This window comes from Ursus americanus, chromosome 19 (assembly GCF_024610735.1).
Source record: "Ursus americanus isolate L20-20 chromosome 19, mUrsAme1.1.p, whole genome shotgun sequence".
Classification (NCBI taxonomy): Eukaryota; Metazoa; Chordata; class Mammalia; order Carnivora; family Ursidae; genus Ursus; species Ursus americanus.
In genome coordinates, this window is record NC_142145.1 from 22,847,608 (window position 1) to 23,056,287 (window position 208,680).

The 208,680-nt window shown below is 42.0% G+C and overlaps 3 protein-coding genes and 1 long non-coding RNA gene across 13 annotated transcripts; 2 read left to right on the top strand and 2 right to left on the bottom strand.

The window, feature by feature from the left end:
* Positions 1 to 13,016: 13,016 nt before the first annotated feature.
* Positions 13,017 to 28,595, bottom strand: ELAC1 (elaC ribonuclease Z 1). The gene is made up of 4 exons (XM_045790125.2): positions 28,499 to 28,595; positions 24,880 to 25,044; positions 18,464 to 18,931; positions 13,017 to 16,984 (listed from the first exon to the last, which is right to left on the bottom strand). The coding sequence occupies exons 2-4, from the start codon at positions 25,034 to 25,036 to the stop codon at positions 16,518 to 16,520; spliced, it is 1,092 nt and encodes a 363-aa protein (XP_045646081.2). The 5' UTR covers positions 25,037 to 25,044; positions 28,499 to 28,595; the 3' UTR covers positions 13,017 to 16,517.
* Positions 28,596 to 28,640: 45 nt separating this feature from the next.
* On the top strand, positions 28,641 to 38,277 carry LOC148108473 (uncharacterized). Of its 3 annotated transcripts, none has more exons than XR_015727631.1 (6): positions 28,641 to 28,759; positions 30,350 to 31,285; positions 31,485 to 31,655; positions 32,344 to 32,508; positions 35,564 to 35,941; positions 37,233 to 38,277. It is a non-coding gene; the product is annotated as an uncharacterized LOC148108473 (long non-coding RNA). The 3 variants fall into 3 exon arrangements; XR_015727630.1 differs by lacking the exon at positions 37,233 to 38,277 and adding an exon at positions 34,399 to 34,905 and having other exon boundaries at positions 35,564 to 36,944; XR_015727629.1 differs by lacking the exon at positions 37,233 to 38,277 and having other exon boundaries at positions 35,564 to 36,944.
* Positions 38,278 to 42,101: 3,824 nt separating this feature from the next.
* On the bottom strand, positions 42,102 to 92,639 carry ME2 (malic enzyme 2). Of its 3 annotated transcripts, none has more exons than XM_045790118.2 (16): positions 92,440 to 92,638; positions 84,556 to 84,675; positions 75,467 to 75,600; positions 70,274 to 70,423; positions 68,133 to 68,208; positions 66,853 to 67,014; positions 66,437 to 66,540; positions 64,151 to 64,260; positions 63,739 to 63,836; positions 63,309 to 63,422; positions 60,620 to 60,734; positions 58,206 to 58,348; positions 52,104 to 52,206; positions 47,287 to 47,357; positions 46,512 to 46,610; positions 42,102 to 42,988 (listed from the first exon to the last, which is right to left on the bottom strand). In XM_045790118.2, the coding sequence occupies exons 2-16, from the start codon at positions 84,661 to 84,663 to the stop codon at positions 42,821 to 42,823; spliced, it is 1,755 nt and encodes a 584-aa protein (XP_045646074.1). In that variant the 5' UTR covers positions 84,664 to 84,675; positions 92,440 to 92,638; the 3' UTR covers positions 42,102 to 42,820. The 3 variants fall into 3 exon arrangements, with proteins under 3 accessions (XP_045646074.1, XP_087725923.1, XP_045646075.1); XM_087869797.1 differs by lacking the exon at positions 92,440 to 92,638 and adding an exon at positions 91,343 to 91,545; XM_045790119.2 differs by lacking the exons at positions 66,437 to 66,540; positions 66,853 to 67,014; positions 68,133 to 68,208 and having other exon boundaries at positions 92,440 to 92,639.
* A 143-nt stretch (positions 92,640 to 92,782) lies between these two features.
* On the top strand, positions 92,783 to 163,844 carry MRO (maestro). Of its 6 annotated transcripts, none has more exons than XM_087869801.1 (13): positions 92,783 to 96,075; positions 97,198 to 97,301; positions 123,513 to 123,748; positions 132,233 to 132,330; positions 135,016 to 140,805; positions 141,487 to 141,620; positions 146,465 to 146,582; positions 153,166 to 153,268; positions 154,683 to 154,829; positions 155,898 to 156,080; positions 158,553 to 158,708; positions 159,538 to 159,645; positions 159,999 to 163,844. In XM_087869801.1, exons 8-13 carry the CDS (start codon positions 153,170 to 153,172, stop codon positions 160,050 to 160,052), a joined length of 747 nt encoding a protein of 248 aa, XP_087725927.1. In that variant the 5' UTR covers positions 92,783 to 96,075; positions 97,198 to 97,301; positions 123,513 to 123,748; positions 132,233 to 132,330; positions 135,016 to 140,805; positions 141,487 to 141,620; positions 146,465 to 146,582; positions 153,166 to 153,169; the 3' UTR covers positions 160,053 to 163,844. The 6 variants fall into 6 exon arrangements, with proteins under 6 accessions (XP_087725927.1, XP_087725924.1, XP_087725926.1 ...); XM_087869798.1 differs by having other exon boundaries at positions 135,016 to 135,352; positions 136,672 to 141,620; XM_087869800.1 differs by having other exon boundaries at positions 92,783 to 92,965; positions 95,989 to 96,075; positions 135,016 to 141,620.
* Positions 163,845 to 208,680: the final 44,836 nt, after the last annotated feature.

The window sequence follows — 208,680 nt, forward strand, 5'->3', positions numbered from 1 at the left end:
CCCCTGCTTATTCTTTCTTTCTCTCTGACAAATAAATAAAATATATTTTTAAAAATCCTAAATCTGAAAAACAAAATTATAAAGCCAATAGAAGGAAATGTAGAAGAATATTGTTAGGACACTATGGGTGGGAAAATGTTCTTTAAAAAAGATGCCAAATGTACAAATTTTAAGGGGACAAAAAAAATCCATAGATTTGATTAAATTAAATTATTTCTGTCTTATGGAGGCCATCATAAACACCACTAAAAGGCGATCAAATGGGAGAAGTTATTTGTCATATTCAAAATCAACACAAAATATTTATAATATTTTAAAAATTCCAAGATAGCTTTAAGGAAAAGACAGGAAATCCGACAGAAAACAAAATGAGCATAGGATATGATGAGGCAATTCACAGGATAAATCTGAATGACTAACAAGTCTAAGAGATGTTTAAGCTCATTAGTAATCAGCGAAATGTAAATTAAAGCTAAATACCATCTTACATGTCTCAGATTGGAAGAAAGAAAAAGGAGAATCAGATACCATTCCCTGCGGGCAGTGAGGGGGCACAGGACATTTAAGGTGCTCTTGGTGGGAGCGGAGCGCAAACCGGGCAGTCATTCAGAGAGCAGTTGGCATTACGGAAATAGGGCGAGGTATCCCTGAAACCCAGTGGTTCCACTCCTGAGCTTTCATCCTCAAAAGAGACTTAAGGCTGTTGTGATAATCGAGTGAGTTCCTTTCAGGAATCAGTCACATATTTGTTCTTCTGTCCCAACCGTTTTGGCAAACTCTTATTTCCAAGTGGCTCTCAGACATTTTCACCTGGCAGTAATGAGGTTGCCAAAAGGGCTCTAGAAATGCACTTCACACACCGAGGGATCACCAATCGCGTCCAGGTTAAATTTCTAGCAGCATCAACACTGTATACCCTTTCATCTCTACCGAAATGACAGCAGCTCCAGTCTTGACTTTCCAGATCCAGAGCCCCTCACTGTTCCTCACTTGGCTCTAAGCACGAACCACACTTGTCCCTAGGCCTCCCCAACCTCATCTACCATCATCCCTTCCTCCCAAGGCCTCACTTAGCAGAAACCACCCCCTATGGAGCTACCACTGCCACCTCAAGGGCATTTGCATTAACAGGATCTCAAAAAAAAATTGGGAAAGGGTGATGGGGAGAAATACAAATTAAAAAGGCAAAAAAAAAAAAAAGCCAAAGGAAGATATACAATGGCCGAAAGCACAGGGAAAGAGGCTCACTCGTAATAGTCTTCAGTGAGATGCAGGTTAAAACCACAATGAGGGGCCCTGGCTGGCTCAGTCGGTGGAGCTCGTGCCTCACCACCTCATGGTCACGGGTTCAGGCCCCACAATGGGTGTAGAGTTTACTTAAAAAAACCAGTAACACCACAATGAGATACCTCTTTACGGCCACGAAGATAGCTAAAATTAAAAGATTTGCCGTATTAAGTGTTGACAAGGATGTGGAACACCTGGAATACTAGCAGGAGAGTAAAATGGTGATAGTCACTTTGGGAAGCAGTTCGGCAGTATCTTAAAGAGTGATATACACATTCATCATATGACCCAGAAATTCCACTTGTAGATATTTACCCCCACCCCCACATGAAAATGTATGTCTTCACAAAGACTTGTGCACAAATGTTCACAGTAGCTTTACTCAAAATAAACAGAAAAGGAAATAAGCCAAATGTCCATCCATGGGTGAATATACGAACAGATTGTGGTAAATTCATTCAGTGGTCTACTACGCAAAAATAAAATGGCATTAATTATTGATACACGCAAAAGTGTGGTGTCTGGGCATCTATATATTATACACAGTTAAAGAATTAATTATGCTTGTGTATTTGTGGTTTGGAATATTTACACTGCAGTTCTAATATTAACTAGCCATTCCTTTTGGTGTTTCTCAGATTAATGTAGTAATAATTAGGTGGTATGGTAGCATGAATAACGGCCCAACTATGTCCCTGTCCTAAATCCCTGTAACCTATGAATATTACATTATATGGCAAGAGGGACTTTGTGGACATGATTAAGTTAAGGATTTTGAGGTGGGGAGATAATCTTGGCTTATTCTGGTGGGCCTTGAGGTAATCACAACAGTCCTCATCGAAGGGACACATGAAAAGTCAGAGAAAATGATGTCATGATGGAAGGAGAGATTGGAATGTTGCACTGTGAGGATGGAGGAAGGGGCCACAAGCCAAGGAACACCACCAGAAAGCCACTAGAAGCTGACAAAGACAAATGGATTCTTCTCTCAGAGCCTCCAGAAGAAAAGAGTCCTATCAACCCCTTGACATTAGTCCACTGATTTTAGACTTCTGGCCACCAGAACTACACAACAGTACCTTCACATTGTTTTAAGCCACTAAGATTTTGGTAATTTGTTACAGTGGCAACAGGAAACTAACACACTTAGGGTACTTGTTAAACATACAAGTTACCATCTGTCTCTCCTGTACATTCTGATTCCATTGGTCTGAGTGGGGAGCTTAGGAATCTGTTTTATAACAAGAGTCAAGGTGATTTTTATCCTCAGGTAAATTTAGAAGCTATGGCTATAGTGGACTGTGATAGCCCAGCCAGATTCCTCACCAACAATTTTCTGGTAATTAGACTCTATCTGCTTTGATTTGAATGTGGAGACATGAGCAAGAATTGACCAGTTCTGGCACTCGGTTACCCTTGAGTCTTAGACTGGTTCACAGAGAGATTCATGGCCTACATTGGCCCATCACAATCCTTCTTTGGGAATTTATACATGGAAGCCATGCTCTTTCTTTGTGCTGAGATTGCTATGCCAGGATGGAGCATCAGTCTGCCCTTGCTGGCAACCATGTTTTCTAACTACACAGAGGAAGTTCATCTGCATAAGCAAAGAGGCTCATAGAAGGCAGCAAAGCTCAAAGTTAAAAGGAGAAAGGGGGGAAAACCCTGATATCCTCTGAGCTCTGGATCCAGTTGCCTCTGATGCTCATACCATCCTTACTCTTTTGACTTATAAGAAATCAATAAATTCTGTTATTGTTTAGGCTCATTCAATTTGGTTTTAGTCCTCTGAAATACAGACTCCTATCACACTGACATGTTATGCGAAATGGATCTTTTACACGGGCTTTCTCTTCACCCGTTTCTATGCCCAACATCAAAAGCTTCATACTTGCCTGTGCCAGTACATACTTGTCGGGTCAGAATTTATATGCTAATTGCACAGAGATTTTAGTCATTCTGTCTCTGCCATTCAAGCTAACTCCTTTAGAGTATAAATACTTTCTCTCAGCCACATAGAGGCAGTCGCCTGCCCCTAGATGTTCAGGCTACTTCTCTTTCTACTTCTAATCCTGCTCCTTCTCATCTATTCAATGACAAGCAATTCTGGGAGGGTGGCTCTCTTCCAGAGAAAACAAACTACAAAACTCCCATGATTGCTTTTATTCAAAGTTCTGTCTACAGGTGCGCCTGGTTGGCTCAGTCGGTTAAGCATCTGCCTTCGGCTCGCGTCATGGTCCCAGGGTCCTGGGATCAGGATCGAGCCCCGCACTGGGTTCCCTACTCAGCAGGGAGCCTGCTTCTCCCTCTCCCCTGCTTGTGCTCTCTAGCTCTCTGTCAAATAAATAAAGAAAATCTTCAACAACAACAAAAACAACCAAACCAAAAAACCAAAGTTCTGTCTACAAAATACCTTCTGCAGCCATATTACATGGGATTTTCACAGGTATCTTTAGCCTGAAGTGAGGAGCAAAGAGATTGAGTGTTGACTAGAAGATTCTCTCCCATTATTCAAATTACTTAATAGATGATTGTTTTTGATCTTTCAATTCCCAAGTTTCTCAGTTCTAGCAATGCCGTTAAATGCTGTTATCTGCAACATTTGCCTGGTATAAATCATTGCCAGGGGGATGAGGCTGTAGCATTTACAAAATGGGATTGACCAAAGGAGACCCGGGCTTTACTGAAGACTCACCCACAGACCACTGCTGGCAAGTACTGTTTGGTTCTTAGTAGAGTCAGGCCATAAAACCTGGTGGAAGAAAGTGGGAATTCCTAACTTTTTCCTCTCCCAGCAGAATGGAAAGGGCACTGGATAGCAGTTAAGAAACTGGAGCATAGTCTTGGCTCTGCCATTTATTACCATTTAGTAAATTTAGGCAAGCCAGTTAACATCTCTTAATTCTAATTTCTTCATCTATAAAATGGAATTCATCATCTTCCCCTACCTGCCTGCCTCACTGACTGCTTATAAGCATTAAATAAGATATACAGATTAAGGTATTATTATGTACCACACAAATGTAAAGTTTAATTATGATGCCCTATTCTTATACATCTTTATTCAAATCTGGGATTGTAAGATTGTGACTATTCTAACTACCAAGATTGAAAAAGTGAATTGCTTCTCATAAATCAATTTACTTAATATCCACATGTTATAATGAGTTAGGAATTACCATATATAGAGTAGCATCAGATGTGGAACACCAGTTAGGATATTACTGTACGCAAATGGTTGAAGATTCAAAGTATGGATGTACATAACAATGTCAATAGATGCTACAAATTTCTGCAAAACATGCCTAAAAATGGTCTTCAGCAGATGCTTCTAAATTCTCTCTGGATTACAGCTTTCGAACAAAACAAGAACCCAATGGATTTGGACCAGAGATCTCTAAAACCTCCTCCACCCCCACAACTGTCTTTATTTAGTCCTAAATTTAGAGCAGATGGAGAAAGCAGCAAGCAAGACAATGCCTGCATCTGCTAATAAATTAATACTGCTGAGCCAAGCAAGTAGAAAAAGCTTGAGCAGTCTCTACATGTTAGCTGTAAAGAAGGCAAGGGCCCTGCTTTTGAGGCATTTATAATCTATATAATTTAGACATAATACTGTTTGCTAGCATTTATTGAGGACTCACTATGTTCTGGGCACTATTCTAAATGTTATACTCTTATCAGCTCATTTAAACCTGACAATGACCCTGTGAGATAGATACTACCATATTACCCAGTGTACAGAGGAGGAGAACAATGAATCAGAGATTCAGGGACTTGGCCCAATGAATCAGAGCTTAAGGGACTTTGTATGACTAGTAATACAGTTGGGATTTAAAAGATCACTCTCTTAGCCACCATGCTAAGCAGCTCTTTTAGAAAGACATAGATAGGAAGGAATAGACTGTCCTAGAACCTCATGTAATATTTACCATGTATTTTTTATTATTTTATATTATATGATTGGTGGTTGTCAGGGGCGGAAGGAGGAAAGGAGGATTTGATTTTTAATAAGTATAAAGGTTCGATCATGGAAAGTGAAAAGTTCTAGAGGTCTGTTGTACAATAACGTGTTATTAGTAATAGTTAATACTCTGATGCACACTTAAAAATTGTTAGGGCAAATTTATGTTATGTGTTTGTTGTTTTTACCATTTGAAAGAAAGAAAGAAAGAAAGAAAGAAAGAAAGAAAGAAAGAAAGAAAGAAAGAAAGAAAGGGAGGGAGGGAGGAAAGGAGAGAAGGAAGGAAGGAAGAGTAAAGCCTCATCCATTAACTGATTAATAGCTAAACAAAATACGGTATGTCCATACAATGGAATAGTTGCTATTCAGTAACAAAAAGAAACGAAGTTCTGTTACACAGATATAATATGTGTGAACCTTGAAACATGCTGAGTGAAAGAAACCAAACACAAAAGATCATACATTGTATGATTCTATTTATATGAAATGTCTAGAACAGACAAATCCATAGACACAGAGAGTAGATTGGTGGTTGCCTAGGGCTAGGGGGATGGGAAGCTAGGGAGTGATAGCTGAAGAGTGAGGAGTTTCTTTTTGAGGTGATGAAATTGTTCTAAAATTGAATGTGGTGATGGTTGTAGAACTCTATGAATATAGTGAAAGTCACTGAATTATACACTTGAAGTGAGTGAATTGTGGTATCTGAATTATATCTCCATAAAACAAAAACATTTTTAAAATTACATAGTGATTGTATTAGTTTTCTATTGCTGCATAACAAAATACCACAAAATTAGCAGCTTAAAACAACACTCATTTAGGGGCACCTGGGTGGCTCAGTCAGTTATGCATCTGCCTTCAGCCCAGGTCATGATTCCAAGGTCCTGGGATCGAGCCCCGCATCGGACTCCCTGCTCAGCAAGGAGTCTGCTTCTCCCTCTGTCTCTTCCTGCTTGTGCTCATTTGCATGTGCTCTCTCTCTGTCAAATAAAGAAATAATCTTAAAAAAAATACTCTTAAAAAAAAAAAAACCTCCTTATTATCATCTCACCATTTTGTAGATGAGAAGTCCAAGGTGGGTAGAGAGGGTTAGAGCTATTGACTGAGTTTTCTGGTCTCCCAAGTCCAAAATTAAGGTATTAGTAAGGCTGAGTTCTTATCTGGAGGCTCTGGGGAAGGAAACATTTCATTCATATTGTTGGCAGAATTAAGATCCTTGCAGTTGTAGGACTGAAGTCTTGTTTTCCAGCTGGCTGCTGGCCAGGCACCACTCTCAGGTCCTTGAATGTGGTCCTTTCCATTTTCAAAGCCAGCAATGGACTCTCAAATCCTTCTCATGCTTCGAACTTTTCTAAATTACCCTTCCGCTACTACCCAGAGAAAATTCTCTGCTTTCAAATAGCATTTCTCATTGGGTCAGATGGACACAGATAAGTTCTGTATCTTAAGGTAAACTGGTTTGGGACTTTAATCATATTTGCAAAATCCACAGCAATACCTAGATTGGTGCTTGATTGAGTAAACAGGAAATAAGAATCTCTAGAATTCTGCCTAGAATTTTTTCTTCGAACAGTTCAAAAAAGTTCCCCCTGGGTGGTTGGTTTTTTTTTTCCAGCTTTGAGATATAATTGACATACAACTCAAAAATGTTCTTAAATTTTCATTGATGTACATGTAGAAAAATGTCCAAATCACAACTTAATAGCTTATTTTCACACCAGGAAGGGACCCACGTAACTCCCACCTAGACCAAGAAACTACGGATAAATTTAGGGATAAATGGTATCTTCCAATACTGAATAGCCCAAATTTATTAACATGGTATATAGTTCCATGTATTTAAGTCTTCTTTAATATATCTCAATAATGTTTTATAGTTTTCAATTAATTTTTGCATCTCTTTCATTAGATCTATTTCTAGGTTTTTGATGGTTTGATGCTCCTGTAAATGGTTTTATTTTAAAAATTTAAATCTGTTTATTATTGGAATATAGAAACAAAATTGATTTTCCCTATACTGATTGAGTATCCAGACATCTTGCTAAGTTCACTTATAATCCTAACAAGTTATCTGCTTATTCTTTTGGATTTTTCTATGTACATAATCATATCCTCTAACAATGACAGTTTTATTTCTTCCTTTCTAATCCTTATACCTTTAATTCATTTTTCTTGCCTTATTACACAAAGACCTTCAAAGCAATGCTGTCTGTTTCTCATCCCAGGAGGAGAACTTTCAATATTTTATTATTAAATGTATATAATATTTACTCTATTATTTTGTAGACACTTATCAGATTAAAGGTATTCCTTCCTGTTCTTGATATATTAAGAGTTCTTATCATGGGGTATTAAATTTTATCAGAGGGGTCCCTGGGTGTCTCAGTTGGTTGAGCGTCTGTCTCTTGGTCTCAGCTCAGGTCCTGATCTCATGAGTCATGAAATGCAGCCCCACATTGGGCTCTGCACTCAGCAGGGAGTCTGCTTGAGATTCTCTTCCTCTCCCTCTCTCTCTGCCCCTCCCCCAACTCACATGCTCTTGTGCTCTCTCTCTCTCAAATAAATAAACAAATCTTTTTAAAAAAATTATCAGAAACATTTTTGTATTTATGGAGGTCATCTTACCACTTTTTCTCGATTTATTTTGTTAATGTTGTGAATAATATTGATTTCAAAATGTTAAATAAATCTTCCATTCCTTGAATAAACTCCTTTTGTCAAGGTGCCTTATTCTTTTTGTATATTACTGGATTCAATTAGCTAATTATTTTCCTTAGGGTTTTTTTTAAGAGAAATTAGACTGTAATTTTTCCTTTTAATTTGAGAGAGTGAGCAAGAGAGAGAGAGAGTGAGAGAGCACGAGTGGGGGGAGAAGCAGAGGGAGAGGAAGAAGCAGACTCTCCCCACTAAGCAAGAAGCCCAATGCGGGACTTGATCCTGGGACTCTGGGATCATGACCTGAGCAGAAGGCAGATGCTTAACTGAGCCAGCCAGGTGCCCTGTGAAATTTTCCTTTCTTTTAATGTCCTTAAGTTTGGGGATCAAGGTTATGTTGACTTCATAAAATGAGTTGGGAAGTATTCCCTCTTTTTCCATTTTTGGAAGTATTTTTAGAGGAAGGGTGTATTTCTTCCTTAATTGTTTAGAATGATTCACTAGTGAAACCATTTAAGCATGGAGTTTTTTGGGTTCGGGGAGTTTTTTTGTAAGAAGTGTTTTCACCACAAATTCAATTTCTTTAAAAAACAGAAAATCCGAATAGTCCTATATTTTTTCTAGCAAGTTGTGTTTTTTAGGAAGTTCTTTTAGTAATTTTATCTAAAATTACAGTTACTTATAGTATTCTTTTAACTTTTTAATATTTGTAAGATCTGTGGCAATGTCTCCTTTTTCATTTCTGATTTAGGCATAATGTTAAAAGTATTTTTAATAATCTATCATTCGATCAACTGATGAATGGATAAATAAAATGTAGTATGTCCATACAATGGAATATTATTTGGCTATAAAAGGAATGAAGTACTGATACAAGCTACGACATGGATACATCTTGAAAACATTACGCTAAATGAAAAAAGCCAATCACAAAGGACCACATACTGTATGATTCAATTTACATGAAATGTTGAGAATAGGAAAATCTATAGAGACAGAAAGCAGATTAGTAGTTAGAAAGTAGATGAGTGGTAGAAAGTAGTTTAGGGCTATGAAGTTTGGGAGGAAAGTGGATGTGACTGCCAAAGGGTACAGTTTCTTTATGGGATAATGGAAATGTTCTAAAATGGATAGTGGTGATATTTGCACAGTGAATATAAGAAAAACCACTGAATTGCATGGTATGTAAATTATATCTCAACAAAGCAGTTTAAAAAATCTGTCATTGGACAGATTTGATCCAGACTTGATTAGATCCTCCTTCAATTTTGTTCAAAGAACAGATTGGAAACTACTTATGCAATCTGCAAAAGAACTGATACCCAATCATTCATGTTTTAGCCCCAATGCCAATACTTCAATTATCCCCTTCTTTGGTATCCTGGAGAATTGTGCAATGGGCTCAGAAAGGTATTTTGCCTACACTAGTTCTCAGGAGGATTGATTATAGGAAATATTTCATATGGAAGCATGCCTGTGTATCCTTAGAAAAGTCTTTGCATATCCCTGGAGATACAAATACCCTAGTTTGAAGACCACTGCAGTAGACTATACTGCCTCTTAGCAGAGGCATGTGGGAGAAAATCAATCATGTTCCAGTATCTACTAGCTGTATGAAGATGTGTTCTACAGCAAGGCTTTTGTTGACCAATTAGGAACAGCATTTGGGTTGCTGACCCAGACGTGGGTATTTCTACGAGGTCAGCTTCAGTCTAGGATGTTTGACAGAGATATGGTCTCATTCAGACAAACCTATGATCTCTGGAAGCCACAACAAGGTAGAGAATGACCTAGACAAAATAACTTTGGTTTCATTTGGGGACACTGAACTAAATGTTGCGTAGCTCTACCTGAGGTTGCCTGAACAGTTTCTGGCAGTTACAGGGGGATTTATATAGCTGGGAAACTTGATCCCTTGCCTTTCCCCTTTTACTTTTTTGTGGGCGAATTTAATCTTTGTACCTGCCATGTCTGCTGAGTGTATAATTAGCATGCTGACATCTGAGCAACAGTGTTTTTCAGTTAGCTTTATTTAGGAGTGGAAATATTTTTTACTTTGGGTAAACTTAGGCACCCCCCTCAACTTCCTTATTATCCTGGATATGACAGCTTTTTAATCCTTAGAGTATGTCTGTCAAGGGCACAGAAATATCTATATTTAGCTGTTAGCTAAAGTTGTCCTGTTCTTTAAGATACACATGAAATTGGCTCAACAGCTCTCCTGCCTCCCCCTCCCATGGGTTACATAAAGGTCAATGCCCTCCTTAAAATTTTCTGAAAATTCCTGGGAGACTTAGGCTCTGTGTTCGCCTGACTCAAGCTCCTGTGAACTATACTAGTTTAGGGTTGTCTCATTCTCTCCCTTCTGCTCTGTCCCTTTTCTTTTTTTCTCTCTTTTTTTAAGACTTTATTTATTTGAGAGAGAGAGAGAGACAGCATGCACTAGCTGGAGGGAGAGGGAGAGAGAATCTGAAGCCAACTCTGGAGTCTGACGCAGGGCTAGATCCCACAACCACAAGATCATGACCTGAGCCGAAACTGAGAGTCGGCCACTTAACGGACTGAGTCACCCAGATGCCCCTCTGCTGCACTTTTCCACCCAGGTCAACATAATCAGGGAGTTCTGAACTTGTTCTCATTTGGTGTGTAGGGTTGAGGAGAGATTCCCTAAATCCTATGTTTCTACCAGACTTCAAAGACATTTGGGGGGAATTGGAGGGACTTACTACAAGCAACACAGACACCATAACACTGGAGGTCAGACATCTGTGTTTTTAAGGTTCTCCCAGAGTTTCCTTACCCTGCATGGGGCTCCTGATTCCTGCATGAGGCTTGGCCTTCTCTTCTCATTCTTTATTACCTTTGTTCTGACTTTCTTTTCTATGCCTAGCAAAAACCAACATCCCAATTTCTTAGGCACAGAAACTTCTTTTTCCAGCCCTTTCTCTGACTCTAGGTATCTGTCCGCATATATAGGAAAGTTAAAGCTTTAGAATTATTATTTATAAGGATTTGCCTCATTAAGATCAGACAACCATTTTCTTCCTCTCCATTTTTAGTTCAGAGAGTAAGGGTGGGGATTTTTCTTTGTTTTTAATATTGATCAGGAAAAATCTCTAGGAGAATGAGGTATTGTATCTTAATAGAATGGGATGGCAAGGAAAATTGAGCCAGTTACTACTAATTACTGAGTGATCCAGGCAATGAACTAGGAGCTAGGGCACAAAAGGCAACAAAATCAGACACAGTCCTGCTCTTGGGAAGCTTGCGGTGCTAGCAGGAAGGAGGAGCCTTAATCAAATAGGTCAAACAAAACAAAAATATATGTGCCAAACACTAGGAAGGTGGGGTACAAGTGCTGTTAGAGTAATAAGCCACCTAGTGGGAAGTCTGGGAAAGACTCTCTGGGGATGTGACTGCAGAGATGTGATCTGAAGGCCCACTAAGAGTTAACTTGTGGGAAGGAGAAAGAACATTCCAAGCGGAGGGAGTAGTTCCCCAAGACAGTGCAATAACTGAAACCTCTGACAAAGGACTAAAAGAAGGCCCATGTGGCTGGAGCTGCAAAAATGAATGGCACTGAGGAGAAAGATTAGGTTGTAAAGGGTGGGTAAGGCAAGTTTCAAGTAAGGGGATGCTAGGCTCAGATTTGCATTTTGAAAAAATCACTTGGCAGTATGGAAAAAGGATTGGGATTTTTTTTAAGGTTTATTTATTTATTTTGAGAGAGAGAGAGAGATCATGAGTGGGAGGGGCAGAGGGAGAGAGAGAATCCTCAGGCAGACTCCCTGCTGAGCATGGAGCCTGACGCAGGGCTCAATCCCAGGACCCTGAGACCATGACTTGAGCCAAGATCAAGAGTCGGCTGCTTAAAAGACTGAGCTAACCAGGAGCCCCAGATTGGAATGTTAAAAAGGCTTCAGAGGAACTGTTAAATACCTGGAGCACCCATGTGGAAACCAGCAACTGATATGATTATTTGGAGTAGAATAATCATATCTATGTGTTTTAATATAATTTTTAAACTAAATGAATATATACACACATAAATCGTTCAAAATAGTAAACAGAACTAGTACTATCAGGCTTATAAAAAACAGTAGTCCTCCAACCATCCCTCCTCATACCCCTTGCACCTTCTGCTATGGATCCCTACCTCCACTCTTTTTTTATTTATTCGACAGGATAGAGACAGCCAGCGAGAGAGGGAACACAAGCAGGGGGAGTGGGAGAGGAAGAAGCAGGCTCATAGCGGAGGAGCCTGATGTGGGGCTCGATCCCATAACGCCGGGATCACGCCCTGAGCCGAAGGCAGACGCTTAACTGCTGTGCCACCCAGGTGCCCCTCTACCTCCACTCTTAACTATTCATCTGGTATTTACTATACCGCCTCTTTTTTCTTTTTAACATGATTTGCTTAAAGTGCTGTTTATTTTCTAGTTTTAAGCAGTTTACTTTCTACAAGAATTTCTTGATTTTACCCCATGTCCCACCATGCCCAAACTCTATTCTTATCCTGCCAAGAGTGAACATTCGAAGCATTACTAGCATTTCCTTTTTATTCTTCCCGTATAAGAAAAAATACTCTGAATCATTCATTACCTGACAAATCCATCAATCAATAAGGACAGAACCACTACATTTCACTATAAATTGGTATCTTTGTGAGGACAAAAGTACCTTCCCTATACATCAGTCATGAACATATTTGAAGCAGTAAGGACTTGTACCCCATTAAGTAAAAACTGTTCAAATTTTGAAGTTGGCATAGAATATTCAAGGAAATTACAGTTGAATTGCATGTGCTAGTTGAAAGACATAATAAAGCTATTTGCACCAGGAGGCCAAAATTTGTCTTTATAAGACAAATTTGTCTTTATAAGACAAATGTCTTAGAAGAGAAGTGTTCGAAAGGTCATTAATTGATGAACTGTATCATCTACCCAGAGTAGCGAAATAGGCCTCTCTCATGCTGCTGCACGGTGTGAGCTAGAAAACAAGTGGGTAATTCCCATGCAGAATCTAACACAAGTCAGATGTTTTGACCTTAAGATAAATAAATCAACCGTAAGGAAATACTCAGAGATACAAAGATTTACGCACAAGAATATTCATGATAGTATTATTTATATATAATCGAAAACGATCTCAATGCCCCCAAAGTAGGAAAATTATGTTACATCTATAGAATGGAATACTATAAAATCATTAAATTCATGCTTTCAAAGAACAGTTAACATCGTGGGAAGATGCTCATAATGTTAAATGAGAAAAACAGTTGAGGTCACCCTATATGTAAAAACATACACACATACATAAACATAGTATGCTTAAATATATATAAAATATCTATGTACACTCAATTTTTTTTAAGTGCATAGAAAAAGACAGTTTTTTCCCCCAGTGTGGTTTGCTACCCTGTATCTCTGAATCACCCAGACGGAGGGCTTGCTAAAAATGCAGATCACTGGGTTCCACCCCAGACCAACTAAATTAGAGGCTTTGGAATCACAGCCCAGGGATTTTTTGCCTACCTACACACCCTTGTCCACCCACATACTACCTTGTCCACCTACATACTACCTTGACTAATACTGACTCACACCTTCATTTGAACACCACTGACTGAGAAGTAGTTGCTTTTGGGGTGGTAGAATTATGAGTAATCATCTTCTTTCTGGAATCCCTAAAAAAAATTATCTATCAAGAGATATTGGTAGATATTGAGAATTGGAAATCTAAAGTAAGCAGGTACCTATAGATTCCTGACAACTGAAAAGCCAGTTTAGGACAAGGAAAATACTAAGCATAGATATGGAATTCATTACCTCAATAAATTGTTCAGATAAAAAATGTAAATAAAATAATTTTGAGAAGTATTAGGTAATAATATTTCTCTGTGTTCCAAGATGTTCCTTGGCAAAAGAGGATTCAGTGATCAAATAAGTTTGGGGCACAATACATTTTCTTATCCCTTCTTAGAGTCATACAACCACGAGCAGATTACAGGCTTTGGGAAGTCCAGTATAAGCTTCATTTTTAATTCTAGCTCCACAAATTCTTAGAATGTGTCCTACCATTACGAACAAAGTTCTAGGCCAGAAGAGAACCCAAGAAGCAATTCTCACCATGGATTGATACCCTATGCTTGATCGATCCATCGTATCAATTTGTTCCCACATTCCCATGGTCTCTGAGGGCTTAGCCCATAGGTTAATAGGGCCTGATTCTAAGGGCACAGCTCAAGTCAGCTACAAACAATGCTCAAGAACAGCAAAGCTGAGCCAGGCTACAAGATTAGAATACGTGAAGGACCTGTGTATTCACCTTTGTTTTTTACTATCAGTATCTATCACCGAGACAGTGAGCCGGAAATTTTGTCTTATATTCACTTACATAGTCCCAACACAGTAAAACCTGGCACTGGCACTTAGTTGGTACTCAGTTGAACAAGGTACCACCAAACAGGTGGTCAAAATTTTTTGGACAAATAGAGTAATGAAATGGGCTAGGCACAGGTCCTAAACTTCAGGTCCTAAAGTTTATGCTATCACGATATCAAGGCCTCATTTCATTCAATAAACATTTGAGTGCTTATTATGAGTGGGTAATTCCAAGAATGCAGAGGTGACTAAGATACAGTCTTCGCCCTCAAGAGCTCCATATAGTAGTACTATCAGCCATTCCTGGATGTACAAGTTTGGGCACACATTAGGTGTCTAATAAATGCTTGTTTTAATTGAGTCCAGAAACCAAGATACACTTTAAGCTGGTCAAACTTTGGTGGCCCAAGAGACTAGAGTATGGTAGAATTAGACCATTCTGGAAACTGTTTCAGAATGACTGAGATCTTGAGTAACTAGACCATCCTGATGATCACTACTCTAGGGACTCTAGGTCCATCCAGGAGTCAGAAGTTTTTGAGAGAAGCCCCAGAACCCTAAAGAATTTGATAGTATATACCATGATAGAATTTCTAAATACGTGTACAATAAAACTCCCAAGGTTCCTGAAATGTTAATAGATAGTATATGGTGAAACAGGACTGAGACGGGTTCAAAACAGTTGACAGACCCCTCTACTGCAGGGCTTCTCAACACCTGCAAGCAATGTGCTATGTTCCTTTTACACCCTGTCTTATTTAATCTTCACAGCGATCCTACACAGTTGGTCTTATTATTTTTCCCATTTTAGAAATGAGCAAGCTGAACCTCACGAAGAGTAAGTAATCTGCACCAGACCACAAGGTATAGAATGGGACTCTGAAATCACATCTTTCTAGCACCAAAGACGGGTTTGTGATCATCCAAGGAGTACTGTTTTTATGATATCGATGGGCACTAGAACACCTCCAGAGGGACACACAACATAAAGCATTTCCCAAACTGGGATGAGAAAATCCTTTTGAATGAATCTGTGCTTGAGACTAGCTTTCCATGTAATCCATTTTGAGAAATACTGCGGATCAAATGAATCAGAGATATCCCACGGCAGACAGAAGGGAGGTGGAAGGGAGCTCAGAAGGAAAAGCTAGCTTATTAAAACTGTGCTCAAAGAATTATTAATAGGGACACATAAACTAAGCCTCAGTTTAACAAATATCATTTTTTTACTTCCAGATTCAGAAGTTATAGTTCATGGCTCATTTCTGTCAAATAATATTTGATATGATATTCCAATCCCAACATCTTCTAATGTTTGTTCTAGTTCTCTAGTTTGTTGTAAGAATTTGACTTAACCAGTTCAATTCACGTCACTAATTTTGATAAAGTATATTCACATTGGGAGTATAAGTTTTAACTTTCTATATATTTCAATAGGCCTACAATTAGCATTTTGGGGTGAGATCATTTTTCGTTGTACAGGACTGACCCCAACTTTGTAAGAGCTAGCATCCCTGGCCCCTACTGACTAAATTCTAGTAGTATTCTTCTCCAGCCCTCCAGTCATTTTGACAAGAAACATCCCCCTAATTTCTAGGGGAGTGGTATCACCCCTGGCTGAGACCCACAGGTTTACAACAAACCAGAAAGTTCCAAAAAACATTCACTGAAGGATAAACACCTACCTTGACCCTGCATTCAGTATTCCAGCAAACAAATCAAGATTTAATATGCTAGCTTCAATCCTGCATGTATAATGTCTCATTACATTTCTCTTTATTCTGTTAATAACATGAACAGATTCAACAAACTGCTAAAATACCATTTTTAGCCAAGAGGGCTGAGCCCTCTGTACTTTGCCAACAATAGCAATAAAACTGGGCAGAAGCAAGCCCAGGATTGCACGGGGGTATTGGCTTATATCTGAGGCAGCAGCCACAAAACAAAAAGTATACCTAAATTGTCTATCATTTTGTCAAATCTGGACTTTAAGAAGGATGCTGGTTTTTTCTTTCTTTTCAAAATGATTTATTATCAAAAAGCTTGCTCCCTCTCACTGCTGAGTCAGCTCAGCAATGCAGCTCTATCCTTTTTAGGATTATGAGGACCCAAATAATTTTAGACCGAAACCACCACCACCACCACCACCACCACCACCACCACCAACTTGACTGCTGGTTCAGTAACATATTCACAGGCATGTTAGTATGCATTCCGGAATACCGGGTTCACTTCTTGATTGGAATGCCAATCACCATAAAGTCTTCTGCTAGAGTCACTTCTTGGAGATCTAACACTGATTCAGCTTGCTTTTTTAGTTCTACAATCCCATCTGTTTCTCCTTCTCTGGCCAAGGCAACCGGTTTGTACCTCTGACTGAAGTGAGTCAGAACTAGCCTCTTCGCTTGGCACAACTTTGCAAACGCGGCAGCCATCTGTGGCGTGCTGTGGCCATGCTCTTTTGCCTTGTCCATCTGAGCGTCATCCAGGGTTGCTTCATGGATCAACAGGTCTGCTTCAAAGCACAGCTTCACTCCTCCATCACCCACGACCCCAGAACAGTCACCCAAAATGCAGATTTTTCTTCCAACAATAGGCTTTTTTAAGACATCTTGGGGAGAAATTGTAACTCCATTTTCCAGAACAACAGAAATGCCATTTTTCAGCTTCCCATAGGCAGGACCTGGTGGCACACCTAATGATGGAGGCAGATAACATCACATCACAGGAATGGAATTTATGACTTGTTAACAGAGTCTGTTTTAACAGCACAGCAAACGGAAAAGGCATCCAATTCTTTTCATAATTGTTATAAATATTTTACTACTTGTGGAAAGCTGGAACATTTATACATTTTTAAAAGTTCAGTGTTGGCTATTGATATTAGTGATGGCCTAGTACCTAAAACATTTCCCAAGCACACGTGTCAGATGAGCTTTAAGCTTTTAAGTTCCACTAAGACTAAGACCTTCTTCCAGTCAAGCTACCAGCTTTGATTCTCTGCTGTGAATGGGAGTAACAGTTTTTGAGACTACTTTACTTAACAAGCTCATCTTTGAATAAATTCAATGAATCCATTTAAATAATGACAGAGTACCTATAAACTGACTAACAAAAAAATGGTTTGAGAGGATCATTTGAATCAGATCAAGAAGCATTTCTGGCAATCATATATAATCAGTCTTCTTTGTAGACAGTGGCAGTTTTTGGTAAACCTTATATTAATTATCTCATATGCATCCAGAATGACACGTGACCATCACTCTGAACAACATCTATGAACAGAACGTGTTCACTAATTCCATCATGCATCATGTTTAAAGTTTCCCAATGTAATAGTATTTCCACAGGTTTTTAGATAAGAAAAATATCTTTGGCCTAAGTCACTTCTCTTCATTATTTAATATTTTGTTTTAGTTGGGGAAGAAGGAAGAGACTGCAAAAAGAAACAAATATACAAAAGACACCATCATCTTTTTATAGGCTCCGCTGTGGCCATGCCAAGGAAGGCAGTGATGCTGGGCGTGGAAGGAACCTGGACGCTGCTTCGAGACAGGTGAAGACCCCCTCACGCACGACGGCCCGGCATGGAGGAGGTACAAAGCCTCAGAGGGGGCCCAAGTCTGTCTCTGTGCTGGCTCCCGCCTATGAGGAACCCAGGCGTGTGAAACACTTGAGGCGTGGTGTTCTGAACACCAAATTAACTTAATCAAGGTTGAATGAGTAGGCAAGGCTGATAAAGAAGGAAAACCCTGAAAGTAGCTGGTTGCAGTTGCACAGCTAAGAACTATGGCAAAAATTCTCAGGCCAAATAAGTCAACGAAAACATACTTCAAAAGGAAGACATGAAAACATCAAAGCCTAGACCTAAGACAACCACCACCACCCTGCCATGCAAGATAGCCAGCTGAAGGTAAGACAGACTAAAAATGTGGATCCAGGGGGTGAAGAGAAAAGGATTCACATATATACTTGGGTTTTGGTCTGAATAGCAGCTTTTGGCCCCACGTATTTCCCTTAATGAGCAAACTTTGGGCAAAAGAAATAAGTGGAGAAAATGTCAGTTTTAGGCCTGGGACACAGGAAAGGAAGGTTATTATGACACTTCTAGCAGCTTCAGCTAACAACAGCTTAACTGATGAGAAGGGAGGAAAAAAACAAACCCACCACTTACCGAGGTCTTTCAGTTTCTGTGCATTGAGTTTACCTGGGCGTTTCTTCTCTACAACTGAAAACCCAAAGGAGGGAATTCGGTGAAAGAGGCGAAATGCTTTTACAACAAACTGTTCATCATCAACCAGAAGGTATGAGTTTTCTTCTGAGTCTAACAGGATAGTTCTTCCTTGTCCCTCTTTGGGATGGCTGTCTGTTTTACTCACATACATAATTTCTTTTAGTTCTTCTGTAGGACACTGATCTGCTGTAGGCACCAGCTCGTGGACCACGTAGGGGAAGACCAACTCTGTGTGAGAGAGTTCCATGGTTCGCCAGATAAAGTCTCGAAGCCCGGCAGGGCCATAGATTTCAATAGGCTGTTTGGTGACCACAGAGCCACTCTGCAGGCTGATTGTGCAGAGGAGGCCAGGAAGGCCAAAGAAATGATCTCCATGAAGATGTGTGATGAAGATCTTGGTAATTCTCCCTTTGATTGAGGCAGAGAAATAAAATTGGGAATTTTTCCAGAAGTAAAAACCCATACGACGCTACTTAAAACATGTATAACAACTTACATAGAAAGCAGCAAAATGAATTTAGAGTCCTATTTATCACCACAAACTTATTTCTTTATATTTTGCTACATGATTCTAGAAGCAAGGAAGATAGGCTTTATGGTTTTAATAAGATATAACTTTTTCCATAAAACATCTTCAAATTACATAGTATCACAGTTTTAAGAGTATTTTCTGGGGCGCCTGGGTGGCACAGCGGTTAAGCGTCTGCCTTCGGCTCAGGGCGTGATCTCAGTGTTATGGGATCGAGCCCCACATCAGGCTCCTCCACTATGAGCCTGCTTCTTCCTCTCCCACTCCCCCTGCTTGTGTTCCCTCTCTCGCTGGCTGTCTCTATCTCTGTCGAATAAATAAATAAAAAATCTTTAAAAAAAAAAAAAAAGAGTATTTTCTACATATCTTCTTGCAGAAAGAAAGAAAGAAAGAAAGAAAGAAAGAAAGAAAGAAAGAAAGAAAGAAGAAGAAAGAAAGGAGAAAGTAAGAGAGAAAAATAAGAAAGCGTACTGAAATAGTTCACTTAAACTAGACCGGCCTCAAATGTCAAAAGCATCTGACAGTTACAATGCCCTCTACTGCTCCCTCTGAGAATAACAAATACATACTTCCAGCAACCCCGGCTCCAACTTGACCAAAGCCTGAACCCCAAACTGCCACTTAAGGACTCTCCACACTGGACAGAGATTAACTAACCAAGAAAGAGCCTGCCTGTCTGAGTGAGTTTGAAGAGGGAGGAGAATAAGGAAGACGTTGAGGCAGGAGGGAGAAAGGAGGTGGGAGAGAATGGGGGTGAAGAACCGGAGGGGAGGTGGGCAATAGATGCTAGAATATAGCTCAGAGGGCAGATCCCCTAGGGTGTTATATAAAGGTATGTGGGCCCATCCCTTCTTTTCAGTGAGAGCTAACACAATGGCTTTTTCAGTGCATATTGGCTTAGGTTGTAACTTGACTTAGCCAATGGTAAACTGAATTTACTGCTGGTATGTGGCAGGATGCCACATTAGCATTTTTCTGGATGCACCAGGGCATCTTAAAAGTAACAATCACAATTAACACAATTTTAGTGTAACAGAATTCTGATCCTAGCCTCATGGTCCACCTATTTCAAACATTTAATACCATAAAAGAACAGGAACAGTTTATTGTAAAGTGATTTGTCCAGTGACATCAAGGCAAAAATGTTCTCCAAGTAAGTCTTCCAGAGTTAATATACCAAATCCAGGTCCCTGTGTCAGGGAACAATAGATTGGGTAGAGGCTAATTTGAGATCTAGAGAATCCTGAAGCACTCTAGAAGTTTCCTCAGCATGTTCCTTTTTGTTTTCTCTTTTTAGGCCTTGCTTTTATTGTCTTTTGACTTCTTGGAAACCCTTTCATTCTCCCCTTCCTGCTGTCCGGGCTGCTGAGGCGCCCGTAAATGTGACCCGAGGCCTCTGCAGACAGACTATAATGGTTATTGAGTCATGACCTCACGTTGACCTTACCACTGCCAAGTCAGACGTTCTGGGCCCTCTCCCTATCTAGTGCACAACAAAGCCAACACTGAACACCAAAACAATCTGTGAGCCCAAAGCAAGTTAGACAAATTAGGTAAGTCAAAAATTGCTTCCCACAGTTATCGCAGTTTCAGGGAAGACAAACATTTCATTTTTCAAGAAACTTGATTTCGGAGGGAGAAGGAATGGCAACCACAATGATCAAAGTTAGGAGATGCTATCAAATGAAGAAAGCAGAGTACACGAATTTCCTTTCACTTGAGAACAAGAAAGTTACAGGGGGATATGCCACCACAGAGAAGCAGAATACTAAACATCCCCTAAGTGAGGATGCAGTTATATTTCCTGCCATAGGAAAATATCTGCAATATAATTGTTCAGTATGATACCATTTACACAAATTGTACACACACACATACACACACACACACACACACACACACACACACACAACTATACCATTAACATATCTACATCCACAAAAAATTTACCTATAACGTAATTTTACCTATAAGGGGAATTCAGGCTTTCCTTATTTTATGTTTCTGCTTTGTCTGAATTTTTACAATGAGCATGTATACTTTTTAAAAAATTTTTTTACTTATTTAAGTAACCTCTACACCCAATGTGGGACTCAAACTCACCACCCCAAGATCAAGAGTTATATGCTCCTCTGAGTGAGCCAGCTAGGCGCCCTGCATGTATACTTTTTATAATCATTTCATTTTACTTTTGTAATACTTTTAATAATCATTTTTAAGGGAAGAAAAAGGAAGGCTTAAGCTCACTCTTTAAAATTATGAAAGAAATAGATCTGACAAACCCATACTGGTAATCAGATCCTTGCACATTAGGACCAAGGAAGCTTAAAAGAAGTGTGTTTAGATAAATAAAAAGTACTTCCTTATGAAACTCATAAAATATTATTATCCCAGGAGGAGTACAAGCTGAAAGGGTTTGAGTGAATCAAATAATGATAGGTCCATATTGGGTTGAAAGTAATGCAGATGACTTGAAAGTACTCCATTCCAGTTTAAGACTGGGGGCTTTTGAAACGCTACAGTCAGAGATAATGTTCTATGATTACCATCTTAACCCTCGTCTCTGAGGCCAGGTATTTTTTTAGCAGTAAGAATTTAGTAAACTAAAGGTTCCCTTAGGCTTCATTTTATTTATTCTTTGTGAGGCTCAGCTTTGCAAAATGTTTACTTAAAACATATATAAAACATATATACGGCTACAAAATATAAAATATTAGAGAAAGGTATTGTAGCAAATAGACATGAGGTGGTACTCACAGCCCCTGCCTCTTGATGTTCATGTCCCTCTACAGTTCCTTCTTCTTCAGTGTGGGTGGGACCTGTGACTTTTCTTACCAGTAAAATATGGCACAGGGATACAGTGTGATTACATTATAAGACTCCATCTTGCTGGCAGACTTGCTCTTGAGTTTCTTTCTCCCTGGCTGGCAGTAAGGGATCAAGCTACCACGAAGCAAAACCCACATGATCAGGAACCAGAGGAGGCCTCGAGGAGCTGTGGCAGCCTTGGTCCTACAACTGTAAAGATTCTGCCAACAACTCGAGTGAGCTCTGAAGCAGATTCTTCCCCAGTTGAGCCCCTGATGAGACCTCAGCCCTGGCCAAACATGGATTGCAACCCACTGAAACCCCGAAGCAGAGAACCCAGCCAACTCAGGCCCGAACTCCCTGACCCACGGAAACCATGAGATAATAAATGCAAATAAGACACTAAATTTATCATCTGTTATGCAGCATTGATAACTGATACAGGTATTAAATAAAGAGTAAAGACTTATCTCCACACCCAAACCTCTGGTACCCACACTTAACAGTTTGTTTCTGTTTTAATCATCCCACCAATTCAATCCCTACTGTCTAAAATGTGAAATATCACAGCCTCCACTCTAGCCTGTTCGTCCCTGAGAGTTCTCATGAAAGGAACCCCTGTGTGACCCAAGGGAAATAAAGAATAGTACCTGCCCTCACCTCAGGGTCTTAGGTTGAACTGTGTACACCTCAAGGCTGTTGAGTCCTAACTGATATGCATTAGTTCCTTCCTCCAACAGCTCTGTTCTTGACTTCCTATTTAGGTCTGGGACACCAGCTCCATTAACTTGTAGTAATCCTACACTTCTTCACATCCTAGACATTCAATCAGTCATCACCCCCTGCTAGTTGTATAAGTATTTCTTAAATTGAGTCTCTCATCTTCATCCCCATCCCTACTTCCTTCTTCAACATCCTCATCCGCTATCTCTTCTCTCAGATGAATGCAACTGCCTTAAAACTAGTCTCTCTCAGGGCTCTTAGGTGGCTCAGTCGGTTAAGCAACTGCCTTCAGCTCAAGTCCTGATCTCAGGGTCCTAGGATCTAGCCCTGCATCAGGCTCTCCACTCAGCAGGGAGACTGCTTCTTCCTCGCCCTCTGCTCCTCCCTGCAGCTTGTGCTCTCTCTCTCTTGCACTCTCTATCTCAAATCAACAAATAAAATCTTAAAAAAACACACATACAAAAAAAAACAACTTGTCTCTCCCAGGGGCGCCTAGGTAACTCAGCTGGTTAAGCATCTGACTCTTGGTTTCGGCTCAGATTGTGATCTTGAGCCCCAAGTTGGGTTCCATGCTCCACGGGGAGTCTGCCTGAGAGTCTCTCTGTCTCCCTCTGCCCCTCCCCTCTCTCTCTTTCTCTTTAAAATGACTAAATCTTAAAAAAAACAAAAACAAAAACTGGTCTCTCCCAGTATATTTGCCATAGAAAAACTCTGTCCTAAAACACAAATCAGACCATGTCATTCCCCTGCTTAGAAACTTTTAATGGTTCTTTATTGCCAATAGAATAAGAAGGTTCAAATACCTTAGTAGACCATGGAGGACTTCATACTCTGCCCTCACTTTTTCAGCATTTTTATCTCTCATCTATCCTGGCCAACCACTCAATGCTCTGGATGGTTCAACATTCCCTAAACATTTCACTTCTGTCCTGGAAATTCTATTACTTCTTGCTCACTCATTGTCTGTTCCTTGAATGTCCATCCCCACTTTTCTCCCCAGAGAAACTTCTAATCAACTCTTAGACCTTAGCTCTACTGTTACCATTTCTGGGATGCTTTCTCTGAACACACAGTTAATGTCCCCCTCCTTTGTGCTCCAAAAGTATTTAGAAAATAGCTCCACTGTTATCACATTACACTACCTCTGTTTACATGTCAGTTTCCACCACTAGACTAAGAGATCCCTGGATGCTAGAACTAACTTTCTTTTAGTCATCAATGCCACACACTGTGATGAATCACACAATTTCAAGAACTATCATTTATCAAGACCAATAAGTGAGAAGCACCACATTAAGGGCTGAACACATTATTCATGCATCAACTGAAAAGATATTTATTAGACATCTACTAGGTATATACATGATCCTTGAGCTTACTTTATCATACAGGGAAATACACAGTAAACACAGAAACAACTATTTAAATAACAATTTTACATACTGATGCTAAGAAATCAATAAAAATAGCATGAAACAGTAGAATGCTTGGGATGAACAAGGAATTACTTAAACCCAGAGGTTCAGGGAAAGCCTCTGAGGAGACGGCATTTGAACTAAGATTTAACTGAGAGACAACTCTACAGAGAAGGGATTATTATCTGTAATTCTTACAACATCTCTTCTAGGTTGAGTTTTTATCTTCATTTTCAAGATGAAGAAAATAAAGCTTAAGTTTGTTGATCTGCTAAGGCCACAAGCCAAGACACAGCTGGCACTGCAACCCAGGCTGGCCTGACTCTGGGCCAAGGCTTTGCACTACTGTATTCCTTGGTGTTTCTGGTGCTGGACCTTTGCTCATGCCAATTCCACTGGCTGGCATGCTCATTTTCTTCCCAGCCCAGTGAATCCCTCCTCCTCCTTCAACAACTCACGGGTCACCTTGAGATGCCTACCCTGATAACCCCAAATGAAAAAGAACACCTCACTCTCCTGAACACTTATTGCTCTTTGTATCCTCTTGTGATACGTACAACTATCTCCTGGTGGAAATAAGTATGTACGCTGTTCCTTTGCTTCTGCAGTTATCCGTGTAATATGCCTCATGTATCCCACTCCATCCTCCAACCCCTATGCTTATATAAATCCTTGCTCTCAACATTTATAGGAAGAACAAAAAGTAAATAAACAAAGTTCAGTGGATGTGGCTGGATGCCTGAGGGCCTCCCAAATCTTGCCAGGGCTCTAGCACTGAAGTGGGATGCAACTGTCTGGGCTATTTCTGAGCTAAAGGCCCAAGGAGAGCCAACACAATGAATAAGAAATAGTCTTAATGAGATAGCTGAATGCATACTAACCTGCTTTAAGCTGGCTTTTCATAAGCTGTGTCTGAGTCCCTTCCCCACAGTCAAAGAGCCAGCACTCGCCCTCACACCGAAGGACCAGAGCAGAGGCACCCCGGGTTGGGGATGGGTATGCTGCACCCGTACCCAGAAATGTCACATCCATAGACATCTTCCACCCTGCAATGAAAAGATCATCCAGGGATTATTACACATCACTGCTCAAAATCACCAAAAACATGTTCTTGTGAGATTTACTGTTATTTATTTTAAGTATTATTTATAAATTATTCAGAAGAGATTGGATTCTTGTTCTCTAATAGTTTTCCATAGAAATACCAAGTAAAATTTTAATAACTCTTAGAGTGAGTTAAAACCACAAGTTACAAACCTTGTATGACTGTTCACATACACAAAAACAAGTTAAAAAACTGCCAAACCCAGTCAATTAAAAACTATAGTTGAATCCCAACTAGATGATATTCTGAAAAAGGTAAAACTATGGAGATGGTAAAAACACCAATGGTTGACAGTGGTTTGGGGAGAAGGAGGGAAGGATGAATAGGTGAAGCACAGGGGAAAGGGTATTCTCATGTTACTATGGTGGAGGTATATACTGCTTTTATGTTTTGGGAGAGTGAGCTGGCAGTATATACTACCGACAACAGTGATGCTGCTAATAACAACACTTTTTAACCCAGCTACACCGTTTTTGGGAATCTGCCCTGCAGAAATAAAGGACCTACGTACAATGATGTTTCTGGTGGTACTTTTAAGGTGGCTAAAATTTGGAAGCAATCTGAATATATTTCAATTGGGAAATGATTGAATATTTTATTGTACATTCATAACCACGAACTATTTATTTTGCAGTTAAGTCAGGTCTGTAATTCTTGTCCTGGAGGGATGACAGTGAGAAAAGTTATAGATGGCTATGGTATGATCTCATTTTTACAATACCCCAAACCTCTGCATTTACATAAGACAGAGAAGGTCTGTGTGGAAGGATACACACCGTATTGTTAATATTGGTTATCTCAGGAGTGATTAAAATGGTGATGGTGGGGAGTGGTTTTCTTTTAAATCTTTGGATTGGTTTTGGTTGCAATGAACAGCATCTGATGTCTTTATTTTTCATATATTTTATATTCAATTTATTTAATATTATTTAAAAAAATGTGTCATAAGGCTGAACATACTTTTCTAACTATACATCACCTAATCTTTCTTACCATTTGGAGATCCGGTCAGCCCTCCCACCCTCTCGCCCCCCACACACCCCTCACACACACAGACGGTACATCTCCCCAACCCATGCACAGGTTTTAGGTAACTGCTAGTGTCCCTTCCATGTGTCACTCCACACTTTCATTTCCAAGATCAAGGCTTCCTCTGATAATTGGGTAATTTAACTTGCAGAGGCTTTCCTGTTGGATTGCAGTTTGCAACAGAGGTGAGAATAACAGAATGTAGAAAGTTAAACATTTTAAAAGCGAATAAATGCAGAAGGAATAATAAAATCTAATCACTTTGCAATCCTTAACAAATAATGGATCTAGGCCAGTGGTACAGAACCCTGGAGCATATTACAATCACCTGGAGAGCTTTTAAACCATATCAATAATTGGGCTCCATCCCAGAACAATTAAAAAGGAAATTCTGCAAGTAAGACGTGTTTTAGTATTTAAAAAAAATTTTTTTTTTCTTCCCCTGTGATTCTAACGTGCAGTCAGGTTTGAGAATCACTTAGTGAAAGGCTAATGGAGAACTACAAAGGATAGATCAGGCTGACCTGAATTCACTAGTCAAGCAGTCAATCTTAAAAAAAAAAAATTATAAAAATTTCAAACACAGAAGTAGAGAGATTAGTGTAATGCATTACCATATAACCATCACCGAGCTTCAACAATTATCAACTCATGGACAATCTTGTTTGGTGCATATCTCCCACCCATTATCCAAGACTATTTGATAAGTTTTCATCTGAGTATACTTAAGTGGTACTGGGTACTTCCATTAGGAAGCACATGCTGTCTGGCTGTCCCTCTCTTTCCGATGTTAACAGCCAATAATGTTCACTGCCAGGATTCACTATTTCATTCGAGGTTGCCAAAAGGTGATATTCTCTTATTCCTCTGAAGTTATTAGCTGACATCCTTCTGTAAATCCTGGGTCAATTATTTAGTTACCCTGTGGTGCAATCTGCACAGAAAAGGTCCAGTGACCAATCTTAACACCACAAAGAGAAACAAGATCTTATCTAACTCCGGGTGTGCGCAGTATGAAGTACACAATAACCCTATGAGGTTTTCTTGCCAAAAAGTAGAACCTGAAACCGAAAAAAACTGTAATCTAAACACCAGTTTATTAAAGGACACCACAGGGATGGAACAAGCATAATCCGTTATGTAGGAAACTTTACAGAACAAATAAATAGGTTTCGTTAACAAGTAATATACAAGGGGAAAAAAAAATAAAGAGGGAAGGCATAAGGAGATTAAATGCAATAGAAAAGACGTCAACCAAACGTGGCATGCGTAGCTTGTCTGGACCTGGATTTGGACAAACTGAAAAAGAGAGAATTGGGAGAAAAAGAAACAATTGAGGGAATGTAAACGCTGACTGGATAAATGATAACACGAAATGCTTATTAAATTGATAATGGCTTTGTTTTAAAAAGGAGTTATTGTGTTTTACAAACATAAATAAGTATTTCGCCGATAAAACGGTACATTCAGATTTGCTTTCAAATAATCCAATGAGGTGAGGGTAAGAGATGAAACAAGATTGATCTTATCTTCCTATGTTTGAAAGTTTCCATAATAAAAAGATTAAAAATGAGCCAAATAATCAAAACCCTTCCACCAGGTGGGGAAGTAATCAGAAATTAATTTATTTAATCAACGGTTCATATTTTGTGACATGCACCAGGAATTAAAAGTAACCAGACCAGATTTGGTCCCTGTCTTCTTGAACATAAAACCAGCCGCTTGCTTTCTCATGGCTATTATCCACCTTGGATCAAGTGCACATTCCGGTCGAGAACATCGCACACGACCACAGTACTGTCACCTGACACTCCCCGGGCCAGTGGTTCTCGTCCCGGCTGCACATCACAATCTCCTGGTGATTCTGGGGACTCAGCACCTGGAAGACTTCCCAATGACTCTAAAGGCTGCCAGGTCGAGAACCAGTTTCCATACAGGCAGCGCCAACCCTGCAATCACCCTGTGGCGTAGGGAGGGCGGATACTGCCTGCCTCCATTTTAGAGATGAAAGAACCGTGGCCCGGGGAGAGACAAACGGAGAGGCCAAGGCCGAGTCAGGGCCAGAAGCCAGGTCTCCGACCACTTGCGAGCCCAGGCTCTCCCCAAGTCAATGTCAATCTCCCGAAGGAGGGGTGGGCGGCGGCAGGACCGCGGGGCGGCGGGGGGCTCCCGCCTGGGGTGGGGGGTAGACAAGGCGCGTCCTCGCTCCCCGGCGCTCCCCGGGCCTGGGTCCTCCAAGCCGGGCCCGGCCCGCGAGTCCGGAGGAAGCGTGCCCGCCCGCGCGGCTCGGCCCGCACGGCGGACGCGAGGCAGGCGGCGGCGCAGACCCTGGCCCGCCCCTCTCCGACGCGCCCTGTCCCACTCACCCACTCCCCGAGGCCCGCGGCAGGAGCCGAGGGAGGCGCAGGCCCGCGGCAAGGCCCAGCCGTCCACGGGGCGGCGCCGGCGCGGGCGGAAGTGCGCCGCGGGCTGTGACCGCGTGTGGCCGCTCTAGGACGCGCCGGAGGTCCGCGCTCGGTGATGCCAGGCCAGGCCGGGCCGCGCGGGTGGGCTCGCGACTGATTGCGGGGGCCCTTTTGTCCCCATTGGGTCCCCGTCCGCCTTAAGTCGACCGCACCGTTCTCTGGGTAAGGTGGTAGCGGTCACCTATGAGGACCAGAGCTCCCGAAAGGGAAACGTTTACTATTCTGCTTTTTGTTTTCCAGAGTGCTCCTCGAGGAGTATTGTCCCCTATACTTTGTTCCTGCATGTTTGTGTAGTTTCTAATCTTTCGCTGGGATGAATCTTTCTGTCTTTTAATCACTAAGTGTAAACGTTTAAGCCTGGATGCCGTAAGAAAAAGCAGTGTGCCTTGGAATCAGAATTCACAGCGGCATTACTATAGATCTCGAGTCTCCGTTCTATTCCACTTTATTTATTTATTTATCCTATTTAGGGATACCCTAAACACAAGCATCGCTGGTGTGTTCTCTTTGGGCACAGCAGAGCCTGCTGGACGCCCGGGCCTGCTCTGTGCAGAAACTGCACGTGGTGATCACCACCAGGACAAAAAACTTGGTTTAAATTCCAACGTAAACAAACAAACAAAAAAGGCTATTTCAAGCTCCTTGATTTTTGCTCGACGTACTTGAGGTGGTCTAAGCATCCAGCAGCTTCATAACAGGAATAGAGGTGCTGTGCCTGTGGGGTTTTTGAAACTACCAGAAGAGAGGGATCAAGAACCATTTTGCCCCACCCTAACTGCTTTGCCCAATAGACCATTACATATTTTACTTTTTGGCTTCTTCAAAGCTTTAATTCAAGTATTTATTGAGCTCCAGTTTTGTGGATTATATTATTTTTGAGGCCAAAAGAATTTTTTAAGTATATCATGGCCCCTGGTTTTAGGAGCATACACTGAGGCTGGAAAAGCATGTATTGGAAAGCCAGCAACTAACCATATGAGGGAACAAATGAGAAGACAAAATGAGTGATAAGAATATAGAAAAGGGGAGCTTAGTGGATATGCAGTTATTTAAGAAAAGGTGGGGCTTGAGCTGGGTCTGGTAGGATGGTTGAGACTTGAATTGGTGTTGCCAAAATGGAACAGTAAGTTGGATTTGGTTACATGGGGTCTGACTTAGCAAAGTATTAAACACCAGAACTTGAACTTTATTTATCCTGACACTTGCTTAGCTCAGAAGGGCCCAGAAAGACACACATCATTCCATAGCTGGGTCTTGATCACAACTTAGCGAGGGGTTGCCCACAGCAGTACTCTCCACAGACTTAAATCCCTCTGGAGCTTCCTGCTTACCCATCAAGGCTTCCTACAACTCCTCTTCTCAAGGTTGTTATATCTTTAGAGAATCATGGATAGAACTTTTTATTTTTAAAACTTTCCATTATATGGGAAATTGTAAACATACACAAAAGTTGAGAAAATGTCTAATGAACCTTTATGTGTAATAATCACTCACCTTCATTAGTAACATCTGGTTCATCTTGTTTCACCTACAACCAAACCCTTCCCTTTTAAAGGCAACAAAAACCTGGATTATTTTAAAGCAAATTCCAGACACACTATCATTTTATCCATAAATACTTCTAATATTTAAGGATCCTTTTTTTGGTAAAGTTTCATCACTGTGTAATGATGGTGGGAAGTTTAGTATATAAATATTAAAGATAAGTATTATTTATTTATTTATTTATTTATTCATTTACTTTTATTTAAGTAGGCTCCATGCCCAGTGTAGAGCCCAATGTGGGGCTTGAACTCATGGCCCTGAGATCAAGACCTGAGCTGAGATCAAGAGTCATTGTCCAACCTACTGAGCTACCCAGGCACCTCAAGATAAGTTTTTTGGTTTTTGTTCTTTGCTTTAAAGATTTGATTTATTTATTTGAGAGAGAGACAGAGAGAGCATGAGTGGGGGGGGGGAGCAGAGGGAGAGGGAACAGGAGAAGACACCCTGCTGAGTGGGGAGCCAACATGAGATCATGACCTGAGCAGAAGTCAGACTCTTAACTAACTGAGCCACCCAGGTGCCCCAAGATAAATATTTTTTTAAAATATAACCATAATATTATCATAAAAAGACAATAATTCCTTAACATCAAATGTTCATTCATTGTTTAAATTTTCCTGATCATCTCGTAACTTTCTGAGGCTCATTTGTTCAAGTCAGAAAATAAAAATATACAATAAAAACATTAAAAATCTCTTTTAAAAAACTTAACTACAATGTTATTGTCTCACCTGATGATTTGTTAAAATACCCAGTTACTTATGAATATCCTCTAATAACTCTTCAGTGTTCAAATTTCGCTAGTTATTCCCAAAGAGTCTCATATGTCAGTGGTTTGCTTGAATCAGTATTCCAAAAAGGTTTACATTGCATTTAGTATAAGTTTCTAAAGTTTCTTGTGAACTTTAAAAAAAAGATTTTATTTATTTATTTATTTATTTATTTATTTATTTATTTATTTATTTATTTTAGAGAGAGAGAGAGCACACAAGTAGGGGGAGGAGCGGGGGGGGGGGAGAGAAAGAATCTCAAGCAGACTCTGCACTGAGCACAGAGCCCAACACGCAGCTCAGTCTCACGACCCTGACATCATGACCTGAGCCGAAACCAAGAGTCAGATGCTTAACCAACTGAACATCCCAGGTGCCCCTCTTTTAAACTTCAATAGTTTCTTTTCCCTCTCCTTTCTTCTTGTAATTTATTTGTGGAAGAAACTGGGTCACTTGTCCTTTATGATTTCCCAAATTCTGGACTGGGCTGATTGCATCTCCATAGTTTTGTTTATTTATTTATTTATTTATTTATTTATTTTTTTTAAAGATTTTATTTATTTATTTGACAGAGAGAGAGACAGCCAGCGAGAGAGGAAACACAAGCAGAGGGGGAGTGGGAGAGGAAGAAGCAGACTCCCAGCGGAAGAGCCCGACGTGGGGCTTGACCCCAGAACTCCAGGATCACACCGTGAACCAAAGGCAGATGCCTAACGACTGAGCCACCCAGGCGCCCCTCCATGGTATCATTTAACATGTTTCTCTGTCTCTTGCATTTCCTACCACATGCGAAATAGATCTAGAGGCTTGTTCTAAGCCTTTTTAGTGGACCGAGCTAATAAATATATATTTTTTAAAGTGAAATAAGTCATGAATTCATACTGTTTTTTCAATTCAAGTGTAAGATTATAGAGTTTTTACTTAATTTCTTTAATTGTATACTGATGTCACTTATATAAAAAATCTTGGGTCCTAATGACATTAACATAATTTGATTTAGCTCTGGTAAAGGAACTCCAGCCAACTACTGGATATATCACACTAGGTATGTACAGTCAAAAAACTATTTTCAGATTTCTTTTTTTTTTTTTTTTTTTTTTAAAGATTTTATTTATTTATTCGACAGAGATAGACAGCCAGCGAGAGAGGGAACACAAGCAGGGGGAGTGGGAGAGGAAGAAGCAGGCTCATAGCAGAGGAGCCTGATATGGGACTCGATCCCAGAACTCCGGGATCACGCCCTGAGCCGAAGGCAGACGCTTAACCGCTGTGCCACCCAGGCGCCCCTATTTTCAGATTTCTTAAGAATTATTTTTTTTCCATGTTGTTATGCCACCAACCTGATACACAATTAGATTCTTTTATTTATTTTCCATTTTTAGATATTTTTTATTTTTTTAAGATTTTATTTATTTATCATTTATTTGACAGGGAGAGAGACAGCCAGCGAGAGAGGGACCACAAGCAGGGGAGTGGGTGAGGAAGAAGCAGTCTCCCAGCGGAGGAGCCTGATGCAGGGCTCGATCCCAGAACTCTGGGATCAAGCACTGAGCCGAAGGCAGATGCTTAACGGCTGCGCCACCCAGGCGCCCCTAGGTACTTCTTTTTAAAAATTTGTTTTAAATTATGTAAATTACTTACATGGGTTCCAAAGTCAAAATTATATTCAGAAAAGTATTACTTCCTTCCCTTCATAGGTGACACTTTATTAAAATCAGTTTTGGAGGAACTTCCAATATGACAGCATGAAGTGCTCTATGGACCCTATCCCCAGAAAAACTGGTTAAAATGATTTAAAAAAAAAAAAACAACCAAAAAAACAGTCATTTAAAGTCTCTGGAAATGGTCCTAAGGAATTTAGCAAATGAAGAAACATTTTTTCAAAAACTTTACCAAAATTCAGTAGGAACAGTGAAAGTTTATAGTGTTTGAACTGAGACCTGCTTGCCTCCTTTCCCCTTGCTAATCAGTGAGATGGAACTTCCACTCTAGACTGGTGCAACCAATAACACAGGTCTCCCTCTCCTCCCAGTTCTCCGTCAGAGAGCTGTCTTCTAGCAAGGGCTAGCCCAGCAGTGTTTCTCATGCTGCCCACAGCTACTGGTTGGTGAGGCTAAATTCCAGACAAGTGTTGCTAAGAGGTGAGATGGAGGCTTTAGTTTAGGCACGGCCTAGGGAGAATACTAGGACCCTGATTGCCTTGCCCTGGCTCATAAAGTGGTGGTTCCATGCAGGGAGAGGCCAGCCAAAAAGACCTGAGGCCTCTGACCCACTCAAGTGCCCAGCTCCTAAATTGGTGGTGTCCCTAAATGAGTACATGCCATTGTCTCCAGCTTCACAGATTTGGCTCAGAGATTTTGCCTAAAGGGAGAAGCAGACCGAAAATGTACGTTTTAATCTCTTCCAACATGTTGGCTTCACTTGCAATGGACTGTGGAGACCCCAAGCTTGAGGGCACTCTTAAAATGAATGGAGATGACAGTGAAAGGGAGATTGGTAGAGTCATTAGACATACAGGCTAAATTGTCAGCAGCTAGTTTTCCTAAGGAGGGGCAGTGGGCACAAGACAAATGGCAGGAGCTTACCTGAGGTCAAGAAAAATTCAAACAATGACCTGAGAAATCCCTACAATATTAGGGATAATAACTCTTTATGATGTAAGATGCAAATATTTTCCAAATTTGTCATCTGTCTTTTTACATTGCTTAACAACGTGAACTTCTGAGTCAAAAGACAGTTCGAGTCTTGATTTTACCCCTTTGTATTTGGGTGACCTTGGTCAGGTTATTTAACTTTCCTGAGCCTCTGTTTTTCCCTTGGTGAAATGAGAATAATAATTGCTCTCCTTGCCTCAAACTTTTGTTATAAAGACTAAATGGTGTTTGTTGAAAATGGCTTGTAAAGTGTTATTCAAATATGAGTCATTCCCAAGTGATACCTAGCACATCTAATAATATAATTTATACAGGTAGGAGAAACCTGGCTTCTCTTTTCTCTTCCATTCTCTGCTTAGAGGTAACCTAGATGTGATATAATAGTGGTTTTCTCAAGTCAGTAAACGAACTGACCTATCATTACATCTACAGTTGTAACTGACTCGGAATTAAGGGGAAGGATAATGACTCTAATCACAAATTAGTAAAAGTGGTGGGTAAGTTTCAGAGCCAACAAAGGGATAACATGGCCGACTCCATGACTTTATTTTTCTCATTCAACTTACATTCAGAAACTTTTGTTGATCATTCCATTATTTGAAATCGGTCACTGCTGAAACCTATATAGAGAAAGAGCCCTGAACTGGGTGAGGAAGAGATTTTGAGACTATACAAAATAAACAAAAAACATGACCCAGCCCTTGATTTGCTCAAAGTACTGTTGGACGGGCTAATATTTACATACTTATAAGTAGCTGACATCGTAACTTGATGTCAATCAGAATTCTTGGTTATAAGCATAGAAATCAATTTTGGCTAATTTAAATTGCAGATTGAAAGGAGATTAGAGAGCCCACAGAACTGACAGAAAACATGAACTAATGGAGAAAGCACAGCCAAGGTCTTGCCTCAGTGCCTTCTTAGGGCACCGCCATTGACGAACCACCACTTGAAACTGGCCACTGTTTTCGGCAGCCACGAAGTAGGGAGATGGAAGATTTCCCCCCACTAGCTTTGGCTTCCACAGAGGAAAGGAGCACATTCTACCCCCTGCAACACTATACCCCGTGGGGAGGTGATAAGTGCAATGGAGAAAAATAGGGAGGAGAGAGAATGCTGGGGAGTTCGGGTTGCAAACTTTAAAAGGGTGAGTTAGAGAAAACCTCACTGAGAAGTGACATCTGAGCAAAGACCTAAAGAGGGTGAAGAAGCAAGCAGCGGGGACACTGGGACTGTCCCTGCAGAGAGTGCCGCAGATGCCGAGTCCTGTCTGGAGTTTGCCTGGCGTGCTCAAGACAAGTAGAGCCGAGAGAGAGCGAAAGAGCAGGGAGAGCAGCAGGTGAGGTCAGAGAAGTAGGTGGTGGTGGTGGTGGGCGATCATGTAGTTGCTTTTGTGGCACTATAAGGACGTTGGCTCAGCCAGTTAGGGTTTTGAACAGAGGAGTGACTTGCTCCATTTTATGTTGAAGAGGGTCACTCTGGCTGCTCTGCCGAGAATAGACTGTAGGTGGCCGGGGTGGGGAGACCAGGGAGGAAGGCATTGCAGTCACGCAGGTGACCGTGACTGTGGATGGGTCTAGGGAGTCAGCAGGAGAGATGCTAAGAAGTGGCCACGTTCTGAAGATACTTGAAGATACCCACAAGAATTGCTGATGGGTTTGATGGGAGGTGTGAGAGAAAGGGATGGAGTCAAGGATAACTCTGCGGCTTTTGACTGGAGACATTTCTGTAAACCGGGAGACCAGAAGAGAAGGGTGGGGAGGAAGCACCGACGTTCAGAGCAGCCCTGTCTGATGCTGATGCTCTCGGAGATGGTTCCCATTCCACAGGAGAATGCAAGGCCTAGCTGTGAGTTCCCGGCTCCGGCGAGGCCGGCTGATTGTATCAGGCCAGCTTCTGGAGCTCCTGCCTCTGCCTTTCTCAAGGAACCGGGGGAGATGGGGAAAGGGGAGCTTGAGGACATTCTCTTCTGACTGTTCTATTTTTCTGTGAAACAGGAAACAAGACTGTCTGCCGAAGTGGGGATGCAGGAGGATGTCCGAGGTCTGATGCAGGGAAGGCGTCAGTCACTGGATGCCCGTAATGCCAGCAGCGTTACAGGTTTTCTTGAAGTTCGTGATGACTGAGTGAGACCGGCAGCAGCCACATTCTGCTGCGTGCGCTGTGCTCAGTGCGGGTGGTTGAGTCCTCTATACAGCATCAGATGCAAGAGGGCTGAATCCTGGCTTTGCTGGTGATCTTAAGGGCTCTGCACCTCACATTCTGCAAAACGGGGGATGTATTAGCACCTACACCTCAGAAAGTTGTCGTGAAGGTGAAATGAGTAAATAGATATCAGGTACGGAGAACAGTGCCTGGCTTGAAGCAAGCACTCGGTAGGTATTAGCCGTTATACCATTTTATCCCTTTACCAGCCCTTACCAAAATACCACCTTTCCTGACTTAGTGTTCTAACATTCCGGTCTTGGAATGTGTACGTGGTGGGGAGAAGGGCTGAGGAATAGTTCCTTTACTGCTATGATTAAACTAAATGAGGAGAGAAATAAAGTAGGCCGCCGAACAAAAGGAAAGGAAAAGATAACGAGCGTGAGTAGTGCCCCACGAGTGAATCTCAGTCTAACCACAGAGCACTCCCAAGGGTGCTGGGGGAGGGTAAAGGATTGAGGTAATACTGAGTTTTAAAAGTGCCGTCTATACAGCAGCCTCTAAAAACAAGGTCCTAACACATTTTTTATGCATGGGAAATTTTACTAAGAAAATGTACACATCTCATTATAATTTATATAAAACAAAAGAGAAAAAACAATTCACATCATTATGGAGCATTTAGGCAGATTCCTGGAACCATCTGTAATAAGTTGATCTGGTATAATCCACTCTACTCAAGGCATCCCCCCATTTTTATTTTAAAGATTTTATTGATTTATTTGACAGAGAGAGAGACAGCCAGTGAGAGAAGGAACACAAGCAGGGGGAGGGGAGGGGAAGAAGCAGGCTCCCAGCAGAGCAGGCAGCCCGATGCAGGGCTCCATCCCAGGACCCTGGGATCACGCCCCAAGCCAAAGGCAGAAGCCCAACGACTGAGCCACCCAGGCACCCCCAGTGCATTCCCCTTTAAACTGGTGTTCCCATAAGCAATTACCACATGTTTATTCCGTCCTTTTATCTTAAATGCACAGGTGAGAAAGGCTAAGCAATGTGTAGTTTCCTCGAAGTTAATACTTAATGCTTGGGATGTTATCAAAAGGAACACAATATCAATTGCAAAAATATGATTTTAATTTCAGTTAATTTTATTTTATTTTTTTAATTTTTTAAAAAGATTTTATTTATTTATTTGACAGAGAGAGAGACAGCCAGCAAGAGAGGGAACACAAGCAGGGGGAGTGGGAGAGGAAGAAGCAGGCCCCTAGCAGAGGAGCCTGATGCGGGGCTCAATCCCAGAACACCGGGATCATGCCCTGAGCCAAAGGCAGACGCTTAATGACTAAGCCACCCAGGCGCCCCAATTTCAGTTAATTTTAAAGGCCATTAGGCAAAGTATATTAAACATTAGACAAAAATGTTACTTTGCCAAATAGCTAAAATAAGTCTCAGAAAGTCTTTATTCCACACATACATTTTATATTTCTTTTTAACTGTTCTCATATTTTTTTTTTTAAAAAGTAAGGTCCACGTCCAACTTGGAACTTGAACGCACAGCCCGAGATCAAGAGTTGCATGCTGTACCAGCGAGCCAGCCAGGCACCCCAGCTGTTCTTACTTTTTAATGGAAGAAGTTATATGTATGTATATAATACAATAGCTATCATTGTATCAGAATATCATTGTATCAGGATAGGGAGATAGATCTTACAATTCACATTGACATTGGCAGAGTCACAAATTGTATAAGCATTATTGAAACTGGTTTGCACAGAAGTGATAGCAAGAAAGATTACCAAATCTAAAGATGTTCGTGAACTGTCTATTGAGAGAATCTTTGATGTAACTTACCAAATTCAAAACCAAATCTTTTATGTTTACATCCAGTACTTAAAATGCTGAAGACTAACGAATAAAACAGGTTTATAATGTATTTGAGTTATAAATGGGAACAAAGTAAAAATAAGTAAACTGCTAAAACACATTTTAAAAAAAGACCTAAGCCTAATCTCATAATAGGTGAAGAGTTTTCATTTGAAATAACAATTCTTTATTTAAGATCCAGATAAAATCACCTGTCACGGAGGCCCTTTTTCCTTGAGAAGGGCTGAGGTTAGGAGCCCTGGCTTTGCTACTCACCAGCCGAGATCTTGGGCAAGGCATTTAAACTCTCTGTGCCTGTGGTCTTCTCTGTAAAACAGGTGCAGTGACAGGAAGGGATTTGAGAATTAATTATGCTGATGCTTGTTAGATACTTAGAACAAGGCCTGGTGCTATCCATAAAATTTACTTTAGTGTTGTTTGCTAACTGTACATACCTAGTATGTTAGTGACAATTCAGTGACTCTGTAGGAATCAGTGATTTACTAGAACAGACACTTAAAATTAGGAAAGGGAAAATAATTTTTCTAGGACATAAAAGGACATACTGAAAACCGGGGAATAGATACCCACAAATTTTCCCTTAGTCATACAACTTTAAAAAGTGTTCTGAATGTAGGGATAACTCCCCAAAGATAGAAGTGGCAAATAAGCTTGTATTTGGAAAAAAAAAAAAAAACAACAAGATTAGTCATATGTAAAAGTGTTTATTGGTAAAAAACCTGTTACATAAATATACAAACCATCCAAAGTCATCTGACTTAATTTGTATATTTTACACAACCAAACTATGAACACATTTCTATATAATATCATCTCATGTCAATTTTCTCTTTGAGAGGCACAATTTTTCTTTTCTAAAAAAAGGAAATAATTGTTACTTTAAAATCTAATCCCCAGTTTACCTGAGAAGCCCCTGGCAATAATTATGTAATAAGTAAGAGTCATGTCCTAATTAGGCCCTGTTGAATTTATTAAAAATTTGAAACAAAGCATTAGGCTTTTTCTCTGCTCATATTAAAACATCCTCATTTCAGATGAGGGGGAAGTCTGTAGTCAAATTATCTTGAATATTTTAAATATTAAGTGTTACTTCATTTAGCTTGGCTGTAGAGGGTTTATTTCATTTTAACATTTTAGATGCACATCGAAGTGCAAGCCACACATCATTTAGGAACCAAAGTAGATAATGAATCTGTGTTTTCTATAAAGTCAGCAGTGTGCCTGCACCTGAACATACGTGGTCTTGTTTTGAATGGAAACATGTTGATGCTGTTTCATTATTTACGACAGTTCCTTTATATGGAATCCCAGTAGAGAGCTTTGATAGCTACATGAATGTTCTTAAGTGTTATTTATGCTCGGCAGAACTGATTCCATTTTGGTGAGTCCAACAGAACCCTGGAACTGTTCAAGAATATAAAGTTCTCTTTGAGGGATACTGAATGGGCTTGGGAAGAAAGCTACAGAACATCTGGATGAAGGCAAGGCTTTCCCACTCCCCTAGCCCCTTTGGACTTCCTCAGTTATCTGAAAGCAGTAAATAATGCCCCTTAATAATTATGCTTTGATCTTCATTCATTAGCAACTCCTTTGCAAAGGAGAATGCAGAATTTTATTTCTCCAGAAGCTGGTAATTTTAGAAAAAGAAAAGACAAAGGATAGGGGAAGTCAAATTAAAAGACAACTAATAGAGAAGAAACGATTATCCATTTGATAGCTAACCTTTTCAAAAATGAAAATTGGGGGCGCCTGGGTGGCACAGCGGTTAAGCGTCTGCCTTCGGCTCAGGGCGTGATCCCGGCGTTACAGGATCGAGCCCCACATCAGGCTCCTCCACTATGAGCCTGCTTCTTCCTCTCCCACTCCCCCTGCTTGTGTTCCCTCTCTCGCTGGCTGTCTCTATCTCTGTCGAATAAAATAAAATAAAATCTTTAAAAAAAAAAAAGAAAATTGGTTGCTAGGTTTTACTTAATAAGTGAATTTAAAAACTATACTTGAGAACTGAACAGTATTCTAGTTATGTCTTTTCAGAGAAATGTTTAAAAGTTCTGTATTTTTGTCCCTACAAACATCCCATAAAAACTAGACATAACAAAAACAGATGAAACCAATTCCACGTAAGAACATAATTTCAGTTTTCTTTTTCATACGAAGTATGTACTCTATGAGCACTAAACAAACTGCTCGGCACAGTCAGTACTCAATGTCTTCTCTGCACCAGCAGCCTGGACATCACCCGGGAGCTGGTAAGAAACACAGAATCTCAGGCCCTACCCCAGACCCACTGCATCATGAGGAGTAATCAGCTCTCCAGATGATTCGGATGTCCACTTTCAGGCAGCAAATGAGAGGCAGGGGAAGTGTGTGTCAGAGTCGCCTGGGAACCTGCTGAAAATACACCTGCCAGCACTCTGCCCCTGGTGGTCCAGGAGGCGGGGGGTGGGGGGGTGGGGGGGGTGGTAGGCAGAGGCATATGCATTTTAAAGAAGCTTCAGGGTGATTCTGAAGCAACTTCCTGGTTAAGAAACCATCTTTTAAAAAAAGATTTTAACCAAAATCTGTAACATGTTCACCACGTTAAAGTCAATAAAGCTTACCCCCACAACTCACCCAGTCTCTTTCACAGCATGGGTGCTGGTGCCAGATGAGAACATGTGTTCTCACTTTTCCCTATTAAGTAATTTCTGACAGAATTCTTACAAAATTCCTTCTCTATTCAAAAGAATGAAAATGATTCTCCATTGCTGTTTTTAAAAATAATTATCTTCTTGCTCGGTAAAAGTTTCCATAGAAGATCTGAATGTTTGTTTCTTTTCCAATCTGATGCCATAATGCCACCAACTCCTTCCCACCATGCTGGTAGCCCCTGCCTGTATTCTTGAATTTTTTCTTCAGTTTACATCCAATAGTTGTTACTTGGTTGGTAAAATACTGGTTGGTAAATAGCACATGTGAATAGGTGGCTTTTAATAAACATACATTATATATATATATTTATATATATATATATTCTAAAATATTTATTATGTATCTCATATAGTATATGTGTAAATATATCCTATTTCTCCAGATAAATATGTATTCATTAAAAGCCATCTATTCTCATGTGTTATTTACCAATCAGTATATTACAGGTTTTATATATATATATATGATTTCTGTCTTATTTAAATAAGGAGGCTATATGCCAGTTGGCTTTGTTTTTTCCTTAAAATATAATTTCCATAAAGACTGTACTAGACATACTTACTAAGCAAACATTTTAGTAAAATTACATTAACTCAGCATATGGTCCTGCCTTCAGTAAGCACTAAGCAAAAAACAGGATTTGTAATTATACTTGTAACGTTAAACTCAAATCAAGAGTATTTTTGGGGGTGATTTTGTTTTGACGAAGGTTACATGAAAAACATAAACCTTTCATTTTTAATTTAAAGAAGCAAATAGTGATCTGATTGCTTATTTTATAAAACAGATTTATATAACAGATTTCTGACTTTACTCATCTGTTAAATTAATCAATTGCATTTTAAAATACTCCAAACAGCAGTGCCATTTCAAGCATTCTTAAAATGTTAAATTATATTCAAATTAGTATGACTCAATCTCTAACTGTACATAGAAGGACATATGAACGTACAAATGATGCCCTTTTTCCCTACAGAATATCACATCTAACATACCAAGGACTGTGGAGAGAAATACCAAATAATGTGTACCCTTACATGTAGGTATGAATAACTTTTTGTAGTTAATCTTCTCAAATGAGCACTTAAATTTTGTTCCTTCAAAGCAATTATGTTAGGCACATATAAAGTAATACTACTAACTCTCCAGATGCAATAGTCACTTCAGAAAACTGGTCTCACTAGCCAATAGTTACCCATTTTACTGGGATTAAAAATGGCATTTCCTGGTCTGTACACCTACCTCACTCATGCCCACTTAGCTCTAATTTTGGTGGTTTCAAAAAATTAAATCCATTTTCAGTGGAAAGAGTTGTCACTAATGGTATTCAAAGGAATGTATCATAAAGACATTCCAGGGGCGCCTGGGTGGCTCAGTCGTTAAGCGTCTGCCTTCGGCTCAGGGCGTGATCTCAGCATTCTGGGATCGAGCCCCACATCGGGCTCCCTGCTCCGCTAGGAGCCTGCTTCTTCCTCTCCCACTCCCTCTGCTTGTGTTCCCTCTCTCGCTGGCTGTCTCTATCTCTGTCGAATAAATAAATAAAATCTTAAAAAAAAAAAAAAAAGACATTTCAAAATTATCCAAATAATAAAGAGCACCACTATTAGAACAGGGGGTGTAGCCTTTCCAGTTAAATATGCTTCATTCAAATATGAAACAGGACTAATTTGTTAAAAGTCACATGATGTCAGTTATAATTTATGCATTATATCCCTTCCTTTGAATCATCTAGAAATAAATAAAATGAAAATAGATGTTTTTCATAATAAGCAAACCTAAATTTCTAGTTGGGCAATAAAATCGCATTAATTGAAGCAATCAAATTTAAGATATTACCTTTATTAAATAAAAAAGTTACACTATGATTTTTATACACTGTTGAAAACAATGACTATTTTGTTTATTTCTCTAAAGACAGCAGTACTTCCCATTTCTCTCTCATGATGTTATAGTTAAGCCTCAATTTAGGTCCAGAATATAAACAAGGTAGATTTTTTGCATGTCTCTAGATTTATCAACTGCAAAGGAATTTCAGAGCATGAAGATAAAATGAGGCTGAAATAAAAGAACTTTTAGATACTGACAGCTTGTCCTTATAATCTGGTTAAATTTGGTTTAAAATTCTATACTCATATCCACAGAAGTAAACTTCTATTTTAGTAACACTAAAAGTAAGCTGGGAAGAGATTATTAGTGTAATAGTACATAGCAAATACTTTGGCAAGCATGAACAACAGCACAAGGTGAAGACATTTACAAATACACTTGTAACATCTCTTTGATGTGGTAGGAGTTAACAAATCAGAAGAAAAGGATTATGGTTATTTGACTGCAGGGTGCTGGTGGGCATTCACAAAGTAGCCAACACATTGATCCTCAATGGAAGTACAGATTCATGAAAAAAAGAAGTCAAGCAAAGCAGTGGGGGAGAATAAAACACAGAAAAAAACCATAAATTTGAGAACATTATCTCTTTTTGTCTGAAAAAGAAGGGAGGTTCCCTGAAGCATGGAAAGTATTTTTCAGTGGATGTCCTTCTATTCCGTTATCAGGGGAGGGCTTAATGCCGATTCTGGCCAGTCATACACATCCGGCAGCAGGGAATCATATTCACTTCGCCATATTCTTTCTCTAATGTATTTGGCCTTGTCCTCAGGTTCTGGGTATCGGAAAGCCATTTTGTTAGCATACAGGTATTCTGTAACCTGAAAAATAAGTAAGATTACTGTGTAGGCTCTGAGTATTAATCTGAGAGGAAAAGTACTATTAAAACACAAAGAAATGAATTTAGAAGAATGACGTTTTTCTTTTTTCAAAATAAAAAATAACATTATTTTGACTCATTTCAAAACATTTGGAAACTATTAAAAACTTGAAAGATGAAATAAAAATAATCTGCAATCTTACCGTAAATTTTATGTGTTTTAAAGTCACCGCCCCCCATTATTGGCATTTCCTTAATACTTCAATCTAACAAACAATTTTAAGCTCTGCTTTGTGTGAGCCAAGGAGCCCTACATGGGTGACCTGCCTACCCATGTCCTTCCCCCACTTTCAAATACCATGTAAGAGAGTCTACTTCCTACCCACAGCTGACTGGACTGAAGTGAAAACCTAACCTAATGTAAGCCAGGTGTTTTTGCTCTAGAATTTGGATTAAGAGACACAGAAATTATTATAAATCAGGTGTTGGACACTAGAACTATAAGGTCAAGTAAAGTTAGGGCTAGGACCTACACATGCCAACTCACCACCTGCATCATGGAGTACCCGGCATGTTCCACGTGCTTTACATGTACAGCTCATTTAATCCTCACAAGAATCCTATGAGGTAAGTACTGGTAGTATTATCCTCATTTTACATATGACACCAAAGTATGAGGAGTTTAAGTAAGTAACTTGCCCCAGGTAGTTAAGTGAGAGCTGTGTCTCAAACCCAAAGCATTCAGATTACAGATCCCAGGCCGTCAACAGGTAAACCAGATTACTTCCCACCTCATTTGGCTTGAGTGGATTTCTGATAGTAACCAGGCCACACACCATGACTGGTGATGAGGATAAACCCTCTCTGAGCCTCAGTTTTGATGTAAAATGAGGTAGTATGAAAAGCTTCCTCACAGGATAGCAGAGTCCTATTATTTAGTAAATCGTCAAGTTATGGTTTCATTTAAAAAAATATCATAACACATGATTAAGAAATTTCAAACAATTATGGCTTTTCCTCCTACTTCAATTCCCATTTCAAATGGTGACCAGTATTAAAGTTTATTTCAATTTTCTAAGAAAAAAATTTAACAAAAAAATGAAAGTTATTAAAAATAACCTTTCATATCAGGGGCTCAATCTCACTGTATTTTGTGATGAAAATGTGTTTCCATTCTTTTCTCGCCTATTATAAGAAACATATTTGTACCCACAGAAAAGGCTGGGGCAAAGCATGAGATCGGAGATGCTCACTAGCTGTGGGATGGGGTAGGGGACAGAAACAAAGCACTGCCTAGTCTCCTGATCCCTTGCTCTTAAAAAGGAAAGCCTTAAGCCAATGAAGAAGGAGCAAATTCTCTACCCTGGGGAAGGGGGAAGAGGCATGATCCTGGGGCTACGCTCCTATACCGTCCCTTAAGCACAGGTATCTCCTCCTGTCATATGACCTTTCATCTGGCATTACTGGTAATTTCCTAACTGTCTGATATGTTCTAAAATCTGTCCCAAATGTAATATCATTCTATAAATTCTAAAGCTGAGCTCTATTCATCCTAGTTCTGGGCTCTAAAATTCTCAGTTGTTTTGCAACAGTAAGGTATTTAGACTCTTTAGCCTGGCATTTGTGTATCTGTACAAGCTGGCCTTAAGATAACTTGCAAATCCTGTATGATGCCATTTTCCTACCTATACTTTAGATTCCAGCTCAACTGGATTGGCTGTTATTTTTTTAAGATGTTATTTTAAAGTAATCTCTACACTCATCATGGGGCTCGAACTCACATCTCCAAGATGAAGAGTTGCATCTTCCATTGATTGAGCCAGCCAGGTGCCCCCGGGCTGGCTGTTCTTTTTTTTTTTTTTTTAAGATTATTTTTAAAGATTATTTATGTGAGAGAGAGAGCACGAAAGAGCGTGCATGAGAGGGAGGAAGGGCAGAGGGAGAGGAAGAGAATCTCAAGCAGACTCCCCACCAAGTGTGGAGTCTGATGTGGGGCGTGATCTCATGACCCCGAGATCATGGCCTGAGCCGAAATTTAGAGTCAGATGTTCAACTGACTGAGGCATGTAGGTGCCCCCGGTGGTTATTTCTTAAACATATCATCCTCTAATTCCCAATCTTTATTTAGTTTATGAGTGTTAAAATAATGCAAGAATAACATTTATAGTCAAAGGGGTAAAAATTTTATGATCACCAGTATACAGTCAAAAATGTGGTTGATAAATTCTACATCTGATCCTGATGTTTAAGAAAATCTTAGTAAACTAGGGATGAAGATGACTTCTTTAAAAAGATAGAAAATATTTACTTCAACCAAAAGCTAGTATCACATTTAGTATTAAAATACAAGGATGGCCTTATCAATAAGTTGCTTAAAACTGCTCTTAAGGGGGGGAGAAAAAGAGCAATACATAAAAAATGAAGAAAAAAATTACTTGCAAATGATTCAAAATTCAAAATTCCAAAACAGTTAATTGAAAGAGTTAAGATTGCTCAACAAACTAGTTATCAAGTAAATTCATAAAAATTAATACCTTCCCTATATGCCAGAAATGACAAGCGAGGAAACAGATATGGAAAGAAAAATCTTCATTTATTATAAAGAACAAAAAATTTTAAATATCTAGGAAAGCAAGTAAGTATTAAGTAACATACCACGTTTAGAGAAGAAAACAACAAAATTATATTGAATGACTTAAAAAAAGAAACAGACTGTGCTGTGTGGGAAGAGGTGCTGTTGGGAAGGGAAGAGCCAGGACCAAAGACTCAATTTCACTAATTTAATTTGTAAGTCCGATAGTTTCATACACAGATGCACAGTTTCCTTTGAATTAAAAAAATTGATAGAAAAATTCATCCAAAAGAATGCACAGTTTAAATAGATAAGAAAATACTGAAAAACCATAATAATGGGAAACATATAGTATCAAATAATACACATTATTACATACTATAATAATTATTATTTAAGATTATTTTTTTTTTTTTTAAGATTTTATTTATTTATTTGACAGAGATAGAGACAGCCAGCGAGAGAGGGAACACAAGCAGGGGGAGTGGGAGAGGAAGAAGCAGGCCCCCAGCAGAGGAGCCTGATGTGGGGCTCGATCCCACAACGCCAGGATCACGCCCTGAGCCGAAGGCAGACGCTTAACAACTGCGCCACCCAGGCGCCCCTAGATTTTTGAGTAATCTTTGCAGCCAACTCACAACTCCCAAGTCAGGTTGCACTCTCTACTGACTAAGCCAGCCAGGTACCCCCATACCACAATAATTTAAAAGGTGTGGATTCCCCCCCAGGGGCGCCTGGGTGGCTCAGTCAGTTAAGTGTCTGCCTTTGGCTCAGGTCATAATCTCAGGGTTCTGGGATCAAGCCCCACATTGGGCTCCCTGCTCAGCAGGGGAGTCTAGTCTGCCTGAGATTCTTTCCCCTCACCCTCTGTCTCTCCCCCTGCTCTCCTTCTCTCAAATAAATAAATCTTAAACGTCATTAAAATTTATATGAAGTGTAAATTAATACTTACTTTAATAGCGATGTTAAGAGAAACTTCCTGAATATCAGCAAGTGGTGGGTAAAGTCTCCCTTGAGCTAGCTCTTTATCTGTCAATTGATTTGCCAGAGCCTGAAGAGAAAAATAACATTTTATTTTTGTTTGTTTAAATAACACAGGCTAAGGACCTAATAAAATGGAAAAGGGGTTTGGGGAGCAGAAAATAATACAGGTAACATAATTCTCCTTATTTTTAGCAGGAATATGCTTAAAGCATTGCAGAGATTAAAATTGTTCACCACTAAACAAGAAATAACCAGACTGAAGGGTTTATTGACATATTCTACTTAATACATACAAAGTTTGGCATAATTACATCAGTTACTATGAAAATAAACATTAAAATCTGTATTAATGTGAATTCTTCAAAACTCATATTACGGTCTGGCACTCTAATAGGCCAGCACACTCCAAATAAACTAGTATTTGTCCATTAAAAAAATGAAGGTGTTACATTTATCTATGTTGTCACAATATATTACCTTCAGATGTATATACGCAACACGTATAGTACGTGTTGTAAATATGAAAGGATTCATACCTTAACATTCAAACATTTGAAAAATCATGATAAAAAATTAATCTTATGCAAAAGTAGATAGCCAAATCAAAAAAGCAACAAATGAATAACTTCCTTTCCATTCATAAGGCAGATTTAACCTATTTTCTCTCTCTGCTTTTAATTAAGATCCACTCATCTTTATAATTCAACCTGATAAAAGAGCCAAACAATATTTAAAACATTTACCTTTGCAGCTTCTAGGAAAACATGGTCACTAATATGCCGGGTGTTACAGAGAATAACAGCTAAAGCCACGCCTACAAAACATTTTAAATAGTTAATTTAGTAAGGTCACTTTTCAAATTATGAAAGGAACCAAATAAATTCCCAGACTTAAAGCAAGTTAATGGTAACCACTACCCCCAGACGCACCCCCCCAAACAAAGCAGCCAAGAGAAAACAAATCTGAGAGTTAAAATCAAATGATCTTTGTTAACTGTTACAATTCTTATCTCCTAGAATAACCTTAGAAATATCAAATGGCTTTTCTCAATTTAGTTTTTACAATTAGCAAAATTACAATGCATACAATTCATCAACACTTGTTACAAGAAACATCAATTCCCAGCCCACCTCTAACCCTTCCACTTCTTGTTCTAGAGAGGCAGCTACTTTCAATTCTTTTAGCTGATTTTTATATTTCTTTCTCTCAAACAGCTTGCTTGTATTGATTGACTTTGAGTTTTATAGATCACCCACTCCTTCCTGTAGGAAAAAAGTACTTGGCTTTCTTTCACATTTCCAGCCTCGTCCCTTCTTCCAGGATGGTTAGAGCACCATTTTGGCTGAATCAATCAGTAATCAACGTTTGTATTATTATGGCTTCATGAGTGTTACTCACAGCAGAGCCATTATTAACACTGTCGTGATTATTTCTACTCTTCTACATAACTTTTGGTTTTCCCTGAAGTTACTGTCCTGTTCTCCTTATTTTACTTTTTCAGTACTTAAAATTATTTCACACTGAAATACGCATTCGATTCCCTGAATCATCCAGGGTCTCAGTCACCTCATGTACTCTCTTCCTTCCACAGCTAATACAGTTCCTTAAATGCTTGGGGCAAAATCTATTGTCTTCTGATATTTGTCTTGTCTATTCTATGTTCCTTCTTTTCCTCTTCATTCTTGACTATTGGATTTTTAAAAAATCATTTCATTTCCTCCCCTAACATTCTCTCACCATAGCTGGGAAGTTTTTCTAGTCTTCTAGTGGTTTTCCTAAAATGTATAACATGCACCCTTATGTAAATTCCTTATGTAAATTCTAATTTACCCTCCCGCCAGACAATGCAGGTCCCTTGTAAGGGTTTCACTCTACTTAACTGATAAGCTATTAGAGTTGCTTCTTTCAAGGAAATCTTTTTGCTCTGGCTGCATTCGTAGTCTTCTCCTTGTTGTTGTTTGCCGAAGCCTCACAATGATGTTCCTAGATGTGGCCTTCCTTTTATTTATCCCACACGGGTTTCACTGGTTTCATGTCAATATTGTGTATTGAGGTCATTCAACAGGTTCTAAGATATTCTCAGCTGGGAAGCCTATAAATATCGCCTCTGCTTCATTCTCATGCTCATCTTCTGGGACTATACAATAAAGTATTTCAATTAAAGGTATATATCTGTTTTTCTATATTTTTCTCTTTTTTTGGTCTCTGAATCATTTCTTCTGACCTTATAGTTTAATTCTCTTTAGTCTAATCTGCTATAAGTCTCATTCACTGAGTTCCTAAATTTATTTTATTTTTCAATTCTACAATTTAGTGTTACTTGGATGAATCTTTCAAGCTTGGCTTTTATCTCCATAAACACAATAAGCATATTTGTTTCATAGCACCTGTTTGATATCTAGAATTCCAGAGTTTTGCTGCTGTTTCTGATACTTTTGGCTTCTTCTGTCTTGTCTCTGTACGTGTGTCTTTATCTTTTATTTTTTAACTGGAGATGTATTTCAAGATTTGTTAAAGTAACTTGAAGAAAAGGATAGTGTTATCTTGTTCCACAGAAGATTTGTTTGCTTCTGCCAGTCACTTGTGGGTGCTGGTAAGCCAGAACAAAGTCCTGAGGTTTTCTAGACCATCCACGTGATAGTGCAAACAATACCCTATCCCAGGGTACAGCCTTTAGGGTTTCAGCCCGCTAGTGATTCACATAGAATCCCATTCTCAGTAGATGCCAGACTCTAACGCTTGCCCTCCCTTCCATGAAAAGCACTGTTTTTCTGCTCAGTGATTTCTTGCTGATCAGAGAACACTTCCAGTACAAAAGTCCTTCACATGCTAGTTTTCTGAGCCCTAGTTCTCTTCCTACTCTTGATCCAGAATTCCCGGAGTATTTTATTAGTCAATATCTTGTTAGATATTGACTTATCTTTTGACCCCTTAAAGTTTTTATTTTTGTTGTTACTTCATTCAGTTATAATTGCTGGACCAGGTAATTCAAACATTACTGGAGCCCTATACTTTTTTTTTTTTTTTTATCAACAGACTTTTGCCCTCCTGCTTAAAAGTCCATTTTTACCTTTACTACCAGGTCATTTTTACATCTATATTTATAGTGCTGGTAATGGTTAATAATAAAGTTAGGACTTTGTAGTGTATAAAAATAATAAATTGCCAAATTCCTTATTAGTTAAATAAGATTCAGAAAATGACTTTGTTAAAATCAGTAGAAAAGTATTCTTTTCCATGCTCTTATGCCTTTATGTCACAGAAATATTGTTGGATAGAACAGACTGATTTTGAACATTATCAAGTTCTAGAAAGAGATCACTGGTGATGGGAGAGTTTCTATTACAGACACTATGTCTCAAGAGCCAAACACGGTAGAACTCTACACATTAAACAGCTACATGGGAGGAAAAGGAGGAAAATTCATACACAAAAGCACTGGAATATTCAGGCTAAAAGTCTTCTTTACTTTGACAACAGTTATAACATGCTTGCTTGATGCTAGCCTACGTACACTAAAAATCTACCTGTCGTGAAATCTTAGAGCCTACTGCCAGCTGTTCAGGGAGAGGCCCACAAGAAGACAAAGGAAATTCAGGCCAAATCCAACATAGTCTTTCATTAAAACGAATGAACAACTAAGGATCATCAGATTTATAGAAAATCGGGGCGCCTGGGTGGCACAGCGGTTAAGCATCTGCCTTCGGCTCAGGACGTGATCCCGGCGTTGTGGGATCGAGCCCCACATCAGGCTCCTCTGCTATGAGCCTGCTTCTTCCTCTCCCACTCCCCCTGCTTGTGTTCCCTCTCTCGCTGGCTGTCTCTATCTCTATCTCTGTCAAATAAATAAATAAAATCTTTAAAAAAAAAAGAAATTTATAGAAAATGAACAGCACAAAGGAAGAAATATTTAAAAGAATTTTAGCTCTCAGAAGAAACTCAAAAGGATCCTGTAACCTTTTAAAAAAAAGTGGCTATTTAAAAAGAGTGATTTTAAGATAAGATAAAGGTACTGGGAATGAAAAAATAATATTTGAGCCTACTGAACAGATGATATATGATATTAAGCAAATGTTAATTTCATGTGGTATGATACGAGCATTATGGTTATGTTTAATTTAAAAAATTACTTTTTTGGAGATACATACTGCAGTAGTTACAAATGAAATTATATGATGTCTCTGATTTGCTTTAAAATAACCCAAAGAGGAAGGAATGGTTAGGAAAATATGGTTACATGTTGATAACTGCTGAAATGTGGGAGATTGGAACATGGGACTTCATTCTTCTCTCTGCTTTTGTGTGTGTTTGAAAAGTTTTATAATTAAGAACAGACTTTTTTGTTGTTGTTTTTAGTTTTTATTTTAAGTAGGCTCCATGCCCACACGTGGGACTTGAATTCACAGCCCTGAGATCAAGAGTTGCGTGTTCTATGGATTAAGCCAGGCAGGCACCCCATAAAAAAAGATTTTTTAAATGTACACAAAAAGTGCTAAAAAACAGATGAATGAATGAATGCCACAGAACTCCCCCACATTACAGAATTTAAAAAAGGCAGAGTTGAAAATGTGAAATAAAATTTATAAGTCAAGGACAACTGAGGTAATTGACCATGGTCTAACAAAGTTCTATAAGAGAAAAACAGAAATAATGTAAGGAAAGAAATGAGAAAGAAAAAAAAAAATCCTTTGGAAAAGAAGATATAGTGAACTGGCCCCCATACAGATGTGCATAATAAATGGAAATAAGCCCAAACCTGGATGCATCCTGGTAACCTCTCAGAAATCTAAAGAGAAAATTTTAAATATTTTTAGGGAGAAAAAGCTAGTATGGATAAAGAAATGAGAATCTCAATGACATCAGATTTCTCACAGCAACACTAAAAGTGGAGAAATATTTTCAAAGATCTGAGGGAATGACTTTCAATCTACAAATCTCTATCCAACCAAACTATCAAGTGAGAAGACAAAAGAGACATTTTTAAGATATGGAAAAAAACTCAGGAAGTTTTCATCCACGCTTTTTCAAAAGATGTACTCCAGAAAAATGAGACCAAGACAGAGAGGAATATAGCACCAAGACAGAAATAGCACATATGCATGAGAGAGAGGACAACATGGGTCACAAGAAGTAGTCTGCTGTGCAGGGTGCCTGGGTGATTCAGTCAGTTAAACATCTGTCTCTTGGTTTCAGCTCAGGTCATGATCTCTGGGTTATCAGATATGTAATTTGCAAATATCTCTCATTCTGCAGGTTGCCTATCAACTACATGGAATGGATAAAGAAGATGTGGTATAGGGGCGCCTGGGTGGCTCAGTCATTAAGCATCTGCCTTTGGCTCAGGTCATGATCCCAGCGTCCTGGGATCCAGCCCTGCATTGGGCTACCTGCTCAGAGGGGAGCCTGCTTCTCCCTCTCCAGCCTGCTTCTCACTCTCCAGCTCCCCCCATTCTTGCGTTTCCTCTCTTCCTATCTCTTTCTGTCAAATAAATAAATAAAATCTTTTTTTTAAAAAAGATGTAACACCATTATTTTTAACATAAATAATGGTGGCACTTACCTGGAAAAATATACACATTGTTTCCTTGGCCTGGTGTAAAGAGTTGTCCGTCACTGAGTTTCACTGGCTCAAATGGACTGCCACTGGCAAACAAACACCTTCCCTGTTAAGAAATGAAATAAGCTCAATTTGTAAATTCACGTGGACTAACACTGAGGTGAATCAAAACAAAATTAAATCCTGTACTAAAACAGACCAATATATTACTTGCAAACAGGCATAATTTACTATATAACATAATCTTTCATTAAAATTCTTATCAGAATGAGTTTTTATGCATAGCACACATTCAAATAAAATTGAAAATGGTCCACTAATAAACTAAAAACCTCACATTTCTATTTCCTTTAAAAAGTTTAAAATGTAGATGGGCCAACAAATACCATCCTGAATAATACACATGGCTCTCAACATCTGTGAATGAAGGGGAACACATCAAAAATTAAACTGTGATCACTGACTGTACGTCTATCTTTGGCTCTGTACCAGGTGCTTTGTATGTGTTAACTCAGTTTAGCCTGCACATAAAGCCTTATGAGATTATCATCATCTCCATCTCACTGATATAAAAAAAAAGAATCTCAGAAAACTATAGCTTAGACTTCCAAGTACTTTGTAAAAAGTCACACATTACAATTGAAGCAGTTAAACTTGAATCCAGATTTTTTTTTATTCCAAAGCCCATGGTCTCTCTATTATGCTAATAATGCCCTGGGTGGGCAGTTTACGCAACAGATGTATGGTATAACTAGACTATTACCCCAGAAAAATACACCATGTTGCCTTGTTGAAGAAAAATAAGTCACCAAATTTTAGCACTGCGCTCAACAATGGCATATAATGTTGCTAGAATATTCGCTATTTCTTTATTTTTTATTTATTTATTTTTTTTAAAGATTTTTTTTTTTATTTATTTATTCGACAGAGATAGAGACAGCCAGCGAGAGAGGGAACACAAGCAGGAGGAGTGGGAGAGGAAGAAGCAGGCTCATAGAGGAGGAGCCTGACGTGGGGCTCGAACCCGGAACGCCGGGATCACGCCCTGAGCCGAAGGCAGACGCTTTAACCGCTGTGCCACCCAGGCGCCCCTCGCTATTTCTTTATTTTAAAAAAGATTTTATTTATTTATCTGAGAGAGAGAGAGCAATCGAGCACACATGAGCAGGGGAGGGGCAAAGGAAGAAGCAGACTCCCTACTGGGGCTCCATCCCAAGACCATGAGATCATGACCTGAGCCAAAGGCAGACGCTTAAACCACCCAGGCACCCCATAGTCAATATTTCTAAAAGAATTTGATACCTGTGAAATTGAAGAGTACCTGAAAGTAAATTTATAAATCCTTTATTTTTTTTTAAAGATTTTATTTGAGAGAGAGAGAAAGAGAGAGAGCAAGAGAGTGCATAAGCAGGGGAGCAGCAGAGGGAAAGGGAAAAGCAGGCTCCCCGCTGAGCAGGGACCTAGGGCTCAATCCCAGGGACCCTGGGATTGAGCCGAAGGCAGACGCTTAACCAACTGAGCCATCCAGATGCCCCTATAAATCCTTTAAGTATCATTTCCCTACCACAAATCCCATCTGCTCCACTCCTCCTTGGCAAGAAACCACAAAGAGCAAGAAAACAGTAGTTCTCAAACAGGATAATCTATCTCGGAATACTTGAAGTATGACTAAAGTAAGTCATGTTTAGTTCTTTTATTTTTTAATTTTTATTTATTTTTTAAAGACTTATTTATGTATTTTAGAGAGAGGGAGAGGGAAAGCCAGTCCCAAGCAGACTCCGTGCTAAACACAGAGTCCGACACCAGGCTCGATCCCACAACCCCAAGATCATGACCCAAGCTGAAATCAAGAGTCAGCTGCTTAACCGACTGAGCCACCCAGGTACACCAAAAGTAAGTCATGTTTAAACAGCTACCTGGATTAAGTAAGAAATGGTTTACAGAAAACTGAACTATCTCCACACAGTAGGATGGACAAACTGACATGGCACCTGAACACTGGACAGAATAGTACGTGTTTAGACAATGCCTTGTCTTATCTCTAGATCCAAAAATGTGTGTTATACCAAGGCTAATTATTCTCTGAAGTATAGTGGATCCTTGCATTAGTGGATTTAACAGTCAACAATTTGACCCTTTGGACCATCTGAAGATCTACAATATGTATTAATTATTACTTTTATAAGACATACTTTCAGTTTCAACATGACACAAAGGGTAGAAGCTATCTAACTGTGCTAGTGCTGCGCCCAGGTGACCATCCTGAAGCTACAGTGTCAGGCGGCTGTATCATTTTCTACAGATAGCTATGATCATTCTCTACCTGTTCTAAGCATAGCTCTACTTGTGATGAAATTGTGTTTCTTTGAAGATTAAAATCAGTTCATGGTTAAAGCCATATATCATTACAATGATAATGCATGTAATAATATAGATTCTTTTTGTGATACCACTAATTTTAATAGCTTTATAACATGTTTTATACAATATCAACTCTTTATAAGAAAAATGTTACATTCTCATGATAGCAGTAAATTTGGAGATTTAGAAAGATCTTGGGTATCTTCTCTAGAATGGCAAGATTCTACAGCAGTTCATCTTCTTCAGGCTATTTTTTTTTTCTTTCATAATCAACCTACAGTTTAAATGTAGCTGGATCTTAACCATAACCAAGTGTTCATTCTGAAGTTCAAGAATTAAAATAAAGTATTTCTCTCACTAAGCAGCAGAGGGTGTTAGAGTAACACCAAGACTTCTCTCTACTGAAAACAAAAGGACGCTAAAAATTTAAGAGGTGACTGCAAATACGTAATTTATGCCGTTATTTTATCTAACACTAAGAAGCAATTATGTAAAATTAAACTATGACACAATACTTTTTTATCATTTTTAGGAGGTAATACAATATTGAGAAAAAATTTCATCTTAGAACTGATGGAATACAATATATCAAACTAGTCTCCTTGGAGGATTTTTATTCATTCCAATAATGCACAGCTCTTACAATAGTATTTATTCAAAAAAAAATTCTTAAATGTTTGGGCAATCTTCTAGTGATATACTACTGCTGCCCAAAACATTTACATTTTTTTCTATTTCTAAAATGCCAAAACCCACTGATACATAAGTATATTTATCAGTCGTTGTATAAGACTAAGATTTACTTTTTGGGGCAATAACCATTAGTTTTAAGTACTAAAGACTGGTAAACAGGATACCACACTTTGGTAAAACGATAAGACAGTATACTAAAGAGGCTGATTTTTTTTTTTTAATATCTGGATGCTGATTTTGTGGATGATTTCAAAGAAAAAGATTTCAATAACTATTAGAAGTTTCAGTGACTACTATAACTGTTGGAAACCAATAGTCAGGAGAATTTATTTTGACTAAACTGAGTGGCAATATGAAGTGAAAGGAATTTAGAGGGGGAATGTATGTATCAAAATAAAATTTTCGGTAATGATAAAAAAAGAATGCTAAAGGCATAAGGAGCATGAACACTAAGTCTGGAAAGTTCTGAGAAGGTTCTGCTCTGGCAATGATCTAGGCTGTTTCACACCAATTCTCCTTCTGATAACAAAGAGAGAAACTGGATAAAATACATTAAAAATATTTGTTAAGAAAGTAGCAGTGCTATCAAGATAGTGAGAGCCTGGGTGTGGCAGATGCAGAAGAATAGGAAAACAAGGTCTGTGAGCCCAGCACTTGAAGCTTTCCCCCTCAAGGTGATCGTGAAATTCAAAAGGAGTAACTGTGGCTGGGAGCCTGAGCAACAAAGCTGTCAGGAGCCTCACAATGAGAGAAAGAGAAAAGTAAAGTTCAGGGGCTGCTGCTAGGGATGACGAGTGCTAATAAATACCCCAGGACTTTTGATTCATGCTCAAAGGGGTACACACTGGGAGCAAGGGTGAACTGTGGCAATAGAGCCGGCACCCCATGGACTACACCCTGATTAGATTATGATGAGCTGCTCCAGAGCAACACTCACCAGAGGAAAAGGGAAGACCCCTTCACCCAGAGCCTCAAATTACTGCTACAATTGCTCACCCACACCATCTAGCATTCAATAAGAAAACAAAAAACAAAAATAAAACTAGGTTTACTAAAATACAAGACCGCATAACGAAGAAAAACAAAAACAGATAATAGAAATGGACTTACAGAGAGTTAAGTATTTCTTGCTATCAGACATTAACTTTAATCATGATTCATACATTTCAGAAATTAAATAACAAGACAGAATATTTTAGAGCAGAACTATAAGCTATGCAGAAAGATGAAGTATTTTAAAATTACTGTTAAAAGTTGTGAGGTGTGATAATGATACTGTGATTATATCTTTAAAAGAACTTTTAACTTTTAAGAGATACACTATAATATTTATAACGAAACGATATGATGTCTTGAGATTTGTTTCAAAATAACCCAGGATGGGAAGGATGTAGAAGAAACAAGGTTGACGAGGAGGTGATCAGACTATTCCACCTCTGTATATTTTCGGAATTTTCCATAATAAAAGACGTTTTTAAAAGAGTGGAGACAAAAACATTTATCATAGATTTGTTACCTATTCTGAAGTACATGACCTAATAATTATTCCTGCTGGGTATCATTGTAAACAAGCCTTTAAATATTGCTTCCTGGGCCCACTTAAAGATCACGTACAAGAACAATACAGAATGTGACTACATTATGGAGATTAAAAATATATCCCTACAGAACAGTAGGGAAAAACCCAACTGTCCTAATGGCAAATGAACAGATACTTGTAATTGGGATAGAACCCTGTGGCAGTGTCAAAAAATTCAGAAGAACTAAAGCTTAAATGATTTGGATGAAAGTAAAAACTTGTTCCTGAAGGCTGTTAGATGACTGAAAACAATGGCCTTCATAAAGACAAATACCGACAGTGAAGATACGTTTGAAGTGTAAAAAGAATTGTTTTATTTAATGTGAGGGCAAGAAAGAAGAATTTATTCATGAATTGATTATTTCTATAACATATTATTGTAAGTCTGTGTCACTGATCAGAAAAATAGTCAAATCAAAATTCTACAAATGAAAAATACAATAAAATTAAGAACTTAGCAACAGATTAGCATAGCTAAAAATAGTATATGCAACTGGAAGATAAACCCAAAGAAAATCACCAGATTACAATACAGTATGCAGGGGTGCCGGGGTGGCTCAGTCGGTTAAGCGTCCGACTCTTGATTTCTGCTCAGGTTGTGATTTCAGAGTCATGGGATCGAGCCCTGCGTCGGGCTTTGTGCTCAGCATAGAGTCTGCTTGTCCCTCTCCCTCTGCTCCTCCTTCTGCTCTTTCTCTCTCAAACAAATAAATAAAATTCTTTAAAAAACCCACACAGTATGCCAACAGGATGAAATATGCAGAAAGTAGTGTAAGAGGTAAGTGAGATATGCGAACAAGTCTGACACTCTACAACTGGAGACCCACAAGGGGAGACAGAGAACGCAGCCAACTCAGATATTTCCAACACAGGCCCCAAAAGAGGGCATCAGTAGAGAGAGCCGTGCAGTCCCAGATGGAATAAACACAAAGACAACTACGCTCACTGTGGCAAAACCCAAGACAAAATGATATATGAAAAGGAAAACAGAAGTCAGAAAACAGTAGAATAATATCTCTATGGACTTTTACTTCTATGTACAGTGAAAAAATATCCTTCAAAATGAAGGCAAAATAAAGAGATTACTGAGAGAAATTCATCAGACCCACACTCAAGGGAAGTTCTTCTGGTAGAAGGAAAATGACCCAAGATAAAGGCACAGACATATAGGATGAACAGAATGGCAAGAGAAGATATTAAAATGTATCGAAATGAATATTTTGTGTTTAGAACAATAACGTTTTTTGGGATTTAAAATATAATTAAAATGCACAACAATAGCACACAAGACATGAATGTGTTAAAACGGAGATATAAGGTAATAACTTCCAGAATTCATACACGCAGTAGTGATCCATGGGTGCATTCTGTAATCTCTACAGTTATCCATGAAAAGAATTATGCAAGAATGTATAACTAAGGCTAATAGAAGGAAAATAATAGACATAACCAATTCGTGCAATTATTAGTACCTCTGTAAGTGTATATGCTTCTTCAGCCGTGCATTCAGCCATTGCTGTAGGATTGCTTAATGCAAATATTACAGGCCTTTCATTGATATCAGCCATGGCTTTGATTACGCTAGGAGTGAAAAGTCGGCCAGCTCCTGCAACTCCTATAATACATAAGGGGAGAAAAGCAACTTCTTTACATGTAACATAAAACAATTCTTATCAACATTTCTATAATAGGTTTAATACAACAAAAGCACAGATTTTGTATTGCTGAGAAAATGCCATGGAACACAATCTCAAATCTGAAAACAACAATAAAATGCCAAAAGTTTTCACTAAAATATTTATTGTTTACCCCAAACATAGTAAATTGTAGGAAATAAAAAAAGAGTATGACTATCTCCATCACTGTCTAATTAAGAAGATAAAACTTGCTACAACATGAATGAACTTTGAGGACATTATGCTAAGCAAAAGAAGCCAGTCACAAAAGGGCAAATACTGTATGGTTCCACTTATATGAGATACCCAGAGTAGTCAAATTCATAAACACAAAAAGTAGAATGGTGGTAGCGAGGGGCTAGGGAAAGTATTTGTTTAATGGGTATGGAGCTTCAGTTTTTCAAAATGGGTTTTAGAGACTGGCTGCACAACAATGTGAATGCACTTGACACTACCCAATCGTACACTTAAAAAGAGTTATGATATACGCAACTGATGAATTACTGAACTCTACATCTGAAACTAATGATGTACTATATGTTGGCTAATTGAATTTAAATTTTAAAAAAGTGGTTATGATGGCAAATTTTATGTTATATGTATTTTACCACAATTAAAAATGAATTTTAAAAAGATAAAAACTTGCATCTCAAATGTTAAATTGTTAAACTCTGGTATTCATTACAAAATAACAGGAATTCAGAAGGGATAAAAAATCATCTTGACTAAAGCAATCTACTTTCTTGATGCAATTTAATGACCTTTTCCTAAGCCCCCACAATGCCTCAGACACTGCATTAGGCCACTGGGATATAAATATGAATACAATGCAGCTTACAGTTGAGAGAAAAACAAAGTAAGCAGAAAATGAGAAAACCTGTAACAGGTGCCAAGTATGCAGTGTTATGGAAGCATGAGGAGTACTCAGCCCGTGATGGGAATCTGGGGATGACCAAGCAATACCTCAGCTGAGTACTTTGCCAGTTCGTCTAGTAAGAAGACTTATATTCAACAGTCAAAATAATTAATTTTCAATTCCACTTTATAAACTGATGCAATAAAGAAAAATACTGATCTGGAGACTAGAGTTTTAGTGCTTGCTCTGCCATTCCTGGCTATATGAAACTTTCACAAATCTTGGGCAAGTTGTTTAACATCTCTGTGCTTGTTTTTCTTATGTAAAAAAGGAATTTATATTCAGTGTTTCTCCATGTAGAAGCATGTGGACATATTTTTAGGAGTCTATGAGTTCTAAAAGAATTAAACATTTTAAATTTTTGTTTCCTTGACCCTCCAGACATAGAATCCATGGACAGATTCTTAGGTTTTCATATTGAGTTTTGAGGGAAATTGACTGGGTGATCTTCAAGATGTCCTCTTGCTTTAAGAAATTAAGAGTTCTAATCAATGAAGAAGCTAATAACCATAGAAACTTACTGTTTGTGACTGTTTTACTATTTAACATTCAATAGGGCTTCTACAAGAAAGTGATAAAATTATTAAAAACTTACGGATTCTAATCTCACAGCTATATAGGAAATTAAATAGCTCCTCTTTTAAAAACTTTTACATTTTCTGGGGCACCTGGGTGGCTCAGTTGGTTAAGCATCCAACTCTTGGTTTCAGCTCAAGTCATGATCTCAGGGTCCCCCTGTATCAGGCTCTGTGCTTGGCGCAGAGTCTGCTTCTCCCTTTGCTCTTCCCACCCCCCCACCCCCCCACTCGCATGTTCTTTCTGTCTCTAAAATAAATAAATAAAATCTTTAAAAAAATAAAGACTTTTACATTTTCTGGAGTGAACCCCATGACACATTTTGGCATAGTCTGATGTCAGCTATGCAGGGCCTGACTCTCAAAACATACCAAAGCTTTCTGCTTTGTTGCCAGTGCAAAGCTTTGACCCTGCATAGGACTTTCTTGGTTCAGTCTGTCAGATGACCTTGGTCTTTTTCAGGTGTTGAGCACAGCAGTCACACCAACTCTAAAAGCAAAGCATGATCAATTGCACAGCTTCCCGCACTTAAGAGTACAGGCAACATCTGTTAATTGAACTTTACACACTATGACCAAAAGGCTATCACAGAAAAACACATTATATATGCTGAAAGCTAGATAAAATAGGTCATTTCATTTTTAGTACTCCTGCATGGTAGTTATGACGAGCAACATATAGTTAAGTGATACGATGAGTTGTCAACAACTCTACTTACCAATTATAGCTGAAGGCTTGAGTATATTTACTGCATCTTCGAAAGTATCAGGTATATTCCCTGGGGCTGAGTGAGCAAATGGTTCCTGATGACTCTCTATTTTAGCTTTCCGCCCCTGAAGTTTTGGGAAAAATACAGTATTTTTTAGTAAATGCTTACTGAGGATTAATTGAGAAGATATCATTATGAGTCACATATTGTTTCTACAATAGCAATGTCTTTTCATTCTTATTTACTTTCCTCTTCAGCCTCTATCTTCCAATTCTATCTTGCAGTGTCTACAAAACTCAGATATAAAACATAAATCAAATCCGGTCATAACCAGAAACTTCCAAGTCCCTCTCAAAGACTCATTTACTTTGTGAAGTGCTTCTAAATCCAATATGGCACAAAGACTTACAATCCCTCATCTGGGCTAGATGTAAAATATTTTCATATTTTAGACATGTATTATGGTAATATATCAAATATTATAAATCCCCCCCACCATGAGCACCCCAAACTGAACAAAATTTAGTACACTAAGTAGAAAAGGTCAAGACTACAAATACCCTCTCTGGTTTTGCTAGATAAGTTCAAGTCAATCGTATTTGTTACCAATTTCAAAAAAACTTTGGAATTTCAGAGTTTTTAGGATTTCAGAATTGCAAATAGACATCATGGACTTGTACTAGCAAGAGTTCTGAAACAAGAGGAACAGGGAATTCTGGTTCAAGATGGCTGAATGAAGAAACATGCGTTCTTCCCGAAATCCCAAGCCAAAAACTATAAAAATTAAAGCCTTAGTAGTGTTATAAGGCCAGGAAACATATTTTTTTTTTATTTTTTAAGATTTTTTTTTTATTTATTTGACAGAGATAGAGACAGCCAGCGAGAGAGGGAACACAAGCAGGGGGAGTGGGAGAGGAAGAAGCAGGCTCATAGCAGAAGAGCCTGATGTGGGGCTCGATCCCAGATCGCCAGGATCACGCCCTGAGCCGAAGGCAGACGCTTAACCGCTGTGCCACCCAGGCGCCCCTTGGCCAGGAAACATATTGACAAACTATAACAATGAAGAATTTCTCAACAATTTAAAGCAGTCAAAAACGTATCAAATGCAAAAAACCAACCAGGCTGAGAAATCCATACCCTTATTTTGGCAAAAGAGAAGACCCCACTGCAGAGGTGAATTTTTCCATCAAAACTCTGGGGTAACCCCAGATAAGTAACTAGCAGGGTCTGGGAAAAGCACCACACCATCATCAGTTGATGGGAAGTCAATTAAAGGACTGACATATAGCCTCAACAGATCCAGGTTCTCAGAACAGTGGCTTCTTATGCTTGCCCCCAGGAGGACCACAGCACTCCAATATGTAGGTTCAACAGGAAACTCTCAAAGTCTCAAAAAGGAGGGCAGTTTTGGGTCAGCAGGAGAGTCTAGATGCCTAAACCCATAGGTCAAGCTATTCACACACCCTAAAAGAAAAATACACCCTTAACTTGCAGATATACAGGGATTCTCATTTATGCTAACCAACAGCATATTCATTCTAGATTTCACTTGTTACAAATACAAAAAAGAAACACAAAACATTTGTGAAAACCAACTCCACAAAAAAGAAGCACCAAACTGTATACCAGTAAAAATATGTATTCTACCAATAACCTTCTAAAAGTACAAAGTTTATAATCCTTGTATCTTATATACAAGCACTTGGCTTCACAGGTTGCTTAGATGTGACTCTTACGTCCACTACTTATAAGCTGATGACCTTGGAAAAGTCACCTGCCCTTTTATATCCTTAGTTTCCTTATTTATAAAACTTCACAGAATTTTTGAGAAGATTAAATGAGATAATACCTGTAGAGTCTTATCACAATATCTGGTACATTTTAAACTATTATTTTAAATTATGTATAATTCAAGCACTCAAGATTTTTCATTCACACACTTTTTCATTTTATTTTTTGTACCAACAGTTGCAAGTACTAGTTAAGTAGAAAAGCTTGCATAACTGAAACAAAGTACGTTGAAATAAGCTTGCTCCAAAGAGGTATATTTCAAGTAACGGCTGTATGTCATTATATACAGCAAAAATACAACAGCATTGTGTACTGGATAAGTTCAACTCTGAAATGGATTACCTAATGTGTTACACAGTGTAAGATATAACCCATTTCTTAAGCTACTAAAAATGGCAATCAATGCTAGGAAGGCAGGCAGGTGCAAAGGATACTAAATTAATCCATGAACTGGCTTCAGGAAAGGGTCCATGGATTTCTCTCAGACTGTTACAAGGGATTATGATCTCTGAAAGGTTAAGGAATTTCTGCTCAAATGTCAGATGTCTTGCTAACAATTTAATAAGAAGTGTTTGAGTTCCAATTAAAAACCTAGTTTTAGAAAGGTCAAGTACAATCTTATTTGCATGATTACTTGATCTCTCAAGAGTCAGAGAACAAAGCAAGAAAGAATACGTCTGGTGCCAACATGGAGACTATGACTTGAATATGAAGCAAGAGTCTTTATAAAAGACAAAAAGGAGACTGGAGGATTTCTGTTGAGAATATACTGGAACGTCCCCAAATGGCACAATCTGGATTGTCCAGTGTGATACAATATTTTAAGAACTGATAATATTTTTTAAAAAGTCAAAATAAAAGTATCATTGTAACATTCTTCTGCTTCTCCAAAATTTAAATACCTTACCTTAAATAATAAACCAAACTTGTCAACCATCCAAATTTTCTTTTGTGCCTCTTCTTCTGAAAGGCCATTTTCTACCATAGCCATAACTATGAGATTTGCAATTCCAAGAGCAGCCTGTCCAACAAAACATAAATTAAAAAAAGTAAAGACGAGGGTATAATACAATGCTTGAATTACTTTATATATATGAGAATTATATGTTACGAGGAATATTTGGTTTATTCTCTAACAAATCACTCAAAAGTTGATTCTTTGTGATATCCTCTCTAAACACAGTATTATCTCAAAACATATTCTAAATGATCTACTTTACAACAGAGATCTTCAATTCATACAAGATCGCAACAAAATTAGAAGCTCATTATGTCTCATTTTTCCAATTCTAAAAGAGAGTATTAGTTTTAAATTCTAAAAGTTTACAACAACTTACCTCTCCTGCTCCAAGGAATAAGATTTTGTGTTCTGAGAATGATTTGCCGATAACTTTTTGTGCTGCAAGAAGGCCTGCTAGAGCTACTGCAGCTGTCCCTGTAGGAAAAATAAAGATTTTTTGAAATGATTTATTTATTTTGGAGAGAGAGAGAGAGAGAGCTCACAAACGGGGCAGGGGGAGAGGGGGAGAAGGAAAGAATCTCAAGCAGACTTTCCACTGAGTGCAGAGCTCAATGCAGGGCCTGAACTCATGACCCTGAGATCATGACCTGAACCAAAATCAAGACTCAACCAACTGAGCCAGCCAGGCACCCCCCAAAATAAAGATTTTTTTAAAATAAAAAATGGGCAGATTAAAAATATTTAAAGAAGGTAGGGATCAAAACCCTAAGGTTTTCTTTTTGCTTTACCTTGAATATCATCATTGAAGGTACAATACTTTTCTCGATATTTTCTCAAGAACCTGAACGCATTATGATTTCCAAAGTCTTCAAACTGAATAAGTGTGTTCTGTCCATATCTAAAAACAGCAAAATCCATAATGGCTGTGTTGAAAATACCATTATTAAACAGCTTTCCTGTCTAATATTCCTTATGATCCCATTTAAAAATAATGTATCATGTTAGTCCATTTAAGGCCACCTGGCAATTTTCAGAGCTATAAAAACTGGGGTTGAGATGCAGAAATCTATTACTCAATCAGAAAAATTTATGGTATAAACTATTTCCAAGTGCCTACAAGGTTGCCCAGCATATATAAGCATGAAATAACTTCCTAAAAAGAAAGATACTTTTATCAGAGTATCATAAAGTATATATTTGATATGTGTATTCTTATTATATTAGCAGTTAAACAGCAACATAAGAAAGTATATATTAAATAAGAGGTTAAAAAATAATTTCTGTAGGAGTTCATTGGCATTCAAAAAAAGACCCCAATCATCTTAGTGAGCTGGGGTAAGGGAAGGCTTGAAAAGGAAAAAAGACTTTATTTGGGCCCTGAAAGAACAAAAAGTAAAGAGGTAGGAAGAAAAGCAAGGTGTATTTTGGTGACCCTGAATTTCAACAGTAGGGTATATATTTCAGGGTTTATATGAAAGGATAAGGAGAAGGTGGTTAAGGCAGGTTGGGGCCAGATAAGGGAGACTCTTGAACGCAAAATTAGGGAATGGGGACTTTATTCTGTATCCAGTGTAGAATCGCTGAAGGCTTCAGGGAAGGAAAGACTCTTTAGGAAGGACAGACCTGTGAGTGATATGCAGTCCATACTGGTGTGTGGAGAAGCACCTAGGAGGCTCCTATGGTAAGGGGACAAGAAATCTGAAGGAGAAGCCATGGGAAGTTAAAGGGACAATTATGAGACATTAGAATGAACAAACAGAACTTGATGAGGACCTCCTGAGACGTAAGCGAAACGCTGTTCAAGTGCCAGGGCAATCTGGATGACTAAGAAGATACTGTTTGATTGTCCAAGGTAGGGAGGGAAGGGAGGAGATGGCAATTTCTGCGAAGATGAAAAGTTTAGTTTTAGATAAGTCAACTTTGACTCTGAAAAGGCATTAATTTTCTAGTATCTTCTATGTACAAGCAATGTAAAAACTAGGGCCAAGTTGGATCATGAAGAGTTTGGACTTTACCCTATGACAACAGGGAACCACTGAGAGATTTCAAGCAATAGAACGACATGATGAAGTGCACATTTTTAAAAGATTAACATGGAGGTAAGGTGGAGATGAAATGGAGAGGAGAGATATTGGAGGCAGGTTTAGAAGCATCCCGGAGGGAAAGGAAGATCTGCAGAAAGGCTGTGGCAATGGAGAAGAGGAGATGTATCTCTGAGGCATGTAAGTGGTGGTACCATCTGGGTCTGAGGACTGACGGACTCTGTAGAGGGTTGATGGAGAAGGAGGAAAAGTCAAAGATAATATTAAGAGCAAAGTTTTGGCCAGAGTGTGAATGTTGCTGCCATTAATAGAGGCCGGCTAAACAGAAGATGGGCAGTTTGCTAAGGGAAGGGGTTATTTTGGACACGAACATGAAGGAGAAACAGAATGTCTAGGTGGAGGATTCTGTATGTTGGCCTCGGAGAGAAGCTGGACTAGAGATGGGTTTTCATGGGTTTAGGAGTCACATGCATAAAACCATAGCTTACATGCTCAAAGAGAAGAGAACTATGGATTCATCCCCATTTAATAAAAGTGAGAAAGAAGAACCAGTGAAGATGACAAAGACAGAAAGAGGTGGGAGAAACACCAAGCTAGGAAAGCCTTTTAGTAGTTAAGAGAAGACAGAAGTTCAAAGATGAAGAAGTAGAAAACCTGATCAGATGCCGCAGAAATGGAGAGAGACGAGGATCAATGGTCAGTGAATTCTAAACATGAAAGCTGCAAAGAGTCCCAGGAATGGTAGAAGGAAGCCCAGATGCCAAGGGCTGCGAGAACTGAACAGTGAGGATCTGGCAGGAGCGGGGAGTGCAGACTTCCCACAAGAGGTCAGACAACTCAGGAGAGCAAGGCAAAATACAAAGGCTGTCACAAGTATCAGCACATCTAAGCAGGCAGGACAGAACCCAAGCTCTCAAAAATGTAATCTCCCTCTATGCATCTACAAAAGTGATAAAGAAAAACAAAACTGTGGTTCCTTTCTTTTATTAATTAAAGACGCTTTCATTTACTCAAACTTAAAAAAAAAAATACCTGTCAGTAATGGCTTTCATAAACTCATCAATCAGGTCATCATAACGTTGTGATCGATCTCTTTTCTGATATAAGCCCATGTAAAATGGATCTTTTAAGAGTGACTATAAAAAAGACCAAATGTAAAAATAAAATCATTTTGTTATTACATAACCAGCTTAAACATATTCTATAAAAAAATTGCAAAATAAAAAATTACTAATGTAATTTTTAAAACCTTACTACATTTCCTTCAAGAAACTCTTAACAGACTTAATTTACTGTTATTTGTATAAATAAAAGCACAGTTTAAGACAAAGACTAACTTTAATCACAAAATTTTCCCATCTTATATTATCTTCAAAAGAAGGTTGTAGTAAAACTTTTGTTTTTTAAATATGGGAGGAAGATCAAAGGGGGAAAATGGGTTTACTCACTGGATTATCAGTTCCTACATCAATACACACAGGCAGGCATCTATCAGGCCGTATTCCTGCACACGCTGTATACAAACACAGTTTTCCTACTGGGATTCCCATTCCATAGACACCCAGATCTCCAAGACCCAGAATTCTCTCTCCATCGGTCACCACAACAGCCTTAATTACAAAAAATATATATATATAAATTAAAAGTTGTCAAAAGTGGGGTACTAAAAAGCATTCGAAAAAAGATCCTCTTCATGTATTTTCACTCTCACTTTTAAAAATAAAATTGTTTCTTGACTAACTTCCAAAGTAAACCAACCAAGCATATTTAAAATTCTAGGATTTCTGGAATCTCGGTGTAAAATAAAGATGAACTAGATCTGATTTCCCTTTGTGTTTGGTTTAGAAACAGAGTGTCTCTGACTGGAGGATCAACTTATGTATCTTCACAAAACTAAATGAGGGAAAGGCAGGCAAACTTCTGATAGAGATTAACTAGAAGAGAAAAACAAGGTTAGAAATGAACAATATGCTGCTTTCACATAATAACTGAGGCCAAACAAGAAACACCTTAACAATAGTGTGGGGGGGGGTAGATCTAAAATTAAAAAATACACCTATCTACAAGGTTTGAAGATGATATGAGTTTAATTATCTGGCCAAATTTTTTCTAGATTATTAGAATTCATGATTATTCATCAAAGATTATTTTGGTGAGGAAGACATGTTATAAAGGCAAGTAGGATTACTGCCTGTAACAAGCACTAAAGCCTGCCAAAAGATCTTAGGTAAATCACAAGGTTTTATTTTATGAAAGACAGCCAGATAGGCCAAGATTTATATTTATTACATTTGAAACTCTAAGAGTTTTATATTTGCTTAAGGATCTAAATCTATCTGAGACTTTGAAGAAAAAAGATGTCATAAATCTTCTCACCACCCACCAAAATGAAAGTTTTCATGACATTTTAATGTGTTTTCTCTACCTAGAATCATATTAATAGAAACAGAAAAGGAACACAGAGAATGCAAGAAACACCAATGGGATCAACAGTGAGAGGTTCACCTTGTGAACTAACTCCCGTTTTGTTACCAGAGTCGAACTCTGTACTGGTGACCCATTTTGCAATTATTACTATCATGATCTCCTCAGAGCACTAAATCTGCATGTATGCAAGTGCAAAATAAATCACAGCAACAATGAAAACTATTCTTGGAAATTCAGAGATAACTTACAAAGAAGGAAAAAAAAAAGATTATGAAGAGGAAGGTTGTGCTATTAGTAGTACCTTAACATGATTTTCTGGCCAGTTATCCACAATTGATCTAACATGACCTCTGTCTGAGATTGAAATAAATAATCCCCTGCAACAGAACAAAAACACCTTTGCATTTCACAACAGTTTTTTGTTTTCTCCTAAGTTTTTGCTCACAACTGGAATATTTAGATATTTTAATAAAACATCAAGACATAGTATCATTTCCAAGCAGATTTAGCTAAATCACACTGGATTATTTTCAAATATTTTCAACTACTCCAAACTGTAATTGCATTGCTCACACAGTAGCTGCAACAAAGATCATTATTAAATGACATGATCGTTTTATCCAAGAAGAAACTCGATACACCTCTGGTAGAATGCAGTATAAAAATAAACCACCAACACAGGACAGCATAATAAAGCTATGTAAACTACTATTAAAATGCACTTAAACTGAAAATCTAAAATTTGAAGGAGCAAGAAGGGAAAGAAGAAAAGTATAGTAACTTCACACAAAAGAGAATGTCCTTGAAGCATTAGGAAAAAGTGAAAAGTTATTTTAAACACACTGTATATTGTTATCTGGTTGAGATAAATCATCCAGATTTTTAAAAAGGAAGAGAGGAAGGAAGAAGGGGCAGGGGAGAAACATAGGTCGTAGAAAATGGGTTGGGTAGAGATGAAGTCCAACAGGCCCCCAGTGCCTTCAAACTGGTTCTTACACTTAACTTTCTCAACTTGGCATTACTCTCCTAACTCAAATCAGTTTAAATAGTTTCTCAACCATAGCTACATCATAGGATCATCTGATGGGCTTTTAAAAAAATGCCAGGGGTCCCACCCCCAGAAATTCTGATTTAACTGACCTGGAGTTTAGATCAAGATTTACTGACCATCTTCTATGTAAAAAACACAGTATCTGCCCTCACCCCAAAGCCATGTTCTTTATGCTTCATGTCCTTTCTGAGCGCTGGGTACCCATCAGAACTACACCAGGAACTTTTATGAAACACCTACATGGGGGCTCAACTCCAGATTGACTAAACCAGAATCTAAGTGGGGCCCAGGCATAAATAAATTTTTAAGTTTCTCTTTGTCCTTTAATGTGGATTGAGAACCACTATTCTGAATGAAAAATAAACTATAAAAGAGCTGAACAGCTGGGTTAGCTTAACAAATGTTTAATACACATTAATTGATGGCAGCACACAGAACAGACAGTGTTCTCAAAGTGTCTTCCAGGGAACACCTGCAATACTGTCACCAACCATGTTCATTAAAATCCAGACCTCCACACCTTTCTTTTTCATTAGAATCTTGGGAAGGGGAGGGAGAGGAAGGTTGGCATGGATCAACATTTTAAGTCCCAGAGGTGTTTTGCACACACATTAAATTCTGAAAGCCACTAGGCTAGATGAGGGCAGAGTGAAGATCAATGCTATCATGCATCGTCTGAAGGTCTTCATTTGTATCAGTATGTAAGAAAGACAGGAAGGTGTGAGGACTGTTGAAAATGCTAATACATTAGAGGAATGTGAAAAGAAAACACAAATTAATCTTAAGTTTACAAAGAATTGTCCCATCAGTTCCTCATCTGACCTTCTCGGTTCCTCTTTAATAGGTACTAGCATTCCTATTTTACAAGAAAACAGATTCAGAGGCAGAAAGTGACTTACGGAAAGACTTAAGTAGATGCCCATTCCCATACTCTTTCTATTTACAATATTTGAGGTGCTAGAACTATATGAAATTAAAATTTGGGGAAAGTCATAAAACAGAATAAACTACAGAAATTAAAGCCTACAAAAAAGTAGAATCTTTTAATTTGGGCAGATTGTCAAACTGATATTAATGATAACTCTGGAGAACCTGCCACCAAAATTAAGAGTGCCCCCTCCTTTTTTTTGTACAGAAATGCACGATTCTTTTACCAATCATAATAACTTGCAGAAGGTTAGGAATGAATGTTGCCATTTCTACAAAAACAAGATATGAACATGCTGGGTTTTTATTAACTCCTTTTTGTCCAAATTAAGCTTTTGCGAGGTGGGAAATGTGATTGACATTAAGACTGTAATACATAAAAGAGAAACGTAAGAGGTGTTAGTGAGTGCTATTTTTCCTATATAATAACCATTTACAAATATATCTTTAAAAATAAGCCTTACTTAGGTCTTCTAAAGATGTGTCCATATTGGGAGCAGGCAAGACCCACTGTTGGTGTGTATACAATTGGCATCAGACTTTCAATATCATCTTGCAGAATTCTATAAAACAATTTCTCATTTCTTTCTTGTATTCCCATTATATAGATGTATCTGAAATTAAGCATAGTAAATAATGTCTACATCAGTCAGCTTTTACACTCGAAGTTTTGGCCTTTAGGATTAGAAGTTATATGTAAACATCTAAAACTAAGGACTTCCCTCCCTACCAGAAAACAAAACCCTAAATTATCATTATTTAACACCAAGGACAAAAATTAACAAAAATAAAAATGTACTTAAATGGTAGATGATGATAACGAAGAAGAGGAGGAGGAGAAGGAGAACAGCAGAAACAAGAGCTGGGGCGCCTGGGTGGCACAGTGGTTGGGCGTCTGCCTTCGGCTCAGGGCGTGATCCCGGCATTACGGGATCGAGCCCCACATCAGGCTCTTCCACTATGAGCCTGCTTCTTCCTCTCCCACTCCCCCTGCTTGTGTTCCCTCTCTCGCTGGCTGTCTCTATCTCTGTTGAATAAATAAATAAAATCTTTAAAAAAAAAAAGAAACAAGAGCTAACATTTACTCAGCCCTTACTATGAGTCAGGCTCTATACCAGCCACTAGAAATGCAAAGACTACCATTAGACCACCCTACTCTTAAGGAAATAACTTTCAAGGTGATTGACATGTAAATATGAAAGCAAAATAAAGTGGCATTCATTCAAATATTTACTATATACTATGTGCCAGGCGCTACTTAGATTCCCAGGATATAAGAAGTGACCCCTGGGGGGTGCCTGGGTGGCACAGCGGTTAAGCGTCTGCCTTTGGCTCAGGGCGTGATCCCGGCGTTATGGGATCAAGCCCCACATCAGGCTCCTCAGCTATGAGCCTGCTTCTTCCTCTCCCACTCCCCCTGCTTGTGTTCCCTCTCTCGCTGGCTGTCTCTATCTCTGTCGAATAAATAAATAAAATCTTAAAAAAAAAAAAAAAAGAAGTGACCCCTGGGGAAGAATGAAAGGGGGGGTAAACAGAAAGGGGAATGAACCATGAGAGACTGTGGACTCAGGGAAACAAACTGAGGGCTTCAGAGGGGAGGGGGGGATTGGGATGGGCCAGTGATGGGTATTAAGGAGGGCACATATTCCATGGTGCACTGGGTGTTACATGCAAATAAAGAATCATGGAACATTGCATCAAAAACTGGGGATGTACTGTATGGTGACTAATATAACAAAATAAAAATTAAAAAAAAAAAAAAAAAAGAAGTGACCCCTGTCCTTGTGGAGTTAGAATCCAGTAGCTTAAAGGCATTATAAGGTCTATATAGAGCGCAGAGGTTCCACAAAGGCAATGGTCAGTTCGTATACATATATAAATAATGGCTTTTCAAGAATAAAGCTTAGAAAACTGGGAAATGTTGACTTGAAAAAACCAGTGACAGGTCACTTGGCTGGCTCAGTCAGAAGAGTGTATGACTCTTGATCTCGGGGTTGTGAGTTTGATGTTGGGTATAGAGAGAACTAAAAAATAAAATAAAATAAATGAACTTAAAAAAGAAAAGCCGTAGATGCTTCCACTATTAAAAAGAAAAAGAAAAAAGCCAGTGATCACCTTGAATTAAATATGTATAAAACAGACTCACTACTTTTTACTCAAACTTGTCTCTCCTCCTGTTATCATCTGACCAAATGGGAATCTGAGATCCCATTCTTGATTTCTTCCTCTCCCACTCTGTCTTACCTTAGTCTAATAAATCAAAAAGACCTACAGTGTCCACCTGCTAAATAATTTTCAAATATACCTATATCTCCCCTCCATCCTCATCCTGTCCAAGCCAGCATCATTTCTCACCTGGGCTACCTCAAGAACTTTCTTTCTTTTCTTTTTGTTTCTTTTTCTTTCTTTTCCTTCCTTCCTTCCTTCCTTCCCTTTCTTTCTTTTCTTTCTTCTTTCTTTCTTTTTCTTTCTTTCTCTCTCTCTCTTTCTTTCTTTCTTTCTTTCTTTCTCTCTCTCTCTCTCTCTTTCTTTCTTTCTTTCTTTCAGGTGGGGGCAGAGGGAGGAGAGAGAATCTTAAGCAGGCTCCGCACCAGCAATGGAGCCCAACTCAGGGCTCAATCTCATAACCCTGAGATCATGAGCTGAAATCAAGAGTTGAATGCTTTACTGACTGAGCCACCTATGCGCCACACCTCAAGAACTTTCTAACTAGTTTTTATATACACAATTTTGCCCCCTGCTCCAATCTATTCTTCTCTTTAAAAAAAATAACTCTGTCCATTTCTATTCTCCTTAAATGCCTTCCGAACACCCATTAAATAAGCTTATGCTTCTAAGATAGTTAAGACCTCTGCCTACTTTCTAGCCTCATCTTCCTACTGAACTTACTTCAGTTTCTCAAATGCACACATCTCTTACCTTAGTGTTGCTATATACAAGGCACCCTTTGCCTGGAACACCCTCTATCCATGCACAGTCCCATACTTACACCCCCCGAATGTAACACAGGTGGCACGCTCTCCCTTTCTGCCCGTTCCCCTCCCGCACCACACATACATACACAGATTTTCCTGTTTTCAGGTCCCTCAGCACCCTACTCCTACTTCTGCGATTCTCACTCCACTTCCTGACTTTGTCTTCCCTCTAGCCTGGATGATACCATGAGCTAGGGACTATTGCCTTATAGAAGTCTGTATTTCCAGTATCTGGCAAAGTAAATGGAATGTAAATGGTGTGCAAATATTTGATGAATAAATAGGGAGAAGTGATTCTATTTGTAAGAGGAATAATATTTTCTATGTAGTTACTGCAGGTAGAAATAATACCAGTAGGTGGTAAAGGGAAGAAGATCGCTCCTCAGGCTAAGGAAGAAAACAATTAAGATTGAACAGCTTTATGAAACAGACAGCAGAGATGTCAAGAACAGATGACGATGAACTATCAGGCACATGTGATTCACTTTCACCTTCATTTCACTTTGGTCACTGAACTGAATGCTTCCCACTGAATCTTGTCTCCACCGAGGATTGTTACAGCTCAGAAATCTTGAATGCCACTAACGCAGTACTCTGATCACAACCCTCTCCCCTTTGGCTAGCTATACAATGGCCCGCTTCACAGTTCTTAGGGAGATCTCTGGCTCCTGGATCGCTTCATTTTCTCCTGTTCTATTAGGTCCCCTCCTGGCATCTCTTCTTTCCCTACTCTGGATCCCACGATCAAGCCTCTCACTCTCAACAAATCTTCACCATTGTGGAACACGCCCGCAGCTTTATCAGTGCACTACCCTGCCACAGTGTCTGTCTCTTCCGGCCATGAACTCTCGGAAGGCAAGGGCTGGAATTTCTCATTTTTGTAGTTCTAGAGCTTAAAATAATGGTTGGCACATAAGAGCCTTGAATGAATATTAGCTGAATGAATTAATGTAGCATCTTTGCTAGCTCAGCAAACCCCAAACCTGAATTATTGTTACATTTCACCTTTTCTGTGGAAAAAATAACATTGCTGGGCAGAATGGCATCAATACAAACAAGACTATGCCACTAGGCCTTCCGGGCCTACCCATGCCTTTAATCTGTCCTTGTTTAGATTCACTTTTGGCTAAATGGCTGTTCTGTGATTCATTATTTGTGTATGACAAATCATGGAACACTACATCGAAAACTAAGGATATACTGTATGGTGACTAACATAACATAATAAAAAATTACTTAAAAAATTTTTTTTAAAATAAAAGAATTCTCTATAAATAAATAAATAAATAAATAAATGGCTGTTCTGAACATTTATCACTCTCCTTACCAATTTTATTTAACCTCGGCTTGGCCTTTATAAATCTTAGCCACGACCTTCATATTCTACATCATAGAGAAAACCAAGGTCATCGGGTGGGATGAGATCTCCAAGCGCTGCTCTACCAGCTGCATAGTTTACCCTTACCTGTGCCTGTATTTTATCTTCGCTCTTGCCTTAGAGAATGAGCTGTTCTTTTTTCTTGTTCAAGGCCAGCCTCTACCTCTGCACTCAACCCAATGCTCTCTATCTTTGCATTTGACCCTATGAGCTCTACTTTTGCACTTGACTATATGTCCCTTTCCATTCTCTGGGATCTTGTTCTATCAATTACCCTTTCTTCTGGGCTCATTCCTCACAGCGCAAGCACCTTTAATTTTCTCCTAGCCTGAAATATACCACCTCAAATATAATCCCCAAACAGGACTATAAATCCAAGTCTTGCTTTACTTACTCTTCAGCATCTTTCCTATCCCCTTACCTAACTTCTTGAAAGAGTCTGCATTTCCTTTCATCTCAATCATTTCTCAGTCTATTGTACTCTTCCTTTTGCCCCATCAGATCAAAGAAACCACTCTCACCTGTCATCAAACAATCTCCTGTACTTAACAAACCCAAAAAGGTATTTTTAATTCTGCATTCAGACTGATCCCTTTATGCAGAATACCTTGCCCTTCTTTCTCATTTTACCTGCCACCTGTAACATACTGTTTAAAAATCAGCTCAGGTATCACTTCCTCTAGGAAGCTTTAATGGACTCCCTAAGTTCGGCTAGGAGCCCTATTTGTGCTTTCAGAATATCCTCTGCATATTCCTTTTTCTCATTGTTCTGCACACTGCCATATAGAGTACAATGATGATCACAATATAACTATTGATAAGCTTCTAGAAGGCAGGGCTGGGTGTTACTGGGGTGGCAATACATTCTAGTTTGCCTGGGACAGTTTCATTTATTTCTCTTTTTCACTTCCCTGGATTGGACGATATATTAAATTGTCAGCTATCCTTTACCTACTTTACAACCTCAGCGGCTAGTACAGTGGCACACACAAAATACAGGATTAATAAAGTTGTTGAATAGAAAGGGTACAAATCAGATGATACTCTGCTTCTAACAGTCCATTGAAGCCTGAAATGCTCTCTGATTTTAAGCTTAAAAAACAGATTTCTGCTAAATTTTACAATAGTGAACACAAGTATTCGGTGAAATAAAGGAAACATAATCACTATAAAAATAATAGTTAACTGCCTAAACACAAACTTCATTATAAGACTGCATATTTCTTACACAATAATAACCATAATGCTCCTAATTTTTCTCATCAGAGCATCAATAAAGAACTAAACATCTAAACAACTCTTACTTTTCCAAAGGGCCATTCAATTTTTTCACGTTTCTATGAAATCGTAAAGCTTGAATATCTTGTGTCTCTATTTTGGGAGGTAGAAGTCCTTGAAGACCAAGCATTTGTCGTTCTTGTAATGTAAATGCCATTCCCTAAAAAGGAGAAAAAGATGAAAAATTATTGCTTACTGAGGTTGCAATGGTGCTATCCTGCAAAATGTAATTTAAATGTAAATTTTTTTTTTTTTTTTAAAGATTTTATTTATTTGACAGAGACAGCCAGCGAGAGAGGGAACACAAGCAGGGGGAGTGGGAGAGAAAGAAGCAGGCTCCCAGCGGAGGAGCCTGACGTGGGACTCGATCCCAGAACGCCGGGATCACGCCCTGAGCCGAAGGCAGACGCCCAACGACTGCGCCACCCAGGCGCCCCTAAATGTAAATTTTTTAAAACTCATTAAGATATCATTTTGCCCAGACCGTCAAAAATTTGTAAGACTGATGATCTCTAGTATTGGTAAGGGTGTGGTAAAAGAGTTACTCTCACATACCATTGCTGGAAATGTAAACAGGTTTTAGTTTTTTAGAAAACAACTTAAAAATATTTTTAAATTTGAATGTACATACACTACTTCTAGACAGCCATCTTAGAGAAATATTCATACATAAAATAAGGAGGCATATACAAAAAAATTAGTTATAGTACTGTTTCTAGTTCTCTTGACTATTACAAACTAACTAAAAGCCCATCAATTACGGAACAGTTAAAGAACCCATGGTATTTCCATACCATGAAATACCATACACTTAAACACAGATCTCCAATTATGTAGAAGTATCTCCCAGACACATAGTTAAGAAAATAAAGCAAGCTGCAAATCAAACATACTCACTATTGACTGTTGTGTTCAGAAAACCCCCATAAAGTACATATTATACACAGTTGCATGCATACATTAGAAATGAAATTAACAGACTACAGCTTGAAAGAACACAGACCAAAGTGATGACAGAAGCTACCCTCGCTAGAAAAAGGTGAGGCTGAGCTGAAGAGGGCAAAGGAAGCAATGATACTTAGGAAGACATTTATCATAAGAAAATCTTTTCCAATTTCTGATACTCAGTTGTGTGTTAAATTCTTTTCATAGAAGTGATGTCAGTGAAAATGCCAGAGTAAGGACTTCCCAAATCTTTTCCTCTATAAAAGCAAAAAGAACACTGGCCAAGTGATCAGAATAAACTTCTTCAGAATTCTGGAAACTAACCAAAGGCTTCAGCAATCAGGGAACATTTTATTCAAGAAAAACAACTGAATTCTCATAAGAACAGCAAGTTTTATGACATTTTTATTTGTCTTATTCCTATGCTTCCCTCCTCAGCCCCCTGTAGCCTAGAAAATAGCAATCACTATGAAACAATCACTTTGAAAAACAGAGCCTGGCAGCTACTAAAGGGAGGCCGGAGATAATTCTAAAGCCCCATACTCAGGAAATTTGCCATTATTTGACCTGTCTGGTGGTTTGGTGGAAGACCCCACTTGCAAGGCTGTCTTTATTTAATCAGATTTGGAGTACCCCGTGTGAACAGCTTTTTCTCCAGAAGAGCTTGTTGAAAACAATCAGAGGTAATTATTTAACATGGCAGCTGTCTGAGGCAGTGGATAACAGCAAACAATAGACTAACCAAAAAGCTGCAAAAGAAAAGCTGAGGAACAAAATGTCCACAGGGTAGATGGGAATTTGAAAGCTTGACATATTCCTAAGATTCTAGATAGTCACCATGAGCTATAGGCAAGTCTAGAAAAGACTTGGGAAGGCCCTTAGCTCCCACCTCTGGTTAACCTTGAGGCTCTGTGTAGGGCTGATGTGTAGTTGTAAACTGCCTGAGTACTAAAGGCATGCCCCAACAGGTACACAGAGCCCTTAGGTATTTAAGTCTCCGTCTAATCATTAGTTGACCACTAAGCTAACAAAGCAGACTTTAGTGGGCATATCAAAACAAGAATAAAGACTTTTAAAAAGTAGTTCAATTATACTTTACACACATTAAAAGAATTAGTTCAGAAATGTCACTAAATAGACAACAGCAATACAACAAACCCTGAGAGGAATATCTGGTTTCCAGAACAGCGACATTATTGAATATGTCCAGTTCTCAACAAAAAATTTTAAGGCATGCAAAAACACAAAGCTGACTCATACACAGGAAAAAGGGTAGTTAATAGAAACTGTCCCTGAGGAAGGTCAACCATTATACTAACTAAACAAAGACTTTAGGGATTTTAAATATGTTCAAAGTACTAAAAGACATCACATCTAAAGAACTAAAGGGAAGTATAAGAATGATATCCCACTAACTACAGAATATCAATGAAAACATATAAAAAAGAACCAAATGCAGAAATTCTGGAATTCAAAGTACAGTAACTGAAATAAAAAAATTCAGAGGGGCTGAACAGCAGATTTGAGCAGGTGGAAGAAAGGATTGGCAAACATAAAGAAAAGTCAATTGAGATTATCCAGTCTGAGAAACAGAAAGAAAAAGCAATGAGTAAATATGAACAGAGCCTCAGAGACCTGTGGGATACCATCAACTGTGCCAGTGTATGCCTAACAGGAGTCCCAGAAGGCAAAGAGAGAAAAGGACAAAAGAATATTTGAAGAAATAATGGCCAAAAGCTTCTCAAACCAATGAGAAACATTACCCCTGGAAGAAGCACACATCCTAGAAGCTCAACAGCTCCAATCAGAAAAAAACTCAAAGAGATCTACACCTAAACACATCATATTCAAACTGTTAAAAGACAAAAGAAGAAACTTAAAAGCAGAGAGAAGTCACCCATCATGTACAGGGTATCCTCAAAAAGAGGAACAGCTAATTTCTTAACAGAAACCACAGAGGCCATAAGGCAGTAGGATGACATATAATGCTGAAAGAAAAAAAAAAAAAACCTGTCAGGGCGCCTGGGTGGCACAGCGGTTAAGCGTCTGCCTTCAGCTCAGGGCGTGATCCCGGCATTGTGGGATCGAGCCCCACATCAGGCTCCTCCGCTAGGAGCCTGCTTCTTCCTCTCCCACTCCCCCTGCTTGTGTTCCCTCTCTTCGCTGGCTATCTCTATCTCTGTCAAATAAATAAATAAAATCTTTAAAAAAAAAAAAAAAGAAAAGAAAAGAAAAAAAAACCTGTCAACCAAGAATTTCTAAATCCTTACAAAATTATCCAAAAACGAAGAAGAAATTGAGATATTTTCAAATAAAAATAGAGAACTTATTGTTGGCAGGCCTGTCTCACAAGGATATCAAAGGGAGTCCTTTAGGCTGAAATAAAGACACTAGACAGTAACTCAAATCTACATGAAGAAATAAAGAACACACGTAAGATCACCATATAGGTAAATATAAATGTCAGTATAAATATATTTTTTTGTTTATAGCTCTTCATCTCTCCTACTTGACTTAAAAGACAACTACATAAAGAAATAATTATAAATCTGTATTGGTGGTCATACAGTGCATAAACATATAACTTTTATGACAAAGCAGATAAAAGGAAAGGCTGGAACTATACAGGAACAGTTTCTATGTACTATTAAAATTAAGTTGGAATCAATCTGAATCAGACTGTTATAAAGATGGTAATTATAATCCCCACGGCAAACCACTAAGAAAATAACTCAGAAAAAGGCAGTAGAAAAATGACAAGGGAATGAGTATGGTATACTAGAAAATATCAATTTAACACAAAGGAGGGGAACAATGGAGAAATAGAGGAACAAAAAAGACAAGACCTTTAGAAAACCAACACCAAAATGACAGACATAAACTGTATCTTATCAACCATTATATAATGTAAATTAATTAAAATCTACAATAAAAAGGCATGGATTGGTAAGACGGAGAACATGATCCAATTTTATGCTGTCTACAGGAGACACACTTTGATTCAAAACACAATTAAGTAGAAAGTAAAAGGATGGAAAAAGATACACCACGTAAATGGTAACCCAAAGAGAACTGGAATGACTAAATTAATAACAAACAAAATAGATTGTGAAATACACATTGTTCAAAGAGAAGGACATTTTATAATGATAAAAAGGTCAATCCATTAAGAAGGTGTAACAATTATAAATATTTTTGCATCTGTGAAAAAGGCCCAGAATACATGAAGCAAAAACTGACAGAATCCATGAAGAAAGACAAGTTGGAGACTTTGATACCTCACTTCCAATAATGGAGAAAACCACTACATAGAAACTCAGAAGAAGACAGAAGACCTGAACAACACTGTAAAGCGACTAGACCTGACAGACATGTCTGACACACTCCATGCAACAGCAACAGGATATACATCCTTCCAACCGAGTGCACATGGAATATTCTCCAGGACATATGTTAAACCATAAAACAAGTCTCAATAAATTCAAAAGGATTTAAATAATCCAAATAAGATCTCCAACCATAATGCAATGAGATCAAAAATCAATAATACAAGGAAATTTGGGGAATTCACAAATATATGGATTTTAAACAACACACTCCTAAATGACCAACTGACCAAAGAAGAAATCACAAAGGAAATTAGGAGATACTTGGAGATGAATTAAAACACACATACCAAAGCTTATGGGGATGCAGTGAAAGCAATGCCTACTGGAAAATTTACAGCTATAAATGTCCACATTAAAAAGGTAGAAAGATCGCAAATCAATAATCTAAACTTCTACCTTAGGAAACTAGTGGGGGAGAGAAAGAGCAAACTAAACCTGAAGCAAAAAGGAAAGAAGGAAATACAAAATATCAGAGTGAAAATAAATGAAATAGAAAACAGAAAAACAACTAGAAAAATAAACAGTGAACCCAAGAGCTGGTTCTTTGAAAATATGTACAAAATTGATAAACCTTTAGCTATACTGGAAAAGGAAAAAAAGGGAGAAGACTGAAATCACTAAATCTTTGCAACTCATGTTTCTCCTTGTAAGATTTCACCTAAGGCTAGGATATATAAAAGAGGTAAAACCCAAACTGTCACCCTTACTTCCTTTTCCCACTCTAGTACAAGGCTAAAGTGGAAAAGCTAAACTTCATTTATTTTTTAAAATCATTCATTTATTTAAGTGATCTCTGCACCCACTGCGGGGCATGAACTCATGATCATGAGATCAAGAGTCGTATGCTAAGCCAGCCAGGCACCCCTTAACTTTAGATTTAAATGAACTAATTAGTTCACTTAAAGGTGCTTTACCTATCCTACTGCCAAAGATAAATGAGTTGGCTACACAAGGTGTCACTGCCTATCTCCTATTTAGGCTTAAGGGACACTCAAAAGCGTTTTATTTGGGGTGCCTGGGTAGCTCAGTCAGTTGGGTGACCAACACTTTAGATTTTATTTATTTATTTCTTGAGAGAAAGAGAGAGAGCACGAGCAGTGGGAGGGACAGAAGGAGAGGGACAATCTCAATCAGACTCTGAGCTGAGTGCAGAGCCTGACGTGGGGCTCCATCTCACGACCCCAAGATCATGACCTGAGGTGAAATCAAGAGTCAGATGCTTAACCAACTAAGCCACTCAGGTGCCCCTGCTGTCCAACTCTTGATCTCGGCTTGGGTCTTGATCTCAGGGTCATGAGTTCAAGCCCCACGTTGGGCGTGGAGCCTACTTAAAAAAAAAAGTTTAAAAAGAAAGCATTTTATTTATAATGCAGAGAAGTTAAAGTGATTTAAAAAACAATTTTATATATTAAATATTTATGTTAATAGTTGATCAAATGCTTAAATTTGCTAGCCTGGTATTAACAAGTGAAGCAAGCCCCGCAAAGATAACATTAGCTTCAAATGAACACCTTTAACAGTCCACTTCTCCACCTCTGTCCATTTCCCTGGGCCACCTGTTCCACCATGTCTGCCCTTTTCTCATCTATGCCACAGCAATGCCCTCCCAATTAACACAGTGGTAAGTGTGCCTCCTTTGGCTGATCCTGAAAGATCCCCTATGCTATTTTCCTTTAGACACACCCAGTTTCACTAAGCCAATATTGATAAACATCCGTTAACTACATCTGAATACTGGGAAGAAAGAAAAGGCCCCTTCTATTCATTTACCTCCAAGTGCAATTAGAATAAACTGTCAGGAATTAGGAAGTTACCAAATACCTATTTATAAAACTGATAACTAGTAACTAATGATTCATAATGTCAAGATTGAAAACAATATTCAACAATAGCATCATGGCTAACTAAATTATAAAACATCCCCTGAAAGGAGCAACTCACATAGAATTTACAGTGCCTTAAATAGCTTTACAATTTTCCTTTTCCTCCGTAACAGTTTAGATGAAGAAACTGGGATCCAAAGTGGATTACGCTGAAGATTACGCAGCCTGGAAGGGTCAAGCTGGGTCTCTCTTTAGTCTCCCTGATTCCAAATCTACCTACTGGACTATGATGCAGCCATATATAGAAGGCTTATGAACCATCATGGACATTATTTATAATATACTCTTCCCAGTACTAAAATGGCATATACAATTGTATCCTATGATCTTCAAAGTAAATACACTTTTAAGGGGATTTGGCAAAATAAAAACAGATGATATGCTGGGATGGTAGGAATGTGATTTTTCTTTCTTTTATTAGTCATAATATAATTCTTATTATTTATGAAAATAATAAGAAAAATTTGAATTAGTTTACTATTAGACATCTAGCCAGGGGAAGTTAAAATAAAAACAAACAAAAACCCTCGCAGAATTAAGAACCATAAAACCACAGCTCCAGGTACAAACTAGAAAGTGCATACTTCCTACAGGAAAGGATGCAGTGCCGAGTTTCAAAAAATTATCTAAAAAGTTTACCAAATGAGGAGAAAAGGGGAAATCCAATCTTCCACTCACACAGCCTTTTGAACATTTCAAAATGCTGTATTACCCACATGATTTAAATGAGAAAACTGAGGTCTGGAGAGGTTAAATGAAGAGTCAAAGTTTCATGGCTAGTAAATCCAAATTCACACTGAAACTCCTGCTTATAACCTAGCACGATGACGTCCAATCCTTTAAAGTATAAGGACTTTTAAAAATTTTCATAAAGAATTTCATATTCATACCAGAATAAGCAAATCTATAGGAAGAGAAAACAGATTCGTGGTTGCCAGGAGCTGAGAAGGGGGAGGGGAAGTGACTGCAGAATGGCATCTGGTTTCCATTTCAGGTGATGGATGCACACACTGAATGTACTTAATGTCACTGACCTATACACTTTTAAACTGTTACAACTGTAAACTGTACACTATTTACCACAATGAAAAAGTCTTAAAGACATAGTAACAGGTCTGCCTTTAGTAGACAGTGATTACAGACATCTTAAAAGATTACAGACAATCTTAAAAGAATTCAATACCGCCTAAAATTACTCTTTTATTAATGATAGCAACATACTCTTAAAACATTTAGCCTACAACGTTTGAAGCACAAACCTGATTTCTTTTAAGTTCCCAAGGAGTTCATGACCCTCAAATCAGGAATCACTAGTCTATGTTCCTTCTTGAACACATAACAAAAAACTATCCTGATGCTTAAGGGGTTTCCAAAAATGATCTTTCAATGAGGTAACCTTACGGATGCTACCCAACCTTAGAGATTTCAGAGGACCAGAGCATTAGATTTTATTTTCTTTACAGAAGTACTGTAATGCATTTTAGACTACCCTCCTCCTTAAAATTAATTTGCCACTTAATGTACTTTATAAATTTCTCATAATTCCCTCGTACATTTTAAATAGTTTCTGTAAGGATAAAAATAAAATAAAACCAACATAATTAGCAAATATTTACTATACCCATGGCATTGTAAAAAAATACAATATTTTGAATGGTCCCTGCCCCAAAGGAACCTGAAATATAGTTAAGAAATACAAATTCATGGAAACATAAATACCAACAATGACAACTTAAGACATGAAAGGAAGCACACAGCAACAGATATCGATTACTTGCCATAGGAACAGGAAGATAAAAACTGCTACAGGGTTTCATAGAAGGGAGCGATTATTCCAGTCTATGGTGTAAGAAAAGGCTCTACAGGAGAACTGGATTTTGAATGAGTTGCATCTTGAAGATTAAGCAAGATATGGGGAAGCGAGGCAAAAACAAGAGAGGATTAGAATACACCTCTTTAAGCTTCATTTAACTCACTACTGCCTGCTGAATTCTCACTCTGTCCAAGGTACCAAAAATGCAAAGATAAGGCACTCTGGATGACCCCCGGTTAACTTCCCTTTGTAGGCCTGATGTGTTTTGAAAATATATCATACTGTACAATTAGTTATCCTCAACCCCCATCATGCGAAACAAATGGGATTGGCAAATTTCTGATGACTGTTGTTTTAAAAGAAATCACGCCTTCATCTGAATGCATTATTCCCAAGAGGTAAATTTCACACATTACAATGAGCTCAATGTATCCTCTTAAAAGCTTTTGGTAAGACGTCTCTTTCTAGAAGTATGTGCACTTACTAATTATTATCACCACTAGAAAACAGAGAGGGACTTGCCCACTGAACACAGCTTGGACACGGAATAAAGGCAAGACTAGATAATGCCCATCACTTCTGCCCCAAGAGCATAATGAGGGGTCAGAAGTCTCTCCACTTTGAAGCAGTACTGTGAGATTAATGGGCAAAAGCACTTGTGTGCAATGATTTGTGTCCAAAAAGCTGGTGGAAGTATGGACATTAGACAAAATTTCATTCTACAATTTTAACCCCATCTTCCAAGGGCTCAACTGGATTTGAGCTGGGTAAATCTAAATATCCTACACTGGCCAAAAGACCTGGCCAGATTGCTATTCTAGGGAAGTTTTTGAGCTGAAACTAGGAAACAAAGTCTATCTTTTTCTGGTGGTAGAAGTTGTGAGGGGTGAAACTGGGAGCCATAAAGCAGTCATGATTCTTGCCATGTGGAGAAACGTGGAAAGTCATGCAGAAAAAGCAAATACCTCTGAATAGTTTTAGTGTAAAGCTATCAAATAAAAAAAGGTCATACTTTATCAGTCTAAAATATATCAAATCTTTACCAGGAAGAGAGAAAATGTTATGTTAGTATTAATGTTACTAACCTTGTTTGTTCTTGGGTTCAACATGAGTGTCTTCCCTTTTTCTTTTATGTGCATATGACGGCATACTAGAGTATAGGGAGTAGCAACTATTCTTAACCGGGACAACATCTTTTTTTTCACCTGGGGAAAAAGAAGCAAATAAAGGATGAGAAACATATTATAGAACTGCATGCACATCAGGTATCAGTTTTCAAAAGCAGATAGAAGAAAGCTTAATTTTCCACACCTGAAAAAGCTTTATCAAAGTCCATTTATGTTTCTATAGGTGGTAATCATTGTAAAAAAGTAAGAATTGGGTGAAGACAATGACTGACTTTTCCTGACAATACTCCAAGTCCCTAGTTAATAATCACTGCTATTTTGTATATACTGTATACTACAGTGTGATAAACCACAAGTGTGGCAAGTTATATATCTCCTGATTATGAGAGAAAGAAAGAAATCCAGAGATTAAGAAACAAGGTAACTTCTAGTAAACAAAGATATGTGGTCCATGTAAATGCAAATGGGAGTTTAGGTTGAAGGTGGAAAAGTAAGTAACAGAGAAGCCTGGAGCATAAACATTCAGAGGAAGAGAAGCTATTCAAATTCTTAATCTAGCTGTAGAATTTTAATGTACTAATATAATCAGTGTTTAAATATAATGTACTAAAATTGTTTTGTTTTTAAAAACTCTGTTATTTCATATTTTAAAAAACATGCAAATTGGCTAGAAAACACGTTTTTGCCCTTTCACAAACATCACAAACACATGGGAATTTTTCAAAATTGGAAACTCTACATAATACATTACACATTAAATATTTAAAATGGGACTATAATAGATTCTTCTGCATATCAATTCTGCTACCCAAAATCAATTTGCAAAGCCCATTTTTCTTAATCATTACAAATCACTGCAATTATCCCACAATAAGTTTTTACTGGAATTTTTATTTGCTTAGAAATCAAGGTTTGTATATGGGGTACAGAAACCATTACAATGGGATTATTTTTAAGTTAATTTTTATGGAAGTGAATTCACATAAAACTTGCCATTTTAAAGTGAACAATTCAGAGGGATTTAGAAAATCCATAATGTTGTGCAACCTATCTCGACCTAGTTCCAAAACATCTTCACCATCCCAGAAGGAAACACTACCCCATTAAACAGTTCTTCCCCCTCCTCCAGTGCCCACAACTACCAACCTGCTTTCTGTCTTTATAGATTTACCTATTCTGGATATTTCATATAAATGTGGTGCACAAATGTGGCCACAAAAACAAAAAAATCTGTATGATTATAAGGACATCAAGAATCATGAGAGATGGGGGGCGCCTGGGTGGCAGAGCGGTTAAGCGTCTGCCTTCGGCTCAGGGCGTGATCCCGGCGTTGTGGGATCGAGCCCCACATCAGGCTCCTCTGCTTTGAGCCTGCTTCTTCCTCTCCCACTCCCCCTGCTCGTGTTCCCTCTCTCGCTGGCTGTCTTTATCTCTGTCGAATAAATAAATAAAATCTTAAAAAAAAAAAAAAAAAAGAATCATGAGAGATGGGGACTGCAGGGTGGGAGGATAGGACAGATGTTTAAAGGTATAAACCTGCAGTGAGAGTCCTAAGAAATAATAATTCCTAAAGATCTAATGCATAGTATAGTGAATATAGACAACAATGTTGTACTATAGTCATCAAACTTTCTAAGAGACTGATCTTAATTGTTCTAACCACTAAAAAGAAATGATAATTATAAAGCATGAGAGGTGATAATTATCACTACAATGGCAATCATATTACAATATATGGATATATCAAATTAATGCTATACACCTTAAATTTATACAATGCCATACACCAAATATACTTCAATAATAATAATAATAACAAAGAATTATGAGAGATATACAACAAAATAATTGGGTCACTTTAAAATGTTAGTGAAAGACAAACAGTAAACCTGAATTAAAAAAATGCTATCAAGGGCGCCTGGGTAGCGCAGTCGTTAAAGCGTCTGCCTTCAGCTCAGGGCGTGATCCTGGCGATCCGGGATCGAGTCCCACATCAGGCTCTTCCTCTATGAGCCTGCTTCTTCCTCTCCCACTCCCCCTGCTGTGTTCCCTCTCTCGCTGGCTGTCTCTCTGTCACATAAATAAATAAAATCTTTAAAAAAAAAAAATGCTATCAAGGACACTTATTGGGACAACTGGCAAAACTGGAAGATATACTGTAGCTTAAATAAAAGTACTGTAAAATGTTAAATTTTCTGTATTTGATAACCGTATGGAAGAGATATCCTTGTTCTGAAAACACAGTGAAGTATTAAGGAGACAGGAAGTATGATATATGCAACCAAAGCCTTTCAAATCATTTCAAAATAAATTTTAAAAAGATTGAAATGGTAGCATTGATTATGTGTTCATGTGGTTCTTCCAGGAGAGACAGCATTATTTGTCAAAATCAAAACTTTGGTACCAAAAGACTGGATTAGTATTGCAGTATATTGGTGAGGTAGGCAAATCTAAGATATAGTATGGAATACTTTTTACTTTACATCAAAGACAATCTGAAAAAAATTTCATTTTGTAATCAGTACTTGTGGTATAATAAGAAATATATTGGGCGGGGTGCCTGGGTGGCTCAGTCAGTTAAATGTCTGACTCTTGATTTCCACTCAGGTCGTAATCTCAGGATCCTGAGGTCAAGCCCCAAGACAGGCGTGCAGAGTCTGCTTGAGATTCTCCGCCTCTAGTTCTCCCTCTGCCCCCACCTAAATAAATAAATAAAATCTCAAAAAAAAAGAAATATATTTGGTTTTTGTCCCCAAGTTCTGGCACAGAGCTCCTAAAAATCCTTGGAATTTCCTGAATGATAGGAGTATTTTTTGTTATTCATAAGAAGTCACTTTTGATCACACTTGAATTTATGCTAATGAGGTGACCTAGGGCTGACCACTATAAGGCCTCAGACAGAGCTGGTCACCAGAGACACCAAGTGGTTAAGAGAGTAGGAACTTTCTGCCCCACTCCAGAGCCTCCAGAAAAGGAAGCGGGCAGGGGCTGAAGACTCTTTAACAAGGAGATCTGAGGGGTGCCGGGGTAGCTCAGTTGGTTAAACAAGGTCTGATGAGCTTTCATGTTGGAGAACACATTAGGTACCGGGGGGAGTGGCGCACTCAGGGAGGGCAAGGAAGCTCTATGTCTCCCCACCCCCACCCCATCAATACCTAGTTCTGTGCATCCCTTCCATCTGTTCCTGAGTTGTATCCCTTTATAATGAACCAGCAAATGTAAGTGAAGTATTTCTCTGAGTTCTGTGCGCCATTATAGCAAATCATCAAAACAGGAGGGGGTTGTGGGAAGCCTCAATTTATAGAGAGTTGGTCAGAAGTGTGGGTCACAACCTGGGACTCGTAACTGGCATCTCACGTAGGGGCAGTCTTTTGGGATTGAACTCTTAACCTATGGGATCTGAAGCTATCTTCGTATGAACAGAGTTAGAATTAAGTTAAATTAAAGCAAACCCAGACAGCATTTGCTGAGAATTGGAGAATTACTGGGTGTGGGGGAAAAAAATCCCGGGTTTAGTGGCCAGAAGAATTTAGACTGCAGGTAAGGAAAATTAAAGTTTTCCCTTTCAGTAGTTAACTTAAGAACAGCATTCTAATATATGAAATCTATTTTCAACTCCTGGTTAAAGTTTTGTTTCTATCCAGGGTGCCTGGGTGGCTCAGTTGTTAAGTGTCTGCCTTTGGCTCAGGGAGTGATCCCGGAGTTCTGGGATTGAGCCCCACGTCGGGCTCTTCCGCTGGGAGCCTGCTTCTTCCTCTCCCACTCCCCCTGCTTGTGTTCCCTCTCTTGCTGGCTGTCTCTCTCTCTCTCAAATAAAATAAATAAAATCTATAAAAAAAAAAAGTTTTGCTTCTATCCAATACTGAATTTAGTCTGTTAAATAAAGATAATACTACTTATCAAATCTACTTTACATATATTTATGATGATCAAATGAGACTATATGCAAAAAAGTATTATAATTACAGAATGTTTTATCACTGAAATTACTTTATTAGGAAGCGTGAGAGAGTAAGATAAAATATAAAGTAATTTTAATAGTGTCTGTAAAACAGTGCTCATAAGATAAAAAAATATTAAGGACAAAAAATCTGCCCAAACTAGAACCAAGCACTAAGAGATAGACAGGGAGGCTTCAATACCAGAAATGAGAACAATGAGAGGCAACAAGATAAAATGTTATGTTATGCAGGTGTGATGGAAGGAAAACTCTAAGAATCAGTGAAGTACAAACAGGAACCAAAAGGCAGGGCTTCTAATTTTTAATTAATATGTAAAATTAAGCTGCCTGCTTACCTGACAGTTTCTGGGAAACTGAGATATGCCTCTGGTTTCTCCTCCTGGTGTGTCATTCCCATGGTCTTGCCCTGGAACTTACTCTCTGGTGTTTACAAACGGGACCGGGCCAGAAACTGCCAGGCCACTGGCTGCTGGAGACTACTCTCCCTGGCCCCCTACTTGGGGTTAAAGGAGGTCAGTGCAAGGGAGACAGAAATTAGAGGTCATGATTAGGTGCAATGAGCACAAGCTCTGCAGTCAGACTGGAGTCTGAATCTGGACTCGGCTCATCACCGCTTTGGATTCAGTGTGTCACCCAGGCATTCCCAAATGGTCTCTGAATTGGTGTTAGCCTGGAACACATTTTTCACTGATGTGTGGCCAAATGCAATATAGTCATTCATAAAACAAAATTTATTCTCTTTGCTTTCCTGTTCTAATTATGATCTTCCAACCTTTTTGGTGATAAAAATGTCTTTTCTTTTATGAAAAGATGGGGATGGTGGACTGCAATAGTTCTTAAAAGGGTCCTTAACCTTGACAGAATTAAAAGCTGGCAGTCTGTGTCTGGTCCCAATTGTCCCCCTATACACACCTGCCCATCAAGTCCAAAAGTCTGGGGACTGCCTTAGAAGTCTCACTTTTCTCATCAATGAAACAGGGGAGGGGAAACTCTATTCTGCAGAGCTGTGTAGTAATGATGATATTTATAAAGTATCAAGCAATTAAGAGCTTTATCATCATCATAAAGAGCTTGACTACTTGACATGAAACTTTATTCAATAAAATCCATATCCAGGCAGCTTAGCAGAGTAGTCAAAGGCAAGCTCTGGAATCAGACTACTGGATTTAAATCCTGGCTTGGCCAATGCTAACTCTGATTTTGAATAAGTCTGTTGCAGTTTTCTCATCACTCAAATGGGGATGATAAACAACAGGACCTACTAAACAGGGCCATTTTAAGATTTAAATTAGATAATCCACGTAAGATGCTTATCACAGTGCCCTCTAAGTGCTCTATAAATGTTAGTTATCTAAGCACTATTAGTAGTCGTAATAGATTAAGGTAGTCAGGTGTCTTCTGAATGCCTGTTAGTTTCTGCATCAACATCTGTGAAATCCTTATTAAGAGGCTATAAGGATAGTCATGGTTAGCATTTATTTAAACTATTTCAAATTAAATCTCTAGGTCAGTAATGAGAATTTGGATGGTATACAGATCCAGGCAACATCAGTGTCATTCTGAACAACATCTACAGAATCAATATAGTATTTTTCATTACTTTTGAAATTTGTATGTATTGATCAAAGGAAATATACAGCCATATAATCAAAATGGTGACTTTAAAATAAAAGTTAACTTTTTATAAAATAGATTTTTAGAAAATCATAGAGTGATTTTGATAGTATGAATTTTGTCCACCTTCTAAAATTGATCCTCAGTAAACAACCATAGGTTTCAGTTATTATTTGTTTTAAAATACAACTAAGTTTGGGGTGGCTGGGCAGCTCTGTTAGTGAAGTATCTGACTCTTGATTTCAGTTCAGGTTTCAATCTTAGGGTTGTGAGTTCAAGCTCTGAATTGGGTGTGGAGCCTACTTATAAAATAAAATATGACTAAGTTTGCCGAAAATTCACCAAAGTTAATTATAATTTATTTTAGTTTCACTTAATATAAAATTTAATATAGTTTAGAATACCTTGTTGTTATAGGAAATTAAATACAAGTTATGCATGAGCAGCATTATAGGAGTTAATTTGCAAACGAAATTCTCAAATGGTAAATAAGTTTTTCTTTTATGAATTTTTAACGTGTTTCCATAACAAGTGTATTATAAAAGACAAAAACATACATAAACACCTTGTAAAGCTCAAACCTATAAGTAGTTCTTTCTCAGGAGTAAGTACCAAGCAAGAGTATATTTAATTCTCAAGAGAATGAAGAACTTCTATAAAAGCATAGCTCAATATTTCCTTAATAAATAATAAAAGTTCTATCAGCATATCTGGGATCTATGCTTAACTTTTAATTAAGTCTTTATAACTACCATAAAAGAGTCAAATACAGATTGCAAATCAAAGTTCAAAGCTAATTAAAGGTCCAACATTAGAAGACAAGAGTTAAACTGTTTTTTCTGTATTTCTGCAGACCATGTAACATAGTAACATTTAACTCAATTTGTTTTAGTAGTTACACAATAGATTATATATTTATCTATATTTTGTCAGTGTGTGATATGTGTATACATACACACACAAATACACACATGGGGGACGGTGGGGAGGGGAAGTGTGGGCAACCATTTCTTCTCCAACTTCCAGGATGCCTGGAAGCTAAAGAATAAATCCATGAGTAAAGATTAAGATTAAAATTCATGAGTACAACATTGCAATTAATTTAACAACATGAACAATGCTTAAGGAGTGACAGGGTTAAGAGGGGGCTGAGCTGTTATGTTAAATTACCTGAGTTCCAGTCCAGACCTGGCCACCTAAAATCTGTGATCTTGCGCAAGTTACTTCACCTTCTTAAGCCTTAGTTTCTCCATTTGTTAAGTGGAAATAACAGTACCAACCTCAAAGAGTTATTTTGAGATGATTCATGTACAGAACAATGTCCAGTCCATAACCGACAATTTATACGTGCTTCTATTGTCACCAATTGCAACACTAAAGGAAACAACAATACTATTAACTATTCTGTTTAGAAGTGACTGCCACAAGCATTAGGAAAGTAAATCAAGCAGATAAGGAGATAACGCATTTTGTAAGGAAGCACTACTTTAAGATGTATTATTTTGATTATGCTTCTCATCAAAAGGCAACAAGTTTTCTAGAATTATTTTCGTAACCACGAAAGAAAGTCAAATCCAGGAACGCAAATGTAACACCACCACCACACAAGCAGAGGTGGTTATTACCAGTGTCAAAGAAACACCTGCCAATTCTGGTCTATTTATGCCATTTCACATGAATGGACAGAACCGTCCCAATCGTAGAACTTTCTAGCTTGTAGCAAACTTCCTTTAAAGCGAGGAAGGAACGAACGAACAAACACGCGCGCGCGCGCGCGCACACACACACACACAGCCTAACTCCTGTCATTAATTCATCCTTGCAGAAGGAGATTTGATAAAAGGTGTCAAGCCACAAAATCGGTCTTTAAAGGGCGCAGGAGGGAGCGACGCTCGTGGTCTGGAAGCCACAGGACCTCATTCCGGGGCGGAAAGGGGGCCGCGCTGGGACCAGCGAGTCGAGAAACGGGGAAGTCGCACCTCAACACCGTGCCCGGGGAAAAGCCGCGGACGTCGGTATTGGGTACCGCCGCGACCTGACCGCTTCCCCGCCCTCAGCCCGGGCTCGGGAAGACGCTTCCCTTCACCTCGCCCCGCCCATCCGCCAAGCGGGTCTGTGCCGGCCGCACGCGTGAAAGCCGCCGACGGGTCCGCAATCTGCTCGGCGGACCGGGCGGGAGGAGGCCGGCGCCCGCTCCGCTCCCGGAGCTCCCGCCCGGGCCCCGCCGCGCCAGGCCGCCTGCAACCGCGCGCTGCGCGGAGCCTTACCCAAAGTCTGGCCCCGCGACAGGTGGTGCTGCCGGCGGAGAGGCCGCGGCCCTGCCGCCCACACAGGCGATGCTCAGCTGAGGCCGAATCCGGCCCACCTCTTCCCTGAGCTTCGCGGAGCCGGCGCTAGCTCAGGTTCGGACAAGCATGGGCGGCCGACAGCCGGCTGGGCAGCCAGTCAAGCGGCGTAGTGAGCCCGGGAGCCGGGAGGCGGGCCGGCGCGGCTCGGGCGGAGACTGACGGGCGCGCGGGCCAATGCGAAGGCAGAAAGCCGGTCCGGGGGGCGGGGCTCCGGCCGCGACTTCGCGGCGGGCGCGCCCGGGTTCCTTCCCCATAGGACCTTCCTCGATCTTTCTTTGAGGTTACTGTTTTGAGGCCGGGCGCGCGCCAGTGTGGACGCGATCTCGAGGAATACGAGAGGGGTCGTGTAGAGGAGAAGGAGTCCGAAGACCCAGGCGACGCCCGTTGTTCCACGAAAGGAGCGGGGGCTGGCTTACGGCGGACCCGCATCCCCCAGATTGCCGGGGTACTCGAGGGGGGATGGCAGCGCGTTCGCGCGAGAAGAGGCTCTGCGCAGGCGCGGGCGGGCCGGGGAAAATCCGCGGGTACCAGTCTCCCAGCCCCAGTAGTCCAGAGGAAGGCTGGGAGTTTGGGTCCATCGTGGGCAGAGAGCGGAGGCAGGCAGAAGGTGAAGGAGAGATTAAGAGCTGGATACAGGTCAGGTGGCTGGGAAGAAGAGGGGGAACCCAGGAAATGTGAGGCCTCTGCACTTAAGGAACGCTTTCTATTTCTGAGCAATTTTTGTTTGTGTGTCTAGGCCTCGATCTTCTGCAGAATTCTTTGCCATTCTCCACGCCTGCTGGCACAGTTACTGTCCCGCAGGGAATTTACTAATCTCTATCCTCACAGTCACCATAAATAGATGTTCAGTGTCCTCTCTCAGAAAAGGTCTGGAACACTAAATTGAAAGCAGCAGGGACTGTACCTTAGTACCTCTTTACCTATTCACGGTTATGACATTGGAGGATTTTTCTTCACTCTTTTTTCAGAAAAATCTTATCACCAAAAATTCTTTGCTGTAAATGAGTTTGTGCACTTTTAAAGTATGGTAATGATAATTTTATTATTTTTTTAAGATTTTGTTTTTACATGATCTCTACATCCAAAGTGGGGCTCGAACTTACAACCCCTAGATCAAGAGTTGCATGCTGCATGGACTGAGTCAGCCAGGTGCCTCTGGTAATGATAATTTTAAAGCGAAGATGTAAAGAATACAAAAGGAGTCAAGGGAAGATGGAATAAGAAAACTGAAAGTGATGGAAATGTAAAATAGAGAAAATTAAGTGGAAGTAGAGAAAAGTAAGTTGTCCCTTCCTAAACGCTGACAATAACATGAAATCTGGAGCAACCCAGCCACTGTGAGCATCAAAGGGCGAGCATGTTTGGGAACACTGTAGTTAGATGATAAATGATAGGTGTGGCTGCTATAGTAACCACCGCAGTAAAAGAAGGACTGTAAATAAGCATCACCTAAAATAACCCTGCTCTGGGGAAATTGTCAAGAACATCAAGCTGAATGAGGGAAACTTCAAAAATTACAAGCATCATAAATGCTTCGTTAATAGAGATAGAATTGTTTTGTCTTTGAAAGACAGTTTGTCCTACATTAGAATAACCCTAGTCTGAAGGGTTGTAGAGCTATCATGGATGGGACTTATTTTGGTTAAATTGAGGTCATTTCATTCCTTAAATGAAATATTTCTTACTGTCAAGAAGGCAAACACTGCTATTTGGCTGGCCCATCCCAATTCATTTATCCTGAGTCACTTTGGTGATTGGTCTGAGGCTTCCTATCCAAGACAGTAACATATGGCTATTGAGCACTTGAAAGGTGGCTAGTCTAAATTGAGATACACAGTGAGTATGAAAACAATACAAAAAAAGAATGTAAAACATGTATCTTGATTTTTAAAATATCGATCACACATCAAAAAATTTTTGGTTAAATGAAATATGTTATTGAAATTAATTTCCTCTTTTTTTACTTTCTTAACATGACTACTAGAAAATGTAAAATTACATGTGTTAGCTCCCATTTGTGGCTTGCATTATATTTCAGTTGGACAATACTAATCCAAGAAGACCCTGTTAAAGTCACAATCTTGGAAGCTGCTGGGTGGGACTTCTGGAAAGGCTTTAAAAAATAGGCTCAACTGGCATGTACCTTTGGCTTTTTGCTTCATTTCACTTCTTGCCAGAAAACTTTGAAGGCATGGCACCCATCATTGGACCATAAGATGACAAGCGAATGGATGAAGGCTTATACTCTAAGGGTACTGGCAGGATTAAGAACTTGGATCCCTGATAGTATTATTGAACCACATTCAGCCTTGGTTCCTAGCCTTATATTTATTATTTTGTGAAATAAGCCTCTGTATAAATCAACTCAAATAGGTTTTCTGTTGTTTGGGACTAAAAGTAATTTCTAACAAGTACTGTTAAAATGCACAAAAATTGTGTTCCCTGCCATAATACCTTTCTTTAGAATAGCTCATAACTCAAATGGAGGATAACAAACCCAAAGTAGTAGTAGTAGCAGCAGCAGTAGTAATAACAATAGATTTTCCACACATCTGTTTTCAGTCATACAGAAAATTTACCTGCAGTTACAGAGTAATGGCCGCATTATCTAACCCAGGAGCTGTATCCTTCACTGCAGTTCCCACCTGTAGAAACCAGTAGAGGAAACTTTGGGAGGTTTTAGGCTTTGTGTTTCTATTAATGATTACTCGTGTTTTCCAATTATACTTGTTGTTTTCCTACCCTTGCATTGTCCAGATCAAGAATATAATATACATAATAAGATGTCACCAAGTACCTGTTACATGAAAGAACATGTTAATTGTTATATTAACTTTTCCATTTTGTATGTGTGTGTTGAAGAGGAAAACTTTCTTGTTCAAACTTGTTTAGTCTTGGGTTTTCCACTTTCTGGATGTTCCTTAAGAGAATGAAGGAACTTTTCCTACATGCAGGTTCTCTCCAGTAAATGCAGTTACCTGACAATCCTTGACTAGAAACACAGCTGAATAAGAAATGTATCTCCAGGGGTACCTGGGTGGCTCAGTCAGTTAAGCATCTGCCTGCCTTAGGCTACAGTCATGATCTCAGAGTCCTGGGATCCAGCCCCACATCCTTGGCTCCCTGCTCAGCAGGGAGTCTGCTTGTCCCTCTCACTCTGCCCCTCCTCTAGGCTCGTGCCCTCTCTCTTTCTCTCTGCTGTCTCTCAAATAAATAAATAAATCTTTAAAAAAAAAAAAAAAAGAAATGTAACTCCAAGCAGAATACAGATCATCCACTAATTAAATGTCCCCTTTATGGATAACCTGGGAATGATAGAAGGAAGATTGTTGAGATTCCTATTGACATGTGTCTAGGTATAGTGGGGTATGTGCGCAAATTATCTGAGCAAATGCCTCGTTCTTCAACAGTTTTTTGCTTTTGTTTTTGTTTTTTGTTTGTTTTGTTTGTTGCTTATTTATATTGAAGGAAAGAGCACACTTTGGGAGTTTGAAACACTGGAGTTCTAGTACTCTTGCGCTCTTATTAAGTCACTCAACAACTTTCTCCTGTCAGGTAGGTGTTATTAGACTTTCTTTACCTATCACAAAGGTCACTGAAAGAAGGAAGTGTGATAGAAAATATACAACAGCTTTGTAAAGCCAAAGGGATACAAATGCGAAGTATTCTCGTCTGGTTCCCTGCCTTGTGTATAGATGATGTTCAATAAATAATAATTAGCATTCATTGATCACTTATTTGCTAAGCATTGTCCTAAGGTTTGTTATATATATACTAAAATCATTTAATTGTCTCAGCAATACTATGATGTAGGTATAATTATTATTCCCATTTTATATATGGGAAATCTGAGGATTTAGAGGTTGATTCATCCAAGAAAAAGGGGATACACACTATGTTATACAAACTCTGAATATTTTTGGATATCTTTATGTACAGTTCAATGTCTTGGAAAGACCAGAAAAAGCATTTGGAACATAATGCCACTCCAACCCCCAACCCAGGAAGTGGGAAGGTCCTTGCCACTTGAGCTGTCTATTCAAATCTTCTCCATAACTCAACGACAAATTCTAATCTCACCTCCTCAGTAAGGCCTGGTGTGATAGTATGTAAATACGCAATGGGATTACCTGGGAACACTAAAAAATAAAAATAAAAAAATAAAAAAAATTTTTTTAAAAAGATGCCTATCCTATACTAATTAAATAAAATCCTTCTGATATGGGACTCCAGCACCTGTGTTTCTTAATAATTCTCCTGTATTTCTTTTTTATGTACTACTTATGTAGTAAAAGCTCCATGAGAATAGGGGCTTATAAAGATTATTTCTCCCTGTATTCCTTTCAAGCCCTTACATATGATTAATGTTTGATTAATTAATAGGTTTAGAAATGTCAACATCTTCCTTGTTCCAGTGAAGGTGTTCTCGGAGTGTGATTCTAGATCATCATAACCATTACCCACCACCACCACCACCACCACCACCACCTGGGAATTTGTTAGAAATGCGACTACTTGGGCCCCACTCCAGACCCACTGAATCAGGAATTCTGGGGTTGGGGCCCAGCACTGTGTGTTTTGACAAACCCTCCAGTTGCGTTTGATACACACTCAAGTTTAAGAACCGTTGTCTGATGACATGCATTGATCAAGAATCTAATTTATGTTTTTGTGTAGAATTTCCTACTGAGAAGAGCTCATTGGGAAACAAGAATGAAAAAGATACAGTGCTTGCCCTCACGGAGTCTACATTATAATATGGAGACAAAACATTTACTCATGTAAGTGTAATCTAATAAGCAACAAGTTGTTAAGTATTTACAGGGGAGGTGACAGGATCATGATGTCTTGGGTTTGTTTTAAATTATTCTAGGGAAGGCCGCCTGGGTGGCTCAGTCTGATAAGTGGCCGACTCTTGGTTTCAACTCAAGTTGTGATCTCAGGGTCCTGGGATGTAGCCCCGCATTGGGCTCCCCATTTCATACAGGGTCTGCTAAAGTTTCTCTCTTCCTCTCCCTCTGTCCCCCTGCCCCCCGCACACTGTCTCTCTCCCTCTCTCTCCCTCCCTCTCTCTCTAAAATAAATAAATAATTCTTTTAAAAATTATTCTAGGGAAAAAATGGGGATTGATGAAACAAGACTGACAAAATGCTATTATTAAGGTTGGGTGATATCTTTAAGGGAATTTATTATACTATATTCTCCACTTTTTGTATAATTGAATACTTCATTATAAAAAAATTTTTAAGCAATATGTGAAAAATAAGCTAAAAATGCTCTAGTAGTTCAAAAGAAGCAACCACTTCTTATACTTGGTTTACCTAGAAAGCTCTGTGGAGGACATACTATGAGAGCAAGGCTTGACTTACCTAGAAAAGTTCCTTAAGTAATGTATTACCTACAAGTCCACAAACTCTTATCCATAATTTCATATCCAAAGATTTCTATTTGTAATTTTTGGTGGTGCCAGAACTTATTTGATGGCAAATAACAGTTGTCACAAAGCTGTTTATGGCCTGTATGTCCCCAACATAATGTAAATATTTGTATTTATATTACCGTTCTTACATATTTGCATATTGCATATCCTTCAATAATTATTGTTTGCATGAGGCACACTGCCCTAGACCCCACTGCAGGTAGTATATAACATATAGTATATGCTCCTTTCGTGTCTTTTCGAATCCGGGATTTCCTAAGTTCTCAAGTCCAACTGGCTCCAAGGGCTTCATCCATTTGTGTAATCCAAAAGTGCAATGCTTATGGTACAATAAATTAGTGGAAGGCTCAATTAGTGGAATTGAGCAGGTAATTTATTACGTAAATATTACTTATTATAATAGTCAAGCTAAATCTATTGTGAATGACAAAGAATGTTATGACGTTTTACTTGGTGCAATGAGCACAAAAATGACTGATTGGGTGAGTTATAAGAACTTAGCTTTTAAGGAGAAATTGTTGATGATGGAAGTCAATAAAGTGGTTAGCTTTAAAGATTTGTTTATTTTAGAGACACAGAGAGTGAGAGAATGAGCTGGAGAGGCAGAGGGAGAAAGAATCTCAAGCAGACTCTGCACTGAGTGTGGAGCCCATCGCAGGCCTCGATCTCATGACCCTGACATCATGACCTGAGCCAAAACCAAGAGTCGGACGTTCAACTGACTGTGCCACCCAGGTGCCCCAAGTGTTTAGCTTTAATGGGGGGGGTTGGATGAAAAGAGACAAGGGAACATTCTATATCTTAGTCTGGATGATGACTACACAGGTGTATACATACATTAAAGTTCATCACACTTGAGTGAGGTGCTTTACACACCTCACTGCATGAATTCTATATCTACCCAACCAATATATAAACTAACCGTTTGCATTGCGCATTGCTATTTCATTTTGGAGTAAATAACTCTGAACTCAGTTGTGGATCCCGTAACTTCATTTTACGCTTCTTCCTTGGTGTCCCCTACTGAACCCTTTCAGAAAAAGCAGGGGACCGTTCCTGGCTGTCCAGAGTGTAGCTCACCAGGCCTTGCAGAGTTGTCAAAATGACAGAGAATATACAAGCCTGGAAAGAAGGCACAAGCTCTTCCAAGAAAGATAGGTTATAAGGCAGGGGATCCGGTAAAACAAGGTGCCAAGGCCCAAATTAATGGAAAAGTAGGAGGAGGAAATAGGAGTAGGGCCTGTTGACTAAACAAATAGAGAAGGACATGGGTGTGGATGAGTTTGTGTGAGTCCTGTGGTTTTGGGAGTCAAGGCTGCTATCTCAGTCTTTGTCTCTGGTTTGGCTAGTTCACCTGGGAAGTGGGAGGAGCCATAAAGGGGCAGGCTTCCAGGGCTCACCTGACCAGGTGACTTCCCTATAAAGCTCTTCAGTAGGCAGCTTAAAGTGTTATATATGCCAGTTATCTCAAGATGGACACACTTTTGCCCACCTTGCTCAAAATTAAAGGAAGATGCTTGGAAAAACTTTAGTACCAGTTGCCATGAAAATAGCACAACTTTTTTTCATCTAAGCACCAAGTGTGTCTCCTTAAGGAAAATCCATATGATTGAGTTTTCGGAGAATTATAGAAGGTCATTCTCATAATGAGAATATGTGTGGTAGGATCGTTGGTTTTAGGTTGGCACATCATCTATAGCAAAAGCAGATGGATTGTGCTAATCACATGTTTAGGTTTATGCAACCCCATCTGCCTTAGACTAGGAAACATTAATAATGAATGCTGACTGCACCACTGGGAATTATCTTTCAATAAATTAGGTCCATTAAAAATGCAAACTCTTTAAAAAATGAAAGAGAAAATAAACAGTGTATCTAAAGGCATTTATGCTAGACATGGCAGAAACAAGCCTCCAGTCAGCCTAGTTTGGAAGTGACACAAGCATTTGATGTTAAGAAAAAAAGGCATTTGGTATAGGCAAGTACTATCATTAAAAAACAATGACGTTTTAAAATACATTGAAGTGCCAATGATGGTAATTACCGCTAAAAAAGCAGTACTGTTTTTTATATAATTTATGTAACTTATCAGGCTGTCTACTAAAAGAGTAAACTAACACCATAATAAGCAGTAATTAATACCATAATAAGCAGTACCTTCATTACCAAAATATTTTAAGGGAAGTTCTAGAAACTTGTAAAGAACAAAGAAGTTAATATCACAGGCTTATTAACAATAGAAGAATTTTTACTCCTTAAAGAAAAATAGCTCTTTGATGTTTATAGATATTTTACCTCTTGACTTTCCTTTAGGACTTAGGTAACCTGGAGAGAGCAAAATTTGCCAGTGTCATATCATTGTGGAAATACCTTCTTTCTTTTATGAAGGTGATTCAGTCTTACTAATGCCACTTCTAAAATTTCTTGGGCCATTGGCCACTTGGTGTTACTCATTCTAAATCCTAGTCTGGCTCCATCATTATCTATAAGCCCTTAAGAGGGGATTGAAGGAGCAGCAACATTGGCATCACAAGACTATTAGAAAAATGAAATCTAGATCCCCACCCCAGACCTACTGCATCAGAATCCAACATGCCCAGGCTGTTCTATGCACATTAACATTTGAGAAGCATGGAGAACCTCTGAAGTTCTAGATTCTGTGAACTTATGCTGCTGTGAAAGAATTTTTATTTCTAGATATGAGATCATGAGAAACCCATGAAACTTTATCTTCAAGAAGTTCCTGTGCCAAGGCAGTTGTTCTTTTCTTCCCATGCTGAGAATATGTTATGCTTTAACCATGAGCAGCACAATTTTATTCTTCATTCACCAGATCTGTAGTTATGGTCTAGATACCACATAGAAATTTGCGCCAAATAGAATGTATGCAAAGTCTCTGTCTGATGTCAGGGGAAAAAAGTCCCAGAAATGTTTGCCTTGATCACCCAAATAGCACCCCTGGTATCTTGAGCATTACTTTACATACGGGTCCTTAATAGACCCTGCACACTTCGTAGTTCTTAGCCCAGATTGGATGAAAATGTACCTCTGAGATTCTATCTCTTGGTGGCAGTACTGGGACATTTTTCTACAAAGTTTTCAAAATTTCTGTGGTCAAGAAAGTAGCTATAATTGGGGCGCCTGGGTGGCACAGCGGTTAAGCGTCTGCCTTTGGCTCAGGGCGTGATCCCGGCGATCTGGGATCGAGCCCCACATCAGGCTCTTCTGCTATGAGCCTGCTTCTTCCTCTCCCACTCCCCCTGCTTGTGTTCCCTCTCTCGCTGGCTGTCTCTCTCTCTGTCAAATAAATAAATAAAATCTTAAAAAAAAAAAAAAAAAGAAAGTAGCTATAATAGATACAGTAATTTAAGAAAACCATGAATTCATAAATTGGGTTTGATTATCCAATATATTTTCCTATTGAGCAATAAATGGTGGATTCTTTGGCACAAGGGATATCAAAATCCTAAAAACAGCTTTAATATTGTTAAGTTGAATATTTCATATCTTTTAGATCAACAAGATGATGTGGTCTAAACACAAAAGAAATCTCCCAGGCATGCCTTTCCTCCCTTTACTGTTTGACCACATAGAAATTTGCGCCAAATAGAATGTATGCAAAGTCTACTGCTAGCTTTCTGAAATGTTTCTCAAAGTGAATCATCTCCCACACCAAGCTGCACTCCTGGGCTGGGCATTCCTCCATGTGTCCTTTCCATGGCCATTGGTTACCTCATGAATGTTTGGGGACCCCAGGGCCTCCCTGGAGGTTTGACTCAATGCTGATGGTTCACATTAGAGCTTGGCCATTGTGGGGTCTGTAAAGAATGCCAGCAATTAACTGGAGCATTCTGTCTTAATAGGCATCCAAAGGGAAGTAGAATATCTTTCCTTCATTGCACTGGAACCAGAAGTATATTGCACAGACGAATATAGAATAAGGGACACCTGGGTGGCTCAGTCAGTTGAGCGTCTGCCTTCAGCACAGGTCATGGTCCCAGAGTCCTGGGATTATCCCGGCGTTGGGCTCCCTGCTCAGCAGGGTGCCTGCTTCTCCCTATACCTGCCACTCTCCCTGCTTGTGCTCTCTCTCACACAAATAAATAAATAAAATCTTTAAAAAAAAAGAATATAGAATAAAACATTAGCCCTAAACAACACAACCTTGGAAAAGTTATATCTGGATTCCAGCTTATTAAGGGCACCAAATTGTGCAAACATAATCTCTTGTTCATATCTTTGTGCCTGCAACTAGAAATGATGAACCATAAGCTTTATTATAAAATATCAGATCAGAGGTTCTTCATCTTTTTTTATGCAATGGACATCACCAACAGTTTGGTGAAGCCTACAGACTCTTCAGAATGTTTTTTTTTAATGTATAAAATAAAACATGTAGAATAACCAAAGAATCTAATTATAATAAAATAAAATGATCAAAATATTTTTTAAGATTTTATTTATTTATTTGAGATGGAGAGTGAGAGAGGGAGCATGAGTTGGGGGCAGAGGGAGAGGGAGAGGCAAGGTTCCCCACTGAGCAGGGAGCCTGATGTGGGGCTCAATCCCAGGACCCTGGGATCATGGCCTGAGCTGAAGGCAGATGCTTAACCGACTGAGCCACCTAGGTGCCCCCAAAATATTTTTAAATCCCAAATTTCTGATGTAATAGTACATGTACTACTTTATAATGCAGTAAATAAAAATCTAATAGTGGGTCTAATAGCTAGTAATGATGAGTATAAATGATATTTGAAAGTATCTGCAATAACCATAAGGTGGTATGAAAAATCTGTGGCTTTGGTTAATCCTAGCAGTTTGTTGCTTTCATCCATAATTGAACAAAATGCTAAATTCCAGTTAGAGATAGAAAAAATAAGGGGCACCTGGGTGGCACAGCGGTTAAGCGTCTGCCTTCGGCTCAGGGCGTGATCCCGGCATTATGGGATCGAGCCCCACATCAGGCTCCTCCGCTATGAGCCTGCTTCTTCTTCTCCCACTTCCCCTGCTTGTGTTCCCTCTCTCGCTGGCAGTCTCTCTCTCTGTCAAATAAATAAAAATAAAAAATCTTTAAAAAAAAATTAAAAAAATAAACATATATTTTTTTAAATTTTATGTTTCACTTGAAGAGAGAGAGAGCACAAGTGGGGGGAATGGGAGAGGGAGAAGCAGGCTCCCTGCTGAGCAGGGAGCTGGACTTGGGGCTTGATCCCTGGACCCTGGGCCATGACTTCAGCCAAAGGCAGATGCTTAACTGACTGAGCCACCCAGGCGCCCCAACATTTTTCTCAATCCAAGTTCACCTACCACCTGTGCTTAAGAACCCCCTGTACTGGACTGTTTTTAGCCAAGTTCAGCTAAGAACCTCCTTCTACCTGTCAGCAATTTAGGAATTCAACTTCTGAAACTGGAAAATAGTTTCCTGTAGCAGTTTCTTTTGTCAGATCTCCAGTTTCAAGGATATGCGGAGACATACCCTGTCAACAGGTCTTTTGTGACTTACAGTAAATCTCCATTTCAATTTATTGAGCTTTACCTGGGACAGTGCCACCTGGGCTTTCCCTTGGCCCAGTGACTCAGCATTACAACACAAACTCGGGTTTACCTGGTTCGCGTTGCAGAGGTTGCTTTCAACTTGAAAATTGGCCAAATTTCCCAGCCTCCCAGGCTGATAATTTAGGAAACTTCCCTTAGTCATCTCCTGTTCCTTGATAAGAGATATTTGTTCATGTCTCTCCTTGTGCCAGAGGCACATGCTGCTAGACATGTTAAGAAAGTAATTTATTACTGACATTCTTACCCTTGAAGTAATTGTTCTAAAATACATTTTTGAAAGCCTACCATGAGGACTTTTTTTAAAAAGCGTTTTGCAATCTTTTTTCCCTTGGTAGGAAAATGTACCTTAGCTCCTTTTGAGAAGAAAAATGACTTGTTCATATTTTTAATTTCATTCACATTTTCTGAGTAGACGTGAAAATCAACTATCATCCTTCTGTAAGTTTAGAAAAGAAATAGAATTTTATTTCATGCCAGCTGTGAAAATAACATTCAAAAAGCATTATGCCAACAATGAGAAAAGGGAAATCGAACTGTTTGGTCATGAATTCAGCCCATTCTGTACTTATTAGGGTGGAAAAGAGAAGTGAGAAGAAAATATGAGAAGGAACATTCTGGAACTCATTTTATTCTATCCAAATGAGGGAGCTTGACTTGTCTCCAAGTGTTAAGCCCTTTCAACAAATAGCCTGCAGCTCTGCTTGCTCCTATGAAACCAGTCCCTTCCTTTTTTTTTTAAATTTAAATTCAATTAACATACAATGTATTATTAGTTTCAGAGGTAGAGTTCAGTGATTTATCAGTCTTATATAATACCTGGTGCTCATCACATCATGTGCCCTCCTTAATGTCTGTCACCCAGTTACCTCATCCCTACCCCCCTTCCCTCCAGCAACCCTCAGTTTATTTCCTATGATTAAGAGTCTCTTATGGTTTGTCTCCCTCTCTTATTTCATCTTGTTTTATTTTTCCCTCCCTTCCCCTATGATCCTCTGTTTTGTTTCTTAAATTCCACATATGAGTGAGATCATATGATAATTGTCTTTCTCTGATTGACTTATTTTGCTTAGCGTAATACCCTCTAGTTCCATCCACATAGTTGCAAATGACAAGATTTCACTTTTTTTGATGGCTGAGTAATATTCCAGTGTGTGTGTGTGTGTGTGTGTGTATACCACATCTTCTTTATCCATTCATCTGTTGATGGACATCTGGGCTTTTTCCACAGTTTGGCTATCGTGGACATTGCTGCTGTAAATATTGGGGTGCAAGTGCCCCTTAGGATCACTTCATTTGTATCTTTGGGGTAAATACTTCGTAGTGCAATTGCTAGGTCATAGGTTACTCTATCTTCAACTTTTTGAGGAACCTTTGTACTGTTTTCCAGAGCGGCTACACCAGCTTGCATTCCCACCAACAGTGTAAGAGGGTTCCCCTTTCTCTGCATCCTCACCAACATCTGTAATTTCCTGACTTGTTAATTTTAGCCATTCTGACCGGTGTGAGGTGGTATCTCATTGTGGAAACCAGTCCCCTCCTTATTGCACATAGTCTGGCTTCCTTCTCCCCAGCTTTATTAAAACTGCAAACTCGCTCTTTTTGGGTGGAATTCAAACCTTCTTTAAAAGATTGTATTTATTGCCGGGAGTTAAGATGGCAGAGGAGTAGGAGTCCCCTTTTTCAGCTGGTCCCCTGAGTCGAGCTGGATAGGTACCAGACCATCCTGAACACCCACGGAATCAGCCTGAGATTCAGGAAGATACATCTGGATCTCTACAAACTAACATCTCCAGCGCTGAGTATTGAGGTACAAAGCGGAGAGCCGTGAATCTGCGCACAGATATCGGAAGAGAAACGGAAGGGGGGGGGGAGCCTCCCCACTCAGGTACCAGGAAGCCGCAACCACCTGCACTGGGGAGCGGGCTGACTCGCGGACCGCCACCCTCGAGAGAGCAGACTGAGACCGTGAGCTGGGAACGCGCGTGACCAGTCTAAAAACCTGAGCCCTGGTGTGCGCAGGAACCACACTGAAACGGAGCTCGGAGCTCCGGGAGTGCGTGGGGGCGGCAGGCGGCTGGCGGTGTTAGAAACACAAAGGACAGAGACATGCTGGCCCTGGAAGTGAGGGCTGGGACGCCGGGTGTGGGGCACACATCCCGGGACGTTGCAGGGCTTAGCAGCACCAACAGAAACAGAGTTAAAGTGGCCAGAAGAGCTCAGTGGAGAGCGGACTGTGATATCTCTGTTCTGAGACAGAGGCTGGGATTCGGCCACTGCTGCTCAGACTCTCAGAAGAGCCACAGAAAACCGCCAGGGAAAGCCGCCAGAGAACAAAAGCCTGGAAATACCATCTCACAGTGTGCCCATCCCCATCCCCCATCTCAGGGGACACGGAGACTCTACCCAAACAGGGTATCAGCGTGGCAGGCCCCTCCAGAAGGCAGGCTGAAAAATCAAGAAGCCCACATCCCTAAGGTCCCTATAAAACAAGTGCACACTGCCTGGGTCCTGGTCAATAATTTGGGCTCTGGATAACCCCGCAACCTCTCCTCATCAGAATGACAAGAAGGAGAAATCCCCCCCAGCAAAGAAAAGACAATGAGTCTGTGGCCTCTGCCACAGAACTGATGGATATGGATATAACCAAATTATCAGAAATGGAGTTCAGAGTAACAATGGTCAAGATGACGTGTAGACTTGAAAAAAATATTAACGAAAATATTAATGAGAATATAGAATCTCTAAGGGTGGAAATGAGAGCGAATCTGGCAGAAATTAAAAATGATATGAATCAAATGCAGTCAAAACTAGATGCTCTGACGGCCAGGGTAAATGGGGCAGAAGAACGTATCAGCGAATTGGAGGAAGGGTTAGTAGAAGAGAAAGCTAAAACAGAAACTTGGCTCAAAAAAAAATCCAATCTCAAGAATGTAGGTTACAGGAGATTACTGACTCAATGAAACGTTCCAATGTCAGAATCATCGGCATCCCCGAGGCGGTAGAGAAAAACAGAGGTCTAGAAGAGATATTTGAACAAATTGTAGCTGAAAACTACCCTAATCTAGCAAAGGAAACAAACATTCATGTCCAAGAGGCAGAGAGGACCCCTCCCAAGCTCAACCACGACAAACCTTCACCACATCACGTCATAGTGCAATTTGCAAATATTAGATCCAAGGATACAGTATTGAAAGCGGCCAGGGCAAAGAAATGTCTCACGTACCAAGGCAAGGTTATTAGGATTACGTCATACCTGTCTACACAGACCTGGAATGAGAGAAGGGGGGGGGCATTTTTAAAGCTCTTTCAGAGAAAAACATGAGCCAAGGATCCTTTATCCAGCAAGGCTGTCATTCAGAATTGATGGAGACATAAGGACCTTCCAAGATCGCCAGTCACTGACCAATTTCGTAACCACGAAACCAGCCCTACAGGAGATATTAAGGGGGGTTCTATAAAAGTAAAAAGGCCCCAAGAGTGATACAGAACAGAAAATTACAATCTATAGAAACAAAGACTTTACAGGCAATATGACATCATTGAAATCATCTCTCTCAATAATCACTCTCAATGTGAATGGCCTAAACGCTCCCATAAACACCACAGGGTTGCACATTGGATAAAAAGACATGACCCATCCATTTGCTGTTTACAAGAGACTCATTCTGAACCTTAAGATACATCCAGACTGAAAGTAAAGGGATGGAAAATCATCGTTCATGCCAATGGACCTTAAAAGAAAGCTGGGGTAGCAATTCTCATATCAGACAGATTGGATTTTAAACTAAAGACTATAGTTAGAGATACAGAAGGGCATTATATTATTCTTAAAGGATGTATCCAACAAGTGGATATGACAATTATAAATATCTATGACCCGAACAGGGGAGCAGCAAGATACACAAGCCAGCTCTTAGCCAGAATAAAGAGACATACAGATAAAAATACATTAAAAGTAGGGGACCTCAACACTTCACTATCAGCAATAGATAGATCACCTAAGCAGAAAATCAACAAAGAAACAAGAGCTTTGAATGCCATACTGGAACAGATGGACCTCATGGATATATATAGAACACTACACCCCAGAACAAAAGAATACTCATTCTATTCTAATGCACATGGAACATTCTCCAGAATAGATCATGTTCTGGGTCACAAAACAGGTCTCAACCGATACCAAAAGACTGAAATTATTCCCTGCATATTCTCAGACCACAATGCTTTGAAATTGGAACTCAAACACAAGGAAAAATTTGGAAGAAACGCAAACACCTGGAAACTAAGAACCATCCTGCTCAAGAATGATTCGATAGGGGCGCCTGGGTGGCACAGCAGTTAAGCGTCTGCCTTCGGCTCAGGGCGTGGTCCCAGCGTTATGGGATCGAGCCCCACATCAGGCTCCTCTGCTATGAGCCTGCTTCTTCCTCTCCCACTCCCCCTGCTTGTGTTCCCTCTCTCGCTGACTGTCTCTATCTCTGTCAAATAAATAAATAAATCTTTAAAAAAAAAAAAAAGAATGATTCGATAAACCAGAAAGTCAAAAATCAATTTAAACAATTTATGGAGACCAACGAGAATGAAAACACAATGGTCCAAAACCTATGGGACACTGCAAAGGCAGTCCTAAGGGGAAAATACATAGCCATCCAAGCCTCACTCAAAAGAATAGAAAAATCTAAAATGCAGTTTTTATATTCTCACCTCAAGAAGCTGGAATAGCAACAGAAGAACAGGCCTAATCCACGGACGAGAAAGCAGTTGATCAAGATTAGAGCAGAGATCAATGAATTAGAAACCAGGAGCACAGTAGAGCAGATCAACAGAACTAGAAGCTGGTTCTTTGAAAGAATAAATAAGATCGATAAGCCACTGGCAAGACTTATCCAAAAGAATAGAGAAAGGACCCAAATTAATAAAATTATGAATGGAAAGGGAGAGGGCACAACCAACACCAATGAAATAGGAAGGATCTTTAGAAACTTTTATCAACAACTTTATGCCAGTAAATTAAGTAACCTGGAAGAGATGGAGGCCTTCCTGGAAACCTATAAACTACCAAGACTTTTAAACAGACCAATTAATTGTGAAGAGATTGAAACAATGATTAAAAACCCTTAAAAAACAAAACTCCAGGGACTGATGGATTCCCCAGGGAATTCTACCAAACATTCAAAGAAGAAATAATACCTATTCCCCTGAAGCTGTTTCAAAAAATAGAAACAGAAGGAAAACTACCAAGCTCATTCTATGAGGCCAATATTGCCTTGATCCCCAAACCAGGCAAAGACCCCATCAAAAAGGAGAATTACAGACCGATATCCCTGATGAATATGGACGCCAAAATTCTCAACAAGATCCTAGCTAATAGGATCCAACAGTACATTAAAAGGATTATCCATCATGACCAAGTGGGATTCATCCCTGGGATGCAAGCGTGGTTCAACATTCCCAAATCTATCAGTGTGATAGATTATATCAACAAGAAAAAAGCCAAGAATCATATGATCCTCTCAATAGATGCAGAAAAAGTATTTGACAAAATACAGCATCCTTTCCTGATTAAAACCCTTCAGAGTGTAGGGATAGAGGGTACATTCCTCAATCTCATAAAAACCATCTATGAAAAGCCTACAGCAAATATCACTCTTAATGGGGAAAAGCTGGAAGCCTTTCCGTTAAGATCAGGAACACAACAAGGGTACCCACTCTCGCCATTATTATTCAACATAGTACTAGAAGTCCTTGCAACAGCATTCAGACAACAAAAAGGGATAAAAGAAATCAGCAAAGAAGAAATCAAACTGTCTCTCTTCACAGATGACATGATACTCTATATGGAAAACCCAAAAGATTCCACTCCCAAACTACTAAAAGTTCTAGAGCAATTCAGTAATGTGGCGGGATACAAAATCAATCCTCTGAAATCAGTTGCATTTCTATACATGAATAATGAGACTGAAGAAAGAGAAATTAGGGAATCCATTCCATTTACAATAGCACCAAAAATCATACATTATCTTGGAATTAACTAGAGACGTAAAGGATCTATATTCTAGAAACTACAAATCACTCTTGAAAGACATTGAAGAAGACACAAAAAGATGGAAAAATATTCCATGCTCATGGATTGGAAGAATTAACATAGTTAAAATGTCCATGCTACCCAGAGCAATCTACACTTTCAATGCTATCCTGATCGATATACCAATGACATTTTTCAAAGAACTGGAACAAACAGCCCTTAACTTTGCGTGGAACCAGAAAAGGCCCTGAATCGCCAAGGAGTTGTTGAAAAGGAAAAACAAAGCTGGGGGCATCACAATGCCGGATTGCAAGTTGTACTACAAAGCTGTGATCACAAAGACAGCATGGTACTGGCACAAAAACAGACACATAGACCAATGGAACAGAATAGAGAACCCAGAAATGGACCCTCGGCTCTTTGAACAACTAATCATTGACAAAGCAGGAAAAACCATCCAGTGGAAAAAAAGACAGTCTCTTCAATAAATGGTGCTGGGAAAATTGGACCGCTACATGCAAAAGAATGAAACTTGACCATTCTCTCACACCATACACAAAGATAAACTCCAAATGGATGAGAGACCTTGATGTGGGACAGGAATCCATCAAAATCCTAGAGGAGAGCATAGGCAGCAACCTCTACGACATCGGCCACAGCAACCTTTTTCATGACACATCTCCAAAGGCAAGAGAAACAAAAGATAAAATGAACTTGTGGGACTTCATCAAGATAAAAAGCTTCTGCACAGCCAAGGAAATAGTCAAAAAAACTAAGAGGCAGCCCACAGAATGGGAGAATATATTTGCAAATGACACTGCAGATAAAAGACTGGTATCCAAGATCTACAAAGAACTTCTCAAACTCAATACACAAGAAACAAATAAACAAATCATAAAATGGGCAGAAGAGATGAATAGACACTTTTCCAATGAAGACATACAAATGGCTAACAGACACATGAAAAAGTGTTCAAAATCATTAGCCATCAGGGAAATTCAAATCAAAGCCACACTGAGATACCACCTTACACCAGTTAGAATGGCAAAAATTGACAAGGCAAGAAACAACAATTGCTGGAGAGGATGTGGAGAAAGGGGATCCCTCCTACATTGTTGGTGGGAATGCAAGTTGGTACAGCCACTCTGGAAAACAGTGTGGAGGTCCCTTAAAAAGTTAAAAATTGAGGGGCGCCTGGGTGGCACAGCGGTTGGGCATCTGCCTTCAGCTCAGGGCGTGATCCCGGCATTATGGGATCAAGCCCCACATCAGGCTCCTCCGCTATGAGCCTGCTTCTTCCTCTCCCACTCCCCCTGCTTGTGTTCCCTCTCTTGCTGGCTGTCTCTATCTCTGTCGAATAAATAAATAAAATCTTAAAAAAAAAAATTAAAAATTGAGCTACCCTCTGATCCAGCCATTGCACTACTGGGTATTTACCCCAAAGATACAGATGTAGTGAAAAGAAGGGCCATATGCACCCCAATGTTCATAGCAGCATTGTCCACAATAGCTAAATTGTGGAAGGAGCCGAGATGCCCTTCAACAGATGACTGGATTAAGAAGATGTGGTCCATATATACAATGGAATATTACTCAGCTATCAAAAAGAATGGTTTCTCAACATTTGCTGCAACATGGACAGCACTGGAGGAGATAATGCTAAGTGAAATAAGTCAAGCAGAGAAAGACAATTATATGGTTTCTCTCATCTATGGAACATAAGAAGTAGGAAGATCGGTAGAAGAAAGAGATAAAGAAAGGGGGGGTAATCAGAAGGGGGAATGAAGCATGAGAGACTATGGACTCTGAGAAACAAACTGAGGGCTTCAGAGGGGAGAGGGGTAGGGGAATGGGATAGGCTGGTGATGGGTAGTAAGGAGGGCACGTATTGCATGGTGCACTGGGTGTTATATGCAACTAATGAATCATGGAACTTTACATTAAAAATCAGGGATGTACTGTATGGTGACTAACATAATGTAATAAAAAATATTATTATTTAAAAAAGATTGTAATTATTTGTTTATTTGGAAGGGTAGGGATGGAGGGAGAGGGAGAGACAGAATCTCAAGCAGACTCCATGTCAATGCAGGCCTCAATCCCATGACCCTAAGATCATGACCTGAGCCAAACAAAGAGTCGAATGCTCAACCACTGAGCCACCCAGATGCCCCAAACCGTATTTTTAATCCTTATTCTTTGAGCAAAATTTGCCCCAGCTGGCCTTCCCTTCCTTCTTGAAACACTTCCTTTGGTGTCCGTGGCACAATACTCTCGCTCATTGGCCACACCTTTACCATCTCTCCTTCCTGCTGCCCCATAATGAAGGGTGATCCCCGAGGTTCAATACTAAACTAATCCGTCTTGAAGGCTTACAAGTCTGGGTCCTCTGCTTGAATTTTCACCTTTGATCCTGGCCTTACCTCCCCAAATTTCCGTTCATTCAGGAAACATTTTTAGAGTGCCTACTTGGTTTCACACAAACACTTGATTAATTGTCCCCGCCCTGAAGGAGTGTTGAGGAGGTAGAGGGGGCGGTGGGTGAAAGACTGAAGAATGAAGAGGGGGAAGCAGACACCTGTACAGATAATGATGTCAGTGCACTAACAGAAATGAGTCTTCCACTGTATGATGGGGATGTAGAGAAGAGACACCTGACCCATCAGGGATGAGAGTGGGGGAACTTATTAATTTTAATTCAACAAACATTAACATCTATTCAACAAATAGTAGCAGGGATCTGCTATGCACTAGTAGGAAAGCCAGGCACTAAGACCATGAGAGTGAGCAAGGCAGCCCTGGTCCTGGCCTTCATGGAGCTTACAGTCTGACTAAATGGGAGAAAGAGACATTAGATGAGTCATACAATTTTCTAATTGTGATCAGTGCCGCAAAGAGGTAAGCACAAAGTGCCAGAGAGTGTTTAATAGGGAGCTCTAATCTGGCTGAGAAATCAGTGAGGTCTTTCCTCAGGAAGTGACATTTAAGCAGAGGCTGGAAGTTGTGTAGAGGATAGGCAAAGGGAGGGAAGAGCAGGCTGGGTATATGATGACTCAGAGGAAGGAGAATTTGACAAAGGGCACGAGGTGATTTGCAGGCCCTTGCAGTTAAATAATGTAGCCTTTATCTTAAAAAAAAGAAAAAGACCAATCTTCCAACAGTTTTTAAATAGGTAGATGACAAGATCAAATTTCCATTCAGGAAAGGTCAGTTTGGCTACAGGGGAATAATAGATTGGAGAGGGGGCAGGAGCCAATGAGGAGGGAAACTATAGCAATCTTCTAGATGAAAGTTAGGGATGGGGACGCCTGGGTGGCTCAGTCAGTTAAGCGTCTGCCTTCAGCTCAGGTCATGATCCTGGGGTCCTGGGATTGAGCCCCGCATCAGGTTCCTTGCACAACAGGAAGCGTGCTTCTCCCTCTGCCGGCCACTCCCCCTGCTTGTGCACTCCCTCCCTCTCTCTCTGATACATAAATAAATAAAATCTTAAAAAAAAAGAAGTTAGGGATGGCTTGGTCTTGCGGGGGGCAATAGAGATGGGGAGAAGCAGACATATTTGAGAAATGTGTGGGAAGGTGAAACTATGGGGCCTGGTCATTGGATGTTGGTGATTACAGAGAGGTATAGATAGAAAACTTCATAGGAGAAGCTGCTTTTCCAAGAAGGTAGAGGGACAGTGGCCTAGGAGTACTGGGATTTTAGGGCCGGAGTAGCATGTGGCCAGATGGCAGGACTGAACTGTCAAGGGAGTCCAGTGGTGGCTGTAATGTGACCATGGTGCTGCCAGGAGACCAGTGGCTAGAGGGCTGGAGATGCCACTCCGCATGCCTCACCACTTGCCGTACCTCATGACTTGAGTATTTCTTATCTGAATATTGGGGAGGATTTTGGGGGGAGGCATCTGACCTAAGTTTTGAAGGGTGAGTAGGGTTAAGTTAAAGGAAGAGAGGGAGTGTGGAGAAGGAACAGTTTTCCAGGCAGAGGGAACAAAATGAGAGAAACAGCATAGCTCAAGGGATTTGGAATTGCTAGAGCGGGCAACAGGGTGGGGAGGGGCAACAGATGATGCTGGAGAGAGGGGAAGGCCAGCCCAGGGAAGGACTATTGGGAGCTGCGGAAGGGTTTTATTTAAGAGAGGGGGAGACACAGTCATTTTTGGATTTTGAGGCCATCATTTAGGCAGCTGTGTGGGTTTGAGGTAGGCAAGAAGAAAGTCCGACTGAATACTGAGGAGGTTGTGGAGGGGACGGGAACAGAATGAAGGCCTGAGCTGGGAAAGTCATGCAGAGGGAGCAGAGGAGAGGGAGGGACTGCAGAGGTATTTGGGAGGTGAAGGAGCCAGTGAAGTGTGGGGGACCCCCCAGGCTTCTGGAGTAGCTCACTGGCAGAGGTGAAGCCAACAGCTGAGGCAGAGAACAGAGGAGTAGAAGCAGGCTGAGGGGAAGGATGACAAGTCCAGTTTGTAGCCTGTTTCCATCAAGAACTACCAGGGTGGAGCTTTCTAGCAGGCAACTGAAGAAACAGTGCATCTGAAGTTCAGTCCGAGGTCTGCACTGGGTGGGCGGATCTGGATGTCAGCACACAGGTAGTGGTTGGATCTGTGAGAGCTTACTCCCACAGAACCATGACCACTCCCAGGACGTGGACTTAGCGAGAATAGTGGACCCAGGGTGGGGCCCCGGCTGGTCATTTGTGCAGTCTCTCAGCTCCCAGTCACCTTTCTACTGTGCTCTTAGAGGCCATGGCCAGAGTGGCAAGCTGCTTTCTCCCCAGTCTCCCTTGCCAGGTGGATCCCCACTGTCTTCTGCCCACAGAACCACTAAGGGGAAACGGGAAGGCATGAAGAGGACAGAATTGACTTTCTTCCTGATTCTAATTGTTGTCGTTGTCACTCAAGTTACAGAAGATGGCCAGAGCACCAGTCTCAGGCTTCTTCACTCACTCCCAGCACCAGCCAAGGTGCCTCAGTCAGAGCTACCAGCGTCAGCAGGCTGAGTGCCACGCGTGAGGGTCCAAGCACCATGCAGCAGAGCAGGGACTTTCTGAGAACTTCTAGTCACCAGCGTTGGTGGTAAGGGTCAACCTCACCTCTTCCTTTGTTCCCCAGCCCTGTGGTGGGAGCGGCAGCGACTAACCCCACAGTTACCGATTTGGGCTACCTCAACATTCCCCTTTTTACTCTTTCAGCTTTCCAATCTCTATGGAGCCAACAGTCTGCCTAACACCCTCTCTTTGAAATGTGGTTTCTGTTTTTCTAATTGGATGTTGACTGACACAGACCCCTTGGGCAGGCAGAGGGAGACCTTGGAAGGAGATAGAGAAGGTAGAAGAAGGAAGGCCACAAAAAGAACTGGGAGTGAGAATGAGGACAGTATCTCATGGAAACAGTGTAGCAGAGAGCTTCAGGAAGGAGGAAATGATAAACTTTAAAAAATGTTGTAGATGATATGACCCAGCAATACTGCTTCTGGGTATGTATCTGAAAGAATTAAAAACAGGGTCCCAAGGAGGTATTTGTGCACCTGTGCTCATAGCACACAAGTGTCCATTAACAGATGAGTGGATGCACAGAATGGGGCCCATCCATACAGTGAGATATGATCCAACTTTAGCGAGGAAGAACATTCTGACACATGCGACAGTATGGATGAAACTTAAGGACATTAAGCTGAGTGAAATAAGCCGGTCACAAAAAGACAAAGAGGTATCTAGAGTAGTCAAACTCATAGCAACCAGAAAGTGGAATGTGGTGGCCAGGGGCTAAGGAGAGTGTGGCACAGAGTTTCAGTTTTGTAAGCTGGTTACGTAACAGTGTACTTAACATTCTTAAACTTACACTTAAAGATGGTTAAGATTGTAAAGTTTATGTGACGTGTATTTCACTGCAATAAAAAAAGTAGAGCAGAGAACTCGAGGAAAATAAGAATTATACGTATCAATTAGGAGGGCATTTAAGCTCACAGGAATGTAGCTTTATGAGCTAGTTGGAAGCAAAAGTCCGACTACTGTGGGTTGAGGAGCAAGTGTGAGGTGAGGAAGTAAAGACTGACTCTCTTCTGGGAAGTTTGGACAAGCAGGGGAAGAGAAGTTGGACAAAGGCTAAGAGGATGGTGAGGTCAAGGGAGGTCAAAGAGGAGAGGGTGGAGAATGTTTAGAAGCTGAAAGAAAGGGGCTAGCCAAGGAGGAGAGGTGACCCATGGTGCTGTGAAGAAGCAGAGTCCTGAGGGAGCAGAAGAGGATGGGGCCTGGCCTTAGGCAGAAGGGATGGCTGATTCTCTGTTGTGGGAGGACGAGCAGGGAGGAGGGGTACATACTGATACATGTATAGACAGAAGGGACATAGGGAGAGCACGCATGATGAGCTCGAGGTTTTCTCTATAATGTAGGAGGCAACAGAGAGGGACCCTGGGCAGGGAAAGGATGAAGGGAAGTGCTGAGGGCCCAGTTGAGTTTGGAGATCACAGATCTGTAAGTATTCTCTGCAAGACTGAGAATTTTTTCTCTGGCAACTAGCTATGCATGAAGGTGGATGATAGTATTGAGCCAAGCTTGGGATGTTGTCTGAGAGATGCTACAGAGGGAGGGGGTGCAGGGGAATTGAACGTGCTGGTAAGAGCGTGATTTAAATGATCAGCCACGGAGTCTAAGGTGATTTGGGGAGATGCGGAAACCTGGAAGAACTAATAAAAGGTTGAAAGAAAAGAGAAAGATCAAGGGCTGATGTTTCCAAAAGGTCAAAGGCGTTTTTAATGGGAGTAAGAAAACTGGAAGCTGAGGAAGCTGGGGAGTCACAGGCAGAAAACGGGTTGGGGAGCGGAGCACTTGTCTGAGATGGTAGGATTGGTGCGATCCAGGGGGAGAAATGCACTGGAGGTCACAGGCCCTGTGAAAGGGCTGCGTTTATGAGTTAGGCTGGAAGGCGAGGCTGAGCCAAGTCAGTACAGAATGTCTCTGACTGGCTGATTGTCTCACTGTGGCTCATGTTTGTGGGTCCAACGTCAAACCCAGCATACTCCCCTTCCGTGGGCCACTCCTCTTGACTGTGCCATTTCTGTAAATGCCACATCTCTCTAGATCCATGGTGTCATGAAGAAAACATGGGACCGGGGGTTAGGACAGCTGGATTCAAATTCTGCACTGGCACTTACTAGTCAGAGATCACAAGTGATTCTCTCAACATCCCTTGTCGAGCTTATCTCTTCATGGTTGCTCTGAAGACCAAATTAAATGGGCATGTGAAAGCACCCAAGTGTATAATTAGAAATCTAATAAATGCTCAATAGATAACAATGGAATCTCAATATGATTATTCCTTCACCCCCTACATTGAATACATCACCAAGAAAAACCCAATCTCTGCTCTTTACAATGCCTTCCCCAGCCCTTATGAATTGCCACCCCTGCTAACTGGTTACCTTTGTTTCTCCCTCCTCTTCCAGTGCTCATCATTCTTACGAATGGCTGCCTAACTTACCTCTCAAAAACAGCACTGTTATCATATCATGCCCCTGTGTCAGGGTCGTGGAAGGAAGCAGTGAACTTCAAATCAAGAGTCTAGCAAACATGTTATTTCTCTCATTTTAGGTTCTTCATCTGCTGGAATCTGGGGAGGTGTAGTATGAAACCAGTGCTAGTGAAAAGCCAGTATGAATTTCAGGAGCCTCCTGGTCCAGGGGGCCTGGAATCTATCCCCTATCAAGATTTGTAGCTGGGACATTATTGTTGGGTCCTGAAATATTTTATTCACCTCTAGTGAACCTGCTCACTGTCCCTATATCTCACCCAACTGTGAAGCTCAGATGAGATAAGAGAGGTTCTGTAAAATCCAAAGTCTGATGTTTTCTATTCACCTTCCTCTTACCCTTTCCTATGTCAAGCTGGGATTTCACAGCCTGACTCCCCAGACTCTCCATGAATTGGCCTCATTTTATTCCTTCCCTATTTTATTCCCAACCCAGATATTAATTTTCTTTTTCAGGTGTGTTAGTTTTTCACTCCCCATTTGGGCTCCAGGCATTTTTTTTTTCTTCCCAGGGATGCAACAAAGGCACTCACTCAGAATGTCTATTCACTGAATGAATTCCTACAAATCACGGCCGTAGAGCTAGAAAGAGCCTTATGGTTCCCTAAGTCTGACGTCCTTACCATTCTCTGGAGATGCAGTGAAACTTGGACAAGTGGGTGAATGAGTTCCCTGAAGACCCACAGGGGTCAAGACTAGCTAAAACCCAGCTGTCCTGACTGCTGGGCCAGAACTCACCCTTCCACCTACCACACTGACAGGCTGGCCATCTGCCCACAAGCTAGCTCTCTTTGGCATGTATGTGCAATGCTGGCCAAACCTCTTTGTGTATTAATCAGAACCTTTATGGGTGACTCACCAACTGCTCAGAGAATGATACCCCGGAGACTCAACACAAACCTTTCCCTCAACCTTGCAATGTTCTATATCTAATCTCTGCCCTCATTTGCTGGGGACCTTGACTGTGTTCCTCACCCATCTGGTTTCCTTCCCTCCCCTGACACTTAAGGAACACAAAGGAGTTCGTTTTTACATAGAGTGTTAAGTAGGCACTCCACAGCTATCTGGAATAGAACTGACTTGAATTTGTAATTGAAGTCCATCCCCATATGGATTAACCTCTGGACTGAGAATATGATTACATAAGAAATGATTAACCTAATTTCCTGCCAAAATGTACATAAATTCAAAAAGGTGGTAAGTTGAAGTTGAAGCTATCTACCTATAAACAAAAGTCGTTGACTAACATCACCGATAGTGTATTGATGGCGTTAACCAGTATTTTATTAAGTAAATTTGTATAAGGGAATGTGTGAGGCATTGAAAGGGTTATAAAAATCAATACGTTTTCCTTGACCTTATGGAGTTTATATTTGACAGAGGAGATAGAATGCACACGCCAATTACCATAATACTCACTGAGAGGTGACAAGTGCTCGGGAGGAGGCATGTGGGAGTGTCGTGGGCCCTCAGAGTCCAGGGAGAGCATTTCAGACGGAGAAAAGTCGGGAAGGTTTGTGTAGCATGTGTCACTTTATCTGAGCCTTGAAAGACAGCTAAAGGTTTTTGTTTGTTTTTAATAGACTCAATTTTTTAAGAGCAGTTCTAGGTTCACAGCAAAATTGAGAGTAAGGTACAAAGAGTTCCCGTACATGCCGATTCCCTCACCTGCACAGACTCCGCCATTATCAACTTCGCCCACCAGCGTGGTACACTTGTTACGGTCAATGAGCCTTCATCCACATCGACACATCACCAGCACCCGAGGTCCATGGTTTACATTAGGGTTCATGCTTGGTGTGGACATTCTGTGGACTCAGACAAATAGGTAACAGGTAGCCCCCATTATAGTACCATACAGAGTACTTTCGCTGCCCTAAAAACTCTCTGTGCTCTTGCCTATTCATCCCTCTCACCCCACCATATCCTCAATCTTAGCAACCACTGATCTTTTTATGGTTTCCAAAGTTTGCCGTTTCCAGGATGCTGTATAGTTGGTATCACACAGCATGCAGCCTTTTCAGATTGGCTTCTTTCACTTAGTAACATGTGTTTTAGTTCCTTCCATGCTTTTCATGGTTGATCGCTCATTTCTTTTTAGTGCTGGATAGTGTTCCATTGTCTGGATGTACCAGTTTATTTACCCAGTCCCCTACTGAAGAACATCTTGGTTGCTTCCAAGTTCGGGCAATTATGAATAAAGCTGCTATAAACATCCAAGTGCAGGTTTTTGTGTGGATGATTGCTAGTGTTTTAATAGGTAGATATACATTCCATGCAGAGGTGGGTTTAAAATCTTAGAGCTTGTTCCATTGGCAGGAATTTAGAGTATGAGAATGTAAGACTACACTGGCAGGTTGGGAGCAAACGTGGAAGCCTTGACTACCATGCTAAGTAATCTTGTCTCTGCTCTGTGAGCAATAGAGAGTTACTGGAAGTTTGGGGGAGGGAGTAAGAGTAGTGACATGATCAAAATGTGCTTTATAAGTACCATTCTAGAGTGTTATCAGAAATCAGGTGACCAGTTAAGAGGGTAGAGCAAGAGCCTAGTCTAGTGAAACCATGAAGAGGGCCAAACCCAGGACAATTGTATGGGAACAGAAAGGGAAGGATGGAGAATAGAGCCTTACAATTTTGAGAGGAAGACGGAAGAGTCTAAAGTTTTAAGACTGTTGGTTAAAAAAAAAAAAAGATGTTAAGAAAATGCAAAGTGATCTTTTTTGTTCAAGCGGAGTCCCCAGAAACAGGAGAGTCTTAGAAATACAAACCGCCTGTTTGAGGGAGGACAGCTCATCTCTTCTGTGAGTATCGCACACTCCTGGCTGAAGGGTAGGCCAGAAGGAAGGGGAATAGTGAGGTCTGGAGAGCTTTGCTTTGGAAACAGAGACTGGAAGCCCCTTTAGACTATGATCTTTTGAATTCTATCAACTACGTGTTGTTTACTTACAGTGAACTAATGTTTCCTGTGCCATGGGAGTAGCTAGAAAACCCTTCTTAGGAAAAGGGATTCAGTATTCTTTGGCTTCATTTTGGCTTTGATGGAACCCTGGGATGAGGAGGGGAACGCTGGCTTCATCCCTGGAGTTTGCAGCAAAGATGGGAGGAGATTCCAGCCTCTGAGTAAACCCAGGAAAGAAAGAGCCTTGGGGGCTGGGTAGTAGAAAAATCTGTGAGACTCCCTGACCTGGGAAATAGGCAAGTTTAGCAAGGACAGAGAAAGCAGGAAGAAGAGCATACCTGGTGTGTGGAGAGGTGAAGGGTTCCATTATGGACAACTTGAGTTTGAGGTGCTGGCTCTTTGAGGACCTTCTAGTCATGGGGAGCCAGACCTGGACTGATGGGCTCAGTGGTGGAAACCAAGCTAGGGACAAAGGAAAATTAGCTCTGGGTTGGGAGGGGTGCTCCGAGGGGCATTATCATCTAATCGGAGACAGAGGGTTTGCCCAATGCCCCTGCTGACTCAGGCTAAGTTGATTTGTCAAGACAGTGTCCTGGGTTGGGGAAGAACTGTCTGGCATCATGAACACTGGCATAGGTTTCCTTGATAAAGAAGTAATTTGGATGAACAAGATGTTCCAGTGATTTAGTTGTAGGAACAAATCTGTGCATTTGCAGTGGAGAAAAGTTTCTGCTTCGGTCAGTTGATTGCTCTCAGAGAGATGGCGCTTACATTCTAGGGAAGGAATTAATCTGTCTTGTTAGAGTTTAAGCCTACCTGTGGTTATTGCATGTTGCTACCTCAGACTTTCTTTAAGGGCAGCAAGTACTCATTCATCAAGTGGACTTGAGAGCAGCAGATGAGGAAAGAAGGAAAGTCAGGCTATTAAAGTATCACCCATAATGATAACATGTTTCCAGACAGCCCCCCCAAACTAACCTCTGCTCCTTATTTGTCTAGATGTAATCCCTTTCATTGATGGGTTGGCTTTTAACTCAGATCACTTTTATGTTCAGTCTCCCTTTGTTTATTCCCTTAAAGGTCTTTTCCATGTAGGAAGGTCTCTCCTGTATATAATAGACTTTTTTCCTTCTTCCTTTGCTTCATTCTTCCCTCAATTTACAGTCTGCTTCCTTCATGATACTTTGCTAAATGCATTTGGCTTTGCGTGAACGTTCAAAGACATAGTTCTTGACACCAAGGACTTTGCAATTAAATAGAGGAAATAAGATTTTCACATATTTTACTGTAATGCAAAGGTAGAAGAAACTGGAAAGTAGTACCATAAGATATGGTCGAACACTGTGGAGGAGGTTCAAAAGATTGCTTCTGGCAGGAGAGATGGGGAAGACTCCCTGGAGGAGGGCACATTTGCATTGAGCTTTGAAAAAATGGAGACAACTTAAACATGCAAAAATGGGGCATCTTATCTTTATTACGTCAAATGTATATACTTCATCACATTCATGTTTCTCAGTCTCATTTCAGAGTGGCTAAATCACTGATAAGGGGTTTGTAAGAGGAAGCTGGTGGTAAATAAGCATTTTAAAGCATAGCACAAGCAGAGAACTGCCCAGTTGTCAAGCTGTCAGTTTGGGTAACTATATGTTGGCGATGCAGTAGAAAGAACGTAAATATCTTTCTGATGGATGGATGGACCGAATTACCCTGAAATTTTAGATTTTGTCATACTTATGAATGACAAAATGGTGGATTCACTCAAATCCCTATATTGCAGTTGGGGAAGTTGGGCTTATTACAACCTAGATCACACAGAGGAATCAAAGTGAGAAGTCTGGATGACAACAGATATCCGTCTGTGACAAACTTGTCACTAGTCTGTGGTGAAGTGAAAAAAATAGGGAGGCTGCCATGAATTTTTTAATAAACTAAATGTATTAAGGGCAAGGATTATCTTTCATCCAGAGATTCAATTGCTAGTCTTAAAATGGCTTGTTAAAATGACATGATGGTAATCGTTGGTAGGAGGAGGGTATTAAAAACACAAAAAACTACTCCGTTGTCAACGTAAAAGGCTCTTAACCTGATGAAGAGTCCACAGAAAGACACTGGAGACAAGAGAAGTTTGCTGGCCTGTGATATCCTAAAACCCAAAGCTCAAACTCACAAACTTGCTGCTGCAGGGAGCAGAGGGCTTTTTGTTGTTGTTTGCTTGTTTGGTTTGTACGCAGAATAAAATAAGGAGTGAAGGGAACATGGAAATCAACTGCTTCGTGCAACCTCCTCATTTTACACATGACGAAGCTGTGGCTCAGAAACTTCCAGTGGCTTGCCCAAAGTCACTTGTCCTTGTATTTTTGTATTTTCAAGTAGCCCTATTTATAGTGCTTCTGATCTGTGTGTAAGTGCTCATGATAAACCAAAAAATTCAATGAGCTCTTATCAGACAGGATATTTATAATAACCTCAAATTATGTATAGTAAACTTCAAGAAATTTCTGACATTGACTCCTCTCAGTCTGTGCTGCTGTTTATAAGGACTCATGAAATAATTGTGCTTTATGTTCTGCACTCAAGAAAGATCTCAAGAGCTTCCAGGATTCGGCAAAGCACTGACCTGTCAAAATGCTCTTCCTGTGCTTTCTCAGCTGTATGAAAGCAAAATGTTCATACCACTCATTTAACTACTCTGCCCTAATAATTATTTTGAAATGGGTGATATAACTGGCTCCATGGGCCTCAAAGCTTGTTGGTTCATTTGTTTGGAATTTACTTCCTGCCTTCTCTGTGTTACACACTGTGCCAGTTTACAATGGGGATTGGTGAGACCACCCTTGTCATCTAGGAGGTGAAAGTCTAATGGAGAAATCTCAGCGGTGGGTTATGGATGATGTTGGAGGTGCCAGAGGGCTACCGTTCTATGTGTTTGCATGAGGAATGACTCAGTGAAGATGGCATTTCAGGGACATCTGTCTTGGTGTACGAAGCAGATGGGACAGAGAGGGACCAAGGGTAGGGGTTGTCATAATCAGCATGTGATTACTGAGCACCTGCCCTGGCTGAGGACAGAAGGAGGACGTGAGACTTTTCAAAGAAATAGTGCCTAGAAATTGATGAGTTAGGGGATAAGGGAGACAAGAAGGATGAGTCAAAGATGCCCCAAGTTTCAGAATTTTAAGTGACTGGGAACTGGTGATGGCATTAGACAAGACAGCAGAGCTGGGAAGCAAGGCTCCACCTTGCTCCACCTGTTTGGGTCCTAGTACTGCTTGCTTCTCCTTGGTGTGAATCTGTCTGTACTTTCAGGATCCTGTATGTCAACGATTTCTTCTGAAAGCTAATATATGCTGTTAATGGTAGCTTCTTTTTTTTATTTTATTAGTTATAGATAATTGCATCATAGAGAAGCCAAATGATCTGTTGTAAGTTCTGCATTATTCTTTTTGACTGCCTCAGTCAGGAGCCAAAAAGTATGCATTTGTTTTGGCTGGGGAGGGGCATAGAGCCTGGGTGGAGGCAGGTAACTTTGCAGCATCGTGTCTCTTTCTAGAATGAGGGCGGTTCGCGTCTCTAGTTCTATTCTTGGATGTGAAGAGCTGGAAATTTGGGTGTGCACTGCCTTGTCAAGCCAGAAGGCGCATGAATTGGAACAGAGCTGTAACAACAACTTTGACCGTGCTCTGACTTTTGACTGAAGAGATATTGGGCCTGTTCCCAGATTTTAGGCCTGGAATATCCTCGCACTGCAAAGTAAAGCCAGAGTGTGACGCTGCTTCTCTTTCACCGGTAGGTATTTGACTCTGATAATTGGGCTCCAGTCAGCCTTCAAACCACAGGCGATTTTAGGTTTACTCTGTAATTCCATAACCCTTTGATGTGTCTTAAATGCTCTCATATAGTTAAAGAAGGACAAACAAGGGGCGCCTGGGTGGCACAGCGGTTAAGCGTCTGCCTTCGGCTCAGGGCGTGATCCCGGCGTTGTGGGATCGAGCCCCACATCAGGCTCCTCCGCTAGGAGCCTGCTTCTTCCTCTCCCACTCCCCCTGCTTGTGTTCCCTCTCTCACTGGCTGTCTCTATCTCTGTCGAATAAATAAATAAAAATCTTAAAAAAAAAAAAAAAAGGACAAACAAAACAAAGCTGCATTTATGACAATCCAGAATACATTGTTCCTAATTTTTTAGGCCCTTAAATCTAGTTCCACAAAATCTAGGTTCCACAAAAAAGACATTAGCTTGGTTGAAAGGTACTTGCTTTCACTTTTACCAGCGTCTACCCCACCACGTGGAGCTGTGAACAGTGTTTTCGATATCTTGTAACTTTTATCTCCTATAATGCTTTCTTTTATGGGAAACCCTACCACCCCAGAATTAACTTTACTAATTTGTTTTGTATATTTATTTTATATGACAGTAGTATCCTGGGTGGGCATCTTCAAACTGCACAGTGATAATGCTTGAAATTTATGGGGCTAGAAGTTTGAAGGTAGCTGCTGAACACTGTGTTTGAATTCACCTTAGTGAAAGTGAAATAAGTAAGAGTAACTAAACATCAAAAGTAACCAGCAACTTAGGGACTCACATAACTAGAAAGGAAATCCCCCTCTCCTTGCGTTTTGTTTTTTCAAACTAAGAACCATATAACCCATGACATACTCTGTCTTGACATTTCACATTGTCTTTTCTAAATAATGTAAATAAAACAAGTTGGTTTGTCTCTTCCAAGTGGGGATATTGTGGAAGCATTTCTGAACAATTAATATCCTAGTTATTTGCAGACATTCATGTTAGGAGCGAAACCTTAGGTATGTGGGTGAAAAGCTAACCCTTTTGACTTGGATGGCTCTTCGCTGTCTGAGAAGGGCATTCTGCACCTATTACTCAGGGGTAATAAACATTATGCTAAAATATCAGGTAACATGCCGATGAACTAGAATAGAAGAAGCAAGTATCTAGCAGCACAATCATACAGTTGGTTTAGCCATGGGATTTATTGACAGATGGAAATGTTCTTGGGGATATTCTTATTTTGGCACTTAAAAAAATTAGTACAACTGAGCAAGCGACTGTCCAGCAGTATCTCACATTCCTCCCTGCAGGAAGCCCCTTGGTTTTTCTCCACTGGATTCTCACCTTGGACTAATCTCTGGGTCTCAATTTCCTTAATTATGAAGAGACCTTTCGATCCTCCCTCTGCAGGTGGCAGGGAGCAGGGAATAACTGTTAGTGGGTTTGGGATTTCTTATGGGAGTGATGAAAATGTTCTGAATTTGATTTTGGTAATGGTTGTACAACTCTGAATACGTTAAAAACATTGAATTGTACACTTTCAATAAGTGAACGTTATGGTATGTGTTCTGGGCTGAATTACGTCCCTGTCAAAAGGCACATGCTGAGTTCCTAATGGCCAGTACTTTCAGAAAGAGACTGTACTTGGAGATAGGATCTTTAAGGAGGCAATTTAGTTAAAATGACATCATTAGGACGGGCCCTAATCCAGTATGACTGGTGTCCTTATAAGAAGAGATTAGGACACGCACACACCACGCACCATAAACGCACACCACACCACACACACACCACACCATACACACACACCACACACACACACCACACACACACACCACACACACACACCACACACACACCACACACACACCACACACATACCACACACACACCACACACCACACACACACCCTACACACACACACCACACACACACCACACACACACACCACACACACACCACACCACACCACATACTACACCACACACACACCACACACACACCACACCACACACACACCACACACACACCACACACACACACCACACACACACACACCACACACATACCACACACACACCACACACCACACACACACCCTACACACACACACACACACCACACACATAAGACACACACACCACACACCACACACACACCCTAACACACACATCCCTGTTGTTTCTGTTTCTCTGGAGAACCCTGACTAACATATTGCCCTAGCAGGCTAATACCGTATGTTTATTATATCTCAAGAAAGCTGTTAAAAAAAAAAAAAGAGGGGAACCTGGGTGACTCAGTTGTTAAGCGTCTGCCTTCGGCTCAGGGCGTGGTCCCAGGGTCCTGGGATCGAGCCCTGCATCGGGCTCCCTGCTCTGCTAGGAGCCTGCTTCTTCCTCTCCCTCTCCCCCTGCTTGTGTTCCCTCTCTCGCTGGCTGTCTCTCTCTGTCAAATAAATTTTAAAAAATCTAAAAAAAAAAAAAAAAGAGCTCAGAAGGCTACATCCAAAATCTTAACAAGAATTATTTGGTGGTAGGATTTGGAATGTTTTAGGTTTATTTTATGTTTAGCTTATTCGGACTTGTGATTTTTGTGTGACTATGTTATAGAGGCCACTTTCAGGCCTATGGGAACTTGAGCAAGGCACAAGGGCCCCCAGTGACCACCCAGCTGAACGCAAATAGGCTCATTAAGTGACCTACCTCGAAGTAGCCAGAGGCCCTAACTAACCAAGGGCTACTTAAAACCAGGCACAGTTAGCGTAGAAGGGAAAGTTCGATAGGTTCCTATACTTCCCTCATTCCGCCCTACGACTGTGGCCCCTCACCACTGCCCTGCCACAGACGGTCTCTCCTTAGCTGTCCAACCTGCCGCTCCCTTGTGGTGCCTTCAGTAAGCTTGATCTTTTTTGTTCTGCCTTGGGTAAATTCTTTCACTGCCCGCAGCAATTGGAGCCCAGTTGGAGCCCCCCTACACATGTGTTGTCTGTGTAATAATTTAAGAAAAGATTTCCATTCAGAAGAATGTTTAGAAGCAAGGTTAGATAACCAGCACCCGGAAGACCTAGGGATCTGGTGGGCCACATCGTAATACCACTTACCCGAAGACTTGGGTACACAGAAACCAAATTACATCTAGTACAGGGAGAAAACCTCAGCATACGACAGACTTAGCTTACAGTACAGCTGCTAAGGTTGCCCCCTGGAACATGAGTAACAAAGGAATTTCAATTTTCCTACTAACTCTGTGTTTCTACCATTTTCACTTATTATTTCATTTAATCATCTAACAAGCCTTTACTGGAGACCAGTTGTGTCCATGGGGGACATGAAATACCAGAGATTGGAAACAAACAAAATAGACTCATTTTACACTCCTGTGGAGGAGACAACATGGTACAATGTGATAAGGGCTCCCAGGGGGTAAGAGAATTATTGGTGCCCAAGGGAGGGACTGCCAGCCTGGAAAGGTGGGGGCGAGATGAGGCCTTTTAAAGTGAACTAGTGTTACTCCATTTTATAGTTGAGTGAATGGAGGCTCAACGAGGTTAAGTAATTGGCCCAAATCTCTCAGGAATAAGAAAGGGATGTGAATTGCATCTTCTTTCCACTGTGCAGTGTTGCGTGTCTCTCATGCATTGTCATGTGGACAAGGAAACAAGTAGAATACATGGAAATATCTGAAGTAAGAACCCAGCTCTATATACTCTATCATTTGTCTCAGTCTTAATTACCTTGTCCAATTCTTCCATCAATTCTCCTAAGTGCTACTAATAGTAACAACAACAGTTAACATGTATTGTTTCCTGGTGCCAGCTGCTACAGTCAGTGCTTAGCATAGGTCCTCTCAATCAGTCCTCATTACAGCCCAACGAGGCAAGCTGTGGCATTGTTCCTATTTTATAGACAGGGAAACTGAGGCTCCATGAGTTATGTGGTGTTAAGTGGCAAAGCTGGGATTTGACCCCAGATCAGATTCCAAGGACAAGTTTTTAACCATTTTGCTGCAGTGCCCAAAACCAGACAACTGACAGCTTAAAGACAGTTGCTGAATTTTTTAATTAGAAGAAAATTCTGCAATGTCATTGAACTTCCAGATCACACAGGAATGATCAAAAATATCTTCTTCAGTTTCTGAAGAAGAACTCCTTAAGGGAGTTTCAATTATTCCATTTCATCCAGAATATTTTTTTGTGGCTGCATCCACGAGTGGGCCACAGTGAATTTCTGGAACTCTGGGCTGCTCTGAGAGACAGTTACTGGACTGCTGGGATGTTTGGATTTGGGACCAAGGGGACCCAAACAGACCCTTCCGCAGATTCTTTCATGGTAGCAGGCTCAAGCGTTCCATTCCATGGAAGCCACCCCTACCCCTGCTTTCTGCTCTCCTCCCTTGAAGGCCTGGACTTCACAAAACAAACCAGGCAACATCCGCAGTGATGAGGCTCTGGAGGGGCTTTGTAAGGGATGAAAGAACGGGCAAGCTGTGCTTCCTCGGACAGTTCTCCCACGGCTCCCTGTTCACTGGGATGCTCTTTTCCTGACTCAAGATGGGAGCAAGCTCACATGAGAAGCAGGCACAGAGGTCCCTGGGACACCGGGGGTCTGGGGAAGTCGAGGCAGAGCAGAGGAAGGAGAACCAGCCCACAGCCATGGGTTTGGTTGGGAATGAAGCTGAGATACACCCATATAGATCCACTAACCTTCAGTGTAAGGTGGATCTGGCTTAGGACATATGAAAAGATGACTTTGAGAGTGTTGATTGTTTACTGTGAAAGCATTCACCCCTTGCCTGTGTGCCAGGGGGCCAGAGAGTTCAGGAATACGGCAGTCCAGGGCTAACCTTAACTGACCCAAGCTTCAGGGCTCACAGTGATAAGCCCTTCAGAGGCAGAGTGGGGATGTGATAAGCCCCTGCTCCAGCAGGCACTCACACAGGCTGTGAAACCTTAGAGCCCTGGTCCCTTCTGGTGGGGCACAAGTGTGTACCTCTTTTGGAGTGAGGAGGATGAGGGGGGGCTCTGAGAATCTTGCCTCACCCCCTGGTTGCTCTCATATCTTTGGATCACCACGATGCCATGCCCTCTGCCAGGTGGCAGTCAGGTCAGAAGCTATGTCTTAGTTGTCCCTGCATTCTTAACCCTTGATGCCTCTGCCACAACCGGGCTTCCTTGTCCAAGGCAGACGGAGGACTTGGGAAGCTGTAGGAGGACTTACCACCTGCAGGCAGGGTGATGGCAGAGCAGATGGTGGGGGCCCCGATCTGGCAAGCTGTAGTCTCTTATGCCCAGCACGGACCCTTTAGGTCTCATGTTGAGCACTGAGAACTGTGATGGCTCTGGACAGCGGGGGCTCTGCCCACAGAGGAAGAGCAAAGCCTCTGCCTGCAGTGCTGGTGGGGTGGGGAGTCATTATAGCCAGAAAATGTAAGTACTCAGCACCCAAGGCCTGCACAAGGAGTACTGGGGACAGGAATCTGTGACATCATCTATGCCTGGGGCAAAGACACTGTGCAGACTGGCCCTGATTGGCCTTGATGGAAGGGTTTGGACTGATGAGGATCTGAAGGCTCTGTTTGCTAAGGCCCCTTACACCTCCTGCTTTCATAAGATCTTTTTTAGCTATCATTTGGAGACTTTAGGGCCTATTTTATATAGCAGGTGGGGGTTAATCCAGATTAAAGATTATGAGGCAGTCCTAGTAAAAGAAGTAATTTTTATTTTTTTTTAAGTAGGCTCCATGCCCAGCATGGAGCCCAATGCGGGGCTTGAACTCAAGACCTGAGCTGAGATCAAGACCTGAGCTGAGATCAAGAATCTGATGCTTAACTGACTGAGCCACCCAGGTGCCCCCAGTAAATGGACTAATTTATCCCTAAAAAAGAGCATTTACGGAATCTGATTAACCTTTGAGAGCCTACCGGTGTCCTGTGTTTTCACAAAAGTTAAATGAGGGTTTGCAATGGTGAATGTAGTATACACATTTAGTCTTAGTATTTGTTGAGTAAATTCACAAATCAGTTCAACCTAAATCCACATCCATACAAATCACAATTCAATGCAACAAATATTTGTTAGATGGCTAATAAGTGCCTTCATGGGGCTTAGAATATAGTTCAGTGTCTTTAACTTTCACACTGGGACACAGTAAGAAATCTATTTTATGTTGTGACTCAACACGCCCCCACCCACTACTGCCAATAAAAGCTTGTCTTACTAGGTGAAATCCATTCTGATGTTTTCTATTTTATATATATTCTACTTCTTTTTTTAAAAAGGTGATTAAGACCCACTGAATCGATTTTGTGACCTGTTAATGAGTCACAATCTGCAGTTTGGAAAAACACTGGTTGCTACACGAAGTTACTGAATTTCTAATTTCACCTTCATTGAGCTAAAAGTTGAGAGGGTGAGTTCAGAAGCTGGTGATCACAAGGAGACATCTCCTCACTTCCTAGTGTCCTGTGCAAGTGTGTGTCAGGGGAGCCGAGGGTCCAACAGGCAAGGAAGTGGGGGGATTTCCCAGGAAATAGCCCAGGAAACTGGGAAATAAAAATTTTTCCTTTGTCTATCTTCCCACAAAATAGATCATGACAGGAATGACAAACAACAAATTTGTCATCCTTGAAAACAGAAAGACTGTCCCCTACTAACAAATCTTTAATTAAAAAGCTTTTAAATTATGGAGTTGTTAACATCAGAACGAATCTCCTGAAAATAGTATCAATCCAGAAAATGCTGGTTCTGGAGAAGGTCTCTGACTGATGTCAATGGCTCATAGTCAGAATTTTGACTCTGCCCCACCAAGAGCTGACCATTCCTGTCTTTCTCTCCCCTTCGCATCTATTATTTCTCTCATAGCACCTGTGAAATCCTCTTCCTTCCACATTGTTGGCTTACAAATCTGTCTCTGTCCCAGATTATAAACTGTTGGTGGACAAACAATGGTTGCTTCTCCATCTTTATATTCCCAGAGTGGGGCACAAAGTAAGTGCTTTGTATATGTTTGTGGAATCATTGAACGATGCTGGTTCAAATTGGTTGGAAAGCTACTAATAGGGGGAAATGCAGATTAGTCAACTTATTGAAGAAAAATAAGCTGCCAAAAGAGAGTGGACTTTATGAAAAAGAACTTGAAATTCTAACTGATCATAACTTGGATAAGGTCAGGATGAGGGCATGGTACAAGTATTCTTTTTTTTTTTTTTTTAAGATTTTATTTATTTATTTGACAGAGATAGAGACAGCCAGCGAGAGAGGGAACACAAGCAGGGGGAGTGGGAGAGGAAGAAGCAGGCTCATAGCAGACGAGCCTGATGTGGGGCTCGATCCCATAATGCTGGGATCACGCCCTGAGCCGAAGGCAGACGCTTAACTGCTGTGCCACCCAGGCGCCCCTCTTTTTTTTTTTTTTAAGATTTATTTATTTGAGAAAGAGAGGGTGCACGTGTGCGCATGAGAGGTGAGAGGGAGGGGCAGAGGGAGATTCTCAGGCAGACTCCCTGCTGAGTGCATAGCCGGACTCTGGGCTCTATCTCGACCCTGAGATCATGACCTGAGCTGAAATCAAGAGTCGGACACTTAACCAACTGTGCCACCCAGGTGCCCCCCAAGTGTTCTTACATAAGAAACATACATAATACACTTACAGTTCTTATACGGAATTTTTTTTTTTTAAAGATTTTATTTATTTATTTGACAGAGATAGAGACAGCCAGCGAGAGAGGGAACACAAGCAGGGGGAGCGGGAGAGGAAGAAGCAGGCTCATAGCTGAAGAGCCTGATGTGGGGCTCGATCCCATAATGCCGGCATCACGCCCTGAGCCGAAGGCAGGCGCTTAACCGCTGTGCCACCCAGGCGCCCCTTATACGGAATTTTGAATCACAGGTCTCAGATCAGTGAGAAATCCCAAGAAATCATCTAATCCAACCTTCTACCTTTAAGGAATTGTGTGTGCGTGTTTTTTTGGTTTTTTTTGTTTTGTTTTGTTTTTGTTTTTAATAGATAAAGCAAACAGGGCGTCCTGGGTGGCTCAGTCTGTCAAGCGTCTGCCTTTGGCCCAGGTCATGATCCCAGGGTCCTGGGATCGAGTTCCATATAGGGAGCCTTGCTTCTCCCTCTCCCTCTGCCTGCTGCTCCCCCTGCTTGTGCTCTCACTCTCTCTCTCAAAAAAACAAAAGAACGTAGCAAAAGTTTGAGATTTATACAAGTTTCATCTTAATGATTTTGAGGTATCTGAGAGCTCTATACCTGATGAAAGATGTGGGTGACAAAGGGCAGAGAGCAGAACTTCACAGCCCTACACATGGCTTTTGTCGAGTAGAAGGTCCATGTGTCAGACCCTGTTACCAGTGTCATATCCACCCCTCTCCTTTCTTGCTAAAAATATTCTTGATGTTGTTCCTGGTGGTGACGTGCCTTGGTTCTGTTGACAATTCATTATTGGCCTAAGAAAATTATGTAATCTATCTTTCCTTTGCCAGATACTTGACTTTCTTGCCTCTGTTGCACTTGGAAAGAAGTGTCCCTGTGACTAGTTTTGGCCAAAAACAGATAGAGGAAGTGTGCCGAGGCACTTCTGGTAAGGATTTTGTTTCTCTGATAAAAGAGAAAGATATGGCTGGTGCCCCTCTTTCCCGTTCATCCAACCTTGAATGTGAAATGATACCTGGAGATGTGGTCACAGTCCCAGACAAGCAGATGAGGGACTGGTGTAATGACAATGGCAGTCTAAGTACAAAGATAAAACGGACTGAGGTCCTTGATGGCACACCTTAGCAGCTGAACCAATGCTAATAACCCCTATCTGAGTGTTTGTGTTATGCAAAACAAACAAAACAAAACAAAAATAACTCTTGTTTGTTCCAGGAACAGAGGGTTGGATATTATGTTACAGCTAAAAGCATTCCTAATTTATGTGACCTATTGATATGGGATACATCAATGACCAGACCTTCTTAGCCCTATCAAAAACACTTAGAACAGGGGGATGGGGTAGCTGGGTGATGAGCATTAAGGAGGGCACGTGAGGTGATGAGCACTGGGTGTTATACACAACAGATAAATTATTGAACACTACATCTGAAACTAATGATGTACTATAAGTTGGCTAATTGAATTTAAATAAAAAAAAACACTTAGAACAAATGGAAAACAGTTGTTATTTATTTTAACAGCTAATAAGGGAATTGGGGTTTAACAAAAGTAATTTATTTATGCCCAAAATAAAAATATAGTGCTCACAGATCAATCAAAAAATATACGCAGGTCATCCTTCAAGAATCACTGAAATGCACACTGAAAAAAAAAAAAAAAGAATCGTGGAAAAAGGAGCTGACGTTTACTTTGTTGGCCACTGGCCTGGCTCTGCACCACATGTCTTCACGTGTAATCCTCACAAATCTCACAAGACGTATTATTTTTTTCCATTTCGTGGACGATAGACCTGAGCTTTACAGCTGTTAAAATAGCTGGCCCGAAGTAACACAGAAAATCTTAGGGCCAGGAATTAGGCATAGAGAATAGTTTTAATGATCTCCAAATGAGTAAAATTTCATTCATTTTGCTCTAAATTGAAGGGGATCTGAATTAGAGGGGAAAGTTCAATTAAAAAATATGTAAAGGAAATGGATTTTGATTACTTAGAAGTATGTATGGTCTACCTCAATGAAGGTAATGAAAGTCTTAACAGATTACCTTATGAATCTTGCTTTAATAAATAGATAAGATTTGTTTCTTAATAGTACACCAGTTAATTTTTGGTAAAGGGTATACCAGACATACTTGAAGGTGCTCAAAAAGTATTTGAGCTTTTAAGATATTTAAACCTCCCCCCCAATAAAATTTGCTTGTATATTAATTGCTGCCATTTGTCAATAGTAAAAGTCAGACTTCAGATTCACCCTTGTCTCCGTAAGTTCCAAATTATGTGCATCAATTAAGTTTTACTACATACAGAAATTTACTATCTGGGTAAAAATGAGCGTATCTGAAGTGAAGAGACGGAAGCTAATTAGCTCAGGACACCACAGGAAATCTTTAAAATAGGCTTTCATTCTCTAGAACCATCTCTTACCTAAAGCCTGGTTGACTGGTGTCATTGTGACAGTGATCTTTCATGAACAACAACAGGGAGGCTAAACCAAACAAATACTATTAGGGCGATGGGGAGACCCCTGGGCTGCCCAGAGTAGGAGTGGGTCTGGGGGGAGCAGAAAACAGGCCATGAAGATGAGGTTGGAGAGAGAAAATGGGGCAGAGCCGGGAAATTTTGAGGATCCTGAACTTGACCTTGAAAAGTTCTGGAAGGTTCTGGAGGATTAATTGGAGTCCCATTGTGGGATAATGTGAAGTGCACATAGAATGAAGTCAGAGAAATTCATTTTGATTCTTGAATTGATAAACTTCTCAAAAGCAGAGGCTTCATCGTTCATCTCTATGGTATACATATGCGTATAAATCACATTATGTCCAACATATACATTCAAAACCTATTCCTCAAAATTGTTTATTCAACCCAAACCAATGAAGTGACAATATTACAAAGAAACACATGCTCAACATTGAAGCAAAGCGACTCTGGAATTTTTGCAAACCTTCTTTGTAGGAGATCCCTAAGAACAAATTAGCAACAATTGGGTGGGTTACTTGGTGGCAATTTATCTGTACCCGGCAGTCACTCTCAATCTGGTAATTTCATGATAATCCTAACTGTATTTGGGAATCTGAGGCTTAAAGAACTAGCTGACTGGCTGGCTGGCTGGCTGGCTTGATTATTTGGTGTTCCAATCCAGCATTATTTGTGGACACTGAAATTTGAGTTTCTTATCATTTTCATGAGTCACAAAATACTCTTTTTTTCACTACCTTCACCCATTTTCCCTACTCCCCTCTGCCCCCACCTCTGGCAACCACCACTCTGTCTCTATTTCTATGAGTCTGTTTTTTTCAGATTCTGCATAGAATTGAGAGGACACAGTATTTGTCTTTCTCTGTCTGATTTCTTTTACTTGGCATCATGGCCCTAAGGTCCATCCACGTTGTTGCAAATGGTGAGGTTTCCTTCTTCCTTCAGATAAATACCCAGATGTGAAATTGTTGGATCGTATAGTTGTTCTATTTTTGATTTTTTGAGGAACCTCCATACTTTTAGAAAGCCCTAAAGTCAAAACTTGGAAGCAGATAAAATCAATGATTCTTCATTTAGATTTCCTTTAACACAACCAACTTCCCATTAACTAATTTTAAAATCTCATTGATTTGACAGAATTTCAGTGTGTACACACCTGTCCAGAAGCCCAGACACTGAGCAGTGTGAGTTTCTCTTCATTTACCCTCTCTACAACACCGCTGCATTTCAAGTCACATCTCCTGAATGCATGCCGGAACTTCCAAGTTTGCAACGTTCCTGGTTGACAGTGACTACTTGGATTGCAGCAGTAAAGTCACGATGGACCAGAAAATCCTGTCGCATTCCACATTTAGCATGTGGTGCTCATTCTGAGTTTTACACATTAGAGGTGGAGGGGGGTGCTGCCTGCATGTGCAGGGGGGAAGTAGGAGAAACACATCACAAAGGGCTTTGCCAAGATCTTCCAAGAAAGGTAAGGGTTTTCCATTCAGTATTTTGAATTTGTTTACTTGAAATGTTTTACCAGAGTTGCTATAACTCTAAGCTGCTTTGTTAAATCACACCATGAAGACAAACGTCTCATACAACAGGTCCTTTCAAGGAAACAGCAAGAAGAGGGAAGGGCTACTCCCTAGTTCCAATGATTGGGCAAATTCAAGCTTTGGCCATTAAATCAATTCCAAGATGGATTTTACAAATGCTCAGAGTGGGGTTGATACTGGGACAGTTTTGATAGATAATCTCTTCCATGGCCTTGTAGAAAGCAGATGCCATGAGTAAAATTATGCCAAGGGTCCCAGGCCACTAACTCCTCCAGGACACCATAACTGTACACTTAGAAGACCGCTGTGTATGTGTACGTGTGTGTGTGTGTGTGTGAGAGAGAGAGAGAGAGAGAGAGAGAGAGGAGGGTTGCAATTTCCTACCCTGATGAAGAGGTGTGCCTTAGTAATATATGGGGGATGCTGCTTATAAAATTGGCCAGGTCCAGTTGTATTGCCACACTATCACCCTCAGCAAAGAGATCTTGCTGTCATTAAGAGTTGCCCAACTTGGGGACACCTGGGTGGCTCAGTCAGTTGAGCACCTGCCTTTGGCTCGGATCATGGTCCCAGGGTCCTGGGATTGAGCCCCACATCGGGCTCCTTGCTTGGCGGGGAGCCTGCTTCTACCGTGCCTGCTTCTCCCCTACCTGCCGCTCCCCCTCCTTGTGCTCGTGTGCTCTCTCCCTCTGTCAAATAAATAAAATCTTTATTTAAAAAAAAAAGAAGAAGAAGAGTTGCCCAACTGGAACCGGGTCCCCAGTGTAATCCACTATCAGAAGCCATTCAGAAGCACTGGTGCCCGAGGAGTGGCAGTGTAGATCTTTACCCAGTGACTATCTTGTATGCAGTGAAGAGAAAGCCTATTGTCATAACAATTTAACCACTATCCCCGGCACCTCCCTACACACAAATGAAATTAGCACTGAATGAAACATCCATTTACTTAAGCTACGATTGTGTTTAATTAGCTGCTGGGAAATACCCCCAAAAAATGCCTTTTTAATTTTTTTTTTAGCAAAATAACTCATTGTAATTCCTATTTTGCTTCTGTAGAGTTAAACTTGAGTATCATGAATGCCACAAACCAATGTTGGCTTTTGTTAAAGTAAAAGAAACACTAAAAAATGTGCTGAAAATTGTAAAGATTCAGATAAATGGGGGAATCATTTGCTAAGAGCCCACTCTATGGACTAAGTGTTTGTGTGTCCCCCCCCCCCGAATTCCTATGTTGAAACTCTATCCCCAGATGCCTTTGGGAGGTGATGAGGAATAGGATTAGTGCCTTTACAAGAAGAGACGAGCGAAAGCATGCTTCCTCCCTGACCTCTGCCACGAGAGCGCACAGCAAGAAGACAGCCGTCTGCAAACCAGGAAGCAGGCCCTCACCAGACACTGCACCCCCCAGTGCCTTGATCTGGGACCTCCAGCCTCCGGAATCGGAATCGCGAGAAAGGTATGCCGTCTGTGGTCATCTGTTCTAGCCGCCTGCAGGGACAAGGACACCCACTGCGTGTAAACACTGTGCTGGGTGCCACTGTTTGGAGTGACATTCCACAAAGACTCACAACCCAGGGTTGGAGAGGCAGGTTCCTATGTAATCATTTGAATACAATTTGGCCAGTGATAAAGGCCATCGTGGAGTGCACGTGCGGGGGAAGAAATGGACCAGGCTCTTGGGTCTGGGCTGACTTTTGGTGTGGGGTTTGAACAAGACCGGGATGGCTTAGAGGGAGGGTAGCATAGTTCTAGGCATGAACAAACACTGAGGGTAGACATTTTCAGGAAAGTGGAAGAAGCTGAGTTGAGGGCAGCTATGTCAGTGAGCTGGGAGAAGGACAGCGGAAGAGAAGAGGAGCCCATGTGGGAAGGTCAGGCGGCCAGGTGGCCAGGCGCGGGGGCTGGCAGGCTAGGACGAGAGTGAAATCAGGAGCCCTAGAGCTCTAAATTTGCTGGGGCCCTCCCTCTCAGGTGCCCACCTGCATCTGCCTACCCCTAAGAGGGAGAGTCTCCTAAAATGTTGTCCCATGTCTCTCTCCCCTTCCTTCAGCCCTGGCCCTGATTGTACTGAACAAACATCATAATGGACATTGGACATAATTGCCCACGGCCTGCCAGCTTATGACCTCTCTGAGGGCAGGGATCATATATTTTTATCTCCATAGTTATCTTTATATTCCCTTACACGTTAGTGTTGGGCTGAGAGCCTGACACTGAGGAGACTCTCAATAAATGTTTATTGAATGAGTAAATACTTGTTTAGTGACACAGTCAGGGCAGCCAAGGCAAATGTGGTAAGCAAATAAATACTGGGGCTCCAAGCAGAAACTCAGCAAGATATAAAAGTGTTTTTATTACATCAGTAATAAGAGAAGACCTTGCCCTGAAATCAGCTCAGTATTTAAAACCCATTTCCCAACGTGTGGAAGAACAAGAACGTGTGTAACTTATCATCAAAACATGTATAACTTAGAATCAGAATCAAGGTCTGTGGTACCCTTGACACTAGAACAAATGCGTGATTCAAAATACAAAAGCCCAAAGCAAAAAACATTCTGTAAAATTTATAACATTCAGAGTGCTCTCCTCCTACATCCGTTCCTGAAAGGAATTTTTTTCTTAAGAAATACAAACGGTTCTTTCTTTTTTTTTAAAGATATCAAAGTCACTGTATTGTTAGATTTGGGATTGCTATGTTACTTAATTATATTAAATGTTATTTCTGCTCATCAAAGACAAAATCTTTCTTTTCATCCTCTTTTTTGGGGGAGGGGAGAATAACGTATGTGCAGCCTAAATCAATATTCATTTGGGGGAGTAAATTCTTAACATAAAATTTGTGACGATGAATTCAGCTTTATTTTTATTCTAACAGGTTTAAAATTTCAGGAACAATAGAAGGCTAGAATTCTCTTTTCTCTAGGGATCAAAACCAAAGAGAGAAAGACAGCTAATCTCATTATTCTACCCCCACTTAGTACCATGAGATGAAGGAAGCACATGATGAATAGCTTTCTAACAGATCCCTGAGCAACTCTGGAAGCACTGAGTTTACACTCAAAACCAACAAAACAAAACAAAACAAAACAAACCCACACAAACCACCCCCCCATACACAAAAAACCCCACCACCCCCAACAACAAAAAACTAAAAACCCCAAACAACCAAAAACCAAGAAACTGCAGTTTATTTTTTTAATGTATTCTGTTGGGGGATGTGCACTGCAAGTAAAAAACATTTCTTAAAATAAAATAAGATAAAAACATACAGGGAGGCAAACCAGAAGAGACTCTTAAATATAGAAGACAAACTGAGGTTGCTGGAGGGTTAAGGAGGGCACTTGTTGGGACGAGCACCATGTGTTGTATGTAAGGGATGAATCACTAAATTCTACTCCTGAAACCAATAGTATACTGTATGGTAACTACTTGAATTAAAAAAAAAAAGTAAAAAAAATTTCTTAGTTTTTTTTTCATGCTTAAAAATGCAAGAAAAAAAAAAAAAGACTAGTAACTTTCTATTCTGATTACCCCTGCTGATTTTTTAAACTGAAAGTAATAAATGCTTTTAGTAAGAAAATTCAAACAATGCAGAAAAGTATACAGTTGAACTAAAAGCTTTCTTTCTTGCCCAGTTACTCTCCTCCTAGAAGACTCTTGTTAATGATTTCTTGAATGTCTTTTGAGAAAAAAATGTCTTTTGGGAAAAAAAATTGCTGATACAGCCAATTTTTTCTCAAAGACATTCACATACATTGAATTATTAATATATTCTCCTCTGCGCCTTGCTTTTTTCACTTAACAATATACCTTGAACATCTCTTTTAACAGACCTACTCTATTCTTTTTATACCTCTTCCTAGTATTCCCTTGTATAAAGTTACCCTAATATAGTTATTTAACCTGTCCCCTGCCGATGGACATTTGCAATAATTTTTTGCTATTATAAATAATGTTTCTATGAATACCTTCTTACATATATATTGATGTCATCCTTCATATGTATTCATAAGGTACCTGGCGCTACTTTATACAGTTGCCTTGGTTGTACACCACACAAAGCACTTCATCTATGTGGGCAACAGTATCTTTTAGACCTTATAACTTTAAATACTTATTATAATAATTTTTTGGCAGGTTGCATAAAATGTCTTAAGGAAGGGGTTCCCTTTTCTAATTTGCACAAAATCACCGCAGCCCCCCGGGCTAAATGACTATCAACAGAACTACTATGTCAAAGGGCATATGCACAAGGACTTTTGACAGATATTGTCAACTTTCCCTCCAAAATGGTTGTACTAATAGCCATCAGTTTTCACAGCGATAGCAATGGAGTCTAAGATCAAAAACTTGCTGTGTTTTTTAAAGCCATGGTCAATGTTCATTTACCTGAAATTATAAGAAAGAATGAGAACAGGAATACTTAAACGCTACCAAAAAAAAGGGCACCTGGGTGGCTCAGTCAGTTAAGCATCTGCCTTCGGCTCGGGTCATGATCCCAGGGTCCTGGGATCGAGTTCCGCATTGCACTCCCTACTCAGTGGGGAGTCTGCTTCTCCCTCTTCCCCTCCCCCTTCTCGGGATCTGTCTCTCTCAAATAAATAAATAAAATCTTTTTTTAAAAAGCTACCCCCCCCCAGGGGCGCCTGGGTGGCTCAGTTGTTAAGCATCTGCCTTCGGCTCAGGGCGTGATCCCAGGGTCCTGGGATCGAGCCCCACATCAGGCTCCCTGCTGAGGGCCCGCTTCTTCCTCTCCCACTCCCCCTGCTTGTGTTCCCTCTCTCACTGGCTCTCTTTCTCTCTCAAATAAATAAATAAAATCTTAAAAAAAAAAAAGCTACCTCCCCCCAAAATCCCAGTGGATAAGATTAGGTGATTTGCTCATTACCTACTTTCTTTTTCTTTCCGGGGACAATCTAATGTAAAGTCTCTTAAAGGAACAGAGGCCGGTGGAAGAGAGAGGAAGCTGCTTGAGACCTAAGGCCCACAGAGTTGATTCCTGAACATACATGTGTAGATAAAACTGTCTTCTCTTGTTCTTTTCTGGAGAAATTAAATGAGCAATACTGGGAAAGGCACAATTAGCTGTGGATGAGAGGCTGGGATTGTGGGATCAAAGATGGGATTATTGAAGTTCATCTCTCCATGGTTTATGTAAAACACACCCTATTAAGATAACCTTCTCCAATCCCTCAAGGAAGAGTCAACTGTCCCAAAAGAGACTGCTTTTCTAATGACAGAAGCACTTTCTAATGACTTCTAATGATAGAAGCATCTTCAAGCATTTGGGACATAGGCGTACTGCTCTGTTGGTAAAACCATGCCTGAAATTGTGTCAGAAAATGCCGACACATTTGTCGCTCAGTGGGATTCTACTGGAAAGGTAAATGCAATCCCGAGACTGTCTAGTTTAAGAAGAAGGAACATACTAAGCATTATCCACAACGGACAGAAAATGGACACAAGGAAGGTGGGGAAGAAGGTGGAGAAGAAAGGGATGGGAGGAAGGGAAGGAAGGCCTCCCAGAAGGAAGGCCACAGAGAATAAGAGTGGCTTGTAGAGGTGAATGGCCAAATCCACGGAACGGCGAGCTTATCAGAGCACGAGAGAAAGCCAAACGTGGAGTCTCCAGTTCCACCAACTGCCTTTGAGACTTCAGGCAAGCCCCACTCACTCTGCCTGCCTCTCGGTTTCCCTACTTGTCAAGGAGGCATGAGAATGACCCCCCTTCCCCCAGGACTGGGAGGAAACAGGACAAATAGCATAGAATGCTTTGGGCTGTAAAGAGCAGGGACAAAGTGACGCCCAGTCTTACTGGTGGAGGGATTTGGCCTCTCCTGGTGCTGTCTGTTGTTCCGATCCCGTTCACCAGTAAGTACGCATAGCTTTCTCACTGGGCCCTTGAACAGTGGGAAACTAACGTAAGACTCTTCAAAGTTTGCCAAACAGCATGGCCTGAAATGCATCTTTAGCAGTTATCAGGGGGTAGATAGCCTTAAAAGGTCTTATGATGTATTTCTCTCTTGTGATAAAACTCTAATTCATTCTATGTTGCATATTCAAGGACAAAATGCAGCTTGGCCCGCCCCACGCTTGTTTAAGGGACAGCGATGTTCCTGAGATTAGTTACATTCACCTTTCGTCGGGATGAGCTGAGGCAGAAGCCAGCCGCCCGGCGCTGCTCACCGCCTAGTTCGGGTAAGACTGCACAAAATGTTTTCTGGATTCAGCCCATTCGGTGAAACCCTATAGGTCTTTGATTGCTATAGATGAAACCAATTAGGTCGAAAGATGTTTATGTACATTTATGATTATTTTTTGGAAGTCGGGGGCATTGGCGATGCTGTAGGTGTAATTCATGAGTCAGATAGGAAGGGTATTTAAGATTGAACTTTTTAAAAAACCTTTATTGGCATTTATTTTATGCTGAATTTACTCCTGGGTCAAAAGTTTTTGTTTTTCCAGTTTTTTCTGGGATATCTTTTTCTTCGGTGCAACAATCTATCTGCTCTTTTTCAGTATCATCTCAGTGTGGTGGGAGGACATCATACAGGGGTTAATCTGACTGCGAGTTCTTAAATCCGGAGATGCATCTCTGGGGCCTTGTTCACCTAGATGAGCCCAATGACCAATGAATCAATGTCTAACTTCTTTTTTCCTTTTTTTTTTTTTTAAGATTTTATTTATTTATTTGAGAGAGAGAGAGAGAATGAGTGGGGGGAGGGGCAGAGGGAGAGGGATAAGCAAGCTCCCCGCTGAGCAGGGAGCCCAACACAGGGCTCGATCCCAGGACCCAGAGATCATGACCTGAACTGAAGGCAGACGCTTACCCAACTGAGCCACCCAGGCGCCCCTCAACATCTAAATTCTTAAATTCAGCATTATTCTCTGCTTTTCTAAGCATGTGCAGCAAAAACTCAGCATTCTTTTGGGGCCACTGATCCTGTGTCCAGCCCCATTGTTTGGCCTGAGTCCTACACCATTGTAATGATGCAGTGGGCATGCATTGCTTCTGTAATGTGACATCTTTCAGGGACCTGGTGGCTTTTCAGATATGCATACCTTTGATCGTCTGGGCTGTTTCATGGATGTTCGTAAAGTAAACACAGAGGTTTGAACGTCTTGATGTGCATGATTGGTCAGGGTTTTCTGGGTCAAGTGAGTAGAGAACCATTTTCAGAGATCATCTCAGGCTACATAAGGATGAGTGTGGACTTATTCTTGCATTCCAGTACTAATAATGCCTGCTAAGCAATAAAGTCAGGAGACCAGAAGGCAGGACAGCCAGACAGTGGGTTAGACAAGCAAATGGCTGCCAGCAACTTTCTGTTCTTAGAGGCTGTCAAACTAAAGAGACTTCACTCCACTTCCCCATCTGGGTATCAGAAGGCTCCTGCTTCCCTGTGCTAGAGGGTGTTCGAAGCCAAGAAAGAAATGTGGTGCTTTTCCCTATGGCATTTACTTTATTCAAAGATTTGAGACAAAAAGACCATGGCTTTTATATGAAAACAAAACAGATACATAGTAGCGTGGGAAGCAAACAGTGCTGAAGTTTGAGAAGAGCCTTCCAAGGGATGTCTGCTTGCAGCAGGCAGCTTTGGGCCCTGCCATTGCTGCAGGTGGCTTCTGGAAGAATCTGGAAAGGGTGAGGTTCCCTGGCTCATCCAGGTCATCCATCTGGGCTCCCAAACCCATGCCACACCTGCCTCCTACAATACCTTTCTTCCCTGTCTCCTTCTGCTAAACTCTGTTTCTGGTAAGCCCTGGTACAGTGCTCCTTCCTTTACAAAAGACACCCTGAAGGACTGGCCTTTGACTCCAAGCTCCTTGTCAGCTCCTGTCTATGGCACTAATAGATTCCTCCGGACACACCAGACCATGTCTCAACTCCCCTCTCCGTTGGTTCTCCTGGAGAGCACAGTCTGAGTGTTGGGCCACCTGGAGAGCGCTGTGCATTGTTGAGAGTAGGATCTCCATAAACATTTGAAGAATGAACAACGAATGAACGAGAAGTGGGTATTCTCAATATTCGACTAAGCAAGCAGCTGATTTTATTTCTTTTTGGAAGTGGAAATCAAGAGGGGGTTTGGCCTGAGCTGGAAGGAGTTCCTAAAAGAAGATGAGAGGGAGGAAATGGAAAACTATCCCTTTTAGAGGAGCTTTGCACCCAGACAATGCACCATCACAGAAGAAGGGAGCTCTGAAAATGCTCACACCGGAGAAAAACCATTGGATCGGTGACTATTTCTCCTCATTTCCCAAGTCTAAAGGGAAAGTGAACTGGTGTTGATTGATTTGGTTCTGCCTGTTGCCCTTTTCATCAGTAATGCAGACCAAGTAATTATCCTCTTATTTTAGTTACATCAGCCCCATAATGTACTTTTGCAGATAAGGAAATATTAATTGAGAATTCAAATGGAGTTGTTAAACAATAAAACTAAATAACGATGGCATGGAAAGGACATCGTGTCATCAGTATATCAATATGTTGCTATCAAATTATCAAAGAAACTTCCTCTAATTCCCAGAAGAAAGGTACTGTGTCCTAAGGCCATATTAGGAGAAGCTTAGCTCTGTTGGGCATAGTCCTAATGTGGATGCTTCCCAAGTTTGTGCTGTGTCTGGAACTCACGGGGCTATTAGCTGTGCTGTGCCCTTTGTGGGAAGTGTGTAATAGAGCTGGAGTCGGATCAGGGAGTTTCCTGGGCAGTTTTGGTTCTGCTCGTGATCTTCTCTGCGGCTTTAAGCCAAACAGGGAGAACTTGTCTGCATTTTAATTTTCCCATTTGGCAAGTGAGGAAGACAATACTTACCTGTCAAATGTTTTAAAACCTGAATAGAAAAGAAACTTTAAACGTGTCAGCTGTGTTCCTGTCCACACAGCGGGTCAACTTCTGTCCTGGTTCCCCGGCGAGAGTTGGCAGGGAACCCACATGCTTGCCATGCAGATTTCCCTTCTCCAGCCTCCTCCATCGCCTGGTTTAATTTTATCAGCTTTTTGGTCATTCTGAGCACTCGATGGATTAGTTCACCATAAGAAAATGTCCTCCCAAGTGTTCCTCCCACTCCTGCAGATAACCCAACTCTGGTTTTACTGAGAAGATTAGGGCTCATTTGGAAGAAGTAAACTTGCTCGTCTTTCTCATTGTGCGTTGATGTATCTCCATCTCTGTGGCTGCCTCCCAGTTTCAGACAAAAGGGGGGCCTCTCTCTCCCTCCTCTCCAGAGCTCACCCTTGCCCCTGTGTCCTGAACTGCCCTTCCCTGTTTTTGGTTTTTGGTTTTTTGTTTTTTGTTTTTTTTGCTTCTTTCTCTTCCACTTTCCAGTACTTGCACAAGCCAGGTCTCCCTTGCAACTGCTTTCAAACGCGCCCAGGCTCTATTCTATTCTAAAAAGCACACAAGAACACCGGAATGCCTTTGCTTGACCTTGCTGTCTCTTCTAGTCTATTTATTGCCTTCTTTTCCCAGCAAGACATCTCAATTTCCTCTTCCCACATAGCCCCTTAGCTCTGCGGCTTCCTTTCTCTGTCACTGTTGAAACTGCATTCTCAGAGGTCACCATGGGTACCTGGTGGGTCCAGGCCAGAGAGGGTTTTGTGTTAGCCTCATCCTTCTTGTTTTCTCAAAAGCATTGCTTTTCTTTCCCTCTACTTTTTTTTTTTCAACCTTCCACTCTGAGGTACTTCTCTGGTTACATTGTGTATGTCTTCATCGTGTTTCCCGCGCGTGTTTCCCCCAAAGTTGCCCACCGCACAGCATCGTGGCTAAGAGTCTGAGCTCTGACATTAGCCCGCCTATGGTTTAATTCTGACTCTGCCACCAATTAACTGCATGACATTTGGCAAGGTCAACTCCCGGTGCCTCAGTTTCCCCATCCTTACTATGGGGATCATACTAAGAGTACTTACCTTAGGTTTGTAGTAAGAATCAAATGAGATAGTCTATGTAATATTTACCTCAATGATTGGCACGTAGAAATATCCAATAAACGTTTATTAACTTAACAATAAACTCCTAGGGGCGCCTGGGTGGCTCAGTCGTTAAGCGTCTGCCTTCGGCTCAGGGTGTGATCCCAGCGTTATGGGATCGAGCCCCACATCAGGCTCCTCCACTGGGAGCCTGCTTCTTCCTCTTGCACTCCCCCTGCTTGTGTTCCCTCTCTCTCTGGCTGTCTCTCTCTCTCTGTCAAATAAATAAATAAAATCTTAAAAAAAAAAACAATAAACTCCTAGAGCTTTGAAAACGTGACTTCTTTTCTCTTAGGACATACTGCCCACTTTGCCAAACACAAGGCCAGACAATAAATAATTAATGATAAATAGATTTATGGGAAGTCCAAGGAGGGAGGAGGGAGCGGAGGAAGGGAGGCCTGCAAATTTGCAAGTACAATTATTCCCAGTTTTGTTTTGTTTTACCAATAAATCAACTGTTTTGTTGAGAGTTTAAATCGGTCCTTTCAGCATCGATGGTGTTTGTTGAGCAGAAAGGGGCGTCAGCGTTAAAGCTGTAGCTGTTGGTGCACCGATCAGTCACGGAGAAGCTGCTTGGCCTGGAACACTGTGTCCCATCCTTAGATTAAATGCTGCTGGAACTGGATTAGGGAAGGAAGCATCGCCCCTGCAGCTGTGCCCGGAGCCTGGAAGCCGTCCATTGAGTGATGCTGCCATCTAGTGGCGTCATGGGAACCGCGCTGGGCAGACCCTTCACTGATGCAGGGGAAGAGCCTCAGAATTGCAGCCCTTTCTTTACAAAGTGTGGGTGAGACTCGGACCGAGGGAAGAATAAGGGGAAAACACAGCAAGGGGAAGGGGGAACGACACCTCAGCACAGTTTGGGAGAATAAAAGACACAAGTGATGCTTGCAACCACTAAAAACAATCTCATCGGATTATTAGAGCGCAATTCCCTCTTCCACCCCAATACCGTCATCTCAACTTTTGGTTCTCCCCCCCTGGGATTCTCACTTTCCAGCACTCTGTGCTGACCCGTTATCGTGAAAAGATCCTGTTTCACCTTCTCATTTCCCTTCTTCTACGTTAGGAATTCAGGGCTGGGAAAATTGAGCAGAGTCATCCCACCTGGCGACCACCCCGGAACAGCGGATCTAGGACGCGGACTCCAGCCGCACCTGCAGCAGCTGACCACGTGACCCGCGCCGGTAAGGGCCCGCTGCAGTGCGGGAGGAGGCCCAGGTCGATCGGGGTTTCCCCGGGCGGTTTTGGATTGTCACTCGGGTCGCTGACATCAAGGGCAGCTGACGTTCTCTTTGCAACACTGAAGTGGGCGATGCTGGCCATGAAGTCAGTCTTTCTTCTTTTCACAAACTATGTCAGTCCACCTCTGCCCAATGGATGGATTATAGATCCTTGTATCCAGGCAACAAAGAGCTTTAGGAAGGGGGAGGGGGCCTGAAGGTGAGATATTTGTGCTTCAGACCAAAGCGTGGACACAACGTGTCCTTCCCCGCTGAGCACGCAGGGCGCTGTATGGAGACTGGACATTAGTTTTTGTTTGTTTGTTTGTTTGTTTGTTTTTTTAAAGATTTTATTTATTTATTTATTTGACAGAGACAGCCAGTGAGAGAGGGAACACAGCAGGGGGAGTGGGGGAGGAAGCAGCAGGCTCCCAGCAGAGGAGCCTGATGTGGGGCTCGATTCCAGGACCCTGGGATCGCACCCTGAGCCGAAGGCAGACGCTTAAGGACTGTGCCACCCAGGCGCGCCTGAATATTAGTTTTGCACACACTGATCCTGTGCACACAGTGATACTTTGCACACAGAAGTACAAATGCTGCATCTCTGCCCTTTGTTACGAGCAATTTGACCTGAGTTGTTTACATTACTCTAAGCTCATTTCCCTCTTTGCTAAAACGGACATAATTAAACTAACCTTTCAAGATTACTGTGAAGATTAAATTAAACTCAAGAAAAGCCTCTTCTTTGGAAGGTTAGATTTGAGAGAGCTAATGGAAGAAGTTGGTGAAAGCAGAGAGTCAGAGAATATGACGCATGCCTCAAATATTTTACCTTAAAACATAGACTTCCCCAGTCTTTGATGCAGGGCGGTGGTCTTGTCTTTGACTATGGATCCGCGAGCCGGTGGATTTTGAGGTGTCTTGCATAAGGTACACTCATCATCTGTGAGTTCTGGTTTTGGTTTCTTTCAGTGGAACAAGAGCTGAAAGGCACCTGGGGAGACCTGTATAGTCACTTCTGCGCCGCCATTCAGGTTCCAGTCATCGTTCCATGAGCACTCTTTCCAAATGTTTACTGTCCACCCCGTTTCTAAGCAGACAGCAAGTTTCGAGCAGCTTCCCATTGTTGGATCTTTCCAAAACATTCCATTTGGCATTCATAGAAACAACTTCCTTTCTTAGTGTATTCATTTATCATCAACTTCTAAAATGTTTAAATGCCACAGTTATGATAACAAGTACAGGTGTCAGAAACTGGTTCTTGGTCAGCATAAAAAGAACAGGGAGCAAAAGTGAGGAGTGGACGCCATCAGCCACACACGCTGGTTGGTGCAGTTCATGGAGGGCCCGAAGAATATGGTTCCCCTGGCAAGCTGGCTCAGCAGCAGTCAGCCAAAACAGCTTCTCCGGCGGTGTGTACAAAGTGCTAAATGTGGTACCTAGCATACACAGTGCCCAATACATGGTAGCTGTTAATATTATTATGATGATTAATAAGGTCAGTGTCAGCAGAAGTCTAACAGTTTTGGGACGGGTGGCTCAGTTGGTTAAGTAGACAACTCTTGATTTCGGTTCAGGTCATGGTCTCAGGGTCATGAGATCGAGCCCTGCGTTGGGCTCAACGGTAGGCACGGAGCCTGCTGGAGATTCTTTCTCTCCCTCCCCTCTGCCCTCCCCCCTGAAAAAAAAAAAGAAATCTAACAGTTTCTTCCCCTTGATTTACAGAAACGATCAAAGTGTTTTGTAATTTTGGCCTTCATAATATACCTCTTGGCTTCACTAAGTAAAAGGATTATTGACCACAGACCTAATATTTTGAGTCAGAAGGATTTTAATTTACAGAGGCATTTGGGAGTCAGCCTAAAGTACAAAGCAGTTTTCTAGGTCGCCCTGAATCCATGTCTGTTCAGGAAGACCAGGTAGAATCACATGTGATGAAGACAAGCTCCACGGTCTCAGAAATGATGAAAAATGGGGGACAAGGCATTAGCAGAAAGCACTTCCCACAGGAAAAAGAACACATGGAAGAATGCACACAGGGATGAATGAAACGATAAGCAGAGCCATGCCTTTGGCTTTGAAGTGGCCTCCAGGTGGCCTCCCAGACTCAGTCACACTGGCCTCGGCACCTGGGATGACCTGAGCAATCCGCCAGAAATACCTAATTCCTCCTAGCAAAGTGTGGGGGTGAGTGGGCTTGCAGCTGGGGGTTCGCACACCTAAGAAATCCTTGAATCCATAGACTGTGTTCAGAAAGCTCCTGTGATCCTGCAAGGCAACAGGTGGAAATTATCCTTTCGTTTGATTGGATTGGGTCTAAAGGACTTCAGTGTTGGAAAGGAGAAGGGAAGAGGACACCGAAGGCAGGAAGGAGGGCCCGTGGGTAGTGGGAGCGGCGAGCTCAAGACCCACAAAGCTCCAAGTGAGGGGCCTTGGGACCCCCAGAGTAACTTTTATGTTTGTTTTCTCTTTTAAGAAAACGTTTAATGTAAGAATAGTATTCAAGAAGAGTGTACAGATCATAGCCTGTACAGCTCAATGTGATTTTTATTGTGAAAGAAATTCAACGTGCTTCACGAACCCAGGCTGTCAATACTGTGTCCTCGGCAAAGACTGACACTCTCTCCTCTCTTACCCTCTTGGCCCCAGCTGCTCCTCTGACTGCTGGGGTCTCTCCCGATGTGTGGAGTATGCCAATTCTGGAGTTATTTAAGTTCCACTGTAGAGGCAGTAAAAAAAAAAAAAAAAAATGCAGTGCTCAGGCCCTGCGCGCTGAGACTCTGACCCAGGAACGACGGGGTGGGCCTGGAGTTCCTAACAAGCGCTGCGGCGGATTCTGCTGTCGGAGGTGCGGCCAACATGGTGAGAAATGTTTTGTTTTTCCTGCACCAGGAATGGAGATGAGCCCTCACAAGCTGTGCGATCGAACTGGATCATAGTTTCATCTTGTAATGAGGACGCAGGGAGGTAGGAAGGGCTTGCTAGCTGAGGTCGGAGCTAGAGCCCTGGGCGTTTTCCTAAGCACGTACTGAATCCACCGTGTGGAGCCCTCAACCCTCATGTCCTTGGCACGGCGTGAGAGCCGTCCACGGCCTTAAATTCTAAACATGCCTATTAAGAGGTGACAGGGCTGGACGCTTGGCTTCCGAAGCCTGGAGCAGACGTTTTGGGTGGCTAAACTTCCCCTACCTGCTAGGCTAGTCCTACAAGAGAAGTCCAGCGTAATGAACGGCAAACCAGCTTTGCTCTCCTTCTCCGTGGAGAGAAGCCTTTGGTGGGATCTTCATGCCTCAGAACAGAGATACCAGCTGTTTTATAATGAGGCCTCCTTCAGGAGCAGCCCCCAGCTTGACCAACTTTGCTTCTTTTAAGCTCCCACTACCCACAGCCAGGTGCTTCTCAACTCTGATCAGGACCATTCAACCCAATGAACCTGCTGAAACAGAAGGCGGTGGGCAGAAAATCCCCAAAAGAAACAACCAAGCATGTTTGGCCCCAGTGTGAATTTTTCAATCCCTTCATTCTGGAGAAGACTGGCATAGTAATAGTGTGGTTTCTTTCTCTTAATGCAGTGGTTTTCCCAGTGTGGTCCCCAGACCAGCAGCACCCCGGTATTACCTGGGAGCTTGTTAGAAATGTGGATCTGGGGCCCTGCTTCACATGTACAGAGTCAGAAACTCTGGGGATCAGGGCTGGGCATCTGGGCTTTAACAAGTCCTCCGGGTGATTCTAGCACACATACAGGTGTGAGAACCACTGGCTTAATGGAATGCAAAACTTACTGGAATGCCTTTATTCAAACAAAGAAAATATAGCTAATTGGTGGGGGTGATCTTTTTTCTGGGCTTTTATTTGAGATCCCCGTTGCAGTAGTGGGGGGAGCTCTGTTGGCCAGAGATGAAGAAGAAACAGAGCCTAGGGGTGGGGGATGAAGAGGTGTTTTCATGAATCTCTCTAGTGTCTTCTGACCAATAGACCATTATGAGAACCGCAGGGGTGGAGGGGCAAAGACAGTGGAGAAACCAAATCCCAACACACCTTGGTCAAACAGAGTCAAATGTTCCAAAGCACAGCTGTTTAACAGGGCTGGGTTGTGTCAGCCACCCTTGTTTAAATAAGTTTACAGTTCAAGTCCAATAAGTAGGGTGGCCAACATGTCCAGGTTTGCCTGGGACTTCCCTCCTCTTGGCACACAAAATCCCACGTCCCAGGAAACCCCTCAGGTCCAGGCTCCGGTGTGTATTTTTCCCACATCACCAATCAAGTCTCCAATCCTCAGCAGATACCAACTGGAAGTCCTATAATTCAATTCTGAACTATCTACTTAGAGATAGGGTCAGGCTCACAGGTTAAGGGCTCCGTCCTACAAGACAGTCCCCAATCCCTTTCCTTTAGATGTCAGTTGCAAGTCTGGGTTGTCACCTGTGCTTGTAACCAACCGGCTATAGACTGGATGTTCCCGCAGCCCCCTCTTTGGTTTTGAGGAATTTGCCAGAACGGCTCACAGAAATCAGAGAAACATTTTACTTACCGAGTGACCAGTTTATTATAAAAGGATATAACTCAGGAAAAGCCAGATGGGTGATGTATGGGGAAAGGGCATAAAGCTTCTAGGCCCTGAGTGTGCCACTCTCCCCAGATCACCATGTGTTCAACAACCGGAAGCTCTCTAAACCCCCTCCTTTTGGGGTTTTGTCCAGGCTTCATTTTACCTAGGCACAATTGATTCAATCATTGACCATTGGTTGTTGAACTCCGTCTCCAGCCTCTCCGGCCTCCCAAGAGAAGGGAGGGGACTGAAGTTTCCAACCCTCCAATCACAGAGCTCGTTTCCCTGGCAACCAGCTCCAGCCTTCCGTGAGAAAGGGCTTTCTGAAAGTCGCCTCATTAACATGACAAAAGATGCCTAGATCGCTGTAATTGCTTGGGAAATTCTAAAGGGTTTAGGAGCACTGTGCCAGGAACAGGGACAAAGACCGAGCATATATTTATTATAAATCTCCATATTGCGGGGCAAACCATGGTGACTGGTCAGGACACACCCTAGTTCAGTGACCGCCCATTGGAATTACTGGGTGAGCTTTAAAATTACGGATGCTGGGGCTCACCTCCAGAGATGTGATAGACTTGGTCTCAGGCACAGCCAGGGCATCAGGAGATGGAAGGTTCCTCAGGTGACTTCATAGTGGCTAGCGATGGGGAACCCCCACAGCTCCTTGCGTATCATTTCTCCTACCAAAAAAATTTTTTTTAACCAAAACAGAAGTCAGTGGTTCTGATGAAGTTAGAGTCCTACCACATACCACATACAAAAATGGACTCAAAATGGATCAACAATCTAAATATAAGAGCTAAAACTATAAAAAATCTTGGAAGAAAACATAGGGAAGTCTTCATGACTTTGGATCTGGCAATGGATTCTGTTATCCTAGTTCGGACTTCTACTAGTTCAGACTAGTTTATATTAGCTTATGCTAGTTACCTCAACTCAGGTTGTAGATCAGAAATACTTTGTGAGCTATATTTATTTATAATATATATTTTAAATAATACAGACACCTAGTAAAATTACAAAACTGTAGATATAAAAAAAAAAGTATGAAAAAGTAAGTGTTCTTCTCCCCTTGGTTTCTCAGATTTCTACCCCACAGGCAATTTTTGTGAAAATTTCTTGGGTATTCTTCCCTGTTCTATGCACGTGCAAGCATAGGTGTACATATATATTCCTTTCTCATACTAACAGTAACATACTAATTTTCACTTTTCACTCAACAGCATGTTTTGGAGATCATTTTAGCGTAGGTCGATCTGCCCAATATTCTTTTATTTCCTTCCAAAAAATTATGTTTATTAACATATATTATCTATATAGATTTCTCTTTTTTTAAAATATTTTTTTAGTGTTTTTGTGCCCAATATTCTTTTTAATGCCTGTGTTGTGGTCATGTGTAGTTGTAATATACGGTCTAACTTATTTATATTAAATAATCAGTTACAACTATGAAAGGGGATTAGACTGTTCATTACCAAGTGGTGGTGCCTTTCCTGTACATGTGTCCTTGAGCATATGATGTCCCTGTGTCTCTGTGGGGTGCGAGAATGGCTGAAAGATATGCGCATTTCGAAATTATAGGAGATGATATCAGGCTCCACTCTAAAATGCAGTACCAATTTACATCGTTGGGGAACTTTTAAAAACACAAAGTTTCAGGCTACTTTTTACTTTAACTCGTGAGAATCTGTGTGGGTGGGGCCCAGCATCTTTATTTTGTTTCTTTGGTGATTCTGATGCGAGAAGGCTCTAGGATGGAATGGGAGCCCCGGGACAGACCGTTTGGATGGCCCTGCTGGAGTTCCTCCTGCTCTTGATCTTTTGATGGGACTGTTCCTTCTCCTCACCAAGGGGACAGGATCCTCAAGGACAGACTTCAGGGATGTCGCTTCTTTACGCTCTTACCCTGGCACAGTGTTTTGTAAGACACTGCTTGTCAATGACAAGGCTTGGAAGAGTGTTTGCGGCTCATGTGACGATTCTGTTTTCTTTTAGTTCCATGGACCAAACAGAGAGAAGAATCCTGGGCCAGCCCCTGCCAGTCCCCACCGCCCAGCCCAAGAAGAGAAGGACGTCAATGATGTCTTTCTTTTCCAAGGTCTGTCACCAAATATTATAAACAGAGGTCCTTCCCCGACAACCACTTGCAACAGCGCTGGGTCTGCGTGAGTCATGGTGGCTCGGCTGAGGCACCTTCTGAAAAAAGCCTGATGACACCTCTGATAACACGGACAGAATGTTTATAGGGTAACGCGATAAGCTGGGAGGAATTTAGCTGGCTGCAAACTTAATAATAAAAGTATAGAACGAACTGCAACGAGTACTGAGAAATAACGATGAGACCCAAATACTGATTAGGACTATGGGTCTAGTCTGCAGCCCCTCACTACCCAGGATGGTGAGGAGGTGGCTTTTTCCTGGATCCTGTCTAGATCCTGCCTTGTCTTGGTTCTGACGTCAGCACATGTTGCTGTGTCCTGTGAGGGACAGAACACTGGCGTCTCCCTGGTCTCATAGGCTCACAACAGAGGTAACCTAACGCTCGCTCTGCAGTGAGAGTTTAGTCCCTGAAGCAGCTTACTGCATTAGCCACATGGTGTTTCCCAATTTGCATTACTTGTGCGTTTCTTTTCCTAATCTCAGTTGCTCAGATGGATGCATTCTGGGATGGGACATCCTTTAGGTGCCCTGAAATGTTTATAGATGTGCTGTGCTAGTTGGGTCAAATGCTATTGAGGGGTTGAGGAAGGAGAGTACTGAGAATTAACCCTTGGATTTAGCCACATCAACCTGGCTGCAGAAGGTTCAAGAGATAATGGAGAGAGGAATTGGAGAAACCAAGCATGGACACGTCTTTCGAGGCGTTTAGCTACAAGGTAGAGCAGAAAAGTGGGGAAGAGGGGAGGAGTAAGAAGGGTTGGGGAAATGCTTTTCTTTGAGATGGAAACAGTCCAGCATTTCTTGTCCTGTGAAGGATCCCTGGTCTCAGCTCACATCAACGCTCTAAAGCCCCCTTTCTTTTTTCTTTTTTTAAAATGATTTTATTTATTTATTTGACAGAGAGAGAGAGAGAGAGAGATAGTGATAGAGAGCACAAGGAGCAGGCAGGGAGCCCGATGTGGGGCTCAGTCCGGGCCCCGGGGATCAATCCGGGACCCAGGGATCACGACCCGAGCTGAAAGCAGATGCTTAACCGACTGAGCCACCCAGGCGCCCCCTTTCTTCTGAGCTCTAGTTCAGCGATCCTAGAGCACCTGTCCCCATAATTCCCCCAACCTACCTCAACACCAGCCCTACATTATTTTTCTCTATCTCTTTCCTCTTCCATCCATTTTCTTCCTTATGTAGATCAAATTAATGTATTTCCAGCAAAAATCAGGTGTCTTTAGGTGGAGAAAGATGGGCTAAGTTGAACAGGCCACACAGGACTTTCTTTAGGGGGAGGGATTGGGGTTGGGATGGGTATGACTCTGAACACTCCCCCAATCAATACTTTTTGACTTACTACCCAGGTCTCTTGGACACTGAGGTTCCAGAAGCAGGAGTCTCTGAAGAACGTGTTTTCCATCTTGGCAGAAAGAGCCCAGGACCCCAATGCTAAAAAGCGTCACATGGCGATGAGAGGCCTAGGAACCATGGCCTGTGAGACCCCTGACAAGGTAGGAGGGGAAGGTGGCACCCGGCCAGCCCTCCTGGCCTGGAGTCCCCAGGACTGGGACAGGGCGCTTCATGTGCCAGTTACCTGTTGCTGTGTGACAGATCACCACAGACCCAGCATTCATCCTCTGGCAGTTTCCTTGGGTCAGGAGTTTGGGTACAGCGTAGCCGGGTCCTCTGCTCAGGATCTCACAAGGCTACCATCAAGGTGTGGGGCTGACTGCATTCCTTTCTGAAGCCTGGGCTCCTCTTCCAAGCTTAAGGGGCCGTTGGAAGAACACGGCTCTTTCCACTTGTAGGACCAAGGTCCCTGCTCTCTTGCTGGCTGGCCACCTCAGCTCCCTGAGGCTGTTCTCTCACAGCATGTGAGCTTTTTCCTTCAAGGCCAGCAGGAGAGCCTCTACCACTCATGCCTGCTGAGATGGACTCTTATATAATGTAATGTAACCATGGGAATGATATCCTATCACTGGTGCCATATTCTAGAGGCTAGAAGCAAAGTCCCTATTTCCTTCCACATTTAAGAGGAGACTGTGCAAAGGCATGACTCATTTGGGGTTATTTGGGCGTCATCACACCCCAGTATTATCAGCCTTGGGAAACAGAGCTGCAGATGGGATTAACACACACCTGGACATCACCCTCTTGGGTGAATTTAATTTATTTTTTAATAATTTATGCCTGTTCAGTAAAAGGTGTTTTCCCCACCTCTGCTTTTAGCATCTGTCCACTTCAGTGACCATTTTGTCTCATCCCCAATAAAAGTATCTACTATGTCCCAGATGCCTAGGCCATCCAGCCCACCACACTCCTTGATGCGCCCTTCCTGGCCTCATCTGCTCATTGGCCAAGCTCCAGATTGCTCTTTCTGTTCTTCCTCCAGGACTGGGCTGGCTCTTGGGTCAGGCTAATGGAAGCATTTGTATTTCAGCGAGAGTTGTGGCAGTTCCTGAAGAAAGCCACGCTCTCCGTCCAAGTCTTAGGTTATTGGAAGATTAGAAGTAGGATTGCTTTTTAACTCACAGGGAGCAATTTCTGGACTGCTCATGATTTTCAAACCTTGTTAACAGGTGAGAAAGTATAAGAAAATCATCCTAGACCTGCTGGTGCATGGATTATATGACCCTGTGAGTGCTGAAGTCATCCTCGAGAGCGTGAAGACTCTGACCATCATCTTGGGCAAGATCCAGGGGAAAAGTCTGGGTTCCTTCTTCGTAGACATCACTCTTCAGACTAGGACTTTATTAGATGATGTAAGTGAGGACAATTCAGAAGAATTCTGGGTTATTAAAGTAGAAGTGGGATGAGACATGTGAGCCCTGGGGGGTGCATGGCTCAGAGAACATGGTCTGTATTATTAACTTACTTATTAAGAAATCATGAGGGCTAGTATCATACATGGGGTCATGGAAGACATGTAAAGAAGGAGTTTTTGTTGTTATAGAGAAGTGAATACATACATGCCAATGATGAAGATGGTGATGGAGATGAGGGTGAAGATGATGGTAACAGTGCCAGCATGTGCTCAGTGCTCTGTTATGAATGTGACGATAGCAGTTGTTAGCATTTAGTGCGCCTGTACTGTGTGCCAGGCACGGTGCTGGGCAGTTTTCATGGGTTATCTCACAGAATCTCCTCAATAACCCTGTAAAGTAGGCACTATTATTATCTTCACTTTATAAATGAGGAAACCAAGGCACAGAGAGGTTAGGTGACTTGCCCGAGATTCACAGAGCCAGTAAGCGGATATGAACCCAGGCCCTCTGACTACAGGACCTGCACTCTTCACTGCCTGGTGACAAGGCAGGCTAAGTAAAAGTGCACGGATATGTTGTTTGCTCTGAACCTGTGGGGACTCTGAGATACCTTCCTTTCAGGCTGACCAGTTAGCCTGCTGCAGTTACACACACACACACACACACACACACACACACACACACACACACGCACACACCCTCTAACAGAGAAATAATACCTGTAGAACAGGAAACAGACATTGTATTTCCTCACAAAGCACCTTGCGTGAGTTCCCCACACTGAGTTCCCCAGATAGACCTGTACCACATGAGAGGAAGAGAAACCTCGAAATGATGAAACTTGTAGTTCATATAGGAACGTCTGGCCCATCTGCCTCTCCCACTCAGAGAGATGGAGAGACCTTTGCTCGGGAATGCAAACCAGCCATCTCTGTGGGTAGCGGGGAGAGGAAGGTCTCTACTTTACCTCCGTGAAACGTAAACAAGTGTCTCCAGGAAGATGTCTAAATCTCTCTGCACGTGCTGTCTTAATTTCCAGGACTTGTTTGCAATCACTGTTTTATACCCAGATGACTGTAATTTTTTACCAGGAAGCCCTGGTTGTATAGTAACCTGGAAATACTCATGGAGAGCTGTTCCCTGACGGTGTATATCTAGGACAGCCCTCTTGACTGCCCGTCTTACGCTGCGCTCCCTTGGGCGTGTGCTCCCTGTCAGATGACTGTCAGGCCCTAGCAGGCCAGGCACCCCTCTTATGTGTCTCATACATCTTATAGCAGTAGGGTAGTATTGAAATGAATTACACACACGCGTGCACACACATTGGTAGAACAATGAAGAAAGTACAACACTAAAGCAATTTGTGTAAGTGTCCCACATGCTAAAAAATATTTTTCAATCTTTCACGAAACGATCAGTGGTCTTTGGCCTTGCTGAGGGTCTATGACCCCTAGTCCTAGGTGCTCCTTGCCCCTGGAGAGGCCCAGCCCAGCTCTGTTCCTTCTGGTTTGCCTGGAGATTTCATGGGACCAGGAAACACTGATATAAAATTCCTTCACCAACAGTCACGAGGCTGGGTGCTACCTGGTTCCTTGTCACCTGACAGAGTGACTCTGACTGAGTCACTGAAATGCCCTGAGCCTTGGTGTCCTCATCAGGAAAGGGAGAAACTTGGACCAGACCTCTCACCTTGGAGACAAGAAAGGACTGAACCCACTGAGACACACTCAGAGACAAATCAGCCAGCCGTACTAAAAGCTGGGAGAGTTGGCAGGTGGTGAGGGAAGAAACGATTGTTATTTCTACTGCAGAAGGGAGAAACTCAGACCAGAAGTGAAGAGAGATGCCTTTGTAGAAACACTGGAAATAATCAACAGGAGATGGGCCAAATGAATTACAGTGCAGCCACCCCAAATTCCTTTAGATAGAGACATGGAAAGAGCTCCCAGATAAATTGTTTGGTGAAAAATCAAAGTATGTAACAGTGGGATGGTGTGATTCCGTTTGTGTAAAAATGTGAGAAAGGACTATAGAATACATATTTTATTCTTTTTCTTCTTAATTTTTTTGGAAGGATACACACAAAATTTATAACTTTGTTCATTCATGGGAGGGAAATTTAGCAGCAGGCAGAAAGGGGTAGGAAGGAGACTTACTTTTGTTAATAAAACGATTTGGTTATTTTGAATTTTGAACATACAAACGTATTCTATCTCCAAAACATTAAATAATAAATAACAGAGCTGGGAAGCTGGGATTAGCACAACGATCCCCCCGCCTAATTGTCTTGTCCTCTGGAGAAGATGGTCGTTGAAGACTCAGCCCGTCTCCTCTCTGTCCCCCACCTCAGCCAGCTAAGTGCTTTAGACTGGATCTGGTGACAAAGAACGATGATAGTGATGTTCTCTGATGCAGTGGCCTTTTGGTAAGGACCTGGGTTTTGTTGTTTTGTCCACCGGGGACCCACAGGAGAATGACAACCTGAGATATTCAGCCTTCATCTTGTTTGGGCAATTGGCAGCCTTCGCTGGGCGGAAATGGAAGACATTTTTCACCAGCCAGGTCAAGCAGACTCAAGATTCCCTCCTAATACATTTACAGGACAGAAATCCCCAGGTTGCCAAGGTAAGTCTGTGACTCTCCCACTGACCCATGAGAGCTCTGGGCCATTCCTAACAGGGGCTATGGTGCTGCCCTGTTGCTTTGAGCCACTAGACCTCCCGTTCCTGCCGGTTCCACAAGGACACTCAACAGCGTATCCACATGGATCCTTGGAAAGGTGCCTGCTCAGTGTGTCATCTCTCTCTGAGCAAGCGTGCTATTTTCCATTTGCTCCTGCCCCACCTGCCCAATCCAACACCTGCCGACGCTAGATAAACTCAGGTTCTGGAGCGTGGCGGGCAGGGAGGCATGGGCTAATGCAGTAGCCCACAGAATGAGGACATTAATTCATGCCAGGTAGCTTCTGTCACTGTGTAGACTTCCCACCCCTGGCTTCTCATCCCCTATAGAGCTTTTGTTTTATTCTTAGAGAAAATATGTCTTAACGGTAGGATCCACGTCAGGCCTGCTTTGGAGTGGGTATTTTTCAAAACCACTGGGAGCAAGAGGTCCACCAAACCACTTGTCTTTTTTTAATTAGTGCACACAAGAGGGAGACAGTGACAGAGAGAGAGGGAATTTGGAAATATAGGAATCCAGAGCTACTTCTGATGGGACAATAACCAGTGGTAAAGTGAGATATACAGTGATGCCTGCCCCACCAGGCCCAACTTACAGACATGGTCATTTTAGAAGCAAAATCCTTTCAGGTTGCCATCTTCAAACTTCCGGAAGTCACTTCCATATCCTTAGAGGCCTCCAGACCACAGATTGGGTGCAGTGCTCTTCCTCACTTCGATTCTAGAACTCTCTAACGTTTTTGACAATAAGATGGTAATATTATTTTTCTCAGGCTTGCAAAACAACATTTCGAGCCTGTTCTCCGTATCTGAAAGAAAGAAAGGAAAACAGCTTCCAGACTGAAGAAGATCAAAGGAACCCTAAACTCTGCCGGCAGCTGGTGAGTGAGAGAGGAGAGAATTCTCCCAGAGGTCCCTGCCCTCCTGGTGTCAACCCAGCAGGTGGCCAGGCACACTCGGGAGTTACTCCCCATAAGTGACTCTGGCCAATTGTGTTTCGATTGTAACTGACCCATCATGCAATGTAAGTGACAGACGCCCGGGGGACTGTGCACCAAGTCTGTTGGCACTTCCGGCGTAGATCATTAGATGAGCGCAGGCCGTGGTCTCCGCCTCCGAGAATCTGAAGGTTGATCGTCCTCACGCTCTGTGTTTGACAACTGTCTACTCGTTGTAGAGTCAAGGCGGTGTGTTGAACCCGTCCCTCACGTGCGCTTTTGCTGATTTCTTTCAGAGCCACTATCATCCAGAGCTCCTGCAGTTCTTCTATGCAAATAAGATTCTGTAAACACAGAGCAGCAGGGAAATTGTTCCAGAGCACCTTGCTGGGGGGCTGACAGTCCCCCTCTTTTAACTCTTCGGATGCTTCTGCTTGCCTCTTGGGATTGTAATAGAAAACGGGATGCTGGGAGAACAATTGATGGCAATTGCATGGAATTGTATGATTCTGTCCGGAGTAAATTCTAAATTGCTTTTATGTATCTCACTTCCTCCCCATACAAATTTGATGAGAAGGTACCCGTTTTGTTTCAAACAGTGAAAGCATATGTAGATTCAGTCTTAGTGCCCAGCTTTTTCCTTCGTAAGTTCATCTCTGTCATCTCTCTTGTATATTTTTATCTTATTTTTAATTCCTGAGGTTTAGGAGAATATTACCTTAAGTATTTTTTTTAATCTGCCATTGATACTTTGCAATCTGTTATGGACACCTTTTATTGGCAAGATCTATTTAAAGTTGGCCCGGGGACCAAGAAGGGGGTTTGGAGAGTATCTTTAGCTTCTCATAACCTTCAACAGTCGTTGCCTCCAAGATCATTCCAAACACCAACTAATAAAGAGGAAAAAAAAATCTGTAAAGCATGTGTTGAAAAACCTCAGGCTAATAGTAATGAATGTATAAGTAACATTTATGGAGCATGTTTATTGGACACTAATTATTTAATACTTACAACAACCCTGTGAGAAAGTACTATTATTATCCTCATTTTCCAGATGAGAAAACTAAGGCACAGGGAAATTAAGTAGCTTGCCCCAGATGACCCGGTTAGTAATGGAGCTGGAATCCAAGCCCGGACCACCTGACTTCTGGACCCTACATTCAATCGCCATGTGATTCTGCGTCAATGTGGGATAATTGACAGATGGCTAGAAACGTGAAAAAAAAAAACAAATTTTAAAAAACCCCTCAGCTTCTGCTCTATTTAACTCAGTTAACTTCTGCTTTTATATGTACTAAGTACACATTTTTATTAATTTAATTTGTGATTTAAGTATACATTTTTACTTGTCACCTCTTGGCTAATAATGTCAATTTTTTGGTGATCAATTCTAGTTCTATGAGAGGTCACGTGGCTCATGTAAAAAGTTTCAAGAAAAACCTCAGTCCCTCCCACCTTCTTTCCAACCAGTTTGCCTCCCAAGCTTCTCCTATAGAAATTCTGATATTATCACCCAACTTGGCATTCAGGCCATATAGGACGACTGTGTCCAGTTGGGGAAATGGAAAACACAAGAGGGTCATAAATGGTGCAGAGGGATCTTAATGTCGTTCTGAAAACCGGGAACTCAATCTTCTGCTCTAGCTCTCCCAAGATAGGACTGTGTAACACAGAAGAGGGGTGTCTCCTAGGGGAGACAAGAATGTGGCAGATGGCAGAAGAGGGAGCAGGAGCCAGACCTGAATGGGTTTTCTTTCTTCCTGTGTTGAAGCTGGGGTACACGACCAGGGGCTCTTGGGAGTGACGAAGGCTCTGGAGCAGGTGGGATGGTTCTGAGCTGAGAGCCCTCGCCCTTCCCAGATGTTGGCCAGTTTGAAACGGGTGCAAGGTCCCTTTAGAAGCTGGTGCAGCTCTATTAAGTAATCAGTGAGTGGCCTGAGAAACGATTGCATTTTGCCAGCATTCGGAAAAGGTGGAGGTGGAGTGGGGCAGGCAGGTTCTGTGCCCTAGAGTAGAGTCATCTATGGACTTAATGCCCCTTAGTTGAATAAAATTGTGGAAGATGCTATTGAATTGACTTGAAGATTTGTGGTAGACTCTTACTTGGGTGGCCTCCAATGAATCATGCCTCCTGGTCTTCATGCCCTTTTGTAGACCTCTCTCGTTGCATGTGGGCTGGCTTCGTGACCCACTTTCACCATGAGAATGTGCAGAAAATACCACTCTGCCGATTTTAGGCTGCTCTTTAAGAGCCCTGGCAGCTTCCTTTTTTGTGCTCCAGGTGAAGCCGGCAGCCATGTAAGAAGCCAGATTACCAAAGAAGAATGTCTGAGGTCGCCATTTTGGAGGGAAGACCAAGCTAACTGCGTGGAATGCCATGTGAGGAGAGCTGAAGAACCCAATTCTCAATCAAGTCTGAGGTCCAGACATGTGACCCAAGTTGGCTGTTCCAGCCAGACCCCGGCTGTGCAAGCAACCCAGCCGGCACCAGCTATCTCCATGAAGCCCATCCCAAATCGCAAAATTGTAAGCAAGTTGAGTGAATGATTGTTGTTTTAAATCACTAACTTCTGGGATAGTTCGTCACTCAGCAATAAATAACCAAAAGATGTTCCTTATCATTAATTTTGTCATTTGGCCAGTTTTGTTTTGCTCTTTATAAGTCCTCTTTGAGTTTAAACTATATTTCGAGAAAGTTATCATGGAATTCCGTGGTGAGAGTGAGGGATGCCTTGCTTTGGTACCACAAGCCCTGCCTTGTTTTCCTTTTTTTATCTCACTGTGTGTATCACAGCACCCAGCACATAGCAGATGATCAAGAAACATTTGCTGAATGACTAAATAGTTGCAAATTATAGTGGGAACAGAGTCCAAACTCGTTTGCTACTCTGGGCTCTCAGCCATGGGCTCACACTCTTCCTTTCCAGCTTTTTCTTCTGTTACTCTTTTTGCTTTAGCCAAGTTTGGCTCCTCTCTCTTCTTTAAACACTTCTTGGTCTCTTAGCCTCCTTTGCCTTTGCTCGGTCTGTTCCTTTTGCTTTGAATTCCCTCCCTGCCCAGCCATGCGTACTCACAGGCACACCCACACACATATTTCTCCTGTCTCTTATCCGTACTCTAAGACTCATCAGTGCCTGATGCCCTCAATCAGGAAAGAGCTCAAATCTCTGAATTCTCTGAACATTCTAGCAGTCTCATGCCACTCAACATGTTTTATCTCATTTGAAAATGTTCACCTACATGTCTTTTTCCTCCCTGGTTCGAGTGAAGCTGCTGAAGGAAGGATCCTATCTCGTATTGCTTTGTATCTCTCATGTGACCTCCAAGGTATTCAGTAAGTGCTTAGTAAATAAATATGGACTGGGGAGAAAAAAGTCAGAAATCATCTGAAGCTACTCCTCCTTGGGAGAAGCCCATTTTGTCAAATGAGGGCCATCCTTTCTCTCCTTTTAACCAATCTGCAGGTGACTTTTAGGCTTGTGTACTTAAAGTATCCCTTTCCTCATAAGATGCCTGTTAATTTGCCATTCTAAAGGTAATGCTTTGACATTTCTTACTTTTAAACACTAGATATGCAACAGTTGAGTGAATTAAAGACCGAAAAAGGAACGTTCAAGTGCTACCATGCTAAGTGCTCAGGGTAGAGACCCACATGAAACTCGGTCCCTGCTTTCCAGTTGCCCACATAATGGGCTTTTCTTAAAGGGAAGGAAAATGGAGGGAAAGACAAAGAAGGAAGTTGAGAATCTGACAGGTAGGTAATCAGTACTGGTACTCGCTGTGAACAGAATCCAGTGGAATTCCAGTCCATAGAGTTGAGTTATAAAAAGCAAGAGCGTGTTTTACAAAGAGAGAAATAGCAGCTGTGTGGGACAGCTAGCAGATAGTGCTAGAAATAAGGCAAATATGTATTTGTGCTTTCCTGCATTTTTCAAGTTTTCTGCAATAAGCATGTATTACTTTTGTAATCATAGAACACATGCAAAAATGCTCTTTCAAATAAAAATGAAGTGTTCATTGGTGTGTGGAGTGGTGTGCTTTGGAAAGCCTGGGATGGTTATTGCTCACTCTCGGTAGTATGTGTTTGCCTTTGTCCTTTTGTGACATTTTTGTTTCAGCCTATTGTTGACAAATAAAATGACTTATGGTTGATTCAGTATTTATGCTACTGAATTTACATTCTTTTCGTATGACCATAGTAGAATAAGTCTTTTGTTCCTGTATTTATTTATGTGTTAAATGCTCTTAGAAAAACCTTGAGTTCTAGAGAAACTCAGTGCATCCCAGTTTACTGAAGAGAGATGGTTTGATATTACAAAGGTCCCTTTAAATGATCAAGTTAAGCAGACTCCCAAGCCTGATATATAAGATTCTTCATAATGGACACCAACTTATGATTTCCCTTGGCTCTTCCTAAATTCCTACTACCTGGAATGCTTCAACCTCCATTTGATTGCTTCTCTCCACCATTCCCTTGGCTGATTCCAAGTGTCCTTCTTTTTCAGAGGTAGAGCAGAGCAATTGGGAAGATAGGGCCTGGAACTAAGTCCTCCTCATTGTGAATCTGGCTTTGCCACCTACTGGCATAACCTTGGGTAAGGCAGCCTGCCAAGCCTCAGTTTGCTGCTCAGTGAAATGGACATAATAATCCCAACCATAGAGTTGGCGTGCTACAAAGATTCAATTGTATAACATCGAACAATTTCATAGTGCGTGGCACCTAGAAGATGCTCAGGAAATGTTAGTTCATTTTGCTCCTGACCCCCAGTCAGTTCTCCAGGTCCTGTTTCTTCTCTTCTTGATGCTGCCCAGGTCTTCAGCGAGGTCCGTTCTGGCTCTCAGTATGGGATCCGAGTGTCATCTTGATCCTCCCCAATGAATGATTGTAGTCCGAGGGTCAGCTCTGCCTCTTGTTCCTCCCCGGGTCCCCAGGACTGTAGCTTTGAGCCTTGCCCACCATGGGTGTTCGATAAAGAATGACTGAATTTATGGAGTCACAAATATTGGTGCCTTGATCAAGCATGAAACTGGTACCTCGTGGTCAGCTTTAGAATGGCCCAATACATTTTAATAAGAATGAGAATCATAACTGCATGAGAACAGCAAGTTGTTCTTTCCCAGTGCACTCCTGTAGGGGTGTCCTGAGCATTCAGAGCAGGACCAGGAGCTTTTCATGCTCCAGAGCTGGCTTAAATGCGCTCTGTTCATTCTGTCCGCACAGCCCCAGTGGCTCCGTTAATAATTCTGTGTTGTATCTTCTGGGCGATCTCCTGTTAATAATTAACACCCCACCTTCTGTTTCTGAGTGTGATTACTGTAATCATGTTCCTTTCAAGCTAATGAATTTCCTGCAGCACTTTGCAAATGTTAACTAGGTAATAGCCCAAATGTCTCCCCGCAAGAAGAAAATGTTTTTCAGAAATGTAGATCAGAGAGTTGAAATGCCTTTCCTAAGCCATGCTGCTCGAGGCACATGCCTCTGCCCGGGCGAAAATGCGATCAGAAATCCAATGCTTTTTGACATGCTCGCTCGGCCCGACTGCGTCGGCAGGTGTAGCTTCCTTGGGGAAGGAAAGAAGCCCAGTCCCAAAGGTGACGTCACGTGTGCTGGAAGGACGTGGGAGCTGGTGTCAGAAGACCTGGCTTTGTGCCAGTTATCTTCATCAAGTCACATAACCTCTCAGAGCCTCAGGGTTTTCATCTGCAAAATGGGAGGAAGAACGTATCGCCGAAGATCCCGTGATGGTGAAACGAGACAGTGGGCGTAAACCGTACAGTGTTACTCCGTGATGAGGTGTGTGCTTACGTGCGCAGTGGCCACTCCTCCGTGGAGCCGATTTATACGAGGGGAAGAATGGGAAGAAGGAAATACAGGATTAACACAGACCCCGATTTAAAAGTAATAGACAACCAATATTAAAAATCTTAAAAATATAAAATCAGTGAAATAAGGTACGATACGTTCTTCTATATCTGGATGCTTCTCCAGTTAACAAGTACCCCTGTCACAATGTGAAATAGGATCAGTTTACAAGTTTAACATGTATCTATTTTGTATAATTTAGTTACACCCAAAGGTGTTTGATAAGCTCTGATGAGTAGCATTCAAAAATTGCAGAAAACCTGGCACTCTTTCTTCAGACGACTCTAACATTGGGATCACATTTAACTCAAGGTAGTTATGACTCTGTTAGGGAAAAACGAAAATCTTGATCTGTTTGGATTTAAAACTGCCAGTGACAGTTTATTTACCAGCCCTTTACAAGCCTGAGGAGAGTAAACCCAGGGATCTGAGATTTTCTGACCAGCAAGAAAATCTACACCATGCGCAGAGTCCAAGATTAAATGACCTCAAAGCAAATGAGCTCATTTTATGACTTTAGTGAGCAGATTCAGTTTCATAAACAAAAGTCGTATGACTTAAGAGAGCAAACACAATTTACTGTATTAAACAGGGGTTACTTGTTTGTAAGTGTTGCTTCTCATTAACTATCAGTAAACAAAGAAAGTATTTTATCATGAAGGTAATGGAATATGCACCGTTAAGTCTGTTTAATCTTAAAAGACCTTTGCCCTATCTGGATCTGTGTTTATACTTCAACCTAACTCTTGGTTAACCTCCTTGCTCTTACCTTTCCCAAGAAAAGGAAAGGGGCAGGCCCAGCATTTTGGATTTCACATGACTTTTGATTAAATCTGATTTAAACTTACGTGTCACTAAATGAAGTCTACCTGAGAAATCAAAGCCTGGTATCTTCTGGCTTCCTCCATGTTGGCTCAGGACTCTCTCCACCTCTCTTCAAGGAAGGCCCTTCTCTTCTTAGACTAGAATGGGGAAGAGTCTGCGGGGGAGGATGGGTTATGCTCTCTCTAAGAGGCATCCAGATCTTACCCTCTCTGCTTCTAAGTGTTTTTAGAGCTGGAGACTGTGGTGTGGCCAGCGGCGGGCAGCCCATGGCAAAGGGCTCAACTTTCAGGGTTTCTTTCCCTCTTAGAGTTCTTTAGTAAGATCATTAATGGTGATCTCTCTCAACTAATGAAAGCCACAGTCAGTAAATTTTTTTTTCATGGATGGGCATAAAACAACCATTAAAAATAAACCAAAAAAATTTTTAAAAAGCCCAAACTGACAACCCCCTTGCCCCGTTTCCAGCTCACTCAGCTGCTCTCCTTCTGGCCCCTCCCTGGCCCCACTGAGTGGAATACATGCAGCTTAGTGATCTGTGATATCCTGTAGGAAAACACGGTGGGCAGGGCCTCATAGGTAGTTTACTGTAGGGCAGGGGTTGGCAAGGATGGGATTCTCCTGCTAGGTATGTGTGGTGAGGTGATGGAAATTATTTCTGGCCTCAAAGCTTAACTCCTCCCTCCCCATGATGAACGTAGCCACCCCCAGGGGCCCCGCCAGGCACCCTTCCCTGCTCTTCTGAATACGGCCCTTTCACTTGAGGTAAGCTCTGTCGGGGAACATCAGTCATTCCGCTGAGCCTTCACACCTTTCTGCTGGGTTATTAGCTGTAGCCCATCACCTCTTACAGCAGCTTTGAAAGCTGCCTCAAGAATTCCAAGCGCCTCCTGCTGCCCTGCCCTTTCTAAAACTATCTGACGGCGTAGCTTGTACCAGCTGGGGCCCAAAGTCTGCAAGGAAGGCAAGTGTGGTCAACCAGGATCACTGTCCCCTGCCCCTTGAGCCATCAGACTCTTTTCTAACCAGATTGAAACCTATTGCTTTGCTTAACTTCTCTGACACTTCAACACTGCCAAATGCCATTAATTCCAAAAACCTGTGGAGTGTGTGTGTGTGTCTGTGTGCGTGTGTGTGCATGCAAAGTATGTTTGGGCAACACAGAGAGAAAAACTCTTCCAAAGACATACCACTTACCAAGGAACCTGGCTTTCAAAGAGTGCTGGGAAGTTCAATGGAGCTATGTATAAACAACCTCCATCCCACCACAACAGAGAGCCCAATATAGCCAGGGTTTTTGTTTGTTTGTTTTGTTTTTTCTGTTTTTTCCCCTGAGGCACTTGAGATTTGACAACTAACCTTTGGGCTCTGGGGATAGATCCCTTCTCTGATCCATCATTACAGTCTTAAGAATTCAGGGCCCTTAAAATGTTGGGTAATCGTTCTTTCTGATGGCTGAGTAATATTCCATTGTATATATGGACCACATCTTCTTAATCCAGTCATCTGTTGAAGGGCATCTCGGCCCCTTCCACGATTTAGCTCTTGTGGACAATGCTGCTATGAACATTGGGGTGCATATGGCCCTTCTCTTCACTACATCTGTATCTTTGGGGTAAACACCCAGTAGTGCAATGGCTGGATCATAGGGTAGCTCAATTTTTAACTTTTTAAGGGATCTCCACACTGTTTTCCAGAGTGGCTGTATCAACTTTCATTCCCACCAACAATGTAGGAGGGATCCCCTTTCTCCACATCCTCTCCAACATTTGTTGTTTCCTGCCTTGTCAATTTTTACCATTCTAACTGGCGTAAGGTGGTATCTCAAGGTGGTTTTGATTTGCATCAACATGGACGGGACTGGAGGAGATCATGCTAAGTGAAATAAGTCAAGCAGAGAAAGATAATTATGATATGGTTTCACTCATTTATGGAACATAAGAAATAGGAAGATCGATAGGAGAAGGAAGGGAAGAATGAAGGGGGGGCAAACAGAAGGGGGAATGAACCATGAGAGACTGTGGACTCTGGGAAACAAACTGAGGGCTTCAGAGGGGAGAGGGCTGGGGGAATGGGATAGGCCGGTGATGGGTAGTAAGGAGGGCACATATTGCATGGTGCACTGGGTGTTATACGCAACTAATGAATCATCGATCACTACATCAAAAACTAAGGATGTGCTGTATGGTGACTAACATAACATAATAAAATTATTATTAAAAAAAAAAAAGAGAATTCAGGGCTCTTAGAGACCAGCCAGGTCCTTCGCATTCCTTCGATCTCTTCAAGAAGGTGTTCTCTATTGAGATCCTCCCATTTTTCCCTGGGACTAGCACTTGGAAGTGCTGCCCGACAGCGTCCGCTTCCCCACCAGCCTGGCGTAATGGCTGCTCTGGGGTGTTCCCGGGAGGAGAGGTGCCCTGTGCGGGGTTATGGCTAACGGACATGTCAGCAGGCAGCCTCAGCGGAACAGGGAGGAAGGCACGTGTGAAGCACGCCTCACTTCTCTGTATGGCTCTACGACACCCCTTCTTCCTTCCTTCTTCTCACAGTCCTGCTCACCAGGGGCCCTCGGTCCTGCATGTAAGTACCCCTTGCAGCCCCTCAGCCTGCTGTCTGAGACCACGGACCCAGGCAGAGAATTTGTAGGGGTCCCCTGCTTAGCAGCAGGTGGTGGCAGCAGCCCCATATGAATTTGAATTTGCTTTTCTTGCCCTGGCCTTGACTCCTCTCTGCTATGATCAATAACTAATCATTCCATATCGTATTTTGTGAGGACCCTGTTCTCTCTGACCTCCAAGGAGTCTGAGTTGTCAGATCAACGATCCATGAGTGGTGTTTGTGTGATAGTACCCTTCCCAGGGATATTCGCATGTGTTCTGGGCCTCTGGTATGTGCTGTCCTATATGGTGGCCGCCAGTCAGACATAGGGCAACTGAACACCTTAATTACAGTCCATCTGAATTAAGATGTGCTATACATGTAAAACCTCCTGGATTTCAAACACCTACTATGAAAAAAAGAATGTAAACTGTCTCATCTCAATAATGTTTTACATTGATTACACTTTCAATGACCATATTTTAGATACATTGAGTTAAATAAAAGATATTTTCCAAAATAAATTCCATTGGCTTCTTTTTACTGTCTCTTAGCATGGCTTCTAGGAAATGGACAATGATCTGTATGGGTTGCGTCTGTGGCTCACCTTCTCTTTCTCTTGGATCGTGCTGCCCTAGTATATGCTTTAAAGCCAGGTAGGTAGGGAGAGGTTTTGAGCCTGGGATTCCCCAGAAAGCACATTTTGGGGATGGTCACCTGCTCTCTCTAAGAGTAAAGCTTGCTCTGATGGTATTGAGTGGGTTTGGGTTAACGCAGCAGCCTCCTGCATGATAACCTATGAGGCCCGCGAGGAGGGCGGAAGTGACAGAGGGAAGTAAGCCATAGGCAGGGGCAAAAATTCCTGAACCTGGAGGAGCCCACTGTAGTCCTGGCTCACGGTGGCCCTCCTCCGCTGGGAGCTGAGGCTGGGACGCCATGGAGAGGTCCGAAAACTCAATCTGTCCCTCTGTCTCTGGGGAAATACCAACTAAGTCATTTTGGCATCTGGGTGGTGAAGAGCCAGGCTGGGGCATCACTGCCCTTGGCAACAGCTCTGTGACCTTGGACAAGTCACTGGGGCTCATTTTGCTGATGTCAAATCCGGGGAGGTGTTACTACAGGACCCCCTCTGGTCCCGCACCCATTATTCTCTTACCCATCACAGGTTCGACACCTTGGTGGTGTCCCCCAGAGTGACGAATCACCCCAGTCTGCCTGGGACTGCCTCTGACCAGTTTCCTGGCTTAGAGGACTTTCAGGACTAACCTGGGACAGTCAGGGTCACCCTGCCTCCAAGGGCTGAGCTGGGACTCGAAAGTAAATAGCTGCTAACTGGCGCAGTGTGGGGGAGGTGGGCAAGGGGGGCGGTGCATGGGAGGAGGTTAGTGGAGGAGTGGGGGGAATGAGACCACCACCGCTTTTGTCTTCCCTCAGCTTCCCCTGGAGCAGCAACTGCCCCTGGGAAGGGGCACAGGCGTGGGGAGAGATTGGATGGGTCAGTGTTCTGGGCAATGCATTTATTCCCACGCCTCTCTCCACCCTCAGGCAGGTGCTTAGATCTGCCCGAGGCTCGGCCTCTGAGGAGCCTACAAGAAACAGAATATCTGCTCCTATAACCTCCCTCCCAACAGGATCATTTTAGACTCCAGCCTATCACAGGCACGTGTGAAAATGATCACCCTCACTGTAAAAAAAAAAAAAAAAAAAAAAAAAAAAAAAAAAAAAAGTAGGAACGTCTCTCAGCTTTGTCTCCTTAAATAGTACATTTTCCCCATTCTGTTTCCACAGTACCCAGGGGGCACAGCCCCCGTGCACGTCAATCCCTGCCGCTGGTACAGGCTGCATGCTGAGTTCCCAGCGTCCTGGGCAGAGTGTGATGTGGGGGAGTGCTTTCCAGAGGCTTCTCGGCGCCCGCCCGGCCGTTTGGAGTCGCTCAGAGTGTTGGTTAAAACGGCACATTCTTGGAAATTCTGAATGAGTGGGTCAGAGGTGGGACCTGGGAGTCTGAGAGCATCACAGGTGAGTCTGATGTGGTGTGAGAGCACGCTCAGCCTGACCAAACATTAGAATCACCCGGAGTGTCTTAAAAACCCAGGTGACCGGCCACATTGCAGACCTATTGAGTTAGACTTTCTAGGGGGAAGACCCCGGCATCAGTGTTTTTACAAAGCTCTTCTGGTGCTTTTAAAGATATAAGAAGGTGTTGATGAAGACATTATACAAACTGAAATAAACCAGAAATAAAAAGGCAATTACTGTATCATTCCACTTATGTGAGTTACCTGGAGTAGTCAGTTTCATAAGGGTGGCCCGGGTGGGGGGGGGTGGAGAGGGAAATGGGGAGCCAGTGTTTAATGGGGAGAGAACTTCAGTTTGGGAAGATGGAAAGTCCTGGAGATGGATGGTGGCGATGTTGCTCAACGGTGTGAATGCGCTTAACGCCGCTGAACTGTATGCTTAAAAATGGTTAAAATGGTAAATTTTATACTATGTGCATTTTACTGCAATTTAGAAAAGGGAGTGTTGAGTAAAACATGACTTTCTCTTCCTTATCCCCTCATTCTCTTTCCCATAAAAATCATATCACCAGTTTATTGAGTATCCTTCCAGGCACATTCTATGTATCTATAAACACATATGAATATATATCTGTATACATCTACCTACTTCTGTTCATATGGAAACATTACACTGTACGACCCACTACGTTTTATCCAACATAAAACCTTGAAGAGACTTTCCTATTAGAACATAGTAAACAGCCTCATTACCAAAAGAAATTCATGGTGTTCTGTGGGTGGTTGTACTATGATTTATTTAACCAGTCTCCTAATGATGAACATCGAGGAGTTCCCTCCTCTTCTGTTACTACAAACTGTGTTGCAATATACATCCTTGTCATTGCATCCATGTACAAGCATATCTATAGAAGAAATACTTGGAAGTTGAATTGTTGGGTGAAAGTATCCATGCACTTCAAATTTTGACAGATATTGCCAAGTTACTCTTTGTAGAGGCTGTACCAGTTGGCCCTGTGCGCAACGGACAGGGAAGTGTCTGTTTGTCCAGTTGCTCACTGCCATGATGAATTATCAGACTTTTGGTCTCTGCCAGTGTCATAGTGAAAAATGACATCTCTGTGCAGTTTTATTTTGCATTTCTCTTAGGTGTGAGACGGAGCATCTTTCTAAGGGTTAATGGACACATCAAGGTGAAGTGGTCGGCTAGTAAGGGAACTATCTTTGGTGGGCAAGGCATTGAAGATCTCTCCAGGCACCCTGAGCAGGCAGCTCTTTATCTACATAAAGGCCAGGCCATCTCCGATCCAGGAGGGAGGGTGGACCTTCTGGTGAACTGGACAGCACCCTGTTAGGTCTTCACGGATGAGAATAGACCACCTAAGACAAAGGGACACCTTTTGCCCAATCTGATCTTTATCACCGGCCTGGGGGGAGGCACCTTCTTAGTGAGGAGTCCATCTGGCCCTGAGATGATTGTAGGACAGGGTGTTGGAGAGTTCCCTCCTCAGAGCCGAATGTTGGGGTAGAAGCCCAATGTATCGATTGCAAAGGAGGAAGCTTGGCGCTATAAGTTGGGAGCATTACATCTTGGCAACTTCTCCAAGTTCTCCGTAGAGATCAGCAATCCACATGAAAAAGGGCATGAACTTGTCTTTCAAGCAGTGAGCAGAGGAATGTGGGTGTCTGTGGGCTCATACGGGAGAGGAGGGCAGGCTGAGACCCAGGAGCCTGCTGCGCGTGAGGATGCAAGGTACAAGAACACCAGTGTGGGTGTGAAGCGGGGACAGGACGGCAAGGGCGGTGCTACCTTCACGACCGCTGGTAGTTCAGCTCCCGGAACATCTCAGGACCCGGCTCTGCACACACAGCAAGGGGAGACTGCTCAGCCAGCCCCACTCCAGCCGGCGGCGGGTGGTACTTCCCTCGGGCAGGGGGAGTAAACCAATGCTGCTCAGTGACCAGAGGAGGGCGACAACGTCCTGCGTTTGACCCTGTAAGAGCTATTCTTTGCTCTGGGCAAAGAATGGTTTAGGATTTCTAGGCCAGCTGCAAGTTTTTGTTCTGCCGCTGCATGGGGGCGGGGAGGAGGGCAGGTATCGCTCTTCACAGCACCGGCAGGAAATGTCTTTCTTTCGTGTCTCCAGACTTTCAAGAATTTGTTGAAGCCTTTTGATGTGCTTCGTGGGGAACTGTCCGTGGGTCACTCTGCCTTGTTATATGGAAGCCACAGGTGCACCTCGGGACTGATGAGGTACCCCTGCCCTGTGCACACACACCCCCCACCCCCGACCTGGACTGCTCCTCGGAAAACACCTCTCTCTGTTTTCTGGGGCTGACTCGTTCGCCTCCCTCTGCAGAGCCCCTTTCCCTTTGTTGGTTTTTTAGTGATAATACTCATATAACATGGAACTCAGCATTGAGATCATTTTAAAGCGTACAATCCAGTGGCATTCAGTACATTCACCACATTATATTATCACCATCACTACCTCCTCCCTCTCGGCCCCTGGGAACCACTAACCTATGTTCTGTCTCTATGGATTCACCTATTCTGGACATTTTCTATAAATAGAATCGTGCTATATATATACACACACACATGGTCTTTTGTGTCTGGCTTCCGCTCAGCATAGCGTTTTTGTGGTTCATCAACGATGCTGTAGCATCGTTATGACTTTGTGAAATTACTATCTGTTAAGCGGAGCAAAGGGTGCCCTGGTGAGCGCCAGTGTGCCAGACCACAGGAGAAACTGAAAGAGAGCAGGTGATCACTCACAGGTCCCGGAGGAAGTACACAGCACACCTCCAGGGGCCATACGAGGAGGTCGAGGCAGCGTGCAGAGAAGGGGCCTCCATTAGGGTCTGTGGGTGGAGCGCTTTGGGGGTTCCTGAGCTAGGGCTGGATTGCTCAATTTAACCCCCAGCGCATGATTTTGGGAAGCCCCATGGGGAGCTCATCTAAGAGCTACATAAGGCTCGCAGGAACTGCGAGGCGGGAGAGACTGCTGATCCCAAAGGCTGTTGCAGAAGTCCTATCTGGAACTTTCACGTGCTTGTGACTCTGTGGGCTGCTATCAAGTGCACGTGCTTGAGTGAGGAGGCTAGTGTCGGTCTGAGGTCCTCGAAGGATGCCTGGCCAAACAAAATGTATGCCAAGGCCGCAATGCCATGGCGTAGTTTAGCAAAACTCTTGACAAGCGTGCATGAGGACTTCATTCGTTTTTACGGCTGGGTACTAGTCCGTTGCATGGGGGTACCATAGGTGGTTTACCCATTCATCTGTGGATGAGTATTTAGGTTGTTTCCATTTTTTGGCCATTGTGAATAATGCTGCAATGGACGTTGGTGTTATAAGTATCTGAGACCCTGCTTTCCATCTTTTGGATATATACCTAGGAGTGCCGTTGCCGAGTTAACCGAGTAATTCTCTGTTTAGATTTTTGAGGAATTGCCCAGCTATTTTCCAAAGTGGCCTTATCATTTTACATTCTTACCAACAATGTATGAGAGTCCCAATGTCTCCACATCTTCATCAACATTTGTCCTTTTTTGTATTGTTATTGTTACTATCGGTCACTTTATTATTTTATCTGTCCTAGTGGGGGTGAAGTGGCGTGCTGTTGTGGCCCTGATAACATTTCCCTAATGATGACTGGTGGGGAGCATTACTTCACGTGCTGGTTTCATTCATTTGTATATCGTCTTTAGAAAATTGTCTGTTCAAGTCTTTTGCCCATTTTTAAAATATTGGGTTGGTTGTGTTTTTGTTGTTGAATTTTAAGAGTTGTTTATATATTCTAGATAGTAGAAACTTATCTGATACATGAGTCACACATATTTTCTCCTGTTCTATGGGTTGTCTTTTCACTTTCTTGGTAGATGCATAAAAGTTTTTAATTTTGATGATATCCAATTTACTTTTTTCTTTTGTTGCTGTGTTTGGTGTCACATCTAAGAAACCACTGTTAAATTCAAGGTAATGAAAACATTAGCCCTTATGTTTTCTTCTAGCAGTTTTATTGTTTTAGTAATTACAGTCAGGCTTTTGATCCATTTTTTTTTTTAAGATTTATTTATTAGACAGAGAGAGACAGCCAGCGAGAGAGGGAACACAAGCAGGGGGAGTGGGAGAGGAAGAAGCAGGCTCACAGTGGAGGAGCCTGATGTAGGGCTCGATCCCATAACGCCGGGATCACGCCCTGAGCCGAAGGCAGACGCTTAACCACTGTGCCACTCAGGCGCCCCCTTTGATCCATTTTTTAAAAGTGTTATCTCAGGAACACCTGGGTGGCTCAGTAGGTTAAGTGTCCAACTCTTAATTTTGGCTCGGGTCAAGATCTCAGGGTTGTGAGGTTGAGCGCCCATGTTGAGCGTGGAGCCTGCTTAAGATTCTCTTTCTCCTTCTCCCTCTGCCTCCCTCCCCCCATCCCCCACTGCTTGCGCTTGTGTGCTCTCTCGCTCTCTCTCTAAAAGATAAATTAATTAAATAAAATAAAAGTGTTATCCCTGTGGGGTTTTTTAATTGAGGTATCGTTGACATGTAAATTATGTTAATTTCAGATATAATGTGATGATTCAATATTTGTACTTTTGATCCATTTTAAGTTAATGTTTATATATGGAGTGAGATAAGGGTCCAGGTTTATTCTTTTGTATGTGGATATCCAGTTGTCACAACACCATCTGTTGAAGAGATTATTCTTTCCCCTGAATGGTTTGGCATCCTAGTTGAAAACCAGTAGACCATCAGTGTATGGTTTCTAGACTCTTAATTCTACCCCATTCTCTTTGTTTTTAAGCCTGCCCGGACTGTTTGGGAATAAGGTGCTTTTCTTCGTTTCTCCAACCCCTCGGCACTCTTCTTAGTTACTGCTCCTGATGCTTTCTTTTCATTCACCATGTGATCCCCTCCAAACCTTAGCCTAAGATTCTGCAGGGTCAGTGTTTATGAAGACAATTCTCCTTCTGACCTGATCTCTCAGTTCTCAAGCCTCCTCTCTTATGGTAATCTTCCCCAACCTACCACAGCTACCTGCTTCCACTGCTATTCCCTTGACCTTGTCCTCACCAATAACTCCACTCTCCATAATCATAGTTTCAGAAACCCCAGACTCCAGCCACCACCCCATATTTATCAGAGAATTGTAAATTAAAACCGTGAGACACCACTCCACACTTAATAGAATGGTTAAAATCCCAAACACTAACAACACCAAATGCCAATGAGTCTGTTAGGCAACAGGAACTTTCTTTCTTTTTTTTTTTTTTTAAGATTTTATTTATTTATTTGACAGAGATAGAGACAGCCAGTGAGAGAGGGAACACAAGCAGGGGGAGTGGGAGAGGAAGAAGCAGGCTCATAGCGGAGGATCCTGATGTGAGGCTCAATCCCATAACGCCGGGATCACGCCCTGAGCCGAAGGCAGACGCTTAAGGACTATGCCACCCAGGCGCCCCAACAGGAACTTTCATTCATTGATGATGAAAGCGCAAAATCATTCACCACTTTGGAAGACAATTTGGCAGTTTCTTATAAAACTAAACATAGTCTTATCATATGACCCAGCAATCACACTCTTAAGTATTTATCCGTATAAGTTGAAAACATATGTCTATACAAAAACATGCACAGAAATGTTTATAGAAGTTTTACTCATGATCACCAGAAAGTGGAAGGAACCAAGATGTCCTTTAGTAGGTGAATGAATGAATAAACTGTTGCCTTCAGAAGAAGGAATATTAATCAGCAATAAAAAGAAACAAGCTATCAAGCCGCAGAAAGACATAGAGGAACCCTAAATGCATATCACTCAGAAAACACAGGCAGTCTGAAAAGCCACATACTGCATGACACCAAATATATGACGTCGGGAAAAGGCAAAACTATGGATCAGAAACTTGAGGGGAGGAAGGGAGAGATGACGAGGCGGAGCACGGGGGATTTTTAGGGCAGTGGAGGGATTCTGTATGAGACTGTAATGGCGATACATGTCCTTATACATTTGTCAAAACCCAGAGAACTGTACAAAACAAAGAATGAATCTAATGTCAATTATGGATTTTGGTTAATAGTAATGTGCCAACATTGATTCATCGACTTTAACAAACGTGCCACACCAGTGTAAGAGGTTAACGATAGGAGAGACTGAAGGGGAGAGAAGAGAGTGTGGGGGAACTTCAGTTCTTTTGTAAACTTAAAACTGCTCTAAGAAATAGTTCAGTTAAAAAAAATTTAAAATCTCAACAGCAGTGCCCCCGGTGGCTCCGTTGGTTAAGCATCAGACTCTTGATTTCAGCTCAGGTCTTGATCTCAGGGTTGTGCTTAAGCCCTGTGTTTGCTCCATGCCCAGCGTGGAGCAAAAAACAAAACAAAACAAAACATCAACAACAAAAATTCAACAGAAAAAAAAATTTTGTCTGAAGATGTTGAAAGGTAAGATTAACCCTGAAAACTGCCTCATCTCCAGAGATCTTGTTGTAAGAAAATAAATAATCATTTATTACTTTTAATTGGTCTTCACTTGCCTGCAGTTGCGAACATCCTAATTCGTGTATAAATATAATTAGCCCATTTTATACATAGGTAAACTGAGGCTAGGAGAGACTCAACTGCTTGTCCAAGAATACACAGCTAGATGGTGGTATGGCTGGACTTCACACCTGGTTTTCCTAACTCCCAATGCTCCATAGTCTTTCAATCTAATGTGCACTTTCCTTGAGTGTAGATAGGACATGTGATTTGCTTTTAGCCAAAAGAACGTGGCAAAGGTGTTAGAGAGACTCTCGTTGCTGGGTTGATGAAGTATGTGGCCATGTTGGAGAGGCAAGGAATTGCAGAAGGCCTCTAGAATGTAAGGGTGGCCTCCAGCGGACAGCAAGCAAAAAATCTGGGATTTCAATCATGGAGCTCAACAGCAGAATGAGCATGGAAACAAATTCGTCACCAATTGAGCTTCCATGAGAATGCAGTAGTTAATTCACTGATTGCAGCCTTGTGACCCCAAGCAGAGGATCCCACTGAGCTGTGTCTGGACTCCTGACCCACAGAAACTGGGAGGTAATAAATGGATGATGTTCTTGAGTTTGTGGTGTATGTGTTATGCGGCTATAGAAAACTATTAGCACTGTGCCTTGTGTGAACCATATTCTGATTCTCTGTAATTGTCTAAATTGTGTTTTACAAATCTTGACATTGATGCAAATATTAGACTTATGTTTCAGATGGGTAAACAATGATCCTGGGATAAAACAGTTCGCTAGCCCGCGTTCTTTGCTTTTTGTTTTGAATTGCAGGAAAACACAAAAAGAAATGTGTGTCATTTGAACAGAGCATAATTCAATTGTCTTTCTTGAGACCTTGTGTCTATCTGATTAGCAAGCAGATTGTTTTTTCTTCTGGCTCCCTGGGCTGTAAATATTCTCTATCTTCTAACTCAAAATTTCCAGAAGGGATTTATTATATGAAGTAACAAAGTACTTTTGGATTCAAACAATGTGCTTCACAGTTTCTCTTTTAATGAAAAGCGTATCCCCTTTAAAGATACCCATGCGTCTGATTTTATATTAAGTAGAGACTTTTTTAATATTGATTCCATAGACTTCATAAAGGCAACTCCTGTTAATGGCCTTCCACCTGACAAAGGGTAAAGTCTCCTTTACCGTGGAAATGTAAGCTGAGATGAAGCCTGAAGGGAAGAGTTATAATTTCCTAGCCTGGTTGCCCCAGTTTACAGGTTTGACTTACCAAAGTGGGCTGCCTTTATTTTTATCATTTTATTTGTTTGTATTGAAGTATAGTAGACACACAATGCTACATTTGTTTCTCGAAAGGTGGACTTTCTTTAAACCTAGGGCCAGGGAGGTGAACAGAATGCCAGGCCAACTCCAGGATCAATTCTAGATCATAATATTCAAACTAGCCAAGAACTCTGGTTTTGAGTTATGAGCATGTGGGATTGACTAGAAATGGGCCAGAGGTCTATTACATTTTAAGGAAGCTTTATTGCCAAAGAATCCCAGAGCTGGCAGACAATCGCTAGGTCAGTCGTCAAGTTGCTCACAGAGAATATGCTGTTGAACCTGTAGGATCCTCAGAAAGGACATTCTTTTCAATGCCACCTGAGAAGTGGCCCCAGAAGACAGCTTCAAGGGAAATTTTCAGGAAGCAGAACCGAGGGTAGCCAGACTAGGCTGACACCCATGCAGGGAGTCCCTGCTACTTCTATTCCAGTGGCCCCCATGTGTGGTTTACCTTTCCTCCCTTTTCCACATGGGAGTTTATGGCAGTTATCCTATTCTCATTCACCACTGGGTTTTGGCCAGGCTGGGGTAGGTGGCTTATTCTTTAGCCTTTGGTCATTGACCTGCTCCACCAATGCCTCTCAGAGGATTGTTTATCTCTTGGAGATCCTGGATTTGAAGATGGTCGAAGCCACTGGCTCATTCTTTTGGGGAGGGTTTGAACATACAGCGTATGACCTGAGCTTATCAGAAAGTGTGCTTATTAGAAGAAGGACATAAATGGAGATCAGGTAGCCAAGGAGTGGGCTATATTGGAAACCCTCTGGTTGTCTCTTTGGCTCCTAGGTCGTCCTTCACTCTTCCCAATAGTCTCAATTTCCATTGAGTCTCCAGATGGTTCTGGGCTAAGCTCTTCTGAATGTTCCTCTCCACTGGCCAGAGGAATTGGTTTTGACTGGCTAAGTCACTCTAATCAGAATGCTTCTCAGGACTTTTGTGGAGAGTCTGGATTTCGCTGATCTTTTTTGCTTTCCACAGTGTGGTATACAGATATGAAGCCCAAAATGGTGGCTGCCATCTTGTTTTCATGAAATGCAATGAAACTGACACATCAAGGGGAACACAGCCAAGAGAAAAACAGATAACTAGAGCCTAATCCTGATCAAACCATGCCTGAAATCCTTCTATCTTGGGGTGTTCTCATTATAGAAGCTTACAAATTCCCCTGGAGTTTAAGAAAATGTGCATTGCATTTTCAGTTATTTGCAACAAAAACATCCTCATTGGCACGAGAGGTCTAGCTGCTACCACAGGTCTGGGAGGAAAGTTCAGGATTTCTGAAAACCTACAAAGCTGGAAGGGCAATGTAAGTGGTTTTATAGGCAACAGGTAAGTCTAAGGAAGTCAGCTGAAGCAGGCAGGGCCACACAGGCCCAAGAGGTCAGGGGATTGGTCAGAACTCCATTACAGAGAAGATAGTAAAGGTGAGATTTGCTCTTTCTAGTGACATAGTCAAGTTCTACTCCCCTCCCCCCCAGATTTATTTATTTATTTTAGAGAGAGCAAGCAAGCATGAGTGGGGGGAGGGGCAGAGGGAGAGGGAGAGAATCTCAAGTAGACTGTCCACTAAGTACAGAGCCCACAGGGCTCAATCCCATGACCCCGAGATCATGACCTGAGCCAAAAGCAAGAGTTGGACGCTTAACCAACTGAGCCACCCAGGCGCCCCTAGTCAGGCTCTACTTTCAGTGAGAACAACCTGGTGGGGGTCTGAGTGAGGGCCCTTGGCTAGGGGTGGAGCTCTCACCTTGGTTGTTGGAGATAAGTGAAAACAAGTGCCACTCATCACCAAATGTCTTACAGCCTTGTTTTCACAGTGGTTCTTCCAAATTCTTTACAACCTAGTCCTCATAAAGCCCATGTCAAGGCACTACCCTAGCTGTCCCCCACTCTTCTGTCTCCCCCTCCTCCCCCTTCCTCTGTCTAAGATTATCCCTTCGGACTGAGAGGTGAGTTAATGGGAGTCATACGGAAATATCTTTTTTTAAAGATTTTATTAATTTATTTATTTGACAGAGAGAGAGAGACAGCCGTGAGAGAGAGAACACACGCAGGGGGAGTGGGAGAGGAAAAAGCAGGCTCCCAGTGGAGCAGGGAGCCTGATGCAGGGCTCGATCCCAGGACCTTGGGATCACGCCCCGAGCCAAAGGCAGACGCTTAACGACTGGGCCACCCAGGCTCCCCCATAAGGAAATACCTTGCACCATCCTTCGGAGATTGAAAGTTTTCATGACAGTTATACCTAGAACCTGGTCCCTTCCAGTAACAGATAATTTAGCATGGCTTTCCAGACACTGGAGAATATCCCTGGGCTTATAGACCCACTGCGTGTCCTTGAATGCTTAGCACACTGCCACCTTGGGGCTTTTGTACTTGCTGTCCCCGCGGCCTGGGATACTGTGACCCACCTGCCCACAGAGCTATGCCTTCTCTTCCTCAAGATGACCTGATTGGGAAGGCAGACCACTTAAAATAAAACAACACCTCCCGTCTCCATTTGCCAGCACTTTCAAGCTCACTGCCTTCTTTATTTTTGTCTAATATTTGCCACCTTGCACCATTTGCACCTCCTTAGAATGGGAGACAGAGACTGTCACTTTTTTTCAGTGTTGTATCTTGGGTACCCAAACTAGGACCTGATGTTCAATAAATACTTGGATGATTTCATCTACAGTTAGGAAAACTGAATTTTTAAAAAGTTTTATTTATTTAAGTAATCTCTACACTCAACCTGAGGCTTGAACTCACGACCCCGAGATCAAGTGTCGCATGCTCTTCCAACTGAGACAGCCAGGCACCCCAGGAACATTGAATTTTTTTAAGACACACAAGGAAAGAAAAAGAAAATCCATATTAAAGAGTTGTTTTTTGTTCTGTTTTTTAAAAATATTGATTGGCTGATTGACTGACTGACTGATTGCCTCTTTCTATTCTCAATGCAGTGATCAGGAATTTCCATTGAGTGGGGTTCTTTTTTTTTTTTTTTTTTTAATGATTTTTTATTATATTATGTTAGTCACCATACAGTACATCCCCGGTTTCCGATGTAAGGCTCGATGATTCATTAGTTGTGTATAACACCCAGTGCACCATGCAATACGTGCCCTCCTTACTACCCATCACCGGTCTATCCCATTCCCCCACCCCCCTCCCCTCTGAAGTCCTCAGTTTGTTTCTCATAGTCCATAGTCTCTCATGTTTCATTCCCCCTTCTGATTACCCCCCCTTTCTTTATCCCTTTCTTCCCCTACCGATCATCCTAGTTCTTATGTTCCATAGATGAGAGAAATCATATGATAGTTGTCTTTCTCTGCTTGACTTATTTCACTTAGCATTATCTCCTCCAGTGCTGTCCATGTTGTAGCAAATGTTGAGAACTCGTTCTTTCTGATAGCTGAGTAATATTCCATTGTATATATGGACCATAACTTCTTAATCCAGTCATCTGTTGAAGGGCATCTCGGCTCCTTCCACAATTTAGCTATTGTGGACATTGCTGCTATGAACATTGGGGTGCATATGGCCCTTCTCTTCACTACGTCTGTATCTTTGGGGTAAATACCCAGTAGTGCAATGGCTGGATCATAGGGTAGCTCAATTTTTAACTTTTTAAGGGACCTCCACACTGTTTTCCAGAGTGGCTGTACCAACTTGCATTCCCACCAACAATGTAGGAGGGATCCCCTTTCTCCACATCCTCTCCAACAATTGTTGTTTCTTGCCTTGTCTATTTTTGCCATTCTAACTGGCGTAAGGTGGTATCTCAGTGTGGTTTTGATTTGAATTTCCTTGATGGCTAATGATTTTGAACATTTTTTCATGTGTCTGTTAGCCATTTGTATGTCTTCATTGGAAAAGTGTCTGTTCATATCTTCTGCCCATTTTTTGATTTGTTAATTTGTTTCTCGTGTATTGAGTTTGAGAAGTTCTTTGTAGATCTTGGATACCAGTCCTTTATCTGTAGTGTCATTTGCAAATATATTCTCCCATTCCGTGGGCTGCCTCTTAGTTTTTCTGACTGTTTCCTTGGATGTGCAGAAACTTTTAATCTTGATGAAGTCCCATAAATTCATTTTATCTTTTGTTTCTCTTGCCTTTGGAGATGTGTCATGAAAAAGGTTGCTTTGGCCGATGTCGTAGAGGTTGTTGCCTATGTTCTCCTCTAGAATTTTGATGGATTCCTGTCTCACATCGAGGTCTTTCATCCATTTGGAGTTTATTTTTGTGTATGGTGTGAGATAGTGGTCAAGTTTCATTCTCTTGCGTGTAGCTGTCCAATTTTCCCAGCACCATTTATTGAAGAGACTGTCTTTTTCCCACCGGATGTTTTTTCCTGCTTTATCAAATATTAGTTGCCCAAAGAGCCGAGGGTCCATTTCTGGGCTCTCTATTCTGTTCCATTGGTCTATGTGTCTGTTTTTGTGCCAGTACCATGCTGTCTTTGTGATCACAGCTTTGTAGTACAGCTCGAAATCTGGCATTGTGATGCCCCCAGCTTTGTTTTTCCTTTTCAACAGTTCCTTGGAGATTCGGGGCCTTTTCTGTTTCCATACAAATTTAAGGACTGTTTGTTCCAGTTCTTTGAAAAATGTCCTTGGTATTTTGATCGGGATAGCATTGAAAGTGTAGATTGCTCTGGGTAGCATGGACATTTTAACTATGTTAATTCTTCCAATCCATGAGCATGGAATATCTTTCCATCTTTTTATGTCTTCCTCAATGTCTTTTAAGAGTGATTTATAGTTTCTAGAATATAGGTCCTTTACGTCTCTGGTTAAGTTAATTCCAAGGTAACGTATGGTTTTTGGTGCTATTGTAAATGGGATGGATTCCCTAATTTCTCTTTCTTCGGTCTCGTTATTCGTGTATAGAAATGCAACTGATTTCTGAGCATTTATTTTGTATTCTGCCACGTTACTGAATTGCTCTATAACTTCTAATAGTTTGGGAGTGGCTTCTTTTGGGTTTTCCATATAGAGTATCATGTCATCTGCAAAGAGAGACATTTTGACTTCTTCTTTGCCAATTTGAATACCTTTGATCCCTTTTTGTCGTCTGATTGCTGTTGCAAGGACTTCTAGTACTATGTTGAATAATAGTGGCGAGAGTGGGCATCCTTGTCGAGTTCCTGATCTTAAGGGAAAGGCTTCCAGCTTTTCCCCATTGAGAATAATATTTGCAGTAGGCTTTTCATAGATGGCTTTTATGAGATTGAGAAATGTACCTTCTATTCCTACACTCCGAAGGGTTTTAATCAGGAAAGGATGCTGTATTTTGTCAAATGCTTTTTCGGCATCGATTGAGAGGATCATATGGTTCCTGAGTCTTTTCTTGTTGATATGATGTATCACGCTGATTGATTTGCGAATATTGAACCACGCTTGCATCCCAGGTATGAATCCCACTTGATCGTGATGGATAATCCTTTTAATGTACTGTTGGATTCTATTAGCAAGTATCTTGTTGAGGATTTTGGCGTCCATATTCATTAGGGAAATCGGTCTGTAATTCTCCTTTTTGATGGGGTCTTTGCCTGGTTTGGGGATCAAGGTAATATTGGCCTCATAAAATGAGTTTGGTAGCTTTCCTTCTGTTTCTATTTTTTGAAATAGCTTTAGGAGAATAGGTATTATTTCTTCTTTGAATGTTTGGTAGAATTCCCCAGGAAAACCGTCTGGGCCTGGAGTTTTGTTATTTGGAAGGTTGTTTATCACTGACTCAATTTCTTCATAATTAATTGGCCTGTTTAAGGAATCAATTTCTTCCGGTTTCAATCTTGGTAGTTTATAGGTTTCCAGGAAGGATTCCATCTCTTCCAGATTGCTTAGTTTATTGGCATATAGCTATTGATAAAAATTTCTAATAATCCTTCCAATTTCAATGGTGCTCGTCGTGACCTCTCCTTTTTCGTTCATAATTTTAATAATCTGGGTCCTTTCTCTTTTCTTTTAGATAAGTCTTGCCAGTGGTCTGTCAATTTTGTTGATTCTCTCCAAGAACCAGCTTCTAGTCCTGTTGATCTGCTCTACTGTACTTCTGGTTTCTGCTTGATTGATTTCAGCTCTAATTTTGGTCAACTGCTTCCTCGTGCGTGGATTAGGCCTGTCCCTCTGTTGCTGTTCCAGCTTCTTGAGGTGAGAATATAAAAACTGCATTTTAGATTTTTCTATTCTTTTGAGTGAGGCTTGGATGGCTATGTATTTCCCCCTTAGGACTGCTTTTGCAGTATCCCATAGGTTTTGGACTGTTGTATTTTCATTCTCATTGGTCTCCATAAATTGTTTAATTTGATTTTTGATTTCCTGGTTTATCGAGTCATTCCTGAGCAGTATGGTTCTTAGTCTCCAAGTGTTTGAGTTTCTTCCAAATTTTTCCTTGTGGTTGAGTTCCAATTTCAGAGCGTTGTGGTCTGAGAATATGCAGGGGATAATTTCAATCTTTTGGTATCGGTTGAGACCTGTTTTGTGTCCCAGAACATGGTCTATTCTTGAGAATGTTCCATGGGCATTAGAATAGAATGAGTATTCTTTGGTTCTGGGGTGTAGTGTTCTATATATATCTATGAGGTCCAACTCGTCGAGTATGGCATTCAAAGCCTTTGATTCTTTGCTTAGTTTTTGCCAGGGTGTTCTGTCTATTTCTGATAGTGGAGTGTTGAGGTCCCCTACTATTAGTGTATTTTTATTTATATGTCTCTTTATTCTGGTTAAGAGTTGGCTTGTGTATCTTGCTGCTCCCCTGTTGGGGGCATATATATTTATAATTGTCATATCCACTTGTTGAATACTTCCCTTAAGAATAATATAGTGCCCTTCTGCATCTCTAACTATAGTCTGTAGTTTAAAATCCAATTTATCTGATATGAGAATTGCTACCCCAGCTTTCTTTTGAGGTCCATTTGCGTGAAAGATGGTACTCCATCCCCTTACTCTCAGTCTGAATGCATCTTTGGGTTTGAAATGAGTCTCTTGTAGACAGCAAATGGATGGGTCATTTCTTTTTATCCAATCTGCAACCCTGTGGCGTTTTATGGGATGGTTCAAACCATTTACATTAAGACTGATTACTGAGAGATATGATTTTAATGTTGCCATGTTGCCAGTAAAGTCTTTGTTTGTATTGGCTGTGACTTTCTGTTCTGTATCACTCTTGGGGCCTTTTTACTTTTATAGAACCCCCCGTAATATCTCCTGTAGGGCTGGTTTCGTGGTTACGAAATTGGTTAGTGACTGGCGATTCTGAAATGTCTTTATTTCTCCATCAATTCTGAATGACAGCCTTGCTGGATAAAGGATCCTTGGCTGCATGTTTTTCTCTGAAAGAGCTTTAAATATGCTCCCCCAACCCTTTCTCTCATTCCAGGTCTGTGTAGACAGGTCTGACGTAATTCTGATGCTTTTGCCTTGGTACGTGAGAAATTTCTTTGCCCTGGCCGCTTTCAATACTGTATCCTTGCATCTAATATTTGCGAATTGCACTATGACGTGACGTGGCGTAGGTTTGTCATGGTTGAGCTTGGGAGGGGTCCTCTCTGCCTCTTGGACACGAATGTTTGTTTCCCTTGCTAGATTAGGGAAGTTTTCAGCTACAATTTGTTCAAATATCTCTTCTAGACCTCTGTTTTTCTCCACCCCCTCGGGGATGCCGGTGATTCTAACATTGGATCGTTTCATTGAGTCAGTAATCTCCCGTAACCTACATTCGTGGGCGTGGATTTTTTTAAGACCATCTTCTATTTTCATTTTTTCCTCTATTAACCCATCCTCCAATTCACTAACCCGTTCCTCTGCTTCTGCGACCCTGGCCGTCAGAGCCTCTAGTTTTGCCTGCATTTGGCTCATAGAATTTTTAATTTCTGTCAGATTCGCTCTCATTTCTGTCCTTAGGGATTCTATATTCTCAGTAACCTTTTCGTTAATAGTTTTTTCAATTCTACTCATCATTTTGACCATCGTTACTCTGAATTCCATTTCTGATAATTTGGTTACATCCATATCCATTATTTCTGTGGCAGAGGCCACAGTCTCACTGTCTTTTCTTTGCTGGGGGGGGCTTCTCCTTCTTGTCATTCTGATGAAGAGAGGTTGCGGGGTTTCCAGAGCCCAAATTATTGACTGGGTCCCAGGCCGTGCCCCTTGTTTTATAGGGATCTTAGGGATGTGGGCTTCTTCTTTAAAGATTTTATTTATTTATTTATGTGGCAGCCAACCAGCGAGAGAGGGAACAGAAGCAGGGGAGTGGGAGAGGAAGAAGCAGGCTCCCAGCGGAGAAGCCCGATGAGGGACTCCTTTCTGGAACGCCGGGATCACGCCCTAAGCCGAAGGCAGGCGCTCAATGACTGCGCCACCCAGGCGCCCGGGTTGTGGGCTTCTTGATTTTTCAGCCTGCCTTCTGTGTTCTGGGGGAGGGGCCTGCCGCGCCGATACTCAGGCAGCCATGTTTGGGTAGAGTCTCCGTGTCCCCTGCGACGGGGGGATGGGGATGGGCACTCCCTGAGCCGGTATTTCCAGGCTTTTATTCTCTGGCGGCTTTGGCTTTGCCTGGCGGTTTGCTGTGCCTCTTCTGAGAGTCAGAGCAGCAGCGGCCAAATTTCAGCCTCTGTCACAGAACAGAGGGATTGCGGCCCGTTCTCTACTAATGTTCTGGCCACTTTAACTCTGTTTCTGTTGGTGCTGCTCAACCCTGCAGCGTCCCGGGATGTGCGCCCCACACCCGGCGTCCCAGCCCTCACTTCCAGGGCCGGCGCGTCTCTGTCCTTTGTGTTTCTAATGCCGCCAGCCGCCCCGCACGCTCCCGGATCTCCCGGTCTCAGTCTGGATCCAGTGAGCGCACCGGGATTCCGGGGTTCCGCGAGATGCCTGGTGGCGCGCGCACCCGGCTCACGGTCTCAGTCTGCTGTTTTGCGGGTGCCGACCTCGAGCCTGCCCGCTCCCCCGTGCAAGTGGCTGCAGCTTCCCGGCGCCCGAACACGGCGGCTCCCTCCCCCTTCCGTTTATCTTCCAATATCTGTGCAGTTTCATGGCTCCCCGCTTCGTACCTCAATACTCAGCGCTGGAGATGTTCATTTGTAGAGATCCAGATGCGTCTTCCTGCGTCTCAGGCTGGTTCCGTGGTTGTTTAGGCTGGTCTGGTACCTATCCAGCTCGACTCGGAGGACCGGCTGAAAACGGTGTCTCCTACTCCTCCGCCATCTTAACTCCTCCTCTCCATTGAGTGGGGTTCTGGCTCCAATTGTCTTGGATGTGGAACAGCCTAAAAGGCTGGGATAATGGGGTGTCGGAGATATGAGAAGAGATGCTGGAACTGTGTCCTGACAGAGGTGGGGTGAGTGTAACCACTAGCCGGGCACCCAATTCCCCCGGAGCACCATGAGAAAATGGCATTGTCATGAGATGTATTCACCAAGACTCGGTGGAGGCTGAGATGCCAGAAAGAAAAGAGAGAGGCTAAGGAAAATTCTACATACAGAATGGTGCAGAATGCAACATTACGGGAAGAACCAGTTAAGAAAAAAATCTTAGAAATAAAACTAAAAGTATGTCAAATGATGGGGTGATGAAGTTGGAAAGCGTCCAAAGTACAGCAACAAAAAGAACAACGAGGAAGTGAAGATAAAATAAACGACCATTCCAGGAGGCTGACAACTAAGAGTCACTCCAGAAAGAGGGATGGGAGAGAACAGGAAGAAGGGACTTACCCAATAACGCAGCAATATTGACCAGAAGGGAAGTAAGTGTCAGATTAAAAGTGCTCATTAAGAGCCTAGATGATAAATGGGGGGAAATCCGTGTGAAGGCAGGCCTCTATAAACTACTGTAACAGCAGGGATAAAAGAAAATCCTATAAACTACCAAGGAAAGAAAGAGAACACACCCCGGCAACAACAGGCCCGCTGCAGAGTGTCAGCTCACAGACGAGCCCGAGACTTCTCTGCCTCCAGAAGCTACTGGACGCGCGAGAACTTTCTCCTCAAAATTCTGGGAGAAAATTGTTTCCAGTCTGGAGTTCTGGTTCCAGACACTATTGATTTTGAAATTCAAGAAAGACATTTTGGGGAATGCAGATTGTTTTTAAAAATTAACCTCCTGCTGGGGCGCCTGGGTGCTACAGCAGTTAAGCGTCTGCCTTCGGCTAAGGGCGTGATCCCAGCGTTACGGGATCGAGCCCCACATCAGGCTCCTCCGCTATGAGCCTGCTTCTTCCTCTCCCACTCCCCCTGCTTGTGTGTTCCCTCTCTCGCTGGCTGTCTCTATCTCTGTCGAATAAATAAATAAAATCTTAAAAAAAAAAATTAACCTCCTGCAAAAAAGGTCATTAGTGCCGTTCCACAGTATTTCTGTTTCTGTTCAGGAACTTCTCTTTCCCTCTTTGAGTTGCGATGGCCGGGAAATAGCACGACTTCTGCAGGTGTCCGCAGTCCTGGGATATTCAGTTCTGTTTTTCTCTTTCTTTTCTTTCCTTTGTCTTTTTTCCAGTCTTTGTTCTCTTTTCTTTTCAGTGTTGGAGGTTTCTGTTGAGACAGCCTCAAGCTCAGAAATTCTTTCCCAGGTTGTATCCAGTCTACCAACAAGCTCACCAAAGGCATTCTTTATTTCTGTTACAGTATTTTTTATCTCTAGCATTTCTTTTCGGGTTCTTTCTTAGGATTTCCGTCTCTCTGCTTACATTGCCCATCTGTTCTTGCATGCTGTCTACTTCGTCCTTAGAGCCCCCTTAATGCATTCATCATAGTTGTTTCAAATTCCCGGTCTGATAAATGCCACATCCCTGCTGGGTCTAGGGATCAACTCCAGAGAGAGGAGGAGGAGGATGTGTAAGGATGACAGCCAGGCATCAGGTCCAGAGAGTCTGGAATGTTGGTGCAGAGTAGAGCAGGAGAATGGGGAGCTCTAGGAGGGACCCCAAGGAGAAAACGGACCTGACAAATTATCTGATAAAATGGTCTGAGATGTTTTGCAGGGTGGTTGGAATTTGTGGGAAAACTTAGCCACAGGTTTAAGAGAATGATTGAATTTTAAAAAGAGACAATTGTTAACTCCAAGAAAAACAAAATATAAGAAAGGAAATGTAATCATAGAATACCACTTGGCTAAGCAATAAATACTCTCAGAGTGATCAATTCTTTTTTTTTTTTAAGATTTTATTTATTTATTCGACAGAGATAGAGACAGCCAGCGAGAGAGGGAACACAAGCAGGGGGAGTGGGAGAGGAAGAAGCAGGCTCCCAGCAGAAGAGCCTGACGTGGGGCTCGATCCCATAACGCCGGGATCACGCCCTGAGCTGAAGGCAGACGCTTAACCGCTGTGCCACCCAGGCGCCCCAGAGTGATCAATTCTAAATAGGGACTGAATTCAAAATCATAATTTCATTGAGGTGGAAAGAGCAGAAAGCAATGGGGTATGAGGTCCTCAATTTTGTTTTTAAAGATTTTATTTATTTATTTATTTGTTTATTTATTTATTTATTTAAGAGAGAGAGAGCACATGCATGAGCAGGGAGGGTGGGGAGGGGGAGGGAGAAGGAGAAGCAGACTCCCTACTGAGCAGGGAGACCCATGCAGGGCTTGATCCCAGGACCCCAAGATCATGACCTGACCCAAAGTCAGACACTTAACCCACTGAGCAACCCAGCCACCCCTCAAATTTTTATATACTATAATAGGAAGTCAATAGATAATGTTTAAAGTTGCTAAGCCCAGAGAAAGCAGTGGAACTGCATTAGACATGGTAGACAGACAATAAATATTGGCTGTAATAATTATTATTTCTACTACTAATAGCTGTCTTTATTATAGGAAGTTGTGAAGGTGTTGTCAGGTGGTTTATCTCATGGCTGGTGCCACGTGGCCTGGAATTTGTCCTAGGGGTTGCTCAGTGGTCAGTGGTGTTGCTGTGTGATTATCTTCCCATTCACTAAGCATGGTTCACAGGAAGGGATCCAGGGACCCAGACTGTTCAGAAAAGTTGGGTATGGGCTCCTCCACATTGTCTCCATGCCTGGGTGTGGCTGGGTTGTAACTCACAAGGATATGACTTTGGAGGGTTTTCCCAAGGTGAAGGGGATGAAAACCCATTCTCCTATTTCAAAAACTTGAGATAAGCTTTGAGCAGAATGAGAATCTTTGGGGGATCACATTTGCTGGGAAGAACTGAAACCAGGGGGTGAATTGAATGTCACCTTCTTGCGCCCCCATCAGACATCTGAGGGCCACTGGAATGTGCGTGCGGTAACTTAGAGAGACAGAACGGAAGCAGCAACAGTGAGACTCCTGGAAAGGCATGAGGACTTGTAACTCCCACGGTGCCTCGTGAGTCCTTGAATGAGTCCTATTAGTGGATAATGTGTCCGCCTTGAGCCCATGTCCAGCTGTCAACAGTGGTAGATCTGAGAGACCAGGAAAAATTGTTAGTTGTACTGGAAGGGGCAGAATGAGGATGTGATGGGAAGGGGCAAGGATAGTTCTGTTGGGTCCAGAACTGCCCTCAGGAGCAGGAAGGCTTGAGAGTAGGGGCACTTGGGTAGCCTAAGAGCTGAGTTTCCGTCCTGAGAAGTAAATTGAGTGCTATCTGACTTGAAGGGCCAGGAGGGCCTCTGGTTGGTTTGGAGGATGAAACCCAAGTGTTCTAAGAAGCCCCCACAATCAACCAAACTGTCAGGTGGTCTGTGTCAAATTCACAGATGTGGTTCCCACTCCAAGTCTGGAGCCCCAGGAACCTCCCAGTCCAGACTACTTCCAGACAGCCCTTGCAGTGGGGGGCCCTGGGCTCCGTGCACGGAAGGCAGGCTGGGGAAAGGGGAGGGAAATGACTCTATCAGGGGAAGCAAAACCTTCAAGAGAGGCATCGGCCCCCCCTCAACTTCCCTGTGCTTTCTTTGCCCGTATTTATTTTGTTTGTTCAGAGCGTAATTCCAAAGAAATAAGGTGGGTCAGCCATCTTGACTGACACCTGCTTAGTTGTCACCCCTCTACCTAGCCACGGGCATCCGTTTCTGTGTGGCATGGCTGTCTGTGTCTTGGAAGTGGCCGCTTTCCCCCTGCTTGATTTTTTAACTAGTTTAGACTCATGTCAGTAACTAAGAGGTATTTTACTGTTGAAGAATGAGACCCGGGCTGGAGGCCTTCTCTGCTGATCAGATGGCCCTGGGGGCGGGGGGGGGGGGGCAGCCCAAGTAATTCAGGCTGACGTAGCAATATTTGCCTTGCTCAGCCAGAATCTAATGTGTGGCGTCTTTGCTTCATTACTTCCAGAGACCAGAGAGAGGGCCTTTTGGTTCGAAGCGCTCTAGAGGCAGGGAGCTCTCTGAAGCTTCTAGTATAATTTATTCTGATATAATTTAATATGTGCTTTCCTTTTAATATAAATAAAACCCAAATACACAATGTTTGCCAACATTGCACTGATTTTCTTTAAGAGGTTTTAACTATTCCCTGTAAGGATCTGACTTCTCAGTTCATTACTTATTTTTCACCTGGAAATTTCTTATGGCAACAGTGAAAGTGGGTGCTCATCTGATAGTATTTCTTCAAGAAGTTAACCTCGGGGCACTTGGGTGGCTCAGTTAAGCGTCCAACTCTTGATTTCCGCTCAGGTCATGATCTCAGGGTCAAGGGATAGAACTCGGCATTGGGCTCTGCACTCAGCAGGGAGTCTGCGTCTCTCCTTCCTCTCCCTCTGCCCCTCCAGTCTCTCTCTCTCTCTCTCTCTCTCTCTCTCTCTCTCTCAAATAAATAAATAAATCTTTAAAAAATCTTAAGAGAAAAAAAAAGAAATCAACCTCTCTCCTGTCATTCGTATGACCTTGGAGGTTATGACTAGTAAGCTAGGTACAGTCAGTGAGATCTGCGGAATCCAATCAAATTCTGATGGGTCCAAATGGATTCATGGATTATAGGGAGACTATGAAAAGAATTCATAATAGAATCAAGTAAATAGTCGGTCAAATCCTATCAAGTGGCTGCCAGCCTGGCTATGAGTGAGGTACACAGTCATTCAACTTAAGAATGTGGTCTTGTGTAACTTGAATTCAAGCAACTTAACTAAGATCACCCTGTCAAATTATGGTTAATGTTACTCTGTCAGAACCACTTTACAAATAAATGCGTATTGTAAGAAAAATGATCCCTTTAGCTATTTCCTAACATTAGGAAAACTGCTTCAATCCTTTTGAGTTAGTTTGAGCCACACAAGTAATGTCATAGTGAATTTATTTGTCACCGAGATTGTTGGGAATTATCAGTTTCCTGTGACCAATGTAGCTCATAACTCCAAGTGAACAGACACCATTTTCTACAACAAACATTCTCCCAAATGTAGTTACATATTAGTCTTAAGACTGTAAGTCAAAATCCTTGAACTATAAGAATAAAGCTTTCAGCACCTTTTTAGCAAACTAGACAGGATTTAATTCTGATGACAAGATGCAGAAAGTGGATAGAATTTGCTTTCATTATTTGTTCACAGGTGTATAAATATTCACTATTATTTCTTCTACCTAATAAGATTTAATGGTTACCTCAAGACTTGTTTTTTCAGAGCACCTGTATCAACAATCTGCAATTTTTCCAGGATTCTTCTTCAGCAACAGCTAACTGGGTCTTAGGGATTCTGCTGCCTCCCGCATTTTCTAGCCAAAGCTGAATGAAAGAATTTGTGGTGTACAATCAGTTTCACAATCCCATTCGGAAAGCATGGACTCAGACTCACACTGGCGCCATGGTTGTGGAAGATGGCTCTGTCTCTCCTTGTCCCGGAGAACGACAATTCCTGTTCTTATATCCTGCCACAGTCTCCGGTCATCTTGCAAAACGGTCAGCTGAAAGAAACCCTCAGAGTTTGCTTGGAAATCCTCTAATTGAATAGAATTACTTCATTGTTCCCTTAGTGGATGTTATAGATTGTATAGGATACAATTGTATCCTCCCAAAAAAGACCAATTCAAGGCCTAATTTCAGTACCTCAGAATATGATCTTATTTGGAATCAGGGTCTTTGCAGATTTATCCGGGTAAAGATGAGGTCATTATGGTGGGCCCTAATCCAATATGAGTCTTAACCTTATAAAAAGGGGACATTTGGGCACAGACACACACAGAAGGAAGATGATGTGAAGACACAGGGAGGCCATGTGAAGGTGGAGGCAAAGATGGATGGAGGCAGCTACCAGCCAAAGAGCTCTAAGCATTGCTAGTGGCCACCAGAGGCTAGGAAGAGGCCAGGAAGGATTCCACCCAGAGTCTTGGAGGAATGATGGCCCGGCCAACACCTTGATTTTAGACTTCTATCCTCTGAAAATGGAAGAGGATAAATTTCCATTGTTTTAAGCTACCCAGTTTGTGGGACTTTAATATGGCAGCTCTCTGGATCCTCGAGAACTGAGAATGATGCAGAATTGAGAACAGAGATTATGAAGTGAACCAAACCCACGGTATTACTACTGTGTGAAACCTGGGAATGAGGCGTGCCATCGGTATCTGTCTTAGCCTGCATCCCGCCCTAGAAAGCAGAGCTACAATGATGGCTTTGGGGCAGGTCATTTATTTTGACAAGGAATCCCAGGGTCTAGGAGTAAAACAATAGAACTGGGTGCACAAGTGAACTGGTCAATTGCCATGGGTAACTGAGGCTCCATCCTGCCGGCACCTCTGAGGAACATTTTGGAATGCGCCATGGAACCATCTGCCCAAGGAAGAGTAGAGAAGCATTGAAAGAAGCACTGGGGTGGGGGTGGGGGGCACCTGGGTGGCTCAGTGGGTTAAGCGTCTGCCTTTGGCTCACGTTCGGATCCCTGTTCAGTGGGGAGTCTGCTCCTCTCCCTGCTCATTCTCTCTCTCAAATCAATAAAGAAAATCTTAAAAAAAAAAAAAAAGCACTGGTGTCTTTTTCCCACTGGATTTCCTCTCCATGATGTCACATCCCTTACGCTCTGGGGTCTGTGCATGTGGGAATGCAGATCGGTTCCCAGGCATGTTTGCTATGGGTCTGAGACAAGGGCGAAAAGCAAGAGAGGTGGGGTTGCAGGGGGCTGTCAGGCTCACCTGAGCGGAGCTGGCGGGCTACAGCCGTGGCTGGAGCACAGGCTGAGAGGCTGTGGCTAGGACAGGAGAGTCATCCCAAAGTACTTGGAGACTTTTGTCTTATTAGGGTAATTGGGCAATTCATTTAGATTTTAAGCTAAAAAGTGCCAGAGAATTTTAGCCTATAAAGAGCACTGGAACATTGAGAGGAACTGACCCATCATATTTATAAACTTGATTTATTAGATTTGTAAGAATTGTTTAAGTGGTTGCAAAAACTGTTTGCTTTGCCAGACAATTGAATTAGTTCAAAAAGGAAATTGAGTGCATTGGATTTATCAATACAGTTAAAATATTTAAAGGAATTTAATTAAGTTATACAAGGCTCCTTAAAAATTACCATGAACATTTGTGAAATTTATAAATAGAACTCATCTCTAAATTGAACTCTAAAACTTAGGGAAAACAGGCCTTTGAATGATTTGAATATTAACTTTATATCCCAAAGTAGCTCCTGAATATTCTTTTCTATACAAATAAGCTACTACTAAAGACCAAAAAATTTCATAATTACACCTTCAATGCTATGGAAATCATTTTCCTCCTGAAGAATGAGTTCTTTAAAAGTGGCATAAATACAAGATATCCATTTATTTTGCAACTTAAATTTTGTATCGGTTGGGGTTCTTTGGCTGCAAACAAGGAAAATCAATTTTGGCAAAGCAAAGGGAATCTTTTGAAGGATCCGGGTAACTCAGAGAATTAATGAGAAGGCTGAGATCCAGCCTCTGAAATGGATAGGCATCCAGTCGGCCTTGGGAGTCTAAGCAGGGTGTGTGGACTCTGTCCTAGGCAGATTCATTTGCAGGTGTCAGAGGCCGCTCTGGCTGCTATCTGACAAGAGTACTTAATACTGGGAGTTGAGTGCTTGCCAAATTCATGAAAGGCTGGAGGAAGAGGCTGTAGACCACAAGGCTGACCTCCTCAGGAAGCACTCACTTTGTCACTGCCAGGAAGTGCGAGGGTCCTATAAGCCGTCCTTCCTCCCCCACCAGCCTTGCCTTTCGGAGGACCAGAGCATCTAAGTCTCCCACAGGTCTCTTCTGCTGCCAGAATGACCTGCGGTCAAGGCATGTTCTCCCGGCATGCATTGGAGAGTCTCTTACCACCTGGGGCCAGCCCAGCATCCTCAGCCCCAGCCCTGGCTTCGTTCTGGTTGCTCCATTGCTGCAGAACAATGGCCTGGTAACTAGTGGTGTAAGACCACGAGCATGTCATCATGTCACTGATTCTGTGGGTCAAGAGTACAGATGGGGCAAGGAGGTTAGGGCTGTCTCTGCTCTGTGAGGTCTGGGAATACTCGAATGGCTGGACTCTGGAGTCCCCTGAAGGCTTCTTTGCTCCCATACCAGGGGCCTAACTGCAGGATAGCTCCATAGGGGCTACTGACCAGAGCACGTGTGTGTGTGGTCCCTCTGGGATGCCATCTTGGGTGGTGGAATTTCTCACATGGAGGCTCGGTTCTTCAAGCGCACAGGTTCCACTTCCGCTCTGGTCAAAGCAATCACAAGCCTGCTCAGGTTCAAGGGGAGGGATGCAGACCCTGCCCCTTTGCGGGGGGAGTATCAAGAATTGGCAGTGTTGTACTCTTCTGAGGAGGCACTCACGGTCCTCCATGAAGCTCCACTGCCCCATTTGGTATAGCTACACCTGCAATGCCCTAGCCAGTGTGCTACTGCGAGTGGGTTACCGCAACACGAATCCTCGCAGCCCTGGGGTGGGGGGTCAGCCAGAGAATCTGGGCTGGTCCCCTCTAGCCAGAGCAACCTCATCATTCACCCTAATATGCAATATGCATGTTTTCGTTTCCTAGGTGTACACGAGGTGGAAGAAGTCGGGGTCTGCTGCACCAGACCATAAGCTCCTTGCACATGTTTTCTTCATCGCTATATCCCCATGGTGCTCGACGCATAGCAAGTGCTCCACAAACAGTTGTGAATGAATGAATGAATGAATGAATGAATGAATGAATGAATGAATTTGCTGCAGTGCTCCCAACGTGAAAGCAGCTGCTGCAGCTCAGCCCGGCTTTGTCCGTCAGGGAAGAAGGGCTATACATAGGTAGTTACCAGGAATTTCCTGAGGTAGTGGAGCCGCTCTCCCCCACCCGAGTGCTTTGATTCCACGGGGCAGGTCACCTTTAGCCCTTTATCCAAGGGCTCTGCGTTCTCCTCATTGCTTTGGGTCCCACAAGCAATTGGTGCCTCCTTAGGCTCCAACCAGCTGAGGAAGCAGAAAAAAGCAAGTCTGAGGAGGAAGAGGCAAAGCAGAAGCGCATCAGCCAAAACGGCGTTCTCTTCAGCTCCCCTCTTTCCTTCTGGGCCCTCCCTCATCAGGGCAGCCCCTGACAAGCCCTCCACGGCAGTGTAGGCTCTTCCTAGCAGGAACCTCGAAACCCTTCTAGCTTCTACCCAGCACCCACTTCTACCCAAAATGCTTCCACATTTCGAGGTATTGGTTATAGCAGAGCCCCCCTTAGGGGACCAATTTCTGTTTCAGACTGTCTAGGCTGCTCTATAGAAACCATAGACAAGGTCTCTTATAAGCAACAAACATCTATTTCTCATCGTTCTGGAGGCTAGGGAGTCCAAGATCAAGGAGCCAGCAGATTCAGTGTCTGGGGGGGAACCCACTTCCTCATAGACAGCTGTCTTTTCACTGTGTCCTCACACGGCAGAAGGGGTGAAGGAGCTCTGTGGGATCTAGCTTATAAGAGCACTGATTCCCCCCTCCCACAAGAAGAGTACTGATCCCATACCTGCGGGCTCCATCTTCATGACCTAATCACCTCACGAAGGCCCTACCTCTTAACACCATCACCTTGCGGGTTAAGATTTCAATGTATGAATTTGGGGGGACACAAACATCCAGTCTATACTACTTACCCTCCCCCCACCCCCACCATAGACTACCCCTAAACTCTGCGCATCCGACCTTAAGGTCCAATTCCATACCCCAGTCCAACCACAGACCAGCTGTGAGGTCATGGACGGAGTGGGGAAGCTCCCCTCCCTTGGTGTTTAATCTGGAACTTTCCTGCCTTTCTCCTGGGCTGGGCTGAGGTCATAAAATGGATGCTCTCTCTGCAAGCTCTGAAGTCTTCTCACAGGGAGGGCGTGCACATGCTTTTGGTTGTTCAACGGCTGTCATATTTATCTGTTTTCCCAGCCCTTGCCCCAGTCCTTGGGCTATAGTAGATCCTCACTCCATATTTGTTGATTTTAAGGAATAATTGAAATATTTACTTATTTATGTATTTTTTTTGTATTTACTTGAGAGAGAGAGAGAGATTGGGCCCAAGAAAGCAGGAGCAGGAGCAGGGGAAGGGGGAGCAGCAGAGGGAAAGGGAGAAGCAGACTCCGGGTGAGCAGGGAGCCCTCGGGGCTCAATGCCTGGATCCCAGAATCATGACCTGAGCTCAAGGCAGACGCTGACCTAAGACTAAGACACCCAGAGGCCCTTCGAGTAATTTTTAATTGTCCAGATTTTGCAGGTCAAGAAACAGAGGCACAGAAGGATGACCTCAGCTCGGAGTGGCAGGAAAACTTTCAGACTGACACTTGCCGAATTGCCAATTATCTCTCAGCCTCCAGATGTCCTCATTTCCCATTGTCCGCGTCAGTTGGAACAACGAGGCCCAAGGATCAAATTCGAACCCTGGCTGCAACGGAGCGCGACCTTTATAAACTCAGCATCTCTCTCTCCGAAACTCAATCAGTTCCTGCTCATTTAATTTCTTCCCCGATTCTGAGGGAGGTTTGGCTCCAGGTGCTGGGTCTGTAAGTCAGGGCCGAGGAGGCAGAGCGGACATTTCTGGCCTAACAGTGCAGGGAAGAGCAGAGACCATCCTGCTGGAAGTAAGACGATCGGTGCAGACCTCCCCTGCGAGGGCCCGATGCCAACAGCACGCCAGGCTCTCTCCACGACTCTCCCGTGGCGGCCAGCGTTCCCGCCTGGTGGCTGTGTTGTGCAGCGTCTGGCTAGATCTCCGTTCTTGGCCTCCAGAAGGGCAGGTCGTGAAGAGTGGAGCTGGCAGCTGTGCTATTAGGGACATTCATTAGGACAAATAGTTCGTGGGGGTAAATACACAAAAACCAAATTGAGTAACATTCTAATTCGTAGGAAAACAAGCCCCCGAGCAGCTTGTACCAGATGAGGTAAATGGAAAAACATGATGTCACTGTTAGGCAGGAGTCTCTCTGGCGCCCCCCCTTCTCTCTGTGTCTCCTCTTTCCATCACCCCTTATTGCCTCCCTCCCTCTCCCCACTCCTTTCATCTCAAGATCCACTCCCTTCCTTGCTCTCTTGGGGCATCTTCTCTCCTTCCCCAGAGCCCTTCTGACAAGACCCCAGCAAGTTATCTCCAGTTCTTTAAAAGAAACTCTTTAACAGTGAGGGGCAAGCCACTGATAAGGTTCCAAATCCCTTGGTTTCCAAGGGCACTATATTGGCCTTTGGACAGGTGATAAGCATCTCAAAGTCCCCTCCCCAAGGGAGAAGGGGTCTCGAACAGTGGAACTTCCTTCCCCACCTTATGAGTGGGTGAGGTGTTTCGGGGGCTCTCGTTTGGAGTCCTTGAAATCATATCCTACAGATCCGAACTACAAGGGTGGCAAATTGCAAATTCTGCTGAGTAGAAGCATTTGGGGAGGTGGGAAAGGAAGGCACAAGGTCAGCTTGGCTCAGAAGCAAGTCTGGCCCGTGCGTGGGCCTGTGGGACTGTTCACTGCCCCCTCCAGCCTGGAGCAGGTGCTCAGCAGACGTGGACAGGATGCTTTGTCTTCGCTCAGTCGAGTCAGATCTCATTATCCTCTCCTTTGCAGCAGCTGCTGGCTGCGTTCTCAGCTCTCCCCCTCCCCTGCCTGCTGCTCACCCCTCTACTTCTCCCTACACCCCCAATCAATACTCCTTGTACTTCCTGGTAATTCCATCACCAGGCATTTGACCTAATTTTGGGTGCACAGCTTACCACGCATGGCAGATGGAAGGCATCAGAATCCGCAAATGAAGAGCCGGCTTGAGCCATTTGCCGGAGCCAGACGGGTGATGCTCGAAGCATAGGAATAGCCATGGTGGATACGTTTCCCACTCCCCTTGCCGTGCTGTGAGGTCCTTTAGGGCAGGAGTGGGTCGGCTCTGTTCACGCTGCACCCCCAGTGGGCACTTTGCATTGTGCAAAGCACTGTGCCCAATGGGCACTTTATCAGGCGTGTCATTGCATTAACCATGTCCGGTCTTGTCTGGGGCTCCTGCTTAGAGACTTGCTCAGAAGAAACCTCTGGCAATTGCCAGAGCCATCCAACCAGGTGTCAGTGTCCACCTGAATTCCTCCTTTTTAGGGAATCCTTCCCATTAAACGATTATACATGTGTACAGGACCACATGGTATGTTGCACTTCCAGACCTGTCATCTCATCTTAATTGTGCCATGTGGACAGAGCGGGGTGCACATTCCCCATGATGCAGGTAGGCAGGGGAAGGACCCAGAACTCCTGTCCCCCGGCCCGGAAGTTTGCTTGCTACCGTGCAAGCCTTCTTCCCCACATTTCCACTTCCCTGCGGTCCACCTCAGCGGGAAGGGAATCCACTCTCCTTCCCTCTGTCCTGTCCAGCCCCTTGGCTTTCGGCCTGGCCCTTCATCTGGTCACCACATCTCCACCAGCCCTCGCTTCCCCTGTCCCAGCTGCTCAGAGTCCACAAATGTGGACCAGCGCCCCTCTCAGTCTCAGCCAGGGTTCCCATTCCTGCACTCACATCCCTCTCACCATGGCCAAGGCCATCTCAGGGCCCTTCACACCACCCCCACCCCTTCCCTTTAACACTGGTTTAGTGGCAGTTTTCCAGCAACCTCTTAGCTTCTTGAGATATCTAAAAATAATGTACTCCTCTGACTATTTCAGACATGATCCTCTCTGCTCAGTGTGTTAGGGTTTGCATTGCAAAGCCCTAATTAAAATTGCTTCACTTTCCTTCATAGTTCATCTCCCCACCTCCCCCTACCCTGCCCCAGGCTGGCTAGGAAAAAAACAGCAGCAAAGGTAGAGGCATGTAGTTCCTTTAACAGTAGTCATCGTGTCTTCCACTAACACTCTCTTCTCCCGACACCCAGCAGAAGGGAGCTAAGTGGGGAGAGGAGTGGGGAGCACTGTTGCTGGAAGGTCAAGGATGCTCTGGACAGGTGAGTGCACCATGGGGGCAAGGTGCTCCCAGTGGAAATCTAGAGTGACTGCTTGGTGGGGCTGCTTCATCCTGAGGTGGTGTTCTGGGAAGTTTCCCCTCTCAGTTGTGAAGGAGATAAGAATATGCCTCCCACAAAATATACCACTTGGGCATAAAGATTATTTTGAGCTGTAGGCAATCGAGAATCAAAAGATGCAGAGAGCAACCATCTCAGAGCTTCCCTTATCCGACTCTAAAAGCAATAAAATCTGGGAAATAAGGCTGTGATAAATTCCTTCTTCAGGCCAGACCTACTCCCAGAAGGGAGAATGTGAATAAAATCTACTCAAATCCCTTCTTCAGGGTGGTTTTAAGGCCCTGACAGAAACGGAAAGTTCACTCATAATTGTATAGAAAAAATGCTATCACAAACTTTATCTCTTAAGTGTTCTAAAAACCCCTTTATTTTTTCCTAAAAGCCTTTTCTTCCCCACCCTCTCTCCTACTGATTTCGGTGCATAATCTCCTAACTTCAACTATTTAATGAGTCAGCTACTTCTTCTGTCAGCTCCCATATATATACAAATAAACCTTGTCCTCTTGTTAATCTGTCTTTTGTCAGTTTAATTCACAGACCCCAGATACAGAACTTAAGCAGGGAGAGGAAAATTTTTTCCTCCCCAACAGTTGCATGTCGTGATGTGGATGGTGACAGCTAGCGGCTTGGCTTCCGCTCCCTGTTGGCAGGTGTCTGGTCTGCAGCAGGAGGCACTCAACTCACTGTGGACACCTGCAGATGATTTTCACTTAGAAGAACACAATCTTCTTCTGCCCATTATCTCAGCCCCCAAAGTGAATATATTCAGCCTTCATCTGAAGAGGTTTACTGAGGTCGATCTATATATAATTTTTTTTAAACTTTCTGCTTTATAATCTTTACACACAACAACCCTTACTCATACTCATTATTTTTCACAGCATCCCTGAACTGGAAGTACACTGTTAAAATCAAGGCCTCTCACAAGCAGGGGTTTGTCACCAAATCCCAGTCTGATTGTTTTTAATTCATCACTTGTTGGGTTCCCATTAAACCCCTGTAGTGCTACAAGTCACACAAACACAGTTAAAAAGAAGTATGGCACTTTCCAGGGGAGATCAAGAGCTGGCCACACCATAGTGGCCACAGTGGCCTGAGTGGTGGCCTTGGGGAGGGTGAGATGCTGGAGCAGTGGGCCATCTCTGGAAGTCTCTCCTCTACTGCATCACCCTGGACTTTGGTCCAAGAATGACACATTCCATTGCAAATCAGGGGCTCCGGAAGGTGGAACTGTCTCATAGGTTTATTCCAGGGCTAGTTACCTCCTAAACAAACCCCCTTAAATGGAAATCCCGTTAGCATGCCTGAGTTCATCCCTGTGGCAGTCCTTTTTGGTCCTTCCTCTTGTCGGTGACCTGTTACTACAGACCGTGGAAAGCCTGGTGCTCTTGGGCAACGTGACCACATCGGGGCACTAGCCAGGATTTTCCGGTGGTGCTGAGACCCATTTGACAGAAGATAGGGCTGAGCCCACACTTGAGAGGAGAGAATTCCAAGCCGAGCTGATTCTGATCTGTCAGCCCAGCCTACTCAGGAATCCTCCCCCTAGCAGAGCCCTTTCCTGGGATTCCAGGCCATGCATATTGATGGCCGATCTGTCATCCTGCTGGTTTGTGCAAACAAAATGTCTCCCCCAGGCTGGGCTGAAGCAGGTGGGAGAGTAAGTGATGGGGAGACACCAAAGTGATGGATTTTGGCCAGCAGCCCCCATACAGGGTGTGAAAAGAGAAAGGAAAACAGAAATTGCACAAAGCAATCTGGAGGCTTTCCCGGCAAGCAGCCAGAGGTGTTAACAGTGAGACTTGTCCACTAGGAACCGCTCGGGGCTTGGAGGCCAGAATCCAGCTTTGCCTTTCCGAAGCAGAGGGGGAGGCTGGAGCGGGCGGCTGAGCAGCTGGTGGGCTGCGGCTAACTGCCCTCACAGACAGGCTGGGGTTCATAAAACTTTAATAGTGGCTTCACAGAGCCTAATCCTATAACCCTAGCAGGCTTTCCCCCCTCCTCTTTTAAGTCAATAGACTTTCTTTCTGGAAGAGAGGAGCCAAGGGGTGACCTGTTTCTCACTTGCGCAGCAGAGACTCTGGTTTGAGCCCCAGAGAGGGGGAGGCTGGTGGGGAGGGCCCTGCTGGCAGTCCGTCTGCTTCAGGGGACCAAGACCCTCTCCTTCTCGAAGTCGAAGGGGAGGGAGCCTTGACACAGTTAGGAAGAGGCAGCAAGGATAGAATGGCTGCACTTACAGAATTTATGAGCGACTCAGGCAGTCCCCAGAAGGGGCTTTGATCGGGCTTCACCACGACTTTCCTGCGGCTACCACAGCCCCCGCAGCTGCCACTTGGCCGTTAGGCCTGTGGACTCCGTAGCCAACATGGTCTTGCAGAGCCGGAGCTGAGGGGGAGGACATGGTAGGTGTCATGGGTGGCCAAGATGGCTTCTTTGGTGCCTACGCAGGTGTGCCTCTCGGTGACCACAGAAGCTATTGGTGGAGAATTTGATGAAGGCTAGAAGTCCTGCATTACCAGGCTCGAGAAGAGACAGAGGAATGCCGTCCTTTTGCTCGTGCTGCAAGGCCAGCTTGGTTCTCAGGCTACTGGGCCTGGGAAATGAGGCGACGAAATTTTTAGAAGGAGAAATCCACTCAGGCTTTGCTACCAAGGAAAGAGCCACTACAGGGCTTCAGATTAGTAACCAGCCCGACCCAGGGAGGCAACATCCGAGCTACTGGAGGCTCCTGGTGTGGAAAAGGGAAGGTCAAGCTCTGGGGCCCACAGTGCCTGGGGTTTCCCATCGGAATACTCTTCCTTCCCCTTCTTTACCAACATCCACATGGTCTGCCTCCTGCAAGGCTCTACGTGACTTTCCCTCCCCTGAAGAGGGATTTCAGATTCTCTGTCCAGAAAAAGAAATACTTCCCCAGTGGGCCCTTCCCTACTTCTCCCTACAGAAATTCACCCCTTCGTTCTCTCCTTCCCTGAGTGGTCTTGGGTTCTCCCCCCCACACCGCCCCGCCCTGGTTTTCATCTCTCTTTCTTGGAAAAGAGGTTCTCCTAGGGGAGGCAGGATGTTCCCTCTACCCATTTAGGATTTCAGTGGGGACTCTAATGAAGAGACAGCTTACCAAGTGGGAAGAGTTTAACATGTGTGGTGACATCACGCAGGAGAACCCTAAAATAAAGAGTAGCTCGAAGTGGTGAGGGCTGCCAGCAGCTTCGACAAAGAGTGATGCCTCGGTAAAGAAAGGGCAGGACCAAGGCAAGGGGTCTCGGCTTCCAAGGGCGGTGAACCATGGGAAAGGTGAATGAGTGGGAGGGAACGAATGGAGTAGTTTGTTTGTGGATTCCTCTGGTGACTTCTCTGGGCTGAGAAGAGTCTGTCTGCAGTAAAAGGGCAATTAGGCAGAAGGGAGGAAAGGTAGAGAGCGCTTTCCCATGTTTGCTACCTCTTAATTGCCTTCTACTCGAAGTGGCATATTTTGGGGTGGCCTAATTCTGCTACCCTACATTCTGTCGCAGGCTTACACTGTGACTGCCCATCTCAGCCAGCCTCAGAAAGCTCTCTGCCCCTTTCTTCAGGCTTTGCTCTCAGTCAAGGTAAGCCGGTGAAGGATCTCTGCCAAGGACAACATGGCTCCTTCCAGGTAACGTGGTGGCAGATGATAATGAATTGCAGAGATGGGACAGATGTCGGGGCTCTGGGATAGGCTTGAGTGGGAGGGCAGGGGAGGCGTCTACCATGTGGAGTTGTGTTCACTCCACCTGGGGGACATCTGCCACTCTCATGAGAGGTCTAGCCCTGGCTGCCTTTTCATCTGACCAGGTCCCATTAGGTTTTAAGGGATGAGGTTTTGTCCGTACAATCCTCCACATACGCAAGGTTTTGTAATGATGAGTTGTCATAAGAGGGTTCCATTCCTTTTGACCTAATTCTGCAAGCCAGAAGCTAAGCTCCCTGAGAGTGAAGGGCTTGGCCTTCATTGAAGCAGGGGCCATCCTTTCAGATTCGGACTGAAATGTCTTCTGCACGCACAAGGCGGACTCATCTCATTGTCAAGTCTAGCACATAAATCACAGCCAGAGCCATGGGACCCACATGTAAACTACAGTGTCCGGCACCACCGGGGATAACAGATTACCTGTAATCTGGGAAGCAGGCCATCTTGACCCTCCACTCTGTTCTGGTGACGTCAGTGACTGATTTTGCCAAACTCAGATGAAGCAGAAGGACATTCAGGTTCAGGGCTTCAAGTGAAATGAAAGTGGTTGAGCCAAGAGATGAGATAATGAAACTCTTTGCAAAAGGAGGTGAACAGAGGAACCGTGACTCCTGGCTCCCCAAGGGCTTCTGCTGAGTCCTTCCCGAGGCTCCGCTCTGCTTCTCAACTTCAGAATTTGAGAGACACTATTGTATCTGTTTAATAAACGCTCCTTTTTTTTTGTTTGTTTTTTTGTTTAGGGCAGTTTAAGTGGGTTTGCAAACCATCTCTGATTTGATCTGAAAGTGACCTGACCACAAAAACTCTATACGCGGGGGCCAGAAGTTCTGTGAAGTCCACTCCTTTAGTTAGAGAAGATGAAGACCTCACTGAAGTGAAATATTATTTTTTAAAGATTTTGGGGCGCCTGGGTGGTGCAGTCGTTAGGTGTCTGCCTTCGGCTCGGGGTATGATCCCGGTGCTCTGGGATTAAGGCCCACATCAGGCTCCTCCGCTGGGAGCCTGCTTCTTCCTCTCCTGCTCCCCCTGCGTGTGTTCCCTCTCTCACTGGCTGTCTCTCTCTCTCTGTCAAATAAATAAATAAAACCTTTATTTATTTATTTATTTATTTGACAGAGAGAGAGAGAGAGAGCAAGAGCAGGGGGAGCAGCAGACAGAGAGAGAAGCAGGCTCCCTGCCAAGCAAAGAGCAAGCCCTGCTTTGGGCTCCCTGCTCGGCTGGGAATCTGTGTCTCCCTCTCCCTCTGCGCCTTCCACCCTCATGTAAAAAAAAACAAAAAAAGTCTGAATGTAGGCAGTTCTGGGGCTGGATCTGCAGCTTAATGACATCATCATGGACTTGAGCTCATTCGATTCCTTTTTTTCACCTCCACAGTCTGTTTGAATTTTTGGCCTTTGGCTTGTTGCCTCATGAGTTCAAGATGGCTGCTGTAGTTCCAGCATTGCATCCAAATTCAAAAATAGGAAGCAGAGGATAAAAGATTTTCTTCTCAAGATGCCCTTTTAACCTAAGTATTGAGAAGCTTCCCAGGAAACATCCCTTCATCTCTTACTGACCAGAACTGGGTCACACGGCTGTGGCTCATTTCTAGGAAGGTGGGGAAAGCAAGGTTTGCAGCCTTAGGGAGGGAAATGGTTTTTGGATAGCCAACTATAGTGAATGCCTCAGGTCCCAAGATAAGGTGTCATGCCGTAGAAGGAAGAGCAGTACATTATGAACCAGGTGTCACCAGCTTGCTATGTGACCTGCCCTTGCCACTTAGCCTCCCTGAACCTACAACCTTATCTGCACGGTGAAGAATTGGATTCATTAGATGGTCTCTTTCTGCTACAACACTTCTGATTTTATTAAAACTCGTTGAGGGTGTTGAATGAACTGTCCAGGGGTAATGTAATTAATTTAATGAGATCCATTTGGTAGAAAACAGCTGGGGCTCTTCTCCTTCCTGTGGTCAGGGGACATTTGTTGGCTGGATAAACTCTCCTGCTCACAGATCTTGATGGAAGTTTAATTATACCAACATCTTGGTGTCCTTGGTCTCTGACTATCTATTCCCGGTAGGAATGTCAGACCTACTGTGTGTGTACTAAGCCAAAGGGACCTCTCCTGGCCTTGACTGACCTCGGCCCTGCCCTGGTTGGGTCAGCGGAGATGAGGTTGGCCCCCTGAGGTGGGTGCACATCTTCCCCTCCCACCTGGCATTCATTACTCTCTCTCAAGTTTGGGTTCACCCAACTCTGGCCCAGACGGCGGCTTTATCTACATCCTTCCCAAAGCCCTTCACATCATGAAACTACTCAGCCCCCTCCCTTTTCTCTAAGCACTGCTGGAAGGGAGCCATTGTGATGTTACGCCAGAGTATGAATGGCTGCTGAGGGGACAAGTCTTCCCTACACACAGGTCGGGGACAGGGGTTTAATGCACGGCTCCTGCAGGCAAGGCCGGGGCAGAGGAAGGCAGGCAAGTCAAGGCTCTTCTCAGCTGCAAGTAGGAAAGTCCACTCAGGGAAGATGCCCACAAAGGGAATTATTCTACGGTCATGGGGGATGTGATGAGAACCAGGGGCAGGCGGTACGGTCAGGTCCCTACAAGGGATTGCGATGGGAAGAAACCTGACCAGCACTTGGGCAGTTTCTGTCTGTCTCCTGCTTGATTCTTCTCCCTCTGTGGTTAGGAACACATGATTACACTGGTCACGCCACAGTTCCAAAGTTGACTTGTCCTCAGCTCAAGCAACAGCAAAGACCGACAGGCATCTCTGCAACTTTTCTTTTTTTATTTATCTATTTGAGACAGACAGAGTGCATGAGAGAGAGAGAGAACACGAGCAGGGTGGGAGGGGGAGAGGGAGAGGGAGAAGCAGACTCCCCGCTAAGCAGGGAACCCAATTCGAGACTCGATCCCAGGACCCGGAGATCATGACCTGAACCAAAGTCAGACGTTTAACTGACTGAGCCACCCAGGCAGCTCTGAACCATGAATCTCATCTGAAAACACTCTCATAAGAAAAATCTAGAATAATGTTTGACTAAATATCTGGGCATCTTGGTCTAATCAGCTTGGAACATAAAAGAAACCATCATATCCTCTAATCATACCTACTAGGGCCTACAGGTGAGGACTCAATCTTTTCCTTCCTTCTCACCTCTGGAGGAGTCCCCCCCCCAAAAAAAAAAAAAAAAACCATCTTCTGAGGGTTGGAGCTGGAAGTGGCTCGGCCTGACTTGAAATCCTCAGTTCCCAGTCTTGCCTCTTGCTTCATGTGGCCATTCTTCAGAGACTTCTCTCGGCCGCCGAACTCTGGAGGCCTCAGCTCAGTGATCTGTGGCTCTGGGAGAGCTGGTATGGCATGCTTCCTAAAGCAGTCCATCACACCTGTGGCACAATTACCCCAGTGGTAATAACCACGCTGACAGAATGAGTGGTTAGCTAGCTTGCAGATCTGTCAGCAGGCTTGGCTCTTGTGAGCAGACCATGATTTAACAAGAAAAGCGATCTCAGGTGTTAGATTGCCTAACACCTGCCTCAGCATCCATGTTTTTATTACTATTATATTTTAATGACGTTGCATATTCTTAAGATCTCCACGATACGTAGCTGTGTTGCTTCAGTTTTGCTGTCATGTTTGCATAAAACAGACTCTCGCATGACTTTAGAATGGCAGGAGGCCCAATACATCCAATGTCACAGATATATTCACCATGTAGTAGAGGGTTAACCTCCCAGGCCCTCGTTTCTCAAACCTTGTCCATTCCAAAGGAAGGCCTATCTTCAGAAGGCCTGGCCCTTGACCGGCTCCTGGGAGTGATGCCTGAGCTTTTGGGTTCTCCT

Excerpts from the sequence above, each read along its gene's own strand:
- ELAC1 (XM_045790125.2), bottom strand. The coding sequence starts at position 25,036 with ATGTCTATGGATGTGACATTTCTGGGTACGGGTGCAGCATACCCATCC. Across the intron at positions 18,932-24,879 it reads GAAAAGCCAGCTTAAAGCAG|GGAGAATTACCAAGATCTTC; the intron begins GTTAGTATGCAT and ends CCTCAATCAAAG. Across the intron at positions 16,985-18,463 it reads ACAGAAACTGAAAGACCTCG|GTGTGCCACCAGGTCCTGCC; the intron begins GTAAGTGGTGGG and ends CTCCATCATTAG.
- ME2 (XM_045790118.2), bottom strand. The coding sequence starts at position 84,663 with ATGTTGTCCCGGTTAAGAATAGTTGCTACTCCCTATACTCTAGTATGC. Across the intron at positions 75,601-84,555 it reads TGAACCCAAGAACAAACAAG|GGAATGGCATTTACATTACA; the intron begins GTTAGTAACATT and ends TCTCCTTTTTAG. Across the intron at positions 58,349-60,619 it reads CAAGCCTTCAGCTATAATTG|GAGTTGCAGGAGCTGGCCGA; the intron begins GTAAGTAGAGTT and ends TATGTATTATAG.
- MRO (XM_087869801.1), top strand. The coding sequence starts at position 153,170 with ATGGACCAAACAGAGAGAAGAATCCTGGGCCAGCCCCTGCCAGTCCCC. Across the intron at positions 153,269-154,682 it reads TGATGTCTTTCTTTTCCAAG|GTCTCTTGGACACTGAGGTT; the intron begins GTCTGTCACCAA and ends CTTACTACCCAG. Across the intron at positions 159,646-159,998 it reads CTAAACTCTGCCGGCAGCTG|AGCCACTATCATCCAGAGCT; the intron begins GTGAGTGAGAGA and ends GATTTCTTTCAG.